Genomic DNA, 288,358 nt, shown 5'->3' with positions numbered 1-288,358 from the left:
TTTCCACACTCCTCATGGGCATCCTCAGAAATTCAAGTCGCCAGCACTAAGGTTACTCACCTTTCTGAAGAATTTCTAATGTGAGCTGCTTGTCTACGCACTGAACCAGACTAACACTATTTGCATTGAATCCTTAATAATTTGAGCATGGGATTTGCTGAAGCCCTAGGAGTGTCTCCAGGGAGAGGCTCAGAAAACACTCCATAAAGTCACCTATCCTGTACGATTTGCAGAACTGGAATTAGAATAATGGAAACGCCTTAGTGTCCAGTATCCATGCCCGGCTTCGCACGGACCTGGTCTAAACACCTGGATCTGATGAGAGAGTTAAAAACACTGAATGAGGGAAACGAGCTAAACAGTTTCAGCTGCCTGGGGGCGTTAGTGAAGAAATCAGTACATCTTTCTATTGCAGAGTCCTTAGACCCTTTCCATGGAACCAATATCAGAAGAGCCAAGAGAAGCCAGGCAGCCAGGCATAACCGTTCCTGAAATAAAAGTCAGCAAATGGAAGCACAACAATCCACTGTCACCTCCCATAGGTACACTCAGACCAGTTTGTGAGAATAAGGGGACACCTCACATCCTTCTCACGCTGAGTCACAGACGCTGGCATGGGACTACCCTTGAAAATAGTCTCCAAAGCTGTCCTCTGACATCTGTACATCATGTTGACATAGATAGTCCCTCAAAAATAATTTTTATTGATCACTTATGCCCCAAGGACTATATGATGTCTTTACATAGAGGTCATGGAAACTTTAGGGAGTGCCTTTGTCTCCCTGAACATATACATTGCTAATCCACAGTAGACTTTCCTTCACCTAATTCTAAGCCTCTGCTTATCCACATTGTTCTTCGGATATTTAGGAGCAACAACAGTAGGTGATCGGAAAGTTCAGAATATGTCCGATTCAAATGCAAATGACGTGGAGAGACCACATAGCCTAGAGTTTGAGTTCTAATTTCACCTTCTAGTCTTATTTATCAATAATTACAGTTTTTTCTTAAATAGTTAAATTAACTTCAATCTTCTCCCCATTCTGCAGCTCAGAATGAATCAGAAAAGTTGGCTGAGTTCCATGAAGTGCTCCTGTACAGTTGTATAAGGCAGGCTCCAACTTCTACTCAACAGCTCTTAGGACTAGGAGACACCTGGGTGGGGCTAAAAAGCCTCTAAGAACCCCCAAACTGAGGGTGTAACAGAGACACTCCTCCCCCCACCCCATCTCTGATGGTTGAGCTGTCGAATGATGATTCTTGAAGATCCCAATTATGCCTCTCATTCAAGATCAGAAACTGTGCTCCACTCTTCTTTGTAACCCTGTCCCCAGCATGGGGCCTGGCACGCAGAAGGTGCGCAGCCTCGGCGCTCGGGGAGGCTGGGGGAAACTGGGGGAGGCAGAAAAGGGAAAAAAAGGACACATGTTGAAGCACAGGACTAAAACAAAGAATGTCTTTTTGACTATGTATTTCCCTGGGCTACCTTTCTCTTTTTAATCTCAATGTGATTTGTAAGTCTTCTATTATTTAACTTTATATCCTATTAATTTTTTCTCTAATGGGAATAAACTATGAGAACAAGGATTTCTTTTTTTCTTCTCCCCCGCCCCCCCATGCACACTGCATGGCAGGAAGCACAGGGTGAGCAAAGGCTTTAAAATGTTTATGATTTGATAATTTACTCGCAACTAATACTTTCCCATATTGAATTCAAAGTTAAATTAAGGGAAAAGTTTAATGTAAAATATTTTCTAAATTAATCCATATATAGATGCTTTTTTTTTAGCTTTTTAAAAAATCACCTTCAAATTCTGCAGAACCATGCCTATTGATGAATGTTTCTATATTCTTTTATTATTTTGTAACAATTCTTTCTTTTTAATTTTTTTTACTGTGAACACTATTAGAGATGCCTCCTATTCCCCCCCTGCTGGGCCCCCTTCACCCAGCCCCTGCCCCCGCTTGGCCCTCACCACACTGTTGTCTGTTTTCTAAAACTTATTTGACATAGATTCCATGTGGATTTTCCAAGTGATTTTTCATAATATTGCCTAAATTATTAACTTAAAAGTTTAAGTGCATATTTAAATACAATATTCTAATAAAGTTTCAATTTTTTCTTTCTAGGGTCGATTATTACACTTTTATTTATTAGCAAAAGGATAAGTTGTTTTTAGTAGGCTTTCTAATTAAAAAATGTTAAATTATACACACACCCCAAAGGGCCTACAGCTTTAATCTATTCTCTAAAAATCAGAGATATTTGGAACAGAATTGTCTTAATCTACTCATACATTCAAGGAACAAGACTATTCTTGATTTTATTGCTATGTGATACTAGATGAAGTCATTATTAATAATAAGTGGGACAAGTCAACACTTCATCCCTATTAACATGTACAGATCTCGATAGCAATCAAGATCAGAATTCCTTAAATGCTGCGGGAGGTGACGAGAAACAAACAGGGTGTTCTAGACAACAACTTTTTAAAATTGAGGTGTGGTTAAACTCTAAGTTCATTTTCAATACTGGTAGCTTGTGTTCCTGAACCCAGAACCAACAAATGTGCCCTGAGTATTTACCATCTACATGGTTCTCTTGGGTGCTAGTGATGGGCACAAAGAACTCTATAATATGATTGATTATTATCTCCATGAAACTTGTAATCATATTAGAAAGAAAATAATATTATGCAAAAAAGTTACAATACCAACTAGAAGTCCATATTTCCTATGCTCTTATTCTTTGTAAAAATCCTCAAGGAGCAACATGTGACTTCTCAGAGGATTAGAAAAGCAACCAAGGGAGCTGGAAAAAAAGAAAGTTCAACACAGTACACCATCTAGACAAAAGCAGTCTTGGTACAAGGAAAGGTGTCCAGAACCAGGAGGGCTTCAACTGGACACTTTCCTTCCCTCTAGACCCTGCAGCGTACAAAAACCTCATGAGTGCATCCTTATCCATCTCTTCACATAACACAGAAGCATCTGCCAGCTTTGATACTCCAGCTAAAGAATAGAACCTCGGGTACCAAATGGATGCACACATAAAGAAGTCCTGTAAGGAACTAGAGACTGAACTAGGGTGCGACGGAAAGTCTAATGGACCATGCAAGGCCCCAGACTGTATCATTCGCCATGTGTTCAATCATTGGTGTGAGAAGGTAGTGACGAGGATGGATGTCTGCCTCACTGACGGCTATTTTAAAGGAAGCAGGGGAACATCCAGTGGCCAAAAAGTACTAGTAGAACATATTTTCATTTAACAGTCTTATTATAAGTAGAAAGAAGTGTATTTTTTATTAGTGAGGTCACAGTTACCTTCAGGAAACCCACTGGGGAGTTGTGTGTGGAACACCTCATTTGGGGTACAGAGGAAGATGTGGGGCAGATAATGAGTGAGTGTGATGCACTTAACTCCTATCAGAACACAGGAGACATTGGAAAATGCTGACTTTTTTGGTTATCAGGCAAACAAAATGAAGATGAGGGTTTAATTGAAGAAAAGGAAACAGTGCAGAAATACCATAAAGATCAAGAGCAATATTATGGCCACTAAAGAGAAAATGATTTGAGTGATGGGGACAGACAGCAGAAGTTAAGAAGTGTCAGCTTTTGGATTTCAATCCAAAATGGAGGGTTCAGTCAACGTCATTGATTGATGATTATTGATCATCAATTGATGCTTGTTGATTGTTGATCATCAGTTGTTGATTGATGATTGTTCAGTCAACAATGGAGGGTTCATTAACCTTCCTTGCAGGGCCAGGAAGGCCAAGGAATGGGGCCAATTGGAGAATATGGATAATACCCCTTTTCAAGATTTCTCTCTGTTGAGGTGCATAACTCCTCTGACTAAAGGAACAACAACAAAAACAAAGCAAACAAAACCCAGAATCTAACAAGCCAGTTAACAAACTATGGCAACCATTCCTACATGGTGTTACTAGGTAGGGTACTAGAAAATCACACAAGTTTTGTGGGCATGGGAAGGAAATCTTCTTTTGTAAGAAATGTGATAGTTCTGTCTTAGAAACACTGATTTTGAGGTGCAGCAGGGACCAAGGTGAAGATTTATAGAGGGAAATTGGAATGCTGGGTCTGGAACTCAGGGTAGCAGTCAAGGGTAGAGGTGTAGCTTTGTGCCAGCTACAGCGGTGATGGTTGGCTCATCAAACGGAAGTGTCCTTGGAAGAAGATGAAGAAGGGCAGGAGGTCCAGACCGATGCCTGCATTAGAGGGATGGATGAAGGAAGAATTTAAAGAGCAAAGAAAAAGAACATCTTGGTCAATAGGAATGGAAGCAGGAGAGATATCAAGGGATGTGGAAATTCCCATAGTTATGGAGTGAGGCAGAGAGGGCAAAGAGAAGGAGGTTTGAGAAAGATCTATGATGATAGTGGTAAAAGCAGGAGCACAAGATGATAAGTAACAATGATTGTGGGGAATGGGAGAGTAAATGACTAGAGAAGCTCAACATATAAAATCCAGACACGCTGTACAGGTGGCTGCGAAAGGAAACTCCTTAAAATGCAATGTTGCACACCATTTTCCATGATGAAGAGCAAACAGCGGCTCTTCTCCACTCATAGGATTCAGTCTGTGTTTTCTTATCCCAACAGCCAAAAGCCTTCACCATCAGGTCTCGCCTGTTTCTTCTCTTCTACACTCAAACCTTCTACTCCAACTAAACTGGTCACTGTTGCCTCTTAACTGACATGTCTGTGGTCTTAGCACCATTGCCATTCAACTTCATTTTCATACACTTTATTCTCTCCCTTAGACCTAATATTTAGTAACTGCCCCTTCCTCTGTGTTAATATTTCCCCTTTCTTCTTGACCTGGCTCTGGAAAGACCACTTCTGATGTCATTCCCATGGTACTCAATATTACAAGGGAAGGGATGCTGATAGTACTAACATCTGTCTGCTCTTCTTGTCCCAAAATTCCCCCTTGAAAACAATTCATTTGTCCAATGTTGGCTTCTGTACCCAGGCCTCACGAACAAAGTTGCATTTTCAAGTCTCCCGCCAAGGCGATGACCTTCATGCACTGAGCAGGCCTTTGTACCTCTCCATTAACCCAGCCCCACCCTCCCCAGCTTTTTATAAACCACCCACTGGCTTTTCAACACCACTCATTCGTCTCAGCCCCTTTCCCCAGCTTAGTCAGCAGGAGTGATTTCCTTTGTAACAACTCTCCCTTCTTGACCAATTCTAATGTGTTCTCAAACTTTCACCCTCCCCCTCTTCCTCTTAAAGCAAGTTTCCTGAAACCATCTGTACTCTCTCCCTCTCTTCACTTTCTCTCCACTCAGCCCTCAATCCATTTATAATCAGGTTTCTGTCCCACCATCTTCTGAATCCCCTCTCTTCAGCATAACCAGCTGCCTTATAGTACTGGAATCCAGTGACTGTGCTGATGTATCTGTGACATTTAAGGTGACCGCAAACTTGCTCCTTTTTGAGAGGCCACTGTAATGACACAGAGTGGTGCTTCCTTGCATTGCTTCTCACTGGCACACTTTCCTCTCCTCCTTTACAGGCAGCCCCACACGCAGATCCCTCACCTCAGTGGCTTTCCATCCTGGCAGACCATCAGCATCCCCTGGGCAGTATTTTAAAAACAATAATGCACGACACCCACCTCCAGAGATCCTAGTTCAAAGGAACAGGAACGGAGCCCGAGTAGCACTCTAGTTCAGGCTTCCCAGATGAGTCTAATGTGTGCCTGTGGTTAAAAACTACTGCCTTAGCTCATTCTTCCTAAAGGTGTCTCTTCAGAGGAATCACCCAGGACAGTGGGAGAACATACATATATATCGAGGTCTCGCCTCCGTGACTTTAGCCAAAAGTCAGAAACCAGAGAGTAACCAGGGAATCTCCCTTCCACTGACATCTGTTGGCAACACTTAAACAGTGATCATGTTTTTGAGCGTCTGCTCTGTTCTGGGCAACACATTTATCTTCCGTTACGGGGTGGCCCTCGAGCTAAGGGCTTTTTCCTATGCGCTCTCAGAGCCCTTTCCAAACATCAGTTACTCATTTTATTGTATTTCTTTTATTTGACTGTGAATTCCTGCAGGGCAGGGATTCTGTCCTGTTCATTTTTATATGAATTTCATGTAAACCAGCACATTGTCTGGTACATATTTTTCTAATGTATGTTAAAAGTTCTGGGGGGAGGGAGGATTGACACATGTGTTTTATCTAGTACATGTTAACTTCTAAAACAATATACATGTGTGAAATAATGAATAGGCAAATTATTTTATATATACAGTCTGTTTCTAACTCAAAATGTAGATGGTGCTCAAACCTTTTATATACTTTGTACTTACACAAATTCTGATTGAAAATTTTTGCAGTTGGCATTTTTACCTATAAAATCCTCTGTCTTATGTGATTTATGTGTTTTGGTTTTTATTTTCCTAGTTCTTTTCTCTTGGCACTGGTTCCAACTTGGCCACATGACCCACTTTTTATAGGATGGCTTTGGAATCCTCTTTTGTGGGAGGCACCGAGCACATGAACTCTGGGATCAAATACATTTGGATTTCTGTCTCTTTTCCTCTCATTTGTATAATGGGGATAAGACATAGCTGTGATTATTAGAGATAAGACAAGCTATTGCCAGAAACTCTGATTTTTTTTGTTAGTAGAGTATCTGTTCATATGAGAAAAACCATGAAACATTAAAATCCAAGGGATATTCTTTATTTAGTTAATTTTACCACTGGCCCTACCCTATTACATTGATTATATCTTCACTAATTCTTATATTTTCCCCTACAATCTTACAAACTGTTGGGTATGTCTTCCAGTTCAAGATAATCTGCCTGTGCCTTTAAAAATGTCGGTCCCTTTTACATAGAAGGAGGTACAATCTTTGTCTGCCTGAAAAACTCTGGTCCCTTAAGGCCCTAATGATATTCAGGCTTAGTCTTTCGTCCTCTGTACTACCTCTCTCTGGACACACACTTTCTGGCTCCGCCCCCCCCCCCCATCTTGGTTTACAAGTTCTATCCAGTAGATTTGGAGCTCCTCTGGGGCAAAGGTCAAGTTTTAATAATCTTTCATTTCCCAGGGCTTAGTGCAATGCTGAAGTGTGGACACTCGACATTTTCGGAATTGAATTACACCTGGAAGCAGACTCTCCATCTTCACCCTCAAATCTTCCGAAACACCCCACGCTCATTATCATTCCCTGTTAACTTTGGATTAGAAAGAGAACTCGAAGTTCAAATCTTTTCTGACCTGTTTTGTTTTTTAACTGAAATAAAGATCAGAAGTACCTGCAGTGTTGTTTCTAAAGCTAAATGATATAATGTACGTGAATGGCTTTGCACAATAAGTACTCAATAATTGCTGATAATGTGGTGCTCGTCATAATTCGGGTAGAGTTTTCTCTTTTGTTTTGTTTTGAACTACAGGGCACCAGTGGTAAGTTGCAGTGCTAAAAATGAGGCTCTCTGAGGTAGCTGGGCCTGTGGAATAAATCCAAACCTTTGTTTTTTGGCATTTCTATCACCTACTCTTAGAGACCCCTCTTCTCACCTTCTGTTCTTTCCTGGATACTTCCTGAACCGACAAGGAAAATGAATACTCCTTTGCAGATAACACAATCTCATTTCTGGACTAATCTCATCATGCCTGACACTGCTGTTTGCCTCAGTCACCTCCAAGTGCACGGTCATCTGTCATTACCCGAACACCCATCCCCTGATTGGGAGTGACCTTCCACCCTCCCCTTCTCCCTCAAGTCCATGCAGCAAGCCCTGTGACAACATGTGACAACATGGATGGGCCTTATGCTGAGGGAAGTCAGCCAGACACAGAAAGACAAATACTGCATAATCTCACTTATGTGTGGAATTTAAAATAGTTAAACTCATAGAATCATTGAGTAGAATGAGGATTGCCAGCAGTTGGGAGAAATGGGGAGATGATAGTTAAAGGGCACAAAGTTTTGCTTACACATGATGTTAGGTTCTGGAGACCTAGGCACAGTATGGTGACTATAGTTAATGACACTGTATTGCGTCCTTGAAATGTGCTAAGAGGGTAGAATTTGTGTTCTCATCACACACAGAAAACAGTGACACCATCAGGTGGTAGGTATGTTAACTAGCTTGAATGTGGTGATCATTCCACAGCGTATATATACATCAAAACATCAAGTCATACAACTTAAATATATACAAATCCTATTTGTCAATCATACCCCAAGAAAGCCAAAAAAGAAAAGAAACTCTTTTATATAACCTTTTTAGGAACTACCCAGTGGACCCCATTCCCACTCAACTTACTCCAGGTCTTTGTTTCTGTAAATGTCTCAGCCTGTCTTGAATCACCACGTATCCCTTATCTACAGTGTAATCAATATCCTGTTATGCTGCAAACTTCCATCTTAAAACAAACAAATCAAAACAAACTTCCTTTGATTTCACATTCCCATCCTTTATATCTCTTTTCACTTTTCTGTTTCTGATCTTCTACACAAAACTGCTTACAAAATTCTGTCTATCCTAACGTCTCCACTTTCTTCACTTTTCTGAAAGCGCTCCAGTCTTTCAGCCCCCAGATCATCAAAGCTGTTCTGGTCGACTTTGTCTTCACTTCTGCAGGTCCACTGGACAAGCATACATGCCCCCGGGGCAGCATTTGACATAGTTGACCACTACTTCCACTTGAAATATTTTATATTCTCAGCTTCTAAAATATCTATCCCCATTCTGCTCCCATCCCAATGTTCTCCTAACTTGTCGATGTTTCCTTAATGTATTCTCAACAGAGCAGCCACATTAATTGGTAAAACCATAAGGTTATTTCACTGCTCTGCTCAACAAAATTCTGTGTCATCCTATGTTACAGAGAAATCGAAAAGGCCTTCCAGTGTTTTCTAAGGTTCTGACTTGACTTGACTATTGCTAACTAACTTAGTCACTACTGCCCTCTCTGGCCCCTCTGCTTCAGCCACATAAACCCTTTGATCCCCTAGAATATGCCCGGTGTACTCTTTTTTGCCTCAGGGCCTTTGTACTTGCTGCTTGTTCTGAAAAGGCACTCCTCTAAATATCAGAGTAGTTAGCCCTGACTGGGTGGCTCAGTTCGTTGGAGCGTTATCCTATACACCAAAAGCTTGAGGGTTCTATCCCCAGTGAGGGCACATACCTAGGTTAGGGGTTCGATCCCTGGTCTGGGTGAGTAGAGGAGACAACCGATTGATGTTTCTTTCTCACATTGATGTTTCTCTCTCTCACTTTCTATATCTGTCTCTCTCCCTCTTTCTCTCTAAAATCAATAAACATATCCTCAGGTGGGCATTAAAAATGATAGATAGATAGATAGATAGATAGATAGACAGACAGATATCAGAATCGCTGGGTCCCCACTTTGTTTAGGTCTAAATGTCGCCTTCCAGAAGAGGACTTCTTTAAAATATTCTGCCCCCTCTCTCTCTCCTTGGTAGTCACCATTTAGTCTGTTAACCTATTTTGCTTTTCTTCATTGTACTTAATACCACATAGTACATAATGTATTATTTACTTTCTTATGTATTTGTTTCTTTATTGTTTCTGTTCTGCACATAAAATGAAAGTCTCATGAGACCAGGACAGTATTGTTTTTTTTCACTGCTATGCCACCAGCAGCTAGCAGTGTTAATTGTGAACAAATATTGTTGAATGACTAAATGAAACCCTTCCTTTGAATGTGTACATTCCTGTGCAGACACATGCTTTCCTAAAATCATTAAACATCTTTGTTCACAACCTAAACCAAATCACTTGCACGGTACATTGAAAATTTAGGCAAATGGCTCGGCCGTAACCCTCTGTTAAATGTCTTCTTCTGTCCCAGCACTGAATTTATTGACTCACTCTTAAAACTCTTTCCATCTTCCACAAAACGCAGAGTGGCTAAAGTTCAAAATCAATAAAGATAAGAATGCTTAGAGCGGGAAAGGAGAAAACAAGAGATAATAAAATGAGAAAATATTACAGACATATAAAAGGAGAAGATTTTAAAGAAACTCATAAACTTCTTAGAACTATATTTGGGACACAAAGCTCATGCAGAAGAATTTGGGAAGAAAACACTTCCCCAAAATTGTATCCTCTCTCTCCCCCTTTCTCTGCAATAGACTCTAACCTCAGTTTCTAGTTCTCTGAGCCCAGATAAGGTAAAGATAAACAGGATAGGCCCAAGGCAAAACTGTCAAGTGGAAAACTTGGCTCACGCCTGGAAATTCCCCTTTCTCTGCTCCCTCCCAACCTGGAGAGGCTCTCCCTTCGCCACCAGTGCCAGGACCCTCCTCCTCCTTCTAAAATCTTCCTTGTGTCATAATAAAAGGAATGCCTTAGAAGACTTATAGCTAGGTTGTAATTTCACTTTTACTACATTTACACAGTAAAGCCCATGTAGATTTTGAATTTTGATACTAGCTGATCTGATTTTGCATGAGACAGAATGGCAAAATTAGACCCCAATCCTCTGGGCAGCTCATTTCAGCCCAGAATCTTAAAGCAGTGTTTTCATGTAAATATTTAGTGTTTCCAGGTGAAATGCCTAGTCTCACATTCTCCTCCTCTTGGCATTTAGATGCGTGTGACCTGTGGCGGAAGGGGAGAAGGGGTGCCTGATCCTAGTGTTTGCCTTTGCATTTTCACAGGTGCTGGCTTCAGAGTAGCTCATTTGTTCTGCTTCTTGGACTGGTGAGTGAGTTTTGTAGACCCACCTGCCTTTTGCTGGGGCTGACAGGTGGTACCCACTGTTAGACTCTGTCTCAGCTTCCTGGCCTACTGCTGCTCTTTGCTCTAAAATTAGCCCTCTGCTTGTTAACTGCTCCTCTCTGCTGCTCCTTTTTCCTCAGTCTGGAGTGTAGGAACTTCTGGATTCCCGGTGTAGGAAACAGAGAAGCAGAAGTGCTACCTCAGGCTTCTCTATCCATCTCCTATCACCACTGCAGCTCCCTAGCTCCAGGGCCATGCTGGAAGTGAGGGTTCTCCTAGACAGTGGCAGCTTCCCCTCCGTACACCCAGAGATGCCTGCCACTGACATGGTGAGCCAGGTGCCCTCACCTGTCTGGGTGTTCCCATGGCCTGCTGCATAGGGCCTGTGAGACCTGAAGTGGAGTAAGTTCAGGACTTGGGCACCTTCTTGCCTTTCTCTCTGCTGGCTTCTCATTCCCACACTCCGTGGGCTGCCACCATTCTCCTTTTATATGTCTTTCATACCCTATACACCCTTCTAATAATAATTTTTGTCACTGCTTTAGCTATTCTGAAATGAAAATCATAGCTACTATAACTCTCCTCACATAACTTCAAAAATCTATATAATATTCTAACTGTAATAAAAAGAAAAAAGCAAAGTAATTTATTCTTTATGCATCTCAAAATGAAAACAAATGCTTTTTTATAACTCTAAGGAAAGACATACTGAACTGGTCCGATGGTTAAGTCTGCATGCAGAATCACCTGAATATGACTTATAAATGTGACACTGGAGACTCGAACTCCACGAGTGCTTGTGGACGACATTCTGAAAGAGTGGCCGAACCTCAATACACATGCAAGTGAAATAACATATGATTTTCTTACAATTTATACTGTAGTATAGTCATAGAAAATTTAGTGCATAGTAAACAGAGCAAAAAATCCTTCCTGTTTTTATGGCACGTGGAGTTAGGTTCCAGGCTCAGTTAATTTTAAATAAGTTTTGTATCTGCCCGTGGCTTAGGATTCTCCTTTATTTCGGTGAACTGGGTCACTCATTCTAGCTGTCTGGAATCCCTGGGCTCTACTCATTAGACACAAAACATGGTCTCAGAGTATTGTGTGACAACGATCACGAAAGAGCCCCACGATTTTCCAAAATGCTCCCTGCAGGGTGACTCTGAGCCGACTGTGGGACTGACTTCTCTGCATCGCTTCTCCTTCTTCACTGCGTAAGGCTCACGGTGCAGCTGTCACTGTGGAGGGGCACTGGCTCGTCTCGCACAATGAGAGGACTACCCGCAACCTATGTTTTCTGGTGCGATGCTTCATCGGGGAGCTCATTGTATACCCGCAGTTAGCAGTTTCTGAGGCTGAAAATGCACTGAGTGAACACACCCCAAAATATTGTCTCTGTGACACACTGGATCTCACTCCTACTGTTAGCTTACCCCAGATACTAGCACACTGAACTATTTTATTCTATTTTATTCTATTTTATTCACGTGAGGTTTATCCAGATTACAAAAGCAATACATGACTGCTAACAAGGTAAGCAATATGAAGACTACAAAAGCAATTTCTCTCTTCTCAAATTTTCTCTTCTATATACAAACATGCACACACACTCACACATACCACTCCCATACATACACAAACACATTTTTTGCACACACATACATACTTCAATGTGATTTTTTTTAGAAAATAAAAATAGCACCATATTCTATACATCATTCTGAGTCCTTTTTTCAAGTTAACATGATATATGACCACTCAAAAATCTTTAGAAATTAACTTTTCCAATAAATAATAGATAAATACAAAGTTGTGTACCTTCATATACACTCCCATAGAAAATTATGTGTAAATAGGATTATTTCATGCCACTTTTCAAGGAAGTCACTTTTTACCATTCGCTGCACTCCCCCGCTCTTCTCACCCCTGCCTGGGCACGGCTGCAGCCTTCTCCAACCTGCCTGTGTCTTTTCTTCTGCTATACTGTCCATTATTCACAGGGGGAATCCTAATATCAATTCTACAGATTATTTTGCTTTTTACTCACCACCCTGCCCCAAATCCTTTTTCCTGATGATTTTAATCTCCTGTGTTATTTGCTCTGTGCTTTATAGCATTTCTCCCTCCAATCTTGAAAGTCACTCATTCAGATTTAGATCTCAACATTCTTCCAGTCTTCATGTCATCCACTGATTACATATATATATAGTTTGCCAGTCATTTTTTAAAGGAAGAAAGCCTCTTTGTATTGTAGTAGGTCTGCTGAAATGCTATTAGGTGTTGGATAGTTATTCAAGTTGCCCTTTGTCTGTCTGTCATCTTTATCCCACTGGGTTTCAGCAGGACACCTGTCCTGCATTTTCCTTATTCTTCTTATCCCTGGAAGATGGGTCCCTATCGGTGTTTTGTTATTTTCATATGTCTACCCATCAGGACTCAAGCAAGCTTCAGAGTACTTGAAGTTGCTGCAGCCCCGTCTGTTATCTAAAGCACAACTCTCGCTGCCCCCACAGGGTTCACAGTGCAGCCAGAATGGCTGTTGGGCCGCCACCAGGCTCCCTGGAGGAAGAGTCTCAGCTCCCCGTTCTCCTCCTGCGCCCTCCAGGCTCCAGAGGAAGGTGAACTCAGTCACTTGTTCTGCAGTCCCCGTTTCCATGAGGGCCTAGGAGACCACACTCACTTAGGCAGGTTGATACCAGCCTTCATCTTGGGGGTTCTCGGAACCTTGCCACCCAGCTCCTCCTGAAAACACAGTGTACTCTCCCAGCCAATCTCCAAGCCCCTGTCTGGCCCTCAGGAATGAAAGCACAGCATTAGTTCTTCTTGTCCCAGCATGTCACTGGCTTTCGTTTGACCCGGAAGAGGAGAATGGGGATGGTTAGAAGGTTTTCTAAGGATCCCCTAAGGTTGTTGTTTCTGAATGTAGAATTAGAAGGCCTTTGAGAGAAAGAATGAGGTCTTATCTTCTCAACCCTTGTAAAGACTGTGTCTTCATTGTTTGTAGTAGAGATGTAACCATTTATTATGTAAAATGGAGAGAATGCCAGCAATTGTCAGGGTTGAATGAGGGACGTGAGGATGAGTGAAATGTGCAAAGGTGTCAAGAGGTACAGACTTCCAGTTATAAAATAAATGTCATGAGACCTAATGCACAGCATGGTGACCACAGTAAATCACATTCTGTTGCATATTTGAAAGTTACTAGGAAAGCAGATCTTTTTTTTTTTTTTTTAAGATTTTATTTATTTATTTTTAGAGAGGGAAGAGAGGGAAAGAGAGAGAGAGAGAGAGAGAGAGAGAGAGAGAGAGAGAGAAACATCAATGTGCGGTTGCTGGGGGTTATGGCCTGCAACCCAGGCATGTACCCTGGCTGGGAATCGAACCTGGGACACTTTGGTTCCCAGCCCGCGCTCAATCCACTGAGCTACGCCAGCCAGGGCTGGAAAGCAGATCTTAACTGTTCTTGTTACAAGAAAAAAAAATTGCAACTATATATGATGACACATGTTAATTAGATTTATTGTGGTAATCATTTCACAATATATACAAATATCAAATCATTATATCATGTTGCATACCTAAAACTAATATAATGTCATTAGACTTTAATATAAAAAGCATTAAAAGAGACAGCATGTGCTGTCTCTGGCATGGTGGTTAGTATGGTAGTCTGATAGTAAAAAATAATTTTCTTTATCCACTTTATTCATGAATTTGGTAATTTTATTGTCCATAATGCCATAATAAGAGCACATTAGTGTGTTATATAAATAGCATAAGATGCTACAGTCATTTTTAAAATTCATTCTGCAGTCAATCAAAATATGGTGTAGTAATTATGCTTTGGATCTATACCAATATTACCAGAAAAATAAAAGTGCATAACCATAGCTGTGAAATGAATGAAATCACCATGTAAAATTTCACATGTGCTTTAGAATTCCACAAAATTCCTTCAAAATAAAGTCAACCAAGAGAGTATTTTGGAAACAAGCCTATGTAATATAGTTTATGATTTCCATTGCACACCAGCATGTCTATCTCCTAATGTATCCAGTTCATCAGGAAAAGAATTACTCTTTGTGGCAACCAGTTGCCTACTCATTAGCTGTGGGAAGGCAAAGTAATGATGCAAAAAGTGGCTTAGAACTGTGTTTCCTAGAATAGAAAGAGATATATGGCTCAAAATTTTGGTGGGTCTGTACACTATTACTCAATGTCTTCTGATATTATTTTATTGCAAATTTCTGTTTACTAATAAGGGTTCTTCCCCATGTACTCTTCTGAGTATTAAGTGGGCAGTACCATCAATTGGAGCAAAGAGCTATGGCACAGAGCAGCAGGTAGAGAAACGGAAGGAAGGGGCCAGTTCAGAACAACACCCAGTGCGGCTACCCAGTGCTCCTCAGAAGTGGGACAGGCAAGGTGAGTGTGGGTTGGTTTTTGGCAGGATCATAGTATAGGTAACTTCCATTAAGATGATCCCCACTTTCCTATCATAGCCAAATTGCCTCTTTAGTTTTCCTACTCTTCCAAGTTCCTTCATCCAACAGTTATTTGAGTGTGTACCTGCTATGCGCCAGGGACTTTTCCATGCTGCAGGAATTATATTAAAAGACATACTTCTCATCTTTTGTGTCTTCAAGTATATTTTAAAAGAGGTATAAAACAAAAAAAAAGTATGACACAATTGGAGGAACTGCTATAAATACATAGAGACTTTCAATGGGCAAAACAGATCATTTAAGGGCTCAGCGCATATTAGGGACTCAGTCAATATTGAACAAAAGCATAAATGAGTAAATTAATTAAAGACTATCAGTGTCAGGAAGGTTTTTCTCTTTCTCTCTCTCTCTCTCTCTCTCTCTCTCACACACACACACACACACACACACACACACAAACACACAAACTGAAACTTCCGAATAGCAAAGAGTTTTATGGGAATGCAGAAGGAGGAGGAGGTCTTAAAAAGGTGGAAGTCAGATGTAAATTCAGAGGTAGAGTGCGGGAACACACCTAATTTACATGGCTGGAAGTTAAAGATCCACCCTCCTGGGAGGACCAGTTGGCAGGAGACATCACTGGGATCCTTGAAGGCCACAAAAAGGATTGTAAATTTTGTCCTGTAGGTGAAGGGGTGGCCCCGGAGGAACGCTCAACAGAGAAATGAAATGCCAGCTTTACCTTTGATGCAGATTACCTCTGGTTGCTCTGTGTTCCAGAAACATTTGAAAAGAGTGAAGAAGTAGAGAGACAATAAAATGTCCCTGCCAATAGTCCCAGGAGTTGACAGTGTCTACAACTTAGTCATGACAGTGAGGATGGAAAGCAGGGGGATGCTTAGAATATGCAGGAGGAAGAATGAGCAGGTTTGATGGGATACGGAAGGAGAGAAATGGGGAGAGCGGAAAACCCAGACTACCTCTTCTTGCCTGAGCAATCCCTCAATCAGGACTCACAGAAAATGCATCTGAAAGAGATTAGGAGACGAAATTAAGAAAGGACTGGAGTGGAGGCTGAGAGAACAGGAGGCTGCTAACTGTGCTTTCCGTAAATATAGAGGCTTCCCTAGGCACCCACGGCAGCTCTGTCAATGGTCTTAAGCCTCACAGGGGCTGGCAGACCCACTCTTCCAGGCTGCGCACTGGAATCTGAGAACTCGGCATCACAGAGCCCCACCCTCCCTCTCCTTCACTCTTCCCAACGTCCTGTGGCTACACTGAGGGCCTGTTTCTTCTGAGGCCCTCTCAGTCTGGGCTCACCTACGGTTTCCCTCGGAGTCCATGGAATACGCCGAATGCACTGTCCACACTGGCTTTACTGACTTGGCGCATGAAAACTCTTTGCTTGGAAAACTCATGGTTGAGAAAATCAATACCTTCTGGAAAAAATCAAGGCCAGGCAGCAAGGTCATAAGTGAACTTATGAAAGCTATTATCAATTTTTTTTTACTATAATTAAAATGAAAGTTAATGGAAGGACATTTACATTTTATATAATACCTAACAATTATTGCAGACTTTCTCTGAGCCTAGCAAGGCACATTATCATTTCATTTGATCCTCATATCAGCCCTACAAGTTAGATGCTGTTGTTACTCCTGGATAATAGTAAACACTGTATAACTATTTTTTTTTTGCCTTTCACTCTTCATTATAACATTTAAGAATTTACCTTTCTTTCTCTACAATTTCAACCAGACACTCATGGATAAACATTTCTTGGCATCATATAATATGAATACTATAATGTACTCTCTCTATATATCCCTTCAATTACATATTTAATATTTTTTTGATATTAGGATTTACAGTTATTTTTACTCTTACCTCCTACATTTCACCACAGTCCCAGAGACAGAGAACACTTGATACTTGTGATGGAAAAAACGTCACTGAGTTCTGAATTTTTAAAATTCCATCCTAATAAGGAGGCACAAAACGATTGTTCTACCCACTATAAAGTCACTCCAAAGCAGACGTAAACGGTCCTGTTGACACGCCACTTGGAACTGAAGCTGGAAGATCTTTAACATGAGATACAGCTTTTCATGTTTCCTAAGTTTATCCTCAACAGTTCAATTCTTGTTTTATAGCTAACTTTATCTCCATTTTTTATTTTGACGTTTAAGTTCTCTTTCTAATTATTGCCAAGGGAAACAATATGAAATCCAGGCTTGGGTTAGGCCCTAAATATGCCCAAATATGGAAAAGTTGCACTGAAATAAATTAGGATAAAGTAGATTTCATGTCAGTAAAGTGAGATGTCAATGACAGATTATTGCATTTCTCTGTCACTTGAAAAAAACGTCCAGGTGTACTAGGTATCTTTTGTTTTGTCCCCCTTCTAGTGACAGGGACACCTCTCCCACTTCCCTGCCATGAGGTCTGAGCAGGGCTGACTCAAGTCCTCAGCTTCAGCAGTGGGTGGATGCCCTTTAACGTGAACTTTGGCTGAGATGTAGCCTGGGGGCAATGGTGGAACATAACTGATCAGTTCAAATGAGATTGCTGGACTCAAGTGGCTGTTCAGGGCATTCCAACCCCCGTCGCTGGTAGCTACTCAGGGATGGGTACATATCACAAAAAGCTAATGGTAGTCATCTCAGGAACATCGGCCAAAGTGACAAGGACAGAAGCCCTTTTTTCTTTATGATGTCACTAAGATAAATGAAGAGTATTTGCCACCTTCGCCACCATTTGAATATTGCCTGCTTAGGACCTAAGAAAACAAAGGAAACAAAGCTGAGAGTTAAACTGAGTCTGGTCCCTAACAAAGTCATGAGATTACCGAGATCCAGGCCTAACCCAAGGCAAATTGATTTTGCGCCCAAGCTCTTTTTTTACTTTTATCACTTACAACCCAGAGGCCTAAATTGCCAAGTAAGGCATTAATTCTGAAAACGACAGTTCAAGCTACGTATTGACTACTTCAACTTCCTGTAAATTTAGATTGGGTACAGGGTGGGGGATGTGAAGTAAGCATCTTCTTCTAGCTGTAGTTTATACGCTGCTATTGTTGCCTGCTTCCAAAATAAGTGAAAGAAATTAGGTAAACTGTTTGTGAACATCTCTGAACATAAAAAATTAGTGCTTTAGTGGTATTAAAAAGAACTTTGGAATCTATGTAGTCAGCATAATGCATTATGGTTGCTAGACCACTCAAGTCTGGCAATTTCATTTGAGTGGATCAATTCTGCCCCACTATTGCTCCTAGGCTACAACTTGGCCAAATTTCACTTTAAAGGGTATTTTATGGCAAAGATCCAAACCCTTTCACAGCACAAGCTGAATGCTAATGGAATTGTTGTGATTTAAAACTGTGAAACACAATCTATTTTTCAATGAAGGAAACAAACACTATAACCACAAATATTTCCAGTTGCTTAACTCAACTTTGAAGGGTGTTTTTGCATTTTTATTCATTATTTAATGATGAGAGATACTGTGAAAGAGTGTCAGGTAGTGTCAGAACGTCAGCTTAGGAGACCAGGGTTAATGCTTTGGCAATGTCACCTACTAGTTGGGTGACCCAGTGCAAATTACTTTACATCTTGTAGGATGGATGTTAAAAGTCAAAGTTCTTGTAAAAAAAATTTTTTTCTGAACCTGGCACATACAGAATGTTCAATAAATGGCTGTTGTTACAATTATTATTGGTAGTAATGCTAGGAAACGTATTACTATTAGTAGACTATAACCTATTTCTTTAGTTTCAGTGGTGAGAATTTTTGTATTCATTAGATATTTTTTCTTTCTTTCCCTCCCTTTCCTTTTTTCTTACTTTTTTTCTTCCTTCTTTTCTATCTTCCTTTCTCATCATTTCAAAGTATCAGAAGAAACTGCTATTGAAATCTTAGGTTTAATAGAAAGAGGCTGTCTTTATTTCACAAAAGACAAATTAGAAAACAAGGATCTTTGTTTGATAATAAAGAAACTCACTCTCTAAGATTATCTCAACCTTTACTGCATATTTACTATATATATTATGAGGTTAAAAATATTTTATACACCATTCAATAAAAATAACACTGGAAACACCTCAGAATTCTCATTAAACCAACACAACTTTGCAAAAGAGGCAAGATGAGACTTGTTTGGGTTGTGTAAAGAGGAGTCTGCAAGGGGCAAGGTTAGAGGACCGGAGGTAATTTAGGGGTCTCTGGGGGTATCAGTGCAAAACATGATGGCTAGGACCAGGATCATAGGAGTGGATAATAGTAAAAGTAGTTGGATTTAGTCTGCAGTATTAGGGTGAGGTGATAGAACTCATTGATGAATTAGTTATGGGATATGAGGTAGAAAGACAAATAGGGGATAACTCCTGCATTGTAGGGCCGAGTGATTGGAAGGACTGTGATACCACTTATTAAAGTGAAGAAAGTTTATATTGCAAGTTAAGTAGATACATTCCAAGCAGGCTGGAAATAAATTGTATTCCAAACAAAGGTGACATATACCATGGTGTAAAGGTTTTAAAGAGTCTGGCATGGAAGGATAACATATTTGAAATGGAAGACATGGAGAGTACGGAGTGAGGATACGGCAGGTTGACAGACAGGGCTGCGGGCATTGCCAAGAGCTAGATTATTGAAATTGGTTTTGGTCCATTAGGTTGGAGAGGGATAATAAGCCATACAGAGGTTTAAAGCAACTAGCTTTCCATAAAATATATTTAAAACCCCTCAGAAATGAAGAAGCTTCAGTAAAAGAATTGCTCATACATATTTAATTAATTTATACATAGATCTCCAAACTAAAAACTAGCAAAATGAATGTTACAAAATAGAATATAAATATTATACACATATGATAAGTAAAAAATAATATAAGCAGAAAGAATTGGACTAAAGGAGTTTGAAAGGCAAGAGTGAACAATAATATCTAATACTTACAGAGGGCTCTTTGGTTTTCCTTAAGTGATCTAACAACTCAAGTCTCACCAAGTACTTTTGAGGTACCTGCTATTGTTGCTGTAATTCAGTTGAGAAAACTGAGGCATGGACAGCTTAAGAAAAATGCCTAAACCCTAGCTGGTGTGGGTCAGTGGTTGAGTGCCAGCCTGCAAATCAAAGGGTCACCGGTTTGATTCCCAGTCTAGGGCACATGCCTGATTTGTAGGCCAGATCCCCAGGAGGGGGCGCAAGAGGCAACCAAACATTGACTTTTCCCTCCTCTTTCTCCCTCCCATTCCTCTCTCTAAAAATAAATAAATAAATAAAATCTTTAAAAAAAAGAAATATACCAAAATTTATACAGCTACTGAGTGATAGAGATAGGATTTGAATAAAGCATTTTAATGTCAAAGTCCACCATTTTTAACCATTTTCAAAGGTTTAGTTTCTAAACAGGAGGAGTATCTTTTATAACAGGCAGTCATTTTATACTGAGTGAAATTGAAACATGGAGTTAAAAGAGTTCCATCTTAATTAATGTTTTCTTTATATGATGAAGCTCTATTTATCTGAAGTTCAATAACCTACAGTTTTAATCTGACTTCCTTTTTCTATTAATTTTTTTTCCAAATATAATTAAATCAAATGTATATTATTTAAATATTCAATTTTTATAATATTATTTTGACAAATCCCCTTCCTCTCAACATATAAGTAGGAAGGACACCTAGAATTAGATTTACAAAATGGTAACAGTGGTTATGTTTGGGTTTTGGTGTTTCCAATAATTCATTGCTAGTTTTCTTTATGCTTTTCTGTATTAATCAATTTTAAATTATGGAATTTGTATTCTTTCAACAAACTATAAAGTCATTATTATAATAAAAATATGGTGGAATGAAATAGGGGTGAGAAGATCATGTGTTCTGCTCTTATGATTGTTTAAAATGGAAAGCACTAGTCATTTCCAACCCACAACAAACCTCTTCTCTATGTTACAGATGTTAGCACCATATATAAATAGAATAACTGTCTACATTTAACTGCACAACTTGTGAAAATTTAAATACTTCTTCATTCACTAGTGGGGAACACCTACACACTGGGACAGGAAAAGCACTTTATAGAGTGAACCAAGGAATAAAATTGCTATAGTCTTGTGGGTATTGAATTATTTAAGGAAGTAGAGATAAGGTTCTTGAAAAACATCTAAACATTTGTATAATGAAGAGAAAAGACATAGGTCTATAATGAGAGATACTGTTGTAGCAGAAATTACACTTAGAATCAGGGATCTAGAGTCTAGTACTGGCTTTGTAACTGAAGTCTCAATGCCTTGGCCAAGACTTTTTTCTGAGATTTTTATGTTTCTACAAAATGAGTGGTGAAAATAAATGATCTCAACTTTTAACCCCAAACTTTGGAGATTGAGCACATGCATTTATTTCTGCCCCCTTCCCAAGGTGAACAGCCTAAAACAGGCATCGGCCCACCAAAAAAAGGTAAAGAGACAGAAGAAAACAATAGAAATTGAAATTTTGGAAAGTGAATTGATGAATAATAACTAACTTATCAAAAGTCAAGGATGGGGTCAGACAAGGGGAAGAAGAAGCCAGGTGATGTTTGAAAAGCTTAGGAAAGACCCACTTCGGGTACTTTTGAAATTGCAGAGCACAGTGGAAAATAAGATTCATTGAGTTTTTAAATAAAAAATTATATATTTGTATCCTCTTCCCTTATTGGTTTCTCAGGGGCCTAACTCAGTTTTTATTCCAGCAGTGGAATGGAGATGGGCATTCTGCAGAAGTTTCACAAGACACACTTTGTATTTAAGGAATCAGGCATAAGGTAGGGGAAACGAAAGGTGCCAAGAGCATTGAATAAGAGTCTCCATACTAAATGATCAAACTTTCAGCACCCCTCAGTCTGCATCTAGTGATTCAGCTTTTTAAAAAACTTACAATAAACTAAACTATATGAAATTTCAATACTCAACCATTTTTAACCTACAAAAAATTACAATTTCATGTTAATCAACACAAACAAACATCAAAGGATCATTAAACATTGAGAAAAGTCTCAAATATGAAAAAGAAAAATTCAAAACAAAATGCAAAAACATAGATGAAATATGATTTAAAAACATACAAAATTATTAGCCATTATACTCATGAAATGAGATCAAGATCCTACATTTTTAAAGGCAACAATCACATATCATGAAAGAAACATTAGAAAATGAAAAACGTGATTTCAAAAATTAAAACTTCATAGAAGCAAAGTTAGAGGAATATGTAACAAAATTAGATTAAAAGTCTAAGGTATAAATTTCAAAAATTGTAGTTTAAGGAGAGAGAATAAGGTAAAACTGTAGAAAATTTACCAGAAGTAAATAATGCCAATTCACAGATTGATATGACTCCCAACATCTTATACAAGGACTTGAAAAAGATCTATAAAAAAGAGAATTCCTGTAAAATTCCAGAACACAATGTAGCAAGAGAAAATCCTAAAAGCTTTCAGAGGCAGAAAAAACAATCAGCACATATAAAAAACTTCTTAGCAGAGCAGTGGAGGCTAGAAGATAGTGGCACAATTCATTCAAAGTTTTGAATAAAAATTATTTCCAATCTATAAGGCTATAGTCAAATCAACTATCAATCAAGTGTGAGAGTAGAATAGAAGCATTTTCAGACATAGACTTAAGACATTACTCTCTTATCAATATTTCTCAGGAAGTTATTTGATATTTTCTACCACTATGAGGAAGAAACCAAGAAAAGGTGAAGAAAAGTCTTGGGATATTAATTAAAAGGAGCCTTAAGATGATAGTGACATTGAAGGCCTAGAAAAGAAAACCACAGATTATAACTGGATAAAACAAGATTCTAAAAGGCATAGCTCAAATAATAAAATAAAACTTAATTTTTTAAGTAGATAATTTTAGCTTTGACAGAAACTTAGGAGATTGGTTAACTTTTGGTATGTATGAATCCAAACAAAAATAAAGGCAAATGTAAACTTGAGGGAAAACAAAAAGCTGTATAAGAAACAAAATGCAATTATCACTATATTGATCATCTCTGAATAAATATTTGCCTAATATAATGTCAATAATATAAGATCTGAATATTTATTTAACTCCAAATGATAGATATCTTTATTGGCAGAATAGGAAGCAATAGAAAGTAAATGAGTACATTTTGAGGGAATGTGGCAGGAGGGACAGGAGGGAGGTGTACAGAGCTAAATTCTCATCTTTTTTTAAGATTTTATTTATTTATTTTTAGAGAGGGAAGGGAGGGAGAAAGAGAGAGAGATAGAAACATCAATGTGCAGTTGCCGGGGGCCATGGCCTGCAACCCAGGCATGTACCCTGACTGGGAATCGAACCTGTGATGTTTTGGTTTGCAGCCCGCGCTCAATCCACTGAGCTACGCCAGCCAGGTTAAATTCTCATCTTTAATAACAGGAATTTCATAGATAATATTTAAAATTAAATAATCAAGAAATACTAATAAAGCATGTTACTTGGAAATATAGAATTAAATACTAGAATGCATAGCTCAAAGTGTTGCAGATGGTTGCCACACGGTACAAGGAAGTGAAATGGAATTGGATGTGTCAGGGTTCTGCTGTTTTTTTATTATAAATTCAGTAGTATTATTTCACTTTTAAAATATATATATGTACATGTGCATATATATAGATATAGATATAATCTCTTCTAGCATGTATACTTTACTGTTAAATTTTCATACATCTGTGGACGCAAGGTCACACCTAAAATGTGCTAGAGAAACTTGATCTTTGCATGTAAAACATTGGCAAACATTTTCATGATATAGCTTCAAGTCAGGAAGAGAAATATATTTTTTTAATAAAATGATCATGTAAAGTTAGATCAGCAAGTATCTACCTTTATTTTTAAAAAATCAGATAATGTATGAATTACTAGAACATCATAAAACTAGGTTTTAAACTACACTAGCAGCAGCCTCAACTCATCCCTCTCCTGTTTCCCATAATCTTGTTTGGTGAAATTTAACTGAGGTTAGAATCTGCCATTTTTCTAGAGTGATGATTTAATTTATACTTATTATAGGGCCATGGCCTTTCTTTCAAAAACTTATTTTTATTGATTGACTTCAGAGAGAGAGAGAGAAAGAGAGAAAAACATCAATTTGTTATTGCACTTGTTTTATGCATTCATGGGTTGTTTTGTATATGTACCTTGGCCTGGGACTGAACCTCAACCTTGCTGTATCTCGATGGTCTAACCAACTGAGCTGCCAGGCCAGGCCTGTAGGACTATGGCCTTATTCACTGTTTGTCCAACTCGTAACTGATAGTTTGGGAATAGATAGATTATTTGGACTTATTTCATTCTTCTGGGCCTCTCCCTATGGTGTGACCTCATGTAACCTCCTTACTGGCCTAAGTGGGCCTTCATTAATGAGCCCACAAGAGAAGCTATGATTCAATAATATTTAGGTTCTCAAAAGATTTTCCAATGTCAGAAGGACATCCTCCCCCACACACACCACTTAGAATAATATGTCAAGATGACAAAAAGTCATAAAGGAACTTACATGCTCTACAACTTTTTCCTCGCCTCTATCAACAGGTCACCTATTTCATTAATGCTTCTAGAACTGTCTAATGTGCTAAGCCATGTTCAGTGATGTGTTACAATAATTTCCCACATGAATAATTTTTGTACATTATTTAATTCTACCAAACACACATTCACTCTCATTACTTTTGAATTAATCCATAGACAGCTATATCAAGCTTTCTTTTGCCCTTTTATTCAATTGAAGAAGATTAAAAATAATGTGTCCTGAAAGGGGTTTTAAAATTCATCGTTCATTTTTTCCCTTACCTTTAAATGGGAACTCGGTAATGTAATCATCAGCTAATACACATTTAAAATACACTCAAGGTTTGATGTTTCCTTCACTAGCCATTGATGTAGCTTAGTCTAGGTTATGGAAGGGAAGTTCTCATACTGCAAGTTGTTATACAGGTTATCATAGAATGGGTCGTGACCTTAGAAAGAATGCTTGCTCACAGGAAGCACCCTCCTCCCACAGGATGAAACTTAAGGAGAATTTACCACGTCTTGCATTGTACCCACCTTCTCTATATGGACTCAATGTGATAAAAGTTTTCACAAAAAGAAGTGGCCCAAAGGATATTTCCTATCTTTTTCAAATTCAGAATTCACCGAAATTTGGATTACTACACATAACAATGAAATCAAAATGTGGCTACTGCAACAGGGTGTCCACAGAGGGATTTTATTTAGGACTGAGTGTTCAGCGGCTGGAATGCAGGAAGAAAGGCAGGCGATGCTCTATGTTAAGAAAGGGAAGTGCTAACACAGCCTAAGCTATGGCTATGCATGCTTTTCTTTATGGCCATGAGATACAAAGGGAAATATACTGTATAGTCAGAAAAATCAGTTATAGCGAATAGAAGTGCAAGAGCTGTGCTGTAGCAGGCATACATAATCCGTGCTGAGAAAAAGAGAGAAAAAAAAACAAAAAAACAAGAGAAAATGTAAAGCAATAAAGGGAAATGCCTTGTCGGGAGGCTTTGGGGTGACAGATAGAAGGGCGAGAGGTGGCTTTCGGATTATAAGTGTATATGCTTAAGAGACTGTGTGGCCTAATATCTGAAATAAGAATTAACCTAAAACATTTGGGACTGTGGTCACTGCTTATGGTTTATAGTTTTGACAAAGGAATCAGAATATTAGACTGCAAAATTCAGAGACCAAAGTGTTCCTTGATGTAATATTTTTCCTTATGTGCATTACATCAAAATCATATAATTTATTTTTAGTAGACTATTCTCTTTGCAGCTTGGATTGTTTTGTTTAATTTTATTTATTTTAGAGTTATATTTCTCCTAATGAACATAGTCGATATTCTATGATGTCAACAAAAACTAATATGACTCCTTAGAAGAAGCTTTGACAGTCCTAATAAACTCCCACACGCCATTTACCTTATGCAGGTTTTATATTTTCCCACATTTGTCCCTAATACCTATGGAGGTAGAGATTATCAAAATTCCTGTGACGCATCCAATATGACATAAATTTCAGTTTGACATTTTCTAGTAAACTATATCTGATCAGGGTGCGAAAATTAAAGACAATATTACAGTTTGAAAAAATTCTTAAATATTTTTAATCATAAAGCAATACTTAATAATGCATTGGAACAAAATAAAAGGAAACTGCCGTAGAGGATTGAACATAAAAAAAACAACACTACACTGCAAAGAGAGGCATAAATATAGACAGCCTGATGGGAAATAAAAACCTAGCTTCTACTCAGTAGCTCTGTCATGCTCTTAACGGTGAGTTCCAGAAAGACCACAGCTCCTGGATTGCCCGGAGAGGAGGGCTACACACAGAACCATCATAAGTGTGGCACCATCTGGTGACAGAATGAATAAAAACCACAAATAGGGCTGATTAAATCTGCCTGAATCCTACAGCCAAAGGAAAGCGAGGAGGAAGCAGGGAATCAAAGTAATGGTGATTACATTCCCTCACATCTCTTTCTCTGGCACTCTCTCACATTTCATCCCAACGACCTCTCCCAGTTAACTTTCTTTCTACCACCAGGCTGATGGCATATCCAACTGAAGAAAAACCAGGTATGTTTTCCTTTTGCGAGAGAAAGAGATTCGTTTTAAGCAAATTTTAAGCTTGGAATACTTCTCAAGATGTCCTCACTGTGTCTCAGAACTCATAAAGTTATTACTTCCTCCTTTTAAAAATATGAAAATAAAATTTAATATTTTTAAGATTTAACCACCTGGAGCTAGAACTTGTCTTGCAGCCTCTTTATTATTTAATTTTAGAATTGACTATATACCCTTAATGTGAAGTACAGAGGAAGATGGTTCATACAATCACAGGAATGTGACGAAAGGACATCAGAGAAAAAGTAACTAAGGATCAAACTTGTTTCTAAAGATGCCAAGTAGAGTATAGATTAGTTCACCACAAAATCCATTCCATCAAAATGAACCCAGGGGAAGAAAAAACATTTTGGGTTTTTGATTCAGTTGGGTTTGATTTGTTCATGCAAATGATCCCATTATCCTATTTGTACTTAAATGTTTGTTGCTATAAGAAAACAACAATGAAGTCTGTGCTTCAAATGAGGCTGTTGGCTTGACATGCTGAAAGATGATAGCTTTTCTAAATTTTCTGACTGGCCCTAAAGAAAAGAAGTTCTGCAGGAAGATGCCCCTGACTCTCCAGAAATCCATTAGGCTGCAAGACTGAGCAAATCCTGTGTTTTACTGCCCAGCTGAGGTCTGGAGGCTTTGGTGGATTATGGTCCTGCTGCCCTAATGGAATTCCTCCAACCCCAGTGCGGTGGGGGGAAGATTCTCAACCCCCAAGAAATCAGTCTGGGGAATGTGATGATTTTTGTTTTCCTAAAGAAACTCTTTCACCTGTTTCAGTTGACTTGTACATCACTACTCAGAAAAGCATTGTGGGGTGGGGGTGGGGAAGTAGGAGGACAGGGACACAGAGGTCAAAGCAACCTGATTCTATTCAATCATTCATTCATTTATTCATTCACTCACTTTCTTATTCAATTATTTATTGAACAGATACTAAGTCCTAGGTACTTTGCTAGGTAATAGAAAACTAATGAAAAAGAAATAAAGGAAGTAAGGAAGGGAAAAAGGGAGTGAGGGAAAGAGAGAGAAAGGAAGGAAAGAAGGAAGGGGGAGGGAAAAAGACAAACATGGTCTCTGCTACCACAGAGTCTATAACATAGAGTTTGAGGCAAACATTAAACATGGCACAATTATTGCAAAGTTTATTATTTCTACATTGGTTTAAGGTCTAAAAAGGAAAACTACTGGGTGAGATGAAAGTATATAAAGCAGGTCCTGATGTGGTAACATCTTTCATTTTCATACAGTCTGTGAAATGTTTCTCCATGTGAAATCGCATTAAGTCCAAAGGACAGCCCTGTGAGAAAGAGAGTAGTCATTAATTTCATAGCACCGATGAAGGACTGGAGGATCTGTGGTTAAGTGTGTAGCAGAAGGTCAAGTAGCCAGTGGAACACAGGGCCAGAAGTAGGGTTCAGGTCTTTTTATGGACATTCTTTTCCTCATATCACACTGTCTATCATTTTAATGCAGCCATTTTTGAAAGTGAAATATTTGAGGAGGTTGTTAATTTTACTGATGCCCCACAAAACAACAGTCACCAGCAGAAACAGAACTTCTTATAACACAGGTTTTTATGCTTAGGACACTTGCTCAAAGTTACTCAGCTCTTTCTAACCTAAAAATAAGGACAATGCGAGTATAAAAGTCCTCCTACTTGCAAAGGAAGATTTACCATATTTTGCCCTGTATAAAGCACACTCACACTTTTGGCTCAAACTTCCAGGAAAAAAAATCCTTTGTTTTAATTTTTTAACTCAATTTTTTATTTATTTATACTTAGATACCTATTTTTTATATTATAAAGGAATTTTAGCCTTTATTTTTGAACATATGAATATCAGTATTGCTTTATAAAGTTATACTTTTAATGCATAAGCATAAATAAAAAGGATTAAAAACATTTGTATAGATACAGAATTACTACTACCCATGTATAATGCACATCCTGAATTTTCCCTAAAAATTTGGGCAAAATATGTACCTTACACATGGCAAAATGTGGCATGTGCTTCAGTATGGACACAAAACACTTGCATGTCTGCAGAATTGCTGAGGAAACACACCAAAGATGGTCCGATGTTCACACCTTTGTAGAATCAGACAAGCCCCAGAGATTGTCTACCCTCCAGACAACACTCAGTCCAACCGGACACTCAATAATCTTGTAATTGTTCATTTCAAAACTCTTTCACAATAATGACTGTCACTGTCCTTGCCATCTACACTGGCCATCAGAGTCGGGTGGGTTCTTTGACGACACATATGCATCATGAATGTAGTGAAATCAGCAATTCTTGGTCTATTGTTTGCAAATGAACTAATTCACACATTCTACAAATTCAGCCACATGCAAGACAAAAAAAGAATACAAATCAGTTTCATGATATCCTTTAAAAAATGTGAAAACAATTGTTTTATTTTTACATGAAAAATACACACCTTGGATAGGTAACTTGAGTTATTTTTTTCTCTACTACTTTATTTGAAAAGTGAAATAATTGTCCCACTCACCTCAGAGAGCTGTTGAAAGGATTAAGTGAGATAACGTATGTGACATGTTGAAATGTATAATTACCTTACAAAGGCAAGTTATTTCTACTGCAGTTGAGCCACACAGTGGGGAAGACAGCACAAGGGCCTAGGGGCCAAGAGATCTGAATTCAATTTCTTTTTTCTTTCATAAACTAGTTGTTTAAATTTGAGTAAATACTGAACCTCTGTTTATCTGTAAAATAAGACAATTAAAATCTCTGATTCTTTCCAGTCCACAATTAATTGAATTCTTAGCACATTAATAGGTGATGATAGAAAGAAAAATATATAAAGGTAATCATTTGGAAGAAAATCAACAAGCACTTATTGACTGCCTGGCCCTGTGACTTAGCAATGAAGGACACCTAGATCTTGCCTTCAAGGGGCCTACCCTACTTGTCAATCTGTGCCTAGGAAGGGATTAGGAATTTAGGAAGAAGAGACTCAGAGGGGGGCAAGATAGGGACCAACTTGAACCTCTGGGCACCTTCATCACCTTCAAGCAATGACCTACTGAATATGGTAGCTATTTCACTTCTGCCTCCCAGGTTTTGCATAAAATGTTTCTAGTAGCCAATCCTAATTTAAAACATACACACATATACTTTCAAATTAGCAGAACTGACAGTATGAAATTACCATGATCTATTATTTTTGTCAGTTAAGCATGCATATAATTGTCTTTTAACCACTTAATTCCTAAGTAAATACAACAATAAAATCATGCTTCCATCTAAGATAATGCAACCATCTCTTATCCAACTGAAAACATGCTAAACCTCCCTCCCAAAGAGAATACAAAATCACTTTGCCCTTAGTTAGATTATATTCATTTGTCCTCTGAGTCCCCTATTTTAATTTAAATTCTAATTTAAGAATTTAAGCCCCCCCTTATAATTTAAATTCATAAACTGATATACAAGATTAACTACCATTAACACATGTTATTTGGGGAAAATGGGAGGAGGGGTCTGGACTGTAGCCAGTCTTGTCTGTATTAGATTGTTATATTTTGTCATTAATTGTTACCACAAGATAGAAGTACTAGGGCATTCACAAGGGATCTTCTGAATTCCAGATACATCTTTACCCACTTTGGGGATAAGACCCCCAGTTTTCCTTGCTGTTTATGACCAATCACTTCAGCCACTATGGCATAACCCTACTTTATCCCTTTTTGTTTGCTGGCTTTAGGAGCCCACGGTGAAAAAGTGTCATTTTCAACTTCTAGTTTCATGAAACCATCGTTCTGCTTCCTAGTGGAAGCATCTCTCCCCCTGGAACAAAGATCTCTAGGCCAAGCAAGGCCCAAAGTTGTGGAGATGGAATAAAAATTTTGCTCTTCAGTAAGAGGAGTCGTTCACATTTCCAGGCTTTGGCTCCAGAGCCCAGAATTCTGGCTATGGGAGAAAGAGCAACATTTGTTGGTGACTTAGAGCATACACTACATCATCAAAGACATTTCCACAGCCTGGCAGTGTGTCCCCACTGGTGCTGTAACTGAGCCATCAAAGGGCCACTTCAGCATTCTGTCAAATCAGCTGCTTCAACAGAATGTATCATCAGAGAGTACAGCATTTGCCAGGTTGATGTCAGTATATACAGGAGCCCGGGGGTGTGCATGTTTACTCCAGCAACAAAAATCACATCTGGAATTGCAGCCACAATTGCAGTCACCAGTTAATTACGTGTATTATCATCTCCTGTAACTCATCAAGATTCACCTGTCTTCTGCACAGAACAAATAGACAAGTTGAGTGGGAATATGGTAGGAATCAGCACCTCTGCGTATTTCAGGTACTTGGTGGTAGCATTAATCTCTGCAGTCCCTCCGACAATGCAGTATTGCTCGTGGTTGAATACGTTTGTATGCAGAGTCAGTCGCAGTGGCTTCCACATGGCCTTTCCACCATAATAGCCAATGTGAGGATTCCAAAATGTGTTGAGTACACCCATTCTAACTATAAATCCTGAACCAAGGTGGGAGGGAACTTCACAGGGAACGTTTGTGGGCATGCTGAGCCTGTTGCATTTAGGGACACTCTAGGCCCAAGCCAACATTCTATCAATTACCTGACCTCCCTAAGCTCCTGTTCTGAGTGGTGAACTATAGTAATGTTTGAGTTTCCAGGAATTAATGTCATTTCAGAGACAGTGTCTAGAAATCCCTAAACAATCTGATTATTTACCCTTTCCCAATGAATATTCATGCTGGTGAGTATCCTCAGTTCCCACTGAAGAATGCTAGGAAGGAGAATATCCTATAAATTTTGGGCTATAGAGCAAAGCTCTTCCTTAAAGGAATCTGGACTCCCCTTTGTTCAAGGAACAAAGTCTATTAACTGGCTTAAGTCTGGGAATTGGTTGAAGGACTGATCATAACTCTCTGTTGTGGTGACTCAAATAAGACTTCCTTCCATTCACAAGATCTAGAGCTTCTCTACTTTATTAAATAAAACTTTAGTTGCTATGAATCAGGTTCAGGTTTAAGGGTCATTATTATATCTGGCTAATAGCAAAGATCTATGTTGGTTAAGTCACCCTAGTCACTACCTTGTCTCTACTGCCCATGTGCTCCTCGTAGCCACATTGTCTTTGGTAATTACATGCAGTCACTTATCTGTTGCCATCCAGTAATTCCCACCATCCCCACTGAGTCCCAGGAGTTTAGGTCTATAGCAAGCATTTCCCTATCATTCCTCCTCTATAGAGAATATCCACCATATAGCTGTGCAAAGATGCCAGGACTTTCCTCATGAATATATTTCATGCAGCCTTGCACAGCCTTGGGATAGGGAATGTCCTCTGGACCTTTCTAAGGTTAAGGGGCATGTGAACAGGTCTTAGATAATAAATCCACTCTAGCATGCCAATCGCCCTAAGCCTCTGGATACCTTCTCTACAGGAAACCGAGAAAGCGCTGGCATTATAATCATATTTAATGTAGTTAACTTTGGGTCTAGGTTCCAATCAGCCAGTCAATCAAATTGTTAGACTCTTCTTCACTGTTCTAGGTGTCTCCATGAACCCAGCATCTCTACATAGTGCATCCTTTTGAACAAATGCAACATGAGTCAACATTATTTCCTTCCAGCCTAACCCAATTTACTTAGCTGGGAATTTAAAACTCCAACCATATCATTTTTCCCCAAGTTGTTTAGTACATTTGAAGGCAAGTTATCTATTCCATTACACATGTTCCATAGCAAAACCTTGACCTTCCTAAAGTTTTGCCTTGCACAGGTACTTGATACAGGTATCAAAAGTAAACATGTAAATATCTGTCAGTAGGTTACTGGTGTCTCTTTTATCCCTGGCCTTCAAATCTAGTAAGAGCAGAGGAACAGTTCCAGATACTCCTCTTTAGCTTTCTTTTGCTTGGATTGTTAAAGCCTCTATTACAAATGATTTCAGCAATTACTGTTTAATCAGGGTTGCAGCGTAACTACAATACTATAGAATAAAGAACTTGTTATAGAATTACACATTGTACAGTTATGGGAGAACTTGAGGTGATAAAATTCTGAAAATTATCAGAAAGAAGTCTTTGACCAGTCTTGGCTTGAGTAAACCAGTTGAGTTTTCAGGAAGCTAAGCATGAACATATGCTGGTGTGGACCATGATGTAGGCTAATGTAGAAATCTATAGGAGGTTTGTGGTCCTTCTTGGGTATTGCTTCTGTGGTTCCACAGCCAAGCATCTGGTGCTGGGCCCCACATAGCTCTTGATCAGAAGCACCAAATGTTGGGAAAAACTGTACGCAGAGTGGGAAAGGCAAGAACACAGTCAACAGAGTATGTGAAAATGTCCCAATGTAGGAAACAGTTTGGTTTACTTAAGATAGTGAAGAAGAAAAGTGTGGCTAGAGGTTTAAGCATAGAAGGTTAATTCAAGACAAAGTTTCATAGAAATGGGTCAAACCATGTAGGGTCATAATTGCATTGGGAAACAATTAAAAGGGTTCTTAATAAAAATGCAATCATCATCACTATCACCATATTTACTTACTTTGTGCCAGGGACTATGGTAAACATTTTGCATAATTATTGACCTAACATCTATCTACTATATGTTAGACACTATGCTGGATACCAGAGGTTTACCAATGAATGAGACTGTTGAACAGGGATACTCTTCAAGAAGTTTTTGATCTAGGAAGCATTGTTGCCTTCAATCTTCACAATAGCTCTACTGGGTGGGAAACTGAGGCATGGGAGGGAAGTGTTAAATTAAATTGCTTGAGGTTATTGAACTAGAAATTTACAGGGCCAGTACTTGGACCTTGTTCAGTCATATTGCGAAGACTTTCCTTTTAAACACTGCTCTAGCTGCCTCCTATGCTGTTATGTAAACATTCAGATAAACTCAAGGGATAAATCACTGGGATATGATTAATTTCTTAATCTCTTCATGGTCCTCAGTTCTCTCTGCCTGTGTCAGTGTGTGCATCTTAGGCTATAAATTTCACTTGAGCAAGGAAATGAGACAGCCTTGAGTGTGTGAAGTGTCCTTTGCAGAATTCAGAGTAATTAAATTTACCAGCTCTCAGCCCCTCATGTGTGCGGTGTGTGCTGAGCAGGTATTCGGCTGTCCATCATGAGACGTGAAACTCCACGTTATACTGGGCATGCTCACTGGGATGGCACATCCAATTTGGTGGCTTCTTATTGGAATCCCATCATTTTGTCATGTTCTCTTTCCATAAACAGAACTTGTAATCATAAGTATTTAAAAGAAGGCTTTAAAAAAAAGTTTCTGACTGACTCTAAGAAAAAAAAAAGGGTTAATTTAATGCTGAATACATTAAATCAGCATTGGACAGATAAAAAATATAACTTTGGTTGTCATAACTGTCAGGACATTTAGAAACCAAATAACTCACACCCTGCTAATTGCTTTTATGTTCATTTATCCAAGAGACATGAGTCATCTCGCACAGAACCCTAATTATGAATGACTTACACCTTGTTGATGACAGAGCTCTGTATTATTCTTGCAGAAACTCTCCAAGATGTGTTTCGTTCAAAATTATTTTCATTTTCTTTGATTTTAGTTTGTCTGATACACTTGTGTTTCTTCTTAGCAATATGCGACCTAGGGGCCTCAGTGAGGCTGCCTTTCTGTTCTGTACCCGTGGGGTTGTTCAGAAGCCAGGAAAACTGAATTTCTGAACTTTTTGCTGCAAAGCGTGTTGATGCAGTGATGACAGATTAATCTAGGCACATTATTGCTGAAGCTCTATTTTGGAAGAACGGATTCTCTTCAGGAAGGCATCCAAAACACCATGAAACACAATAGACAGCTGAAAATCCGCGTAGTGCATACTTGAGCCTATTCAAACAAGGGCCACCACATTCTGGACCAATCAAGAAGTTGTTACATCATTACCAGGAGTCTAGATATATCTTCTTCACTGGGTATTAAATATGAGCAATTATTCCAAGTTTAAGAAGGGAGGACTAATATAAACATAGCTCTCATAGAATATAATATTTTAAATACTGACAGGAAAGTCTGCTAGTTCGGATTTAAGTTTTATCAAGATTTGCCCATGCACACACACACAAACATGCACAAGCATTTGGTAACATAACATTTTGATTGATCCTTAATCCTCCCACATTTCATAGAACTAGAAATGATGACTTGACTTAACCACTACCAAGCCGGCCTTTCCTCCCCATCTGTAGGCGTAACTCAACCCTGGCAAGCAGATGCTTGAAGCATGAAATTGCTGTATAGTTAGGCCTATTTCGAGCAAGTATTTCTTTGGTCAAACTTTTTTTTTATAGCATCAGCTATCTATTATAGGAACCGTGATGGGTTTACCATGAAAAAAAATTAGGCACATGGCTAGTTTTCCAAGAATTCAGCTATTGTGTCTAATCCTTGATTCCCCTAAAATAACTCTCAAAGAACTTCTCATTCTACACATCTGGGGATTTCACATTAAGTAAAGACTGACACATAATGAAAACAGAATTCATGTATTTATTCAGCATAGGGAGTGGTAGGACAAACTGTCAGGAACATTATTCCAAATGGGAGGATCCAGTGCCAGGGATCAATCTTTCTGCTGAGTCAAATGCTGGCTTCTCTTCTGAGAATTCTGACACATGCATATCAACAATGATCTTAGATTTTGTTACACGTATGTATTGTCAGTAGATGTTAATAAAGATTTTTTTCTTTAAATGAGGAATTTCTCTGGCATTACTGCCACTAATAGTTATGTTATCATAAATGTGGTGCTTCAAAAGTACCCCAACTTTTTATAAAATAAGTTACAGGATTTGTGTGTTTCGTAAGTAGAGATAAGAGCATGGGTAGATAGCTAAGGTCATACAGTTTCCCAGCAACCAGAACCAGGAAGAAAACAATGCCTACAATATTATTTTATTCTGACCACAATAATCAATTGTTTTTGAAAACCTTTATAAAGCAAGACTTGTACTCAAAGCCTGATGTGACATCTTTATCATATTATGAGTTCTTAGGAGCTTAATCAATTTCTTTCAGTTTGTGCCTCTCTATGCAACAAGTTCAAGCTCATTTTTAGTTGATACTTCATTAGGAATCACTGGAGTTAAACAATCTCTATGGGGAGAATGCTAAATTCTTTAAATAAATTTTCAAATTGTAATATTTTATTAATGGATCTTATGAAAAGAAAATGATTTCTATCTTTTTCTTTCTCCATCAGTCCCCCCGTCTTCCCATTTTTTTCCTCCCTCCTTCCCTTCTCTCCCTTTCTCCTTCCTTTTCTACATCTCTTTCTCCTCCTCCCCCTTCTTCTTGTTAGTCTTATTGTTTAATGAGAAAAGAAATCTCCTTACATTTATTAAGTAGTTGTTATGTCAAACTACCACATAACAATAGATTACTCTGTACACAGAAATATAGATTCCTTTCCTCACATCCCTACTCATACCCTTCCTGCTGACTCATTCTTAACCAGGAAACAAGTACATTAGGTCACAGGTAATAATCTCCCATAATGCAGGGATTATCAGTGCCAATCTAAGTCACTCGAGCCTAGTATAAATTCCAAATGGTAAAAAGAGGGCATTTATTATGATAAAATATATAGGATACTGTGTTACTGATGTAGACATCCATAGCCACAGAAATAATTTATATGACAACTCCGGTCAATAGTTTCATTCCCGCATTAATAATTAAATTAAAATCTTATTGTCAGAGTCCTCTTATTACAGAAAGTTCACTTCCTAGAGCAAAAGTTTAGGAATATTTTAGAAACCAGCTTGTAGCCAGGATCAGGAACCAGGAAGCATGGAGTAAAGTAGACCGCAATCAGTAAAGCCGTACTTGGTTACCAAGCATTGGGGCAGGATCAGACAGGCTAGGAACCTGCTGGGCATCGTGCTTCCTGGTTGTTAGAGGACGGGTCAATCGCATGGGCTTAATGCCAGGCCCAGAGCAGGATGCTGGGTAGGGGAGGCAGGGGCCAAGCTGGAAAACAAATGCAGGAGAAAATATTTCATTCGTGATTGTCTCATGAGGCCACAGATACAGAAAGGTCATAAACCTGATTAATTCCAACCACTGTGTATTAAATTGCTTAGATCAATAATTCAAATTAATTAGACATCTTTAGGCATGTACTGTAGAGGTATTGTTGATTATTGGCATCAAAGTCATTCTTTCATAGATTACATTTTTACAGAATTGCACAACAGGCTATACAGTACAACTTTCACTTTCTGAAGCATGAGGATAAAATTGTAGTGTTTTATTTTGCAAATAAGGGAACGTCACTTGGAAAAAAACTGCCTTTCAGAATCTTATCAACGAAGTTGTGACAAGGACATAATTCTGAAGGTAGTTAAATGAGCAAAGGCACAAATATACGCCTTACTTTTCCTTCACAGTGAATAACACTATTGGTAGAAAACCTAAGATGAAGTGTAGAACAGAAAAGTCACTCATTCACCCATCTACACCTCCAAGTGTCAGGTCTGGCCTGCAGATCTGGGGTCATCAACCAACAAGAGGTAGTAGAAGCTGCGGGTCCTAGAAGGGGTGCATCCTAATTGCAACTCACACATTTCAGGTCCAATAGTGTTAAATGCTACTAATAGCTTAAGTGAAATACAGATTAAGCATGGCCTTTGGATTTAGCAATGTGAAAATTATTTGTGACTTTGACAAGAGCAGTTGTTTTTGGTGTGGGGGCAGGGTGGGGTTGGGGGAGGGACAAAAGCTGGTTGCATTAAGTTAAAAAGAGAGAGGGAGAAGTTAGAAGTTGCAAATGTTCTCAACATTTCTAAGGACTTTGTCTAAAAAGGGAAGGGGAATGGAGCATTAGCTGGAGTACTGTAAGTCTAAAGAGGACTTTTTTTTTAAGATGGGAGAAGAATAATAGCATGTTTGTACGCAGATGAGAAAGATCCAGGAGACATGGGACTATTGATGATATAGGCAAGAGAGAGAAGAACTGCTGAATGGTATCCCTAAATACACAAGGGTGGATGGGATCTAAGTCCTAAGTGGGGGAGTGTGCCCCTGCTAGGGGACCAGATAGTATTAGGAAAGAAAACTCTCAGTAAAGAGTTGGGAGTGGATATTAAAATGCTTAGTACAGTCCTTTCTCAAAGTGTTACTATTTCACTATTCTTTTTCATATGTGTGTATCTATATTCTGATTTGTTCTTTTGTAATTTAAAATGTAGTTCAGACTTCAGGTGGGGTAAATAGGCATCTCAAAGGGAATGACCTTTTACACATTAATGTTTGTGGGAAATGTAGTCAGACTATGTGAAAGGCAAGTTGCTTTTGGTCTGATACTGCTACAAACTCTCCTCAAATGAAGACATGGTTCGTGAACTATCTGCCAATAGACAGACACAGAGAACTAACTCTTGCTTGGGGTATTCTTCACAATAGTTCAGGGGATTCTAAGGCAGGTAAGAAAAGCAAGAGCTCTAGACAACAATTTCTCCAAATGTTGTACATTCCTTATGCCTTTTTATCCACAGACTGGTTGGCTACGCAAACTGATAATGTGATGATAAGCACAGAGTGCATTATTTTAGAAAAGATAAGCATCACGCCATTCACAGGAGAAAAGCTCTTATATATCTTTAGGCTTTTCACTGAAGAGTGTGGGACCGGTTCCTCCCATGTGAATCACGTTGACATTTAAAGAGTTCATGGAACCAAGAGAAAGGTAAAGCCCATTATTGTAAAAGGAAAATGTCGTAACCCTCATGGAATGTTCCTGGATTGCTGCCACACAGAGGAAGAGACTTGCAGTGGGTGGCAATCAGGAATCACAGTCACCCATGTGAGGAGCAGCCAACCATGCCACCTGAGTTTTGAGATCACGGAGTGTCAGCCCCCGCGCAGGTTGGGCCCCAGCAGTGGAAGCCTCCACCACAGTGTATCAGCATCTAACAATGGGGGGTTCCGGGGGATTAAGAGACTCAAGCCCTTCCTTTGCTCACTCCGCTGAAGAGTAAAACTGATGTTGCTAAACATTTGTTTAAAAAAGATTCTATCTGATAGCCAAAATGGAGGCCTTCTCAGAGTAATCACAGTGGTAGGATCAGAGTTGTCTGGGTGGACGAGAAGGAGGTGGTGGAGAAGGGAGGTTGGGTGTCACCATGGAAAGCTGGAATCCTGCTCGGCTGGTGCCTTAGCTCTGCCACCTTGGAATCTTCTAGTTGCCACAAAGCCCCATCTCTGGGTAAACACAGTGGGACTCATTTTGAAAGGAGAAGCAGGGAAGAATAGAGACAAAGAACAGAGAAGTAGCCTTCCTATTTAGGGAAAATGGTAGCTAACTAGCACTTTTTCAGCTGGGGAAAAGGTTTACATTCAGCTGGGTAAAGTTTAGCAGGGCTCTCACAGTGCCCTATGTTCTTTGAGAGAATGAAAATATCACATCTGAGAGCTCAATAGGGCATGGAAAAAGAACCAATATATTGAGAATTACCAATTCCAAAGGTCAGGCCATCATATTAACAGAAGGAAGGAGGACAAAGTGTCTCAAGTTCCTTACTTACACATGGTATTTCTGGCTTAAAAGAATTCATTTTCCCCCTCGATTTTATTGGAACTATCTTCAAAGAAGGAAACTAACTGTCCACCTTTTGTCAGATCACTCCTAGCCCACAGGCCAGGCTAGACAGCTTGGGCTTAGTTGAATGCCACCGGCTAAATGTAACAAGGTGGCTTTCTTGTTCTTGAGTGTGAAGGCGAACAGCAATCAAGGTGCTATGCTCTAGTTCTTTTTAATCCGTTTTTAATTACAGCATAAACACAATGCACACGGCAATGGGGAGATTTCCATGGATTGTTCTGGCAGGCAGCAGCTTGTTTCCAACTGAACCACTTATTTTCTTCCTGTCTCACTCCCACCCTTTTTTTTTCCTGAAGGAATTTTTTATTTGAAAGCCCATTGCCTGTCATATTAAATTAATTGCCACTTTTCTAAGGTATTAAGGAAGTGTTAACTTTAGAGCAAACAAGGTAAAGCATCTTTTTGAAAAAAAAAATGATGAAGGGTGGAGACACAGGTGAAGAGTTTTATCCTTTTTCAAAAATAATTTATTGACTAATGCACATCTTATATTTTGGTAAATTTATTTTCCACAAAAAGAATGAGGAAAAATGAAACTGCAATATTAAACAAATAGAATACACAAATAACTTCAAAGTCAATGATGTTCAGTATCATTATAGATAGGAGCTCCCTATTGTTTCTGTATTTTTATAATTATTATTATTTTACATGCATATGGTCATTTTAATGAACAAAACACTCTTTAATGACATTTTATCTTTACAAACCTCTAAGGTCTCATTGTTCCCACTTACTAAGGGAGGTCAAATGACTTGCCCAAGCTCATAGGGCTAATAATAAGCAGGAGATAGAATTTGAATGTAGGACTTCCAGCTTCAAATTTAGTCATCTGGATGGTACAAATGCTGTGAATTTTTTAGTGTTCCTCATTTTCATATTTCCCCCCCATGGTCCCATGCTCTTGTTACCATACACAAAAAGGTAAACAAATTAACATTGGGTTAGAATTTTATCAGGGCTAAACCTATTAGCTATCTCCTTTATACCTGCTTTCCATCAAGTATTTGTAAAGTGTATCAGGCAAAGTTGAACTGAGTCCGTCAGGATGTGCTTTCCCAGGCTACTCTATCTGTCTGGACCTTGAGTTCTAAATCTACAAAAGGGGAATGATCATTACAACTCTTATGATTAATTAGATATGATTGAAGCAAAAAATGTATCTTCATCATTATGCTTTATTTTCAATTAGATGAAATCACAAGCATTCATTAATTTAATAATTTTATGAGCCGACAAAATTTTATTGCAAATGTCATTAATAATCTAGGCTCTTGTCCAACATAACTTGGAGGCAAGTTTAGGAAGACACATAGGCAAAGATTTTTCAAAAACAAAAGGCAACAAAAGAATTCTTTATTTTCCTACCATATGATAATCAGCAGGGGGGTTTGTAACCATTTAAGTGTTTTTAGAATAATTACATTTTGGGATGTTGCAAAATTTCAAACTTAGCTTGACCTTTTGGTTTTTGAGTCTGTCTGCTTTTGGCACAGGATGGTTTCCTGACTTTACAGACATCAGGCAGCTCTTACCAACGAACATGTTAATTAGTCAACTTGCATAAATGACTTGAAAACATATGGATGGATTTCCCACACAATATTTATTGGTTAAAAAATTGTAAGAAGAATGGCTTTGCTATCCATGGATTCAATTTCCTTGCACTTCGAATCCCATGGACTTGAAGGGAGGTAGATCTCCTCTTAGACCCTGAGCAACCCAATGTGGGCAATCCCAGGGCTAATCCCAACTGTTTCAAGTATCATTGGCTTACGTGGCAATCAGTTTGTATCACACTGTGTATTTCGCTTTATCACTGCCCTTCCCTACCAACCCTTTAACCTACACTTGTAGTACCCTTTAAACCGCTATCAACCCTGTGCAAGACAAATCAAGCATGCTACAACCCATAGACTGTCAAAGAGACCACAATGTATAATTTTTGGCAATGTTCATTTTACATGGAGTTTTGATGGAGAAAAAAAAGCCCTGTTGATAATATTTCGAAGGTTACCGTTTATCAACTCACCAGTGCTCACTGTTCTCTGAACTTCCTTGTTACAAGATTTTCACTACTTGTTTTCCAAGTATGAATTTCAAGTCACTTGGAGATATAACTCTGCTGCTCTCTCACTTATTTTTCTGTCACTTCACTTAATAGCACTGATCATCGTGTCGACTGCGTGGGATTCCAGCACTTGGTATGAAACAGCTAGTGGGAGGATCTGACAGCAACCGTGATGTCAAAATGAAAGCCTGGCAGATGTGCAAAACCATCTTCCAATTCTCTCCCTTCTCCGATTGTGGCCCTACTATCATATGTTACTAACATTTCTGTTGTTATTCCTTGGAGTGACTTAACTTTGTGACATAATTTTTTTAAGTGATTCTTTCTTTTAAAGATTTTATTTATTTATTTTTTAGAGAGGGAAGGGAGGGCAAAAGAGAGAGACAGAAACATCAATGTGTAGTTGCTGGGGGTCATGGCCTACAACCCAGGCATGTACCCTGACTGGGAATCGAACCTATGACACTTTGGTTTGCAGCCCGCTCTCAATACACTAAGCTACACCAGCCAGGGCATGACATAATAATTTTAAAATTCATTATGTTTCAATTGTTTTATCCTTAGAACTTGAGTAGAGAACATGTCATCAAATTTGAAATGATACAGACTGAAGCCAGGTTAATCATTACACTAGTCACTGGTCACCAAAGTTCCCAGGGTAAAGATGAAGTCCATTGATTTCTCAATTCGGATAGGAATGAATCTGGCCACAGGATTAAAACTGGTTTGGTGTTCTTTGTTTGCATTCATAGTTGATTCTCATGGTTGGCAGGCTCTGTGTTTGTGAGTTCCCCCACTCACTAAAATGTACTTGTAACCCAAAAATCAATCCTCGAGTGTTTTGTAGTCATTCATGGACCTATGCAGAGCAGCAACAAATTTGAGTCACCCAAAAAAAGCATCCCCAGTTGAGGCAGAGTATTGCTCTGCCTTCTCCTATCAGCTCTCACACTACAAATAAGTGTCTCTTCTGTGGTGTATTTGATGTCACATTTTTGCCTTGTTGCTCTTTACTGGGATTCAATGTTTAAAAGGAACCCCAAGCACAGAGAGGAAGAGCTTCCTACTGTTTCTAAGTGCAAGATAGTTCTGATGGGCTTTCTGCAGATAATATGTATTAGGTAAGCTTTGTTTAAACAAGATTTATTGGGGTGTTGGCTCTGAGTTCAACATTAATCAATCAACAATAATATTAACTAAGGTGCTTTTACACAAAACATACACCAAGCAAGGTTCTATATTAGTTGGTTGATGAAAATGTGATGAGGCTTGTAAGAACCTAACTCCGTATTTCGAGCAACAGTTTAAGTATTCCAGGAAATTTTATAGAACAGAGCAGTAGTAAATAAGGAGAACTGATGATGTATGTGACATTTTTATCATTTTCAGAAAAGGTCAGATGAAGAGTTAGAGTAGGATGTTAGTATGTAGGGTTTGTTAAAGTGAGAGGCTAGGTTTTACCACATGTCTCATACTCATCATATCCTTTTTATTATAACTTTTAATTTTTAAAGCCAGATTGTAGTTAATTTTCCCTTACTCTTGATAGCTCTTCACTGAAAATATCTTTTAAGGTAAAGCTCACCAAAGAGTGTCTTGTTCACCTGGCTGGCGTAGCTCAGTGGATTGAGCGCAGACTGCGAACCAAAGCATCGCAGGTTTGATTCCCAGTCAGGGCACATGACTGGGTTGCAGGCCACAGCCCCCAGCAACTGCACATTGATGTTTCTCTCTCTCTCCCTTCCCTCTCTATAAATAAATAAATAATCTTTAAAAAAAAAGAGTGGCTTGTTCAGAGCTTCCTGTAAGTTAGCTGCTGGTTGTGCCCACTGGACTACCCAGGCCTGACCATTCTGTAGTCTTCCAAGTGCACCAATACTTATTTGACAAGAGCAGGCCTACCTGCAGCACAAGGAAGGGCCTTCCCATTCAACATCAATGGGACCACATTCAAGCTTTTATATGCAAATTATTCGCCCTTCTGAGTTACTCTTTCTCTTCTCATTTGTTAAATGAACATCAGCTTACAAAGGAAACCTTTTTCTGGACTAAAACCAAATCTAGAAACCCACAGTCACAGAAGAAGTAGCGTGGTGGTCAGATGGGTGGGGAACCAAGCTGCTCTGGCATCTGCCCCAGTTGGTCCACGAGGCTGTCTCATTTTAACTACCAGCGTGCTGAAGGGCCCCCAGAGGCTAGCTGTCCTTCTTTTTCCTTTTAGGACAGCTGAGGCAGGTGGAAATCTACCAAGAGGCTCCACTAACTATCGAGAGGAACAAAAAGCTAGGACATGCAGGAGGGAGCTTACTCTGGTGGCTCATTTAATGGTTTCTCCCATGGATCAAGGCCAGAAGCTAGAATATAAAAAATCCAGGGACATAGAGTAAGCATATGAGAATCCTATACTGTGGATTCTTCAAAATGGCATTTAGAATCTCATCAGGGCTGAGTTCTAGTTAGTGGTAATTGAATCAGAAATCAGCAGTGTGTAACAAGGTTTCTGAAATTTTTTTTGTCTTTTCTATACACATGAGCTTTTTATTTTTTCTTTGTTTCTTTCTTTGGTGAAGTCCCTTTAGAATGAGCAGCCTTGGGAAAAGTGTCCCAATTGTGGACCCAACTTTGGATTTCTGACCATGTAAAGGGCTTTACTGGAGAAGGAAGATAAACAGAGTGTTGAAGACAACAATATTAATGAGTGATAACCAAGAAACTCTAGGGGAAAGAGTTGAGTTATTTGGTAGATGCAATCCCCTAGTAGGAAGAATATGAAAGCGGTTGTCACAGGGACTAAATATGACAATATATGTGAAAGTGTTTAGCATAGTAATATGGTACATCCTTCTTTACAAGTAACTATACACACATATGCTAAAATTAGATACTGTTGTACAGAACTCTTCATAAGAAACTTACCAAAGTTCTACCAGCAAAGGGGAAAATGATATGGTCATTTAAAAAAAATTATATTGTCCTTCTATCCATTCAGCTCAAAACATATATGCAGCATCATCATATATTTTTATAAAATCTATGGTAGGAATTATTATTCATATTTTGCCAGAGGCAAAAAGATAGTATGTATATATTTTTGAATCATGAGTAGAGTTTAAATTGGAACTGAAAACTTTTGGCCCCTATACACTATCAATGTTCAATAAAACTTGTTGCATGACTTAATGTTGTTGGTTGATTCCTGCTCCCTAGCATATGTCCCATTTTGTAATTTTTAAGTCTGAAAAAACCTGTTCAGTGTCCACTGCAAGACAATAAAAAACACTTCTGTAAACAGTGTTGAATGACTCCTGCCGGCTGGTAGAATCAGGGAAAAGGGAATCAGAGCCACCAGTTTATTTCCTGATTCAGAAAGTGACTCATCCTGTAACTTTATGAACGTTGCCTAACCTTTTAGCATTTCAGTTTCTACAGCTGAAAAGCAGGGATAATATTTGTCCACTTGACAATGGGAAATGCTCTAGAAATACAAAAAAATTAATCTCATATCAAGGGACAGCAAAGCTGGTTTTTCATGTACTTGAGATATCACTGACACATTCACAAAACAGTTTCTGCCAAAGTTGTGTGGTTAATGCTCCCAGATCACCTCCCAAAATACCACATTGTGCACTGAACTTTTTATCCTGCCCTGAATCAGAATGGTAATCGCCGTGGGGTGTGTCCAACATGAGTGATGAGGTGCATCAGGAGACCTGTATCACTCACCTAGGCTGGAGTGATTTCTGCGTGGTTGTCAAGGAAGACAAAACTCAACAGGAGAAAAAAAATCCATATGGTGGGAATAAACTTCCTCCTTGAATTTTGATTCTGGAAAATATGACTAAAATTACGAATGAGCCAATTTCATTTGTGGTCTTCCTGGCACAATACACAACTGTTCTGTTTCCCTCATATTCTGGGTGCCATAATTTAGGGAAATAGTGTACAAGTAGTTCCCTCTTTTACTCTGCTTAATATCTTCTCCCCTTCCTGATAAGTCTGGTTTCACTTTGTTTTTAAAGAATAGCTATTTGTGATAGAGTTAACTCAGGATCTTTCAGTACCTGTTGCTTGACATATCAATATCTCTCCCTATTATTCCCACAGCAGGCAACAATCACAGTTCATTAAGCTAAAATCTCTGTGTCACTTCAAATGGCTTGCTTCTAAATCATCCACTGCTGATATGGAACTTTACCTTTAAGTGCTCAATTCCAATATACCTTAACTAGACGTGGACAGAATGGCATTACCACAAAGAGAGAATGAACTGGCAGTGTCAACGGCGTGACTCCCTACTTTGGCCAAAGGCCTCCTATCCCCAGAACAGGTATGGGATCGGCACCAAGAAACCCACGGGGGTTGTCATACACAGCAGGACAGACACAGAGCTCCAAATTGAGGAGCAGGGCTATTTAGAAATAATTAACATTTCCTTTCTGAAATCAAAGAAGATTTTTCCCTCAAAGTATATATCTTGAGAGGGAAAAACATCATGACTTTTCTCAAACACCATGTGCCTGTTGTAAAGATGAAAGAACATTTTTCAAACTTTTTTCTGAGCTGTGACTGAACGCCATGCTTTCAGTGCACGGTGCCTGGCCTCCTCTGTCAAACTAAACTCAGATTTCTTTTCTAGCTTCACGGGTCACTGCACATCAGACCAGGGTCATTAATGATCACACTTTTGTGTCAAGAAATATGGGCATCTGAACACAAACATTACATCCACATATGACTATATATAAATAAAATTGGATGGCCAGTGCATATTGGGGACACTAACAAGATATTTAGATATTAACAAGATGATATAAACTATGCAGAAAACTTAAACCAAGCTTTAAGAGCAATTCTGCTCTATGCTAGTATTTTCCAACCTGCTTTTCTTAAATATATGTGATAGTATTTTGTGCTGCTGGAAAGTTTCATGTTTAAAAATTGCCACCTACTCTACACAACCCTCTCTTGGAAATGCATCATATGTATTAGCCTACTAATTACTCCCAAGTTTTGAAGATGGTAGTAACTTTAACTCAGCCCCTCCAGAATTACTTAACTGAGGAAAACCTATATATTTTTTATTTTTCTGGGAGCATCTAATAGAATCTCTCAGACCCTCTGACATAATTTGGAAGATATTATTCTGTACTTAATTTTTCAATCTCTTCAATGTGGGACTGAACTTCTGACTCTACTCCTTCAGCCTTAATTCCTTCAACATGTTCTAAAATGTGTACTTATATTTTAAATACAGAAAACTTCCCTATTAGCTGAGACCTATTTAAGGTGTGACCTGGGAAAGGATTAACTGCAATTCCCTTTTCTTCGGAATCTTCCTTTAGAGAATTTGTGGGCAAGCAGCTTCCTCATTTTGATGGTGAGCAAGCAGAAAATATTTGTTTAATTGAATCAGAAATGAATGCATCAGAAACTTCTATTTTCTACAATAAAGATTATTCCAAAGGGAAAAAGAAAAAAAGTGGGTTAGATTATTTTTTCCTTCAATTTTACATGTTCTGTTTAAAGAGCATTTGCCAAAGATTTTTTTTTTTTTTTTAAGGCAAAGACAGTGAGGCTTCTTATCTGTTTATCTGCAAGTCCCTGTGCTTTGAATGCTGAAGGGCCCCAACGACACAGATGTCTCTGGAGATGGACTTAAAAGTGAATCTTAGGCAGCAGAAGCCGGAATGTGGTCTAGCAATTCTCTTTAAAAAATAAAAAGAAAAGTCCATAAAGTTCATACATGCTTTCCTTGTTGAATATTAGTGGTTTCTCTTTTTCCTTCCCTTGCCTTCATTCTGTTCTCTTCGCTTTTCACTACAACTTGAGTCTCTCTTTTCGTCTGATTATTTGACATAATTTTGCTTTTGTGTTTTGAAATATGATCACAGAATCAGTCACAGAAAGTCTTGAAAGTCTATATTCACAGAAATCCCCCCTACCTCAAATCCTTCCTTCCGAGGGTGGACGCATGCACATGATTATATGATCCTCATGTATCTTAGGGATACTGTTAGTTGGGTAGTGACTTCCTTCAGTGTCCCAGCCCCCACATTAGAAGTGGAGGAGAGAACCCAGAGACCAGGTGACAGAGTGAGTCACCAAGTTCCCTGGAAAAGGGAGCCATTTTCTCTGTCCATCCATGCAAACCTCCCCCGCCCCCCGTTTCTGCTTTGAACACAATGTCCATTGTTAAACATACCTAGATGATTTAGACACACACAGACACACATAGACACTCACACACACCTTTGCATCACTGCAGCATTATCCTTGAATTTTCTCGAACAATTAATTAGCATTTGTACCAGGTCATTGCTAGTTTCCCTGTTATGTAAACCCACACCCATGCTACGAGTCTCTAGGGTTAGGAACACAGTGATAATGTGACTATTAAGTTTCGGTGTTTGTGTACAAGGAGTCCCAGGTCATTTCCAGGAAAAAATGAGAGATTCTCAGGAGAGCTTCACCAACAAAAATGACTGCCCGCTCTCTCTCTCTCTCTAGCTTTCTGTATCTCTCTTTTTTTTTCTCGTGACAAAGGAAACAGCAATTCTGATAAAGGGTCAAGGGAATATGAAATATGAAAAATAGACAATGAATCAATTTTCCATGCAGTCCAGAAAGTGTTAAAGCTAAATTTGGAGTGCACTAATTAAGTGGCTTCATGAGAACTCTGGGTGTTTAGGGAGAGGAAGTACACCCAGATTAGGTGACATATCATCTCCACGACAGCTGGGGCCACCCTGTCCCTTGAAATTTGGATGATACTTGTGCAAACTCCCCCAATTCCAAGGCTGTGTACATCCAGGGCTGCCCCTGTATTTCTGCAAATTTCCACAGGGCAAGATCTCCCATGAACTCCTCTGCTCGCCTGCTCCTGCGTTGTCTACCAAGGTTCCTGATAAGCACAGAGATGATACTCTGCCCTTCCCAGATCTCCACCCAACACTTCCTCGCCCATAAGGGATGTGTGGATGGGACGCAGAGAACTGGTAGGGCTGCGAGCAGGGAAATGGGTATTAATGGCATTCACGCTGAACAATGCAAACATCTTCAATTGAAATGTTAAGAAGCCCAACTCAGGTGCTCAAATATTCTTTTTTTTTTTTACACAGACAGCCTCCTCCCCTGCACCCCACCCTACCCCAGAAATCTGGGGGCATCTTTGCTTGCCCTGTCAGCCATGTAGTTCCCAGCATGACGGTGTTACTGCTTTCCTCTGTGATCACTCTCACCCCTCGTCCCATCAGCAGCGACAACTACTTATCATTTTCTCAGGCCGAGGGTAGAGCACTTTCACAGGTGCCATGCCCCCAGGGTCTCACTTTCCATCCCAACCAGCCAGTAGTAGGTTTCTGTAAACAGTGGGATGTTGAGGCTACCACTTCACAGATGGAATCTCACTCACGTCACAGTTCTGTCCAGGGCCACTCAGGGCTTCTGCTTGTGAAGGGACAATACCACTTAGAGACCTACTTTGTGAGAAGTTCTTAATCTAATTCAGGCACTCAATTTCAGCCTTTTCCTAATCCCCTAAAATTCTGAAACTGTATTAAATTCTATGAGAAGATTAAAATACAAGCACGTGCCCCATGGGTGCAGCTATTAGGGCCGCTGAGACCGCTCACAAGTTGTACCGTCGTAGCCAGGCCAGGGTGGTGGGGTTAGAGGGACCAGAAGCTGCGCAGGGCACAGTCAAAGTCTGAATTCCGGCTCTGCTCTTCCTCCTGTGTCACGTGAGGCAACTCTTCAATCCTCGATTACAGATTCCCCATCTGTAATATAGCAGAACCCACCTTGGTCTACCGACCAACTGAGTTAATATGTATGGAGCATTTTGGGAGTGCCTGGCACCTATCAGTATGAGCTGGCTTTGTTTTAACTTGGCCAAGTGACAGAAGGCTAAGGAAGGGCCGGGTGGAGCACAGACAGACAGCAACAGAGTGTGTTTGGCACAATGTATCCCCACGGGAGGTAGACGAGATGGTTGAAGTTGCTATTGTAAGAGATTGGAAAACTCCACTCAGGAATTAATCCTTTTGGCAGGCTTTCTGGCTGTAAGCTTTTGTGGGCCGAAATCCTGGAGGAAAGCTAGGGGTCTCTCCAGCCCCAGTTTTTAGCATCTGGGATTTTTTTTTTTTTTTAATAAACAGGCCTTTAATTCATGGGTGAATTTGGATATTTTCATAGAAATTGATTTTAGTTTCAATTGAAATAGATTTCCATTCTTGTATAATAGTCCTTCATTTTCTGAACACAGTGTGCTTAAACAATTCTGAGGGAAAAATCAAATACATCAATTTATATGTTTAGCATAGGGCTTGCTCACTATCTCTCTGAAGAATGCCTCTCTTGTAATCTCATGTTCCCATGGTGCCTTGCATGTAATACATGCTCAATAATTATCAGCTGATTTGCTTTTCATTAAAAAAAAAGAGGCAATGAAAGAACTGTTTTAAAAGACTGGCAACTTCCACACACGTTCAGCAGCAGCAGCAACAACAGCAATTTAGATAACTTTTCCATCCTATTCTGGAGGGACTCACTTAATCACTTGGGTTCGTATGTTAATTTGCTGCACTTCTAACCACACAGGACTCGTAGATCTGTGACTAACCAGTGAGGAGAGAATATACTTGTTCTCATTTCCAATTGTCCTCGGATAAATTGTGCTCTATTCGCTGGTGCCAAAAGAAATCAATACAAACCATAAGAGCTAAAACATTATTTGTGAAGGAAGAAACAAGCAGAAAAAAGCAAAGAAAATTTTTTTTAAAAAATGTGACGCTGGGGAACCACATGGAGAAAGTCAAAGCAGAATCCAGCTGCACGATTCCATGAGCACCATTGGCACATGTGGACTAGGCCCTGGAATCATTCAAAAGGCAGTCTTGATGAGCACTTCCAGTGTTTAAAGTTTTAAGTGACTTGCTTTGTGATCACAGAGAGTTCATTCCCTTTCCTGGGCCTCAGTGCTCACCTGGGTGGAGCACATATAAAATAAGAACCAATGTATTTTTTTGAGTACTTACTGTATGCCCTGCACTAGTCTAAGTTTATACATATTAATTTATTTGATTTTTACTAAAACCCATGAGGCAGGTACTCTTATGCCCATTGTACAGATGAGAAAACTGAAGCCAGAAAAGCAACTCACCCAGCTAGTAAATAGTGGAGAAAGGGTTCAAAAACAGGTCTGTCCAGAACGCATCTAGCCATGTAATATGAAAAATAGAGATATTTATTGAAGAAGATACAAGAAACATTGTACATAGGACAATGATGCCTCAGTCCCCTTCAAAGTAGGCACCTTGGGAGCTCACATAGTTCTCCCAATTGCCACCAGCTGCCCTGTCATATTTTTCTGAATTGAATCAACAGTCTGAAATCTCTTCCCTTTCAAAGGTGATTTTCATTTTGTGAAAAGCCAGAAGTCGCAGAACACCAAATCTGGGCTATGGGGGACTGAGATACCTGGGAGATTCGATATTTCACAAAAAAAATCTGCACAAGATGGGATGCATGAGTGGGTGCATCATCATGAAGCTGCCAATCACCAGTGGCCCATAGGTGCAGCCTTCTGAATCATCTGAATAGTTTCTGCAGAGGAATGCTCAAGCTTAATGCAAAATTTGATGCACATTTGTTGTTCTACTCACTCAGTCATTTTGAATGTGACAGCCACACAGTACACATGCTCACTCAGTGGTGTCTACCACCCCCACTGACTAGTGCAGTGAAGTGGTTACTATTCACACATGCAGCATTCCAGCCCACTCTCCTTTGCTGCCAAGTTACACTGATGTCACTCAAACTGCTCTTGATACATTGACAATGGCTGGACTTTTTCCAGACAGACCTTGTACAGGCACCTGGTCAGGTTCCAGAGTGTGATGTTCTACTCTGCTACCGGGTTTTTTAGGCCATAGTGCATGCTAGGGCACCATGGTATTCATGGCCATTGTGTCGATGCCAACATTTCCTGGTTGGGTAGACTGAGCATAAGCTTTTATGTTTAGAATTTTGGAGAACATAATGCAAGAAACATCTTCTCACCAATGACCTCGGAGCTGTCTGACCACAACAGAGGCTCTAAATATCCACTCACTGAATAAATTCAGAAAAATTGGATGTTAAATCAGGGATGAAATATCTGGGTTGTTCATGATAGCTATATTCTATACAGGGCCATTAAGTCTTTCTATTTAAGTGCTGAGAGTTGGGAACTCTTAAGAACACACAAAAGTGAGCCAAAGTGTATACAGTCTTTTCCAGGTAGGAGGGCCCAGATGGCTTTAGATTCTACCAGGAAGCCTCATTCGCACCCTGGTAAAATTTTACCAGGGTATGATGGAGTACGATCATACTCCTTGTCTCATTTCCCATGTGTCCCCATTAGAAAAAAATAACCATGGTCATTAGGTGCTTTCAGCTCCTCATTTGGATGATTCCTTGTGAATGAAAGGGAGTCATTTCACTTTATAGTCATTCGATTATTCCCAGATCAGCAACTCCATCCCACTATGAAATCTTTCATTGTCATTTGTTTTTCTTTGAAGAGAACAATTTCCAGTAGAAAGTAGGTGAGGGTGCTCATCATAAAATATTTTGGATTATGTAATTTTTTAAGCAAAAGAAATAGGGAAAACAAAGAAATAAAGAAGGGCATGTTTTATTTTTTTCAAAGACTAACAAAGTCCCACCTTAGTCAAAGAACATCAGGATGGATTGGTTCTGAGAGGATTAGCTGGCCCTCAACCCTTGGGAATTCTCAGTTCTATCATGTTTGTTTTTGTCTCCCAACAGAGGTGTGGTATCAAGGGGTCATGTAGAGGGTGAGCAAGACATTAAATGTTCCACTTCCTCACTGTGAAGCAATGCTCTGCAGTCAAACCAGGTGAGCTGAAATAACTGGATATGCTTCTCCATGGAGCTCACACATTTTATCAAACACTTCCTCAACAATTCTTATTCCCTGACTGGAGCATTTTTTGCTACTGCCAAATATAGGAAGATGGCGGTAGTCAAAACATCTCTGAGAAAGGAAAATGGCAAGGAAATAGAATAATATTTTATGCTGCCTGTAAAAGAAAGAATTCATAGTACATTACTGACACTTGAATGAGTTAGAGATTTGCAGCTTGGTCTAACGTGAATGAGCTTTTAGTCTCTCAAAATCAGATTGGTTTAAGAAACATTGGTGATGTAGAGTCAACTATCACATATTTGGTGGAAAACACTTGTTTAGGAAATTAGGCAGTAATACTGAATAGATTCCCAGCTAAGATGCATCTCAGTCCCTAATTACAAAATAGGGGACTGAACTAAATTATCTCTAAGAACAATTATTGTGCTGAAAACTCTGTATCTGGGGCAGTCCCTAATTCATAGACATACACTATATAGTCACTGTGAACAAAAGCAATTGATTAGCATTATTTATAGTTCACTTAAGCTGCTCTGACAGCTTATCCTTGATTTGTAGGAAGAATGCAGGAATTAGGAATTTCAAACAAAACAGTATATGGGCGATGCAAAATAGACACCCGGACTTTTGGTGGTGCTCTCCTCCTTTGCCTATCAGCTTTACTAGAACTTTCTTAATGACTATTTATCCTTTGGAAGTTCTTGTATAAATTACAGACTACCCGTAAAAGGATCACAATCATCATTTATTTCCAGTAGAACACTTTTATTTCCTCTATTAAGATAAGCCCAGAAACTCAAACAATCTAAGAAATGGGGACTACTCGGAGTTGCCAATGTAATTAAACTCCCCTTTGTAAAAGAAAACTTGCTTATTCTAAAAGGATTATATCAGTTGGCTGACAAGTTCTTGAGCATAAAAACCCACTTAGGCAGACCTAAATAGAGTGGAGACTGTTGCTAAAAGGAATTGATTCATTCAACTCTTTCACCCCCGCCCAGTTCCCCTCCTACGCTTGCCACACCTTTTCATCTTTTTTTGAAGCTCCTCCAGTTCCAGTTAAGTTTCAAGTCAATTTTGGCATTTTCATCCAACGGTTAGTACTGAGCATAATTGGAAGGCAGCCTGGTCCACTGGGAAGAGTTTGGTAGTAAAATAGATCTTCCTTTGAGTTCTCTATCATTTAATAGTTAAGTAAATGTACACATTATTTACGTTGTCTAGCTCAGTATCCCCTCTACACAACTGGAATAATAGCATGTACTTTGCTGATTCATTGTGAATAATCATTAATTTAATGTAAGTGAAGTATTTAGCATCACAATGACATTCAATAAATTAACTAATTCTAGCTGGAATTAAGAAAGTAACTATTTTTCTATAGGATTTGGGGGTGAACATATAATCCAATCATGTGGCTTTCTACTTTAAAATTTTAATGAGTCCTTCTTGTTCTAAACATTCCAGTCTTCTTCACATAGCTTACAATATCCTTCCTGCTCTCATTCTGACCTCTCCAGTTATGTTACGGGTCCTGACACCTTTCATTGAACTCTATGCCCCAACCATACTGATGTCATTGTTGTGGTTTTAGTATCATGCACTGAGAAAATTCACTCATGCTCTTCCGTGAAACTCATGCATCCCTTCCTTAGCCTACAGCTAACTCCTAGTCACCTCTTGGCTGCCTTTAGTCACCACTACATTCAATGCCTGCAAAGGACTTCCTGAACCCAGCCTAGATTATGAGTTACCAAAACATCCTGCATTTCTTCTGTCATAGTACTCATCACATTATTTTAGGATTTCCTAGTCAGGTGTCTATATCTCCCTTACACAGTGAATTCATTGAGAGCTGGATTGCCTCTGTCTTGTAATGTCGCCATAGCCTAGCAACACGCCTGGCACGTACTATGCAATCACTAAATAAGTCACAGTAGACAAACAAATGAATGTGTAGTCTCTGATTGTCATTTCTGCATCTGGCCAGTTGCTTGACTTCAGGTAGCCATGAGAAAGATATGTGCTTCCTGTTTCTTTGCTGTGTACCACTCCCGACTCTAAAAGGAAAGGAACATGTGGATTACACAGAATGCTTAATTTTTAAGGGAAATTCTGCAGATTGGCAGAAAACTTGTGAAGATACTCATTCCCAAGAGGTCAGTCTTGGAGATTTGGGCTTGATCAAAAGAAACAGTTGATTTTTAGAAATTTAATTCTTAAAAATACGTAGTGTTATACAGGGTGGGGCAAAGGTAGGTTTATAGTTGTGAGTGGGTGAAATAGAATTTATTCTTGTTTTATTATGTGTTAATTATTGCATTATTTTCCACGTGAACAACTATAAGCCTACTTTTGCCCCATCCTGTATGGTATGTTTCCAATTATGTAAGTACATGTATATGTACTTGGTACTTGTGCAGAGAAAAAATACTGAAAAAAAAAAAGGAAAATTTGAATCATGCATCTCTAGGTGCTTTTTTATTTTCTTCCTCATGTTTTTCTGTATAAACAAATGCACGACAAGGTCTATGTGTTAATGACATATCATGTAATTAATAAAGATCAAATCTTTTTAAAAACCCCTCAAGTTTTTATATGTACCAGGTATAATAAGAGAATTTTGGGAAACCACTGATTTTTTAAAAAAATTTATAGCTGTCATTTGCTTAAGTTCCTATTTCCCCCAGACACTCGAGGCTTCACTACCCCCTCTGCAGAGAACCCCTGCAGGCCAGCCGTAACCCACTCTGTCTCCCCAGTTCACTTCCCTTACAAAGGCTTCCCAGGTTACACACTCGTCCAAGGAGAAAGGTCTTTCTCCCCCTCCCAGTGAAGACCTTTAGCACTTAATTTGAGGTTTGTTTTTCTCTATCCCTTTACTGTTCTCTTAGGGGGTTCTTTTGTTCCCTAATTTCCCAACTATATTTCCTACTCTCTAAAGTTCAGAAGCTTACATTGCATAGATTTTATCACTTTTAGGATGGACTGGACACACAGAAGAGCCTCCCAAAATCCCATTGATTTCATTAATATTGCATAAGAAGATGCATTCTACAACACATTAGCCAGTGAGAGTGCGGGTCTGTCAATTCCCAGCATGTAGGTGATCAGTCCTGACGTTTCAGGTCATTAGGGGTTTGGAACTGCAGTGTGATCTTTTATCAAGTGCAACAAATGCAAACTTTAATTTAAAAAAAAACACAAAGTTTTCCATTTATTTTTTAAATGACGTAGCTTTGGAACTCATTGTGAGAACTTGTATCTGTAAACCATGTTGCCTACAAAGGCAAAGGAAAAATAAAGTCAAATAACAATGTTGTTTTACCAGATCATCAGTGGGTTCTTGTCTACTAAGATACATTTTAAAGGGGTGCATCAGTAACTTTGAATCACAGTGTTTTTCCTGCTGAATACTATGACAGGAATTGTTTAAAAATGGAAAAGTGAGTGAATATGTTTTCCTCAAAAGAAATTCCACTGTATTGGAAATATGGATTTAAAATAGAACTTTAATCACTTGTTCTGTTTAATAAGATTTTGTGCATAATCCTGTGCCGTGCATCATCAAATTGATGTGCTTTGCTGATTGGTATTGCTGGGTGACAGTCCCTCTAGTTCTCCCTCACTGCTCTTAAGGAGAATGAAAATGCCTCTTAATTTTTGGTATTACCATGAAGAGAAAAGCTCAGTCTTAGTAACACTCTAGGAAGGAGAGAAAGCATTTCATTGAGACCTGGAAACATTCAACCAGATATCTCCTAACTGTTTGGAAATGATCAGCATTCCTTGGTGCTGGGCCTGGCGTCCTGAATTTACCTGAAAATGGCGCGATCATGTTTTTCTGGGCCATAAAATACTTCTTGACCTGAGCAAAATTTCAAGGATAGGAGAGAAAGTAAGTAATACCACTACTCTGATGCTCATTCAGACTGGCAAAGATCCAGAGTAGAAGTGCACTGAGCCCTGCACACAGTAGGCATTTCAATGTTTGTTTGTGTCACACTTTAACAACTGAAAAGCCAATCTTAGGAGCCCAGCTAATACTTACCTCACTGAAGTCTGAGGCTACACTCAGCAATACCATTAAGAATGACTAGGAGAGATCCTAAACAGTCTACTCTCTTAGAAGAAAAAAATTATGATGGTAATGTCAAAGGCTCTGATTTCTAGATACATGTGTGCTCTGCCTTTTTTGTGTTTCCTTTTTTCTCTCTGAACATGGGAATAATGCCCCTTGTCACTGAGTCATTGGAATGTTGAAGAGATAATAAGTTAGAATTTGAAAAGGATTTAGGGTGAAAGGTGCTATGTGAGTTCAAGGTATTTGTCAATGTTATTACTCAATCTATTCTGGCCCAACGTGGAAACAAAAGCAACTTCTATTACACATAACACAAGTTGATGAAATAACCTTAAGAAAGAAAGAATAAACACATCTACAATGACAAATAGCTATCAGTTGGATTATCAAGACTTCATGCTGAGGTTGGAAGCTTATCACACTCCACCCAATGTTCTTTTAGTTTTCAAGGAAAATCATTTGGGGAAGAAAAGTAGGCAACTTAGCAGTATCTGTCTATAAAAGAGTGACATTTCTAGGCACATATCAACAAATACATTTACAAAGACAGTGCCTACTGACAGACTGCATTAAACAGAAGTCTTCTTTGGCAGATTTTTTAAGAAAAGGATATGTAAGGAAAGGTTCATGTGTCAACTCAGGCAACCATCAGGGCTTACCTTTAGATTCATTTAGGATCTTAGACACAAAGTTCAGAAAGATTACATATAATATTCAATTTATTAAATAGTTATTAAAACGTATAATCGTTAAACATTAAATATATATGCAAAGTCAGTCCAGAAAATTTGAGCCCTTGTTAATATAACAAGAACAGTTTGCACAACATGCATGTAACCTGGCAGCCAAGGAGAGTGGACTGGAATGCGCATGTATGAGCAATGACAACTTTATTGTACTCGTCAGTGAGGGTGGTAGACACTGTTGAGTGAGCATGTGTACTGTGTGGCCGTTGCATTCTAAATTACTGAGCAAGTAGAGCAACAACTCTGCATCAAATTTTGCATTCAGCTTGAACATTCCTCCAAAGAAACTACTTGGATGATTCAGAAGGCTTTCAGGGACAATGCAACAAGTGCAGCATAAATAAAAGCATGGCACGAATGCTTCAAAGATGGCCTAGAATGTGTTGAAAGTGATCCACATTCTGGAAGGCCTGCAACAAGCAGAACACCTGAGAATGTTGAACGTGTACCAGCTGCGATCCACAAAGACTGGCAACTGACGGTGAGAGAACTAGAAGCTGATCTGGGGATTCCCAAAACTACCGCATCCGAGATTTTGATGCAGGATCTTGGCATGAAATTTGTTGTGGCAAAATTTGTTCTGTGGCTTCTGTTACTAGACCAGAAGGAACATTGTGCTACAGTTGCTAATGACTTGATTCAGGCTGCTACCAATGAACCAGATTTTCTCAAGAAGGTCATAACTTTGAAGGAGACTGAGGTGTCATTGTCCCATGTACAATTTTTCTTGTATCTTGTATCTTCTTCTTTGAAAAATGCGTCTATTTTTCATATGACATGGCTGGATACTCTCTGAACTGAGAACAGCTGTGACATTACCATCTGCCTTTAGGAGGTCCTCAGTCAGCTTCTGAAAGCAGAATGCTATATTTTCTGCCCATGGATAGCTAATTATCTTGGGTTGGGGTCATCAGAAATGTCTCCTCCCCACTCTTAGTATATCCTACCACGTAGAGGTTTCTCACTAGCATAGCAGTCCTGACATTTCTGTCCTCAGTGGAAGAAGGAATCATTTAATTTTACTGAGTCTCTTTATCTCCCAATTCTCCTGGGAGCCAAGTGCCTACAGAAAGCGTACCTTCCACTTACCTATTTCAGACCCCAAGTTTTGGAAGAGGACTATGTTCTCGAATGCTGGGAATGGAGCAGGTAAGTCTTTCTAAATCTGAAGCTCATTGTTAGAAAACCCATCTGCAAAGTCAGCTTTATCAGTTAAAAAATTGATCATTTGTTCTTCATCTTCTGTACTCTCTTATTTTTCAATGGTTCAAACTCAGCTAGGGAAGGGCAGTGCCCTTTGCGTGGAGCTGCCTAAAGGTCTCAACAACCCCAAATATAATGGAAGGTATATCTGGCTCTTCCAGGCCAAAGGAAAGAAAGACAAACCTAGGTCTCTAAAGGCTTGGGATAAAGTATTACCAGTATAAACTCTGAGTTACACTTAGCCATTAGAAAATGGACTTGAGTGTTTTTCCAGTGGCTGCTGTAAGAGATCACCATAAACGCAGTGACTTAGGACTATGGAAATGTATTCTCTCATACTTGTAGAGGACAGAAGTCCAAAATGAGTTTTTCTGGGCCTAAACAGAGCGTGGGCAGGGCCATTCTCCCTCTGAAGGCTCACAGGGAGAATCTGGTCCTCGCTTCTGGTGGAAGTCAGCTTTCCTTGGCTTGTGGCTGCATCTCTCCAATTTGCCTCCCTGATCACATTTCTGTCTCTTCTTTTTGTGTCAAATCTCCCTCTGCCTCTCTCTTAAAAGGATCTTTGTGACTGCATTTAGGGCCCACTCTGATAATTCAAGGTAATCTTACCTCAAAATCCTTAACTTAATCACATCCACAAAGACCATTTCTCTGTTTAAGGTAACATTTACAGTTTCTAAGGATTAGGACTTCATATCTTTGGGAGGGATTTTTCTAGCCTACCACACAAATTTAATAGTCACAAATAAGTATCATTTATTTCTTTTGCTCCTTCCTCTATATGCTGGAATTCTACAATCTAAGATACCAAAATATGTGGTCTAACCATACAGTCTTAGAGAATCAAGAAGATAAATTAATCCTCAACTTGGACCAACCAAATAATATTGAGGAGGACTATATAAAAAACAACCACCTTTTCTGTACATATGTATGACTTAACAAATTTCCAAATATAAATAAAATGTTTACCTGATCTGTGGCAAGGTATACATTTAAAAATGTAAATGATCCTTACATATATGACTAATATTATAAACTCAGGACTAGTGTTACCTGTAACATTATCTTTAAAATCCTAGTTGAAGCATTTACTAAACCAGTTCAAGAATTGAGAATCTAATATTTTTCCCTGGCTGGGTGTCCCAGTGGTTGGATCATCGAACTGTACACCCAGATGTTGTAGGTTCAATTCCCCCATCTGGGTGTGTACGGCAGGCAACTCATAGATGTTTCTCTCATACTGGTGTGTGTGTGTGTGTGTGTCTGTGTGTGTGTCTCTCTCCCCCCATCTTCCTCTGCCTCTGGGATCAAGGAACATATCCTTGGGTGAGGATTGAAAAATAAAATAAAATCTTTTGTTCTTCATGTACATAGAGCATATTCAATGGTATTATTCATAGACTGACATAAAATTTGCATTTTACTATTAAATTATAGAAAACATTCACCTTTTAGCTAAGAACCATTGCCTTCTTACACACATTCAATTTCATTTTACTTTCCCCACCAACATTTAGTGGTTTACTTTGTGTTGTCACGTTCCACTAATATTCAAAGATTTGCCACTCAGCGTGAGTTACTGTTCACACTGGATGTGTAAGAGCAAGTCGTGGTGAAAGGCAGGCACTTCACTTCTCCTCAGCACTCTCACTAGCTGAGACACTTGTCCTCAAGACCACACACACATCCTTTCAGTGAGGACAGGCTATGCCGTGATAACAAACAGACCTCCAAACTGAGCATCTCAGGGAACAGGACATTGACTTCTTCCCTTCCACATGACAAGCCAGGGTGGAAGTTCTAGGTCAGCAGTGCCGAGTTCTGAGCAGCCATTCAGAGGACCAGTATGAGAAGGGCTCCACGGTCCTTTCAAGATAGCTGTGGCTGGCTCCCACTCAGAAAGCCAGAATGTGGACAGGCACCCAAGAGCACCCAAGTACGCAGTAGCACCTGGCCACCCCTAACCTGCAAGGGAGACTGGGAAGCACAGTGCAGCTGTGCACTCAGGAAGGAGAGAAGGGACCTTGGCGAACAGCTGGCAGTCTTCGCTGCACGCACTATACAAAGTTCTGTATCAGAAAAACTGAAGATGACCGCACAAGTAACGATCACAGGCCCTTAGGTTTGTCAGGAGCATTCACACAAATGAACAGTAAGGACTCATTCTACACCAGCATCTATTGATGCCTAATTCAGTAGGGGAGAGGAAACAGAAATAAATGATATCTTTTATTATAATTATCCCATATATTAGCTTATATAAATTGCCTCAAATGATGGCAATGCAGATGTTTTTTTAAAGAAAATTTTAGAATTATACGGTATATAGACTGTGGCAAAAGTAGATTTATAGTTGTGAGTCTGCAAAACAGAGTTTTTCCTTGTATTATTATTAATTATTGCATTATTTCCATATGAACCATGGTAAGCCTCCTTTTGTTCCATCCTGGATATTGAGAAGCTTTTCTCTATTCAGTTCTTCAATCTATTAAGGAAGGAAACAGGCCAAGGGAGTTAAACTTTTCTCACGGGTTCTAACTGCTGGCCCCGGCTGGGTTTCCAAGAGCTGAACTGAGGGTTGATAACTGGCAGGGCTGTCCTTTTGCTGAACGAGGAGCAGAACAGAGGAATTCCAAGTCTGTTTCCCAGGCACAGGAAGAACCGGGAAGCAAGAAAGAACCTGATTTTCAAGTCCACTGAGCAGAATATAAGAACAGGGTCCAAAACAAAAATTTCCCATGGGGAACTGGGCAAGATGGAGCAATGAAGTCCTGCGGGCAGGCTGATCCTGGAAAGAAACCCCGAGGCCATGGTCTGCTTGGGAGGGAGGCACTCTGGACCCCGCAGGAGCTGAGGCTTTGACGTTCCAACGCCACGTGTAGCCTGAGGTCTGTCCACTCCCTCCGTCTGGAGGAGGGCCATCTGAAGATAAGTCACTCACAGTGTGAGAATGCTGATCTGTGGCAAGTCACGACAGGGACACAAAACTCACAAATTAAGTCAGTGGAACCACTTATGTGGACAGGGAAACGAGCTCTCGTGGAGCAGAGATGCTAAGGCATGGCACAGGGATTAGGTACATTGAATTGGGTTTAAAAAGAATGTGATTATGGTGTAGCTCAGTGGATTGAGCGTGGGCTTCAAACCAAAGTGTCGCAGGTTCAATTCCCAGTCAGGGTACATGCCTGGGTTGCAGGCCATAACCCCCAGCAACTGCACATTAATGTTTCTCTCTCTTTCGCTCTCCCTTCCCTCTCTAAAAATAAATAAATAAAATCTTAAAAAAAAAAAGAATGTCATTAAATTCCTAACCCAGGGACAAAGTAGCCTGTGAACTGAGCAAATGATGCTTTTTACATCTTAGTTTCCTATTCTGTAAAATGGGAGATAAAAATACCTCAGGAGTCTGCTTTATTTTTCAAATGTAAATGAAGGAATGTTGAACTGTTTTTAATAAGATGTAGAAATTCAACATGTAACTAGCTTCAAATATTTCAAAGAATGGAATTTTTCTTTTCTGTCTTCCTGGATATAAATCTGTCTTTTATACCTAAAAATAAATCAATCTTTCAGCCACATCTTGCTCCCATGACTCTTCAGCTATAATGAGTATAAGGTCGGGGTTTAGTTGTAACAACTGATATATGTAGCAAAATAATGTGTTAATTTAAGGACATTTCCTTTCCAACAGGAGTACTTCCCTGCAAACCTAGGTATATTTTTAAGATCTAAAGAAGAGAAATACTGTAAAAAACCTTATAGTTCAAGTAATGGTGAAGAAAATGTCTACAGGAATATCTCTCAGCATTCTTTCATATGAGATGTATCGCATGCTAAGGATTCATGATTGTCTGAAAGTTATTCAAAATTTCTATAACAAACCATTTTTTTTTCTAACCATGACTCTCCAGATCAGTATAAATGTCATTTCAAGGACTCTTAGCTCTTCCTTAGGAACTCGTCATCACTGGGCATGCCCATACATCTTCTGGGGAACTGTGAGAACAGTATTAGTCGGCAATTATGAGAACAAAAGGAGGTTTTTCTAAAGGTGAGGAGGTAAAAAGGGAAAGCAGATACCCCTGAGGAACAGGGACAAATGTCAAGGAAATCCATCTCTTACCTTAGCACCCTGAGGCCTGCAGATGAAGGGGATGTGCCAGCTCATTGTCTCCCGAAAAGCCGAGGGGGAAAGATCCCGCTGATTGCTCACTGCAGATGACTTGGGAAGGGAGCTCTGTAGGCTCAGGGAAGAGGAGTTGCAACATCAGTGAAAAGGCAGATAAACTTCACTGGTGTGATCAAATTAAAGGGACTTCTCAAATGCACTGGGCAAACCCCTAGAATCTTCAGATTTCAAAGTCATTTTATAATATGTTTTCACTAACGCATGTTTATTAAGTGTTTGGTATGTATCCAGTACTATGCGAAGTGTTACACACGTGTTCCTTCAGTTCCTATTGTAGCCCTAAGAAGGAGGCACCACTAGGGTCTCCAGGAAATGGCCTGGAGAGCTGAACTTCACGGAAGTCCCTAGTCTCCAGTAACCTTATGGAAGGCAAAGCACACAGCAAAAATCACTTACTCGGAACCGAGCTGAGGAGGGAAATCTGTTCATAAGTGACTTTTTCAGCAATACTTCAATTCTAAGAAAATGTTGCTCACGTCCTCTTGGATGAATTGATAACACGTTTTGGTGCCTGGAAAGGCATGCTTCCCTGAGGCCACAGTGCAGCCCTTTCGAAAGGGTTTCCCTCAGAGGCGTCTCAGCCATTAGTATCAGCGAGAGGATCTCACAGAATGACTAATTTTTAGTGATTGTGCCCTGCAAGCCTGTGCTGAGTCATTCTCTTCAGAAATAACAGCCTGATTCATCCGCTCTGTTTTTAACATTAATTATATTTAACATCTGACACCTTATTTACCCCTTCTCCACATCGCTTCACCCTAGGGAGAAACTAAGACAAGCCAAACCCAGGTTAGGGGTAAAGTAATAATTGATTATTAGTAATTTCAAGTGAAAAGTGACTAATGTTAGCATCCCATGAAGTTAAATAAAATCTTATATTTTATAAGGTAAAAAAAAGAACATTAAGTACTTTTTCTTAATGTTTGATGTTTATTTTGTCCATAAATTTTATGATACCAATTGTATACTTTTTAGACTAAAAAAAAAGATTTTCACGTGTTCATTCTAGGAAGTGAAATGATCAGCAAGGAAGCTTCTACTTAAAATTAGCTGCCTTTCTAAATCCCTGTGACACTGCCAAACAACTTACAATAAACATCTAAGGCTTCTAAAATTGTCACTAATGTTTATGTAATAAAAGGTGCCCCGGCCTTAAATTCAAAATGGTTAGTATTTGAACCCCTGATGGAGGTGTGCAGAAAGATGTCAGCAGCGCTGAACAAGATAAACTCACTTAGAAACAGCCCCTTTCTTTTCCCTTGAGGACAACAAAAGTGCCTGTGGTGAACAGCTGTTGTTTTTGTCAGTCCAGCCTCTATCTCTTCCCCTTGATAACACCCCTCTGGTTTTCTGGGAATCTGCCCATCCCCATCAGGTACCAGCCTGGTGAGCCCATCAAATTATGGATCAAAGGACTAAGGGGTGGATTGGCACTTCTCCCTTGTCCCTACTCTTACTTGCCAAGACCAATCAGAGAGAAATCCCAGAAGCCTGGCCCAAGGACAGAACATGGTTGGAGCTCAGTTGATTATACCTCCTCAAAGAAAGTGTCCCTACTTCTTCGCCCAGACCTCCACTCCTCCTGCTTCTGTCTCTCTGGAGCTCTGTTTGTGCTTCCATTTCTTCCACTAAATTCCACTTTTTGGTTGGTCCTTTTCTGTTGCTTGCATTACAATGCAGGGAGACACTGTTAGTAATCCCACTTTACCAATACTTAGGAAGATTAAATAAGTCCCTCAAGGCCATACAGCAAGTAGGTGATGGATACTGTAGGTAAATCCAAGACAGTTTGAAATCCAAGTCGGAGCTCTTAAATAATTAACCTCCAGGGACCAGGACTGAATCTTCCCTTCTGATGTGTTGTTTCTGAAGCAGCCAGCATAGTGTTGGTGTATTTTAGACATTCAAAAGTTTTGTAGTAAAGTGTATTTTAACTAAATCAGGATGGAATGGCTCCAGTCTAGTAAGTCATAACACTGAGATTCGAGTTAATCTCAAGTTAATACCCTGTTCCCATTGTACCTACCTGAAACAAGTCACCTCACACACACACAGGCACAATCGTATTCCATCATCTCTACTTTAGAGCAGCTCAACAGTGGGCCACGGCACCAAAATCCACAAACAGTGAGATGAGCACGTGCCTGTTGTGTATACATGTGAGTTATTTACTGGGAACTCCTACTAATCATGCAGATTCTTCTTGGCTCCCACTTCTTTTTGAAATTACAGTATCTATATATTTTTATTATGATGTTCTGAGTACTTTAATGTGAGCATACATTGAAATTTAGCCTCATTTTTTTCATTTTTTCATATACGATTTTAACTTGGTATAATATTTTCTTTCTACAAATGGTATGGACAGATAACAAATTGTTTATTTCTTTTATTTCCAAACAGATAATTCCTACTAGATGCATCATTCACTTGTGCTTTATTCTTTTCGATCCAATATCTTTTTTTAAAACACATTTTATTCATTGATTTTAGAGAGAGTAAGGGAGAGAGAAAGGAAAACATCACTTAGTTCTACTTATGTATGCATTCATCGGTTGCTTCTCACCTGTGCCCTGTGGGAGACTGAATGTGCAAACTTGGCATATTGGGCGGATACTCTAACCAATCGAGCTCCCAGTCTCTACCCAGTATCTTGATGGGAAAACCACAGCTCTTGATTTGAGGTTTACCACTTGGCTTCCCTGGAATTGCCACCACCACGTTAACTTTTCCAGGGAAAAACCTAGTTCAAAGGTTCTGGCTGAATTACCTAAATCCCTTGACCTCTTCCTAGCAAGCTTTTACCTAGGCCAATTACAACTAATATTAGCATTGTAGAAATAAGCACATCAAATGCTCCTCAGAGTTCAAATTTTAAAATGCCATCTCTTTTAATATTAGCGAGATGGTGGCTGACATCATCCCCAACAAACTCATGATGCTTACCTCAAATGACACTGTCTGGACGAATATTGATTTCCTCTTAATTTCTGTTCTATGATTTTGAAAACTCTTGACAACCCATTCCCAGAACAATACTTAGGAGGCAATAGGCATGGAGCAATTCAAAACCAACTTCAGAATGCACTGTGCCCTTTTCTCCAGGCCGGGCCTTATTTCTTAGAGGCTAGGGAGTACCTCCTCAACGGCTCCTTGACTCAGGCCCCATTAACTAAACAGCGATGATCCCCACTCGAGGCGGGTCCTCACAGCAGCACCTTCTTCTCCACGCGGGAAGGCAGAACTCAGCTCCACACTGTGCCCCCTGAATCAGAATCTGTGTTCTAACCAGATCCCTGGGTGATTTTAAAAGGTTGCATCTAATGTGTCCACTGTAAATGACTAGTAGTGTGTGTTTGGAGATGCAATATCGATATGAAACACTCATTCAAATGTGGGCTCAGTGGGAGGAGTGAAGAAACTGACCAATGAGAGTGGGATTACCTTTGGAGGGAGGCATGCCCGCGGCATTGCTGATCAAACCCTTCTTGTTAACTCTTCTCCATCTTCTACTCTCCCGCATCAACTTGATCAGGGATGTTTCCACACACATACTTTCTACCTCCTGATGTGACCAAGCCAAACTTTACATTGTCCTCTTGAATGGAACTGGCTCATGTGATTATGGAGGCTGGCTTGTCTCCCAAGATCTGCAGGGTGGGTCAGCCACTGGAGACCCATCAGTGTAGCTCCGGTCTGAGCCTGCAGGCCCAAGAACCAGAAGAACTGATGATGTAAGTTCCGGTCCCGGTTGGCGGGCTCAAGACCCAGAAAGATGTTTCAGCTTGAATTATAGGAAGAACAAATGTTATGTTGCAGTTTCAAGGCAGGCAGGCAGGCAGGAAGAATTCTCTCTTTCTCAGGAGGTCAGCCTTTTTTTTTTTTGTCCTTGTTAGGTCTTTAACTGACTGAATGAGGCCCACCTACACTAGAGAGGGCAAATTTCTTTCTTCAACATACTGATTTAAATGTTAGTGTTATCTAGAAACACCAGAAAGATGTTTGGCCAAAAATCTGGGCACCCCTTGGCCCCGTGACATTGACACATATAATTAACTCCCACACTGACCTTGTTCCCATTTCCTAGAATTCTCCCCCTTCCACCAAACATCTTCAAAGTTCAGATCAAGGCCTGTGTTTTCCAAGAAGCTTTCCCTAACTTCTCTTCGTAGATTTCCTCTTTGTCTCAACTGCCTATAGGGAGCCAGTACACATGCTAGTCTAGGAATATTTACTATCTCTCCTTTTCTATTCTTGGCTGTGGCTGCATCATAAAGGCAGGAATGTTTTCACAGTTTACTACAAACCTCACAGCACTCACATACTCCCCCAAATCCTGGATAATTGATTTGATTTTTTAATTTATGTTCACAGTTAAATTCATAATTTTTTTTTTACCTTGGCACTATTTGTAGTTGGAAAATGCTAGAATATCGCTCCTACAAGAAGCACTTGCTACTGAAGAGCATTGTTACCTTGTATGCACTAACCCTCAGCTTCTTGGTGAGAGGCGTTACGTTGAATTTTCGTAGTGCCATTTTTTGAGTCCATAAACTGATGCCAATTTAGAGGTTGTGTTAATTTAGATTCCCGCCCTTACATAGGTTTTGCTGAAGAGGCCTCAGGAAATAGTGTGTCCATGTATGTAACCTACATGATGGTGAGCAGGGAGCAATTACATTGAAATGTCCTAGCGACACGGCAGCCGGGCAGCTGGGAGGAGACAGACCTGAGGCGGGTGCTGACCTGAGACAGAAAGGACCGTGGGGTCACACAATGAAAATGATTCAGACCAGAGCCCATGCGGAAGATGACTCTTCCCACCCAAAGGAGTGAAAAATGCCCCTGGCTGGTTCACTTCAGCTAATCACAGGCTGCCGTGGTAAAAGAGATGAGACTAGGGTGACACGAGAGTCCACAGCACTGAGGCATCTGTAACACCTCCCCTAGGACAGTCACCAGCATTAGCTTTCTATTCTTGGTAAGTTAATCTCCACGTCTCTTTCCCTGGTACCTATTCCCCTTTCCAAACCTCAACCTTACTTACCTACACTTCAAAGAGCAAAAGGGAACACATTTTAACCAGTTTTTTGGGGAAACCCGCCCTAATATTCATTGGGTCTGGATCAAAGGTACAAATGAAGGTCCATATACTATATGTCTAAATACTTAGTTTATACCAACAGACATTTAATGAAATATGTTCCAACCTACATGCATGCCTAAAAAGCCAGGTTCAGATTTAGGAGTCATCGTAGCTCTTTGGTATATGTCCGTCCAAAAGCAACACAACACAACACAAAACAAACAAACAAACAAACAAAACCCAGGTATTGAACCACGAAACCTGAAACGAAAATTTCATAGGTCCGTACTTATAGCCCCTGCCCCACACACAAAAATAAAACAAAACAACCTAGCTACCTACCCCTAATCAAAACCTTGGGTGATAGAACAGTCTATTCTTTGGAGGGTGGACAAGACAGATTGGCTGACGCAGGCCCACTAGGCTCGGTGTCTCTGGAACCCACACAGTGGTGTTGGAGGGGGGCACAGGCTGGGTGGGAAGGGGCACGGCCGCCAGACAACTGGGGTCAAACGCCTGCCACAGGAGCCCAGCGGAGGGAGCAGTCCTCCCCAGGTTGGAGGGCAGCACGGAGCCTGAAGTGGGAGGCAGACCGGGGCTCCTGCGCATCTGTGAAAGAATGCGCCACAGCACGGCAGAGAACGTGGAAAAGACACCACAGTGGAAAATTCACACACACACTACCCAGGTCAGAGAGTTAAAAGCTGCAGTCTCGGGAAATTTCCACACAAACAAACAGGCATCTGGTATTTTCAGCTGATATTGGAAGGAACTCAAGTCCTTCACACAGAGCACTGGGGAAAAACTCCATATATAAAAAGTGTATTGGGTGCCCATTGTATAAAAAAGAATTCAGGCAGGCCTTCCAGTGATTTCTTTTTTTTAACTAAAACCCCTGAAACAAGGTGCAGACTCAGAACGTCCAGGACAGAACATGGGCTAAAGGACTGCCAGCATTTGGAAAAAGAAAAATCCAGACCATCTAAAGTCAGAAATGATGTTCTTGGTTACAGGCACTGTGATACATCCTTACGGTTTACCGAAGAGAAAAATCATCCGTCGTTCCCTTTTCGGAGCCAGGACTCAATCATTCTGAATGTTTCCCTTTGTCATCTCTACAGGTCTTCTAAGCTGTATGAGTTGTGGGTACTTACAGCGGTTCAGGAGAGCCCATTGTGCCCATCTCTTCTCGTCCCTGATGCCGGTGACTTCAGATGGTTACTTCAAATCAGCCTTGGAATTGGAGTGGGAATGACTTTTAATGCAGTTGCAACGGACAAACATGGCACATCAGGGCTTTTCTTCCCTGGGAGATCTTTTTAAAATGAATTTACCAGCACACGACTGCACCAACACCGAAAGGGGGAAAAAAATATCAGCTTTCTCTCTTAATGATGCTCATTTCTGAGTAGACGACATATTTATTACACATGCAAGCATAATTTATATACTTGTACCTCCATTTTCAAACACTGATATTTCTTGCTCATAACCTTTGAAAGCAAAATTTAAAGTATGAGTGAGAAATACCAGTATTTAAAAATTATCAGTGTTTGCTCCCAGATTATGATCTAAATATGATTTCAAAACAATAACTTATTGCTCAGGCAGGTAACAAAAATTAGTTCTTCGTTTAGGAAAAAGAGGGGAAAAAACCCTGTATTTCTGCACCCAGTAAGAAAGTGCTCCTCAGCTTTTGAGAATAATTTTTGACCAGCACAAAGCCATTCCTACATTGATGGTTTTACTCTGGGGGTTTGTTTTCAGAAAATGTCGAAAGCGCCCAATCCAAAAGAAACAGGTGTGTGTGCGTTTCCTATGGCAGTCTGTCATTCCTTCAGTTCCCTTCCTCTGTAAGAAATAAAAAAAAAAATGCAAATCTCCTCTTTCAAGTCATGCTCCAGCACGCCAAGGCGGACACCGTGCAGCTGCTCCACCTTCATCAGCGGGAAGGAAGGCAGTGAGCGGGGCAGGGATGGTCACCACGCATGGCCTCGGCCTTGGCCACTTGAGGAGCACGAGGGCAGAGAGTTACCAAGCCTGGGAAAGCCAGAACGGCGGGGCAAATGCACTACGTCACTGCTTTCCTAGGAACAAGGACAGAAAACAGTTTTTACAGTTTGTCAGCTTTCGGCCCACTTTGGAGAATACCGAACACACGTGCCGTGGCTCCTCCGAGTTCTGATTTATCTGCAACATCTGTGCAGAAAACCACAGGCTAGAAGGAAATTACATTGACAGCTTCTTTTGCCCAGAGTGCTGTTGTGTTTTCTCAGCATTCTAGTCTATACTTGCTCCAAAAACACATTTGTGAAGGTGAATTGGAAAGGTTCTCATCTGAATGTCCTATCACAGTTCTGACCTCACTGGGGTTAATTTGTCTAATGAAAAGTAAGTATTTAGATGTCTAATGAAGTTTTGAAGAATAAACATCTTCTTTAGAGGAAGCATTATATGGTAGACACCTTTTAAATTACTGTGGTAGGGTTCATAATGGCCCCTCAACCTGTCCACACCTGGACCTCCAGAACGAGTGAATACGTGGTGTTCTGTGACTAAAGGGATTTGGGGGAGATGACTAAATGAAGGCTCTTAGAATGGAGGCAGTACTCTGGGTTAGCCAGGTGGGCCCAATGCAATCACAAGGGTCCTTGACTAGAAGGAGAGAGGCAGGTTGGAGAGGCTGAAACATTGTGCCGCTGTTTGTGCATACAGGACAAGGGCCTAGGGCCACAGAGGACAGGCAGCCCCTGCAAAGGGCAAAGGGCAAAGGCAAGGACATGAGTCCGCCTGCAGAGCCTCTCGGGAGAAGGCAGCCCTGCCAACACCTTGCTTCCAGCCCAGAGGAAGCCCTTGCAAAGTTCAGCTTTCCAGAACCATAGGGGAATAAATTTGGATTGTTGTAAACCACTATTTGTTCCAGCAACAGGGGGAAATGAATATATTTACAAAGCAAAAGTTAAAAATCTGTTCAATTTATACGGGAGTAACTGTATCCAAAGTTCATGAATCAGAGGTCATGTTTCATCCTACATTATCACTGTCAAAATTATATGCAAATGGCTATCTGGAGTTTTGTGTTTCAGCAACACCTTTTTTTACTCGAATACTGAAGGATGATTTTTAGAGTTAAGGGAAAACACATTGATAGCAACAGTACACAAAGATAGATTTAAAACACGAACACAGAGTCAGCACTGCTGATGCAGGTAAGTCGCCGATTAATTATAAAAACTTGACTGTTTGATGAGTAAAATCTCACATTCTGTGGAAATGGAGTTTGTTCGTGGGTGAGTGCATTTAGCTGGAAGGATTGTGGGAAGCAAGAGTTCCCATTTTAAGAATGATATGAAGACTACAAGATAAGTCAAAGTTTGATTACTCATGTCCCCCCCCCCAAAAAAAAGGGGGCAGTACCAAGGTGCACAGGGAGGGAACAGCCCAACAATCTCTGGTTTGTAAGCTGGGACCAGCGATAATGATCAGACCCTGGCAGGGCGATATCCTTGTAAAACCATGCAAATGAGGCACAATCTCACAAACAAGCCAGAAACCTAAAGAACAACATGGGTTTTAACTAACTTTTCCCTGACTCAAGAAATCATAAGGCAAAGAAAACACACACACACACACACACACGCACACACAAATGGAGTTCTGTGAGGAAGAGGCCTACCTTGGAGAGGAATAAGCCGGAGCCAGCCTCCTGCAGCAAAGCTTGTCGTTCTTGCTTTCAGGTGGTGGGTGAACGTGGACCCACCTGGGGGAATGCGGACTACTCAAACCTGGCCATCCGGCTTGCAAACAGGCATCTCTAACGTTCACTTGCTGTGAAATAAGCAGGAATGAGGTGAGCTCTTAGATGTTAGGGGGCCATTTCTAGAGTCTTGCTACCTTGCCTGGATTTGGGGGAAACTATCCAGATTTGGGGATGGGGCGACACAAGTCCTGATCCATCAGTTTCTCTTTGTTTCACAAAGAGGGAACTGTGTAGGGGGTCTCCGCATATCAGTCTCTGCACTGTGAGGAGCCAAGCATGAGAACAAACAGGAACCCATCTGCACCTGAGGTGGAGCTAGTGCGGGAGACCCCCAGAAGAGCAGAAACAGCTGTCAGCTTTTCAGTGAGTACCAAGAGCTAGGAACTCCTGGCTGGGAGAGTAGATGAGGGTCTCTAGGTGCCCATTCTTGGAAGGGCTACATGAATTTTCTCTGTCTCCATTCAGTTGCTCCCAACATACTATTCTTCGCAGCAGTGACCAGAGCTCTCCTTCTCTTCCTTCCACGTCTACCTAGCTGGCTCTGCTTTCAAAAGCCTTGTGTACACAAGGAGCATACACCACGCCAGTGCCCTCTCCCTTTTCCCCACCCACACTATGAAAGTTGCTCAATTTAGGCCCCGAAGTAGTAGTTTATGAACTGTATCGTTTCACAGGCTCATTTAAAAATTTAATAAAAGATGTACAACCCTCCCCATACCACCCAAACAGAAGACTGTATGCATTCATGTGGTTGTACAGCAAACACCATATATTTACAGGAGTTCATGGCCCCCTCGCAGGCCACTTATGGAAGCCCGTGTAAAAAAGTCCTTGCCCTAAAGGATTGTTCCACCTTGTTTTAGAGTTGCCAAGAGCTTTGGAAAGAGAGAGAGGGGGAATGCAATGATGCATGCGCCTTTTCTCTTTAGATAGCTTGGATTGCTCCATGAGCTGTTGAAGACTTGCAAAGCAAATAAACGTCAACAGTTCTGAATCCCGACATTGTTTAATGACAACCTTCCCATGTTTGCCAACTCGCTGCTTAACAACAATCCTGTTGACACTGCGTGGAGAGCTTTCCAGGTCCTCCCAGGTAAATAACCCACTCCTACCGATCACCTGGCTGCCCGGCCAAATTCTGTAACACGGAATTCACGAAGATGAATCATTCTCTTTGCCAAATGTACCTTGACATAGTCTAGATTTTACTCCTTCATGAGATCTTTTCATATACAAATCAGACAGTTACGAGAAAGCATCAATTTTAAGTGAATCCCTACAACTAAAATGAAATGAATTGTTTTCACATTTGTGGCAATTGTAAACGTCTAACTTTTCTGAACCATCCCATCTTGTGTTGTTCTAATATGTTTACCACATGACTCTTTGGGCAGGGGAAACGTTTACTTATTTATTTTTTTAATTTTCATTTGCTGCTGAAATCTTACTGAACTAAATTATAATGCAACAGTCATCAATTAGTGATAAATAAATGGGAGAAGTGGTAGGTTTTCTGAAGAAGAAATAGAGCCACCAAGAGTCGAAAGAAGCAGAACTGTTGATGCAGAAAATACAATCATGGAGTGGACGGCCGATAAACAGCATTGTGCCCTTGCTGGCTATGCGGCAAAGGTAATTTAATCGTTTAATTTGATCCTCTCAGCTGAACCTGGCAAGAAGCCCGAGGCAGCAGCAGAGAGCTAACCCGGGGAGCAGGGGGTGGGGTGTGGAATTTGTTGGGTTGGCTAACCAGGCCCTTCCCTAACAGCCAAGAAGGAAACGGATTACCTGTGGCTGTGACTAAGAGACCTGGGGCCAAAGGACCAGTTGCCTGTGTAGAAGTCTGCCAGGAAGTGGAAGGCTAGTTCCAGCTTTCACGGTGGTTGTACTCAAGTTTGGAAACAGGTGGAAACGTCTGAAAAAGTCAGGTGATGGTTTTGACTATACCTGGCAAAAGAAACTAGAAAAGTTCTCCCAAAGTCCAAAGTGAATAAGTTGCTAGAAACTACCTTAAATGCCAGAGCTCAGAGCGGGTGTAGACAGATCCTTGAAGGCAGGTTCCTGGTATAAAGTAAGAAGAGGAGCCTGCACTGGAATATTGTAGGAAGAAATTTTGAGGAAGAGACATGTTCAATATTATTTAGTCCACCCTGCCTCTCACATTTTACATAGGGGGGCTTCACGGAGCCCCCATGCTGTTATATGCCTTCCCTAAGGTCCTGTATTTAGTAGCTAACCTAATAGGCTCCAGAGGTGGGATAATGGAAAACCAGCTGTTGATTAACAACTGAAGAAGTTACAGATTAGTGAGAAGACGGCAATTGTAGCCAGGTGTTAGTATACTTTAGAATGAAATGCAGTGCTTTTTTTTTTCATGGTTCTTTAAAACTTTGGGGGGATTAGGAAACTTATTTTTGCAAAACTGCATTCTAATGGCCTTTCCTGTAGCCATGCCTAGAGAAAACAAAAAACAGTCACTATAGTAAAGGGGTTTTATCACTATAAATATCAAGGAAGTGACAGGATCTCTGTTGTCCCTCTTAATTAAATAGAAAATTCTTAGAAATGTCATTCAATGATTCCTCCATAATGCGAGTGATTTAAAATAAAGACTTCTAATTATTTCTATGTATAAACTTAGAACAAATTTTAAGCTAGGTAGCATTACTAGATTCTAATGTCCCTGTGAAATTTAAGCAGCTGAAGGTCTAAAAATGTGCAGGAAAAAGAAAAAAAGGATGCCTTGACTTTATTGTTAATAGTTTATAAAACCTCTACTAGAACCATTTCCAAAGCTTTCTAATATCATATCACACAAAAGTAGGAAAAGGATTTTTAGGTTTCTGTGGTTTATAAAGAAACTTCATCACTTGGAATTTTTATTATTATTGCTATTTATTGAATCAGGAAAAATTGACCAAAAGTCTCTGTTGTACACATGCCGTATTTACCTTAAGACATTATCTCAGAAGCAATTTTCTTGAAATTTGTAGTAATAAAACCTCACCACTATAACTACTGTTTTTGGTGCTCTGGATGTAGAAAGAGTGATTAAGATGTAGTTTTAAAAAATATGGATCCTAATTCAAGAGGAAGCTAAAGAACCATACAATGAGTTCTAAAACATGGGTAAAATGTGGTGCTTTTTTCATTAGTCTGTAGTTCCAAATGTTCTTTATCTACAAGTAGCTTTTCTTAGCCTTGGACTAAAACACAGTGTACATGTGCCCCTCCAATGTGATGGCGTGAGGCCCTGAGAGAATTTGCTGGAGCCTGAAATACAGCCCTCTACTAGATGACTCCAAAAAGAATACACGAGAGAAGTGAACCCTGACTTTTTTAAGTTCATAATTTTCTTTTTATAAGAGAAATTTAATTTTGCATGACGATTTAAGTATTTCAATAATAAAAACAAACTAGTTGAAAATAAGCCAACGTTAGTACCCAAAAAGAATTTTGACATAAAGAAAAAAAATGTCCAAAGTATTTTAAATTCCTCTGATGAGGAATATGATAAATAGCAAGTGTTATACCAGTATAATTTGTGTGATTATTAATCACCAAAGCCCATAGGATAAAACCTTATCCAAACACTGTCTTTACAAGGGATTGAATGTAAAAAAAATATCAATGAAATCTTTACATGCTATAAGCTCAAAACGTCAGGAGTATTTTCAGAGAACAGCATAACACACTGTCTCACCTTTTTTGAAAGAAATATTGTGAGTAGAACATTCAGAATTTGAAGTGGGAAGCATTGAAAAAGAAGAAGGTGTATTGCAGAGTTATGGACAGCGAGAGTGGCTATTTAGGGACTAGGCCTTCTTTCCCAAGTGTGAAACGGCAACAGCAGTGACCAAGCAAGTGTCGAATTTGTTCTGCCAGGATTTAGGAAGAAACGGATGAAGTTCCAAGCAGAGTGACTCTGCATATCCCTCCCATTCCCAAGAAACCGCCCCAGCAAAGGTTCTCAATAATGTTTCCAGTTGGATGACCAGAAAATAAGTGTTCATCAGACCACTAACTTACCCTCCAGAGAACTTCCATATTACTCATGGTATTTAGTCAATGTTTTAATTCCAAAAACTGTGAAGAAGCCAGGAACGAATCAGAGTTCATCTTCCGTTGCCAGTCCCTGGAACTTGCCCCAAGCCAACCTGCAAATGCCAACACCTTTTCTTGTCTCATCCTTTAAAAAATACACTAATCTGCACCAATACTTTGAACACAGATTGATCCTCTTTAAATAAATGCAAGTGTTTAGGATTTTTGTTTAATTTGGTTAATGAATTCGAGCCTATATTTCTTATATACAGGATTCGGCCGAAGTAATGACAGGATCTCTGTTTTGAAGTAATGCCTGTTTCCATGTGGTTGGTAGGATAATACTATGGGTGTCATAATTTATAGTTTTAATTTGAGTACTTCACCCAAAATGGTGTGCTTCAGGGTGATGTTGTTATGTTACAGAATTACATGCTTATGCTTTTGTAATAAAAGGTTATGTGATAAATGGGGAGCACCAGACCCTATACATCAGAGTCCCATGCATCACAGGCTTCTTGGGGTCTTCTGCTGAGGCGCCCACCCAGCTGCAGGTTCTACACTCCTCTGCTGTTACCTACCTGTTTTTCTTGATGGCAAATGGTCTGATTGCATATAGGTCCATGGTGCCAAGAAAAGGCCAGGCCTACTTAGGGTTTAAAATACAAACTTTAGTAGAAATCTCAGTAGTCTCTAGGTATTAATACCCTTAACATTTTATTCAGGTAATACAATGAATAATACCCATTATAGTTCCTTTAGTGTTATGAATAATACCTTTTCTAATTAAAACAATGAAGAAACATTACGCATTTACAATACAATGGGAGTTCAAAATTTAGATAGGGTGCTATAATTATTTAATCACAAATACACCGGTTCATAAAGAAAATAGTTTGTTGAGAGAAAGGGAGGAATTAGGGAGAGAGGAGAGAGCTTTCATTTGATCTCCAATAAAGCTGCATAAACATAATCTTGAACATTACTTGTGTGAGTAAAAAGAATGTGCCATTAAAAATCAACCTCAATTTTATAGTCATTTACAAAATTCCTTTCGGATAGTCAAGAGAGCTCAGTAGCCTGAGCTGAGCATTTACTCATTCATTTGTTCATTCATTCATCAATAAATCAGTACTCACTAAATAAAGAGGAAGGTCCTTGAACAGGAAGAATTTCCTTTCCCTTTCTTAGATCTCAACCTTTAGTTCCCTAGATAAACATTCATGCAAACACACAGCTGCCTGCGTACATGTCTGTGTGTACAGGTGCATCGCTGTTGCTGATAGACTTCGAGTGGAACTCTTACCTGTGCATGTATGATTAGCTGAAAGCATTTGACCAGTTCCTCTGAAACATGGCCAACTCTCAATACATTTGCTAGTTCATTCACTGATGGGTTCAATGTGTATTTCCTTCAAAGTATTTCCTGTGACCCTACCATATTCCAAACAGTGCCTTTAGCACAACTGTTCCCTTTCAAAAAGCTATCATAATGGAAAAATGAGTTACTGTAAGTCTATAGAGGAAATAACTCAGATGCACCTGAGTTTACTAATAGCAAGATGATAACTTAGAAAAACAAAAGGGAAAAAACCCCTGAGAGCTGAAACAAAAATATTATCAATATTAGATATCCACCTAGGGGTCTATTAGTCTTAAATTAACAGTTAGTAATGAAATTGTAACATAGGAAACAGCTTCTAGGCAGTAAAAAAGAAAAAAAATATTGTGAAAGAAAACACAGTGAATAAGAGTAATTTACCTATTTTTACACTGGAACTACATCTAAAAGCAAGCCTGTGTGCTTGCACACCTGTTCTCTGTCTCCTAGAAGTAAGATGGGGTCTTTAATGAAGTTATGAATTTCTATTCCTATCCAAACTGGGAGCTCAGGTCTCAAATACACATCTTGGTAACCGACAAATACTTTGAGAGGAAATGTTGATGTATGTTTTCTTTTAAAACCAGTTCCCTTTAAGAAACTAGAGTTATGTTTTATGTGTAAGTATATCACAAAAACGCAACAGAAGAAAAAAATCTTCTCCCAGAGACGATTTGATCTTTCCTGTGCAAGAAGAGGACTGGAGCGTGGTCTCTATCCCTGCTTTGCCATCCCCGAGTTGTGCTCCGGGCATACGATGGTGTCTGAATCACATGGGCACCCTTCCTACCTCCAGCCAGCCCATCACTACTAGAATATCCAAAGCATCAGTAGAGCTGTGCTGTCTTTTGCAATTCAAATAGAATGGACTTGAACCTTCTCCCATAGATGATGGGCATTCAATATCCCTCATCATTTGCCCAGAATCTGGGAAGAGGAAATAAGAAGAGAGTAGGGATGGTATGTGCTTTTGCTGGTCAACTCTGGCTCTGAACTGCTGCTTTAAAATTTGCTATGAATGATGCTGGCCTCCCCAGGAGCTGTGTCTGTATTCTACCATGTCACCTCTGGGACAGAATATAGAACTTCCTCCTTGATTTCCCCCTAAAACATCATTCACACTAGCCATGTGAATGTTTAGAACTTCTTAGTTAAAGCTTTAGAGATAACAAGGAAATTTGTGTAGTCAGCCTCATGGTACCTCTTCTTCAAAGCTTTCCCCAAATGTTTCTGTTGCCCTCACTCTGTGCAGAGCAGCTACACTCTCCACCTTTGCAGAGCAAAAGACACATCAATGCAGCCGCCTAAACAAAGGGCTGTATGCTCCTGCCCATTCCTTGTAGCAGTAGCACCCAGTGGCACTGAAATTCCAGATTTTGCTCTACTCTGGCCATGCCCCCAGCCCTGGGCCATCAGATTCTTTAGGGATGGGAACATAATTGATTGATTTGTATTGCTGCATTTTGTTACTCCCCAGAGGAGCCAAGTTAGTTATATGTTTGGGTTTTAAATAACTACTTGCTTTTTTTCCGCATTATATAGTCCTCAGAATTACAGTTTTTTTTTAATTTTTTCTGCCACAGGATCACAGGCAAAGCCCTCTCCACACAGGCTGGCTTGTGAGCCACCTATGGGTTGCCCATACTTACAATCTCAAAATGCAAACTCCCATTAATGATGGCAAGATATTGTAATGAAGGAAAAGAAAGAAACTTAGGATTCCTTGAGTATCTACTCTGTGTCCAGCATGGTAGATCTGTGTTTACAACAAGGAGAAAAATAAGTATTAGTGTTTCCAATGTTACAGATTAGTGGGTTGAGATCCTTCCTAATCTGTATTCTAAGAGAAATAACTTGCATACAATCACGTGGTTATTAGGGGCAGGGCCAGGGTCTACACCCAGATCTTCAAGATTATGTGCCTTTCATATACCCCAGCACTGGGAGAAAAAGACATGAAACTGTACAGCAGTCCCCCCCGCCCCATTCATGGGGAATACATTCTTAGAAGCCCTGTGGGTACCTGAAACCGTGGACAGTGCTGAGCCCTATGTGTACTGTTTTTTCTCATGCATGCATAATGATGAGCAAGTTTAATTTGTAAATTAAGCACAGTAAGAGATTAGCAACAACAATAAAACAGAAAAATTGTAACAATGTACCGTAATGAAAATTACGTGAATGTGGGCATTTGTTTCAGGCTAACCGCTGCTGAAGTCTTCATGGGGGCTCCGTGCTTTCTGATGCCATGCGCTGCCATCAGTTTGAACGCATTTTTGGTTGATGTTTTCCAGCCATAAATTGAATGCCTTTCCATCTTAACTAAGTCCTTACCACTCACTGTGGTTGTCACTTCTGCAGTTGGAGGTGCAACAGGAAACTGGCATAAATTTCTTTATACTTATGTACAGTTCCATGGATAGAAGATTTTACTACTAATTTTAGCAACCTTGGCATATAATTTTTTTTTATTAAGTTGAGATCTTTACCTTTTCACTTAAAGGTAGTACTTTGTGGTTTTCTTTGGCATATCCAAATTTCCATTGTCATTAGTTTTGTTGTTTTTTTTTTTAATTGATTTTGGATGAAAAGAAGGGAGAGAGAAAGAGAGAGAGAGAAGCATTCATTTTGTTGTTCCACTTAGTCATGCATTCATTGGGTGATTCTTGTACATGCCCTGACTGGAGATCGAACCCACAACCTTGGTGTCCTGGGACAACATTCTAACCAATTGAGCTATCCAGCCAGGGCCCAGCATCATTAGTCTTGTGCTTTGGGACCATTATTAAGTAAAAGAAGGATGGCTTGAACACAAGCACTGTGGCACTGTGACATTTGAGCCGATAACTGAATGGGCTCCTAAGTGCCTAATGGGTGGATAGCAGACATAGCATGGATATGCTGGCCAGAGGGAGGATGCGTGTCCTGGGCGGGGCAGAGCAAGATTTCATCATGCTACTCAGAAAGGCACACACTTTCAAGCTTATGAATTATTTATTGAATTGTTTATTTCTGGAATTTTCCATTTCATATTTCCAGATCTCAGTTGACCGTGGGTAACTCAAAGGATGGCAGACAAAACCACAGATGGGGGGGAGCTACTAAATTTTCCAGTCTTTCACCCCCAACCCTGGGGAACCCTGTTTCTGTGGCTTTCTCAAACAGCCGCTCACGTTCTCCCAGCAGGTGTTTCGGTCTCATGGTGAACCGCCCAGGAGGGAAGAGCCTGATGAGTCCCAAGGAGCCCTTCCCTATCCCAGGCTGGAGCAAGTCCAGGCCTTCGTTTCAGGGGTCAGTCAGCAAGTCGGGAGAGAAGAGAGAAACCTAAACTGGGTTGGTAAATTGCATGTTGAAATACCTGGAAAACTAAATTTTAGGATTGGTGACAGGTTTGGAGGAGGTGAGAGGGTCATTTGCTTGGAGACGAGAGGTGTGATGTGGTGGTAAATGTGGGCACACGTGCATCTGTCCATATGTGATACGGACCTCCCCATTCTGGTGGAAACCAATTAAAAAAGAATGGAGAAATTTAGCATTGTCTCTGGCCTACTGTGTGTGTGTGTGTGTGTGTGTGTGTGTGTTGGATAAAATAGGTATAACATGAAAATGGTGTAAAAGGTCCATTTTAAATGTACAATTCCATAACTTTATGTATATTCACATTGTTGTATAGTCATCACCGCTGTCTGTCCAGGACTTTCTCATCATCCCAAAGTGGAATTCCATACCCATTAAATAGTGACTCACTATTCCTCCCACCTTTCGGCCCCAGTAACAACCACTATGCCACCATGCTACTCTCTTTTTTATTATTATTATTATTATTATTATTATTATTATTAAACATTTCTTGAGAGAGAGAGAGAAACATCAATTTGTTGTCCCACTCAGTGTATTCATTGGTACTTGTACATGCCCTGACTGGGGGTTGAACATGCAACCTTAGTATATCAGGATGACACTCTAACCAACTGAGCTACTTGGCCAAGGCATTTCCTCTATGCTACTTTCTGTCTCTATGAATTAGACTATTCCAGGTACCTCATGTATGTGGAATCATACAATATTTGTCTTTTGATGTTAGACTTGTTTCACTTAGCATTATGTCTCCAATGTCTGCCCTGCTGTTTTTTCTTTTGTTTGTTTTTATCCTCGCCTGAGGACATTTTTTCATTGCTTTTTAGAGAGAGAAACATTGTTTTTTCAGGCCCTGTACATGCCTGGACTAGGGATTATATGCACCGGGACCAGTGATGGAACCCACAACCTAGCTATGTTAGCTATGTGCCCTGACCAGGATTCAAACCAGCAATCTTTTGGTAACGGGACAAAACCCCACCCAACTGAGCCATACAGGCCAAGGCTGCCCGACTGTTTTGCTTAAGCTACTCAGTGTAGCCTCTTTTGCTGCCTCTGGACAGTGGCAACAACTCCTCTAGCATGAAAAGCCCAGTGTGGGCTGAGACAGAGAAACTTGATAAACACACAGATTCACCAAGTAAGAACGATGTTTGTTTTCACAAACAGATCAACAAAATTCAAAGCGACAGAAGGAAAGCTTTATATATGCATTTTGGTTATGTACATGGTAACATTTTAACACTAGGAATGAGCATTAAACTTCAATTTCTATTCTAGCGGAGATTTACCGAGCCCCTACTGTATTAGAGATATCAACAGAATGAGTTAAAGATCCTGTCTTCAATGAGCACAGTGTGAAAACTGTATTTCTTAGGCCCATTCTCAGCTATTATTATGAACAGCACTCTGAAATATCCTATATATGATAACTGAAGGGTTAAAAATAAAGGTTTTCCTGGTGCCTTCAATGAATATTATTCCCAGGGAAGAAAGTTATGCCGATTAAAGGGGAAGAACTGTGATTTAATATAACAGAAAGTATATTAAGAACAGTGCATTTCTGGAAAAATAATGCTAAGAACCCAGTCAACAAAATAAGCCAGATTGCCGTAAAAAGTTAGAACATCGTATTTCACTATTCTAAGACACACACTTTTTTCCTCCTTTTAGATTTAATAAAATTGGAATGCATTTTACACTCTAAAGCTGGGTAAATAAATAAAATAACATATAAAGTATCATTATTCCTTCCTTGCGGTTGTTTGTCTCTTTTCAGAGAAGGGTTTTTTTGTGTCTCTGTGTGTCTATGCTTTGTGTCTAGGAACCTGGGTAGGAGTCTCCCATGTCCTAGTGTTAATGATTGTATGAACCTAGAATTTAAATGGTGCAACTCTGACCTTTGTTTCTGTTCCTTGTTCAGACCATCCCTGAAGAGCGCAGGCACCGAAGCAGAACCAGTGTCTGAGAATGGGGATGTGTGACCCAAGCCTTCTCTGCAGAGGCCTGCAACAGACCCGCCTGTGTTTGCATCTTGCCTAGCTGTGTGAGCTGGGACAGGCTGCTTGTGCCTTTCCATGGCTCAGATTCCTCAAGGGGTGAATAATGGTATCTACCTCACGGAATGATGGGAATTGGGTGATTTTGATACGAGTAAAGCACTTACAGTAATGCTGGGCACACACTGAATACCATGAACTCTGACCTGTTACCACGGTGTCTCACTTCCTTAGTGATCTCTCCAGGCCCCTGTGTTTAACGATGTCCCTTATTTGGGACAACTCCCAAAACTGTATCTTCAGCATGGGTCTTTCCCCTGAACTTTAGATGTGTATACTCAATTATTTACTCCACTAGACTATCTCATGTTAGCTCAAAATTAATGGATCTACAGAACAACTCTCAATTTCTTGACCATCAAATTATTTCTCCTCCACTTTTCCTGATCTCCATAGATGGCCCCCGATCACCCTTAAATCACCTCATTGGTTTCTCACACCCCATATCCAAGCTATTGGCAAAGCCTGTCAGTTCTACTTTCAAAATACATCTGGATTTGACCATTTGTCATTACCTGCCTTGCACTTAACAAGGGTTCAAACTATCAACTCTTTCTTGAACTGGAGTAGCTTCCTACCAATTCCTTAGCTTCCTTCCATTTTACTTCCTAAATTATTTTATCCAGAGCAGTCTCTTGAAATTGTGACCCATTGGCATGTTCCTTCTGTGCTCAAGACCCCGCGATCATTCTCCATCCCTTTCAGAGTAAAGCTTAAGAACCAGCCCAACCCATTATATGGGGCCTGATGTGGCCCCACACTACCCCTTACATCGCCTCTTCGCTTCACTCTTCTCCAGCCACTCTGATGTCTTCAAAAGGCTGATGTACCATCCTGCTCTTGCTAGTGTGTCTTTCCACAAATATCAGGAGGGCTGGCCCCTTCCTTCTCTTCAGGTCTCTTATCAATTTGGCCTCCCTTCCCGGACCAAGATGTGGAAACAGCATCCATTTCCCTCCTGACGGTACACTCTGTTTCTTACTTCACTTTACTTTTCCGCCTTGCTCATCACCCCTTGATAGATCTATTTATTTGTCTTCCTCCTTCAGATGAGGGACATTTTGTTCAGGCTGTATCTCTAGGGCCTAGAACAGTATCCTGGTGCACAAGGGGGGCTTGATGAACATGGAATAAATGAATAAAATAACTAATGTGTCACTTTCTAAGGATGACTTTGTTGGAATCCTCATTTGAGTGACTGGGTTTCCCATTGCAAATGGATTTGCATTTCTTTTATGGATCTCAACCATTTAAAGATTGGGCTAAAAGAGGCTTGCTTTTTTTCCCACCTATCATATTTTCCTCCTGAGATTTGGATACTGTTTCTCTTGCTTGTTCAGAGCCAATCAATGTCACCCTTTAGTCTGCCGAAGCGGTTGCTGAGTGATGATGAAGCATTTCTTCCCTCCGGGAGCTTCAAGTACCGCCTCTGTAGCATGTGCAGTTGCTGCTGGCTATGAGTGAAAATCAGAAAAATCTCCTACTAGGGAGCGTAGACAAGGGACATTCACACTCTGGGTCAGCTCAGAGGGCCTTTCAAGTCTCCCCTTCAATACTCGTGCTGATTTTTAGTGCTCGTGAAAGCAAGGTACCCCAGAGAGTTAGCTGTAGTCTAATACACTAAAGGATCCCCACAGAGCTTCAACCACAACCCTGCAGAGAGGGATTTAGGTCTCTCTGGTGACAAAGCTCATCGTACACTTTTATAACTTAATTTCTAATAAAATGTTATTTGAACCAAGAGAAAAATCCCTGGTGGGTTTTCTTTTTAGAGCAGGAACAGTGAAGAAATCAACCTTTTCTCAGTAAAGGTGACTTTTCATTCAGGGGAACCAACATAATAATTGTCTAGCAATGTGGTGGCCTTGGTCTGCTTGGGCTATGACGACACAACGATACCATAGCCTGGGTGGTATAAACAAGAGAACTGCAGTTCTCACCATTCTGGAGGCTGGGTAGTCCAAGATCAAGGAGCTCCCAGACTCAGTTCCCGGAGAAAGTCTGATTCCTGGCCAGTGGACAGATAGCTTCCTTCTGCTCGTGTGCTGATGGGGCCTTCCCTCGGTGCATGCATGCGCAAAGAGAGGAAGGAGGGCTGTCTTCTTCTTGCCTCTCATCTCATCATGAGGGTCCCACCTTCATGAACAAATGTAAACCTAAATTCTTATGTCCTAAAGTCTCTACTTCCGAATACATCACATGAGGTATCAGGGCTTCAATATAGTAATTCTTGGGATGCGGGGACACACGGACATTCAGCCCTTAACAATGGTTAAAAGCTTTGAGGTCAGAGTGACGTGGATTCACACTTGGTTAAGGTAATTACTGAGTATATTTAGGCCAGTTACTCAACTTTTCTAAGCCTCTGTTTTTTAAAAAACTATAAAATGGATAGTCAGCTACCTCAAGTCCTATTGGTAAAGTACTTAGCAAATCATCTCTATAGAGCAAATTTTTTAGATGGTAGCTGTCATTTTTATCTTCTAAATGCCTCCCTTTACCTTATGGAATCACTAAAAATATTCTGGAAGGTATTCTACTTATAATGAAATATGGCATAATTTTATTTCTGATTTATAATGTATTAAAATATAAAATGTATTATCCCCTAAATGGAAAATGGCTCTATAGGTTCGTAAGCTCTTATTGTAAGATGCTAATTTTCACATTTAGGAAATTTATCAAATATTATTTTATAAATAAAAATGACATAAAGTATTAGATTGTAAAAATTCTACTGTATACTTACACATAAATACTATAGCTTATTTTTAATCTAATATGAAAGTAGAAAGAGAACATTTTTGGACAAGTACAAATACAAATTGCCATGTATAATGTGCACTTTGTTGCCCAAATTTTTGAGGGAAAAATAAGGATGTGCATTATACATGGGTGTAATGATTACGTGCCATGGGTATATTAGGGGGTATAATAGTCCTGTGTCTAATGCACACAAAAATGTGGGTGTACATTATACACAGCAAAATATGGGGTATTTTTACATATATGAAAATCCACCTTAGTTCTAGGCATATAAAAGATGTTTAACAAATGGTAACTTCCCCTCACCCTAATATCTATGTAAACTTTAGCATAACCTAAATTGTATATAGAAGTCCATGACAAAAATGTTAACATTTTAATTTTTGGATATTAGTTTAGATTTTTAATATTATCATTTCGCTCTGCTGTCTGACCTTTCCAATTTCTAGTGCAGACAGTAAGGGGTGGGTACCTATATTCTATTATCCAGGGTGGCCCTTCAAACTGTTAATCGTTGTTATGTCACTCTTCTGCTGTAATGTTCACTGTCTGCTGAGATTCAGTTACTGATTAATTGAGCCAGTATTTATTAAGTGTCTGCTGCGTACTGGGCACTGTCCTAGGTGGGGGGCCTAGAGACGTGAATAAGACAGATAAGGTCTATCCCTTGAAGAAGGTTAAATTCCAGTGCAAATGACAGAAAATAAACAAGCAAACACACAACCAAAACAATTTCAGATTTTCAAAAGTGCTAGAAAATGCCGACAAATAATCCATGGAGGGTGGTATATATTGCTTTGCATTGCTGGTCCAGGGTTGGGGGGTGTCTAGAGGGGGTGCCCTCTGAGCAAAAGCCTGAAATTTGCACTGAGCAACCAGCCAGGTAAAGGAGCCAAGAAAGGACAGTGTGTGGAGAGGGAAGAGAAACCCAAGACCCCGAGACAGAGAAGAGTTGAGCATGTTCAGAGACCAGTGAGTAGACCAGTATGGCTGGGAGCATGCTGAATAAACCAGTCTGGAAGGAGACAGGGGAAGTAGGCAGGCACCAGGTTGTCTCACGTTATGTAGTCCAAAGGAAAATGTTTAGATCTTATTTGAAATTCAATCAGTAACCAAAGAAGATTTTAAGGAGAATGACATAATTTTACTACATATTAAAACAATAAACTTGGCGATTGTGTGCTTAATCTGCTGCAGAGGGGAACGAAAATTTAGGAGTCTAGGTTGGTGGCTATTTCCGTAATTCAGGCTAGAGGGAATGGAGTTTAGATGAAGGTGGTGGTAGTAGAGACGAAGAGAAGGGGAGGAATCATAAACTTTTAGATAGTCAACTTGAACAAGCAAAAACAAATTGGTGGGGGTGAGGGGAAGGTTTTGACTAGATGAACCATTATCAAGAGTACTATTTTTGATATGTTAAACTTGATATGTTTATACTATACAAGTAGAAATGTCAAATACACTGTTGGATATGGGTCAAAGCTAATGCCATTTAGGGGCTAATGGCATCTGGGTGAAATATAAATTCTCTAGGTTAGGAGAGAGCATAGCCTCCAACATTGACAGGTCTTATTTATAAGAAGAAACCAGCAAAGAAAAACAGAAATTGTGAGAAGTAGGAGAAAAACCAAAGAATGTGTAATTGAATAACAACCATGATTCCTAGCAAGACCTGATCAAGTGCTGCTTTAATTGCCTTAAACTATTTTATTTCTTTAAATTTTAAGAGCTAGGTGTCATTATTATAGAATTTTACAGGCAGGGAAACTGAGGCACAATGAATTAACCATTTTGTCGAACTTCACACAGCTCATAAGTGGCAGATCTTAGACTCAATCTAATTCCAAAGGACATATTCTCAACTAGAACTCAACACTGCTCTCTTATTTGCAAAGGAAAAGGAGCTTTTTCATCCCATTTAAAAAATGTGTCAAATTTCACTGAGAAACAAAATAAGATGACAGGATAGCATTCATTGTATTTGTCACATGAAGATAGGTCGTTTCAGTGGAGATAGCTTTTTCAGGGTAATGATGGTAATAGAAGACAGAGAGATGGGGGTTATCAAGTGTGCAGGAAGAAGGAAGTGGAAACCGCAGCCTTAGATGACTCTTGTGCACAGATTACAGAGCAGAACAAAGAAATGGTGTTATAGTAAGAGAGGGATTAATTTGGGACTCAAGAGAAGTGTGTTAGATAGGTCATCCGGGAAGCAGACTTTAAAGTGAAGATAGAAGTACAAGATATTTATTGAGATGATGTCTTTGAAATGTCATGGAGCAGGAACAGGAGTAGGCAGGTGATTCAGTAATTCCCACTTCCAGGTAGCTACCTAAAATAATTGAAATAAGGATCTCCATGAGATATTTGCACTTCTATGTTCATTGCATCATTTTTATAGTATTCAAGATGTGGTAACAACCTAAATGTCCATCTAGAGATGAGTGGATAAAGGAAATGTGGTATATCCCTAAAATAGAATATTATTCAGCCTTAAAGAAGGTAATCCTGCCGCATGGGATAACACAGACAAGCTTTGAGGACATTACGCTAAGCAAAATAAGCCAGTCACGGAAGGACAAGTACTCCATGACAAATATTCCACTCATATGAATACTATAAAATAATCAAACTCATAGAAGCAGGGAGTAGAGTGCTGGTTACCAGGCTCTGGAGCAAGGGGGGATAGTGAGTTGTTATTCAAAGGGGATCAAGTGTTGGTACTGCAAGATAAATACATTCTGGAGATCTGTACAGAATAAAAGCTAAAGTCAACAATGCTGTATTGTACAGTTAAAACTCTCAAGAGAGCAGATCTGATGTTACCACAGGTTCTAAAAATGTGTTTAAAAAATCTGGGTTCTCTTGAGCAAAAAAAGTGAAGGCTTCTAAATCAGGGTTTCTCAGTTCGAGACCACCTGAGTTTACATGGCCTAGCGTATATGCTCAAAGAAACAGAGTCTGAAACACAGCTCACCCAGCAACTTCACTCTGCCCCATCTCAAAAGTTAGGCCTGCTTACATAATCAAATACTCATTTGATGATCTTTGTGAATATTTAATTTTATCTAAGGAGTTCAAAACACTTGGTAAGTAAGTGAATGCCATTAACCTTTGCTTGTTGCTTACTGCATCCGTGAAATGATGATATAAAGATGCGCATGAAAATCTGCAGTTGGAAGACACCAGAGCAAATTACATAAGAGTTCACTGAGTTAAGCTATATTTTAAGAAGTCTAGAAAGCCTTTATGGTACTGAAATGATGATAAAGCCCTCAGCGAACACGAGTCAACAGTATTGAGAAAAGAACTCTGTGCAGAACACTGGTCTTCTTGCCTGCTAGGTCGGACACAGGGTCAGTTGCATAGGTTGCAAAAACATTTTGGGGGATTTGTGTTGTGTTTTTTTTTATTGGGGCTGAAAGACCAAATTCCTTGGATTGACTGATGTTATGAAACACACACACACACACACACACACACACACAAATTTAAAAACCCACACAGATCACCAATACAAGATTTTTCTATGCTATATCAAAGTGTATATGTGTGTGTGTGTGTTTAAGTCAACAGAACACCTGTGAAACAATAATATATTCTCTCTCAGAACTAATGGGCTTCTCATTAGAAGGAGAATAATTCCTGAGACATCACTTGTTGGAAGATTCTTAGTGAAAATTATTCTAGCAATCTGAAGCAGCATTAAAGCAATAATATAGCAAGCATACAAAAATATTCACAGCTACTCTCTGTTCCCTGGGAATTTAGATGGGTAATCCCATATGGTTAAAGTACTTGTTATGCATGATAGAGAATGATTCCAAAACAATACAAATCACCAAGGAATAGTAAGAGGGAGTTAAAAATGAAGGGAACCTTGCTTTTCTGGTGAACAAGAGAGCTGCCCGCAGTTTCGGCCAGTGGTTACCAGTACTATATCCTCTTCACACAATCTTAGATGCTATTTTTGTTCAAGAACCTGGCTATGGAAAATTTTAGTTTATTCAACCGCTTGTGTCATCACAATAATGATCTCAGTACAGGCCACTGACTTCTTACTCTCTGGCGCTACAGGTTGCTCAGCTGCTGCAAGATGTTCTGTAAGGGAATTAAGCGGAGTAGTTCTAGTGGGAAAAGAGCAAGGATGACAATCTCTTGAGTGTCACGGTTGCAAGTACAAAGTTGCTGCTCCACGCCCCTTAGAGAAAAAGGACTTTGCACGTAGCAGGAAGAGCAGCACGCTCGTCTCACTACCTTGCGTTTGTGAAGGAATTTCCTTCTGGGGAGTGAGGGGACTGGGCATCATGTCCCTCTCTAAGCAGCACTGTGACTGCTTCGTTTTCATGAGGACCCCAGAAGGGAAGATGAAAGAGGTCTCAGACTCATAAACCAGGCACTATAACTTTGAGAGCAAAACTGATTTTGTGTGCTCAGGAAACGGGATGAAATGCATGCCACAAACTCTCCTCTCTGTGAAAGGTAAACTTCTTCTGGCTGAAGAGAACAGCAATAATTATTCAAAATTCCTGAAGTAGGCCAACCATTTGTCCAGAGGGCAAAGAAATCCTGCTTGACTGGCTTCCACTCAAAACCAGTGTCAAGTTCCCGACCTTATGAACTCCCCAGAACAATATTAGATGGAAACGGAGGAGCTGTTCCCCTTAACTTGTGCGCTCTCTCCCTCTCTCTCTCTCTCTCTCTCTCTCTCTCTCTCTCTCAAACTAGAGCAGAGCAGGCAATGTGGTTATGTTTATATTGGCATTCACAGACTATCTCTTAGATGGAATTGTTATATTTTATTATGGACATTAATCCCTTATAGATTGGATTTTTTAAATTTCCCTTTCTTAAAATGGTAGTGTTCATTAAGGGAAATCTTCCTTTCCTTACAGGGGGTGGTGCTGGTGGATGAACACGTACATTACTGCAGCTGCACTCTAATAGTTTACTTTTAAAAGGACACCATTGTGTTCTTGGTGACCTACTCCCTTTTCTCTCTAAGTGTTTTCTGAGTGGAGAAAAGTGAGGGGTGAGACGTTACTGACTTAAGCAGTGGCTCTTAAAATGCAGGATTCTTTTTTTAATAGGAGAAAATTCAAGTTGAATACATGTGCATAGTCATTCCCATAGGCGTGATGATTCTATGAAAATTGCAAAGAGAGTGAGGCAGCATTGGGCATATAAGGCATTTTGGGACAGAGGAGAAAGGGGAGGTGGGTGGGACATTAGATGTCAGAAGTCAGAATGGGCTGATTTATAAGTAGCTGTGAACGCAGAACACTCTCGGCAGGGAAATCCTGGCTAGGTGACTCAGGAACAGTGAGACACAGTGCACCTTCAGGGGTATCTGCCTGAAGCCCTCTTATTATCATACATAATTCAAATTAGGCTAGGGTGGCATCTCTAGTGCTTCCTGAAGTAGGCTTCTCTGTTTAAATCTCTTGGGCAGGAAAAGGGGAGGAGGGTCGATGGTTGTGGCACGTCACAGATTTCCTTGAAAATTTGATAATAACTAGGAAGGTAGACTGGACAGAAAAAGAGCATTTATATGCTCACAAAAAATATTACATAGGATCTTAGGAATTTCAGAACCCCCTGATGTGTGCAATGGTCCCTCCCCTGAAAGTTATTGGATATTAGATAAGTCCTATATAGTGAAAGGCAGACATGTTGACCTCTACCATGATTCGGAAGACTTTGCATGCTCCACTATCCCTCAGCCTATGGTGGAAGTCCAGGTTTTCCTAGTCAGACCCATTCATTGCTCTGAACTCTGCTATCAAGAAATATAGGCTGGTCATCAGTAGCAATGACTGGATTCTTCATAAGTGTTGATTATGAGGCAAATGCTCTACCCTATCCTCCTAAAAGCTGAGTTCTTAAAACTTTAACCACAAACAATTCATTGCAACTCACGTGGAGCACTCAGGAATTCACTTATGAGAAAGACGCACGTGATTTCAAAACTGGCTCTAGCTTGGCGGTTTTGCAGTTGCCTATATGAAATGATTAGTCAATTTTAGCTTTGATCTTAGGAAACACATAGCCACGACTTGATACATTCTTCATAATAAGCAGCTTGGATAATACTCCCACTCCTGAATTCAAAGATTAAAAGTGTCTGGAGAAAGAACTAACCTCTCTCTTCTTGAGACATTTCCTCCAGGGCAGGCCAAAGGTATACTGGGAAAAACGAAGAGAAAAAGCTTATCATTTTTCTACCCGTAGTATTCTGAGCTGTCAGTTCAGCAGCTTGCACAAGAACTAAACCTACTTTAAAGAGAGAGAGAGAAAGAGCTTGAAAGTGTTGTACTATTAGCTATTCTGATTCTAGTCCATGCCAGGAAGCAAAGGTTCTTATTATACCATGTTCTATTTTTGATCTAATCCATATCAACAGCCTGAAGTCTCAGCATGGTAATGCTGGGGAAGTTCTTTGATGATAATTGGAAACTGCACTGCCGTGCCCCCTATACAATCTGACTGTCACTGGGGTGTCATTTGGGCTGTGAAGAGCCGGGAATAAGAAGAGTGGGCATCTGGAGTCAACGAGGAGGCCCCAGGAGCAAGTCAGAGAGCCACCTGTGGAAGTCCTCCCATTGGTTCAGTCGAACGTGTGCTTCCCCACCTGGATATTTTGGAGACTCAGTTTACCACCACACAGACACCCAGACAGCACCCACGTTTCCCCTCGAGGAGACAACACAATATGGGAGGGAAAGTCACACTCCACGGCAGTCATTGCAAACAGTTAACCATAATACTGGGTGTTAAAACCTGGCACCTTCTTGTCGTGATAAAGACTGTAGCAAGAACAGGAAATGGCACAGCACAAATCCGTTTTCATGATAATGATCTCATGAATGTAAAGGGCATAGGAAATGGAACAAATGTAACCCATTCCACTACCACCTTCAAACGGTAACCTCCTTGTCCTAGTCACATGCCCTACTTATGGTCCAAGCGCAAAGGAAATCGAAAGGCTGACTGTGACACCGGGGAACAAACAGCCCCCACTCATTTGTGTGCGTATGGGTGCTTGCACGCATGTGTCTTCTTCCCTCCTTTGACCTCTGCTGCACCAGAGAATTCCTTCCAGCTAATTCCCTGAATTTGACCTGAATTAAGCAGGTCAGACACAGGAGGAACAAAGAAACCTAAAAACCAAGAAGTCTCCTGGGAATATGCACTCTCCTTGCCACCCTTTATCAGGATGAGGAAACCCTGACCTTACCCTAAATAGAAGCAGTAAACAAAGAAGATGACTGAATGTCTTTCTTCCTTCTAAGCCTCAAGGCTTCTCAGCTTCTTGGGGAAAATGAAGCTTCTGTCTCATGGTGTGTTCTCTCTCCCCTATCTAAAGAGGTTGCAACTTGATTAGGGCTCATGTAAAAATACAAAGGTCCCAGCAACACAAGGAAGCCAGGACAGGAGGTCAGTCAGGCCAAGCCGGAGTGGGGCTGCCGTCCATTCCTCTTGGACCTGGTCGTGTTTTACGGGAGGATCTGTTTCCCCTGGAAAGCTCTGTAAGCAACACTATGTGAAATTCATAACACATCTTCTCACCCCAGGATGACTACTTCAGATATGAGGGGGAGTCGTGAGGAGCAATGGCTGAGTTTGCCAAATAAATACGAGAGAAAAAGCCAGATTGCCTGGAGTAATGTGCCCACACCCCACAGCAACCAAATGTTACCCACTCTGCTCAGCTGGCTAGTGACTCTTCATAAGGCATCCAAGTAGCTGCACTATATACTTCCTTCCCCTGGGGGTTCATGCAGGCCTGAATACACTTTACATTTCAGGCACCCTGGGTGCCTGTCCCTTCCAGATGATATTCCAGTTACAAAATGGTCCTGGCTGCTTAATGAGAAATGCAGTAACATTCCTTGCCCTGGTTATATGCCTCTTGCTAAGTGATGTTGGGAGACTCCCAGGCGATTTCACATCTTAAGATAGCAGTTGGTGGCCTCCTTATCAGATGCCATTGCGAAAGGTTTTCTGTGGGGCGCACCGGCTTCCCAGCTTCCCAAGTATCCTAGCTCGATCCTCAAGGCAAATGATATTGAAATGATATTTCCAGAGAAAAGAAGGAAGCCATAAAATCAAAGTAGGCAATGAGCACTGAAAAATAATCATTTGAGAGCAATTCTACGTGAGAAAAAGAATCTCCTGGAAAACTGGCTAAGTCGTTTCTAACCTCTAGTGACTTCCTAGGTTCTCACTGGTTGTGTATGACTGTGATGAATCCCAATAAGGGCTTGTTCTATTTCTTTTAAAACAGACTCTTTTAAACAGTAATACGATTGGGATAACTACAATCTTGGCTTAATTATTAACTATATCTTCATCCTTTTTTTTTAAATGTTTTTTATTCTGTCTTTCTCATTTCCCAATGAGTGGTTAGGCATATACATGCCTTTATGGCACAACCATTGCCTTCCATTCCCTCACTCTTCTACCAGAGACACTGTGGTGGGCTGAAAGGAGAAATACAATGGGAGAGAGATGGACGGGGAGGCGGTCTCCCGAGCCGTGGGGGCTGGCGGTGAACCCGTGCCCTCGGAGCCTCAGTTCTCTCGTCTGTAAAGGGAAGAGGTTGGTCTATTTGATACAGGCCAACCTTTTGTTCTAAAATCTAAGTTCTAGTTCCCTCCAGTTCTAAAAATCTAAGAGGTATTGGGTTTCTATAAAATCCAAACCTGTGACATAGATATCACCCGTATTTGTTGCCGATGTTTTTCTATGGATTTTTGATGGACGTATTGAAAGGGTTTCTTTTAGGAGGGCATTATCTTCTCTGTTCATGAGTGTTAAAGCTCCAGGTCTCCTATTTCTTGCCTGGAGTCCTTTATCTCTACAGATGAGAGGTACAGTTGCTATGTTAAGATGTGTTCAGTGCTAATTTGTTTGCTCAGTGTCTATTTCTAAGGAATAAACACAGAAGAATAGGGAATGGATTTATGGAGTGAGTTTCATGGAAAGCCTGCAGAGCACACAACAGACCCATGGGAAGGAAGGAGGAGGAGGGGATTTTAGTTAGGACGCTGCATGTAAAAATCTCCAACGTAAGGGAATTATACTTTTAGTAACTACCACTGACTAAAGGAGGAAATAAGTTTGTACACCTGAAGTTCTAAGCTGTATTTGTGAAGGGGACTTTTAACTGCTGTTAAGCAATTGTATACCAGTTTTGTTTTTTTTTAAATAAACCAGTCTCTGGACATATAGTTAGGAATAAAGTGTTAGAAATACTTTTCCAGTGCAGAAGCATGAGCCAGAAACAACTTTTCCACTATGTATAATGCTGTCTATAGATAATCCTGAAATACCCCTAAGCAGAGCTGCCACTGGCAGGGCTGCCGCGGTCCCCGTCATCTCCTCCGCTCCAGCACTCTCTTGGGTAACCCGGGTCTACTTCAAAGGCTTTCGCACTGTGGACGCAGAGATAAGAGCTGTCTCAGGCTTGCGCAGGCAGTGAGTACTGACCACAGCGGATGCCATTTCCCATCTCAGAAGTGGTAGCAACCAAAAAGGGAACTTTCTTTGATCTTATCCAGGGACTTCATGCCATTTTAAATGACTCCACTTTGCAACCTGTTTCCCAATTCCACAGTCATCTTGGTTGGCTGTTTATGTGAACACTTGAGGTTACTTACTTGAAATTATTTCCCATCTAGAAAAATTAACCAGGGATTCAAAACACTCACTTTGTGGTGTGCAAAGGATGTAGAGGCTGTTTTCATGGACAAAGACAAAAGGGTAACGAGATGTCTCCATTAGCAGCTTTTGTGACTAGCACGCCTCTCTGTGAATCCAGTGATATCTTCTAATGAGACTTGAGACTTGTGGTTTTATCCTACCTTGGGCTTTAGGGCTTGTATGCCTTTGGCTGAGCTAATAAACTGGTGATCAAGCAGATGTGACTTAGCTATCAAAGATTAGGAAAACTATGGAAAAAAAGTCAATGGAACGCTACAAACTGTAACGTTACTACTGAGAATATCTTGACCCTTACAAAAAAGAACATGGAAAAAGAGTTGACCCAAAGATTGTATTTTCACTGCCCCACTTGCCAACATGAAGAATCCTATTGCCAAGCATCTGGGAATCCTATCTGTTCTTCAGAAAGATAGGAGACAGAATTGATGTGAAGTGCAGTGGCGATTAGGGAGCTGCAGACAAATGGGGAAAGGTTAACATTTGCCATCTTAACTTTGGATCTATGCACCTGATCACAGGTCAACATAGGTTTTATTTACGAGCCATGAAAAATACGTTTAAGGGCAAGCTTGACGCTTCTGTCAATGCACTCGAGCTGTGGTGAGAAGCCTAATGTGTTTGCTACAGGGCAGTCTCTACATTTGGGATAATCCGATAAAGAAAAGTCAATTAAACACACAGGATCATATGTAACATATCTCTGAACTCATTTTAGGAAGGGAAAAGAGTGCAGTGGTCAAGCTGGAAATCTCTGAAAACAGCCTAAGGGCTCCATTTGCCTTTTCAAAAATCGAGAAAGGCTTTATGAATAAAGTGGATTTTGAGCTGAGTGTTGAAAAATGCTTAGAAATGAATGTAGATAAGAGTGTGCCTAGCCCTGGCTGGTGTGGCTCAGTAGATTGAGCACCAGCCTGTGAACCAAAGGGTTACCGGTTCCATTCCCAGTCAGGGCACATGCCTGGGTTGCAGGCCAGGTCCCCAGTAGGGGGTGTGAGAGGGGCAACCGAACACTGATGTTTCACTCCCTCTCCCTCTCTCTTCCCCTCTCTCTAAACATAAATAAATAAAATCTTCTTTATTTTCAAAGGTGTATCTAATGTCCAGGTCACAGCAAAGCAGGTAGGAAAATAGAGCAATAGCCAGGCAGGTATAACAATGGGAATGTTGCTAGATGACCTCAAAACCCAATTCAGGCGCTTAAGGGATTTTCAGCAAAGAATTACGTGATCCTAGCGATGGAAACCAGTTAGTAGCATTTAGATGAATATATCTGCAGCAAAAAGGATCTTGAATGTAAATGGTGAGCCAAGAAACAGTAGCTTATAACCAAAGATAATCAAAACCCAGGTAAGAAATACAACTATAACCATATAAAGTAGCAAAATATGACATGCGTGATAAACTCAGACATTGTTTGGGATGGAGTTCACGGGGGCTTGACAGGGCTGAATATTCTGGGGACAGAAAAGACCACTGCTGTGGGTCAGAGGCTGGCTCTGTCAATAGTTAACAGAATGAGGTGTTCTTCCCCTCTTCTTCCTCTTCTCCCCTACGCCTTTGCTAATGGATTTCATCCTAATTTAAATAAGTAATGTACGACATACACAATTGAATTATATGATATCTAACCCTATAGTTCTCTGACTCAAGAGGAACTTCCATTTCTTGTAACGCTTATGTTTATTACTTAAAATGTTGAGAGGGATACATAGGGAGAGTGCCAAATAATAATGTTTAAAAATTATTAGGTATTTTCAAAGTTGAGTAGTATGCAAGGGGCCTTCCATGTTTTTCTATATATTGAATTATTGTTCTTTATAGATATTCTAGTTCACATCTTTCTGTTTTAAATTAAAAAAACTTTACTGCACATTATATATGATATTGTTCATCAATGTGATTGTTTGAAAGTATGAATGATTTGAGACAAAAACTAGCATGAAATGGCAGCCACATGAGAAAGAAAAACTATGGAATTTAAGGATTTGCTAGACAAATTTGACCTTAAACTACATTGGCAATTATCAAGATAGCAATTTTACTTAAAAAGGAAAAGAAGAGGATTCAGAAAAGAAACAGCCTCGTGATGCCAGAACTAGAAAGTTGTACAAACCTGCGTGGTTGGATTTTAGAAATACTAGAGCAGACAAGTTAATATTTTGAATCACTTTCTGCAGTTCTTAGGCATCATTGCAATAATTTTAATCTATGTGTTTCCATGGAGGTGGTGAGTAAATTTTTGTATGATGGGAATCCTGAGCAATATTAGCATAGATGCAAGATAATCTTGTTACGCTCATATTTCTGTATTTGACTGGAAAAGCCTTTATCTTAAGAAATCTTGGTTAGAAGATTCATGAATTATAAAGGAATCATATTTTGAGTCCACAAACACATATAGAATACACAGATATGTAGGTCATGGTGCACATTCCCAAAAAGCATTCAAAAGTTCAAAAAGCATCCCCAAAAGTTCGAAGCCTTGAAGCATTTTTTTCCATAATGCTTCACATTAACATTGAAACTACTAGTTACTCCAGAAGAGTCAATCACTAAAGTGTCAATCACTCTATGTTCTCTAGCTCTTTTTGGGGGGGGGGGCGGGGGGGGGGGCTCTTTCAATGTACTACATGGGATTAGAAAAAATAGTAACTCCAAGTCACATTAAACAAGTAAGAAATGTTTGCTGTCTTTCAAATTAAATAATAGAATCACAGTTGTCAAGCACTGTCAGATACTGCAGGTAAAAAAAATATATACTAAATATATCAATTTCTTCCAAATATTACATTTTGAACTGTCTTTTAAGTAATAGAGCAAACTAAATTGGAGTTTCTAAAATTGCTAATATAATCCTACCAAAAAAGGCAAAACCAAAAAAATCATCTATCTTAGTTGTATGATACCCTGGTATTGTATTACTATTTGTACAGCAGGCTTTATATGCTGCCCATTTAACAGAATAGATAAAATGGTAATAGGTATAAACAGGAAATTACCCTCAGGAAAGACTGCAGAGGGTTAGGTGTTTAACAAAGTACTCCACACAGTGTATTACAATCAACGGAACAAACAACGAGGGAACTTTGTAGCTATTTCTGATACCATCAAATCATATATTGTATTGAAAGTTATAGGGCATATTATAACATTCAATGTGATGTGGTTAAAAATAAAATTATGAAAACCAATATAACCCAAACACTGAACTCAGGATACTCCGAACTCTGAACGGCACCTGAAACAGGAATGCCCATCTCGAAAACCACTGAAAAGCCGCCCAAGCATTACTAAAGGATAGCAGCCAGGTGTAAAGTCCTTTCCTCAAGTTTTTCTTTCCTATAATGCATCCCACCACCGTTTCAATGATATTTCCCACAGTGCTTTCAAGTTTAATTGAGCTTAAATATACCATATGCAAGCACAGAATTCATGACTTGGAAATGTAGAGAAGCAGAAGTTCACAAATTGTAGAGAGAATAGAATATCACTTGGCATTTGGATAAAAGTGTTTTTCCTCGGTGTACTTTCAAACCCATTACCTTGTTTTATTTTAACAACATTCCGATGGTATGGGTAAATTTGGCCTTTAGAATTATTCATGTTTCACTGTAGAGAATGAGGCTGCTACCTGCCCAGGGAGGGAAATATGGGATTTGTATTCAGATCACAACTCTACTACCTTGATGTTTTCTCTTTATGCTGGCTGCCTGCCTTTTAAAAGGAGAAGCAGGATGAACATCAATAAAAAGTTGGAAATGACCCTAATGGCATAAAAAGTTGGAAATGACAGAAGAAATTATTTTAAAGAGACAGACAGGTGGCTTGCCAGTTGAAGATCATGCAGTTTTATGAGTCTTTGGGTTGGTGTGGTCAGCATTTGTGATCCAACCTCTTACGCTTTGGAGAAATAACATTTTCTCTTATGGTATTAGTTTAGATATGTTACATCCTCAAAGAGTATTCTTTACCACTTTAAGCTTCTCAAAAAGAAGCTTAACATATCTGAATTTTAATGGATCATGATGGAAATTCCTCCTGGCCACGATCCTCACTCTTTTTCCCTGAAATCGCCATTGTCACCATTTCCAACCTGGTGATGTATATAACATCTGACAAAGTGAAGTGATTATTTATAATATCTATGCCCTTCTTAGAAATACTGTCTACATATGCCATGCCCTCTGTGTGGCTGTGTCCTGTGAATTTACATCATCTTAAAAAGCAATGGTCTGTATGCCCGTTAAGACAGAGACTATTGAGAAAGAGTGATTTACTAAGAAACATTGCTAATTTGTTGCTTTTATTTCTCTAGAGAAATAAAAAAAATTGTTCAATAAAAAATGTATTCAATCCAAATAAATTAATGAAGCAATGGTGTATACACCAATTTTTAAGAGATGTGCTATATTTATTTTCGTAGGGGCCTGTAAGTTCCTCTCGTGAGAACTGCACTCAAATTTCAACTTGCAACACTTTTTATTGTTTGCGTCTAAAATGTCAATATGTTGTTTGAAATTCTAAAAATCATTGCTACTTACATTGTGAAAACACATACACACATAAAGCAAAAAGAGAACTCCATCAGTGGTTACTGGCGTTTCCTAAATTATGAAAGTCATCAGCCAAGTTAAAACTAAGCTAAAGCAGGAAGACTGTGAACTTTAGAGTCCAGCTTCTAAACCTTTCAAAATTGCTTCACACAGCAAGATTTTAAGTACCGTGGGGGTTAGGAGGGATGACATTTTAGATTTCCGTCACCCCTCCACCCTCATCTATTACCATCTGGACAAATACTAGGTGCCCTACAAACGTCTGCCTGTTTTAAACAAACGCTTCTCTCATCTACCTCTTCCTCGCCCTCTTAGTGATTTATTTGTATCAAACCACAGGGATGGGAAGTTATTTCCATGTTTGTCAATTAACACATTTGACAATTACACATCGAGTTTAATAGGGGAGGCGGGCGCTGGAGCTGGCTGATAGGAGTAAGTGATTAACTCTGAAATAATGAAAGGCTGCAGCATTAGCAGCAGTCGTCAGTTTTATGCTTGCGAGGAAATGATGAGTGGGAAATTGGTGACACCTGACGAAAAATCAATGCTCCTGGAAGGTGATATAATAGCTTTAAGTTGGAAAAAAAAATAAGTACAGGGGAAATCAAAGCTGACACGGTAAAAGTGCACAGAGAGAAATAGGTAGAATAATGACAATGTCAAGCAACTAATGGAGCTAACGAGGCATAATGTGATGGCAGTAAAGAGCCCACGTCTTCTGAAACAACTAGTTAATTTAGCTGACTGATTTGCCGACTCACCTTTCCTACTTTCTCTCTTGGGGACATCCTGGCGGTCCCCTTATGTTAGAATTTGCATCGTTTCTCAGAAAATTCTCAAAATAATACTTAATATAAGAAGGATGCCCTTGCAAAGAGGAAAGGAATGTTCAAATTAAGGCCTTTACTTATTTATTAATGTCAGGATTATGTAACTCCAAAACAAATCCCAAAGTTGTTTCTCTGTATATGACAAGATGAAGGGAAGAGACATGAAAATAAAATGTACATCTCTCTTTTTTTTCTGGCTCCAAGAGCAAAACACATTAAAATGCAATAATTGGCACTTTGTGAAGAGAAGGACACTTAACATTTGATGTAAAAAGTCTGCACCTGTGCTGTATTTTCTGTGCAATTGCTCCTGCACTCCTGTTTTGGTTGCAAGGAGACCGGTCACTTCTTTCATTTCAGTAGTAGGGGACGGGGATAGAGGTGCTAAAAGAAAATAGGAATTGAAAGGGATTGTTTGGACCCTCTCCAGCAAACTCCTTAAAATCGCAGTAGTTACCGTTTTCAAGGTAGCAGTGAGCACGCTTCTCTGAAGGCTGATTTAACTTGGCTAAAAGATAGGCATCTCTTTCAGTGAGTTAAGGGTCTCAAACAAGAGATGTTTTATCTTGGTTAAGCTGATCATTTGTCCTACTTAAGCAAGTAATGCAAATTTCCTTGCAAAGCTGTGTGCTCATTAGCTCATAATTAGGGTAATAAACCTGGAATCACCAAACAGATCAGTGAAAACATCATATGCTGTATGTGAGAGGAAGTTCAGCCTACCCTGCAGGAACCATTAGACAGTTTGCGGGAATTTATTCAAATTCTGAAGGCAACCCTATAGGTACTTATCATAAATTTAACCCCGAGGAAGAAGAGGAGGCACTAAAGGCGGGGGGTTATGAAGACACTTTAATAGTCCATGTGAAAAGCAAAACTTTAAAATGTATTTCTTAATATAAAGAATCCTTATAATTGTAAAACACGTTTATGAATTATCTCTTAGTGGTTGTTTCACACAAATTTTCCTGCGTGGACATTTTTGCAAGTAAGCACTTACTATGCTTCTGGGGCAAACCAGGGCCCTGGAGGTGCTGAGAAACTGGTCAGGACTCACACAGAGTCAGAATATCACGTACAGAAGACAGCCCAGCAGAACACGCTACAAAGCACCAAGTCTACACTCCACCCTAGTGTACAGAATTCCGCGGTAGATGGATAACTTGACTGTTCCAGCGACAAGAAAGAATTTCAAGGACACGAGAAATCAAGCAATTCTGCTTTCTATTTCTTTTAAAATAAAAATGTTAATTCCACACAACTGACTTGTAGACTTACAGTACACAGTTTACTCTGCTTTGTTTGCAAATTGTTTACAAACAGGTCCCCTCCTCCCTCAGAGCCGATACCAGTCCAAATCACACGTGTACGTGCGAAGTATTTTCTGTTTACTTCTGAGCTCCACCCGACTTGTTCATTTTCCTCATTACTCAAGATTTACAAAAAGCTGATTCATGTCAGTACCGCACCACGTAGATTCACTGAAACTAACTTCGAGATTATGGGGTAGGTGTCTCTTCTCTATGGAGGAACGTGGAATTGTTCCCAGAGTCCTTGTGTTTGTCCCAATCTGTGTAACACTTAAATTAACATCTGAGTTTCTCTATTCTTTACATTACCACTGAGAATATGTTTCTCTCTGTGTGGAAAGTGGTACATTGGGACCCTCATTTTTTCCCAGGCTTAGCAGAGGAGACAAGATAGACTCTGTAGTGATCTGTTCACTCCAGACAAACTGTCACCACGGAAGCAGAAACCCATACATACTCAATGATCTGTGTGAGCCTTGTTAGGACTTTCAGCTAAGATGAAACTATTAGAAATTTAGATAATTATAGATATGTGTCCTCTATTTCAAAATACGATGAAAAGCTAAATAAAGCAAATATGACATCTATTTATCTTTTGTGCTTATTAAGGTGAGCTTCTGAAGACAGGACCCCTGTGGAATCTTCCTGAATGCTAACAGGTAAACAGGAAGAGATTGATGATGTAACATATTAGCCAAAAGACCAAATATGCAGGTGGGCTCACATGTATTTTTATTTTGGATTTAATTCCTTAAAGTTCTGTAGCTGTCTAGCTGCAAGTAATATACTTAGAATGATGTATGTAGGTATGACAACTAAATCTAGTCATTGTTCATGAATCATGTTGAAACTCGAATTCTTCTCCAGCAGTTACATTTTAAAAGACTAATTTAAATGTGTCTTTGCTCCCCTCCCTTTCATTGAATTATCAGTGCCATACACAACCATTATCCTATCCCTATATGTGGTATTTGGCATGCATTTACATTTTACCAATATTTTCACGTTATTTCTTAGGTTTTGGGTGAAGTCAAAAACTGCTATCAAATGTAGTATGTTCATCCATGGCCTAGGAGTCTCCCAGATCCAAACTGTGTCTATTTAATTTCATAACCATCAGTGTTTCAGACCAACAGAAAGATCCTGCCATTCAGAAAAAGAGAGAAGGAAGGAAGGAAGGAAGGAAGGAAGGAAGGAAGGAAGGAAGGAAGGAAGGAAGGAAGGAAGGGAGGGAAGGGAGGGAGGAGGGAAGGGAGGGAGGGAGGGAGGGAGGAAGGGGGGAGGGAAGAGAGAAAGAACCAAAAACAACTGCAAGCAGAATGTCTCCCCCCAGCAAGCCCAGAGGAACCATTCAGTGGTAAGGGAAGGGGGGTTGGGAGGGCAAAAAAGAAAAATGTTTTCCAAAGCTAATATAATGGAAGAAAGGAACTGCCTTTAAATATCTTTAAATATTAAAGGCTAACTCATACACAGAACAGAAAAAAAAGTGTAAAGGTGATGGAAATGCATTAGACTTTGTGTAGGTTGCTAAGGGAAAATAAATAAAAGGAAACTAGGAAGAAAGACAAGGCCTAACAGAGAAAATACCAAGACCCTGTGAGGCTTCAAACTTCAGGACTTTACCCACACCCCATTTTACCAGCCTCCAGGGGAGACCATCCTGCTCCTTGGCTCCTGGTCCCACACCCGGCGACACATCCCTGAATTCCAAGGCCATGCTTCTGACCATTCTCCTCTTATTCCCATGTTGCCGAAACAAAATGAGGGGCTATCCTGAAAGCAGACCCCCTATCCCCAAACACCCAACCCCACCTCCAGGGTTCTTCCCCATAGACAGTTTCCCAGTGATTAATGTGTGCCCTAAAAAGGGAAAACATGTGTGTTCTTTTTTTCTAAATTTAGATGTTTCCTATGTATTGTGGGAACTTGGACTATGAAGTGAAGAATAATCTAGACTTGTTACAGACCCAATCAATGACTCCTTTGGCTGCCTTTTCACTGTTATTCAAGAAAGAAAATACTAAACACATAGAATCTTTTTAGTTTAGTAAACCAAAAGAATTACGTACACAACGTTTGTCCTTAGATCTCTGCCCCAATTCTGTCCTCTCTCCTCCCTCTGGGATCTCAGCTAGAAAACTCTCTGCCCTCTCCTCTCTCATTTGCATTTTCCTCAAGTCCTAGCAGCGTGCTGCTTCCTTCAGGGGACTTTGCATTTTAACCCTTGCATCCAGTTCCGCATTGTGAAGCCTTGTCCCTAAGATATTTCAGTTATTGCATCATGTTGACTTAAGAAAAGGGCTCTGAGAGTAAACTTCCTTCCCTGAGTTCCAAATAGAGGAAGTGGTAGTGGAGGGTGATTTTTTGCTCTCATCCCCACGTTCTCTTTTGCATTGGAGGCAGTGCAAGAGGCTGCCCCCAGGGCGGCTGCTGCATCCCCATTCGCAGAAGGTGTAAATCACAATGGACCTCGGGGCTGGTTTGAAATTATTCTGCTCGGAACTGAGACAGGGAACTCCTGATGAACCAGCAGGGTTTCACTCTGCTTCTAAACCCAGCCTTACCTCTCTTCCTTTTACTTTTTAATTAAAAACATTTTTTATCTTCATCCAAGGACATTTTTTTCATTGCTTTTAGAGAGAGAGGGAGAAAGAGAGAGAGACACACACACACACATTGATGTCAGAGACACATCGACTGGCTGCCTCCCCTCTGCTCCCTCACCAGGGATTGAATCAGCAGCAGGGGTATGTGTCCTGTTGAGGTATCGAACCTGTGGCACTTTTGGTCCATGGGAAGATGTTCCAACTGACTGAGCCAAAGTGGCCAGGGCTACCTCTCTTTCTTTTTAAAATTTTATTGAATTTATTGGGGTGAGATTGGTTACCAAAATTATACAGGCTTCAGGTGTACAGTTCTATGACACGTCGTCTGTATACTGTACCGTGTACTCACCACTTAAAGTCACGTCTCCTTCTGTCACCACTTATTTCCCTTTACCCTCTTCAACCACCTCCACCCCAGGCCTCTTTGCTTCCTGTTCTGGTGCCCAGGGTCACTCAGATTCTGAAGTAGCTGGGAAAGATACTACAGATGTCCTACAAGGCTGGTGACACATAGGTCATGAACTAGTGCAAAGGACAGAAATTATCTTTCTCCTCTGGACCCATTCAGAAAAAAACTGCGTACAGACCACTTAAAAAATTCAATATGAGAATAGTTCACTCGGTCTTCGTGACAGCAGGTATATGCACTCAATTTAGATTCCTTGGTTTCTAATATGTTAACGCTTGCCATCACGCAGGGCGATTTTCCCCTCGCACACTGCAGACAGGTCCTCTATCACGTGGGAAACTCAGGACGACTGCGAATCTGAGTCAGGAGCTGCTCATCACTGACCTGCAATCTGATCCTCTTGAAGCCATTCAAAAACCCCGAACAATCCTTGTCAGTGCTTCTCTGAAGGGAGAGCGAATCCCTTTGGACAGGAGCACAGAGGGCTGCAAACTTGAGTCCCATTCAAGAAGTGGAAATTGAGGCTGTGAACCCACCATTTACTTTTTAACAGGAGGGCAGATGTCAAGATTATCTAAGTCAACCTCCCAGATTTACAGACAAGGAACCAGATCAATTACATGACTTCTCAAGGAATTTTGTGGCGACAGCCTGGGAGTCAGATGACCTCGGTTTGATTACCAGCTTCAGCATTTTCCACTGGTGGGGCATTGGGCACGTTTATCTCCCTTTGCCGTAGTTTTCTGTCTACAGAACTGAGATGATTTGTTGCAAGGAATAAATGCATATATATTGATGATCAATATATATTTATATGTAAATGAATGTATATATAAATATAAAATAAATGAATATATAAGTGGATTTATTATATATTCATTTATTTGGGTTGCTATATTCATTTATTTGATTATCATATATTTTGTATAATAAATGAATATGTCTGTATATCACTCCAATCAGTACTGCTAACTGATCTGCACTTAGTGAATGCAAGCTTCTCTCTGCAACTCATCTTTGTTGTGATGCACTTTAATTTTTCCTCATGACTTTTAGAGCGATTTAAAGAATATACAGATATCTTCCATTGGTACGACACTCCTGAAAGAAATCGCATTCCTATGAATTTTAGAATTAAAATGTAAAATAAGCTTAATTATAGCTCCCGTTTGAAATTTCAGTGGGTCTTTACCCTGAACTTAGACCAGGCTTGGACACAGGTAGTAACTCAGCATGCTGGACAAGCGTTTCATGCCTGGCTAAGCCTTGAGGAATGGGGAAAAGGAAGTGAAAGAGCTTCCCCCACTCAGAGATAACACCTCCTCACCCTGCCCGTCACTGACAGCTCTGCACTCTGAAGACCAGAGGACAAGGGATGAAACGAAAGATAAGAAAAATGAGACATTTTTTTTTTTGCAACCCTGCCTTTCTTGGAATTCATCTTTCCATGAATGTCTTCCTTTCTCTTTCTAGCTCTCTGCCTATAATTCAGCACCAAGCTCTCCGTGAAAATTTCCCGAGGTACCCAGCCCAGGGCTGCCTCTTAGTCTCATGAAACTCTGGCATTAATTGCCATTCCATTCATTTGGATATTAACCTCAAGTCACATTCTGATAAGTCCTCTCCTGCTTTAATAGTTTGCTATTACTTTTCCCGTGTCAGTATTTTGTTTCCCAACTAGATTGTAAGTCGTTTCAAGTTTTTCTTGTTGAATTGGTTAACCAAAGAAAGAAGAGGAAAGGTGATGCAGAAAAAACAAAGTAAACATTGTCACTCAGAAGAATTTGCCAGAACAACTCAAATACCAGCTTTGCCCCACAAGCCCCACCCCAAAACTAAGCAGGACTGGAACAGCAAAAGCACAGGCGTCACAAAGCTCGGTAAATATTTAGCCTGTCTTGGAATATTGCAGTGGATTTCTAATCTCTTTACCTCCACTGTGCCCTGTCCAATTCATTCTCCACAAGCCTGGTCAAATGATTTTACCTGTGCTAGGCACTCAGTAACTGGCTGTCTCACTGTATTTATTAAGGATATCTTTTCTGCAAAGAAAGACAGATACCTTGGTGATTCCAACGATTCTATCAATGTTATGCTGTAAGCGGGAAGGTAAAGCGTGACAATTTCAAGTTTAAGAAACTCAATTTGGAAAACAAGGTTTTAGTGTGAGTTATGCAGGTTGTGGCGAAATTCATTAGTATGACTGCGAACTAGAGCATGCTTTTTATTCATCTCTCTCAACAACCATGGCAAAACGATCCTTCTTTGCTTCTGCTACTCTCCACACCACATACAGTTGGATCATTAATTGTCTTACTGGAATTATACTGATGTTAGAAACTGTCATTCAGGAAATATTATACATTACACAGCCATCGATCAACAAGTAGACACTCAGTACCTACCACATTCCACACACCAAGACTGAAAAAAATGCAGCAGAAGCAAAACAAATACTGGGATCTAATGAGAACTTGTTTTTTTTGTTGACCAGGACAAACTCAACGCTTACAGGTAAAAAACTATGCCTTTGAATGAGTCAGGGTCCAAGCACGAAACAGGGGGGCATATTCAAATTAGGAGAGTTTTAGAAGAGTGCCATGTCCCTTTTATGAGCGGGGAGGGAAGAGACCACAGGGCCAGTGCCGTGCACTCATGCCAGAGCCCGGCTCTGCACAGCCTGGGGCCTGCAGGGGCAGGGGAAGGGGACGGAGGGCAGTCTGGAACCTGGAGACACACAGGGTGTTGTGGAGAGGCAGCAGGAGGGAGCTGAAGCCTCAGAAACCCCAGGGTGCTGGGCCCTGAGGCCTCGGGTGTGCCCTTGCTGTCAACATTCCCTCATCAGTGTGTCTGGAAGTCAGAGACCAGAGATCACGTGTGGGGCGGCACACTGCAGCCCCCCAGGTCACAGACAGCGTGGAGAACAGAGCACAGACCCCGAGGTTATTCAGCACTTCATTTGAAAAAATGAGGAAGTACAGGTAGTTACAGAATAGTCACAGGGATGTAAAGTGCAGCATAGGGAATACAGTCAATAGTACTGTGACAACTATGGACGGTGCCCGGTGCGCACTGGAAATGTCAGGGGCTCCCTTGGTAAAGTGCGAGATTGCCTAACCACTGTGTTACCTAAAACTAATACAAGTAATACTGAATACTAACTGTGGTTGAAAAATAAAATTTACATTAAAGAATTGCTTTATCGTAAGTATCTACGCAGCCTGTATGGGTCGGTGAGCAGTACAAACCCCTGAACGAGGGATGTGAGTGCAGTTTTCAAACAGCACAATAATATTCCACTGAGATTCCTAAGGCAAGGTGTCAGAGAAGCTGTCAGCGTTGATGCTATTTACAAAAAATGGGAAATTGATGAAGCAAGGAGAAAAAGATCAATTGGAACTTGGTCTGGCTGTGTAAAACTTCTAATTTCAGCCATATATATTAATTGCTTACCACTTATGCCTAATTACCACGTAGCACAATAATGTGTACCATTAAGCATGTGTCAAATTAACTTCACAATACTAATTTTACAAGGTTTACAGAATTAGCTCAGTTCAAGTTCGGACAGTTTTTGATAGGTTTTGACTCCCGTAAGATATTTTCCTCTCTTTTAACTCAAAGAAAATATTTGCTTTCACGATATTCTGCCCAATCACACAGTCTCTAGAATCCTAGAAAAGGAATACATTTTTTGAGGCAGACCCTCAAGCAGTAATATACTTCATTTATGAGTGCCCAGAGCCAAACCAAAGCCCAGGATTGGGCTATCAACTAATTCTAGCCATGATATAGAGCAGGGAAGGGCTCGTGCCAGACCCTTTATAGCTCTTAAGTCATAGGACTCAGTATGCAGCGAACTGCCATCAGGAGGATCAGATGGGCAAGGGGTGTACTATCTTTAGCAGATGTATCCTGATCACTAAGACCACGTTCCCTTTTGCGCTTGAACTAATTCTTGACAGTCGCATAAAACTGGAGAGGAGCTGATCTACCCTCACACACCAATGATTAAGGTTATCACGATATGTTATTTGCATTTCCAGGAATGATTCAGAGATCTTATTACTGACTCTGTGCATTTACTCTAAGGATTTATCATAAACACTAGTCTTTTGCCTTGATAAATTGAGAATAGATACAGTCCGCAAATTCTAGGTCCTTTAAATTGTCAGACAGCGAATGCCTGAAATATCCTTCAAGTCGTTCTGAAAAGGCACAGTTCAATGACATCAGACAACAGTAATTCAGCAGTGGGCCTAATACTATAATTGAAGTAGGCTCAAGGTACTATGCGTTATGCATTTAAAGGATAATTTACTTCAAAGAGAGGTTCCCAGCGAGTAGTTGAGTTCCTAGCCCTCACTTCTGGATAAGAATCTATACTGACAAATTTAAAAGTGTGAGCCTATGCTGGTACATCAACCGTATCTCGCATCCTTACAAAATATCAAGAACTTGAGGGATTCCACTCCTCCTTAGGGATTCGACTTCCAGTGTCACAGAACCCTTTCCCAGCTGCTGTCTTCTCCTTCCGGGGGCTCACTTGTAATAACGAGGGAGAGGGGTTGTGCTGAGTCTTAGAATGCATTGAGAAAGAAAGCAACGTGGTGACGTAGAGAAAGGCCAGTTGTTTGCATTTACACTCCATCCTTGCATGCTGATGTGTTATCTAAGCTTTAGACAGTGTGCCACTCTTTTACAAAGAGGGCTGCTGAATAATCACTTGAATGTCAACAGGCAGTAATTAACCTTCAATGGAGACAAACGATGGAAATAAGACAGCTTGGGGTATTTTTTTATGGGTTAAGAACACTTCCTAGGTGATAAGAAATATAGCTACCTTGTATTGCTTGCCTGTTTTCTCCTAAATACTTAAATCCAACAAATTATTTAATTCTTTGAACAGCCGTGTAAGGTAAACAGTATACACACTACATAGATGTGACAACAAGATTAATGGAAGCAAAAAATGCACCCATGGTCATAGCCTATCTAGCAGGCAGAGCCTGGATTCAAGCTAAGTCTGCCTGCTTCTGAAGTTCATGTCCTTTCCACTATTCTGCAAGCCTTAGTGATGCCTTTCAGACATCCAGTAATGGCTGTGTTTTTCCTCCGTGGAGATTTCCCCATTACTTTGTACACGTAAACACACAGCTGATCCCAGACTGTTCTCCTGCCCTCTGTCCCTTCTAAAACAGACCCAGGGTAATCTTCCTGAAGCAGCACGACAGACACTGAGATTAATGAAGTAGCAGTACTATTATGTCACTTGGGACAGTGACCTAAGGGTTGTGGTCAGTAGATTAGAGCCTGAGAAGGTCACACTTTGGGGGTCAGAGGTGATGATTAATATAATGTCTTCTTTTATCGAGATGATCAGTTTTAAGAAATGTCAAAATGTCCAGTCCTTCATGTTTTCTAAGAAGTCTGCTGCAGCAGAAGAATTCCCGCCCCCTCAGAGTTTAGAACCGCCCACTTAGGTGCTCTGGAGCCCAGCGCTGGGAGGACTGTCAGGAGTTAACAAAGGCAGGCTTGTCTCCCAGGCTCGCTCTGGCACCTGTGCCTCGGACCCCGTCGCTTCCAAATTCCTCTAGGAACTTGTCTCCACACGTTCTACCTGCATCTCCAGGATCTTCAGTTTTCTTCTTCATCCCCCTAGTATTGTTTTTCTGCCCTCACGCTGCACGCAACAAAACGTTTAATTTGTTTTGCTGTCGCCTCTGGCTACCATCTTATTTCTCTCCTTTTCATTTGCCAGCTTTTAAAACAAATGGTTTCAATATGCCACTGTCCTCTGTGGTTCAGGCAGCCTCCCTTCAACCTCTGACTTTCTGGCTCCCGCCCCACTGCCCTCGGTGGATGTTTAGTGGTTTTCTCTCTGCCAAACACCCCGGACAGCCTTCATTCCTATTATAGCTGTGTCATGTTATTTTAACTGCTCACTCCTCTCTGAAACACTGGCTTTTCTTGGGTTCCTTGTCTCCTCCTATCACTTTCGGTAGCTCTCTGTCTTCTTTCCTTTTCTTCTCTTTAAAAGTTACGTTCATCTATTTTAGAGCTTCTATGCAGTGGTGACTTAATGGGTTTATTAATCTTTTTAGTGGCTTTATTGAGATAAAGTTGATGTCCAGTAAGCTGAACATATATAAAATGTTGAAATTGATGTTTCGATATATTTATACACCCATGAAACTATCATTGCAATAAAGAGAGTAAACATATCCATCGCCCCCAAAAGATTGCTCATGACCTTTTGTGATCGCTCTCTCAACTGCTACTCACTTCATCCCTAAGCAGCCACAAAGCCGGTTTCTGCCACTATACACTAGTTTTCGCCTTCCAGACTTTTGAATAAGCAGAATGATACAGCATTCCCGCTCTTTATTTGGTCTGGCTTTTCCCACTGAGCATAAAGGTTTTGAATTCCTCTTGTATGTATTCATAGTTTGTTCTTTATTGTTAAGTGTGAATTTATTGTAAAAACATAACTAGAATTTGCCTACTCATTTCAGTTTTATCTACTCTTTGACGAACTTTTTTGATTATTTCCAGTTTGGGGTTACTACGTACAAAGCTTCTATGAATGTTTGTGTGCAGGGTTTCTGCTGAACATATGCTTTCATTTCTACTGGATGCACACATAATTAAGAGTGAGATGAATACATCACAGGGCAGTAGAGTTACCTTTTGGGAAACTGGTAAACTGATCTCCATGGCGCTGCACATTTCACGTTCCCAGCCACAGTGTCTGAGTGTCAATTCCTCCAAATCCTCCCTGACACTTAGTGTGGTCGACATTTTAATTTTAACTAGTGTACGTGCAGTAGTATCTCATCGCAGTTTTAATTTGTGGTTTTCTAATGACTAATTGATGTTGAATATTTTTTCATGTGTTTGCTATCTGTATATCTACTTTGGGGATACGACTTTTTCAACTTTTTACCAGTTTATTTTTAATTGTTTTGTTTTTCTTACGTTGGGTTTGAGAATTCTTTATTTATTCTGGATACAAATCATTTATCAGATATGTAATTTTCAATTAATGTCCTTCTAGTTTGTGACTTTCTTCTTAACTGTGTATTTCAAAAACTTTTTAATTTTAATGACACTCATTTTATCAATTTTTTTCTTTGATGTGTCATGTTTTGGTCTTATAGCTAAGGAATCTTTGCCTAACCCCAAATCAAAAAAAGTTTGTGCTTTGCTTTAGAAATTTTAATGTTTGTGTTCCATTTAGGTTTATGTTCCAATTTTTACTTATTATTTTTATATACTCTGTGGGATATGAGTCTATGGTCATCTCATGGCATATGGATGTCCAACAGTTCAGGCATCACTTGTCAAAAACACTATCCTTTCATGATTAAATTGGCCTAGCAACTATGTCAAAAATCAGTTGCCCGTATGTGTATGGATTTCTTTCTATTTAATGTCATTGGTTTATTTGTCTATTATGGTACCAGTATCACATCTTCACCACTGTAGCTTTATAGTAAATCTTGATTAGGTGGCACTAGCCTGTAGCTTTCCTCTTCTTCCTTTTCCTTTTTAAATCCCGCAACTGTGGCTATACCTGTTATACTATTGTTGAATTGAATTTTTCTCTCTAAATGTGACTGGCCTTAGTGAATTCTGGAAATGTTCTCACAGTTTCCATAAACCCTAGCAGAACTGCTAGGCCTACAGCTCTTCCAATATACAGAAACCTATAGTGGCAATTTGATTTCTTCAAGCTTTGAAAGTTTCTGAAATTCTCATCTGACACTCCCCATGAGTTCTCCTCCTGGTTGCCCCACCACAAGTCTTGTCTCTGTCACTCAGACTTGAAACTTCATCTTTCACGTAACTATTTCCTACTCCCCCTAATCCAATAAATCACCCTATGTTGGCCATTTTTTTATTCAAAATATGTTTCATGAATCATATCAAGCATTTTGTCAGACCACAATGGTGTGAAACTAGAAATCAATGACAAGAAAGAACCTGGAAAACACACAAATACCTGGAGGCTAAATGGCACGTTACTAAACAATACATGGCTTAACAGTGAGATCCAGGGAAAGAATCAAAAGATACCTTAAGACAAATGAAAACATAAACACAACAACACAAAATCTATGAGACACAGTGAAAGCAGCCCTAAGAGGGAAATTCATAGCCTGCCACAAGAAACAAAAAAGATCTCATATAAACAATCTAAACTTATACCTGAATGAACTAGAAAAAGAACAACAACAACAACAAAAACCTAGCCTAAGTAGAAGGAAAAAAACCAATAAAGATAAGAGTATAAAAAATAGAGTCTAAAAAATCAATAAAAAAGATCAATGAAACGAAAAACTGGTTCTTTGAAAAAATAAACAAGATTGATAAACTTTTAATCAGACTCATCAAGAAAAAAGGAGAGAGGGCCCAAAGAAATAAAATCTGAAATGAAGGAGAAGTAACAACCGACATCACAGAAAAGCAAAGGGTTTAAGAAAATATTATGAGCAACTATATGCCAACAAACAGGATAATCTGGAAGAAATAGATAAATTCCTAGAAACATACAATCTTTCAAAACTGAATCAAGAAGGAACAGAAAACCCAGCAGGCAGATTACAACTAATGAAATAGAAGCAAGAATTAAAACAAAAAAACAAACAAAAAAACTCCCAACAAAGTCCTGAACCACATAGCTTCCCAGGTGAATTTTATCAAACATTCAAAAAGGAACTAACCCCTATCCTTCTCAAACTATTCCAAAAATTCAGGAGGAGGGAAAACTTCCATGCATATTTTATAAGGCCAGCATTATCCTAATTCCAAAACCAGATAAAGACACTACAAATAAAGTAAATTATAGACGAATATCCCTGATGAACCTAGATGCAATGATCCTCAACAAAATATTGGCAGGCCAAATATAGCAATACGTTTAAAAGATCAGACACCATGATCAAATAAAATTTGTTCCTGGGATGCAAGGTTGGAACAATATTCACAAATCAATTAACATGACACTCCACATAAACAAAATGAAGGATAAAAATTGTATGATCCTATCAATAGATGCAAAAAAGGGTTTGATAAAATACAGCAGAGTGGGAATAGAGGGAACATACCTTAATATAATGAAGGCCATATATGACAAGTCCATGGCTAACACTATACTCAACCCAACAGGGAAAAAGTGAAACATTTCCTTTAAGATCAGAAACAAGACTGAGATGTTCACTTTCACCATACTTATTCAGCATAGTGTTGGAAGTCCAAGCCACAGAAATCAGGTAAGAAGAAGAAATACAAAGCATACAAATTTGAAAAGAAGATGTAAAGTTCTCATTATTTGCAGATGACACATTACCATCTATACAGAGCCCTAAAGATTCTACCAAAAACAAAATAAAACAAAGCAAAAACTGCTAGGGATGATACACAAATTTAGTAAAGTAGCAGGCTACAAAATAAATATTCAGAAATCAGTTGCATTTTTATACAACAATAATAAATTCTCAGAAAGGAAAACTAATAAAACAACACCATTTAGTTACACCAAAAATACCTAGAAATAAATTTAATGAAGAAGATAAAAGAATTTGTACTCAGAAAATTATAGGACATTTAAGAAAAAAATGCAAATAAATGGAAGCATATACTGTGCTCAGGGACAGGAAGAATTAACATCATTGAAATGTCCATACTACCCAAAGCAATCTATAGATTCAATACAATTCCTATTAAAATACCAATGACATATTTCACAGAACTAAAATAAATATTTCAAAAATGTATATGGAACTGCAAAAGACCCCAAACAAACATAGCCATCTTGAGAAAAAAAAACAAAGTTGGAGGAATCACACTACCTGATGTCCAATTATATTAAAGGCCATAGTAATTAAACAGCATGGCACTGGCATAAAAACAGACATACAGATTAATGGAACAGAACAGAGAGCCCAGAAATAAACACATTCCTATATGATCAATGAATATAGACAAAGGGGGCAAGAATATACAATAGGGTAAAAACAGTCTATTCAATAAGTAGTCTTAAGAAAGCTGGACTGATGCATGTAAAAAAATGAAACTAGACCACCTTCTTATACCACATACAAGAATAAACTCAAAATGGATTAAAGACTTAACCATTAGACTTGAAAGCATAAATATCTTAGAAGAAAACATAAGCAGTAAAATCTCTGACATTTCTCTTAGCAATAGTTTTTCTGATGCATCTCCTCACTCAAAGGAAACCAAGTGGTGGAGACGCTGAACCAGCTGGTACCACATCTATGTGCGGCAGGTAAAAATCAGGAGTGACATCTCAGGAGCAAGGGGTCCCCGCCCCACACTGGGCTCCCCAGCCCAGTGTTCCCATGCCAGGAAGATAAGTCCCCCAAAGGGGAAAAACTAAAACAACTGTAATAGCATAAACAATAAAATATAATAAAAAATAAAATATAAAAAAGATTTAAAAGAAAAATAAACAAATGGGAATATATCAGACTAAAAAGTTTTTCACAGCAAAGGAAACCATCAACAATACAAAAAGACTGCCTACTGAATGAACGAAGACATTTGCCATGATACATCCAATAAGGGGTTAATATCCAAAATTTATAAAGAAATCATAAAATCAATACCAAAACCCCCAAACAATCCAATTAAAAAATGGGCAGATGACCTCATTAGACACTCTCCAAAGAGGTTGTACATATGACCAATAGATAAAAAGAGATACTCAATTTTGCTAGCCATTAGAGAAATGCAAATTAAATTCTTGTAAGATCTCTCCTCACACCTGTCAGAATGGCTATTATCAATGAATCATCAACAGACAAGTGCTGGTGAAGACGTGGAGAAAAGGGAAGCCTCACGCACTGTTGGTGGGGAAGCAGACCGGTGCAGCCTCTATGGAAAACAGTACAGGGCTTCTTCAAAAAATTAAAAATGGGAATGCCTTATGACCCAGTGGCTCCACTTCTGGATATGTGTGCGAAGAAACCCAAAACAGTTAATCCAAAGAATACAGCACCCTTGTGTTCACGGCATCATTAGTTACAGTAGCCAAGCTGCAGAGGCAACCTGAGTGTCCATCAATAGACGAGTGGATAGAAAAGTAGGGGAACATACTCATAAATACAGTGGAATAATACTTGGCCAAAAATAGAATGAAATCTTACCATTTACCTCCATGGATGGACCTAGAGGATATTATGCTAGATGAAATAGATCAGAGAAAGACAAGTATCATAAGATTTCACTTATATGTAGATTTCTACTTATATGTAGAAACAGACTCATAGGTACAGGGATCAGATTGATGGTCATAACAGGGAAGGGGGTTGGGGGACTGGGTGGAAGAGGTGAAGGAATTAAGAAGTACAAATCGGCCCTGGCTGGCGTAGCTCAGTGGATTGAGTGTAGGCTGCGAACCAAAGTGTTGCAGGTTCGATTCCCAGTCAGGGTACATGCCTGGGTTGCAGGCCATGACCCCCAGCAACCACACATTGATGTTTCGCTCTCTCTCTCTTTTTCTCCCTCCCTTCCTTCTCTGAAAATAAATAAATAAAATCTTTAAAAAAAAGAAGTACAAATCGGTAATTATAAAACAGTAGTGATGATGTAAATACAGCATTGGGAAAATAGTCAGTGATATTGTAATAACTATGCATGGTTCCAGGCGGGTACCTGAAATATTGAGGGGGCCACAGTGCAAAGTATACAATTGTTTAACTACCTGTTGTATACCTGAAGCTAATACAAAATAATATTGAATATATACTGCATTGAAAAATGAGTTGAAAAATAAAATGAAAAAATAGAATATTTTAAAAACTCAATGTATATATAAATACATATATTTATATATATATATAAACTTTTATGTATGGTTTCCCTTCTCCATTCTCCCAGTCAATTCGCAGTCCCATCTTCTCACACTGAGTGACTGAGGGAAAGCCCAGCTGACCATCCACCCTGCTTCCAGACTCTTCCTGCCCCAAGCCGTCCTCTCAGATTCATCTTCCTAAAGCAAACGTGTTTTCACCCCTGCCCAGATGTTCGCCTTTCCAGCTTTCTTCCCCTTTAACTCTCCTCTTCTAACTTGCTCCTGTCTAGTTGTGTTGTTTTGTTTTTTTTTTTAACTCTTCTTTACACATGAAACTGGCTAGTTTTTTAAGAAAGTATTTTCTAAGTAGAGGGGACTGTAAGTTACGTTCATTTAAAGACTTTACAGAAATGCTGTGAAATCCAGGAGCTATCACAGACTTTGGTTCCTAGCCCTACCACTCTATTTAAACTATACTTTTCGAGTTTTCATTAGAATGAAAGACACCTGCCCTGGCTGGCATAGCTCAGTGGATTGAGCGCGGGCTGGGAACCAAAGTGTCCCAGGTTCAATTCCCAGCAAGGGTACATTCCTGGGTTGCAGGCCAGAATCCCCAGCAACCGCACATTGATGTTTCTCTCTCTCTCTCTCCCTCTCTCTCTCTCTCTCTCTCCCTCCCTTCCCTCTCTAAAAATAAATAAATAAAATCTTTAAAAAAAAAAAAAAAAAAAAAAGAATGAAAGACACCTGATCATTTGACAATGGATAAAAGTGTTTTAATTCGCCCCTTGCCCTCTAGTCATATGAGAACGTACTATAGGTTACAAAAATAACCAAAAAGATCTAGTAAAAATGCTCGTATGTCTCTAAGACAGAAGTAGACCGGGGTGACTCACGTTCCATAGTAAAGAGGACAAATTCCTGTGACCATAGGCAACTGAAGGAGGCCTTGCAGAAGGGACAGGTTGCTAAAGACCCCCTTGCTTCGATGAAAAGTTCAACAAATGTAGTTAAGCCTAACTTAGGTAAATGCCCAATTACTCTTTTTTTTTCACATTTTATTTTTCATTTGCTGTTTTTCAGTTACAGTTTTCCCACTTTTCCCCCACTGCGCACCCCTAACCCACCCCTCCCACATTCAATCCCCCCGATTTGTCCATGTCCACGAGCCCTCTATTCGTGCTCCTCCTTGCCCCTTCTTTCCCCCGTTACCCCCTCCTCCCTCCCCTCTGGTCACTGTCACTTGTTCTTTATTTCCAAGTCTCCAGTTCTATTTCACTCATTTGTTTGTTTTGTTGATTAGGTTACACTTATAGGTGAGATCGTATGGGTATATTTACAATTAAAAGTTCAACAAATGTAGTTAAGCTTGACTTAGGTAAGTGCCCAATTACTCTTTAGACTTCCCAGCCCTCATTGAAACTCATAGGAAAGTAACATAATTGAGATGAAGTTTAAAAGTTTACTTCCTTATGAGATTTTGCAGAAGAGATGAGGAATAAAATATTTTCTAGTAAGTATGAGTCTCCTTTAAGAAAAGTGATGTTTGGTATCAATTATTTGGAGACTAAAAGAAGCATTAGAACCTTGTTTGTGGACACAAAGGGACATGAACTAAGAAATGTATCTTCTCCTGGTTTTTAAGACTGTGTATCCTACCCATGGCATCATTAATGTTATCAAAATGCCATATCAGGGGAAAATATCAGAGTTGGTTATTCTGGCACAAAATTATTCATTCTCTAAAGGCAGGCATTTACTTCTTCCCATTAGTACCTAACAAAATACCTCATCTATGGGAAGCATATAATATATAATTTAAAAATTGAATTCAATGATACTTTCCCCACAATATTAATAACACTGACACAGTTAAAAAAAAACTGGCTTCAAAGGATCAATGAGTTTCCTAAATGAGTTGAAGAAAATGAAAAGGGGCAGAGCATTTCCAGGTCAACCTTTTCTAAGCTAAGAAAATAGAATAAAAAGACCCAGAGCAGAGCAGGCACCTGTGAGATAGTTTTCTGATGTCTAATGTAGATTCATTTAGAAATGCTAGAAGGTAACAATCAAGGGACAAAGTCCTCATCAGCATGTTGCAATACAATGATTTTCCCAAGGAGTGCAAGTTCTTTTGGAAAGACTCCCGTATTTTCAAGGACAGGCAGGTTCAGGTGCACGAGTTTGTGTGGGGTAAAGGTGTCATAACCAGAACACGGTGTTTACAACACCGGAGCCCTGTAAAATCTCACACGGTACAACTTCACAGTTGTTTCAGATTACAGAAGAATTGAGTTTCCTAGAATTCTGCATAGAAGGAGGCTGACTTAGTTTTTCTTCCCACTTCAGGTATAGGAAGCAAGGGTCGCAGGAGGGCAGTGCCACAGCTAACCTCGTGGAGCAGGCTAGCCAGGACACTGCCTGCCTGGCTACTCGAGATCTATAGTGCGTTAACTTTCACCTGCTCAGGAAAGAGAAGGAAAGTGCAGTGCTTTGTTTGGCTGAAAACACAGGAATTCAGGTAAGCCAAACCAAACAGCTTAGCCAAGATGATTCAGCTTATTAGGACTTGGGCAGGCAAAATGGGGGGGAAAAATGGAAAGTAGAGAAACAAAAACAAAAACACATTTGCTATTCCTCTGGCAACCCAATACCCCTTCCCTCCCCCCAAAAAATCAACAAGAAATTTTAACAAAAAATATATGCATGATGATGCAGAGTAGAAAGAGGAAAAGTTGAAAAAGAGAGACTTAGCAATAAATCAGATTACATGCTGTACAGGCAACGTGGCTTCTGATCATTTTAGAAAGGGAATTTGAACGTGAAAAGGTTTGAACAGAATGCAAAAGGAATGGAGAGGGACGGAAGAGAGGGAACTTGTCCATTGAAGCATGTTTTTTTCCCCAGTCCTTAGTGCTCATCTGAAAACAAGAAGTAGAGCAGGTCAGGAAAGGGGTTATGGTTAACTCTGCAAGATGAAAGATAAGCAGCCGGGCGGTTAGAAGCCAAAGCATTTTATCTAGAAGAGCAGGTCTGGCCCTGTTTCCATCTTGATAAGAATCCGATTGGAGAGCTTGTTTGTCTATAGACGAGGATGGGGAGGCCGAGCTGAAGAAAGGGGCCGGGAGCGCACTCCTGGAGTTGTGGCAAACCACGAATGTCGTGAGAAGTCCTTCGTGTGTGTTTCTGCCTCTACCTGAACTGTGAAACTGTGAGACGTGTCTGTTTAGATAGCGCGGCTGTGTTTCTCCCCGATATGGAGACTTAAGTATCTAAAGCATTTAGGTGACTGGGAAAGGCTTATTATCCCAGTCTAAAATTTTAAGACAGTGACTAACTGGTTGGGCCACTGACTCAAAACTTGAAGGAAATGACATCTGAACTTAACTCCTCTTTAAATGGTATGTTTATCTTTACTCTGAAGCACAGTATATTCGGAGTTTCTTTTTAAAGTCGTTTTCAGTTCAGTTCAACTCCTTTGCTTTAACAGATTACAATGACAGGAGCTTCTACTTTCATACTGCTCTAATTTGGTGATATAACTGGTTCAGGCATGGTTTTTAAAATATAATTATTAAAATTGACAAGGTTCTAAGGTCACCAAATTTTGTTCTTGGTTTTCCCGGATGACGGCCATAGCCAAGGGTTTTCCTGGGATCTTGTCATTACTTTTAGTATCTCAGTCCATCATAGAACCATGAAGTCAGAAATTCAAAATTACATGACATCTTTTAAAGTAGGCCCTTAAAATTATTTCAGGGGCTAATTGAAATGATTTTAATTGTGGTTATGTTTATTCTGCTCATGCCATTCATTGTTTAAGACAAGTTTTCTGAATATGTAACAGGATTGGCATGGGAGGATGCACTATAGGATGGGTAATATTTACAGACCTGTTGGGGTTTATAATCTATACTGTCTGAGAGATGCAGCAGCACATCTGTAGCCTAAATGGTTAGGTACAAAAACCAGTTTGTACACCTGGGAGGTGGGAAGAAAGATCTTAAAGCAATTTATTCTTTCTTATCTTAGCTACTTTGCTGATGGTCTGGCAATGTGAGTCTTATCTCCTCTGGTCCTGAGGCTCTTCCTACAGATAATTAGTTCTTGGACACCGCTCTCACCAGCAGGAACAGCGTCCAGAATGTTCTACTAAGCGATCTTTTTTTCCTAGAATGCTCCCTATTTAAATTTTTTTCTTTTAGTTCTTGCCTTTGGCTACATAGTAGTTCAGCTGGTAGTGAAAGTCTGAGTGAGGCCTGAAAAAACTTTGATGACGATAAAAATAATAGTAGCAAACATAATAACAGCCCTCATTTACAGGAAGCTTCCTAGGTGGCAGGACTCTGTGAAGCATTTTATATATGCTGTGTCTCTACTGGTTATAAACCTACTCTAGCTACCAGCCCCCTACTCTGCTTCCTTTCACAGACAAGTTTTGCCAAAGAATAATGATCAGTTGCTGTTCTATATACCCTGACCTCCAGGCTGGCTTTAATGTTTTTCTTATCTTAACAATCGCTCTCTCTCTCTGTGTGTATGTACACATTTATATATATGAATTATATAAGTAATTTAGAAATGTGTAAAAATTAAAAAAAGCAAAATAAAATAGATTGATAATCCAACTGCCCAGACATGAGCACTTGGATATATGGTTTTCTAACAATATCCATCATACACAATCCGTGTGTGCACATTGTTTATTCACTAACGGGGTCACTCCATCCAGTTGGCTTACGACGACTTTCTTCTAGTGACAACCGGTTAGTACCTCTCCATAATGCTACATAGGTAAGTATATAATTTTTCTTAATTGCATGCTATCGCAAGACATAGACATATAAGACTTTAAAATCAATCTTACCATGGAATATTGGTTATTTTTGTATTTATTTAACAAACACTCAACATAAATACTTTACAGTACTTGCTCACTTAATTCTTCTGACACAAAATTAGGCTGTAATAACATGATTGATAACAGTAGTCTTTTTACCATTTTGCAGACAGAGAATGTGAGGCACAGAAAGTTTAAGTAACTCGCCCGGGGTCGCAGAGCTGGTAACCAGCAGCTGGCGGCCCAGGCTGTCTGGCTTTGGAGTGAGGGCTCTTCACTATGGTGACACGGTGGCCCTTGGGAGCAGTGCTGCCATGAAGGGCCCTGTTCCTTATTTCTCCTTCAAAATAATCCTAGAAGGAGAATGCTGGCTTTTCAAAGGCATTGGCAGTTGACCTTCCAAGGGTTGATACTTTTCTTTCCCACAGTCTGTATATTTCCAGACCACAGACACTACTGGCTGTTAACATTCAAAATTAACATTTACAAACCTCATGCTGTTTTAACTTGTTTCTCATTCATGATCTTCTTGATCTAGTGGACTTTTTCAGTTATCTTCCCTGAGTGCTCCATAGCATTTGATACTATTTGATCACGTCCTTCTCCCGCTTCTCAGCTCTCCCCTGCTTCAGCGGAATGCACCCTTCGCTACTCCCGTCTAACTGGTGTTAATGTTTCTTCTCTGTCTCCTTCACCGAAACTCCTCTCTGACCTCCTTTTCAGTTTTAGTATTTCTTAGCTCTCCACCTGATTCCCCTCTCCCGTTCCAGTCTCATCTATTCCCATGACTTGAACGATGTAAGCGCTAAAGCCTAAACAATTATTTCCTCCCAGACATCTCCCCTAAATTCTAGACATATATGTAACTAATAGATGCCCTCACCAGGGATACTCTCCAGGCTTTCTAAAACAGAACATCTTTAAAATTGAACTCACCATTTCCCCCTGGACCTGCTCATTTGTATTTACCATCACAATATGATGTTATCATCGTATACAACCCATCGACCAACATGACACGCATCCTAGACTTTGGGGTGCAGTAGAGGGTGATGATGAGTGGGAATGATTTTGAACCGGGTAAATATCGGTTTGAACCTTATCTAGACACCTTCAGATCTGGAGGACTTTGAGAAAGTTGCTTGAACTCTCGAAACTCCAGTTTTGTTATTTATAAAATGACACAGAAACACCTGCTTTGTAAGTCGTTGAGAAGATGAAGTGCAGTGATGTATATAGTTCCTACTGGAGTTCCTGATACACTAAAGGCGTGTAATAAAGCACACTGCTGTTTGGGGGATAATGTCTCCCTCCCATCCAATCAGCTTCTGAATCCTGTTGCTTCCAGCTCTGCCACTCCGCTCCGACAATCCCTTCTCTCTTCACCATCCCTACTGATAGTACCTAATTAGGATCCAGTCGTCTCTGCTCCAATGGTTGCAATTTTCTCTAACTTCATGATCCTTAACTCTTTTTCCTGACATCAACACAAAGGATGGATGATGTTCACTTGTGAGTCACTCCCTCAGGCACAGTTAATGTTAAGTATAATTCCAGAAGTTTAATAACTCCACCCCTTTCTTCCCCGTGCTGCTAGAAAACATACTGGAATAAAAGTTAAGAGTGACATTATTAAAGAGGTTAACTTGGGTACCATATTTTTAGGAACAAACTGCTCAGAGCACGTCTGGGTGGGTGCCATGCATCAAGGTGGAAAGCTCTGCGCTACCCGGCTTCCTTTACCTGTTCTCTCACCCCACACTAGTCTCCACCTTGTCCAAGGGAGCTAGCTTCTATTAGTATGCAGATTTTACTAGGTCCCCAACATTTACTATGGGGCCAAGTTCAACCCTCTTTAGTTTGGCATTCAAGCCTTCCCAGTCCTGGCCTTTTTCAGCTTCTTCGGGCTTTTTTCTTTCTATATTTCATCTTAAAACAGCACATGACTCTCAAAGCAGCACCATCATGCATAGGACTCCACCCCTCACTCTTCACCCCACTCTGTTTCCCCTCAGGCTCCAGGCGCTCCCTTGAATGTGCCCTTTGCCTGGAGCACCCGTGACCTAGATACTGCTAAAGCTATTGTGTGTTCTTGACTCGGCAGCAATGGATACCTCGAACACTGCCTTTCCTCCTAATTCTTTGGCTGCATCTTTATTACTCATGCTTTGGCTTGTTTCCTACCTGTACTTCGATGTTCTTCTGCCAGTACTCTGCTATACAGTTTTCTTTTCTTCTGTCCTTCTTTCTTTATATTATACTAACTGTCTGTGGGAAATTATCTCTACTCTTCATGGTTCCAATTACAGCTTGTTTATGCAGATCCCAACAAATCCTCTATTTCTAAGCCTTACCCTTTTCCTGTGCCCTTTATAGCCAGTGGTCCACAGGACTTCCCCGCCAGATGGCCTTGTGGGAGAAGCACAGTGTTCCCAGAAGGGACTTCATCATCCCACACACTCCCCAAACAACCTTCTCTTATTAAAGTTGCACGTTTCTATAAATGGCACCACCCACCTGATTTCTTAAGCCACAAATCTAGGAGAATCTGTATTTTACTCCTTTCACTGTGTTTTGAGCCCTCAATTCCAACCAGTGAGCATACCTGGCTTATGACACAACTATCTCTAAAATCTGCCGCCTGTCTCCAAATCCAGTGCTACTGCCTTAACCCATGTTGCCACTGTCTTAGAGTCTTAGAATAATTCATCTTCTTCCTCTCACTTTGCTCCTCACCAACTCCTTGTCCGCACTCAACTCGTCATTTTACCTCAGTCCAATCTGTTAATATAGCCCTTAATTTAAAACCTTTCACAAGGTAAAGTTTAGACTGAACATGATGTATAACGCTTTCCAGTACCTGGGTTTGGCCCCACCTACCAGACCAGACTCCTTACCATGTCTGCTCTCACCACCGTATGGTCCAGCTACACTGAACTCACTCAGGTCTTCACGTCTCTGTTTGTTCCTGTTTTCCCTGCCTGGGATGCTCTCCTCTCCCTACTCCCTTCCTTTTCCCCACTTACTCCTACTTCTGAATTCCCGTTCTCTAGGACTGATTTTGCCTTCCTCTTGTAGATTTCTGAGATCCCAGTACTGCCCATACCATTGCATCTTATTTCCTTATTAGAAGCTCTTACCAATATGATCACTAATAACTGAAGTAGGTTCAAATAGGAGAAGTATGAAAATGTTATCTACACCCCTCAAATATTTAACCCAATACGTTTACATGTACAATCATTCACTTTTTTTTTTAAATGTAGGGCTACGGCTTTAAATTTGGAGATGGGTCCACTGAAGACCCGTGCAGTCTTTCTTTACCACGGTGCACCGTGTCTAAGTTCTAGTTTCACTTTATTGAAAGTGGAGTGGAAACTTAAAGACATTTGCAAACCAATCTGAAAGGAGACTTGTTTAAATTATTAAGAATATTTTTCGGAGTCTTTTCTGGTTGTATCTCCTATACCTAATTTTGATAGAAACATTTTTAAAGATTCTACTTAGTCCCTCCAAAATATTCCATTTAGTTTTCAAAGAAACAACTCTCTCGTTTTATACTTTGTTTTATTAAATTATATAAGCAATGCTTAATTATTACATTAATAAGTCAACTGTCATAAAAAGTTTGGGCATAAACACAACTAATTTTTGGCAAGCATGTAATTCAGCCAATGAGAGAAGGGTGTAAGCTTACTGAAGTGTATTCTATTGGCTGTGAGGTTTCGCTGAGCTCTGAATATTAATCAGTTTGTTTTACAGAGGCACTTGGAAGTATGGGTTAATTTGCCAGGTCAGTTCAGTGGAAGTCTGTTTACACTGTTCTCTCTCCTCCACACTGGCAGTAAGCACTGTGAGGGCCGGAGGAGCACATGTCTCTCTCTTCATTCACCACCATGTTCTCCACCTCGTGCTGGGCACACAATCAATCTTTCCTGAAGACTCGAACACATTATTGAATAGGCAGACTACTTACCCCTCCTACTCTGTTCTTCCTCCACGACAGCTTAAGTCAAGGGCTTTAAATAGCCTGACTTTCCTGACTGATCTCCACATCCTCCAAAGTAACATGCTCGACTTCCCTTTTTCTGCCCCAGGGCACTCCACACCTGCTCCCAGCCTACCCCACTTGGGAGTACTCCTACTAACATCTGTTTTTATTTCTCTCCGATCCACTGCATGTGAATTAACAGAGACAGGACATTGCTTTTATTTTTAATATCTAGTGTTTAGTATACGAATGGTACATGCTATTTGTCCAAGGAAACACATTAATAAATACAATAGCTCTGCCATGTATTCTCATCACAACTTTAGATGAGAAAACTGAGACCAGTAAGTTTAAATATCTTAAATAATAACACAAAGTGATAAGTCTGGGGGTCTCCTCTCCTCGGTGTTTCGACACTAATGCTTCTGCTGTCTTTCAACTCTATTACGTCCCCGTCAGTCACCTAGTTAAGACAAAACCTCTTTTATTAACGGAGCTAAAGCATTTCCTGGCCCCAGTCAATTCTTACTTGCCAGCCATTTGCAAAAACTAGTATTTTCTTTGTTTGATGTTTCACAGGCTCGCTGGTAAACAGCAAGGAGGAAGGGCAGATGAAGGCTTAGTGAAAAGGTACAAACCTGAGCAATAAGGAAGAGTATGTGGTTTGATTCAGAGGAATGAGGAGGTTGAGGTGGGACAGGAATTATATAAAGCACATCAGACACAAGTATGTAGGTTTACCCTATGGCAATATTAGCTGGTAGAATGAGAACATTTGTGTAAATTATCCATGCCATGTTCCCCTCCACGGAGGATACAGTGTTTCCCATCTGTGGTTTGGGTAGACTGTTTCCAAGCGGTCTCTTGGATTATGGAGCAAAATAGAGCTTAGTGTCTGGAAAAAGGGATTTAATCTGCAGGCTGAAAGGCCAGTGATATTCAAGGAACTGACACAAATTTATAAAAAAGATAAAATGTGATGATGGACAGAGTAAAGAAATAGCCATTGAAATATTATAGTTATCAGTGGAGAAATCTCCATAGGATCAAGGGGAGAAAAACAGAATAGTTTTTTTTAATGATATTCCTTTACCTCCAACACCATACCATTGACCTCTGCATTCGCCTCTGAGTTTATCCAAATTAGACTTGCTTATACTTATATTTAATTCTTCAAACACCATATCCCATGCAAATCTCTTTGATCTCAGATGAGTAACTTTATATTTTAGAAAATTTAGACCTAAAATCAAGTTTCCAATTTTCTTAACTCTTCTATAACTGTTTTTTTCATATGCTTAATAATGAGATTCATCTTTTGGGGTTTCACCACAAATCAGTTCTCTTCAGTATCATCTGACTAAAGCATATCCAGGATATACTACTATCCTTCCTATGTCTACTCTTTTTAGTTTTTTTTAAAGATTTTATTTATTTATTTTCAGGAAGAGAGGAAGGGAGGGAGAAAGAGAGGGAGAGAAACATCATTGTGTGGTTGCCTCTCACACACCCCCAGCTGGGGTCCTGGCCTGCAACCCAGGCGTATGTCCTGACTGGGAACCGAACTGGCCACCCTTTGGTTTGCAGGTCCCTGCTTAATCCACGGAGCTACACTAGCCAGGGCTGATTTTTAGTTTTATTTCGCAAAGCTATATGTCCCTGTTGTCACTTTGTTCAATGTCATCTCTGTAACATCCTCTCTTTTATTTTTCTTTACTACTTACAAATTCCCTTAACAAGCAAGATAGGCCAGTGGTCTTTCACTTTACCAACTACCAATTCCTTGAAATCACTTTACCCCAAATTTACTTCCCCTAAAATCAAATTGGCTATCTTCACTTAAAAATAAAAATGTAAGTTCATCTAAAAGCATACAATATAAATATTATATCAATATACTTTTAAAATTTTCATATTTGAACCCCTGGCCTGTCACTTGGTAACGCTGTAGACTTAGGCAAGTCACTGTGTCCTTTTGAGTCTCTTGTTACTCATTTTAGTAGCTGAGCCTGACAATGGCATCTCCATCATATGACTATTTTGAGAATGAATATGAAAAACATGGAAATCACCACAGTGACTATCACATGATAAGGACTTAAATGGCAGCAGGGGTCATTATTTTTACCCAGAAGCATTTTATATAGTTGACTTCAGTTACCAGGATAGGTCACAGATGGACTGCTGCACCCTTGAAACGTTCACTCGTCCAAACTGAGGTGCACCATAAAGGTGAAATACAGACTGGACTTCAGAAACTTGACAAACATCTAAGAAGGTAAAATATTTCATAAATTGTATATGCTCATATTTTGAAATGATACCATTATGGATATGCTGGGCTGAATAAAATACATTAAAATTAATTTCACCTGATTTTTTAATGAGATTACCAGAAAAAAATTAATTGCACGTGTGGCTCGTATTTGTAGCACATGTGACATTTCTGTGGCACAGCACTGCGATCCATCACGACAATCACAAACCCGCGGGTGGGTTTAGTTTTACTCGGAAGTCCTGTCAAAACCTTTCTATCTCAGAAATGTTACTCATAACAAACTTTTATTATTCTTATATGCACATATAAAACATTTTGAAGCCTTTTGTTATCAGATACATAGTAGGTTATCTCTTAGGATTATAGACTTTAAATGACTGATTAATATGTTATCATTTGAAATTCCTTTGCTATCATACTTATCAAACGCCCTCCTTATATATAGCTTATGAAAATAATATTTAAGATTTACTTGGACATCATATATTTAGGTACTCCATTAATTGTGGATAAGCACATGATAATAAATGGGAAAACAGTCAGTTTTGCTACATGGCATACAGGTTACCAGGAGATCGGTAATAACTTGTGGTTCAAATGTGGTCCCAGAGAAGGCTAGGAAAGTAAAACAGGTATGTACACATGAAGGGTCATTCTATGACTGTACATCCTCTTAGGATGACCTTGAGCATCATCTGACTATGAGGAAACCCCAGCTCCCAGCCCCCAGCCATGTGATTAACTAGTGTGAAGAAGAAAATCTTGAATGAATAAATACACAAAAAGATTCATAATAAGGGCCTCAATTTCTGTCTCTGTGAATTGAGATGATCTCCAATGACCTCTAGCTCAATGTAAGATGACACTACTTGACATATTGAAATGAGTGTAAACAGATACCTCCTCTGTACATTTATATATGCCAGAATTTTTAAAGAATAATTCTAAATATTCGTCTACCATAGAAAGCACCAGGAGAATCAAGAGCCTGCCCGAACGTTCACGAGAGAAGGGACACCCAGGACCAGACCCGCCGTCCCCCAGGTCAGCGGGGGTACGTGGGGCCTCCCTCTCTGGCCCGGCAGTGCTCCGCGTTTGTGCAGGTTTGGGCTGCCTGGTTCTTCTCTCTGTTTCTCTTTCTTGGACACATTCGAACTGAGAGGAACTGAAAACCGAAGTACGTTTCTCTTGAAGTCCCTGTCACACGATTTCAACCTAACTTTCTAGTTGCCTTTTGAAAACTTCCCAAAAAATTTTCCAAAAAATTCTCCTAAATACCTTTATTATGAGGCCATTCTTGGTGCCTAAACCTTCTCTCACTATGAGCTCCCGGGTTTTCTGTGCCATTGTTTTGACCCTTGGTGACAGCTTCTCTTTATTGTCATTTCTATACAGTCGTATTCCTTGTAATGTCTTGTGCTTTTCTCAGTAGAGCTCTTTTTATACTTTATACTTTAATCCCCTCTGTTTGAATGTGTGTGTGTGTATATATATATATATGCATACTTTTTTAAAATAAAAAAAATTAAGCTCAGATCCCTCTCCTGATGTCCTACCAGACATCTCCACTCAAATGTCACACTGGTATTTCGCACTCAACACGTTCAATAATATATTCCTCATCTCTGTACCCCTCAAATATATCCCTCAAATCTGTTTCTCCCCCTGAGGTAAATGGCACCATCATGCATCTACTTTTCCAATTCAGAAACTAGGGAATCATCCTTATATATCCCTCTTCCTTACTACCTACCTGCAGCCAATCAACGGTCCAGTATATTCTGCCTTTTAAACGCCTTTGGGATCTAGCCACCTCCCCCCACTTTGGACCCACTGCCGCAGCACGACTCACCAGTATCTCCCCTGGGATTTACCGCCGCAGTTTCTACTCCCAGTCTGGCATCCCTCCAAACTAACCTGGAGTTCAAGTCCAAGCAACTTCTCGAATCTAATCACGTCACTCCCAATACAACTTTCCTGGGTCTCTGTTTCCCATGCTATGATTTCAAATTCCTTGAGTTAGGAAAACAAAGCCCTAATGCCTGACTCTACTCATCACTCCAGTTGTATTTCTTCGCTCCAGCCGCACTGAACTTGCAACCCCCTGAAGGTCACCGTTTGTACTCATTCTCTCTCTCTTCTGTTTTCTTATCTCTCCGACCCCCCTTTGTGTTCTCCCCCGTGTCTGTCTGTCTGTCTCCCTTTCTCTCCACCTTCCCCTCTAGGACTTTATAGATGTGTTCCCTCTGCTTAGAACTTTCTAGCTCCCGCTTTCGCCTTTCCGTCGTCATCGAATGCACTTACATTTACTGCTTTTGGCTCAGCTGAGATGTCACGTCTATCAGGACACCTTTCCTCACTCCAAGGCTAAGTTAGAGTCACCTGCCATTGTTTCCATAGCATTTATAATGAGAACTACAATGTTTTATTCCTAATTTTTTGTTTGCTTCCTCAGTGCAAGGTCATTTCCTGGGGATAGGGACTGTGTCTTATTCAATATTACGTGCTAAGCACCGAGCCTGGCACACCGGAGTACTAAATACATGAACAAACGCAGTGTAGTACTTAGCAAAGTGGCTGCATGTACTAGGCATTGTAATCCCTTACATTTTAGATCATTTTACCAGTGAATACTGTAAGATACTGCAGACAGAGCATAGAAAGAAAAGGGGAAAAGCTTCTGTTTTCCTTGGACTTTCCAAATAGACTTAATTTTAATTTTGGAAACTAAATAACCTGTATATTCTAGCCTCCAAAAGTCTCATCCTATAGGCTAATTCTGTAGACATTTGCTTAAGTTCTCCAAGGATAAAAAGTGACATAGCCAAGAAGCCCAGAATAAACTATGTTCACTGGGCCAGAATGGTAATGAAAACTCGATGTTGCTTCATACTTATTTTTTGTTCTTCTAGTACTACTTACCAAGCAATTTCTTTAGGGTTCTTAAAAACAAAACAAAACAAAAAAACAACTTTCTATCTTCAAATGATAATGATTTAATGATTTACTCCATTTACCTTGACAGAATCAGATTTAAATTTAGGTTTTAAAATGTGTATTTTCTTTCATAACCATATCGTCTAAATACTCTGTTTAATATTATTCAATAAAAGGATGGAGGATATTTCTCATGCTTGGACTCATATGTCAGCTTACTTTAGTTATAGTAAAATATTAGAAGGCCTTTCTGTGTCATAAATTAGGGGTGACTACATATAAATCAGGCCTGCTTCGTACACTGTGATAGATGGGGTGGGGTAAGTCATTCACTCTCATTGGCATTCAGATGGCCAGCGACGTAGCTGTCCTTGCTTCTCCCAGTTAGGTTAATTTTGGAGTCCTGCCATAATAGCTGGACAAATGGGATGAATTCACATCTCATAAACCAAAGCAAATTTAGAAGCTAAAGCTCTTTTCTCTTCTCAGACTATTCCATTTGTCATTTACACAGTTTCAAATAGTGAAAATAAGTCTTAGTTAAAAAAAGTAGGAAAAGTCTTTGTGTGTGAGAAATACAAGGGTTATTTATAACTCAACCTCCAGAGAACTACTGAACAGGCAGCAGATAAACAGAAGCTACAGTCTACAGATTTAAGAGGTAACACGAGAAGACATTTTCTGAGTTGTACTTGAACCTTGTGCTGGTGTAGGTGACACTCACTGTCCAATAGCATGAGGACAGACTGCCATTACTGACATGTGATGGCTCCGATGTGCTGGGTTTCCATGGGGCACTAGCACCGCACACAGCTGCTTGTGTGTGAATGTCTACGTGGTGACTAATAACTGTAGTTGGGCTGTGCACACACTGGAAACGGGGCTGGTGAGGCCTAGAGATGTTAATGAGCCACAGGCTCTCGGAAAGGAAAACACATACGCTGCATTATCTTGGTCACTTTTGCAGGCTATTTTTGTTGAACTGGGCTTATTTGCCATGTTTTCTGAGTTGGACACAGGAGACTAACATAAGTAATCTGAGCATAGTGTAACATACTTCATCTTTCAAAAACACATCATTATGATAGTTTATATTGATGGAATGATATGTTAGCAAACTTATATACATCCCAAAGTCACACACCATACCGAGGTCTTTGGTGTTAAATTTTCTGTAGGTTAGAAACTTAGAACCATGATGAATCACTCTAAGGCTTGACCTTCGACCTTTTTCATCTCATGGAACACAGAAACTAATTACTAAAATTCTGTGGCACACCAAAAAAATGTATTTTGCCAATCTGACCAAAAAAATAGGTATAATTTTGATTCATTCACGCCAGACAGCTACTGTATTGGCAGTTGTCATTCTTTTATTTGACCATCTAAGGGAAAGAGGTCAGTGCCCCCGATTTAAATAATCAGGTATTGCATGTTTTAAACATTCTGGTGGCACACTGGTTGAAAATCATTGCTCTAAGAAAAATTCAAAATACATGAGCACAAATCAGCATTTTATTAAAGCTGAGAGTTATCACACTGAATATGGTGGCTGGTCTCTCAAGATATTGCTCAGTGATAATTTTTTAAAAAGCCAAACACATTTTTATAATTAAGGCAGAAAATGTTCTTAAGCATACTATCATTTAAATGGATAACATTGTATGTCTATTTTAGAGTTTCTATTAAGAGATATTATTCCCTAGAACTCATCTTTATTTTACAAGAATAAGGCAATGACCCACCTCGTGTCTCAAAGACCCAAGAAAGCTACTAGAATGCTTCTTGTGAATAAAGTGATGTTGTTCCTTTAGTCATGCCCAAGGCAGAGCTGTCTACGTGCTCTTGATGTGATCAGGTGATCATAGATCTTAGCTGGAATCAGACTTGTCAAAACTCTGAAGAGAAAGCACAAGACTCTGGTAGCCTGGGAAATGTATCAGTGTTACAATATAGCCAAATTACCATTTGCTAGGATGACTACAAAGCAATTTGGCTAAGAGTCTGGAAAAACATGAGTCATTTGCTGTCCCAGTTTTTTTTTTCCCCTTGACTGTTATCAAATGATGGTAATACATATGCATGTTACAATCTGATGCAAATAAATAAATAAGTAAATCAACAAAACAGTGAAGGGAGGCAGGGCGGGGAGACAAAGAACAGACTGTCTGAAGGCCAAAATATCAGGTTACTTACATTGTCCAAATAAGACAAGGAGTATATGATGGCAGGCGTCACTGCAGCAACCATCCCTGAAGACTGGGGAAACTTGTCAGGTCAAGGCCAAAAATTCCAAATAGTTGGACATGTCTCATTCCTAAGGATAGACAACATGAGATTGGAGTTTATTGTAAGTGTATCACTTCACAATGGATAGAGCTGGAACTGTGGGAGGAACTTGGAAATGCCCTTATGCTGTAGAATTAACCATAAAGAGCTAAGTTAGTACTGGGTTTAGCATCCAAGAAAAATAATGCCCAGGCTGCTTACTGAATTCAGGAGATATAATAAAATGACAAATATTTGGATATCATGCCCAGAGTTTCCAGTACTGATAACTCCTCACTACTTATGATGGGCCAGCTCAAGGTTTTTAAGTGAAAAGGAGTCAGAAAACAAACTATAAAGATTGGAAATTACATTTTACAATAAGAAAAGAAATGCGTACGGGGATACAGATAGAGTGTTTCAGAAATGGGCAAAGAAATTCATCAATTATGTAGAAAATTTAGTGAATCATTTAAATTCCACATTTATTTAAATCAAGTATAAAAAGGAGTCTTTAAAAGACCTACTTACAATAATGTATCCATTTCTTAAAGTTTCTGTAGGAAAACTTTAATTCCAGGTTGTTCTTGCCATGCTATATACAATGTATTTCTCATCCTTCCTGATTGTGTAAAGCAGTTAATTCATTTGGGAATATTCTGTTTTAAAATTAGAATAAGCAAAACATTACTCATCAGATATGTGTCTGGGACATATTTTTTTCCCAGTATTTTATAATACAGGATCCAGCAGAAGGAACACCTGCTTGAGTGTGGTTGGTAGGGTAATAAGTACAATAATTTATAGCTTTAATTTGAACATTTCACCTAAAATGTCATGCGGGGTGCTTGAGCGTGATATTATGATACAGAATTACATGCTTGTGATTTTGTAATAAAAGATTTTGTAATAAAATGGGGTGTTGTTTGTGCTGGACCCTGTATTTGCTGTCTTAGTCTGTTCAGGTTACTATAACAGAACACCAGGTAGCTTATATAAGAGAAATTTATTTCTCACGGTTCTGGAGGCTGGAAGTCCAAGATCAAGATGCCAGCACGGTCATGCTCTGGTGAAGGCCCTCTTCCCGGTCCACAGCTGGAGTCGTCTTGCTGTCACAAGGTGGAAGGGACTAGGGAACTCTGTAGGTTCTGTTTTATAAAGGCATTAATCCCATTCATGAGGGTTCCACCCTTACGACCTGGTCAGCCCCAAAGCCCCCACCCTCTAAGGTTATCAAATTGGCATTGAGATATCAACACGTGAATTTAGGGGTAGGATTCAGACAACAGATTTGCTATTCTCTGTATTTATGGGGCTTATCAATCAAATGCTGAATCAACATCTTTAGAAAATAAAACACTAGACTAAGTATATCCAGAATTAGATACTAGTTCTAGCTTTCTCACTTATTTGCAATGTTTATGAAGAAAATCATAACCTATGTGAACCTGTTTCCTAATCAGTAAAGTATATTTTCAGATACCTCACACATCCATGAGAATTTTGCAAGTGAATTAGATAAAGCCAGTAACAACTGTGCTAATTGGTAAAGTACTTGTTAAAAAGGGCATACGATGGAATACTACACAGCAGAAGAAAGGAGCTCCTACCTCTTTGCAACAGCATGGATGGAACTGGAGAGCATTATGCTAAGTGAAGTAAGCCAGGCGGTGACAGACAAACATGATCTCACCTGTAAGTGGAATCTAATCAACAAAACAAACAAGCAAGCAAGATATAACTGGAGACATTGAAATTAAGAACGAACTGACAGTAAACAGAGGGGAGGTGGGAGAGGATAGTTGGGAGAAAAGAGGGAAGGGTCATCAAGGAACATGTATAAAGGATACATGGACAAAGCCAAATGGGGTAGGATTGAGGGTAGGAGGTAAGGATGGGTGGGGTGGAGGTTAGGGTTAGGGTGGGGGGAAATAGAGACAACTGTGCTTGAACAATAAAAACACCTCACATATATATTCTGGTTGCATTAAGTTACTTATATTGAAAGAGACTGTATTTCAAGTTAGTTCATCCAAGTTGTGACAGGGTAAAGAATAGAGAGCAGAAACAGGTTGTGTACAGAAGAGGTGGGGGGAATAAAAAGGCTGATGTAGACAGATGAAGAGGGGGTGAGAAAGGACCTGGAAATAAATGTGAATAACTTACATGACGTAATGAGAAAAAGACAGGAAAAGAAAAAATTAGGGAAGAAAAGAAGGCCACTCACTCCCTAGACTGGGATATTTCACTTCCAAAATATGCACTCACTTTTCCTGCTCTAAAAGCTAAGCGCCCTAGGTTCTGAGTCCCTACTTTTGAATGAGGAGAGTTAGAGTTGGGAACTCCTCCACCATTTAGAAAAGCTGTGTTGGCCATAGTCTTTCTAAGTTTTTTAATCTACCAACCAGAACCGATACGTGGACCCAGGGTATTGACATACTATTGACTTTATTCCCATTTTCTCTTAAATGTCCTACTTCATCATCACAATATTTCAAGAAGCACACCCAGTGGAAAGAGTTGATGCTGGTCCCAGTGGCCATCAGCTGAGGCAAAGTGACAACAATGAATGACTCAGGTCATAAGCTCACCTAAGGCCAGTAGAGCCCAACACACACCCCCTTACCTTCCTTCTTTTGTACCTTTAGTTCTTCCTGGAGCACTGAAAATCTTGCTTCTTTGCATATGTTCCGGTTGGTCAGATGGTGAGGTTCACACAGCTCTTTTAAGGGTTTCTAGAACAAACAACTCAACACCAATCTGGGCAGTATCTGTTTTTACTGTTTTGAGGGATCTGTTCCATGCCTGACAAAATTTCAAGTTAGAGGCAGTTGGTTGGATCCAAGAATATTCTAGGATTATGAAAGAGTGGTGAGGATGAAAAGAAAAAGGCGGATTTTTTTTTCTCAGACTGGGCATATTTATGTTCCAGGATCTCCCCCTACGTTTGCCCATTTTTATATGGGATTACGGACACTTCATCTTCTTTGCCATTTCCTCTGTATGTGCCTGTTAGGCTTTTTAAAGGAAGAACCTCCTTCAGTTTTTGTGTTCAGTCCGAGAAAAGCAGAAAACTTCAATTTCACCAGTTGGATCCTAATTGGTGCCTCTAGCGAGAAGTTAAAACAATCACACTGGGAACTGTTGGTAGGGCTATTAACAAAACATGAGGGTTTGTTGGGACTTTAATGGGTCCACCTTAGAAACCCTTACAGGAAGGGGGAGAGTTGCTACAATTCCAAGTGAACTGCCTTCACCAGGGAGCTCACACCCCAAGGACACCCTTTGGCTTGAACAGATTGATAAAAAGTCTCACAGTCATGTCAAGTTTTCAATTGGTTATCATTTCTCCAACCCCAATGCAGCAGAAAAATCAAGAACATGTGGCCTGTTTTTTTCTTCAACTTTTTTCATTTTGCTCCTGTCAATACCATAAACCAAATCTGATAAACATCCCATGCAGATCTTGAAGGGATCTATCATACACTTAATACTAGAGAGTAATGGATTAATCTCATCTTTTTTTTTTTTTGTCTTGTTAGTCTCTTCGTTTGTACTTCCCCCCTCATTAGAATTTGAATTTAACATGGTTGAGGAAGGAAAATCCCATTTGAATTTGTAGTATTTTTCGTTTTGTGTGGCTTGTGGCAGTGAAGTTAGAAATGTGATAAAGATCCATGAGATTCTGTGACCACTTACTGATGAAGGAAAATTCTAATAGCTCTCTCTAATGCGGGGGTGGACTTGAGGCTGGCACGCATGAGCAAGACACAGGCACGGACAATGGGAGGGATCGGCTGTAGGAGTGGGGGGTCGGGGTAGGGCTGAGCAATGGGGAAAACAAAGGGACAACTGTCACTGAACAACAATAAATAAATTTTTAAAAAAGAAAAAAGGTAAAGAAAACAAGTCTGCAAATCATAGCGCTTTTCTGCATTCCAGTTATGAAGATATTTGTAGCAGAGAAAACTTCTAGTGTTAAAACAAACTTCATTTGTAAAATCTGAGGGAAACGTTGACTCACACGGTTGTAGTATAAGGCGAAGCAGAACAGACCACATTTTTGCTACTGTGATCGAACAATCTCTATGACCTAAACTTTAATTTAATCTTGGTCTGACTCCTAGGAAATGCTGGGTTCAAATAGGTCTAGTGAGCACTACTTGGGCCTTTGGGGCAAGTCTCAACTCTTCTTCCCCCAGGTCTCACTTTTTTCTTCTGTACATAGGGGATAGGCTCTTAAAAACAGGCTTCTAAGTTTTGTCTCAGTGGTAGATTAAGATGTAACGTTTTTGAAGAGAAAAGAGGTGCCATCCTTAACAAGACGTGGAGGGCAGGGCTCTCTGCTCTGGCAGGCTACACAGTCAGGATGGGGATTTCTGAGACCACCTGCACCCCCGTCTCCGGGTCTGGCGCACACACCACGGCCATGATAACGGAGTAAGTTTAATCTTCTGCTTTGCAAGATGTTCGTGTACAGAATGTTCACCAGAAAGTTTTTATAGCAAACTTTTATGTCAGAAGTTTATTTTATTGGTAAAATATTAAATAATATACAGAATTAAAAACTGCACTTACACTTCTGAGAAGAAATAAATCTTGGACAAATTATATGCTTGTTCCTGAGATTCCCTAAATTTATTCCAGTAGCTGTGCACTCAGACAGTACAAACCTTTATAATATAATCCTTTCACAAAGTATTACAAAGTTTCTGCAGCTTTTTAGTGGTACACACACACAGACGCACACTCACACATGCATATACAACACTCACACACGTATACACAGTACCCACATACATGCACAGAACATGTATGTGTGTGCATTAAAAACAGAAAAAAATACAAGTCCCATAATTTAGTCTGCAGTGGTATTGGAGGTCTCCGAATTGGTACACAGCAGAGTGACTTGTCTCACAGCTGCAAAGACGGTTTCAGTATTTCCATAGTAACCCTCATGTTCTGAGGTCTGGTATTTGAGCCTTAAAAAAAACTACATTACACTGAGCAAACCTGACATACAAGGTCTGGAATTTCAATTTTACATATATATTTATATATATATATTTCTTTTTAAAACAATAGTTTTTATTTTCCCAAATTATTAGTTTGAAAAAAAATATGAGGTTTACTGGTTTGACCTATTTATTTTTATTTTTATTTTTATTTTTTTGCTTCTAAAACTCAAAATATCCTAGACACTGTCAAGCAATTAGTTTTTAAAGTCGTCTAATTACCTTTGGTATTGTTAAAGAAAAAAAAATCTAAAATGGCCAAGACATATACTGTACAAATGCAGTAACTGCCTTTAAGAGAAATGCCAAAGAAATGTTATCTTTTAACAAAATATGTATTTACATTACAGCAGTTTTACTACAGGGACACAGGTATAAAAAAAGAAAACCAACAAACTGCATATAAATATGCATGATATGAAAAATACTTCTTACTTAAATCTGTACGAAAACAGGAGTGCTCCAAATATTTCTTAAACATTTTCTCCAATAAGTGATAGGTGTTTAAAATTGAGCTAAGTGCTTTCCTTTCATTTTAAAAGTTCATTTTCAAAGGAAAAAAACTGAAATAAAAATATCATGTTCTTAATTTAAAACATTGGGTGAGGACCTAAGAAAAAAAAATCCATCTTTAAGAATTTCAACTTTAGGACACACTTCTCAGGCAAAAGATTACTACTAATTTTAATGAAAATTCAACCTAATTAAAGGTACCACAAGACTGGATCAACGGTTTCCACATTCTCTGATTCTTTGACTGTGGAGTGTTTTTCTCTTTGCTTGCTTTGTCCTTTAATTAACATACCATGAGTTTCAGGGGTTTCTTTTTTCATTAACTAAAAAAAGAATATATCAAAAAACAAAACAAAATAACCATAGTTTTTAAGACTTCGAGGAAAGTATTGCACTTGTACAGAAAATAAAGAAAAAGATCTTTTTAACTAACTAGAAGCAATTGTTCTGGAATTGCAAATAACACATGGTCTAAAAGGTCCAACTAGTAAGAGCAAATGTGGAGCCGGAAGAGCCCCCTCTAAACCTGGAATAATATTATAGTAATGTTAAAGCATGTTCTCCCAACTGGGAATCAGTTAAGACTTTTTGCTTTACACTTTTAACGTCTTCCTAAATACTTGCAAAAATTGTTTAATCTTTCTTTATATACACTTTAGGAGGCAAATCAAATCAGAACACAAAATTGAACAAAAAAAAAAGGAAGGCAAACATACCAAATTACGATGACATAATCTCTGAGGTCACATTTTAGGTGCCCAGTATTTGAAAGTGAAAGTAATACAAAGGTTACGTACCTTACCATTTTTAATCCAACTACTCTTTTTTTAAATATAAAACTACACTTGAGTATAAAAATATGTCAGCAGATTATACAGCCAACAAAAATCACACACACAAAATTAAGACTTAAGGGACCCATGAATCAGAAATAAGAGCTGACCTAATCTTCAAACTAGTAGGGGGAAAAGAGCGGCGGACAAGCCCGAAGACAGTGATGGAAGAGATATGGACAGAGAGGAGGAAGAAGGGGAGGAGGGGAGATGAAATTCGAGAGATAACAAAGGGAACTTTTTTACACAGGAGGGGAAATGATTTCTGTTGATAATCTGAGAGTGCTCAACAGTCAATTTTTTTTTTATCACAGTTTCAGTAATTGAACTACTTAAAAAATAAACATAAAAGAATAAAACAACAACAAAGACAAAACCCAGAGTCCTTCCCTTATTACAGTGTATTCGATTTTTAAAATTCATTTCCAGTAAGTTAAATTAAGCAGAATCCTGGTAAGTGCATAGTAGGGGATTCAGTGACCTCTGCCCATCCGAGAAGCTTTCCTTACTGTGAGTCACTTGAGGTAATCTGAAGGGCCCAGCTAACTGCAGACTGGCTTATCTGTACCTGTACGGAGTTATATGCTATACTTTATGTGGTTTAGCAGAGGGCCTCTAAATTTTATATTTTATTCACAATAAAAGGACATCTTAGAAAACTAGCCATTCACATACCATTCTCTATATGGGATAAGGGTTAATTCACAAAAAATTTATACAGAAAATATACAAATGCAATATTATGGGAGGAAAACCCCATAAACAGAATTAAGAACTTACTTCCAAGAGTGCATTTGAAAAATATCCACAAACTTACAGTACAGCAAGAGAAAACTAAAAAGCTCAAAATAGACTGTTACATAAAAATTTTATGGAAATTTCAAAATTTTAGGTTTCTGCAATAAATGTAAAAATTTTAAGGTGCCGTTATTTGGCCTAGCAATACACTATGATATAAAGAAACACTAGCATATCACAGCTTCTTGGTCATATGACATTTGCTTCATATAACAAGCAGCTTATTATTATTACTTTTTTAAAAAAGCTGTCATATCCTAACACATTCATTGCAAGTAATACACAACCATGGCAGGCAACATTTGAGATTATGCTTTGGAGAATAGCAATGTGATATGACTGTTCAGTTTTGTTTTGTTCAAGGAGAATTAATTACCTGCTTCTTTACATTACTCCATAAAACATTAATAGCTTAGAGGACAGAGGTTCTAAGACTAGTACAATGCTAGTCATTCGAGGAAGTTCCAAAACAATACTTTGTTTTACTGAGCAAAAACCCCACTCATAAAGCCTTGCATGGTATTAGAACTTATTTTTCCTTAAAAACAAAACAAAACACATACCATAATGCAATCCATAGCTAAAATTTCCATCTGCCTTCTATTTCACCTGCATACCCTTGTAACAGTATTCAGAAAGACTACCTAACTAGAAAGACATTAAAATTGTTTCAAAATTTCCTTTCGCTTTACACAGGTGAGCTCAATGTCTCTGTATTGAAAATTCTTCTAACAGTGTTGCCCTAAAAACACGAAGATGAATTATATAGTACTCGATTTTAAGTGAGTTTTAAAAATACATAATAACAGTGTTGTTGTGCTGCCACAGCTCAGGCAACACTCACTGCATTTTCAAAAGGCACCGATAGAAGGAAATTCTCTAAGTATTTAATACATTTCAGTTCAGGGTCTTAGGAGCCCAGTTACTGTGTATTTTAATTAATTTGCAGAAATTGGAGGTGTCAAAACATTGCTAAGATAACTTTCATATGTACAAACTACAATTTCACTGCCACTCTTTTTTTCCTGTGCATTTGGGGAATTTCTGTTGTAGGACAGTCTTCATAAGATAGTACTTTCTAAAACAATACATAAAATACAGCTAAAGAGGATCACAAATGTAACATTCATTCTTGTAAAATGAACAATTTAAAGGTTAAAAACAACATAGCCAGTATCTATCTCATAATGTAAGTTGTGTCTTGAAACTAAGGGTATGCGGTTTTTTGTTTGTATTTTTGCAGCCTTTTCTTTTTCTACCTTAAGGAATCATTCTGGAGATCCAATAAATTAACATTGGAAAACAGACCAATTTTCATCATAATACCTTCACCGATGTAAATTTTGTCAAACATTTATATAAACTACCATAAAGACTTCACGGTGGTTTTGTGAGGTATACAGCTGAGACACAAAACAATATCAAACTTACTAAAATATTCTTGTCTTCCTCCACTTGTCAATAAATAACCGTTGACAATTTTTTTCTGTATCTTCCTCTCAAAGAGTAATTTGTTTCTTTCACTTTGGAGGTTATATCAAATCAGGTTAAAATCTCTGCTTTTTTCACTGATTGTTGCAAATAGTCCTGAAGACACACTAGTGACTTCCTTAATATTTCTTAATACAATCTGGTAAAAAGCAAGCCTACTAAATTGGTCTGGTGTTAACAGGTGTTAACTCTATGTTTTTGCAACACATCTGATCACTCTAATTGCTTCTTTTCATGAATTTTCTGTAAAAGGATGTATGTGCTTGTATGTATATAGGAAAGATACTCCCTACTTTGTAGCCAATTCTAAATCCTGGTCTCTCATTCTTCCATTTTGTCTCTCCAGAAAAATCCTCCACGGAATGTTTCAACAACTTGAAATTTCTTCCAGCCTGCTTTTTGGTCACTTCCACTGTTTTAAAAGCCAGATTAGAATGGCTTTTTAAGTATGGACCACTGTTAGAGAAAGGCCACACACTTCTCTAAGAGCTGGAGATACAGTTCTGGACAAAACCAGGGCAAAGCAGTATGATGAAGTTCTGAATTTTGCTGAAATGGAGAACACGGGGACTAACCCATTTTCATGCCCCTCAAATACTCTGCATCGTGAAACCTCACCTGAATAAACTGGGCATATAACTGTTATATAAAACTTGATTTATTTGGTGTCTGAGGCTCATACTTATTTTTAGGTGCTACCACGTTTCTTACTTCCTAGTGCGAAGGAGAGGCATGCAAATACAGCCATCCAGACTTTCCCAGAAAGCACTGCATCCACAAAAATTCTTCCTGACCTACACATTGGGATTGACCTTGTCCTCATTTGTCCCTGTCACACCCTGAGCCATCCTCACCTCTTTCTGTTCTTTATATCATAAGGCTAAGAGAGTACAAGCATATATATACTATACACTTGTAGCAAATGCACCCTCATAAATACCAAGTCCCCTCAATAAAACAGGTTCCTAAAAAGATGAACCCAGAGAAGGAGAGTGCCTGAGCACTGTGCTCATGGGGGTACTACACGACTCTTTAGATCCACCTAAATTCAGTTTATCCCAGGGCAGGCACATACTTGTTCACATACTGAAAAAAAGCATAAGCAGGAAGAAAATTCATAGATAATGCCAGCAGAAATTCACACACAGCCAAAGTTATGAACATATTGACTGCCATCCAAATGTTTCTTTAAATTACAGTAAAACACAAAATCACTAACTTAAATTATTTAGCTACCACCAAAAGGAAAATAAAATAAAATTTCAATTACTTATGAGTGGTCAGGGTGAGTGGGGCGAGGAAGTCTCCTAGACATGCTTTATCTTTGAATAAATTATATGTTCATAATGTACCAAAGAACCAAAGCATGAAGGGGGGGAAAAAGACAGTTGACATTCTAATTAAAACATTTCACATCTCTCTTTTGGTGCTGCTCTTAGATTTAAAGAAGCAGTTTGGATATTTCTCCAAAAATAATTACAACAGGGGCTAGTGGAAGAGAGCTGAGCCGTACCCACTTTTGCTTAGCTCGGCCTGTGTCAGTGCATAGCGTTGCTCAAAGGAGCAGATGGTAAACTAGAAAACGAGTGAAGAGCAGCGTGGAGGCCAGAGTTGCTTATCTGTCCACAGTTCTCTAGTCTTGCTAATTCTCGCATTATTCTGCATTAAGAAACACAGTTTCTGCATCCTATTTAGTAATTCTTTAGAGCAGCTATCAGTTACCGCTGACAGAATTGCACTGTTTATACACGGGCACCAGATCATCCGGCCGTGGGCAGCGTTGCCCTCCTTACAAACAAACAGCGAGTTCTGCCTGCAGGTTTGTCCCCGCAACGACCTGAATCGAATGCACTGGGCTGCTTCCCTCTAATGCTGTCGGACTGCAAAGAACAAACAGAGCACCCATACGAATGACACTAAAATGTGCACATGAACTAGGATAACATGTATTGATTAAAAGAAGAGAAATTCTGCGCTATGGAACTGAGATCCATTTCCGACAAGGACTTATAAATAGTTCAGTGTTTCTGAGGCAGAAGAATTTGCAGGGCACAGTCACTCTCACCTGGAGGTGTGGTCACATTCTATACTCCAAGATCGGTGAAAATGAGCCTTTTGTTTGTTTGTTTTGTCTGCAGTACAATGTAAAGATAACAAAGAATTTTCCTTTCTTTGCACCAAAAGTGGCAGATGTTATTATTGAAGAAATGCTAGAATAAATAGCCCTAGTTCCATAACCTTACATGGTTCGGGTTACACATTCAGATCCAATGAGCAACTGCTTGGAGGAGAGTTGGAGAGAAATAGCCTACAGTAAGGTATGCAGGACCTTCTGCTGGAAGAGTAAAAGATGAATGGACTATGGACAGAACACTGGGTGGTCACAGCTTGAAAAACACAAGAGAAAAGAGAAATATACCAGGAAAGGGATTTCTGAGTGGGTTTTTTCCCCCTACTGTTAGCCTAATTATATTTTTCTGCTGACTAGTTAACACTGATTCAATGCTGATAAAGTGACAATCGTAAGCATACTTTTAGAAACAAATACGTATACTATGCGGCCATCACATTACAACGTTAAAAGAAAACGTCCCAAACAAATTTATGAAAAGTAGAGGTCCCTTCTGGAAACTACCGACTGCCTGTTAGCCACTCTTAGACCATATGTTATTCTGGAAACTACTTAAAAATACTATTCATTAACGGTGTTAAAAGTAAGGCTGCCAGGGTGTCTATAAAATGCCAGTCATCAAAACTATGGAAAAACAGTGCTTAAGTTTAGAAAAATAAGATCGCAGGACCTCAGATGTATTGTAGGTGTCCTTAACTACCTGTAGTTGAAAAGTTTTGCTCTCTGGTACAGTGTGTAACATACCGTATCATAAATTCCAGAGGGGAAGTAAACATAGAACCCACTACAACCACCCATCCAAGGAGTTATCACTGAAAAGAACAATGTGTTTCTGCTCCATGATCTCTAGAGGAAAAAAAAAAACACAACAGTTGACGTTTTGAAATAAATTCTTTGAAGCGTTAAATTACTTATCCCATTTTAAACTGAGAAAGTCCTACCCAGAAAACTAAACTTTCCTGCCTTCAGTCATAATTCTGAGCATCAGTGGCAAATCAGCATCTTTTAGGTGAACCTGTATGAATCAAGTGATTTTTTTTTTCAAAGCACGATACGCCTTACATCTATGCATGGCAGAAATGAACTGCTCTCAAAATTCCCACAAAATAAACAAGCCAAGTTATCAAGAAACAATATCCCCTTGTCCCTGTCCTTTCTCTCTTCTGTTTCTTCCTAATTGTAATTAGGCAGAGCGAAGACACCGCGTCCACAAAATAAGAATTCATGACAGTAATAATATTTTTTTTAAAAAAGGTATGTCAACATTGTAGGGAAGGTGGGATTGTAAGTGCAGTATTTCTTCATGTGCAGTTCGTTACTTCATAGGGGTCCCCTTTGGAATGAAAAGGCCTAGTGGAATGTGTGCTCCCCTCGAACAATGTGTGATGAAAACTCATAACGGTCCTGGCTTCTGTAGCCACAGATGTTGCATTCCAGTGGGTCCCGGTAGCCATGGCAACCCATGTGAATGGTGTACATGACATGGTCTAGGAAAAGGACTCGGCAGTGCTCACACTTAAAGGCCCTGATCTGTTCTCCTTCTCCATTGAAGACTTTGTAGATGTCCTTCAGAGAGCCCTTAGGAGCCTTGGCGGTATCCAAAGCCTTGACATCCTCCTTCATATAAGCTGGGCTTTGTTTCCTCTTGGGATTTAAGGCAGGGTTTCCTTGGTAGGACTGGTGGTCATCGTGGCTGCTTTCTGAGTCAGTAGAATCCAGGCAGCTATTGCTGGGAGAGGCCTCTCTTTCCTGGGGTCGACTCTTTGGTCTGATGAGAGAGATAGGGCCATCCATGTTGTTTTCATGACTATCGGAGGTTTCCCTGCTAATGGGTCTTTCTATCCGATTTGGATGATAGACCTGAGAATAAGCTGAGCTTATAACTGGGGCCACCTCAGCGATTGTGCTTGGCGGGTGCTGCATCAGAGGGTGAAGGGCCTCAGCTCCAAGGTAGGTGATTGCATTGTTGATGGCTTGGTCCATCATGTGAGACTGCATCAGCTCAGCCTCCTTCTCATAGGTTAAGTTCATATCAAAGTGAATGTCTGGGTAGCTGAATCTCATGAGCTTTTCCCCTGAAAGGGAGAGGGGCAGAAAAGGAAAAAAAGAAACAAAAAAATATAACAAAATTAGTGGTTGGGTTAAAAATACAAAAGTACAAAGCCACCTAATCAATTCCATTTTCCATAATATGGTATATCATATTCCTTAGATCAAATATTTAGGCTCTTTAATTCTGCTGAGGCTCACAAACACTCTAAACCTGCAAAGGGGATTAGCAATAAAAATTTCACAAGCCATTTGTACTTGTTGTAATACCATTGGGAAAATATACCCAGCCTGAAAAGTATGATTGACTGTGTTATCTTATTTTTATTCACTATTAAAATTTCTACTTGTCTAGAGCTCAGGAACTATATGAGAAAGAAAAAAATACCAGGTGAAAATAGTCAGAGACTATGAAACTAAGTCAGCAACTGTAGGAGAAAGAACAGATACCATGTGAAAATCAGTCAGAGACTATGCTCGCTTTTGCACATTTTAAACATCAGTGACCAAGCCACATAACCAGAACTTGTGATCTGGTTATAAAATCTGTTGCCTCACTTTTGTATAGGGGTAATCTGGTTGACTTAGCTGCTCTATTAAGAAAACGATTGCAGAATAAACATGTCATCCTCGAGAGTTCAAGAGTCCCAATTGAAATACATTTAAAAGTTGTACTGTCTGATAAATAAAATTTGGGGCTCTTTAAAATATGAGCTAACTTCCAGAAGTACTTACTAACTTGGAAAATCTTTTGCTTTGTTGCTTTGAATCTCAAAAAAATCATTACTTATTTTCACATGACCCCTGTCTTACTCAGGCATGTGTGAGAATGGTTCTGCTACGATCCATCGTCCATTTTCTATCCTTTTCCTCGGTTGAAGTATGTTTGTAGTTTTCCCTTTAATATTAACTGCAATCAATTTAATTTTATTTCAATATAATATCTAAGCATTAACTGTAAAGAGTTTGGTGCACAGAATATGAGAAGTAACTTTAATTTTCCTCCTTTAAACATTACCAAATTTGGATAGAATATTTTATCTTTTTTTAAATTTCTGACACTAAAATAATGTGGCCTTCTACTAATTACCTACTTACTCTGATAGGTAAATCTTACAGAGAACTGCTTCTTAAAAATATTTGTGGACTCTTGTTAAGTGTTTAGTATGTTGTAGATGGACCTTTAACTTGTCATGTTGATAGAACATATCAATCCACAGAGCTGCATTCTGGAAAACCACTTATAAATAGCTAGTATTATCTCAGGTTTGAAGAAAAGTCCCCAAAGTATGGTCGGGGTAATGATCAGAATAATGAAAATAGAAGGGTAAAATGAGAAACTATCTCATGGTATCCAATTTAAGATATTACAATGTCAAAAGGTTTAAAAGTTAAGCCACACAAACTTTATATTCTCAAAGAGTCTACAGTTTAGAGTTGGTGATAGTAATTTAAGGGTCATTTATAACACAATGTGATATATGTGCTATGCAGTCATATAAGAGGAATTCATGTCTCATACTAGGGGAGTAAAAGAAGACTTCTTGAAAGAAGTGGTATCAGAGATATGAACATGGTGGCTAATATTAGCCAAGTAGAGGAATGTGCAGGTGGAGCAGAAGGTAGGAAGGCTCAGGGACAAAATAGATGGGAAAGACGGAGTTATGCAATTTAAGAGCTCATTCAACAGCTAAGAAATTTGAATTTTATCCTGAAGGCAATATGCATTGAAAGGATTAAATAGGGAAATGAATTGATTGGACAGTTATTTAACAAGATGGTTTAGGAAGTTGTTGCTATAGAGACCATGGCACCCTGAACCAGTAGAGTGGCATTGGAAATGGAGAAAATTCAGTGAAATGGAGAAAAACTTAGAAAACATAGTTGCTAGGGCCTGGAAATCATCTAGACATAGAGAATGAGAAAGAGAAGGAAGTTATTTAATCGTGACGCCCACATTTCTGGCCCAGGAAACTTAGTGGATGTCAATGAGATAGACAAGAAGATGAATTCAGGTCAGGGCACACTATGAGTAACAGTCATGTCCAGTAGGTACGGAGGTACAGTCTCAAACTCATGTGAGAGACGTCTGGTCTTGAGACGTAGAAATGAGAATCACAGGTTTATAGAAAGTAACTTCTAAAGCCATGGGGATATGATATCACCCACAATATGCAAAGTGTAAAGAAGAGAAATTCAATGATAGAAACTAAAACACCAAGATTTTGATGTCTGCCCATAGACCAGGGCAAGTGGGATTCCTGCACTGAGTCCCATATTTAAAGTGCCCTGCACTTTGCTCCTCATGGAATGAGGAGTATGCAGGGCCAAGGGAATATGACTGCCTCAAGCTTACTCCCTACACCATACTCCGACCTCAGAACTCCTTGCCCCAATGGCTCTGCAGTTGCTCCTGGGGTGAGCAGTGGGTTACAGTCCTCTCTGTACTGTGTGCTGCTGGAAATGCATGCTTTTCAGCTTGAGGAATGGCCCGCCCTCCCCTTCTCATGCACTGCATGCGGGTACAATGCGAAAAAAACTTGGGTGTGCAGGTTGAGATGTGTACACATGTGCCCGAGGCTCCTTTGGAAACTGAACAGAACCGAGAGACCAAGAACGTGTCTAAGAGAGGGGCCTGGCTCCAGGCAAGGAGGCGGCTCTGCTCATGCAGCCAAGGTCTGGTGTGGAACGCCCAGGTACCTGAGAATTCCACATTTATTAGAACTCAGTCTTCTAGGTTAGAAGGGAAAACCATAACAGTTTTCCACTTTGATTTATATTAAAGCATTTAGGCATATGAATGGAGGCCTCCATTAGTACTTTTGCCCCCATTTGTATAGCTGTTAGGGGTAAATCCATAGAGGAGGCTGAGTGGAGCAGTCCTGACGGTGGAAGAAATGGAAAAAAAGTCAATGTCGTTGAAACCAGGGAGAGAGGGTACTTCAAATGGAATTAATCAATAGTGGCAAGTGTTCTATAGGAGTTGTGTGAGATAGCCTAAAAAAGATGCACTGAACTTGGCACCATGGAGACTAGTGATGATGTCAATGAGAATAATTTCAGTGGAGCATAGGGAAGAATCCAGGGTATGAGCAGAAAGAAAGAAATTATAGAAAACAAGCAGAGAGAACTCTTAGGAAATCCATCTTGGAAGAGAAGGAGAACGTAGACAGGACCTGGAAGGAGACTTGGGTCTAAGGAAATATGTTTTTTTAAATGATGAGAGTTTATCACATCAAATGCTAAAATAAAAATGCCAGTGGAGGTGAGAAGTTGAAATATAAGTGAGGAGAAGGAAAAATAATAGTGTAAGGTATTTGGGGGGCTGAGATAGGAGAATTCCAGAGCACAATTAGAGGAATTAAGCTTAATCAGAAAGAGAGATACTCATCCTTTGAAACAAGAAGAAGAAAGTATTCAGGTAGATGCACATCATCCTATGGGATTAGTGATATTATACTGAAATCACTTCAACTGATTTTATTCCCTGTGAATCTGGATATAATACCATCAAGGCAAGAGGTACCATATTTACAGAGAGAAAAGTTGAAATGGCCAGTGGTGAGTAGGAGAGAAGGCTATTCAGAAATAAACCAAAGGAGGGCTGCTACATAATATGGGTGGGACAATGGATGTTTGAGATCAGCTATTCATCTATTTATAGTGACACCACATTGTAAGGCAGTGAGATTTTCTCCAGAAGCACTAGCCACTGTGTGGATATGGATAAGAGGCTCAGATGGCTTCACTGGAGAATGGGGTTTCACCAGGAGAAGGTGATAGAACAAATCAGGAGAGTCAAAAATATTAGCAAAAGAATAGAAAAAGTGATCACAGGATCACAGCTAGCTAAGAAAAGAAGAGACAAATAGGAAGGAAGCTCAGGGGTCACTGGCTGGGAGACCTTAATAAGGTCAGAGAACAGTATTTAACTGAGAGACACAGAAAAATGGAATTTACAGTAACTGTGGCATAATAAAATGTTTTTCACTTCAGACACAGAAGGAGTTACTATGCAATTGTTATATAATATACCACTGCTAGGGCAGAATCCAAATTAGAAAAAAAAAAACACTTCAAATTCCTAGTAAAAATGTAATGTCATTATTTTCTAATCAAAATGTAAATTTAAAAATCTGTCCCTTTTTTCTAAGAAATGTAATAAAGTCAAATTGAGAGTAGCATCCCTAACTCATAAAAAAAGTGAAAATATTTTCAAAAGCGGAACTAAATAAATTCATAGGACAGAAAAAATAGACATGAATTTCATATTTTCCTGACTACACTAGTGTCTAGTTGAGACATAGGCATTTAATGGACATTCATCAAATTAACCAATTTTAAAAACAGATGAATTGGCATTTTTTAAGTTATTTTTACAAAGAAAGAGAGAGAAAGAAGTCACCAAGGGCCCAAGGCCAGCTTTTGAGTGCACTCTCAGGGGCTCACAGTGAACTATGGTAAACTGGGGGCTTGGGGCTGCAACCAGCCTCCTTCCAATGAGCTCTGTCCATTCGTCTTTCCAGATTCTCTTAAAGTGGTATTTGGTAATTTGTTAGTTCTTCAATTTTAGATTGAAAAGAAACCTTCTCTAAGTATTCACTGGAGTACTAGGATTTTATTACCCTTTCCTCCCTGAAATAACTAAAGGTTTTCCCCCAGGTAGATGTTCCACAGTGATTTTGACAATAGAATGTAAGAATCTATTTAAATGTTTTTATTTCTTCTAATTTATACCCTACATAAGGTCTATAAAAATAAATATTACATATGCAATTAATGCCAATTCTTTATATTGAATCTCTATTATTATTCACAGTCTTTTTAGAACTTAGATGCTTTTTGTATCCTCAGATACTTTATGACTTAACAGTGTGCAGAAGGATGCCAACTGTGAGCACATCAAAGACTATCCAAGGGCTTGCAAGTGAAAAAGGAAAGTCTAACACATCATACTTAATCTTTTCAGTTCAAAATAATAGACTGGATGAAAACAAAGATCAAAATATGAAATACAGAACCAATATGAAACATCTTAAATGTAGGTTGCTGCATTATTTTTCTAATGCAAAATTAAAAAAAAAGAAATTTCCTTTTACTTTGATCAAATACTAAAAACATTAACATCATGTAAAGAAAACAGTTTAGAGACCAAGTGCTAATGCAAATTTCAAAACACAATCCAAAACTGGCTAACAGACTACACTCTTTCCCCTAAGGGTTATTATGTTTTAATAAATCAACATTTTGTTTTTACATGCTTTTTTACTTTATATATCATTTCATTTTGAGACAGCAACTTACTACTATCAGTCTTTCCTGTATTTCTTTTCTTAAGCCCATAGACTTAAGTGTCTGTGTGTGTATGTGTGGATGATATACACGGAATGGCATAAAGTAGAAAAGAATAATGAAGAAAAGAGACTGACATCTATTTCATGAACTGAAATACACTGCATATATTTCTAATACATGGGAACATGTCTTTGCCCATTAAAATCACCTTTTTAAAGAAACAAAAGCATTTGTAATGCTTACCCACAAACTTTTGTGGAGTGGAGCTTTTACGTTTTCCCATATTCCCCGTGAGCTTCTCTATGACAGCAGGTCTCTCAAAAGGCACCAGAGAAATATTGTTGTCCATAATAGGCTCTTGTTCCTTACAATCTTCTATAGGAGGTACTATATAAAACCATACAAAAAATGCAATCTGATAATTTCTTCAACATTGTAAAGATACAAAGCTGGATTTGCCCTCTCAATATGTGTTAGACAAACATAAGCTAGTATGCTTAAATAAAAGCAAGTAGAAAGATAACCTCCAGTGTTCAAGTACCCGGTAATTTTACTCCGACACACAGAGGATTTGTTTTTATCTGAGCCTCTCTCAGATCAATGACATAAACTGTTGCCACTATTGGTGGCAAACATGTTCATCTTGTTTCTCATCTTATTCCTCTGAAAGTGTTTTTTGACATTGACTAAAATCAATACTACTTTAAGACTGCACTATTCTCAAGGCTCTTGGAGTTTATTTTTGTAAAACAATTTAAGTAAGTCGACTAGTATGGAGGAAAGCTTCAACAGACACAGAGAATAACAGTACAGTATTTAACTAAGGTTTTTTTTTTTCAGCCATGTATTTTCTTGTAACAGATTTTCTACATGATGAGCTGAGTGAGCTGGTAGCCCTACCCGCAGCAGTTGAATACCTGCACAAGGCAGCCTTGGTGAAGGAGATCCAGTTCTGAACGTGTGCAGCAAACTGGCAGCTCTCTAGTTGTCATTTACTTTAAGAAGAGCTCTTCAAGTAAGAGAAAAGAATCTATTTCCAAATAGGCATATCTTCTCACTGAACTGCTCTGATTCACTGACGTACACTTTCCATGGTGCTCCCTCTCCATCCCATTTCAGTTGCTACAGGCTGATACGCTAGCTCATAGGCTGGATACCAGCATTCACACAGTCGACAAAGAACTTATAAAATTTCTCTTTGAATGCAAATACTGTCACAGAACATTTAACTAAGGACAGAGTAACATCTGAGACAGAGTAAGGTCAGCGGATTAAAACCAGTGCTCACAGGAAAGACCATAACATATTGCTTCTTGATTACTATTGCTTTCTCCAGTGGGTCCTGTGCCAACACTGCTTGAAAACAAAAAGGTTTCATATCTTAGGGTATCTTTACTTGTTCAACATGCACTGTAAAATGATTTATTCTCCTATTTAAATTTATAAAGGATAGTTCCATTGTGCACAACACAATGCATTCCCATTTATAAGGGTGGATGCTAAAATAAAGTGAAAAAGCAAGAGATGAAAGTTAAAATCCAGTGCACCATTCACATGACCTATTTAATAAACAATACAGGTTTAAAATTAAAAAAAAATTAAAAACAGCATCAAAAAATTATTTTCTTAAATTGAACATGTTTAAAAAGATTGATATTCAATCTGAGTTTTGGGTTAACCTAATATAGTCTAGTAGATATACCAGAAAAATTTAATCGTAAATCTCTGTTTTATAACAGGTTCTCTGGTTATGTACGGCAAGGGACTCCGCAATTGCCGGGTGTTAATTTGGCAAAAAATTCCAAGAATGAGATGCAGAAACAAGGAAACAGTTAACTCATTTTCTATATTGATATATAATAATATTTGTCAAGTAGAAAAAGTCTGACCACCTACATTATGTAAAACATTATGTCCTATCTTACAAACTAAAATTTAAAAAGAAAAAAAAAGCTAAAAAAGTAAAGCAAAGAAAAGAAGACCCTAAAATCAAATAAAGGGGATACAGGAGGATGCAATAGCAGTGACATGGTGAGGAACAATGTAATTACATAGATTATTATCAAAATCTTAATTTTTGTTTTGGGTGGTGGACTACAGGCATTTATTAAGTTATTAAAAAAGTAATTATAGACCAAATAACTATAGACCAAAGATGAAAAATATGTCACGGACCAAGATCCAAAATGAAAGAAGGAAAGAAAAAAAAGTTTGTTGTTGTAAATTTTGCTAAAAAACAGCAAAACTGGTTAACAGGGTTTGCCCCCAAATTGAATATACTAATTAGTTTTGAAATGAGTAGTCTTAAAACTTAGCAGTTTTGCTCTAAGTCTCACCTTGAATTTTCATATTTGCACACATTTAACATTCAAAACGAAACCTGGGTGTGGGAACTGTCCCACACCACATCCACCTCAATTCAGATGATTTGTCCCAAGTTCAATGAAGCTCATGTGAACAGAAAATAATGACTTTGGCAGAGCTCTGGTCTGAATTCTTCTTTACCACCGTCCTTTACATATCAAATGGAGATCTTGTGTCTACCACACTGACAATAATCAATAACAACAACAACAACAGCTGACAGATGTGTTAAGTGCTGTCTTAAGGACTTGCATTTAATAATTCGTTTAATGCTTTACCCCTCCCCCCACAAAGAGATAGGTTCCATTACCATCTCCATGTTACAGACGGGAAAACAAAGACCCGGAGATGCTATTTCCTCAGGGTTCACATCTAGTTAGAGATGGACATATGGCTGAACCTCGGTGGCTGGGCTCTGGACCACTATGCTATGGTATTCTTTGTAGAATTCATTGGAATTTTGACTTTATATAAACAAGTTTGATATATTTCTAAGGTCTGCCATTGGGAAAATATCTGATATGTTTTCCCAATTACATAACTAATCTGAATTTTTTGCTTTCGTGAATCTGGATGCAACTCATCAAAATGTTTCTGGATATACAGGGGATGGGCAAAAGTTGGTTTACCATTGTTTGCATGGAAAATAATGACAATAAATAATAAAACAAGAATAAACTGTGCTTTGCTTATTCACAACTGTGAACCTACTTTTGCCTACTGCTATACATTGCTCAAAACATAAAATAAGCTCTCTAGTTCACTCAGGGAGGTTTGCTCCCACAGTGAGGCATTCATCTGGGCTAAGAACATATCCACACGCTAACTTCACTTGTTGGAGCAAGTTTCATAACCAGATATCTCCCTTGAAGTTACAACCAGGAAAAAAATTGATTTATGCTTGCATTATTTCATTATCCCATCACACTGATAAATCACAGAGACAGAACCATAGGGTCCCCAACACAGAGAGACCCAGATTAGGTCATATGGCCACCCTGAAACCAGAGGGGCGGCCACACAGGCTGACAGACCCGCCACGGCTCATGCAACGGGAGACAGTTCTCCAAAGGGAATGGAAGTCTCCTCATCGAAAGGAGAAGGCAGGTATGTGAGGCAGGCAAAAACAACAGATGTCTTCTACATTGTCACACATTTTCTCCATGTCGCTGAATCTAAAAGAAACTTCAGTTATCTTAGTTATTTCCTTGAGAACATTCAACAGTGCTGATAGTTGCTTTGGCTTCTATAAAATTACTCTTTCCACTTTCAAGCCTCCTGCTCTTACTCATCTGTATGGCTTTTTGTTTGTTTGTTTGTTTGTTTGTTTGTTTTTCCCTTCCTGGTATATTCTTGGCCTTCTAGATATCTCACTCTGTATTTACCCATGCAACTTCACAAAGCCTGTTGCTTCCAGCTACTGTCTATGTAAATGATGGCTCCCCCAAGTTGATCTCCTACCCATCTCTCTCTTGAGAGCTTGATTATATATATGATAATATTAAACTTCTTTTTAGTTTCACTTGGCTAACTCTCACAGGTACTTAAAGGATAGTATGTTCAAAAACTGAAATCTCCATTTCCTTAACCCAAACTTTCTATTTCTCTAATTTACATCTCAGTGAATGGCACTACTACCTACTTGCTCATCCATGCTAGGTAATTGTGGCAGATCCTAGATTTCCTCCTTTCACCCAGTCTCCAGCCCCTCCTCTTCCTTACCACCTCTCCTTAAGTATACATGGAGCTCCCAAGTGTTTTAGATTCTACATCTATAGTTGCTCCCAATTAACTAACTTTTCTGCATACTGCAGGCCACTAGGCCCAACTCAGTCAATCAGTAGACTGTTGTAATGGTCTACTTGCCTCTAATCTTGACTCTTCTGATCTATCTCCCACATTTCTAGCAATAAAATGTCCATGTAATAATGTTTTGAGGGATAAATGACAAATTCTTCACTTAGCACGATAAGCCCTTGATGCTCTGTCACAGCCTGTACCTCTAGCCTTACCCACCACCTATTTTTCTTCGGCTCTAATTATACAGAGCTGCTTCTAGATCCTGAACCCATAACGCTTTTAGACTTCTGTTTCTTCACACATGCTGTTCTCTCTGCATGAAACTCCTTCTTCACTTATTCAGCTAGCTATCGTGCCTTTCAAACCTCCACTAAAACATGACCTTACCTAGAAATTTCTCTTGGATACCCAGTGTGATCTCTCCTCTGTGTCCCTGGAATGCTTATCACGCAAGACAGAGTGTTCTAACTGTTGGCTACTGGTCCATTTCTTCCGAATGTTGGTAAGTAGCCTTAGGGTAGAAACTGCATCTTATTTGACTTTGTATCTGTAGTATCTTTTAGGATGTGAGACAAATATACTATCCAATGGATGTTTTCCAAATGACTTAATGAAAGAAATGTCCCCCAGTGGAAATAGGCAGAGAAAGCTTACTAGAGAGTTTACCCATTCCCAACTATGTCTCCAGACTTGCAATAAAGAAATCCCCTTCACCAAATAAACCATAAATCTAAAAAGTACACGTTTTTCTTTAAAAGTGTACTCTCTTTCCAGTTTACACTTTCATTTTTGTTTTTAGGCAAGGAGGGGGATGTTAATTATGTGCTTTGATTTTTAAAACTTTTTCTTCAAGTTGAATATACTTGAAAATGAAGCATAAAATAATTTTAAATAATCTGCCATAAAAACCAAATGCATTATTATCTTCATTTGCAAAAGTACAAGTCGTTATTTTTCCCTTCGCATCAAACTAGAGACCCTTTTATTCCACCTGCTGAGTTTGTGCTCAGCATTTCTCCCTGTTTTCTCCTCCTCCTCAGCATTCTCACTTCCCATCTCTCTGAGCAAGCCGGTCAGCCATCTACTTTGTATTCTACATTCGTGACATTTTTCTTTAGGAGACACAAATTGATTACCCCAGTGAAATCCAAACACTGGATCAGCATAAAAGGCTCTATCTTTACTTCACAACTTACTATTTCAATCTCATTTCCCACCACTCCTTGAGTTCCAACTATGTTCCACTTCCAGGAACCTGCTAAAGTTCTTTTTATACCTCTAAGTCTCAGCCTGTGGCAATGGCCTGCCCGGACAGTACGTTCTCTGTGAATCTGTCCAAACTATACAACTTTTCTCACCCTCATCCATGGGTAAAACACTGCACTACGAAGCTTTCTGTGCCTTCTCCAGACAGAGTGAGGTCGTTCCGCATCTGTGCCCCTGGAGAAGCATGCATACACCTTCATGACTGCATCTGCTTCATTTCATTTTATTCGTTAAGTATGTATTTCCTACTGGACTGTAAATGTAAGAAAGACATTGCGTCTATTCCCTTTATCTTTATATCCCCAAAATGTTCCAGAGAATTTAGCACATAAGCCCTTGATAAATGTTTCTTGAGTGAGTGAAAGAATGCCACTTCGGACACTTTCTCACTGTAAGAGTTAAAGTGGGGAATAACATGTTTTGGGAAAGAGAGGCTAGGAAATATAACTATGTCAGATATGCAAATAAAAGAACAGTAATGAATTTCAAGCAGCTAATGGCCACCAAAGTGATAGCAACCCCTACACATACCACTAGAAGAAAAGACTCCCCACCCCCACCAAAAAAATAGACCGCATGGAACAAGATAGTAAGAGAGAGAAGGGGATAAAAATGATTTCACTGTGGCTCTGTTTAAAAGGAGACACATCCCAAGTAACGTATATGAGACAAGGTTAATAATGGACTCCAGCAGCAGTCCATTATTACCTATATTTTTCTTTCTCATGGCATTTATCAATCCCCGCCCCGCACATTCAGTTCCCCACTAAGTAAGTTAAAAAAGGGAAAAGGAAAGCAAGGATAATTTCAAATTATTACTACAAAATACATAGAAAATTATAGTATTAAATGGCATTAATATAACCTTAGGTGGTTAAATTGATATCCAATACTGAGGAACAAATATTTGGGGCTCTAAATGATATGGAAACTCACTTCCCCCCTCCTTGGCCTCACCCATGCTCTCCCCAGGAGCTGAGTCTCTCTGCCACTGTCCCCACTCTCTCTTCACTAGTCCAATCTCAAGGCCACCCGTAAAGGGCCTGTGCTGGGAAGAGCTAAGCAAGCTGAAAATGGGGTTGATGCTGAGGCTGCAGCACTTCCGAAGAAAGTCTTCTCCTCTCCCGAAATACACCTGTTTAAATTGCTTGTCAGCACTTGATCTATAACTGGTTAATCTGCCAACAGAGAGTTAAATGTTGACTATAATTATTTATGTACACCTATTTCCCTATATGAATAGGAAAATGAATTAATAAAACTAATAATCCAATCAAATGTAAAACTGCAATAAGACATCATTATATGGAAAAAGTAGCAGTGCCATAAGGTGTGTTTGGAAATCTTGGTCATGTCCCCAAGCCTCTACCCTGCCTCAAGCCACCTCTAAAACCAGCTATTTAAACAAAAATAGTGTGCTTAGTAGGCAAATAAACCTCTAATGCCTAAATTAATGCCAGGAAGTAACATAACTGTAAAGGGGATGGAACATTTACAACTTCTTAATATTTAATGCCCAGAAATGTAACACTAAAAAGAACTATTTATTGGGTGTTTATTGCACACCCAATAACATTTAATTATCATGCCAAGCCTATGAGTAACACACTTAGACACCACATAGCTAGAGCGGGTCTGTCGAACTCCCAGGCTCACCGCTTTAACCTCTATGCTATGAAACCTATGCTACCCTCATAAGCCCAGGCAGTGCAAACTTGCACTACAAATTTACTAAGACTTAGAACAGAAAGGTTCTATAATTTTTTAGTTAATAATAATATCAACAAATAGACTCACAATGATAAATGGAATTAAATCTGATTGTGTACCCTCAATACAAGGAAATGCTTCAATTATTCACAATAACAAAATATTTTAATTAAAAGGAATCCCCAGCAACATATATTGACTAGCTGCTAATAAACACAGTTCCACAGTAGACACTATATAAAGCAAATAAAAGCCCCACAAATAAGCTTAGATCTGTCTATAAATCACGCAATAGATATTTATACTTTAAAAGTCACTATAGCATTCTCTAATTGCACTATTTAATACTGCCAAATCTTTTTATATAACAGATATAAAAATACCAATAAGTTAAGATTTTTGTATGTACTCATATGAATAATAAAATAAAAAAACATATAATTAGTAGGATAAGACAAGTCAAGATGGCTCCAAACATCAATAACAAATTAGTGGTTTTCCTTGTGAGGCTGGTATACTAACATTAATTTATCGGTAATGGAGAATTATTAACTGATACATCTTACAGATTGTCTTTCTACCTGCTACCGTGTGTTGTGCAGATCAGGATGTTTTGCACGGGTTTTGATTTTTGTGGAGGGAAGTGGTGCCTAGTTTTGACCTAGTTTGTGTCCTACACTTATAGAAAGCAGAATCAGTAATTTCCAAGATACATCACAAGACAGATGGGAGTAAATTCCAATTACATCACTGATCACTTACCTAAGAGAAATGCAAAGGCACAAATAGCCAGTTAAATCTGTCAGGAAACCTGGAGACCTATGTGGAACTGTTAGGAAGAGTAGTACCTTTGTTTGGTATATTCAAGGGTACCTGCTATTATTATGTTTATGCAAATACATGTTAGGAGAAATAATGTGTGATTCCCACAAAATCTCAGTAGAGTTTGTTTGCAAAGTGTCCCAAAGCTCAACTCATTTCAAATGCTCAAGAAGGTAATCCCACGTGAGGTTAATGTGGTCTAAAGTTGCTTTAAACAAAGTAAGAGTCTATCCCCATGCTGCAGGGCAGACGGAACTATTTACCCCATTAGAAACGACAAGAGCAGTGGAGAGGAGGATGAAGGTTGTGAAGGCCGTTTCTACCCACCATGGTGACTCATGACCTGCCCCGCGGCCTCCATGCTGACGTTCTGGAGATAGTTGTGGCAGCGCTCCTTGTGCTCCTCCAGTGAACTGCGCTGCTTGTAGCTTCGTCCACAGTAGTTGCACTTGTGAGGTTTACCCACTGGGAAGAGAATTCAGGATTAGTGTGCGGCCAGTCTCGTCCACAGCAAAATTAACAGCTAACTTCTGATAGTCTGGAGGAAGCATTTATATGCTTTTCAGACTTAAATCTCTTCCTCCTCCACACTCTGATTTAGATAATAAATCTCTACCAAGGCTAGAAGACAGAGAGAAGATAAGGCAGATGGTACCTTTGGTGACAGAGGAAAAACTGAATCCAATTCATGCTCTGACTGTATCCTACATGATCAGTCTTCAAATTATCTGACTCTTAACAGTAACAGTTACTCTTAACACAGTTCTGTCAGCTAGATACATGACGAGAATTATTTTGTACTTATTTTTTTCGGGGGGTGGTGGTGGAAAGGACAGAGAATCACACTGAAGGAAACCAAAATGCAACAACTTGAAATGTCATTGTTTAATGAAAAAATTATTCATGGGTACCAAGAAGACTAAAAGGAATTCAAGTGATGAGAAAAAGTACAGATAAAAGCAGAGTTTCTCTTTTTTTTCCACCTTGGTAATAACTATTCACACATGCAAAACTTCGCAGCAAAGTGTGTTCTCCCACATGAGCCCTGTTCTTACATTACCAAGAATTAAGCTCCTGGGTGCTCTGAGTCAGGATATTAACAATAACCAGTGAAGCCCTAACATATTCAGTTATCCAATGATCATAGTATTTTCCAACGTATTTCATACTTAGAAAATAAATTATTTGCTAATAGCCAGAGAGACATATCTCAGTACACCTGGTACAATACTGTGATGATCACATTAAAAAGAAAAAAAAACTTTACAAAATTGATTAAGAAGGAAAAAAAAACATTTACGGACAGAAGCATGGTTTAATGTATAACTGTTCACAAGGCCATCACAGAGCGCTCCGGCTCCTGGTTTTGAACAGGAGGGAGAGAAACACACACCACCAGGTGGTCTGGGCCGAAGCCCTCGGCGGTGAAGCACAGAGGGAGCCTGGGGAGTGGCTCTCATTCGACTCCCAAGGGGATCGTTGTGCTTCGCCCAGAGGTCAAGCGGCCGACTCCTTTCCGTGGCCAAAGGCGGCATTCCTGACCAGTCACCTTCCATGCTATGGCAGTGGGAATAAGTGGGACTGAAATACTGTAACAAGGCAAGGTCTTCACAGCTACATAAACATTTCCCGGACTGATTTTTGTTTGAAACAAAACCTTTACTTTATATTTGAGGTTCATGTAAACTAAAATAAGTTGTTTCATTATTATAGTTTTTTGGTAAATTATCTTAAACAAAAGCTTCTAAGGCATGATTACTCATTTCTAAAAATACTAGGCAAAGTAACTTCTATTATTCAGAACCAAGGATTTCTGAGAAGTCGAAACCAGGCAGCTGTGTATATTGTGCAGAATGTGTATCACTGTGTAAGAGCATTGAAAAATACAAGCAAATACTTTTCGTCAGAAACATTTAGTGCAAACAATATACTTAACATGTCATTATATTCCATGAGAAGAGACTACCAGAAGAAAAAGCCAGTGTTCCCTACAACCACCACCCAGTTTTGGATTCTTTAGTGCTGTTTCTCTAGAAATAAGTAAGGCATTCGCATTGAACAAGTCTATTGAACAATTAATACTTATTAAGCACATGCACTGACATTAACTGCCCACTATAAACTAGTTCCATCATCTTCCTGTATTATTCTTGTCGCACTGTATCCTATGAAACCTGTTTTACTGTAAACATAAGTTCCTACACTTTCTTCCCCTAATTTATACAAGCAAACTTGATACCTTCTCAAGTTATTTAAATGTAGTTCCCCTTTATTCTCCTTGGCTCACAACCCTTTATAAACTCTCACTTGACAAGGAGTAAAAGACTGTATATGTTATACTGCTTTCAACAGTCATTTATTTTACTCCCCTCATTTTTGAAATCTATCCATTTGCTTCACTTCCCCTTCTCCCACTTTGTCATCTGCTTCCAAACATCACTCTTGCCTCTTCGTACCATCTTTGTTCTCACTGAGTCCAAGGAATTAGAGTAACATTTTCTAAAAGTGTAACCCCGAGTTTCCTAATTCTTCATCTGCACCCACTTCAGCAATCCACACACTGGTGACATGTTGGACTTCGGCATCACATGACTACCTCCAAGAAATTTGCTCTGAAAAGGCTCCACCTATTCCTTCTCACTTAATACAGACTGATAAAGAGCCTACTATGTATCAAAACTGTGATGAAGCTGGATTGTCAAATGGAGACCAAATCTCATGGTACCTATTCTCATGCAACTGACAGTTGGCCAAGGAAGACAGGCAATGAACAAAACATTTGTTTGACAAATCGTGGTAGCTTCTGCAAAGCAAACGAATGCCGTGCTGGTATAATGTGGGGAACTTAAGTCAGCTGGAGAAGGCTGAACAGGAAGGTCTTCCTGAGGGAGGAACATTTAGGCTGATAACCATAGGAAAAGTAGAAGTTAGTCAGATCATGGGACTCGGGGGTGGGGTGGAGGAGAGGCAGTGTGTCAGAGGTTCTGGGAACTGCCATCATTTCTTTCTGTTTGTTCTCACGTCCTTAGTTCCTTCAGAGTCTAGAGCTTGCCCTCACTAGTTTTTAGAAAAGAATTTTCAGACATCATTAACAATCCCTGCCAAATCTAATGGCCCTACTGTCTCCGTAAGACCATTTCCTGTCATTTCTTTGATATTTCTTCAAAATCATGTACATGAAAATGTGGTTAACATTTACTCTCTATATATGATGAGTTTATCTGTATAATACTTACAAACTTATGAGTTAAAATGTATCACATATATGTTCACTGAAGAGGACACACATTTTGCTCCTTTCACTTTTATCAATTATTACACCTTCTCACTATCTGAAACACCTTCATTCTGATATTACTGAAACATTTTAAAAAGTCATCTGTAGCCTCTGAACCACTATATACAGTGGACTTGAATCAATCCTGAATCTTCCTTATTTCTTGGTTATTATCGAGCTTTCATGGGTCTTGAATCTCCTATTTAGTGTCTGGAATCAGGTGCTATGTCCTCATTGTCTTCTCTGCCTCTTACTTTGTGGCAAATACATATGTACATCCAGATTCTGTTCTCAGTACAGTAGTCTCTTTTCCCTCTAGGTTAAGCCCTCGTTTCTACGAAACATCTAAATTATGCCTGGAAAATTGCCTGTATTTGTAAGCTTCGACTTGTCATTTAAACCTTTTTGTAAATGATCTTGGTGAGCACATAGCTTTCTCCTTTGTGCTTTCACAGTGCTCTGTTCACACATGTGATACACAAGACAACTGCATTGTAGGTATCCATTTGGTGTTAATTTATTACCCTAATCCAACAACGAGCTCTGTTGTAGGGACAGAGGTCACGTTTTACCCAGTTTTGAATTGACAGTGCATACAGCAGTCATTAAACACACGAGATGCTCTACAGGTAGTTGCTGAATGACTGCACTTGAACTTCATACTTCCAAATACTTTCTAAGTATTGCCTCATGCATATTCCTCTGAAATCTAAAATTCAACATAACCATTTTAAAATTGGCTTTATTGAGGTATAATTTACATAAAATAAAATCCACCCACTTTGAGTGTATTTTCAAGGAGTTTAAAAGTGTATAGTTTGTAACCACCACCACAACGAAAATATAGAACATCTCCATCCCCTAAAAAATTCTCTCTTGCTCTTTTGCAACAACTCTCTTCCCCACAGTCACTCCATGGCAACCACTGATCTGCTTCTGTAATGACAGTTTTGCCTTTTTGAGGATTTTATATGCACTGAATCATGCACCATGTAGTTTTTTGCATCTGGCTTCTTTCACTCAGCATAGTGATTCTGAGATTCATCCATGTGGTTACATGTATTGGTAGTTGATTGCTTTTTATTGCTGAGCTCCATTTTGTTATATGAATATACCACAGTATGTTCATTCATTTGGGATGTTTCTAGGTTATGGCTGTTAGGAATACAGCTTCTACAAACTTTCGCAAGCAAGCCTTTGTTTTCATTTCTCTTAGGTAAATACCTAGAAGCGGAATTGCTGGTTCATGTGGTAGGGATCGGATTAGCTTTATAAGAAACTTGACTGTTTTCCAAAATGGATCACTGTGCATTTCCATGGCACTGCATATATTAGAGTTAACAGCTGTTTCACATCCATGTGAACATGGTATTGTCAATCTTTTTATTATTTTACCCATTCTAGTAGGTATGGAGTGGTATTTCATGGTGTCTTGTGTTTTTCTAATGTCTCAGGAGACTAATCTTTTGCCATTCACATTATTTCCTTTGGTGAATTAGCTGTTCAACCTCTTGCTATCTTTTAAATGTTATCTCTAATTTTATTACTGAGTTGAAAGAGTTTTTGTTATTCTGGATGAAGTCTTTCATGAAGTATATGCTTTGCAAATATTTTCTATAAATGTGTCTTGCTTTTTTATTTTTGAGTTTCTGTTGAAGAACTCAGTTTTTAATTTTGATTAGATTAACTCCAATTTATCAATAGTTCCATCTGTGCTTTGTGTTTTTGAGTGTGTGTGTGTGTCTTCTATGCAAGAAATCCTTGACTAAACAAATGTCAGAATAATTTTCTCTTTTGTTTTCTTCTAGAAGTTATATGTGTTAGCTCTTACATTTAGGTCTCCGACTCATTTCAGCTTAATTTCTGTATGTGGTATAAGGTAAAGCCTATGCCATTTTTTTAAAAAATGTGGATATCGGATTCTTTTAGCTCTTTTTATAAAAAGTTTTCTTGTTTCCTTAAATTATTTCAGTACCTTTGTTGAAAATCATTGATCATATATTTTTGCATATATTTCTGGACTCTCTATTCCATTCCATTAATTTCTATGTGTATCCTTAAATCCAAAGAGTAGGTCTTACTAACAGTCTTTGTAAATAGTGTAAGTTATCCAACTTTTTGCTTGTTTTCAAAATTATTTTTGTTATTTTAGGTCTTTTGTATTTCCAAAGAAAAATGAGGAATCAACTTGACAATTTCTACAAAAGAAAATCTGTGAGAATTTTGATCTGGATTGCACTGAACTGACAGGCTAAAATTTGAGAACATCTCAACAGTATTGAATTGTTTAAACCATGATCATATTATTGTCCTACCATTTATTTATATCTTTAATTTCTCTCAGTAATATTTTATAATTTTTTTAACATAATGATTTCAACTTATCTCTAAGTGTTATATATAGTATTAGATGTGTCTCAATGTATTTCATATCTTTTTGTATGCAATAATAAATGCTATTGCTTTCTAAATTCCAGTTTTCAACTGTCCATTGTTATCATACAGAAATGCACTTGCTTTCTTCATATTGACCTCGAATCTTGCAATCTTAATAAAATCACTCATTAAGCTTTATTTTTTTTGGCTGATTCCTTGGTATTTTCTATATTATAACCATAAACTAAAACTAAACACAATTTTACTTTTTCTTTTCCAATTTGTCTTTTATTTCTTTCTGTTTCCATGCTCCATTGACAAGACCCCCAGTATGACATTGAATGTTAGTGGAGAGAGCAGTCTTGCCTCATTTCTAGTCTTAAGGGTACATTTTCATTCATTTATTATTAGCATTACTTTTCCAAGGATGGCCATTACCATGTCACAGAAGTTCCTTTTTATTGCTGCAAATTTTTATCATGAATAAATACCAAATTATATCAAATGCTTTTTCAGCATCTATGAAAAGGATTATATGGTTTTCCTTTTTTAGTCTATTAATCTGCAGAATTACATTGACTGATTTTTTTTACTGTATTTAATCAACTGAGTTCTTAATATAAGCCCTTCTTGGCCATGATATATTATTCTTTTTTCATATTATTTCTGGATTCTACTTGCCAAATTTTGTTAAGAATTTTGGCACCTATGTTCATGAAGGATATTGCTATATAGTTTTCTTTTATTATAATGTTTTTGTTTTAGTGTCAGGATAATGCTGAACTCATAATTCATTAGGAAGCATTTCTTCCCACTTCTATTCTCTAGAAGAACTTGTTACTTAAAAGTTTCCTTAAATTATTTATTTCTGGGAAGGTATTTTCACTGTAATTTCAATTCCTGGAATAAATATAAGGCTATTTGGAGTATTTCTTTTTTAGTGAGCTTCAATGATTTCCATGTTTTAGTGAATTTACTAATTTTATCTGCTTAAATCTATTGACATAAACTTCTTCATAATATTTCTGTATTGTATTTCCAGTGGTTATAGGAGTTTTAGTGATGTTTCGTTTTCATTTCTGATGTTGGTAAATTGAGCACTTTCTCTTAGTATTGACTGATCTTGGCTAGAAGTTTATCCATTTTATTGATCTTTTTAGAGAATCAGTCTTTGATTTTATTGGTTTTTCTCTATTATTTTTCTGTCTTCTCTTTCATTGATCTCTGCCTTTATCATATTATTTCCTTACTTTACATATTCTACACTTATTTTCCTCTTCTCTTGTAATTTCTTAAGAATCTTCATTAATTAGGTTGAGACCATTTTATTTTTCCAATATAACCATTTAATGCTATACATTCCCATCCAAGTACCACTTGTAGTCTTATGTTCATGTTTCCCTTTACATTTTTAAATGTATGGAGTATATTAAAACAGTTGTTTTATCATTCATGTCTCCTGTTTCTACCATTTGGTTATTTCTGGGTCTGTTTCTACAGATTGATTTTTCTACTGATTATGGATAATACTTTCTATCTTCTTTGCACATTTATTAATTTTTAATGGGATGCTGTATATTATAAACTTTATATTAGTGGGTTCTACATTTCTTTAAAGTATATTTTTGGTTTATGCTATAACATTTCTTGCAATCAATTTATCCTTTTGATATTGCTTTTCTGCTCTAAGGCAGATACAGAGCATGCTTTGATAAATAGGCTAATTTAGCCGCAGCACTAAGATGATAACCTTCTGAAGACTTCACTCAATGCCCTGCACGTTACAAAATCTTTCCACACTGGCTAGTGATAATTAACAATTCCCAGCCCCACATAAGGTCTAGGAACTGTTGGAGTTTATGCTTTCTGGAGTTTTTCCCCCTTGGCAGTTTCCTCATACACATAAGTACAAACTATTTTGTGAAGGATTGAAGGGGCACCCTCCAGAACTCCAGAGCTTTTTCAGTGCAGCTTCTTCCTGTCTGATCCTTTGCCTTCCACTCTCTAGGCACGGAGGTCTCCCTGGACTCCTCATTTCACCAAGACTGCCTGCTCTGTTTGTGTTTGCTGGTCCTCAACTGCGGCCTGGAAATTGCCTCCTGGAAGTAAGCCGGGGTAATGGTAGAACTCACTGCCTTTGTTTTCTTCTCTCAGGGGTCACAGTCCCACAGTGGCTATTGTTAAATGTCTAAATGTCATTTAATGTACATTGTCTGGCATTCCAGTTGCTCAAGGCAGGAGGGTTATCTGATCCCAAATATTTCATCATGATTGGATGCAAAAGCTATATTTTTAATTGGACTGAATACCAAGAAAGTCACACTAACTTGATAAGCTTAAATACCAATGCAATTCATGTAAGTAAAATAAAGTTTCTTAAAAGTATAATTCTAAGAATATACAATCTAAGGATTCTAAGACACAGAAGATAACAAGGCCAATACTCCCAACTATCTCAAAAGTTAACGTACAGTCTCTTCCTTGACATACGGTACCTCATAAAAATCCTACACTTGTACCTCACAAAAAAAAAAGACATCCAGTATAAATCTGTCAGAGCTATAGACACAGATTACTAACCTGGACAATTAATTGTATTTGAAGATTCAGTAAAGAAAACTTGACAATCTTGAAAACTACTCAATTAAAAAATTGCTAGCATTTACTGAGATTATCTCCATCTATCACTACAAGGAGTTAAAAATTAAAAAGGCCTGTTCCTTTCTATACATACTCCTAAGAATCCCATATATGTACCCAAAAGGACAAATCAAATACCCATAAAGAATGTTAAAGTAGTGACATTTGCCATAAATTCACTGGGAGTTATAAAGGCAAATAGTACAACCAACTTTTGTTCACTTATAGTTTCTTGGAATATGTTACTTCAAGAGTTACCTCAGTGAAACCTATGGAACAAATTACAATAGCACTAACAAACACGGTAAATGTTGTATTCTTTATAGAGATGTATATGTTTACACATATAGAAACATGCAAACACATCTATACACAGAAAATATAATTATCATTTGTGATAACATAAAATCAGCAACACTATTATACATATATCACACTCTTTTTCCATTAACAAATGAAATGCAGTCACTTTATATACTCATGGAAAAAATGGGAACTTGATGTCTGATTTTATTTGGTAGTTGCTTACAGAATTGTAAGTTAATCTGAAGAAAGATGAGCACTGAACTGTGCAAATAACATTAATTATTTTCTGCTTTTAGTACCCATAAGTTATACTTTGTCAGAATCAGTGGTCTCTTTTATTCTGTGAACCCCCTATATGAGCAATTTTAATGTTCTTGATCACTATCGTTATACTGCTGCTTCAGAAAAGGATTTGCCAATTCATATTCACACTGCTGGTGTATGAGAGAGCCATTGCACCATACTGTCAACAAGTATTGTTATTAAAATAATAAATTCTCCACTAACTTGCTAAGCCTGTGATCCTCAAATTGTAGCAAGGTGCTTTGGGGTTAGTGAAGCAAACTCTTAGGACAGATATTTTAAAGTAAAAGAAGCACAGGATATTTCAAATGTTTGAAGGAAATCATTTTCAACACCCCTTGCACGCCATGTAGACTCCTTGCTCACAATTTCAACCTTACATCCCATTTCTTTAAAAAAATTGTATTGAATTTATTGGGGTGACAGTGGTAATGAAATTATATAGTTTTCAGGCATACGATTTTATGATGTATCATCTGTATGTTGTATTGTGTGTTTACCACCCAAAGTCAAGTCTCCTTCTGTCACCATTTATCTGCCCTTTACCCTCTTCTACTTCCTCCCACCCCTGTCTCTCTGGTAATAACCATGTTGTTGTCTCTGTTTATGAGTTTTCTTTGCTTAATCCCTTCATCTTTTTCACCTAACCCCATAACCCCTCTCTCCTCTAACAGCTGTCAGTCTATTCTCTGTATCTATGAGTCTATTTCTATTTTGTTAGTTTACTTTGCTCATTAGATTCCACATACAAGTGAAATCATGTGGTAGTTGTCTTTCTCAGACTGCCTTGTTTCACTTAGCATACTCTCCAGGTCCGTGCATGCATGACTTAACCATTCAAACGTGTCCGTTTGTTTTATAATGTAATAACATTAATTTTCAAATTAATTTGATTGATTAGTGAATGTGAGAAAAGGAACCACAGAAATTATAAGGATGTAAAGAGTTATAATGCAGCAAGAAGATGATAAAATGGAAATCTAAGACACAAGACAGATATATTTGAAGCTTTTGTTATTACAAAGGTACAAAACATTTATCACAGGGAATGAAAAGTAAATAGAAAGCCAAGTAAGAATTTTTGAGGAATATAGAATAAAGTAATAACAAAGTCACATGAAATTTTCCTTTTAGATATGATTTCTGTTCTTTCTCTAAGCAGTTTTTCTTATCTGACTTCCCAGTATAACTCAGGTAAGTAGCAAGGCTTTCAAATATACTAACCCGAGTAAGCAAGAAATCTGGATATTAAATAGGACCAATCAGTTTGGAAGCTGACAGTTTGTTTTAACTAATGAAGTATTCATATAGAGTAAATATGTGGGTGCATGTACATCCATAATGTGGATTTATACTTTTTCCAATGTGGTTTCCAATTTATAGCCCTAACACTTACTAGCTGCGTGTGAACGCTGGGTTAAGTTAAATGAGTAAATAGTTGTGCCTCACTCATAGCACTTTTGTGAAAAATACAAAAATGTGCATATGGAAAACTTAACAAGGTCCTTGACACACAGTGAGTGTTGAATAAATGGCATCGCTCCCCCACCCCTGAGCACTCATCCCCTTCTAACACGCTACACATGTATAAGTGCTGTACAATGCCCTTATTTATTGTGTTCACTGCTGACTGCCCATCTCTCTTCATTAGAATGTAAGTTCCATAGAGTCAGATCTTTTGTCCTTCCCCGTCGTATCTCAAGTGCCTAGGACAATGCCTGACACAAAGATACTCAAGAATATGTGTTGAATGAATAAGTATCATTTCATTATTGGAACTTTCTTAGGCTTTTTCACCTGGTACCAAGAATTTTCAACTGGAAGATACCAGGCATGCTATGTTTATTATCCAGGAAAGAGTGAAAAGAGCACTCTTGAGCTACATCTAATTTTACAAGAAAAATGATCTAAATGTATTATTTATATTTGTGATTCACAAGCTTACATTTGCTGACCTTCTGGAAATTAGAATAGCTTAGTGTTTTTTCTTCCTTTTCCTTTATGGAATTTCTTTTTAGATTAAGTATATACCATAAGACTCTCCTTATTCAATTAATCAACAGTGTTTTTATTACCTATTATATGCCAAACACCACTCAAAGAGTTAGGTAATACATTAGTAAGGCAGAGGAGGTCCATGATCTCACAGAGGTTACATTAGAATGGCAGGGGCTGGGGGGTGGTGGGTTACACGCAGGCAACAGATGCAGGAACAAAAGGCCAAGATGACCCAAGATCCTGATGGAAGCTTAACGGGACTTGAAGATAGAGCCGGGAAGACAGTAACTACGAGGGTGCTTTAGGTAGGATGCTTATAGAAGCCTACTATCTGAAAGCATAATGAGCCAATCATGCCAAGAACTGGGGAAAGAGCTGAAGGTAAAGATTTCTAGGATCATCAGTGCAACATCCCGCAGGTAGCAAAGAATAAAGGAACCTGGGTTGGGAAAGAAAGCAGAGTGAGAGCAGAGTGGACAGAGCTTCTGTGCACCATGGTAAGCAGTTTGATTTTATCGTGAGAATAATGGAAAGCCATTATCTTAAGCGGAGGGATGACCTGATTTAAAATGGGTTTTAGAACAACACTGTGGCTGCTGTGCGGAGACCAGGCTGGACAGCAGGAGTGTGGCAACTGAGAGCACAGGCTCCGGAGCTGGGCAAAGGGGAGTTTATACCCCAGCTTCCCCCAAATGTCTTGGAAGTCACATACAATAGGCACCTATGGTAATGATAGAAAGGTTTTTACTATATAATAGCATAACTTTTAAAAACTACTCTCACAAGGGTAATTCATACTATTCTTAGATTTTTAATTTTATTCTAAATTTCTCTGTGTTGCCAAGCATTACAGAACATGTTTTGTTTATTTGAGCATGATACGACCTTTAGTTTTATTATGCTCGGCACTTGTGTGTGTGTGTGTGTGTGTGTGTGTGTGTGTGTGCATTTAAAATCTAATCCAAATAATACACTGTTGGAAAAATATAAACAAAAAATATGGTAAAAGTATAATAACCTTAATAAAATAAAGCTTTACATATGGGACCATATATTATGGGGATATTAGGTGGCATCTCTCTCTTAAAATTTGATTTTCCTTAAGGAAATTAAGGGCTTTAAAATAGTGCTTGTCACAAAATAAGAGACTGCTAAATGTTAGCCATTAACTTATTTTTATAATGAATTGAAATTTATCATCTACTGGAAAATATATATAACCACCACAGACCTCCACTAGTATTAAAAAATGAACTTTCTACTTAATGCAAGAATGCTGAACTGAAAGCGTCCATAGATTCATTCATCATCCAATCCAATACAGTATAAGGGATGCAGATGTGAAATAGAATATAACAAGGTCTCTTGTTTCAAGATGCTGAAGTAAGGATCTTCCATTCCTATCCATATGCTTACATCATCACATTTCTGTAGGGTGTAAATGGATAACACTCTGACAGATGACATGTGATACCTTAAATACAAACTTAATTTTTTCACTTATATTTTATATTCTTATAATGAATGACACTGGTTTTTATTTGCCTCATTTGCGTGATTTTCTACCCTTGGGGAGTTTACTTCCAAGGTCTGGCAAGATAGTACAGGCTGTGGATAAACAGGTTTCCTTGACTCGCACACATGGATCAAGTAGGAAAATAAGAGGAGGGGGTGGAGGTTAGCTTACTCCCACCCCCTCCAGGAAAAGTGTGATGTGCCCTTTTGGACACCGAGGGAGCAATGAAGTTAGCATGCGGCTTTTCCACTTCTGCCCGTGAGTTCCAAAGATGCTGGCCTGCAGGCTCGGCGATGTCAGAGAGAAAATGTGTACTGGCCACGAGTTCAGACTGTTCACACTAACACCTAGGTAGGGCATAAAACACTGATGGTATACTTGGGAGTGAGGACTATGTCTGTAGAAGATTAAGAAGAGTGAGAAAAAGGACCTTGATTTTTGCCTATTTCTTTAGAACTCCTGAGAATAGAAAAAGGTAAGGAGGAAGGTTTCTAGCAATAAATTGACCTAATCATTGTTTTTGCGCCAAAGTGGAGAGCAACATCAGATAAGTATGTGGTACAGAAGAAAGACTTCTCTTTAATAACTCTTTAGTGAAATATGTGAATGAAATTTAAAGAAGATGGATTACTGCTAAGCACCTGAAAAAATTTCATTTAAAATATACTATCATATGTTATTTAAACTTTTAAATTTTTTTCATTAAGGAAGATAAGGTAAAGTATAAAATGATTATTTGTTTGATGGAAAAATAATTTAAAAAGTGTTCTACTTTGTGGAAATCACATGGATTGTTTCAGCAGCTAAGCTAACTGAAAGTAGCTTTTCCCTCCTGATAAAATTTCAATGGGCAGGGCCTTAAGTGTGTGTTTTAAGAGTCAGGAATGAAGATACTGATCCCATCTCCTCTCTTTCGTATTTATTGCAAAGCATACAGAGAAGGCACCAAGGGCATCAGTATTGGGACCTGATGGATGAAATCAGTATAGCACAGTTATGCAAATCATGTGTGCAACTGACACAGCTTGTGTAATTGTCAGTGCAATCCACCTCTATCAACCACCTCCAGGAAGCAAAGCAAGGGGTGGAGGGTGGGGAAAGTTCACACTTGGGAGATCACGGAGAAAGTGGCCCAGGTGCCCAGTCTACAATCAGGTGAGAACAGTTTCTTCTCATGGGAAGCCTGCAGGACAAATTATACTAAACTTAATGCACCATCATTATTATGAATGAGTTGCATTAGATTTAACTTCTGAACCTGCATGATTTTCTCCATTATGTCTATTATTATATACTGGCCCATGGATTAGTATTTTTTAAGTGGGTCTCTTTGGCAAATCTGGTAGAGAAGTCACGGTGATCAGGTTTTAAAATAATATCAATATGAATATAACTGATGATGATAATCTTTTGACCAAGTACTTAATTTTTAGATATTTTCTACTCTCCAGTCATTTCAGAAAATAATCAGTACTATTAATACCTGAAAGTTTATAACCTGTAGTAACTCCATGTTATACAAATTATTTTGACATAATATAAACTAAAAATACTTATTTAGCTACTTTTCCTGCCAGTCTCCTCAACAAATAAAGTGAAGTAATATTAAAGGGAACATTGAAGGATTGGGGGCGGGAATCTATGAGAAAGACAAAAGAAAGAGTAGGAGGCAAAAGCAGAGACAAGAGAGGAAGATAATCTAAACAAAACAAGATGGAAAGAGGGTGTATTAGAAAAGAGAGTGAGTGATTACAATGCTACATGTACTTGAGAATACCTTTCAGTCTAATGGAATTCCTGACCAGTATCAGTCAGCAATTTAAGGAAATGATGTGGCTGTGGTAGTGAATCTTTTAGTAGGAAGTGACAATACATTTGAGGGTGTAGCATTCTCATGACAAATTAACAGACTGTCCATATGAGACATATCACTAGAACATTTAACATTAAGTTGTTTCCTTAACAATACAGTCAAAGGTTAGCCCTATCTCAATCCAAGCCAGATGCTACTTTTGCATTTTATTTTCAAGAGATTTGGATATGAGGAGAAAGCAATATCTTCTTACCAGCTTCCTTGAGACTGTGTAGTTTATACCTTTAAAATGCCTGTTGGTTGGTTTAACATTCTACTAAAGATGAATATCCAAATATATTCCAGAGCAGGTGAGTCACAATGTTTTATTTTGTAAAGGGCATAACTGAACAAGACAAACTAGACTTTAAAATAAAAGGCGAACTTTTAAGTGAGTTTGCAGCAGTGTAGTAACTGATACAGTTTAAAAAACCAATATTAGGAATGAATACAAGCATAGTTCTGAGCTATTTAATGGATAAAATAAAGTCCTTGGAATTAACAGCGTCTTGCAAAATAAAAAGGCAGTCCTCATAAAAATAGCTAAAAACTTGCAATGAGGAGGAAGTTGTTGCTATTTTAACAGGTAGATATTTACATGGTACATTTGGTCCAGTTCCTTTTTATAAGACCAAATAGCTTTAAACTGACAATTAGACATAAAGAACAAACTTCTTAAGCTGAAAACTGCCAAACGTTGAACAAGTTATAAAGTATTGTTGTAAAATTCAACATTCCTTGGTGGCATTTGGAAATAAACTAGATAGTTGTTCACAAACGTAGACTTACTGATCCTAAGTCAAAAGAGGACTTTCACACTGGAAATTTCCTCAAACAGCTATTACTCCAGGGCTATCCTATACACATACATGGCCACGCATCACATGATGACACTTCAGTCAAAGATGGACCACATGTGTGATGTGGTCCCATAAGACTATATGGGGCTGAAAAACTCCTATCACCTACTGATGTTGTAGCTATTGGAATTTTTCAGTGCAATGCATTTCTCACGTGTTTGTGCTGATGCTGGTGGAATGAATGTGTGCTGTAAAAGGATAGCACCTAAAATGACGGAGACTGGCTACACCTTCTAGGTTTGTGAAAGTGCACTCTATGCTGTCCGCATAATAATGGAGTTGCCTAATGACACCGTTCTCAGGACATATCCTTTGCTGTTAAGCGGCACAAGACTGTATGAGGTAAACTATTTTTACTAAGTATTTATTTTCTGGTGCTATATTCAAATAAAATGTTATATCCTATACTAAATACTGGGTTAATTGAAAGCAAAGGTTTTACTTGGAATTTCATAACAGGTCTTATGTAAAAAACAAAGTAATTCTCATTTTCTTATAATGAGATAAGCAAAAAAATCAGTAAAATTCATGCACTGATCCGCTTATTCCAGGATATTTTATTTATTTATCTTGGTACAATATATTAATGTTAAAATAAGTATCTTAAAAATATGCTAGTGTTAAGGAATATTTAACTTTTGTAGAATACAAGAGATGAACAAGTTTCCTTGAAATATTAGGAGTTTTGATTTTCAAATGTTTCCAAAAAATTCCATTTTTATGCAACACATAATTTTTATGATAATCTGAGTCCAGTACAATCCAATGACCAAAACTGAATTTTAAATATGGAATAAAAACATTTCAGACTATGAGAAGCATACATACTGTCTCTCTTTATAATTTATACAAATGAATTTATAACACATGTATAATATGTTTCCATATATTAAAAATACATACCCTTCTATCCTGTTTTAAATATTTAACTTGGGCATAGCATTAGAGTATGTGAAAAATATACCTGAAATGCTAATTAGAAAAATATGCAATTCTAGTTCCTCCTAGACTTAAAAGAGAACAAGTAAGTTAAATATTACTTTGATTAACAGGGGTCCAGGATTTCACTGAAACACAATTTCCCCAGTGTATCGGGTATAATAAAGACAAAAGGAGTGATATATGTAATATATGAAGCAAAGTAATCAAATCTCTAGGAATGAAATAACTATAATCACTTGTCAAACTAAAAAAATCTAAGAACCAAAACTAATTTAAAAATCATTTGATTTTTTAGCAACTGCACTGATTAATCATTAAAACCTCAAAAAATACTATGCTATGTTATAAATTTATACAAAGCAAATTAGATGACTTATGTGGTAAATCTTACGCTTAAAGAATAGAGAGTCTGAAATAGAAACCAGTATCTTTTACTTCCTCACAACTGTATGTCTAAGGTTGGTATATGTTTACAAAGGTATATTTTATTTTCTCACTGGGTTAAAATTTTTCAGCTGATATGCTGTTGAAGACACATTCCAACTTTTTATTTCTCTTTCTCTTCCCATTCTCTCTTAAAATACCATTTAATTTTCACATGTAAAAAGATCTTTTTTACCCCTTTTTCAGCCATTCATTTTGTTCTGATTGTTACAAAGGGGCAAAAGTAGAAAAAGGGCTGGACTTTCTAGTAATACATAAATTTAGCCAAAATAATGCAATCAGATAAAGGAATTCTAATAATATGTCCAGTATCACTATAAATAGAATAAGTCTAAATAACGCATAGTAAATGAAAATATTTTTTTAAAAAAATCAAACACTGATGATCTCTGTACAAATAAACTTAGATTGTATCATTTCTTTTTTTTTTACTTCCTAAATGGAAAACATTCCAAAATTAAGGTATAGCACTTCTATAACTGAAGCTGGAAAGGTTATGATTTCTTTTGTTATTATCCTAAGAAGTGGGAATAAATACAGGAGTTGTTGATGGGAATTATCTGCTACTGAAAAAAAAACCCATCTGCTATTGGTTTGATATATTTCCAGAAATAATAAAATTATACTCAAAAAATTATTGCTGCCCTGGCCAGTGTGGCTCAGTTGGTTGGAGCGTTATCTCATAAGCCAGAAGATTGTGGGTTTTATTACTCGTCAGGGCACTTGCCTGGGTTGCAGGTTTGGTTCCCGGTCAGGGCGTGCACGAGAGACAACCCAATGATGTCTCTTTCACGTGATGTTTTTCTCCCTCTTTGTCTCCCTCCCTTCCTCTCTAAGCATGAATCAGGTGAGGATAAAAAATATTATTGCTGGAAAACAAACTTTTCCCTGGCAAATACTGGTAAATACTACCGAAGCATTTTTGCTCTTTAAAGGGATCTGATTTATTTTTGGTAAAATCAGGCAACCTTTCAAAATTTAAAAATGTTATCAATGACTATAATGAAAATTTAAAACATGCAAGCCAGTCAACTAATCAGAATTTGTACACTTAATCCCATTTTCTATTACAGTGTGAAGGAGGGGAAATTCAACATTTTTTATACTTCTCCTGGTTTTCAGAAGACAAAGGGAGCTTTTTCAAACATTTATTAAAAGTGAACATATTTTGAGTGAACCAACCATGACTGGAACCACAATTGGAAAACTGGAAACTATATTGAGAATATTGCTTAGGTTTAAGTTAGCAGCCAGTAACAGAGAAGTAACACTGGCACTATGAAGATCATTTGAAAACCCCAACTTAAAATCTACTCCATGTTCTGCAAATCTATTTTAACAGATAAAACAGTAAAAATAAGTGGGGAGTGGGGACTACTCTCTTTGAAGTCTGGTCACAGAAACTGATCAGCAAAGTCGTGGCAGGAGAGGTAACACGGTAGTTAGCATCATACAGTATTAGTAGCGTAGGGAGATTTGAAGATTAAATTAAGCCACTTGTCCAAGTTACCTAGCTAATTTGCGGTGAGGCCATTCCAGAACCTTACAGTCAACATCTTGACTTCCAGAGAGTATTCTCTTTCCTTTATCACATAAGTTGATTTAGTCAACTTAAAGTTTTGTAGAATAAACTGTTATCCTTTATATGCAGCATAAAGTATAGAATTTGGAATGTGAATCCAGGCTATGCCCACATGACCTCTCTGTGCCTCTGTATCCTCACCTGTGCAAAAGGAACAGTAGTAGCAAGAATCTTTCTTGACTGGCTGTCTCTGCATTCCCTTTGAAAAACACGCCAGTGGATGACCTGAAACACTGAGTTCCTGACACACATAGGCCTCTCTTAGGTGTGCCCACATAAACATCAATAATTCCGGCAGTTGAACTGGGTATTCACTATGATTCCCTTATGATTCTAGCCACATCTATTAATGCCAGCTGTATCTGTTATTGTAATCACGTAAATTATTAAAGCATCCATTTTCCAATAAAGTACAAAAAAAAGTTCTTTCTAGAAAAGCTAATTCATCACTTTAGAAACATTGGATAAAGATGGGCTGATAAAAACATATTAAAGAATTGGAGGTGGGCAAAGATAATCAAAGAATGTATATTATATGCTGTATATTTTTCTAAATGTCTTTTTCATTTTTTAAATATATACAAAGGGGGACTGCAAAAACCAGAATTTATTTATAAAAAATTGTGTATTTATTCTTTCATGTTTAAACTTCAGTCACCCTCAAAGTACTCTCCATTTGACACAACACACCTATCAAGACTTTTTTCCCACTGCTCAAAACAGTTTTTGAACTCATCAATTTTGATGCCTTTTAGAGTGTTTGCTGTTTTTTGCTTCACCTCTTCCACATCAGCAAAATGTTTCCCTTTGAGGACTTTTTTTCATCCAGGGAAACAGAAAAAAAGTCGCTCAGGGCAAGAACTGGTGAACAGAGAAGGTGAGCCATGGGGGCCATGCTGGTTTTGGTCAAAAACTGCTGAACACTCAGTGCATTGTGGACAGGTGCACTCCTAAATCACCCATCATGCAATGGACAAACATGTTGAAAGAGTCTTCAAAAGAAATTCACTGAAGCCGAACACCGCCTCTTAAAATAACACCAGCTGGTACAATGGTGCAGATGGGTTCCTAGAACTCATACCTAGTGGGAGAAGCCTGTATATCAAGGGGCCTACACTCCAGAAGATAATTCCCTTTTGGGGGGTCCCTTTCATGTATGTATAAACTCACAGGAACATAAGTGCACATCAACTCTGGGCTCATTGTTACCAACCTACTAGATGGAAAATTTTTAAATCTAAAATACAGGACACAGAGAGGCAATAATTATACTACAGAACACAGTAACTAAAACAAAACAATGAACAGTCATTACCCAAAGAGGGGGTGGGAGCAGAACACTTTCTAATAATGATATCAATATTCATAAAAATTAAAATCATTACAGCACACTTAATACCTTACACTAGTTATTTTAAGTACCAGTTAATAAATTTTAGTCAGTCTGTGGCACATTCTCTCTTTGCCTCCATAGCCATTTTCACTCTGCTCCTGCAAAAAGCTAATTTCGGTTGGAGTCCTCAGCAGGCTTCTTTTAGGGTCAGTTAAAGTGAGGCATCAGCCAGAGATTGGAAGGTGGGAAGAGTGCGGTCAAGGTGTTTATTCCTCAGTCACAGGTTAACCGGTGAGCGTTCCTCTCCTGAAAGTCAGTCTCCCACCTCTCTTCATTCCAGTGGCCTCTCCATCCTCTGGCCCCTTAGACCTGGGGCTAATTAATTACTTCCTGCTAGTGCCGGCCTCAGAGTGCTTCAACCACCCTCCATTGGTTTCCTTTATACCTAACCATTCTTTTGCAAATATTAGTCCTTTCACAGGGCATCTCCAAATCTTCCCCATTTCAGTGCCTCACTGCCTTCCTGTCAGGACCCTGATTGATAGTTATGAGTAGCAGGAGTGGCCCAAGGCCAAAGTCCATCAGAATGTATTCTGCCACTGGGTTGCTCATATTTGAAGAGAACACGGTGGCCATCTTACCAGGGAGTTAATAAAATGCTGGTAATTCTAGGCACGTGTTGGCAACGTGATTACTCAAATTATCCCTGGCGGTAGCATGGAATAAAGTACACGTGCAGGCCAGGCTTTAGGTACCTTGGCCTCTACTCGCTAAAGCAAAAGTGGTGGTGGTGAGGGACAGCTACGGATGGCCTTCAAAAAAATTCCTAGGAAAAAGAACAAATTGAAGGCTTTGAATGGCCAAATGAGAGCAGAGGTAAGCAATCAGGTTTCTCAGTGAGCTTTAAGAGAGTCCTTATTTACTTAAGCCTCAGGGCAAGTACGGCTGAAGACAACTCCCGAATCTGGTTTGAAGACCTAGGGCATTGCTGCGCTAAATAAAACGGGCAGTACCGATACCGCTGGTCTCGGTAACAGGGTCCTGACGGGGAAAGAGTAAAACAGGGGACAGTACTATCTGATCAAACACTGAGAAGGCTCAGAATTTTGAACCCCCAAACCTTCCCGAGCCATCCTTACTAGAAGACACGATCATCCTCACCCCCACTCTTCCATCTAAGGAAACCAACATCATTTCCATGTAATAAGAAGATTTCGGATGGTTTCAGTTACAGCAGAAACCAAACAGAAAATGGCAATTCTTTTCAGGACTCACTCCTACTACTTCCCATTGACCTCAGGCTCATAACAAGTCAGATCCTAACAGAGTCAAAAACTAAGACCTGATCTAGGAAATGACATCCTATTCACTGAAAGATTTACAAAACTTTGTCAGTTTGTACCAGCAGGAGTCTAGCTAGCATGTAGGGGAATAGAACAGATTGATTCTAAGGTTTTTTTATATCCAAAAAAATGAACTAAAATGCTAGATCAGGCCACATGTATCAATATATATGCATTCATATGCGGTTTGAGATTTCGCATATTGCCTAGAGCAGCTGGGGGTGACTGAATAATTGCATCCTTCATGAAATGATGCCTTACATAGTAAGAAGTTGAAATGCCAAAAATTTCTTACATACAAGTAAGTAAGAATATTGGACAGTATATATTACGAATCATCCTGTTCAACCTATCCCTTGCCGTACCCCTGGAAGGGCCTGTGGGATACACCCTTAACCAAATAATTACATGGGTGAAGAAAGAACCAGCGTGCTTGGAAGATCTTTATGGTGACTGTCTTCACTAGGCTGGAGAGAACAATGATAGACGTGAAAACAGATCTGGGCCCCCTGATTTAAATGGACAAGGGTGGGCAACAGTGGGTTTACAGCTAGTCATATGGAGAAAGGCATGCAGGTTCTGGTTATTACAACAGCTTAATCAGCTGTTTCCCATACTCACAACTGTAAACCTACTTTTGCCCTCCCCTGTGTTTCATTTCATCAACAATATTTCAACATGCGCACTAGCATATTTAGATGATTAATAGCCACATGCGGCCAGTGGCTGCCACACTGGAGAGCACAGCCCTAGAACTATCACCTCTCCCAAGACAGTAACTAAAACGGAAAGATGATGAAGTGGTGATTCCTAAAACATGCCCATTCAAACTGTTTGCTTTTTGGTGGGATGGGGGGGCAGCAGCTAATGTAAGACCTAGATGGTTCTGTGGATGGGTGCAGACTTAATGACCTCATAACGCCAACTGCAGATGCACTTCTAGCTCTAGTATCGTCACTGGATCATATTAAAATAGCCCCTGACACCAGGTATGAAGGTATTAACAATTTCTTTTTTAAAAGTGCCTTATCAACAGAGATAATCAGAAGCAGTTTGCCTTCACATTACAGGAACAGCATACTTTCACTATCTTACCTCAGGGTTAGGTCAACTCTCCTCTCTTTGTCATAATATAGCCCAAAGAAATCTTGTTCATCTTGACATCTCACAGAACATCTAGGTGAAACATGGTATACTGATTGGACTTGATGAGCAGGAAGTAGTAAATACCTGAGATACCTCAGGAAGATATGTGCTGGAGGACTGGAGATAATCTCCCTGAAAAGTTCAGAGACTTGCAGCATGGGTGAAATGTTACGGGCCTAGTGGCCTGGGCATGTTGAAATTGATCCTCTACAGCAAATGGCAGATTGCTGCCCCTTGCACGTATCATGAAGAAGAAGGCACAAATGCGGTGCATTCTTTGGACTTTGGAAAAAGATACTGCACACTGGGTATGCTGCTCTGATGCATGTACCAGGTATTCCACAGGCTGTCAGTGCTGAGAGAGGACTGGGGTGAGGAAAGGATCTGCGGCACATACCTCTGCTATGATGAAAGCTGCCCTGTGCCTTTGGCTCCAAGACCCAGCAATGCAGTGACTTTTGGAAATGTTTGTGGCTGTAAGACATCTCTGTCAACAGAGATATCAGAGTGCAGAACTGTGTTTTTTTTAAGAAAACACATGCAATATTGTACCAATAAGTATTCTCCCCAGGCTTTTTTAATCCTCACCTGAGGACATGCTTATTTATTTTAGAGAGAGAAGAAGGGAGGGAAAGAGAGAGAGAAGGAGAGAAACACCAGTGTGAGAAACATCAATCAGTTGCCTCTTGCATGTGCTCTGACTGGGTACCAAATCCACAACCTAGGTACATGCCCTCACCGGGAATTGAACCCCATGACCTTTTGGTTTATGGGACAATGCTCCAACCAACTGAGCCATATCGGCCAGGGCTAACTATTCTCCCTCTTAAAAGTCCGTCCTAACTTCATATTGGACTCTGTTTAACACTGAGAGTACTAGGCCACGGAACTCCAATGACTGTGTGGCCCGAACGACACAAAATGAACTTGGTGTTATCTGCTTCAGTATAACATTGGATAAGATGTGCACAAGAGCATTTCATTGTAAATGAAACTGGGACCATGCAGGTTTGGGAAGCACAAGCTAACTTCATGACCAAGTAGCTCAGGTGTCCCTGATAACCTACCACCACTGCTCCACAATCCCCCCTCCAACCACATGTATGCCCCATGGGGTGTTCTCAGTGAATGATACACAGAGAATGAGGCTGTGTGGACCTAGCTGTAAACAGAGGGCATGGTATTTGGTATGAGCTGTAACCACTGTGTTCCAGGCCCACTGAGGGGCGCCGGCCCCGAAATACAGCAGTGAAAGGATATCCCCAGCAGAATTTCAGACTGTGTGCCCTGCATGGAAGGAGAGCTAACTAAGGTCATGGCACATGGTATGGCCATATGGTCAAGGACTTGGAAGAACAAGACTGGAAAATTGGTGCTAAAGGTCTAAGTGAGTTTTGTGAACGAGCCTCGCAGAATTGGGACAAAGCGTGATGACATGTCACACATGAATGCCCTCTAGAAGGTATCCACATGGGGAAAGCCCTCAGTGACCTGGACAAGAGTATCTGTGGCGTGACTCAAACCAATCAGACCATCTATTTTGCAAATGTCAGTCAGTCTTAACTTAGCTTCTGTTGTGCCTACTCAAGGAAGTGGCCCACATACAAAGTGACAAGAGGGGAGCTGTTATGGATTCAACAACACAGACCTTTCTCACTCTATGACTGATGTACTACCACCAGTGCTGACTTCACGGCTTTCTAAAGTGGAGGCCCTAACTACCCCAGGAAGATTAACCCATCAGTTGGTAGCAGGCAGGCAGGTTACATTGGGCAGCTTGCAATATGAGGGAGGGAGAAATTTACCCTCATAGGATGTAATAGATATTCCAGATATAGATTTACGTTCCTTCCCTTCAATACTTTTGCAAGTTCCTCTCTACCTGGACTTAACACAACGTCTTAATTAAGTACCGTGGTATTTCTTAAAATATTCCTTTCAACCAGGAAACACATTTTATGGCAAAGGAAATACAGCAATGGGCTCAAACCTATATATTCTACTGTTCACGCTTCATGTTCCGTGATGCAGAATCACCTGGCTAAAAGGAGGGGTAAGACGGCCTGCCAGTGGAGGGGTGCACGTGCAGCGTCCTGCTGGGAGGAGTTTGGGGGTGTTCTATCAGATATGGTATATGCCTAATGTCGTCTCCTCCACAGCCACAGTGCATGAGTCTGATGACACAGGGGTTAAGGCAGGAGTGGCTACAACATAAATATATCCAATCATGCATTTACAGGATTTTTCTCCCTGTGCTGAAATCTCGGGTTGGTGGTTTTGGAGACCTCAGTGCCCATGGGAAGAATGTTTCCACCATGGATTAGAGTTCTGGCACTGTTATTTGGAAGCAGAGACTACTTCCCAGCTGTCTGGGGCACCTCAAGCTGCCGAACTATAGGGAGAGAAGTGGGCTACTAGTTGGTTTTTCTGGATAATAAGTGATTTGGGGTTGTTTCTGTACAATAGGGGCAAGGACAACTGTGCTTAGAATTCGGGAGAGTCACTAGGGCACTTATTTAAAATAAACTTGCTCAATAATCCTGGTTATTGTAAAACAAAGGCAGAACCACAGTACTTACAGAAATTAAGGTTTGGGTTCCCCATCAGATAAAGAAACCTGTCCAGCCCAGGTGCTGAAAAGGGGGTTAAGAAGAAGCTAGGATGGGTAGTGGAAGAAGAACGCTGTGATGATCAATTTGACTTTCCTGACCAATTAGGGAAGCACAGACTTTAGCAGCTTTGTTTCATGTTTCATCTATTATGAAAAGCACTGGTGATGGCTAACATTTTAGATTCCACTTGGAAGGATGGCTGAATTAATATCACCTCTTGATGATGCAGTAGCTGAATGACAACCTTCTCTCCCTGTCACTCCATTAAACTCTCTTCAATTAGCCAGTGTGAGTCTGCCATTTATATTAGCAAAAATCATGCCCTGATAAACCAAACTGCAAAATCAGCATGACTGTATTTATAGGGGCCATAATTTTATTTTGGAACCTCAAGGTAGCAATATATTTATTTATAAAATACACTATTTCATAGAAACAGCTTCAATTTATACACACAAACTTTATAATTACACACAACCATGTAAATAGTGTTAAGGGTCTGGCTTGGCCAAAGCTAATGAGAATGACCTATTTTTGGAGGGACATCTTTCTCTCCCCTCACTTCATCACCCACCAACCAGGTGCCTCTGATGGTCCATGCCTAATTTGCATACAGAAGCTAATTGAAGCTGCCTAGCTCAATCTAACACAAAAACCATGGTGTCTTCCCTTGGGAGGCACCACCCACAAGGAAAAATCTATGAAAAGAACAGAAAGGAATGCAAGGAAACAGAAATCGAGATGAATATCAAATGCCTTCCAGAGGTGTCACCAGGCATTGAACCTTCTAAGAAGATAGTGATCACCAGGTAAAGAAACGTGTACACTAGACCATAATACTAAAAGCAGCACAATTTAAAAATATATATAATAGATGTTTAAAGTTATTTTTGCCTCAACTTCATGTAATAGGTATGTTCATGAAAAGCTATGTTTTATATAATGCTTGGGCAATTTGACAACATGTTAGTAAGCCAGCATACATGGCTAGATAAAAAAAATAATTGTCATGTCTTAAAAATATTATGATAGATAATGATTTTTATAATAAAACACCACTTTCAGATATAGTTTTCATAGCCCAATTTCAACATAAAATATAAAATGTCATAGGTGGAAATAAGTGAATTACTCTGAGTCAGAAAGGAAAGTAAAATATATAAAGCATTTTGTTTTAATGCCTGCATTAATTTCATTTTCCTATAACTGCCCCAAATTTGAGTAATATCTAAATAGTTTTACATATTTCACATTCATATAAAATGATGAGGTAAAACTTTAAGACTTAACAGGAAAAATGTAAAGAAAGATAATACAAGCATTACCTCACAGTCCACAGGACTCTCTAACACATTTGTCAGTGTAGATGAACACATCACTTTCATCATAACTTTATAACAAAATTAAATGTTAATGTCACTAGAAACAGAAGGAGCATATAAAACTAGCTTGAGAGCATTCTATATTAATTTCCCCCTTTAGCTTCTTGGTTATGGCAATTCATGTTAAAAGTCAAATGAGAATCATTCAAATTTCTAATCATTCCTTCTCTTTTAGGTACTATATTCTGGCATTTAAAAAAAAAATCAAACCTATTTCAGATTTTTAATGATGATTTAGGATATAGAGAATAACTGCAGAAAGCATCCCGTGACTACTCTTTGAGAGTTAAAAAAAAACAAGAGTTAAAGGGAAACAGTATATTCCAACAGGCAATTTTCTAATGAGCATAATCTTTTCAAGTTTAAAAATAGCAATATTTGACTGCCCACTGAGGTCCCAGCCTGGGTGCTGTAATCAGCCAAAAAATAATAATAAAAAATCACAGCTTTCATCTCAATGAAAGGTAACATCAGTATGTAAAGATGGTATTTCCCATTATCCTGAATTAATCACAATTATTGGGTTAATAATTATAAAATTAAAAATCAGAGAAAACTTATATAACAGCTGTTTTCTTACTTCAGTGGCTTGAAATAAGAGACCTCAGTTGACAGTGCTCCTTCTGCGGAATCCATAAGGGCCACGTGCACCTTGCAACATCCATCAGTTTTTCAATGTACACAAATGAAAATACTGTCTAGGTCATTCCTAGCTATGTACCAAAGTTCTGTCTCACCTACAGCACTGTCCTGGACGCTCACGTTGGAGCCTTCTTCTCGAAGCATTGCTGACACTTACCAGAGTGGGTCCTGAGGTGTCCTGTGAGGGCGTCCCTTCTTCTGCACGCATAGCTACAGAAAGGACATTTGAACGGCTTCTCTCCAGAGTGTAACTTTATGTGTCTCAGAAGATTGCCCTTCTGAGTAAAAGAAGCCCCACACTGGTTACAGTGGAAGGGACGTTCACCTGAGGAAAGGAAAAGAGACGAGAAAGGCCAAGTAGGTTATATGCAAGGGACTAAGTCGCCATACCCTGTTCACTAGAGCCAGTCCTTCGTGCTGAGAATATTCACTCCCTCCTAGGTCTTCTAAACTTTTACCTTTTCTAGATTTTGCTTTTCAAATCTAAAGTCTCAAGCTTTAGTTCAAGTGTTGTTTTCTGCCTTCATATAAATTTTACAGAATTCCTGTCATTGACTCAAAAGAGTAACAGTAATAGAATTGACAAGTGACTGAACTAGGTGCCATCGCTTTACTGATGTTATTGGTTGCTTAACATATAATATTTCAGTCCTCGTAATGATATATCTAATCAGGTATCTATGGTTTCAATTTATAAATGAAGGAACTGAAGTTCAAGTATCTAAGTATCTGGTGACAGTCAGAGTTAAGAAGTACCCAAGCTGATAACTGATTCTTGACCAAATTGACTATATTTTGCTCTCCTTAACTGTACCACATTCTCATTAAAAATCACAAATTTTGATTCAAAAGGCACCTCTAGTCTAATTCTCTCATTAAGCTGATAATTTCCTTGTCAGGGGGACAAGAGGTTCAGTGAAGGAACCAGGTTACAAAGCCCATTGCCACAAAACCTCCAAGTACAGCTCAGGTCTCTCAGTTCTAGTCTCGGCAGGGGCCTGAGCAAAGCTTCCTTGTATAATCAGGGAAAATTCAAGAAAACTATTCATTCGGGCGTTTCTTTTTTGTTATGAAAATCATTTTTTGATAGGCATTTTCCTTCCTATCATTGATATTGCTGTAAAACTGCTTAGCCACAATTATCAGTTCAGTTTGTTGTCATCAACCGGCTGACGTCAGCAACCACAACGCTGACGAGGCAGTAAAACGGGCACGTGGACCCAACTCGGCTAATCACACCAAGAAGAGTACACTACTATTTAAGTTTGTCTATGTCTAAAGACAGACATGCAACATATCGTAAATGAATAAATACTACAAATACATCATATTGAAGCTCAAAGTCTAGAATAAAAATAAAATTTGAAAAACAATTCTGTTTTGATTGAACTGGACCATTTTTGTACTTGAAGTTAGATAATTATTACAATTCTAATAGTTTAAAAATTTTTTGAGTTGAATTGTCATGTTTTATATATCTAACTGAAACATTCATAATAGTGAATAATAAAACCTCTATATTTTGGTGGGATTTTAATATAATGAAGGCAAACTCATTGAAAAAAATCTGAAATTCATAAAGAAAATAAAACGGCCTTTTTCTAACAGCTGCCACCACATATTCTGTCATACAGATTTGATATAAACGCTAAAGAAATTAAAATGGATAAATCAGGTGTATCAAATTTTGTCGTACTTGCTCATTTTGAAATTTAATAAGATACACAACAAAAAATTGTGATCTCTCTGTATGTAGCAAAAATTGAGGTTTTTTCTTAAGAAATCTGGAGATCTCATGAGCTAAGTTTACAAAATGTCCTACGATAATGTATTAGAGTGAAACAATTATCTGTCATGTTAAAGTTGTCTTACATTTAACCTTAATTAACTTTTTTGATTCATCTGCTAAAACTGACAAATTAAAAATCAATACTAAATAAGTTTAAAAAAATACTAAAACTAATTAAATCAACATTAAGTAAGTTATAAAAAGATACTTGACCTAAAACCTCTCATAAACAGTCTTAAAAATAGTCAACAATTTAAAATAAATCTAATTTGGTTAACCTTTTTTAATTTTACACATACATTTGCACACACACATGAACACACATGTAACATACATATAAACTTAAGTCTTTGACTTTTTCCCCAATGGAATAGCATTCTACAGCTTTAAAATCTGGGTTTTCCACTACCCACCATGGAAATAGAAATAAAAAGGAAGAAGGAGGCACTTTCTTCATAAAATTAACTTTTTAGATAGTAGGGAAAGAGCAAATTTAAATTATAATTTTCACTCCAAATATTTTATTTTTTACTTTATTTTACTTTTGAAATCTGTCTCTGCAGGGTTTCCCAGGCAAGTAAGAAATCAGTGTGCAAGAACTTCAAAGAGAATTAAATTAGGGTAGTGAACAAAAACATTTGAAATCATGTTTGCCTTTGAAAAATACTCCCCTAGCATGTCAATCAGATTTTCTTGATCAACTCCTACAACTGAAATAGTTTAAGATCCCCAATTTAGAGAACTGACTTCATTATTCAATATAATGCTAAAATAAAAACTAAAAAAATAGTAAGAATGACTCTTTTAAAATGATTTTTAAATTCATCTAATTGAGTTTATGGGACTAATGACAGGGTGATTTAGTTTTCACATTTGCAAAATGTTCCAGATACCTTCAAATACTACGCAAATAAGAACTGCTTTTGCATTTATATAACCATCCTTAAAGGAACAGGGGGAGCAAAAAGGGGTCTAGGCCTGTCAGGAAATCTTGCCATATTGCTGAGTGCGTAAGAATGAGTGTGGAGGCATTTCCTACGCTCCCTGGCCCTCGGAAGTAAAGAAAGAAGCATGCTGCGGGTGAACAAGCATGCTCCCATTTTGGACAGAGGGCACAGGCAATATTAATAATGTACTCTGATTTCAATCAGATGAACCTTTGAGAAATAGAGATCTGCTTTACATGAACTGTTTAGATTTTTTTAAATTCTTGGATAATAATTCTATAGCTTTACTCATTTTGGGCTGAAATATGGTTAGCTACTCTTAATTTCTTGATTATGTAAATAATAATTTTTTCCACAATCCTCTATTTTTTTTGCATGTGTTCTACACTAAAGCTAGTTGAAATTACACTGAAAACTCTGTGATATTGCTATTGGAGTCAAAGATGAAAACAGAATTTAACTTATAAGATTTCTTTTTAGTATAATCATTATATTCCAGGAAAAATCCAAATACAGGAGTCATATCCAAATTTGTTTAATAACAAATCAAAAATAAGTAGATTGACTAATTTTTTTGTAAGTCATTCCTATAAAATGTGAGCAATCCACTTATTAAATGATTTGGAGTTTCTCTGTCTGAGGCATTACAGAAATGTGTAAAATTATTTGAAAATTAAGTAAAAAGTTCAGTTAACTATCTATATTGTCTATGTAACTTGAAACAACACATCTCAATGATTTCTTTTTTAATAATCTGTTTTTCTTTAGTAAGCAGACTGAGTCAACGGGTCTTTTTTAAGTCAGTTTAGACCTTGTCTGAAAACCCTAATAATGTTCTTCTTCAGATGTAAATAAAAGCAAATTTCAGGAAAATCCCACAAATTTATGAAACACATTAGTGGCATTATGGAGTAATTAAATTAAAAAAATCAGAGAAGGCTACTGCATCTGTGATAACTAATCCTCCTATAAGTGGGCACAAAAGTCCGGATTAACCACTCCGAATCCATTCTCATTCTGTTTTTTGTTTTTATAAATTTATCTATTAATATCATCAAGGACCCCTTTTAGTTATTCACTGGATGAAGTCATCCATTATGCTTATAATGGAATAAGTAAATTATACTTCAACATTTTAGGTACTTTTCATAAACATTAGAATGCAGGTGGTACATGCATCAATTTGCTGTGGTGAATCACAACAGAGGGTGTCCCTGTGTTGAATGAACAATAGCCTGTGAGTGTGAAAAGTCCCAAACACCTGGAGAGAGGACCTGGGAGCAAGAGGATGGCTCCACAAAGCTGAAATGTACAGAATACAGTGCTGAAAACTTGAAGTTATGAAGATGGGAGGACTCTCTCCACAGAGGGGCAAAATTAAGAATATTCTATATTTATAATGTTTACATCAATCTGTGTTTAGGTATGCATGAACTGATTTATTGCCCTTACTTCTTTTCTTCTCCCTGTATTCTCAGCAAAGAGTGCCTGGAGTATCCGATGACAATATTACCTGATTATCTACCTAAGTAGCAATACCAAAGAAATAACACCAACCCATTAATAAGATACTGGAATTGGCACTTTAGTAGAGGAAAAAGAAGGAGTAAATTTGATCTGATACTCCATGTCATTTAGTGAATTGGGTGGTTGTGTATCTTTTTTCACTATGAATTTTATATTAGGTAGATTTTGAGCTGAAAACACAGAAACATATGGTTCCCAAAGGCTTGATAAAGACATGAGACAGTGCCTTTTATACTAGCTCTAACTAATTGGTGAGAGGTGGAAGTTCTAAAGTGAACCAGTACTTCACGGTATTAAGGAGAAAACATTTGGTGACTAGATTCTGACTGCATATTTTTCCATCTAGTTTAAATTAAAGAAATGTAAGTAGATATTCTATTCCGGTACTAAAATGAAGTATAAAATGTCATGACCCACTCAGGTGCATAAACGGGGTCAGCAGAAATACGTATAAAAATAGATAATTTAAAAATATATCATAATTTCAAGGTCAACAATGTGGCAGATATCCCAAGCCCCTCTGTGAATGACTATTACCTTAACAAAACCTTCCATACTTGAGGAACATGTAAGAATTTTTATAGTACTCTGGTAAATATTCACTAACAATAAAGAGTTCATATGGTTGCAAGACCAGTTCATACAGTTGCAAACCATACTTTGGTTCATTTGGTCCATTCTCCTTGCCTTCACTAGCTGAGTGAATCTCCTACCACTTGTGGAAATCTTCGTAACTATTTAGAAATATTTTCCATGTGAATTAAGAGATTTCAGAATCAAAATAATCCAACTCTACTACAATACTAAATATGAAATGACAGTAGAGTAGGTATTATTGTTTACAAACCAACGATCCTCATGAAAATCACTGCAGACAGCAAAACACTAATTAACCTAAATTTTCAAACGGGCATCCTCAGGTTCTTTGAATTTTCTTAACTTAGAACACAAAAGGTTTATTAAAATTTTACAAAAATTGTTTTTAGTATACTTTTCAGCCTCAAAATGAACACTATAGACAACTCAAATGGAAAGTCATTGGATTCATTTTGTTTAGTTTGCATGTCTTAGATAGGAGAAGTTAGACATCTGAAAGGGTATTATCTTCCTCAGTGTAATCAGTTGGAGATAATAAATACATACAACTTTGTGAAGTTAGAATGATTTCATGGGCGTAGACTCATTATTTTACAGTCTTTTCCTTTTCTATCTTATCAAATGTGGTGTCCAATCTTAATCTTTTAATTCTTCCATGACACATTTTTTAAAAATAAAGAAAAAAATCTGTACTAGACTATAAATAGTATTACTATAAAATTTTAAATATAAATATTTTAAAAGAGAATTCAAAACAAAACAAAAAGTAACAATGTTACTGCTTGTATGGTTGGAATAATCTTTAATCCTTATAAAGTTGATGATTTTGATTAAACTAACACTGATTTTAACATGTAATAATAATATAATCTTTACTCACTATAATCTTTACGACATTAGCCTTATAGTAACACCTCATCATGAAGCACAGCTTACCAAGCACAGCATATTTGAACAAACCCATGCTGGGTGTCATGAAATCGGCTCTAGCCTCACAACACCCTTCACAAGGGACGATGGATAAATCACCTGACCCTTCTGGGCTTCAGTGTCTTCCAGTGTAAATGAGAGGAGGGTTAGACTAGAGACTTCAATGTACCTGTATCTCTCATGTTTTAAGCACCTACTTATTAAATCAATTACTTACGAATCAATATTTTAAATCAATGTCTTTATTATAATTCATTTCTCTTCCAGAAGAGTCTCACATTTTAAAGCTCTGAGTATGTTAGTTATTAGTATTTTGCTAAATAATACTACTTTGCATTATAGTTAAAACTAGCATTATTTTTCCATCAATTTTCACAGGAACTTGACAGTTTTTAAGAGTTCTCTATCTGCCACAATCAAATTGCTGATTTTCAAAAAAAAATTAAATTTTTTTGTCAAAAGTGTATACAGATTTAAATAAAGCCTTCTCATTAGGTTGGTTTCGCACATGACTCAAATCTTTTAGACTTTTGATATACTTTTAGTATATATTAAATTAATCAGAGGTCTTTTTTCTCCCCTATTTCATGATTACAGGTTCTACTTGCACACCCACCACCCTTTGTCGAACCTACCCTACCTATCTCCTTGCAGGATTTAAGATAAAAAACACGGGAAGTTGGTAAAATCCTCATACTAGAGAAAATAAAGTATCTGTCTATTATAGAGACCCATGGTAGGCAAAGATTGATTGGAAACTATATTCCAGGAAATTAACTAGATAAGGTGAAAATGATCCACCCCTATATAAATGCATGAGTACCACTTTAGAGTATAAACTCTCAGCCTGAAAACTGTATTACCTGCCCATGGGTATGGTAAAATATGTATAGTAATACAAAAAGATTAAGTTGCACAATGCAATTCTCCTCTACCTTTTGAACCCTTATCATATTATTGCTATATTAAGAACGGTGGAAACTGAATCTCAAACTTCTTTCCTGATATGCTATTCAGATTTGAAGGCTGGAAGTCAAGACCCAGACTACGCTCTGCTTTTCAGCAATCCAATACTAGCAGAATTCTGAAAAGGTAGTTTCACTATTGCCACCCCTGAATAAAAAGGAAAGAGAATAGATGTCAGGTAATATCAACATCAGATGTCACAGGCAGTCATCAGGTTATTCTTTCAGCTGCTTACCAGTGTGACTCCTTTTATGTACCATAAGCACATTGGGCCCAATGCAAACCATGCCACAGACGTCACATTTCAGTTTACCATTCGGAAGCCGGATTCCTCCCTCGCCTTGGAGCTCCTGGACTTTCCTGTTGTCGGCCACCTCGCTGCTCTCAATTAGGGGTTCTTCTAGGCTGCTGCCTTCATCATGTCCCCTGATATCATCTTCACGGCTCAGGGGTTTCCTGTCACACTCTTCATCACTCTGCATTTCTAGCTTTACTGAATTTGCTGTAATTTAAAAAGAAGCAAGGAGACATTTTAATGCATGTTATGTTGTCACCTACACCTCTCTTCCACCTGCTGCCATTCTATTAACATAGTTGGAAATGCTGTATAAAGTAAAACATAGTCCATCACCAGTGAACACACACTGTACTCTGAGATTTTACAAAAGCTTTGGCATGAAGGTGAAGATGGATCAGGAAAGCTCTGTGTGAACAGAACCAACTTTATTTCTGCACACATTTCTTTCTTTTTTGCCTTATTTTAAAATTAAATTTATTGGGGTGACACTGATAAATAAGACTCTATAGGTTTCAAGTGTACGATTCTATGATGCATTGTGTATATTGCATTATGTGCTCACCACCCAAGTCAAATCTTCTCCCATCACCATATATTTGACCCCCTTTGCCCTCACTGTCCTCACTTCCATCCCTCTTCCCTCTCATAGCTGTTGTTTTGAGTTTTCATACTATATGAGTTTTCATTTGTTTGTTTTTATTATTTGTTCATTTGTTTTGTTGAGTTTTAAATCCCACAAATGAGTGAAAGCAGTTATATATTTCTAAAGCAAGTCTCCAAATACTGGGTTGGCCAAAAAGCTGGTTATGTTTTTTCCATATGATGCCTCTACTAGAGCTCGGTTGTATTTAACTTCATCTGAAACAATGTTGTTAGACTTACTGCGACAGCTGTCATATCAGTGTGCATTTAAAAAAATCAAAATTGGTGAATAGAAAATCAGTGTGCATTTTTAAAAAATATCAGCTGTTTAAATATTGAAGCTGGAAGAAGATATGCAACATTGCTGGCACATTATGTTTTATTATTTCAAGGAAGGTAAAAATGCAACTGAAACACAAAAATTGATTTGTGTGTATGGAGAAAGTGCTGTGACTGACCAAATGTTTACAAAGTTTCTTGGTATTATTGATGTTTTGGCCAAATAATTCTTTGCTGTGGGACTGTCTTATACATTGAGAGATGTTTAGCAGCACCCCTGGCCTCTACACACTAGAGGCCAACAGCAGGAGATAGCTGACATACTCCAAATATCTGAATCAATGAAGTTATTGGTGAAACTGAAAAATGTGTCTTTACTTTAAGGAAAAAACATGATGGACTTTTTGGTCAACCCAAGAATTCTGGTGTTAGCTTTCGAGTTTTTTGTTAAGGCTACTGAGACTGAGATAGGATTATGGAAGAGAGAAGATTAGATATTTCTTAATCTTAATATAACAATCATTTTACACACATATACACACACACTTCTTAGTCTGTGTTTTACATCACAGTACATGTGTAAACCTGTCTCTGAAAGGAGCAAGAAAAACAACTTGGGATCTTAATCCAGCAAATGTCTTAGACCCATGAAGGCACACCACCAAGGCAAATATCCTAAAATCAGACTAAACACATACATTCAGTTAAGAGCTGTATAAATGTAGGGTAGATTACACAAACCTCACTTGCTCTAAGCTATGCTGCTTTTTTACCCTATATGAAGAAAGTTCTCCATGGAACACACTAGTCTGCAAATCAAAGTATTTCAACTTTAAAATGTGCACACCGAAAAGCAATGAATGACAAGAATGGCGTGGCATGCATGCATGCACTTGTGACTGTTAAGAAATTTAATGCCTTCTGTTTGCTGTTTTTGGATCATCCCACAGAAAAGTTGGAATTTGGTTAGCACAGCCCTCATTCTGGATTGCTGACAAAGTCTTTTCACAAAGCAGAAGCAAGTTTTAAATGAATACCAGCTATTTATCCAGTAATCCTGATCATTTTCTTAAGAAATCATATCAAAGTTACTGAGCAAAATAAATTATTTCGTATTGCTTGACTAGAGGAAACATTTTCATAAAAAGGAAGTTCTTTTAATCGCAATTGTTTTCTTAGAGAAACCACACACTCTGTGATTTGTTATTGGTACTAATGATGAGGAGTGCTACCAAAATGGCACTTCCACTGTCCCCTCCTTGGAACGCCCCTACCAAGTGGAGGCAGTGTGGACAATGAGGAGATCCCTGGAGTTAGCCAGGAGAATGTGGCTCTAGTGCTGGCTTTGACATTTACTGGCAGTACACTCTTAAACTAATTCTTTAACCTCTGAATCTTAGATCTTTCGTTTGCAAAGTGGAGATGAATTCAGACTACAGAATAAAGTTTGAACAGAATAGTTTAGCTATTAAGACTGAGGGTCCTGTAACCTGGATTTGAATACTAGCAATGGTACTTAGTACAAGCAGCATCACCTTCTGCAAGTTACAAGTGGGGATGATAACGGTCCTCTGTTCCTAGAGTTGCTGTGAGCATTCAATGAGTAAACATAAAAAATGGGCTTGAGTGTTATTTTCTCTGGACTGACAGTGCTCTAGTCCATAAGGTTTTTGTGCAAATTAATTAATTTATAGGATATAAACTGCTCAAAGATTTAAAAGGGATATATAGGCTTTCTGGCCCCATTTGAAATGAATACTCAAAATAGTACCTATTTGCTAGAACTGAAATAGAAGAAATGGTAAACTTTAGTAATTTTCTCTCACTTTAAAGAACTACGCATTTATGAGGATAATCTATTATGGGCATCAGTTACACAGGCAAACATATATAGATCACTGCAAAAAAAGACGGCAGTATAGAAAAACAAATGGGGAAACCTTTTTTTGTGAAGCTGTTAAAAACAAATTATCTTAATTTAGTCTATGTCTTAATGAACATTTTCTTTGCCACAATTATATTTTGGAAGTTTAAAAAATAATTAAAAACACAAATATGTACCATTTAAAAACAATGTACAATCTTGTTTCATATACTCATAGGCCTCACACTTGTAAAAGTCATCCACCTCAACCTATAAGAAAGAGGGACCAGAACTGAATTTGCTTAATAAATAGTGGTTGACTCAATGATTTCTAAAGTACCTGGTACTTGCCTAATACTTTGCTATTATTATGAGGGTTTAAAACAAAAAGCTGGAAAATACTATCTTAAATAAGAAATTCACATTAAGAGGATAGTATATACACAGATAAATGTCATTAACACAGTTCATGAATAAGAAGAGTCCAGGAGATATTTTACTAATATAGATGATTTGGTTACATAAGAGGTTTGTTGTCCTGAACAGTACCTAAATGTGAACAGGCTTTTCCTTAGGAACTGGGCATTTACCCCTTTTATCCACACCTTCACCAAGTTCTCACCTATGTCAGATGGCAAAATTTGCAATGTTTAGCAAATGATGCCTTCAAATAATGAAATTCTTTATTTTTAAGATTTGGGAGGAAAAGGTAATTTTTTGTATGCATAACGAAATATAGTCAATTGATAATTGATTCTGAGTTACAAAATTGAAAGAATAAATTCTAGCCTCATCCTTAGCATTTGGTTTTCACTGATAACCCTATCATTTTTAAATGTTAAGTTTTGAAAATATCAAAGTAGTAACCCTATCCTAAAATATCATTATTAAAATATTTTAATATCTAAATTAAACATTCTACAATTTAAAACTTGATGTCTAGTATAATTTGATTCTATTAACCCTTAAACAAATTATTCCATTTCCTAGCCAGAAAAATAATGCAAAGGTATTATGACTTATTTGCACTATTTGAAAGAATGCAATATTGACTGAGCTTACGGGATGTACAAAAGTGCTTTTCTAGATTAATTACTATCCAATTAGGGATTTATTTCTGTTTAGTTTCCAAAATATATTTCTCATTTTTTTTTATTTTTAAAGGAAGCAAATACTAGGGAATTAATGAAATATTTATTTCATACCGCTAAATAAAAGCGAGGTAAAATATCATTCTTTACTTAAAAAGTGGGGGAAAGTCATTCAGGTATGATGTTTAAATGGATTTTTATATGCTTGGTTTCTGTTGTGTAAGAATTCAAGGGGACAGTAAGGATCATTATTACTCACAAGCATCAATTTCTCCCTGTCTATGCCATGATACTAGAATGGTGTTATAGACACTAATTGAATCAGTATATTTACTGATTGAAGTTCCTTCTGAGCACATATATCTTTCTCTCTCTCAGACATTTGAAACAGAAACACTAAATATGATTAAATCCATGTTAACAGCCCAGTAGCTGTTTAAATAATGTGTTAGAAAGACAAACTGCCCTCAAAACACTTCTGTAAAGCACAATTATTTACTAAGAACTTCTGGACAGTCTAAATAATTAAAGTAAAAGCATCACAACAACAATTATCTCAAGGCATGTTCAGTTCCTTCAAATTTCCTCAACAAAATTTCGCACAATAGAAAACTTTATTTAACTGTGAGTAAATAAATGGGTAACTCTTGAAAAAGGTCTGCCCCACAACACCCTTGAAGTGCCCGCTTATAAACGAAACAGGTGCACAAGTCCAGACACTGGTGGCCGCCGAACGCAGCGGAGCCAGGGCAGGCAGCATTCCACGTCCGTGCACCGCCTTGCCTCGCCCCGCTTTTCTTCGTCTCCACTCTCTGCTCTTTCCTATGTGGTCAGAGGATGTATTTTAAAGACCCATTAGGGAAACTAGGTTAAGACTGTGCTGATTTCTGAAACACTATTATTATTCTGAGAACAGTGTGCTGGAAAGTTACCCTGCACCCGAAGGCAGGAAACCAGGGTCTTTACCTGTCCTTCTACCCCTTAACTCACTGTGGGACCTTGGGAAATTTATTTCAGCTTAGTCAGCTGCCTCATCTGACATATGCAAAGCAACACTTGGTATTCCTAAAAATGTTAGGTTGGACAAAACAGTCTCTTTAGACTAAGGATTTAGGGCCCTAGTAATGATAACAGTAACAGTAATAATGCTAATAATAATATTAAAGAAGGAACTTACACATTTTATAATTTAAAAAAGACAACTTCTGTCTCATGTAATACTCAAACAATGGTGAATTGGGAGTAGGGCAGCATAGATGAATGAATACATCCATGGTGTAAAGAGACTTTCCCAAGGACACAAAGTAAGTAAATGTGAGACTGGTATCAACTCAGGCTCTGCCTCTTCGCCCAGCCATCTTTCTATGACAGGATACTGGCTCTTCAACTAAACAAGTAACTAATATTAGTGTTAAAGTAAGGACAAATATCACTTATGGGTGCACAGATCTCTCAGATGCTATAAAACCATGTCTATTAGTTGAAGAGGATACCAGGAATTCAAGTCCACAATGGTTAGACAGAATAAAGATTCTTTAAGTTTCCATAAGCTCACCTACTTAATGAACCCTTTCTATTAAGTCTGGGATGCATACACCCACTCAAAACAACTACCTCTTAATTTGAAAATTTGCGTTGGTCTAGGGATAGGCCCATATAGTACAACTAGTTCCTGAAGAATCTGTCAATATTTGATAGGTAACCTGTCTCCTACTTTTTCAATGTTCCTTTGTCATAGTATGACTTATCAGTGGTAGGTAAAGACAGCTCTTTGAGAAATAAGTCAGTATTATCAACTTTAATCTCTAAACCAACAGTTTATGGAGGAAGGCATTTTAGGACTTCCACTGTAGTCGTTTGATAGCCTTATATCGGTTATTTTTATAAAAATAAATCACACCTATGATCAGCTCACAAAGCACTTCATTTGCACTTAAAAGAGATCTTCACAACAAAATAAATACAAAAAAACTGTCCTTTCTACCTGCTTGAAAAAAAGTAAAACAAGGGCAAGACATCTAAATCTCTGATGGCCTCTTCCCACGATATGTGAAACCTCATACAGCACGCTCATCAGCAAAATGGCACAGGTTTACTGACCCTCACTCACAGTGGCACCACTGTAGACCAAGGACGAAGCTTCTATTTTTTCTTTGGCAGACTGCTATTTCATGAGAAACGTACAATATGGAGAATATTCCTAGTTTAAATAGAAATGCCATAGGCAAATAGTCTATCCCGTTTTCCATCCTTTAAGTGAATGATTTTATTTGCCAAGTCCTAAAGATTCAATATGTGCCATGTCTTGCATGCCCAATTCCTTTCCTTCACCTTCACAAGCAATACAGACCTTCAAGATTCCCCATGACCTTTCACCTAGAGCAACTGCAACAGCTTTCTCATTGGTCCTTTTGGTCTTTTGTCACACTACTCCCCAACTCATCCTGAAGAGTTTTGTTAGATTGATGTTTCTAAAAAAAAGCTCCTATTACTTTTTTAAAATATCTTAAATGACTGCCCGTTATCTACAAATTAAACACAAAGGTCTCGGTGTAGAATTTCAGGTCATGCACAGCACAGCTCCCTCCTATCCCCCGGCCACTCGCCCTATCAGTTATTCACGCCTTTCCCAGTCACTTTCCAGTCTTCTTCCTGGAACCCACCCCTTACGGCTCTACTTACTGTTCCCCCTGCCTCCCGTTATTATTTTACTGGAACCTTTCCTCCGTTCTATCACCATTAGCATCCTATTCAAGGCTCACTTACCTGCTACCGGTTTTCATGAAATGTTTCCTGAGCACAGACACATTACAGAGACGTTAGCAGAGTATTTGCCTTAACTCTAGACTCCCGACATACAAGGTGCTTACTCCCTAGAGTGCACCATCCTTGAAAGGAAGTGTCTTTATTCACAGTTTTAAAACCATCTCATCTTTACATACTCGAGGTGCTCAATATATGTTTGTTGAACAGCTATTGCTGATTTTCTTTTTTTTTTTTAAACCTCACCAGAGGATATAGTCATTGATTTTAGAGAAAGAGGAAGGAAGAGAGGAAAAGACAGAGAAAAACATCAAGGAGAGAAACATCGACGACAAAGAGAAACATCAACAGGTTGCCTCCCCTATGTGCACCCCGACCAGGGATCAAACCCACAACCTTTTTGGTGTATGGGACAAAGCCCCAACCACCTGACCCACTTGGCCAGGGCTGATATTCTATTATACTTCTCTTTTTAAAGTTACAGAGACCATGCATAAATTAACCACAGGTAACAAATGAATATAGCAATAAAGAGTTAGGTTTCAAACACAAAATGTCATCAACCTAACATTAAGTACAGGGCTATTGTATGACAGGAAAGACTAGGCACATTGTATGTTTTGCCTGACATAATCATGACTGCCACTCTGTAAGGTAAATATCATCCTCATTTTACAGATGAGAACACTAAAGCTCAGAATGAGTGACACCACTTATATGTCCAAGTCACACCTATTGGGAACCAGATCTGAGATGGAACCCAGAACTAACTGACGAACAAATTCCTGCTACTCTCCCTTTGTCAACAAAAGCAAAGCAATTACTAGTTACTATAAAGAAAAAAACGTCAGCATGCTAAAGAAAAAAAAAACATAGAGCAAACGTGTGTCATCCAACATGTTTTTTCCGCATGTCTAATACAGGTGCAATAGTTTGCCAGCTTTAAGTAAAGAGAAATTTGTCTGAGAGTCTGCTTTGGAAGAAGACCAGCTTACACTGCCAGGTTTTTCTGAGCATGGATTTTATTTCATATAAGAGCAATCTACTTGAACTGGTGTTCGGCAACCATCTCCTTAATATAACTGTGGGAGGGGTTGTGAAGCCAATTACCTTGTGAAATTATCTATTTAATAATATAAGGGGAGTATAAAAATGCTAACCAAACTTCTGAAAAGTAAAATCATTACTGTACAATACAGCTGAGCGGGCATATTCCCGAAGGGACCCACACATTGTATCGCCAGAGGTCACTAAGGACGCTTAAACCAGGTCAGAAGGCAGTGCTGCTGGCATGCTAAAGAGACAGAGATAAGAAATGGAGCAGGGTTTCTATTACGGGGCGACAGCAACCAAGGGAAGAACCGAAGCCGTGAGAAGAGTTTCAGCAGCTTTGCTAAGTCTCTGAGCTAAAGTGACAGGGGAACTCAACAGCTTCCATACCGTGGGTTCAAGTATGTCAGTGCTGGTTGCCAAAATCTGGAACATACTCTCTGACAACCAAGGCTACAGACTTTCTTTCCCTGGTGTTCTCCGTGAACACTTCACCAACTGTGCAAAGTAAACAGTCAACATTTGGCCCCAGGCTGCAGGGTTGCTCAGTTAAAAGTATAAAACCAGTAAAATGTATGAAGTAGCAGCAAAGAAGAAAAAAATTGTAGTGATGATTAAGGAAAATAAATCTGAACAACCACTCAGCAAATTTTAAAGATCAGTTGCAGATTCTTTATTTCCCACAATGTAGCAGCTGTCTTTTTTTTTTTCAATGCTCATACCTACTTTCCTACACGGAATGAATAAGACACTTTAGATAGTCATATAGAATACATGTTGAAAGGTAAAAAATAATTATAGAGCAACTAGGTAAGTAATAGAAATGGTGGATTAGAATATCTGTGTTTAAATTCTTTACAAGTGTGACTGTTAAGAAGTCACTTAATATCTCCTTGCTTATTACTGTGTAAAGTGAGGATAGCATTCTTTATATAAAAATCCTAAGACTGAGAAAGCATGCAGTCACATAGAACAGGCAGTACAGCTCACAGTTAAGAGTCAGAGATCTGGATTCAGTGCCCTGATGTTCTAGACCAGCTTCTTTTATTTATAAGTCACATGACCTTATAAAACCTCTCTCAGTCTCATTTTTCTCATCTATATATATATCAAGATCATGATCATACTTCCATCCTATGGCTGTTCTGAGTATTAAGCACAATTGAATATATAACTCTCTTAGAGCTATTTTACTTCTTATAGATCCACTATATGAAGCATATCATGAAGTGCAGAATACCAATGTAGGGGCACGTTTACCACAGAGAAGTACCAGGATGACACAGAAGGCTTCACAAAGGCAATGGCATTTGAGATCACACTTACAGGCTGCATGTGCTTTACGTAATAAAGAAGATAGATGGCACTCAAGACTGGGGCAAGCATGAAGTGAGGAGAAGGCATGGGGCCATGTTGGTTTAGAGTAACACCATTCCTTCCAGAAGGCATTCATTCAACAGGGAAGAGAGATAGAAAATATTCTAAAATCAAAGAAAGTTTAAAGTAGAATATTTTAGAGAACTAAAATAGAGTATTAAGAGAATTAATGCATGTAGAGCAGAAGTTTCAGAGACGACTTGACAGCTTAATAATAGACTTCAGATTCAAGAAACAGTATGAAGGAGGAAACTGCTTAGAATTTTTCATTCATTCATTCAAAATTACTCACTGAGCAGCTGCTCTGTACCAGGTACCACAAAGCAACAGTGAATAAGACAAAAATGGTGCCTGCTTTCATGGCACCTCTGAAATGTATGAATCTATGTATATATGTGTAAGTCTATATGTATATCTATATTTTGCTTTTATAAATGAGGAACTATTCAAAGTAAAATACTGTGATGAGAAATATAATGATATGTAAGCCCTTGCCCCAGAATATGTTGATACTATAAAATCTCAGTGCCCAATGTAGAGCATAAATAACCAAGAAGTAGTCTCATAAGATCACTGGTTCAAAAAGTTAGCTTCTTCTGAATTATAAGTGGTTACTTTAAGCATGTCATCTATCTGTGAACTCAAGTTTTGATTATTCGATGAGGAGCCTGTCTCCATTTCTAGAACATTTTAGGCCAACTTTCTAAAGCTCATAACTAAAGCAGACAAAATATTCTTAAATGATGGCATAGTCCTGTGTATCACAGAAAGCAGATTAAACAAATATGTCCAATATAGTTTAAGGACACACAAATAGCTTTTTTAAAAAGCTTGTAAAGGTAAGTTATTACATTTATGAGATGTGAGAGAACTCCTTAGTCATTTTAAACATACTTCCTTTACAATACTTGATGTCTTCTGGTCATAACATGAGTGGACTAAGTGTATACAAACTGAGTTTTATTTCTCCTTCTATTAACTTAACATTTAGTGCTGATTTTGCATCTTTTCACCTATAAAGGGGCAAGTTACTGTCTAAGAGATTTAGCTTCCTTATCTGTGAAATGGAGATAATTCTACTTTTTTACGCAGGCAAAATAATTAAAAGCCTACCTGCCTGAAGCCGAGGTTCTTGAGGTCCCTTTAGTCTGTAGTGTATCTGATTCTAGGCTGTAACTTGCTATGCTTGAGATTTTATGTAAAATATATTTCGTGTAATAGGTAATAATTATTAACTACTTAGTGTCTCCATATAAATTTCTTTATGTAAAAAACCATTGGTATGACTGATGTCCAGGAGCTTGCCCCACCCCCCATGTTTTATTCTGGGAGTTTTACAATTTTTCAGAGAGTAGAAAAGTATGCTGTCGAGGGCTGGAGGATGGGAAACACAGAGAGAGGATGGTAAAAGGGTAAAACTTTCAGCCATAAAATGCATGAAGACTGAGAATCCAATGTATAATATGGTGACTACGGTTGATAACAGTGTATTGGATAATTAAATTTTGCTAAGAGTGTAGCACTTAAATGTTCCCACCAAAAAAAGAAGAGGAAGAAGAAGAAGAGGAAGAGGAAGAAGAGGAAGTAGAAGAGGAAGAAGAAGGAGGAGGAGGAGGGGAAAGAGAAGAAGAAATAACAACAACATATGTGAGGTGATGGATGTGCTACTTAACTGAGCATTCCTAAATCTGTGTCTCAATGTATTTCTGAAGGTCATAAATAAAAGCATGTTTAAATGTGAATGTACATTTAGACACTGTACATACGCAGTAACCTGAGGGGTATGTACGTATGCTGTCCTTTATTAAGCAGAAGATGGTACCACATGATTAATATGCTGTTCCCATGTGCTTTGTTCATTTGACTATTGGCCGGTATCCAGGAGGGGGAAACCAGCAAAGCAAATACAACATTCTCAAGACTTAAACAAATGAACAAAACAAGTGCTACAACAACCTTCACAAAGGCTTAAACTCCTTAACTCAAACAGTGTTATGAAGACTCTTGAATTTTTCCTTTTTTCTGCTTTGTCCCTGTGCGGATGTGAACCCTGCCATTACGGAGGGTTTGCGGGTGCTTGCCAGTTCCCTCCCCATCCTGGACGAAGAGGCAAATTGCAGGTTTCCAGGGAGGGAGGACGCTGTGATGCTGCTGTAGCAGGGATGGCCTCAGCCCTTCACAGGGACTGTTCCACCCCCAGGGATACCAGCTACCTTGCTGCTGTGACAACTGGCCACCAGGTGTGTACTTTAAGTTACTGAAAATATACGAGTTGTAAGTTTCAGAGGCCTAGAATCTTCCTTTGCTTGAAGACAATGAACACACGAACCGATACAAGTCGCTGTACTTCTTTTCCACTTCCAAAATTAATTAAATTACTTTAGGGACACAAGAATGCCCAAATCTACAGTTCTGTCACACTCCTCTTTTGAAGCTCACCGTGGTCATCCGCACTCCTAAGAGGCTGCCTTTTTTCAAGGCAGCACGTGCTTCCTCAAGGCACTTCATTCTGTGGAAGCTGTCAGCAATTACTGCAATGAACTTCAAATCTTTTTCTTCTCCAACTACTGTAGTATTCTAGAAATAATGACACAACTTCTCCCTTTTTAAAATGTCAAGCTGACCACGTGGAAATTCAAGTGAGGTTTCTCCAGGAAGGCCCAAATGATAAGACATTTTTATGAGCCTTCCATTTAATCTCCCGTCCCATCACTGCGCTGCCTCACACCTTCACAGTGCAGCGGTGTCGTCCGGGACAAGCTGAAACTAAAACAAACCTCAAAAGCTGCCACTTGAAAAAAGTGAACAGTATGTGCCTGGCAACAGTTATTTTTATATATATATATATATATATATATATATATATATATTTCTTTTTATCTGAAACTATCATTTAGATTAATTTTATTTTCTTCTTCATAGTGCTGTTTGCAAGTAGCTTAAACCTGTTGCGTGATTAATTTACCTCACAGCCTGAAAGCCTTCCTTTAATTAGGCAATAATATTTAAAAAATTATATGCCCAGTACTTCTATTATTTTTTCATGCATTTCAGGATTAAAATTACTTTCAACTGCCTGGTTCAAATTTTATATTCTGAAAGAAAAATAAAATATCTCTCCAAAATCTGAACTACCTTAAACTCATAAAGTTGTAACTACCTTAAACTCATTAAGTTGTAAAGTCCTAGCTGACACCAGAATTACAGATTTATAAGTCTAATAAGAATACAATAAAATCTTCATACAGTTTTTCAGACAATATAGAGAGCATATGACATAATTTTAACTATGCCCAATTCTAGCAAAGAGAGATATATTACTTAAAAAAGAGATGCGTATAGATCAAGTAAGGTTTAAACGGCATATCTTCAACCATGCAAAACAAACCAATCAAGGTATAGGATTCCAATGGGTAGATTTTAAAGACAGGAAACAGCTTTTTTCTTGAGATGTTAACATTCTTGTCACTGCTCACGTCCCACGGTGTGTGCTCAGGATCACCCTGGGCTACACTCCAAGATCAGGGGCTTCACTGGCTTTCAGGATGCCACCTTCACATCCTCCTTTCCCATAGGAATAGGCAGGTAAGTAAGCAAGTCTGTTTGCTCATTCAATACGTGTTTGTGGTGTGCAATCCCTACACTGGACAGTGCCCAGTGTTGGTGATACAGAGGCTAACAAGGCCAGCCTGGCTCGAGATGGAGAGGATCCCAGTAATGTTGGTAGTTCTTAGGGATACAGTGGCAGGAGACACAGGTCTCAGTGACAAAATATACAGAGTTTGAGAGGAAGAAAAAGACAGGAGAGCCAATGATTGTGTCCAGGTCTCTCAAGAGAGTACAGATTGTTAAGGATCTTAAAGCTTAAATCCAGCACCAACAGGGCCATAGAGCTTCATTCATTATGTGGGCTGGTTTAAAGTGGCTAGCAATGGAGGGAGTAGGTAAAAAGATAGGGAGAAGTACTAACATTTAGTGAAGGCTCATTTTGTGAGATGTCCTACAATATGAGCCATTTAATTTCAAACCAAGTCTTTTCTTCATCGTAATGCTGAATAATACTGTGTTTCTGAACCAGCCAAATACCCTCATAATGTGTATCATTGAATACACATTTTGGTGGCCCCAAAGGCCACCAACTGGGGGCAGGGACCCAGCTCCCACAAACAGGGGAATTCAGTGTTCATTTTCTATTGATGGCATCATCTTACAACATTCATATTTTACTAGGTACCAAACAAATATTTATTAGTAACTGACCTCAGAATAATACAGAATACAGATATGCTACATTAAACAAAACATAAACTCATTTACTGAATAATGTGCAAACAAATGAAATGCAACATAATAGAGACACACATGCAAAGAAATTGCAGAGAAAAGGAACTGAATAAAATAAATGGGTCCCCAAACTAAAATTTTCTGCCTCCTTTTAAAAGGTGTAAAAAGTGTGAGTGCTTATTAACACTGCAAATATATATGGATCGCATACTCTGCTAAGCACCTAAGCTACGGTGGCATTCAAATCATACAGTCTTTGCTTTCATATCCTGCTCATCTAGGTGAAGATATATATGGGGAGACGGCAATCCTGCGTGAGTCTCTGTTTGTGGAGGAGGAAGCTGGAATGAGAAAGGCTCAGAGCCAATTCACTGAAATTCCTGGAACTAAGGACTGGTAGCTCTAACCATAAATCTCTTTATCAGTCATAACTTTGTTTTGTTACTGTTTTAGTGATGTGAATTTTTGTTTTAGTATGTAAAAAAAGTAAATGGAGCAATACTTAATGTTGAAAATATACATGTAAGTATCAGTTGGAGTTTTTTTTACTAATTCCTACATTGTCTCCACAGATACAAATTATCTAATTGCCTTTTTTTCACCATGAAGGTGGCCCCACAAAGTGAGTGAACTCCTCCAGACTAAAATAAAACACACACACACAATTTTAAAGAAAACCTAAAATGGAAGCTCTTCAATCCATTCTCTTCACCACCATTGGATACAAGATCACTCCAACAAGTAATGGAACATTTGGTCAAAAAGTAATAGCTTGTTTAAAATTTCTACCTGCTGATAATAGTTGCAAGCTTTCACTGTGCTGCCATATTATTAGTCTTAATGAAATTCACTTGTCAGTTCCATTTTGAAACAATGAATTCCTGGTAGGCATGACAAAGGTAAAATTAAAATCTCTTTTTCTAATCGAATCAACTAATGATGAAAAATTTAAAAAAAGAAGGGGTAACTCAGAAACTTCTGTCACTAATTGGTCAAAAAAGATTAGTTTTAGATTCCTTTCCTTTGCTTTTTTTCCCCCTGCTACCACAGGTGATCTCTTCAAATATTATAAGAAGGCAGAAGGTTTAAAGAGTTGGATTTACATAATTTCCTTAAAACCTACTTAAATAATAATATGTCATAAGTCCACACTCTTCATGATTTGAGGGAAGAGGGAAATGTAAACTATTTTTTCCATTCCTTGAGAAACATCGTGAAGGTTAATAAAGGAAACAAATGTAGTTATGCAATACTAGGAAATGGTACACAATAAACCAACCACAGAAATAGAAGTAAGATGTCTAGATTTTACTGCTGGTTAGTAATGGATTTCAATGAGTAAAAATGAAGGTAAACATTATGTATCTTAGTTTTCCAATGAGTAAATGGAAATAAACTAACTCCATATTTACCATAGAAGAACTTCACAAAAGTCACGCAGAAAACACTTCTAGGGAAGTATTATACAAATGTTTCCTTATAATCATAAAAATGCTTTTTAGTTATGACACAAAATTATTCAGCCCTTGATGGGCAACTGATAGAGAGCATGTCACACCCTTGAAGAATGCACTTTTTTATACCACAATAAAAGCAGCAGAAAATCAATGTACACTTTTATCTTTCCAAAATGCAAAGCTCATATTAAATATATAAAATTCAAATTAGAGAAGTGAAAACCACATTAGCTTCTAAAGAACCAGAGGTCTGTAAAAACTTAGAAATAATGTAAATTAAGGAAATTCAGAATGACAAGAACTGTATCTACAACAAACAAATCTAGAGGCTGAGAAACAGTGAACTTCTGTTTCACCTGTTAATCTCTGGGATTCTGAAACTTGCACATATTCAACCCAATTTCTGCAACCATATTCCCCCAGCCCCTTGCATGCATGTTTTTAACATCCTCTCAAACTTAATAAAGGAATAATTTTTATTATTGTGTTGCAAATGTCCAGAGCATTGATGAGGCCAATTAAGATATAATAACATAGCAAAAAGTAAGAACAAAAGAACTTCAACGAGGCAGATCCATCTCTGGCTGAAAACGGGAACACAGTAGTATTTGTCCTTCACGCTTCTTCATCAGTAACCCAATATAAAACTAAATGGAAAGAAATACACTTATCCTGATGTGTTTGTAAGTATAAACAAATATTTATGTAAAAGGTTAAAACTCAGACTAAACATTAGTTAGAACTGACAAAAGCACAACAAAACTTGTGTTTTTTTTAAACACTGATGTAGCATGAATCACAGCACAGAAGCTAACATTACATTTCACTTGGAATCTAGATTATGTGCTATATACTTCAATATCTATTAAGTTTGGCTAGGCAAGTAGAACAAATTTTGTGAAATTATTCCAATTAGAAAAAATCCCATTATACTGTTTTTAAAAATTCCACTCATCAAAAGTTTGAGCTTGTCGCTACAGTGATACAAAAATTATTATGACAAATTTATTTAAAGGCTCGCTAAATTTAAGCCTAATTTACTCAGTCCAGAGCAACAGACATGAGTACGGATCATCCATCGCAGTTTGTTTTCTTAAAACTAACTTTCAGCGATTTCAGGTCTGACTATGTGTATACTTTCCTAGGGAACAACCCTAGTATGCACACAAATTAACTGTTTCCCAGCCAATCATCATGTGTATACACTGTGACTCATACAACATAGACAGACAGCTCATACACAGATTTTAAAACATAGAGACACAATAATGACTGTGCTTTTAAATCACTATTTAAATGATCACTGTTTATCAAATTAATATAGGTTTCCTCCCTAAGACTTTTCCACACATGGGATCATTTGAACTAATACTAGACTTTTGTAAACAGTCAGAAAAAAAAATGAATTCAGCCTCATAAAGCCCCATTAAAAATCTTGAATTATTTCCAAGGATGGAGTTGTCCTGTTGATTACTACATAGTTTATCACTTATAGAAAAAGCCTGCTTGTAGGTATTCCAATTCTTCCTAAACAGTGAAGCAGGACAGGTTTCCTACTGAATATTGTTATTTCTAAAAATAATAATAGCAATCCTAAATACAAGATATAACTAAGGTATGAATGAAACAGAGGACTATTTGGAGGCAAATAAAGTGTACCAGGCATATAATGTTAAATGAAAATGAAATATGATAATTGGCAACATAATTACACTGTCATAGCATTCACCTATGTATCTAGCATTTGTACTTTGTCCTTTATTTAAATTAAATGAAATAATGTATGTGCAATGCTTTTTAACTCTAAAGTCAAATGAATGTGTTTACTACAATTATTCTGTTTTAGAATACATATTTAATATATGAATGGCAATAAATTGGATATTCATTTCTTTGTATTTAACACTATGGAGCAGTAAATCATTTTTAGTATTTCAGGAAAATTTCTAATATAATTTTAAATTAGAGGAAGCTTGAGAGATGTTCCAACTTCTATATTCAAATTCTACAATTCACAATAAAAAAAATCTAAGAATACAAACTTAGAAAACCAGAAAACATATAACTAATTCAAAACAACCATTTCAAGGAAAACCAGGTTCCCTTAAACAAAATACAATTACACATTGGCAGGAATTTACCAAAAGGTCCGTAGAACATCTTTATGTAGACTGCTTAAGAATAAAAATTTCCATCTTATGGAAGTAAAATTCCTCAATTATGGTGTAGAAAAGTCTTATTTTAATGATTTCTTAATGATCTAACTTTACAATTTCAGAATTCTAACATCAAATGAGTAACACAATGAAGGAGAAATAGGTATACTAATTTGTCATTTGTTTACCTTATTGGTTCTTATACTGTACTCCCGAAAAGCACAAGGTTTCCACCACATGCTAAGTCAAATTATCCCACAGCTAAAGTAAAGTACAAGGGTTTTTTTCCCATCACAGAAAGTCAATTTCTACAACTTTTTAATTTTAAAATTTTATAAGAATTTATATTAAACCACTCCTATATAAACTTCCTTTTATCTCAAGTGAATGTGGCAAACACAAAATGTATGGGAATAGCAAACAACATGAGTAACAAAAATGGAAAACTGTCTAACATCTTTAGATTGTCAGTTTTTTGTTTCTTTTTTTAAGTGAGCTTGGGCCTCTAGTTGTGATTTCCTTCTTTGTATTTATAGAAAGAAAAAAAGATCATGTTCACAGCTACTTTGAATGATAGAATCATTCTTTACTTCTCTCTGAAATCTACTTTGTTTTTACCTATAACATAATTGTTTGAATGAGGAAATTTTATATTCCTTTTTAACTTTAAAACTTTATGATCCCATGAGGAATCCCTTTAATAACTTTATACATTCTTGTACCCTCAAAGCTTTAACTGTAAACAGATTACTCTTGGGTCCTTTGGAAAAAAAACAATTCGTGATTACATCAATTTATGTTTAATTATGTGAATTTTAGAAGTATAAAAAATGGCTGAAATTAAGGAAATTTGAACATATGGGTAGCAATATTTTATACTCTCTTAAAATGTTAAAAGAAAAATAACACTTTTAACAAAAATATGAAGGTATCCCCCTTTATGTTAAATTAGTTCTTTGATCCACAGCTACAACTATTATGTTCTTTTCAGAAACAAATTATGTCTTACACAGAATACAAGACTATTATTATGCCTCAGTTTATATTACAATGTAACTTATACTTAGGCAGTTCCATATAGTTCTCAAGCATTGTCAAATCTGTCATCTCTTTAGGTCTTCACACTACAATATGAGGTATATGCAATTCCTATACATGCAAGGAAGCTGAATCCAAAAGCACTCAACTGACTTGAGTAAAATCATAACGAATTAGTTGAAGAGCCGGGCTTTGATTTTACTGGTTTGTTGTTTTTGCTTTTAATCCAAATGCTGCAATTGTTCTTCCCTTTGAAATGTGAGGCCAGAAAAGGAATTTTACAATTCAGTGAAATAAAGTGAGTGGCTACCTAATGTTGACCATTAAATCCTCAATTACCTGCCTCATAAGCATGGGACAAATAAATGATGCACCTGAGTGGAATCTGTTGTCATTTCCTGAGACACCTAGTTCATTCTTCTCTCTTATTCATATGTCAACCTTGGAGCCAAACAATCTTCCCTAAGAGTTCTCTGTCTCCAGATCTATGAAGGGCAACAGCTGTGTGACAGGCACTGACTTCTGGAAAACCAGGATGACATGAAAGGACTGCTCATCATCATGAAGCTAACTCTATTGAAAAACTGCAAATACTGCATTTGTTATTGGTGTTTGTTTTGCTTTAATTTTCTTTAGTTTTAGAGTCGAAGTGAAAGTGTTTATCGCCAAAGGGTCCATCCATAAACCACCATCATAAATTTCTTGCACATTAGCCACAGAGGGAGTTCATACGGTCTCACCAGTGTTGGGCAGGATACATTTGCCAGTCCAAGTAAAACTGTATAAAGTGTGAATAAAATAGGCAAAGTATGTCATTTCCTTCATTTTTATTTTTTGCAGCCACTTCCATTTTACTCAAAGTGCTAACAGCCTTAAGGCACCCAGTAAGTGGCCATATGTTTTTCCACTCTCTAATCTGTGCTTTCCATAGCATTTCGTAAAGGAACACTGCACATGCTTCCCTATCACCTGCAAAAATCAAAATTCACCTATCATTTTCCCTAATCTTTGGAACCCCTCCAAAAGCTCTTAGGAAACCAATTACCTAATTTGAAAAACTGATGAGCTATTTCTAGCATAAAACTTGATTAACACTTCAAAATCATGTGTACCCCAATTCCACATCCTACACTTACAAATAAAAAGTTCAGAGGAACAAAAATAAATAAACATACTCTTAAAAGAGATTGTCTTTATGGATTTATTTTAGAGGGGAAAGAAGGGAGGAAGTGGGGGAGAAAAACATCAATGTGAGAGAAAAACATGGAGTGACTGCCTCTCACATGTGCTTCCACTGGGGTCTGAACCCACCACCCAGGCATGTGCCCTGACTGGGAATTGAAAGGGTTACCTTTTGCTTTGCAGGACAATGCCCAACCAAATGAGCCACACTGGTCAGGGCATAACAATACTCTTAAGAGGAAAAGTAATAAACACCAAGCTTAAGCCACTATGTATGTTCAATGCGTGTGTGTGCATGTATGTGTGCATGTGTATATATACACACACATATACATATTTATATATGTATGTTATGTTCAGTTCTGATATGGAGTAGAAAGTCTTTTGCTCATGCAGTAACTTACAAACATTGCGTTAGTGAACTTCCAAAGAATTTGGAGATCTGCTTTAAAAAAATCTGTGAGGGGATGTGGCTTGGGGTATAGCTAAAAGAAGACTAACAAGAATTAATAACTATTAAATCTGAGTGATGGATACATGAGAATTCATTAAACATCTACTCCTCTATATATTTAAATTGTTTTGTATTGAAAGTTAAGAGAAAAGGGGAAGAAAAACTCAATCAATTGATTAATCACTCAGTGCAGGGACAACAGTTATAAAAATGCAGCAAGTGCAATTTGGAAAGAACCTTTAAAGTTGTTGAAATAGAAAATAAGTGATCAAGAAGCAAAAAAAAATCCTATGGGGTAAAATTCAAGTGATTACTATATGTAAAATACAGGAGAACTAAATGTTTATAAAATGCTTTCAAAGAATTTCTTAAATCTAATAAATTTTCATAGATCCAATGAACGCTTTTTTTAAAAAAAGCATTAATTTTTGCCCTGGCTGGTGTAGCTCAGTGGATTGAGCACGGGCTGGGAACCAAAGTGTCCCAGGTTCGATTCCCAGCCAGGGTACATTCTCGGGTTGCAGGCCCTGACCCCCAGCAACCACACATTGATGTTTCTCTCTCTCTCTCTCTCTCTCTCTCTCCCTCCCTCCCTTCCCTCTCTAAAAATAAATAAATAAAATATTAAAAAAAAATAAAAAAAAGCATTAATTTTCAAAACAGTGACGAATTTAAGATGAAATGTATGCACTAGCCATGGAAAGAAATTGTCTGAAACTATATGACAGCGAGCGTATCGGTGACTCAAAACCGAACTCTAATAGCCTTAATAACTGCAACACACATTGGGGAAAAGGCCACTCGCTAAGTTCTCTCCAGAATGCATTTACAGAGGAGATGGAATGTTTGGCACAGACTGGAATCTTTCTTAAATTAGAAAGATTTAAAAATCCTTTTTATAAAGCTTGATTTTAGTTTAAGGCTGGGATATTTTTTAGTATAAATTGATTAAAGCTGATAAAAAAGCAATTAAGAGTTTTTGTGGATTTGTCCAACATTCATGAAGTTAGACAGAGTCATAAGCCCATAGGCTAGAAAAATGAATAAAGTGGAACCATTGCCCATGAAACTCAAGAGGAAACATATTCAGGAAGACTCCCAACACAGGGAGCTAGCTGTCCGGTGATTATCCAAGCAACCAACACATTGGAGCATGGCCCAAAGGCTCATAGTATTATCCAGGATAGAAGGAAAAATGTACAGGTATAGGAGTATGTCATTATTAGATTCAACTCAACTAGTATCCACACTACCCTCAAAGCAGATGCAAGACAGGTAACCCGCAAAGATCTGAAATGAAGTAGCAGAAATCATTCTTTTCAAATATTCATAAAACTACAGAGTCCATTAGGGGCAGAAAGTCAACAAATAATGGGACTTTGGTGTGATGCGTGCATTAATAGAGGTATGGACTTGTATAGAGAAAGAGATATACAGGAGGGAATTACCAAAGACATTTGGGTGGGTTAAGGAAGGCTTCTCAAAGAAGATGACGAAACTCCACCTTGAAACATAAGGAGTTTGCCAGTCAAGCTGGGTGGGAGGACATCCAGGCAGAGGGAATAATACCTACACATGCAGTCAAGTATGAAAAAGAGAAGTGCAAGCAGTGGTGGTCAGAAACTAGTCATAGGGAAAGTGGGATTTAAGGGCAACAAACTCAGAACCCTCACAGCAGACCACAAACTCAGGCCCTGACCACACAGCTCCTAAACTCTCTCTGCCGAGGATCCACAACCTGAGTCTATGAAGGATATTCACCTGCTGAGGTCAGAGGCCAGGCTACAAAGTCAGGCAGATTGGTAAATACATTTTGAAAAGAACTAGAGTAAAACTAAACTCTAGACATAATAAAGGTTTATAAAGAACCAGTGCAATACATGATCAGGTTAAAGGTAAATAAAGCTGACTACAAATTACCCAATAAGTATGACAAAGCTAGGATTTTTTGGCAACATGCCAAATGGGAAAATTAATTTTCCCTAGATGTATTCTACTCATTGTTGTGCACTATGTGTTGAAATAATTTACCATGAACTCCAGCAGCAATGACTATAGGCTGAAGGTTTGCTATATAAAAATTAATGTGCTAAGTTTGGAGAATAAAAGAAATGATGAAGAATGATTCTTACACTCAAGACTTTTATAGCCAAATTAAAGAAATAAAACAGCTGCCTAAATATATGAATACATATATATATGTGGGACAAGTGTGAGGTAAGCGCTTTCTTTTATTTACCGATGTACTTCTTCAACAGCTTATCCTGTCATGCTGTGTTCATGCCACAAGTCTTAAGATTTATGACAAGAATAATGCTGAGAACAGGAGTAAAAGCCCTGGAATCACTGCTCATGACAGCAATGAAGCATATTCTCTGGCCAATCAATTCTAAAACTCTAAGTCCGTAGGGCTGGATCTTATATAAACAATCAATATCTCAGTGTCATTCAAATTACTCAAAGCTCTCAGTATATGAGATGTGAAGAAATATTCAGATCAGCAGAATATACCTATTATGAAGAGTTAGAAATGTCCTTCAGAGTTGGGTGAGTATGTGAATTAAAAAGTGTCTGTTGTAAACTCTGCACAAATACTAAAAGGATTCACAAATTTTACTGAAAATTGTTTTGAATGGGATTTTCAGCAGATTAAGTTAATATATCCATAAAAGCTGGGGACATGTACACTACCTTTGATTACTCAAGTTTTCCATCTTCATTCTAAAATATGATTGCAAAATACAATTTGAAAGGATAGATTTGTTTGTTTTTGCAAGGTTTTTAGTAATTCATTTAAGTCCCAGAAAAGCATTTTATACTTTTCTTCATGTGTCTGCTTATATGATAGTAATATTATACCTTTGACACAAGACAAGAAATTTTCTACTTCAGTTAAAATGAACCATATAGGTAAAAACTATTAAACACTATAGCATGGAAGGCAAAACAATAGTAAATTAAGTAATAAAAACATTCTGCTTTTACAACATTTGAAGTTTAAATAACGTGCATAAAGTCTAGTAGAAACACTAAAATAAATTTTGTAGCTTATCAGGCCTTGGTTTAAATATACAAACTGACATTTACTATTTGCTAGTACCCCTTATTCAAGTACCCCTGTCTAAGCCATAATAAAGTGAGAAAAAGCTTTTCAACCCAACCATCTTGATTTCAAGTCCAAATGCCACTTATCAGTTATGCATCATAGAACAAATTAGTTGGCCTCCGTTTCCCTCTTCTAGAATGTTTTCTTGGTTTAAAAAAATCAAGATACTAACAGCTGCTTCTCAGAGGAACTTTAAGCATTAAATGATATAAACTGTATGATATTTTCTCACATAGGGTCTAGCATACAGTGGTGCTCAAAAAATGTTACTTGCATTCCTCACTCTCTCTCTGAAAGTTTCTCCTCAACTACAGTTTGCTCACATAATATATTAGCTTCTATAGTCAGTGTTAGGAAAGTCCTTAGGAATTAATTTTATTATAGCTTGGGAAGAGGAAATGCACATATATGAGATCTTATAGAAGTAACAAAGTATGCAGAGAATATTTTCTGAAACAATCATAAAATGATAAAATACATGAATGAAAAATCATTCAGGTCACTCTAAAACAGGAACATACTTGAGCAGAGAAAAATCATGACTTTCCCCTGACCTCAAAGTTCAAGGAGGGCAGGTACCATGTCTGTCTCAGTCACCCGATGTCTTCCTGACAGCTTGTACAGTACCAGACTTGTAGTGGATGGTCCATTAAGATTGTTTTTTATACAAAGAAATTCCCAAGTGAATGTGCATATGACATTATTATAATTCACTTTCCCATCAAAAATTAAGGGGCTTCAGTCTCAGGATACCCTGTTACTCATTCCCAACCTTCACCGTTTATCTATTATAAAGTAAAACAAGTTCCCTCAAACGACTCTTTATTTTCTAAGGTGCTACAAACTCCCAAGGTCATGCTGACATGAGCATTATTAGAAGGCATTTCATTCATGAAAAATATCGTCATGACTTCTCTAATTTAAAAAGAGCAACAACGTTAAACTTTGTTGAGTCATATTTTGCAACCTCTGCAGCTCTTCCCAGTTTCCCTACCACGCGCTGGTATGACACTCTTTGCTCATGGAGTATTGCCTTTCATTGAATATCCATGTTTGTCCTCATTTTCTTGCTTTCATCATTCCAGGTCCAAACCTATCATTACGTCCTGAAAGAACACCCCTTTCTGATCAGTTTTGGCAAAATCAGCCGCACTGTCAGATTAGTGAATCTGCACCCTGCCTCTTCTATTAAACTGTGAACTGTGACCTGACAATTATCTCTTTCATTTCTGCATCCCAAACAGGGCACACAGTTGCAGGCACACAGTAATATTCAGAAAAGGTCCACTGGATCACATGGAATACTTTCCAACCTTATCTTTCAAGTTTGTTATAAAAATATTTAGAAGCAGGTGATATTAAAAGCAATTTTTAGTAAGCACTTAAAAAAATAAAAAGATGAGCTCCTCCTTTATTAAAAGGCGCTAAAGAGCAACTAAATAGTTTCCAGATTATGTGTTATCGAAAGGCAAGGCTTTTGCGTGCATGCTCATGTTACCAGCCAAATTTGCCAGTAAGGTTGGTGACACCTTTGACACCTTAGAGGATGAATGGCATGCATGTGAGCACATTAACACATTTCAATGGAATATCATTTAAATGGGGCTTTGTGGTGTTTTGTTTTGTGTTTTTTAAGTCTGGTTTAGGAATTTTTTTCATCATATGTTGATTCCAGAAACTCTTTTTAAAGCTTATTTACAAAAGCCTGTAAAACTGGAGTTTATTCATCAACCCATGGGAGTCAGCGTGCCGGTTTCACTGTGGTGTAATAAAAGAATGAGAGAGTGGATATCTACTCGGCAAAGGTGTTGCAGCATTAATGATAGGGAAACTGACCTGAGAAAAACATTTGAAACCCTCAACACAACCTGTAGAATGAAGGAGGTGACATGATGTTGGGTCAGCCTGCCAGTCAATACAATGTGCCCTATTTAAGAATTATCCTGATGTAGAACTTTATGTTTTGCTAAATATACAGAGGGGCAGGTCTCTATTCTTGATATCCTTAAGGAGGGTGCAGTCTTGTTAATGATCGGTATCAAGATCTCCAGAAGAGATGGACTTTACTCACTGGAAAATGTTGAGACTTTCCGGGATCTCTCTGGCCAAGTTCTTAAACTTGAGAAGGTGGTGATTAAAAGTTAGCAAGAGGCTCTGTAGTGGTGATATGTGAAGTACAGAATAATTGCTAGCCCAAACTGCAGGGAACGCCGGATATTAACTTCACTGAATTATAGAACTCAAGGCTGCTTTGTGCAGGAATCATCACCCAGCTAAGAACAGGAATTACCTGGACTTAAAAAAACTTTTGAATTTTTACTTAAACACCCTTCTAATGAATCTTGCGTGCTTCAGTGTTCAGAAATACTTCTCAGTGCTTAAATATAACTCTGAAACGTAAGCATGTTGAATCCAGGGAAAGAATCTCTGGAATGCTGTAACTGTTTGAATAGTTCCTATCCTGCAAATACCTGCATCCAGAAGGGGAAAAAAAAGGGCTGGAAGAAAGCTGCAAATGTTACTACCTTACCACTACTGTGCTCCTCAAATATATGTAGTTTTAACAATGCAACAGAATATGTGACATGACATATGATTCACAAAAACCAGATGAAAATAGCTCTAAATTTCCATAGACAAAAATGTCACCTGTGACTGCAGGGAAGCAGAAATGGTCTAGATGTGGTATTAAGTTAGACCAGGTGACAGACAGGAGTCCAGTTATTTTTCACACATAAACACTAGCCACAGCAGGGGCGGCTCACCTTTCGTCCACGTCCCTACAGATGTTTGGAGATTTCTGGACTCCCTCGGCAGAAACCAGAGACTAACAACTCTCTCGGAGAGACACCCCCACCTCTTATACAATAAGGCCCCAGTCCAGCAGCCCCTGGCTGTGCACGAGCAAGGAATTTTAGGAATGGGGAAAGGAATGGCATATTCCCTAGAGAGGTTAGGCCGGAATGGGGTTGGAGGGGGGAGGAAAAGAGAGCACCCTTCACATCCCTGTCAGTCAACTATTATTAACTATTATGCTGATGGAATGGAATCTAACCTTATACTGGCCACATCTGGCTTTCTTCCAGGTTCAACACGATAGGCCAAAGAGACTAGTTTTATTAAGTGATCAAGCCTTTGCTCCTTCAAGATGAGTCTATTAATGAAATAGGAAGAGTCTCGACCTAACATTCTCTGGCATACATTTACTCTGTTCTGAAAACAACTTTGTCATAATACCTGTACACTTAAAGTAGTAATCCTGGGTTTTAAAACAAAGGGTAGAGTAAGTAAAATCAACAGAAAACCTGAGCAAATAAAAGGTCTTGGAACACAACACATGGTGAGATTAAGCCCCACAGAGCAGAGAGAAAATGTGATCAAAATACTGCCTGTTGCTGCATTTCTGACTCATTATTTCTGCGTGAATTTTGATTTGCATAAGATTACGGCAGATCGTATGAGGTACCAAATACTAATTCACATCACTAATCATATTTACAATTCAGAAAATCCCCATATGTGCTTATAAAATTCAAGATACTGATTTTAATATTTTGTAGTTCTCTGAAGTAAAAAAATACAACTCATTTAAATAAGGAAAAATCACTATATATTGAATATGTATGTGTATGTAAAACGTCGATCCATTATTATTTGTTCATTTATACGTTATTTCATTCCAAAATATTTAAAAGTGGCTTTAAGAATAGTATTCATTTTGCAAAAATAATAACAATAACTGAAGATATTTAAGAGGTTATAACTACATGCCAGGTGCTGTTCTAGGAGTTTCCCAAACATCATCTAATGTAATCAGCAAACAATGCAGTGAAATAAGTAACATTATTGCCATTTATAGATAAAGACCCCAAGCCTTAAGTAACTTAGCCAAGTCTCACAATTATAAAGTAGTAAACTCTTGCAGAGGACAGACTTGGAGAGAGGAAAAACATAAAGATGGGAGGGAAGGGTGTATCACACAGAAAAGATCAGCCATGCATGTCAGGAGGGGAGCTCATACATGTGTTCAAATACTTGGCAGCTTGGACTTTGATTACGCTGTAAGGAGTTTCAAAACTGCACCACTGTGCAAGGGCATTCGGGCTCTCCAAACCTTTCCAGAGTCAAGGTATCTGTTTGCATGTCATCGAAAAGAATCTCAAACTTCACCTGTTCAAAACGGAGCTCTCAACTTCAATCTCCAAGTCCACTCTTCCCCACAAGTCTCCCCACGGGAGTAAATGACATAACTATTCACTGTGGTGTTTAGGTCACAAAGCAGCATTCATTCCAGACATCTCTTTCTCCCTCACGTGCCACTTCCAATCCATCAGCAAATCCAACAGGTTCTACCTACACAAGACATCCAAGCACTTCTTGCCATCTCCACTGCTCCTGCTCGGCTTGGATCCACAAACACCTTTCACGTAGGTCACCTCTGCACAGGCCTCCTTGACCTCGCTGTGGGCTCACTATCGCTCCCTTTGGCTACTCTCTAGAGTACTCAGAATGGATTCTTTGAATTATAACTCACCCTCTACTATTCTTCTCATTCACACCACTATAACCGGACTGGTCTTGCTGTTCTTCAAATACAACAGGTACGCAAAGTTGTACAATTCTCAAGAATGATCCTAATCACCTTCATTTAGTAAATCTAATACTTTATATAACCGGCAGTTTTGGATCTGGGGCCCAAAAAGTAACTTCCGCTCCCTAGCCCAAATCTGTTTGTAACTATTCATGTGCATGAGAACCTTTATTGTGGAAAGGGGAGAAGAAGTAGGAAATTGAACTAAAATAACAGGTAAGTATGGAGGTGGAAGGACAACCTAGTATCTGTTCCCCGTGGGGCTCCTTGACTGAGATTAAATGCTTATAGCAGAGGAACGAGGGCCAAAATATGATGGAACTGTTTTCCATAAGAAATGAAATTCTGGAAAAGAGATCATGGCCAGAAACTGATCAAGAGGCACTTCCTGTTATTCTGGCAATACCAGGGCTTGACTAAGACAGAGGTGACATGGCATGGCACAGAGGTGACATGGCATGGCACAGAGCTGCGGGGAGGGCTCCTACAAAAAAATCTCAGAAGCCACCTATGGCATCCTTGATATGAGCATTGGCTTCCTCCTTAGAGGGAATGACAACACAGGGTCTCTGTCAATGGACTTTGTGAGCTGTAGATGTGGGAATTTGGAAGCCAGAGAAGAAATGGCAGGCAGTTTGTGGTAGTGACAGCTGAGAGAATGATGTCCAGACATGCATGAAGTAAGAGCAGACTTCCAGAGGCAGCTAGGAAGTGGGAACACAGTGGAGACGGGTAATTTCCATATACCAGGCTAGTGGGGCTGCTATCAGGGAGCTGCTCACACATCAGAATGCACATGTCTTTATGCGGAAGTCACAGGCTGGTGAGGACTAAAGCTCATGGATTTGCATATAGTCATTTAGGTTCGTCCTACAGGTGAAGTCCTATTTTTTCTTTTAATTCTAAGCTTTCTAATGGAGGCTAAAAAACAAGATCCTTTATGTTATCAGCTGCAGGCTCATTTCCATTGGCAGTCACGCTTTTATTGGATGCCCTGGCCATACATAATGAGAATTAGAAAATGAAAATGGTTTTGTATCATACTTCATTTATACCAAAAAATAAACTAATTTAAAAATTAAAGATGTTTTCCTTAATTACAGATATAATTAGTTAAGGCATGACTGGTATCCTTACAAAGATGGGAAATTTGAGCACAGTTATGCATCAGGGAGAAGAAAGGCATGTGAATATGAAGGCGAAGAATCAGGGTAATGAATCTATGAGTCAATGGATGCCGAAGCTGACCAGCAAACCCAGCAGAGAGCGAAGATGAGTGGAAGATTCTCCTGCACAGCCCTCAGAAGGAACCAACCCTGCTGAGCCTTGAGCTTAGACTTCTAGCCTCCAGACCCGTGAAGAAATAAACTTTTATGGCTCAATCTCAGATGGCATATATTCCACGGACCTCAAAGGATATGTAAGGTGATCAAGAAACTACTGCTAAAGCCTTTCACAATACTTCAGAGACTAGGAACGGTGCCAGAGCACTGCAGGTGGGCTGATTTTACCATTTTTAAAGAGAAAGAATGTGAATTCTGCAAATCTCAGATAAGTAAGTTTAAAATAAACTCATTGAAATTAGCAGGCAAATGTTTGTGTAACAACTTTTAATAAGGTCCCAAAGATGGGTTCACTGAGAATACCTGTATTATTGATTCTAGATTAGATTGGGAGATAAAGAAAATGTGGACTTTGTTCACCCTGAACTTAATCACACATTTGAAGAAACATCTCACGATATTCCTGAAGTCAAAATGGTGAAATATGCAGGAAATAATATGAGTTAGGTATGTCCATAACAGGTTGAACAACCACTCCCCAAGTGTTGATCCATGAAAGATGTTAACTTGAAGAGAGGTCTCAAGTTGTATGCCACAGGGCTACCTTAACCAGATTGGAAAAAAACACGCACGGCACGTTTATCAAACCTGTGGATGACACATAGCTGATAAGGAAACCTGATCCTCTGCATGGCTGAGTCTGGATTCCAGAAATCATCTGAGGACTCACTGGAGTCAGAAATGTTTTAACCAGGAGAAAAGGAACAGGGAAAGCAGATATGAAAGCTCAAGGAGAGATCTGTGGAAGGTGTAGGATCAGTGAAGTTCTTGCAGGAAAATCTGAGTTCTTAATGAAAGAAACAATATTTCCCTTATGCCTACCACTATCACTCCAGTTTTAATCAATATATTTTACTTAACTACTACTGATTTTCTCTTGTCCTCTAGCTTCCCCATTCTTCCCCTTGCATTTTCCAATCCATTTTCTGGAAAAAAAAAAAACAAAAAAACAAGTTGAGCCATCTTTTATAAACTATAATCCTAATGACATGCTCCATCATTTTGAGGTACAATTATGGTCATATTTAAATGTTTACTTTAAATATAATTGTTTGGAGCTCTATGCGGCCTAGAAGAGCATTCTATGTACCGTACTTAAAGGAGGAGTGGGAAGCACTAACTCACCCCCTACTCCCTAGGCTGCTGGTCTTTTAGACCCACCAGTGCTATCCCACCTGGCTCCCTGCTAAGCCATACAAGCTGGATGATCCGGTTTCACTCGGTGCCTACCGCAGTGCTGGGTGCTGTGATTCCACTGTTTGCACTTACCCTTACCAGCTGCTCTTCCTCCGAGTACAAACTACCCTGATGACATCTGTACAACTTTGCAGTATCAGCCCCATGAGCTCGAAAGCTCTTCTGAGTGGTGGTTCCACTGGCCCTGAGTTCTCTTTTCTGCCCTGAAGTAAATCTCTCCTTAAGCTAATTTTATTTATTTTAGTGCACTCATTTTTTTCCTGAGACTGGGTTTTTCTATTTGTTTGTTTTTTGTTTTTGTTTTTGTTTTTAGGTCAGGGCCACTCCATCCCCCAAAAGACCAGGTATTATATTAGCTCTTTCTCTCCCAGAAGGCCCTGAGCATCTTATGTAAAGTGGCCCCCTCCTCCCCAGGAACCAGCTTTGCAAAGAACAGAACACGCCTGCATTCTCGGGGAGTGGCAGCCTTGTATTAATGAAGGCAGAAAACTTTCTACTGCAAGACAATGGCTGTGGACTTGCTCAACATTTCTATAACTAAGGAAGTCATTTCACAAATACAGAAAATCAGCCTTTCTAAATTTAAAACACTGGCCCCCCCCCCAAAAAAAAATCTGGTCAAGTCAGTGTTCAAAATTTCCCAATAGCTACTGAATGCATTAGGATGAAAATTCAAATTCTTTCTCTGATCTATAAGAAAGTGTATATCATATGGCTCTCTCCTACCTCTCCAGCCACATGTCCCAATGTTCATCTTTTTCTCAAATACTAGGCCCACCTGCCTCCTTTCACTTCTATATTGAACAAAGACAACTTTCTTCTACCTTATGGCCTTTGCACACATACATACAATAGTCTCTCATACACCAGGGCTCTGTGAGTTTCCCTTCCTTCCTTACTCTTCAGCTTAAATGTTACCTTATCTACATATTCAATATAAACTAAAGCCCTTACTGTTCTTTTTCCCTGACCCCTGTTCCTTTCCTTCATAGCACCTACCATAAATCATTATTATACACTCTTGTGTGTGCTTACATTTTGAATGTCTTCCCCACACTGGACTACAAGCTGTGTAAGAAGGACTATAAGCTCCTTACAGAGCTCATAATCAGCATCTGTTTTGATCATTATTGGAAAGTAAGTTCAGTGCCTGTTACATAGTAAGCATCAAGAAACATTTCATTAAATAATTGGATAATAATGAGAAGTGCCCAAGAACAGAACCACCAGCTTTACAGGTTTGGAAAAAACCTTCATTGCACATCCGAGGTTTTGCAGAAAGGATTCCTGAATTAGAAACACCCACTACATAAACTCTAACTTTCTCTTTCTAGAACTAATATTTTATAAGAGATAGGCTGCTATTTGGATTCTAAGAAGAGAAGATCATTATAGTCTGGGAAGTTAGTAAATGTTTCATGAGGAGCTCTTTGAGATAGAACCGACACAGAACTTAAATGTTTGACCTGGAATGGCACGAGACGGAGCAGGAAAAGAGGACATCTTGTGTGACATCAGTCTGACTTCACCTGAGAGGCATGGAGCAACAACAGTTAAGCAGCAAAGGTAAGGTCAGTAGATAAAGGGTCTGCACGGAGGCCCATCTCTTGGCCAGAGGATAAATGACATCAGGAAGAGTCATCTAGATATGATGGATACATCAGAGGAAAAAGTAGCTGGAGGTAAAGGGTCAGCAAGGGACATCTACACTAAACTACCATAATAATTATGAAGCCTGCAGTACAGACAGGAGATATCCAATGTGGCTAACGAACCACAGAGAGGCTGCAGCTCCCAGGAGCAACAGCAGGCGAGGGCCGGCAAGGGAAGCCCGCGGCTTCAGGAGCCCACCTGGGTCCTCGACATTTGCTGGGGAAAAAGAGTTACTCAAGGGACTTGAGGAAAAGGCTGTTTCTCAAACCTGTACAGAACAAAAAAAGCACTTTAAATATTTAGCAACCAGTACGGCTACACCTGTGAGCTCTGAAAACCAACCCCAGGTGAAGGAAGCCTAGACAAGGAGCAGTAGGATGAGAGAGGATGGGTCCTACCAAGAGAAATGCTGAGGGAAAAAAATAAGAAACCAGAGAACTGACCACATATGAGAAACAAAAAAATATTAAGTAGTCAATGATGTCAATATTTCAAGCCTGAAGAGCCACAGGGGTAGAGAGTTATATTAATAACAAAGATAAGATTTGGGACAGAAAATAAGTTTGAGTGAAGTGTCATGTGAGAATTCTATCTGTTGAGCTTAGAGTATTTATTTATAGTTATTTCTAAACATTCTAAAGGCAGCTACAAACATAAATCTTAAATTCCAAACTGAATTCGAAGTTGCAGACTTTGGAAAAAAACAGAATAAATATGATTACTATAATAAGCTCTTTAAGTAAGTGAACATTATAATGAATGACTGGTAGAGTTAGCTTTTAGGATCAAGTAAATTAAAATGGACCAAAGCATACCATTAAATTAAAAATTAGTATGTTATATAACATTGTAATATACAAATTATTCAATAAACCCAAGATTCACTTAAAATGGTGAACCTCAATCTAAGATGCATAGCAGATTCATTTAGGTATTTCTTTTTAAAATACAGTGATTGGTATGGACTGAACCATTTTTTACTGTGTCCCCCAAAATTATTTTGGTGAAGCCCTAACTCCCAACATGACGGCATTTGGAGAAGGGGCCCGCGGAAGATCATTAGGATTAGATGAGATCACGAAGCAGGGTCCTCCTAAGGAAGACAAGTGCCCTTTTCAGGAGATGCAGCAGAGGGCTTGCACACACCGCCAGCAGGGGCCTGTGCCCAGGTCCATTTGCCCGCCCTCCCTCATTCCCTCCCTCCCTCCATTGTGAGGACGCAGTGAGAAGGTGGCTGTGTGCAGTCTGAAGACCCCTCACCAGACCAGCCATGCTGCCACCCTGACCCCAGGCTTCCCACTTCCAGCACTTTGAGAAAATAAATGTCTGTTGTTAAAGCGACCCAGGCTAAGGTATTGTGTTATGGAGACTGAACAGACCAATATACGGAGGTTTGACCAATGAAATGAGAACCAGTGGCCCAAAACATATTCTAAGATTGCAAAAATAACTATATCCAGTTCCGTCACCCAACTATTTTAAATGAAATATTCTACTAGGAAGATTTGTGACCTGGGAAAAAAGTGTCCCTCACACAGTAAACACCCTATAAACGTTTGGTGCATGAACTAACACGAACCAGTGGGAAATGCATGCAATGCCTGACTGAGTAAAATCTTGACAGAGAATGTACAAAGTCAAATATAACAAGACGGGAAAATAAAAAGACATATTCTTCAATGAAGATTTATCTAGATAGTAAAAATACTTTAAACATTAAAAAGTCAAAATGTAGCCCTGGCTGGTGTAGCTCAGTGGATTGAGCGTGGGCTGGGAACCAGGGGAAGTGTCCCAGGTTCGATTCCCAGCCAGGGTACATGCCTGGGTTGCAGGCCATAACCCCCAGCAACCGCACATTGATGTTTCTCTCTCTCTCTCTATCTCTATCTCTCTCTCTCTATCTCCCTCCCTTCCCTCTCTAAAAAAATAAATAAATAAAATCTTTTAAAAAAAGTCAAAATGTTAAACGTTGCATGTATTACTTATTTTAATTATACAATGAACCTTTAACTGTTAGAGATAAATAAATATTTCAAACATTATATCTTTCAAATATTTTTATAAAAATTAATACAATATTGACATTGTTTTCTATCTAGTTTTACCAAAGTATCTTATGCTAAAAATATCTGATTATGAAAGGGTGAAGAACAAACTGACGTGTCAAGTTATCTAAGAAGTATAGTTTGCTATTTCACTAAATCTAAAGAATAATAACTTACTGCATGTATTTCATTAGAAGCAAAATTAAGAAAAATCCCTAATTTAGTATCATCCAAGGATATTGTTTGCATTTACTAAATAGAGAATTATAGATATTTAACATAAAATGTAAGTATTATGACAGGTTAAAAGAATCCTATTTACAGTTTTCTTAATAATATTAGTTGATATTCATAAGAAACCCATCTCTGGGTTACAATGACTACTAAATATCAGACATTCCATTGAGAAGATAACCTGGAAAATAGCCCCAGAAGAGCCTAGAAGTAGTACTGTAGAAGAATGTATAGCTAAAATCCCAAAACAAAACAAAACCAAACCCATAACCCATTCTCTGAAGGTAAGTTGCTTGATTAAGAGAGCATCATATTCTAATCTTGACACAAATTTCACAAACAACAGCTAAAAGACTGACTCTAGGAAGGTCTAACAATAACAAACCAAGCTTGCCCTGTCCCCAGCACAACATCTGAAAGTTATATGTAAACCTGAATAGTTTTTCTCTGATTATCAAGAGTAAGTTCTTGTTCAATAAAATTGGTATACAAGTATGGAATTATTTCAGATATTCAAGTTAACTATGGTGGTTCTAAAAATATGTAGTAGTTCTAAACAATCAGATTTATAAATTGATACACAATATTTTAAAAACATCCTTATAATGAATAATTGTATCTAAGGAATTAAAGTAAAATTTCATCTCTGCTTAACTACCAAATAGATTTAAAAATAACTTTACACAGTTAAGCAAATAGTTGCACTGTATAATCTGTATAGCACCGATTCTCTTTCTCAGGACGTTTTTTAAAACTATGTTTACTTTTGCTGACAGAAAATATTTTAAATCCCAAAGTTCATTCCTGATTTAATGTTTAAAGTACCCAGAAACCTATGCATTTAGCCTTTATGTGCAGTAGATAACCTACTTAGATGACTTTTAGGATCAGTCATATCCATGAGATTCTATGACTTAATGAAATACAATTAAATTTCATCAACAGCCTCATATACCCTGATTTCTTCATGTGTAAGGGGGAACAGTGATTCCTTTGTCAGACGTTATTGTATTATAGAACCTGGCACAGAGCACACAGAGATACTCAGTAAATGTCGCTCCCTCTCTCTTCACTCATTGCTTTCCCACCCTTCCACCCATCAGCACACAGTTGTTGGCAAATCAAGTATTTAATTGTAATTAAGCATGTGATAAAATATGATATAATTATATATTTATGATATCCATCACTGAACATCTTTACACCTTGTGTAGGGCTAAATGTAATCTGCCCAAGTACAGGTTCATATCAAAAGACCATTTTCCAATTCACTATCAAAAAATAAAAGACACTATAAATTATATAGTACTTTTTGCAAGAGTACACTTAATATGTATTAATTACTTCAGAAAATCCCAAAAGTTAGGTCAGTTATATATCATTCTATGAACGTGGTTCTAGACTTGCACTGTGCAGCAAAATTATGTAGGGAATTAAAGAATCATTATAGATGCTTGAGCTCCACCCCTGAAGACTGTGATTCAATTGGTCTGGCATGGAAGCCAGTGACAAAGCTGAGACTAGAATCCAAGTCTCCATATTTAGAACGTATAAGAAAATCTCACTCTGGAGTCAAAAGAGGTTTGAGTGTGTGATATTACATAACCTGGGAATATTTAAACACAATATTGAGGCAGAAAGCACATTTAATCTGCATTGAACCTTACACCAAATGCTGATGATCAACAAAAGGTCACCCTTGCCATTGCCACAAGCAGTCTTTCCATCATAACACCTAAATACAGAACTAGGCTCTCCTTTGCTTCTCACTCTGAAGAAAAGAAAAACACCTCAAAGTCTAACATAAAAATGAGTAGTTACTTTTTCTACATAAAGAGAAATAAGTCTTTATAAAAGATCTATTAGATACGTAAATGAGCAGAAGCAGGAAATGACGTGAACAGAACCACTGCCTCAGGTGATGTGCAAAGAGTCTCCAAAGCAGAGCGCTCGCATTCTCTCTCTCCCTCTCTCTCCCTCTCTCTCTCTCTCTCTCTCTCTCTTTTTCTCTCTCTGTTCCTCCCTCCCTCCCTCTCTCTCTTTCTCTGTCCTGGTTAAAACCTGTTTGTCTGGGGATTGGCCCAGCTGCTCCAGTTCCAGCTTCCCAGCCTTCCAAGGTGTTGACATGACCTCGGTTGTCTCTTTGCTGGAGCTGGATCCAATGAACAAAATCCAACACATGCAGGCACTTGTTTCTCCATTATCCAGGGCCTTCCAGGGCAGCGGAGAGTCACAGCCACCTCGTCTAGTTTTCCCCTGCCGAGTTCTTATCCTTCATCTTTAAACACTGTCTGAAGGCTATCGGGCAGATGGGCACATCAAAGACAAGTGGTAGAACTGACCAAATGAAGACAAACAAAAGACGAATCCAACTAAGTGTTAGCTAGTTGAATTATAGAATTTTAGAGAAGAAAAAAATAAACTAGCAAACCAAGTGCCGTTACCCAAGAACTAACGAAGAGCTGAAGGCTTCTTTGGCTGTGGACTCCACGTGAGGAAAGTCACCCTTCCTCCTCCTCCCACCCCTCCCTTCCTCCCTTTCGTCCTTCCTTTCTTCCATGTTCTCACTCCCTGCCTTCCTTTTTTCCATTTCCTCACTCGCAAAGGTAAACAGAAAATAGATGCAAATACTACATACATGCTTCCTGAGAGTCCGGTAACTATGATGACATAAACAGCATGGATGTCATTCATTCAAAAATCACATCTCACCATCTTTTTGGAAAGAAGGATCCCACCTCACAAACAGAATCAACTATAATGTGAATACACTATCCCTAAAAGTTTGCATTTTTCAATAATCGGTAGTAACAGACTCTGGGGTCGAAATCAACATGTGTGATGAAGCCTCATCTTGAACATATGTACCGACTTACCACTGAAGGAAAATCTGAAAAGACATGATTTTTCCTCTTCTACCCCTAACTAGCTCCCGATTTTATAACACATACATATAAAACTATTAAAATCTACTAAAATACAATGTAAATGTTCCCTCCTAGTACTAAAAAAGGGAGTCCCAAAAAGCCTAGAATGGAAATGAGGAAATATCATCTCCTATCCTAACATAGAAAAATTTACACATATAACAACCCCTCCCCATCCTCATTTTCAAAATGAGGCTAATAACACCCTGGCTGGTGTAGCTCAGTTGGATGGGCATTGGCCCTGCAAACCACAGGTTGTGGACTGATCCCCGATCAGGACACACACCTGGGTTGAAATGCGGTCCCCTGCCTGAGTACACACAAGAGACAACCAATCAATGTTTCTCTTTCACCTGAAAGTTTCTCTCCCTCTCTTCCTCCCTTCCTTCTCCTCTCTCTAGATTCAGTAAAAGAAAAAAATTAACAAATGAATAAAATGAAGCTAAGATGGAACCCACTCCCATGCGCTTTTATAGCAGTAAGATAAAACGAACCCGTTGCACCTGGCACATTGTAAGCACCTAATAAATGATGCTTATTAGGCATATCAGGAAAAGTCTGCTGCTTTAGAGGCAATACAGAGTTGGCTTTCATTTTCACTTTAGTTGCCTGTATAAAAATTATATGGTTATCTATGTAAACAGGTTAGTAATATAAGTTGGTTTAGGAAATGTTTACATCACAATGCATAGCATGTAAGGTAATTAATGGACACAAATGACTCTCCTTAGGTCTTCTAAAGCAGTGGTTATCAAACAATCTATGAAAATATTTATTTAATTTCCAATCTGTCATAAATACTTTTGTATAATACAATAAAAGTGAAATTTAAAAATATAAAGTACAAGGTCCCAGTTTTATTACTGTCCTGTTTTTATAAAAGTTTTAAATACTTGACTCCATTTCTATACCTACCTGAAGGCAGGCAGGTGACAAAGCACTGCATTGCTCTGATATACGCATTTTTAAGACTGTTACAAAAAATGCCTGACTTTAGGAATGCATGGAGAGTGGCTGTTCTGTAATGAATTAAACTAAAATTAACAACTAAAAATCCTTCTCTTACTAATGATGTTCCACTACATTGATTTCAACATAATTTAGATGTTAATTAAAAAATACACAGAAAAACAGCCAATATAGCCTGTTGACCCCTCATAAAAACCACCTATTTCATACACTATCTTAAAAAGTTACTGAATGAAGCAATTGGATTTTAACTTAATACTGATTTAGTACAGAACAGTATAGAATAACTTCTACATTGTAAAATAGTCACTAAATAAACTGCGAAAAACAGACAAAAAGTGTAACCTCACAGGTTTACATTTAAATTATTGTCGAAATTCCTCACCCTAATAAACAATTTATTTTGGAACACTTGGCAACTTTAACAGAACTGTTTGCTACTTTGTGTAGTACTAAAAAAAAGGTTCTATGTACTTATATAGAGTTATTAAAGACAAATACCAATAGTATAGAGCCAACAAAGTAAATAATGTATTAAAAAGTTTGATTTCATTATAGAATAAAAATGCTTATTATGTATTTTCTTTTATGGTTTCAACACAACCTCTTATCAGTTTTGGCATTAATGCAAATTATTTAACATTACAGATGCTGCCTACACAGTTGAAATTTATTAGGGAGATATACATAATCTCTTTACTGGTGGAACAAATCTCCTATATCCCTATCCCTAAAAAGAGTGGAATACAATAAAACAAAGTGAGATGGAGCGAAAACATTCTTCCGCCTATAATGATAAAGTTTGGTTTATCAGTAAATGACTTCATACCTTTCAAGCCTGCCTTAAAAGAAATCTCAGAAACCATGAAATGTTTTCCTTGCTTATTTATAATACCATATAGTGACTGAATTGGAGAGAAAGATAAGAGACCATCTCTAACCCAGCATTACTCATTATTTCTCCAATCCAAAAGAGTTTTTCTTCTTGCAGATGTCAAACTAAAAGCGTCTTCACTCAAGGTAGCCCAGGACAGAAACTAGGAAAAGGGCTCCTGATATAATAGACAGGGTCTCTTCACATTGAGGTTTTTCTGATAACTGACACTATCTACTATGGACATGATTCTGAAATTACAAAACAAATTAGTGTCAGGTGGAGAAAAGCCTTTCCGAAGCCCAAATTAAATTTGTATTTCACTTCAAAAAGCAACAGTTAAAAGTGTTCAATGGCCACAAATGAAAATAACTTTAAGGCCCCTGCGTATAAGGCACACAACCAGCTATCAAATGAACGATCCAGTGCCTTTCGCAGTGCCTTTAATCAATCTCTGTATTCCGTCACACATGAAATACAGTGCGGCCTGCCCCACGTTTGGTCCAAGATGCTGATGACAGTAGCTGCTGCCATCGCGTCAGTAGCACAGATGATAGTACATTCACACCTAAAGTGCAGAGGAACATTCTTACCACTTTATTCTCACTTTAGCTTTGTGTAAAGGACAGGAAATAATGTCATTCTTCCTTTAACAAATAAACCTGCCATTTCAGATAACTGATCCATGACCAGTTACTAGTATTAAAACTGGCACTTAGAAGAATAGTGTCACCACACAAGCCAACAGGAAGTGATTTCCAGGCTGTAGACCTCAATCTGCCACACACATTTTTTTTGTTTTACTTTTTTTGGTATACAACTGGGAAAGCAGCATAGACAATACATATCTATTTTTAAAGTTTTGACAACTTCACTTTTTCAATTATGACATATTTTATTGGAACTTGTGACTGGCACCTTTCAAACAGGACAGGTGTTTAACCATGGAAGTAAGTCACTACTCTCTGTACCCAGGAAAGCCAAGGTGTGGTTCTGTTAGCAGTTGTCAAAGTATCTGTTTGCTCAACTTTTATCCAGCTGGAGCAAAGCTATTAAGCTCTTGAAGCATAAAAAGAAAGTGGGAAAGGACAAAAATTCAAGACTCAATTTTATATAGTGAATTAAAATGTAAAGTGTAGTACAGTACTTGAACATTAAATACAGTAAAGCAAAATAAACCAGAGCAGTTTGCAATTCACCAACACGAGTTTGGAAGTTGTTTTTGTACCTTTGCTTTGTTTCCAACATGGAAACCATACAGAATTTTAAAAAGAAACAAGATGTCAATCTCTTAAGGTTTCAATAACTCATTATCAGAAACTAACAAGAATGCATAAAAACCCACAGCATGCCACAAAATGATTTTAATAAAACTATATATAATATTTAATGGGGGGTCTCAGTTGTATTAAATATGTAGAAAAATACACTGTTTCATTACCAATGAAATATTTCCCTCTTTCTGCCACATTCCCAGCCACACAAGAAGGGAGGGGGGAAAGGCAGTGCTTCCTTGGCATTGCTCTGCTGCTGTGCAGAGCATGCGTGAGGCTTCAGGAAGGAATCAGGTGTGACAAATGGGGAAGCTGACACTGTTGAACTCCAGGACACAGCATGGGAGGCAGCAATGGAAACACAGAGGGGAAAATGGCATGGAGGCAAGGAACAGTTGGAGGCTTTTTCATCCACACAGTGGTCACAAGAGTGAGAATATAAATAGTAATAATAAGTAACTGAGCACTTATAATGTTTAACAACTAAACACCTATGCATTCCAAATATATAGGGGGCTTAAATGTACATCTGTTTATAACAATCTTAACAAATATAGGTATTATCACTCCTCTTTATATACATATGACAACTGAGGCTCAGAGATGTTAATTTTTTTAAAGATGTATTTATTTTTAGAGAAAGAGGAAGGGAGGGAGAAAGAGATGGAGAGAAACATCAATTTGTGGTTGCCTTTCACACATCCCCTACTGGGTACCTGGCCCGCAACCCAGGCATATGCCCTGACTGGGAATCGAACTGGCAACCCTTTGGTTGGCAGCCCATGCTCAATCCACTGAGTTACACCAGCCAGGGCCAGAGATGTGAATTTACTCACATAAGGTCACTCAGGCAGTATCTAGTTATTCTTCTGGGTAGGTAACAGTAGATTGTAATAAATGATGATAGCTAGAATTATATACATGTTTATCATAGCTAACCAAACAGTTGGATTTTAATCTACATCTGTCTCCAAAGTCTAGAATGATAATTTTTTGAAGTATTAAAGGCTAATCAAAAAACATTTTAATGATTACAAAAGATAATCTTATGATTTATTAAATCAACAGACTAAAAACTAAACACTGTATGTTTAATGGGCACTTACTATCTGTACTACATTGAGTTAAAAAATGAATGAATGAATGAATGAATACAAGGTAATAAAGGATATATTGGCTTTTTTAAAGGAAAGAATGGGAAATCTTTTTAACCTTTATTATTCATGCCTCCATTCTGTGAAAGGAAATGTGTTCTAACATTAAAATTACATCTCAATCTTTAATGAAGTTTTGTTTTATAAACTTTGGATAATTAGATAAAATAAATATGTAAAACAATATTTTAAGGTGTATAATTGCTAAAGATTTAATTGTTATAATTATAACAATTATTACAGAAATACATTCAGATTGAAAAGTACTATAAATTTATTAATTGCAAATAGTTGATTTATAAAGAAAAGTTAAACTTTCTTTGAATTTTCTGAAAGGAATACAGTATTTTCAAAATATACTTTATGCTAAAAAGGAATGCTAATTATGTCATATAAATGGCACTTTCAGAAGATGTATGTATTTTTCTGCATAAAATCTATTGTTTTCTTTAGTGCTCACACACCTTGGATTCTATTTATAAAATAGAATGGAAAGAAAAAAGAGTTAACTATTCCACAGGTACTGCAAACTGTCAGAAAGATATTATTAGTACAGTGAACACAGAACCTGTTAGTCTCTTAGGCTACCACACAGTGTTTTAAAAAGTTTTGTTTCGCTGTGGTTTTAAAGCTTAGTGTAATCTCTCTTACCACTGCTTCCAACGGACAAAAAAACCAAAGAGTTAAAACTCAAATACAACAGTAAACCACAGAGCAGAGACTAGCCCATTCGCTCTCAGGCCATTCCTTAACAAACTTGTTGCCAGTCCTGTCTGCACCATCCTAACTCCTATGTTTCTCTGGCCTCAAGCCAAAAGTATCATTTTACTCTGAGTGAAGAAAAATAGTTTCTTTCTTCCAATCTTGTACTACTTTCACCCCGACCTTGTAATCTTGTTTTTCCACATTTCTAACTGCTCAAACAAAAGCCTTCCCCCTAAAATATTCATAAAGAATAGGGAAAAGAAGAGAATGGGAAGGAGATGTTCTCTTGATAGATAGTACTTTTAGTACTGGACACTATTTTAAACGCTGATAAGGGCAAGCGTGAAAGCTGGGACTCTGCTTGCATCCAGTGAGTTCGCGTAATGTATCCATTGTTCTACATTGCCATGGTCTGGTGACAGGAACCCCAACTAGAACAAGCTTGCCCTGCATTTTCCTTTGCATTTAGATGCCAACTTTGATAAGGCCACGCCTTAAAAGATCCACAGAGCACAAAACACACAGATAGCAATAAAGCCTTCAGCCATTCCCATACTCAGATAAGACAGTGAAAAGGAGAGGAAGTCAGAACAACACTTACACACACACACACACACAGATGCACAGCTAACCCATTTGTAACTACAGCTATCTGGATCCTTCCTTACACCAGGGACCTAAGTAGATCCAACAACAAAAGTAGTGGCGAGAGCCCATCCCTCCCTCATCCCTGCTTCAAAACCAGAGTTCTGTGAGAGGAGCTCAGTGCTTTCATCACTAGTCTCCTTTGAGGAGTGTCCAAGTGAATTCCTTCATTGCTCTTTCTCTTTCAATTCTAATGACTCCCTGAAATGTCCAATTCTGACCCCTTATTCCCCTAAACCTCCCAAAAGGTTTGACTCCTCTCCTATGGCAGAGCTCTCTCCCATGAGCCACCCATAGAAACCAATTCCCCCACTGCCTTCCCTCCCCATCATTCCCCAAAGATCCAATCCTCTTCTCTCCTGCTGTTTTCCTTTCCAGCTGTTCCCAAAAGAACCTGACCTCACTATTAGTGAACATACACGAGGTTTGGGAAGGAGTGGAGGGAAAACCACGGTAGCAAAGGAACACATGCACGCACACACGCACACACACACACGACGAAGGAATGATATTTAACTCCTGATGAAGGAACGGTATTTAATTCCTGAACTATTGTTTCTGTTATCTGAAAGGTTTTTTATACACATTACATCATAGCACTGCAGACGGACTCAACTTTTCCCAAATGCCTTGATGAAATACTTTTATCTAAAGCAAAACAACACAACTTAAAGAAAGTTTACCAACTTATAAAATTGTAACCAAAGTCAAAAGACTTTGACAAAAGTGTAAAGATCCTTTCCCCCTCAAACACTGGAAATTCTGGGTAGGGGGAAACTTTGGCCCAACTACTGATCGAATGGCACCACGCTCAAAACCTCTGCTGAGAATGCCAAGCTCTCAATTAAGCCAAACTCTATTTCACTGCAATGTTTGCAGTAAGATTTAAGAGTTTTGAAACTTCTTTTACACTATTTAATTTTCCCCTTCTTCAGATAATAAAACATCTCTGAGGCAAAAGATACATTTGTAATCTTTTTGATAACATTTTTTCAATCCATGTATTTTTTATAATCAGTGATAAGAATTATTCCATTTTTTAAGATATAAAGTTCCTAAACTTTATTTAAATTGTTAAACTTTACAATTGGCTACTTCTCTGGGGGGGGGGGAAGACATTACTATAATAACTGAAAATAATGCATCAAATAATTAGTATTAAAATATTTTTTATATCAATGCTATTTTTAAATTTTTTTTCTGTAGTTTCTAAACAAGTAAGTTACACAAGAGGGGACCAAATTCTTCCTGTTTAACTTAGGCCATCCTTGTTTTTCTAAATGAAAAGATGGTCTAACTACTTTTAAGAAAATAAATTTGTTCTTTGTAGGTTTTCCATTCTGACACCAAATATGTAACAGCCCCTGCCACTTAGAAAAATCTAAAAATATCTCAAATCTCACTTTCATGTGCCTTGTTCATATACAACACGATGATGAACATATTAAATAATGCATGTATTTAAGATGTAATTAATACTGGAACAATGTTACTAAAAAGCATCTCTCCATTTTTTAAATACTTTGAAGATAAAAGATTTTTCTTACATTTTAATGTAGTTTTTGCTCAAAGTACCTATCATTGCACCTATCAAGTCCTAATATGCTAAAGAACAGATATATCCCAGCCCTTTCTCAACATTTTAGAAAATTAAAAAAATTATAACTGGAACATAATGAACACTGAATTGAAAGTGAAAAGACTTGAATTTTATGTATTTACTACCTGTGTAGCCTTGGACAATTCCCTAACTTTTCTATGTCTGTTTCACACCTCTAAAATGAAAGGGGTTGAAAAATCCCTCAAAAGCTCTGGTTAAATGAAATGAAAAGAATCAGGGGCAGGATCCTGAATTAGACAAAAGGTAACATAAAGACAACAGAGACACTGAATTTTCAGGATGATGGAGTCACTATAAATCAAGGAAAAATGACTGAAATCACTAAATAGAAACCTACAAGACATCGTGTCAGTGTTTAGTTCACTGACTATTCCCCAAAGCATTTGAAATGGGTGGTATGTCTGATGTCCACTAGAATAACACCAGCTGCTCAGAAATGGAATCATGAAGACTCTAGGATGTACATTTATTTCACTGGAAACTAGAGGATTTTTAAATAGTGAACAGAAGGATAGAAGAACTTTGCACATTTCTTTTACATTTCTGTCTACAGAGCACAAAATTACTTCTTTATATTAGCTATTTTACTATCCCTGATGCCCTGTGATCTGTATTTGGTCTCAATAAGCACAAGTACATGCATGAAAGACACAGGGATCACTTTCTAAAAACCATTAGTGTTTTGACTTGGGGTGGTGAATATGCAGTACAATATACAGATGATATATTATAGAACTGTTCACCTAAAGCCTCTACAATTTTATTAACCAATGTCATTCCAATTAATTAAAAAAAAATTAAAAGCCTTGAGCGTGGCCCACAATTTCAGAGAGCGGAGCTCCATGCTGAGCTAATGAACTGACATGACCTGAGATCTGATCCCGCTGCAGTGGCCACCGGGCTGTAGTGGTAGTGTTACTTTACCAAAATAAACCCCTCCTCAATACGCAGAAGTGCCAGCAGTCCCTCCAGGTGCCAACTGCTACTCTTCTAGAATAAGATTCCACTAACAAAGTCAGTACAGCTTTGAACTGTTTTTCTTGAATAGGTACATATATTTAGATTTTATTATCCATTTTCAAAGTATAAACACACTGCTTTTTCACATGCAAATACACAAAAGTAATAACATTCACTGCATTCAATAGAAAATTTGGAAATCTAGAAAAGAATATAGAAAAAACAAGTATTATAATTCCAACACTCAAAGATGAACACTAATAAAATTTGATATATATTCCTCCTTTTTTTTCTATGAAATTCAAATACATGAGTGGATTTTTATTTACCAATTTGAAATTCTAGTAAATAAACTTTTGCAGCCTTTTAAATTACTTTATTTTGAAAAATTCCTATGGCATTATAATCTTTATGCATCTAATGTTTAAGACTATATCTTATTCCATCCCATGGATATGCCATTTTTAAACAATCAACTGTAATCTAAACTATTTCAAATAATTTAAAATAAGTTAATTTTCCATATCAAATATTCAATTTGAGATTATTTTAAAAGTGATTTGAACAATTCATCTTTTTAGATTCTTAGTAAATAAAAAAATGCAAGTAGACACAAACTCATATCATCAAAAATTTTATAACCAATTCCCCCTTTACTCTATTCAAATAAATCAAATATTATAAGTAGGGCAAACTGTGCAGTTTTCCTGGTTAACATTCACCTTAGAATTTTAAGGCTCCATATCATAATTAACAATCACAGGCATAACAAATGCTTGCATTCAGTATTTATTAGGTTGTTTTATAAAGACATTCACTCTAATCTTGGCCTCAATTCTAAAAGGTAAATATTGCTGCTTTCTTACAAATTAACTTTCTGAAAGGTTATTAAATAATTCACAGAATAAATAAATTCTACCAAAACTTAAGATGGAGCTCTTGAACCCTATATTGAACAGATGTTTGATGCTCGCATTTGTGTTTATGTACTATACATATTTATATGTATTAAATTAATTTTAACAGTAACGAGAACAAACTCCTAACACTATCATTATTACCATCATGTTATAGCATGGCAATCTGACAGTCTCATATCTCAAGGGGATAAGCATAAGCAAAGCATAATACAGACATTTTAATAAATGTAATTTTCAGAGTCACATGTTGCATGACAATGTCCAGTAATTTTTAAGATGAATTCCAGTCCTAATTTTTGTTCAATTGTTATTGAGTGGTATGGTTCATTTGTTATTTTTAGTGTTTATCTTCCCGTTCTTTTTGTTGTTATTGTTAAATAGATACATCCATGTATTTGAATGGTTAAAAATTTTTAAGTATATAGTGAGAAGTCTTGCTTTAAAAAAGTATATAATGAAAAGTCTTGACTCTATCCTAATCCCCTGTCTGCTCAGCTATGAATCCTCTACCTATGTATCCCCAAAGTAAATAACCTGCTTATTGCTTTCTTGTATGTTTTCTGGTATTTTTAATATAACCACCAGTAATTTCTCTTTTTTGCACAAATGTAACTTATTTTATTCTTCCCTTGCATTTTTTAACTTAGCAATATATTTTGGAAATCCACCCATATTCATAAGATTCCTCATCTTTTTCTATACCTACATAAATTCCATTATTGATGTACCTAGTTTATTCCATTAGTCCTCCACTGATGGACATTAACTGTAAAATGTTCCGTGTCTTTTGCTATTAAAAAAAGCAGCCATGGATAAATTTGTACACTTAACATTTTACAAATATACCATAAGATAAATTTTTAGAAACAGGAATACTCAATCAAAGCTCATATGCATTTGTTCCAATTTACATTTATATCAACTCATCCTCTCATCAACAATGTCTGAAAATCCTAGTTTCCTTTAGCCTTGCCAACAGAGTGTGCTATTATACATTCACATTTTTGCTAATGCACTACATTTGGTTAAAAATGCTGTCAGTATAGTCATAGATTTCTTTTATTTCGAAAGAAGTTGAGAAACTCTTTTTTTTAAGATTTTATTTATTTATATTTAGAGAAGGAAGGGAGGGAGAGAGAGAGAGAAACATCAATGTGTGGTTGCTGGGGGTCATGGCCTGCAACTCAGGCATGTACCCTGACTGGGAATTGAACCTGCGACACTTTGGTTTGCAGCCCGTGCTCAATCCACTGAGCTATGCCAGCCAGGGCTAGAAACTTTTCATATGTGTAAAAACCAGTGGTATTTTTCTGTGAGCTATGTATTAATATAACCAGATTTGCATTAGGTCTAGTCAATTAATACTAGTTGCTATGTATTGGGGAGATTAGATCTTATTCATAATGAGTTGTAATTTTTATCTCCAACCTATTTATCTTTTGCTTTTGCTCATATTTGTTTGCCATGTAGAAGTTTTAAAGTTTTATAAACTTAACTACATTAATCTTTTTAAACTGAATTTTGAATTTTATTAAAATGGCCTCCATTCTCAGACCAGAAGAAATTCATATTTTCTTCTACTATTTTAAAAACTTTTTTTTGATCTTTAGAAAGGAGGGAGAACGGAAGGAGAGTAAGAGAAACAGAGAAAGATATATGCTGTTCTACTTATTTATGCATTAATTGGTTGCTACTTGAACGTGCCCTAACCAGAGATCAAACCCGCAGCCCTGGCATATGGAGATGAGGCTCTAACCAACTGAGCTATCTAGCCAGGGTGTAACTCCACTACTTTTATGGTTTCATCTTTCCCATTTAAATCTTTGTTCTAATTCCTGATGTTCAGTATGTGACATGGACGATAAGTCTACCTATCAAAGAATACAGTATCTCTTCCCATTTTAAGCATTCTTCTGCATATTCTTTAATATGACTATTACACAATTACACAAAACATACATTAATTTGTAACTTCCCTATTACTGAATTAATATGTTGTTTGCAATCACTTTTCAACTGATTCTTTGTGGATATAAAATCTTATCTTCTGTGAATAAGAATTATTTCACCGCTTCCTTTCTAATCTGAATACACTACTTTCTTCCTTTCATCTAATAGCATTGGCAATCTCCTCCAGCACAACTGTAAATAACAGTGAAGGAAGTGAGCCAAACTTTTTATTTCTGATGCTAGTGAGGATACTTCATGTGTTTTCCCATCAATCATAATAGCTTTGTGAGATGATATAAACATATACTTATCCCGTTGAAGAAGTCTCCTTTAAGTCCTATTAAGTGTGAAAGATGGTTAACTTTTATTGTATGTCTTTTCAGTGTCCATAGAAATAATACTATGATTTTTATACTTAGTTTAATATGATAAATATTTGCACATTTCCTGCCATTGAACTATCTTTGCATTGCTGAAATAAACATCACTTGTTGATAATGTATCATTACTTCAATGAAATCCAGATTAACTAATTTTTTTAAAATTGCCTCTTCTTTTGGATTATGATTATTATTTGACAGTCTTAAAGTAATAAAAAATTACCAACCAGAAAATTTTGGGAAGACAACTTGAATTTAGGTTGGGAATTGGATATAAACTAATTGATTATATCAGAGTATTATCGTTCTATTGATTAAGAACTGGGGCTAACATTTTCAGTCCTATTCCACAGGGAAATTATACGTTCAGCAGAAGCCTTTCAGCCTAATACTATGTGAGGCTTATTTTAATTTAATATTACATTTATTCAACTTAATACTTTACTGAGCACCTGTTTTCAAGGCACTGAATGGCTCTACAGTGTAGCTCAGGGGCTTGCAAATGTTTTTTGACCTAGGTATACAACCAGAATGCATTTTCTACTGCAACTCAATATATATCTACATCTATACGTGTCTAAATATAAAGGCACATGATTATAAAAAATGGTTTCATAAAACAATACTTATTACACATAATATATACACACAGTGATTTATTTTTATTAAAATGCTAGTTGAAACACACTATATTGATTTCCAGCTCATAATAAATTACAATCTATAGTTTGGGAAATATTGTCATCCTAGCTAAGAACAAGGATTCTGGAGCCACACAGCCTAGGTTTCAATCACAGCTGTACCTCTTAATGGCTTTTAATTGTACACCCGTGACTGATCTATAAGATGAGGGCAACAGTATCCACCTCATAGGTTTTATGAAGATTAAATGAGTCAATACTTGTAAATGCATGTTTCGATAATAAATTTCACTGCTTTAATACAGTATTTCCTTGACCTTAAAGCTGCCAAAAGAAAACCAGCATCCCTAACATATAGAAACTGAGAAAAAAAGCATTAAAAATATAAACTTTCTATCATGTATTAGAAATAACTATGAACATTCCAATATGATCTAAATGTCTGATTTGGACCATGCCTTCCCTTCCAAGGCCTTGGAGATAATCAGTAAATATGCATAAAAGCCTCTGTTTTATTTTTCCTTTATATACAGATGCAAGTGAGTACTTTTAAGGACTTTATGAAACCGGTAAGCATGCTAAAAAAATTGTGATTTACCAGTACATTAAAAGAAGTCGCCACATGTATGATTCTCAGTTATATACTTTTTAACTATTCCACAGTAACGTAAATAGCTCTGGTTGATGTAGTCTTATGCTTCAGATTTTCAAATCTGTAAATTGGGTAAGAAATATGTTTATGTCACATTTCTTAAAGATAATTATGAAAACTTTCTGGCTTATTGCCTGCCCCCTACTCCCCACTGCTTCTGACTGACTAGTGCAAGAGGTAACAGTTCACCCACCATAACTACAGGTTTGTCATTATGAACCCAGTGACCACATCCTGAAATCCAGGGATTCAATGTCTTCTACCCAGAACTCCTACTGGAGAAGCTGGTGACGTGGAGAGGGCTTGTGTGAACAAACATCCTCCTAAGGAATAGAAAGAGCTTTCCTTCTTCAGATTTATGTGCAAATTCTTCATTTTATTTTCTTTTTCAAGTACAGTTTACAATCACTATCATTTTGTATTAGCTTCAGGTGTGCAGCATAGTGGTGAGACAATCATATACTTTATATATGGTCCCCCTGATATTTCCAGTACCCACCTGACACCACATGTAATTATTACAATATTATTGATTATTCTCCCTGTGCTGTACTTCACATCTGGGGAGTGGTTCGTAACTGCCCATGTGTAGTTCTTAATCCCCCCTGGCAACCATCAGCCTGTTCATTGTATCTTGAGTCTGTTTCTATTTCTTTTGTTTATTTTATATGCAAATTCTTAGGGCATTTAAAATCACATGGAGATAGGCATGCGATAAAGATTTGTACGAAAGGGTATAGGTATCCAGTGATCATTCCCACAACAATAAGAAATGAGTCTATTTTATCCACCAAGACTAATCTACACCCACGCTGGCTCCTGGCACAGCTGTGGCAAGGGACAATCCAGGAAACAGATGATGGCACTACTCTAAATGTGTCTGAAATGGTGGGCAGAGAGCACCTATCTTTGCGATACGTAGGTATATCACCTTAAACCCACCCTAGAGGAAAGAGTAATGCCATTCCCTCCTTAGCTCCCAGTATCCTCGGGCCTCTAATAAAGAATAGGTATTTATTAGACATTAATTTCACTGTTCCATCAACTTTTGGAATCTATCCACTATGCGTATCAAATGACATTAACACTTTGGCTCCCTCTAGTAAACATGCTACAACAATTTCAAGTACAATCTTAAGAAATCCCCGGAAGATGCAACAGTCTATTTCTCAACAAAAAAAAAAGTCATGGTTGAAAGTTTATTTGCTGTTGATGTAAAATGTTTTGCTCTTTCTCCTCTCTCTCTGTCCAATTTCACCTATCGACATGTGGCACATTTTTTTTTTTCTAATGATGGTGGAGAGATGGAGAAAGGTATGTGTTTTGTTTAGTTTTAGCATGTTCCTAAATCTGATTAGTACTCTTAAATTTGGCATCTTATTCAGCAAGGAGGAGCAGGGTACACAAGTTTGATAGAAATAAAGCTAAATGGATAATTTTATGCTTATCACATGGATGGCAGGTGATAGCAGGCTAACAGAACACCTGTCTCCCAGAAACTACACCACCACCCTCTTCCTAACATCCCTAGAGCAATCAGTCCTCCTGAATGCATTAATGCGGCCTTGTTCTCTGCCCTTAAATGACTTCCTGAATTCCTTAGACGCTGATAACCAACTCTAAAGTTTAGGTTCAAGTAACAGCTGACTGGAAGTTTTAAATACATTTTCAGTGCCCGTAGTTGCTAATGATGACAATAAGGTTTCCTGCAAAAAAATACCCTATTGATAGCTTCTTCGGAGAAATCTAAAATCTGATCTTCCTCTGAAACAATAAGGTATGAGTGTGTGTGTCCATGTGTGAAGCGGGGACAAAGGTGTTTTTTACTCCAACCAAGTTCTCTGACAGTTTTACTTTGATAGATCCTAAATATAATTGCTATGGAAAAATCTAAAAGAGTATTTTGATAAAATAAAATATAAGTGAGAAAGACTAAGTTTTTTTTTTCTTTCATGTTCTACCCACTGATTCACTGCTGGGTGGAACTGAGAAATCTAATTATTAGTGGTCAGATTATTTGACTATGTGATGTACATCATTGTATAAACTGAATGTCCTCAGTATAGAAAGTATATGGAAGAGTATGTGAAAATCAGGTAAGAAATTTCTCATTAAAAACAGAAATCCTTCATAAAGTCCTCCCAAAGTGTGAAGATCTGCTCCTCCAAGGCATCTAATTTAATGACTCTGATCAAAGCATAAGCCTGTTAAGAAACAGAAACATAAACCTATTCAAGGAAAGCTTTCTAGACCTAAAGCCAATGCCTATTAACTCTTAAAAACTCTAAAAGAGCTTTTTCAATCATGATCTAAGGAGGCAAAAATCACAGCCAAATTAGACAATACTGCACTCAGCAGCTGTAAAAAAGCTGTATAATAAATATATACAATCACACATTATGATAAATCATATTTCATGCTGTTATTTACATAGTTCTTAATCTAATTTTGTCCACTCAATATTCAATAAGTGTACTGAACTTTTAGTTTTTTCAAGACACTAGCCTAGAAAAATAAAATTATACATTTTTATGCCTCAATTATGAACTGGCCCGAATTTGAGGTAGGAGGAAGGGAAATGGTGACAGGAGAGGAAAATAAGACTTCCAGTTCTCTCCTGAATAAACATGCCATCCCTGTTAGAAACCAGTAAATAAAACTCTACAGGCTTGAAACAATGGTAAGCCTCAGATGGAATATTATCTTTTATGTCTCAGCCGCCCTGGGAAAATATCTGTGTTCGTAGTGAGGTCTCTCAATATGATAGCAGACTAATCGGTACAGGTTCTTGAGATAATGGAAGCTCACCTGGCTAACCAGGCAGCCTGCCCATCAACTTCAGATCCACATATCTCCCGAATTACAATCAGAGACTGTGTTCACACCCTGAAACCAATCCATCACTCTCATCTCCTGCCTTAAAAATAAATTAAAGGGACAGGTGAAGGCACTGCATGACTCAAACCATGTGGATCTCAACAAATATGTCCCAATTACTATCAGGAAATAGTCGTAACTGGCATTAGACCGAGTTTTTCCCATCAAAACTAAAAGAGAATTTCTTTACATGCCAACTGTCAGTAAACCAAGAAAGTCTAATCATTTACACAGCATAATAAACACTTAGACCTTATTCTACTTTAAAACATTTTAGAGCAGAACGAGCTATCTCAGAATCACATTGTTTGGGTCTACGATAAAAACACAGCTGTGTAACATCAGCGCTTTCTTCCTTGGTAGAGCAGGTACACAGAAGCAGGGTAAAGCTGTAGAATTAGAGCAAAGCACTGCCCAAAACTCTCTTAATAAGAAATAATCATAGATGATACTTTGTTGACTTTCTGGTTAAATGCACTATTTGTAGGAAAAATACAAATTTTCCCTAAAAAATCTGTATTTTCCCTACAAATGTGTACAAAATTTGTACTATACAAAAGAAAGTCATATTACCAACATCTTAAGAGACAAACTTTCCCTTGGTTACAGGAGCACAAAAAAAATGTGCCAATAGGATGAATAGATTGATTACCACAGAAAACAATATTCTGTGGCTGCTAAAAACATAATGTGTACATACGTATGCATTTAGTGACATAAAACAGTGTATAGAATATAAACTATTGTGACAAAATAATCACATAAAAACAATTTTTATAATAAGATCCTAGTTGTTCTTGTGTTTACATGGGGATAGAAAATGACCTGGATAGAAATCCTGTGAGTTATTAAATAAATCACAGTATATGGAAAGCACTTAGAATAATGCCTGATACACAGTAAATGCTATAAAAGAATTTCTGCTATTATTACTTTGCACCATAATTGGCTCTAATTGTGAGATTGAGTACTCCTTTTTACTTATGCATTTTTTCATTTTCCCCTTAATTAACCTGCATTCATTCCATTAAAAACACTTAAAATAAAATATATAATTAAAATATATTTTATTAAAATCACCATTTTCACACCCAATCATCACAATTCAGGAAAATTAACCCATATTACTATAAATGCTTCAAATAACTGGTATACCAAATAATTTTTACTTGATGGCATTTAAGGTAAAATTGATTATGCGAAAAGCTAACAATTAAAGGTATATAGGAATGGAAGGAAACATTAAAAGTTTAGACATCTGAGTTTTCTGGGCTTTTCTATCAGAAAAAAATAATTTCACAAAGGCTCCTGACGCCAACAAAGAAACCAATGTGTAAACATCATTATTCACACTGTCTCCCTAACCCGGAAAGCAGCACAAGTCACTGCCCTTCACAAAGCAGTTACTTAATAATAGCATTGCACATTTACAAGGTCACCTACTAGGTACCTCAAACTCTGCTAAGAGCTTCATGCTTCATCTCATTATACTTCCCAACAGCCTATGAGAGAGGTGTTCTTCCCAATCTTTAAGGCAGAGGGAGATGAAGCAGAGAGGGTCAGTAAGTTATCCAAGGTCACATAGCAGGTTAGCGGAGTCAGGATTTGAACTTAGGCAGAGTCTCAGCCCCAGCTTCCAGGAACCAGTTATTGAGCATCCACTAGGTGCGAAATGCTAGGTGCATCAAGGAACTGATGACCGCCCCACAGTCAAGATTCCCAAAGTGCGAAGGCCAGGGTCTCCCGGCAATTACTACCAGTCAATCCTCTTCCAACTTTCAATCTGAGTCCCTACCTCAAGAACCACAGTTGCTGCAACTGAACTTACCACAACCACCACCAGAACTCTAATTGCCAAAGCTCTGTTCCCACTCCTGGCTACACAGAGAAAAATGCATTCTTCAAATTCTCACTTGGGATTTAAAAATGTATCTCCTCAAAATAAATAAACAAATAAATAAATAAAATGTCTTTCCTCGTTTTAAAGGTTAGTGTGCATAATACTATTAATACTATCAATCAGATAAGTATTACATTTACTGAGCCTTTTCACTGGTTATTCTGGAAATGTAACCACCATTTTACCATGGTTTCTAATAAAAAGTGCATCCATTTATCGTATCATTTTATCTTTAATATTGTCATACAAAAATTTGAGTTTTATACCCCCTTTAGTGTCCAGTTCTACAACACACATAGATTCATGTAACCACCACCACAACCAGGATACAGAACAAAAATATACTCTTAAGAAAAAAAAAAAGAGAAGAGGCTTATAAATGAACTTAAAGGCAGGCCCTGGTATAAATAGTTCTTGCTCTGTGTCTTCCAACTGATCAGGTTTTCCCTCCTTCTTAGGACAAATGCATTGAATACCAAAATAGAAAGGCTTGGTATATTTTTACAAAACATATTTTTATAGCTGTGGCATTTTATTCTTTAGAGATATTTAGAAGCTGCGGTTTTATAGGGGCTTTATCAAAGCAGTTGCAATTCTTTCCGCGGCAGGGTTTCCACAAGTGTGGACATTCTGACGTGAACACACCTTTCCCACATCCCACGGGCCCAGGCACCGCGAGCACCGCGAGCACAGGCTGGACGGCTCTGGGCGAGGGTTTCAAGTGTGTATTTGTACGGTATTCAAAAACACTGGGAAATGTGTCCTGTGTTTATACAGCAAAACCAGAAGTTCCTCATATTAAAATAAAAGTAAACAATACCAACTCCAACAAACTAGAAAAGGTGTTTTCAAATCTTATTAGCTCAAGCTTTGTACGCATTATAGATGCCACCTGAGGCTTCCCCCTCCAAAAAAAAATTTTTGGCCTGGGGTCAAAGAATGTCCAACAAGTCATTTCCAGGTCCTAAAATTCTCTAACACTTTCCTAACCACAAAGGTAGTGCTGATATTCTGTACTCGTGAAACGAAATGTCTCAGCTCGGGTTTGGTACCGCCTGTGGGCTGAGAGAAGTTACTTCAATGTTACTAATTTGATAGAAAACGAAGAGTGTTCACAGTCCCAAATTTCTCCTCCATACCCTCCAGAGTGATCTGGTGCCTGAAAGTCTCATTATTAGAAATTCATTCAAGTGGCTTGAGACTTTTCTATGTCTAGACGAACGTCTACTGAAGCATACATGTGACATACGCTACTGTAAAACAACAGTAATCTATTCGGCTACATCACTCCTTTAAAATCTCAGCTTTAAATGAGTGCACTTGAATTGTTCTATGATGGGGCAGAGTGTAAAAGGGGTCCCAGGGCCACAGACCGGTGTTGCTTTGGATGAAGAGGGATTGTGGAGACACATCAGAACCCTGAAAGGAAGCCAGGACTGAGTGGGACAGCGAAGCAGCAAAAAAAAAAAGTACCACAAAGGAAGTGGGTTTCTAAAGGGGACTGTTAAGAAAGACAAAAGAATAGCAAACGGGGCCCAAAGACAATTCATGTACTTCACTAAAGCTAGCCTTATCTACATAACCTTTGCCGGGGCACCGGTGGCATGCCCCTTCCTGCGTTCTAAGTACTCTTCCCACCACAACCTCATTTTTTTTTAATGAAATAGGTCAACTTGACAAAGGCAAATGACTGAGCTGAAACAAATCTCCCTAGGTTTGGCCAGAGGAAGTTTCATTAGAAGTCGAAATCCATGAGCCAGCACGAACAGGACTGAAGACAGTGTGGGAGAGAAGAAATATGAGAAGGACAAAGGAGAAAGGGTGTACCACTGTTATTATTCTGTTCCAGATGACACATATAAGGAAGTCCATAGGAATTTTGCTTATTAATAGTCTAGCCTACTATGAGGCCCAGCTGCAGACATTCCATCTTGGCCGGCTCCAAATGACAAGAATAACCACGAAGGGAGACCTGAAAGGGCCTGAGCGTTGGGTGTAGTAGGACTAGCTCCACAGATCTGGATTCAGAGGTCGCCATCCTATATGGAGCTCTACTGCATCCTGCTCACATAAGAGCAAGTGAAATCAGATCAAAACTGACCTTTACTGCTTGATATCTCTCTCTCTCTCTTTTCTCTCTCTCTTCGCCCCCCACCCCCATGAAAGGAGACAGACCTCCACTTCCCTTTCTTCCAAGGCAGCCCCCTAGTCCCATCCACTTCACGCAAGCCCATTTACTTTCCCTTGTTCATTTGGTCATAAAACACAGTGGTTATACCTACTCTGCGGCAGGTACAGTGGCAAGATTACAGGTACAGAGATGAACAAGACAGTCTCCGTCCTGGAGGATTCTACAGTATAATAAGGGACACAGACGTAAAACAGTAAAGACAGAATATGGTAAATACTATAATAGAGTTATGTATATAACCAGTGCTACTTGAACACAGAGGAGTAGCTACAGTTTTAAAGCAGCAGTAACATTTGGTCTTTGAGAAGGACTTGGAGCTTGCCTGGTCAAGAAAAAGGGACAGGAATTCAAGGAAAAGGGTTATGCAAAGATAAAGCAACATCAAAGAACATGTGTTCAAGACATGACAAGTGACTGTGGTTGAAACACGATATATGTGAAAGGCAATTTCAGGAGATGAAAATAAAAAGGTAGATTGTGTTGTTTAATAAAGGGTGTAGCATAAAACGTTAAAGAGCATGTCAGTTCTTTACAGCTAATACAACTCTTTGTAGCTCCCCCCAGGGGAGGGGAGCCATGAAGGTTTTCAGGAAGAGGAACTACAGAGCTGTATTATAGAAACAGGTGCCAGATTACAGAAAAGAAATTATTAATTCTATGAATATAACTAGAAGGTAGATGACCTCCAATTCTTCCTAAGAAATCAGGGTACCCTCTGCCTTAATCATAAGGATATAATTGGAAAACTCTGTTATAATTTGCCTAAATGTATCAACCTCACATTTAAAAATCCAACTGATATTTGATTTTTAATTTATTTGACTTCTTTATGGTAAAGAACTTCTTTATGGTTTCATTCTCTTTACAGGAAGAATATTCTTCTTCATCCTACACACAGTATTTTTCATAAAGTATTCAATAAATATACACTAATTGATTTAGATAACTACCCTATAGTATCTATTCTATAAATCAGTTTTATGCTTTCTGATTCTATTTCTACCTATTCTATTTTTTCTATCGATCCTATTGTGTTCTCTGACTCTATTTCTAGTCTATTTCCACGGACTATTGGAGAAATATAAGGTCAACCAGGTAAATGTTTGCACAAGCACATTTAAAACGTGCATCTCCTCTTTCCTTTTGGCTCCAGCTCATGGGGATACGGCTTCCTATCTTATAGGCAAATCAGTACTTGGGTGCCACACTGATACCATTAGCTATATTTCTTACATTCAGTAGTAATTCAATGTGGAAGTTGGAGTCCCTGTAAAATTGTTTAGCAGATCATATAGAAGAGTCCTAAAATCCTACCAATACTTTTTCCTAACATTCAGGGTTGCTATAAGTCAGGAGTGTCAAACTCATTTTCACCGGGGGCCACATCAGCCTCGCGGTTGCCTTCAAAGGGCTGAATGTAATTTCAGGACTGTGTAAATGTAACTACTCCTTAACTAGGGGCAAGGAGCTCTACAATTAGCCCTTTGAAGACTGATGTGCGCCGCCGCCCCCCCCCCCCCCCCCCCCCCCCTGGTGAAAATGAGTTTGACACCCCTGCTATAAGTGAAAGGAGCCTAATGAAATTTTTGTGATTACTCTTTGAATAACTGCTTTTGGTAGACTGGTCACTAAATGTTTTAATAGCTTGATTGAAGTACAATAAGGAAAAACATAACTGCAGCAAAAGCCTTGTATACCCACAGGACTGCTTAAATATGACCATTATTACATTTTTCTACAGACAGCTAAGTTGAATAATATGTTATCATTCTTAAGAGTTCCTTCTCGGTTTGGTTAAAACTGAGCACTAATCAGCTGCTGAAATCTAAACCGATTATTTCTGAAGTGTCACAGATGCACGAGCTCCCTGGCTGAAACAGGAACGTGAGTCTATTTTTTGTACACAGACTGAGGAACACAACTGAGGAAGATGTGGAGAGAGAGAGAAAGTATTTGGTCCCATTAAACTCAGTGTGAAAATGTTGCACATGGTTTTCTGAAACATCCCAAACAAATAACCTGGAAGGCCAAGAAAAAGAAAAATGACCAAATGTGGGTAAAGGAAAAGGAATAAGAAAGAAAAAGAGTAAAGACCAACTGACTACTGCAATTAAAAAAAGATAACATATCCTTACATTGCAGTTGTTTTAGTTTAGGGGTTGTTTTGTTTTATTTCATTTTGTTTTTTAAGAGGAACATCTACTTTCCCTCCATCCCCTGCAAACCCATCAGACACAGTTCGGTCACTTGCACATGCGATCACTGAGAAGAAAGGGGCATTTTACCGTCTGATAGCACGTGGTGTAATTCCCTAGCTCCTTGGAGCGACCACCACCTTCTCTCCCGGTGCAGTCCTTTCCAATTCCCTGCATGTGCACCACAGGCGCACGTCAGAGATGTTGGAGGTTCAGGTCCAGACCACCACAGTAAAGTGAGTCTCCTATTAGGGACAGCCATGATCTTTTTGCTGGCGGAGTGCTTCCCTTCAATTTGTAAAAAATGCCACTCTGTGAAGCACACTAAAACGAAACCCAATAAAATGAGCTATGCCATTATTTCAGTCAAGATCACAGGTGTATTCCTTGAAGATTTTGGTTCTGTACACCTGGGGTGAGTGGTGGGACTCTATTTTTATAGTCATCCTAGAATAATTCTTATGAAGAAGCAAGTTTGGGAAACAAGGCTCTATGACATAACTATCTTTTTAAATAATTGAGCTGTAAAGATTATTCTTTTCTAAGAATTTCGTAATGTCCCTCACCACGATGGTATGTGCACTTGCTGAAACACCCTCATCAAGTCTGCAGTGACATAAATGAATGAGCTAGTACGTATATCCAATCATTTACTAGCCCGCGAATCCCCTAATCAGATAACTCTCCAACATGGAGCACAGACATGTCTGATAAATAAAACCTAGCCTGGCTAAATCTAGAGAAATCCCCACCCTCCACACGGCTAGGTTTTGCCACAGGTGATCTGGAACACCACTGGTGTATCTCTGCAGCTAGCATGTGTCGGCTCCTCCCCAAATCTTCACACAAAGAAAAAGCCTGCTAATTTCCCTGTTAAATGGGAGTGAGTCACCATCCTAATGATTTAGATTGCTTAGGTGCACATATTGAAATATATGCTTCCCGGCACAATTCCATATCCAATTACAATACTAAATCCAATAAAGGTGCTGTTAAACTACCACTCAGGCCAGGGAGAAATACAAAGTCCTAAGCCGAGTCAAATTGTCTCAGAGGAACAAACATGGATGTCTAGAACCCGTGCCTGGGGACTTCTCATTACCGTTTTCACCTACGAATCTTTCATAAGAAATGTCAGCTGGAAAATTTTGGTAAGTTTCCACATCCTAAGCTAAATGAATCCCTGAAAGATGGTTCCATTTCCTTCGTGTAAATTTCAACACCTCTCCATATTCCTCCTCACTTGTAAATCCCACTTTTATCTCAAGTTTTAGAGTAACATAGGAACTATTCAAAATTCTATGTACAAGGCCAAAATTTTGCATTGCATTTGAAATGGAAACAATCAATGGATTTCTCTCTTTAAAACATGCATAGTTTCCAGGCCAATCAGTATTTTAACTATAATTAAATCTGAGCTTTTAAATAAAAGACAAAGTTATCTGAGGGTAAAATAACTAACAATAACATTAACAAGATGTAAATTACTGAAAAAAAGTCAGAATTTTTTGTTATGTTTTGTTTCGGTTTGTTATGTAGCCATATTTAGATGGTTTACTTGTTGCTGTTTGGGTGAAGATGTAAAGAGACGGGATATGTATGTTAAGCAGCGTAACACCTGGGTATTACTCTGGAAAAGAAATCATGATGATATTTTATCCCCCATTGTGGGTTAGGTTGTCAGAAACATGTATAAATGACACGTAGACAAAGGGAAAGGGGGGTAGGATGGAGAGTGGGAGTTGGGGATGGCTGGGGGAGGGGGGAGAGATGGGGGAAAATGTAGGCAACATTTTCCTTTACTTAAGACAACATTGTACTTGAACAACAATTTTTTTAAAAAGATGGAAAAATTTTTTAGAAAAGAATAAAAATATTCTAAACCGAAGAAAAAAAGAAATCATGATAATCTTTTAAAGACAAGGGCCAACACAGAACTCTAAAGACCTCCATGAAATCCTAAACTATAAGCACTAATATAGAACAAAGAATGTAAAGCTCCCCTCAGACATTTAGTTTGTGTCTTAGCAAAAAGCAGTGACATTCCAGAGGGGCAGATGAGGGCTCAGTATAAAGAACTTCCTAAGAATTAGAGCTGACCCACAATGCACCAATGAGCTACCTTCGTCTAGCACTGAAGTGGTCAAGTAAAATCCCAAAGACCACCTGTCACACATGCTGTCGGAGACATGCTGGCTTTGTTTAGGAAGTTGTTCTGAGTGACCCCTGGGGTCACTTCCAAGGCAGTGTTTTGATTCATCAGTGTTATCCTCAGTGGTGAAATGAATGACATGAACACACACACACACACACACACACACACACACACACACACTTGTAGCCCCAGAGAGAAACTGGAGGCTTGAAATTTTTTAAGTATGATTTTATAGGCAAAAAGCAAAGGATGAATCAGCTACCGCCTCAAACTGACATTTTAGTGAAGCCAGAGAGGAAAAGAGATGCAATTTTGTTCCACCCCTGAATTCTTTTGGAGTGAAAGAACAAGCCCAGGTCCTTGGTGACCTCAAGCGTATTCTTTAACAGGGGCCAACAGTCTAGACCTTGGGACAGACTGCAAGCTGCAAAGCTACAGAACACATCTAGATGCATAATTTCTCATGAAAAACATGTTTGTCGTGCAAAGAACCTTCTCTGCTCTCAAGCCATTTTCAGTTTCCCAGGGGAAGTAAAACACAGGGCAAGTCTGTACCTAGTACTTTCCTGAAAAAGTCTACAAGAAAACAAACAAAAAGAGTACTAGACATCAGCTTTTCTCAGGAGTAGGCTCAGCCTGGGGGTTCCCAGGTAATTCAACTTGCTTATTGACTGATGGACTCAGAGATCTTGAAATAGGAAAGATAGAGACCTTGGGTCTGACACAGGTAGCTCCTTATACCTGAGACAAGTTATCCCCTTATACCTCACATCTGACACTTAAATGTAATCAAGTGATTCCTTAAAGTAAAGCCTTATGTTTATTTCTGTATCCTTTGCTTGTTACCTCTACTCTTTCAATACATTCTTTTCTCCTTAAAAGGATCACTGCTACATGGGTAGCTGGGTTTCATAACATAACAATTAAAGGTTTCATTCACCTTTGAACTTTATTGAAGTGCTATGCTAAATACCTGGGGAGAGTTTGTTAGGGGATTTATTAAAATGAATCAGGAAAATAACAGCAGAGGCAGGCATAAAAGCTACATCTTGTGCTGTCCAGTATGTAACAATTGGAAGTTTTTACTTAACATCAAATGATCAGTATCCTCCCATTGAATTTCCTCAAAAGATAGGCACCAAATAAAACTTTTTTCTTCCTTTTCCTAGCTATTAGTACAGTTTTTATTGATAATTTCTCCTAAATGCTGAAGCCAAAATGTTCTTCAGGAACAGAAATTAAACACAGACATGTCTGCTAATGAACATACAAAATAATGTTGAAGTAACCATAATTAAGAAAATGTCAAATATTCCTAGATCCTAGTTTCCCCTCTGAGATTAATCAAAATTGATAAAATTCAGTGTTGTCAAAAGCTAGAGAACAGGAACTCCCAAACTACTGGTGAGCTTTTCGAAAAGCAATCTGATCATACTTTATCCACCATATTGGCCACTGCACAGATTTCTTGACATAGTACACCTACAGCCAGGTTATCCTGAGGATATATGCTAAAATAAATGGATGGACAAGAACATTCATGCTAAACACTGTTGATGCAATAGCAGAGACCTAGAAAGTAAATGCTTATCAGTGAGGCGCTACCTAAGTAAAGCATGATATATCCTCAATATATAATGGAATTGTAAGTATTGATATGAAAAAGGAAATCCCAATTGAAAAATCAAGCCATAAGTCAGTATGCACAGTGGAATCCTGTTTGTATTAAAAGAAAAAGATGCATATAGATATGGTAGTCTATATGCCAGCTGAGCTAGCACTATACTGAACCCGCTAATGAAAACTAAGTAGGGAAGGATAATTCAGAAATTGGTTAAACAGGAGAAGTTGAGAACTGGGATTAGTTGGGCAGTGGTACATTTAATATTCATTTTATATTTTCTACGGTGTTTTAACTTTAACTCTGCTCCTACGCCATTTTTATTTCTCATCTTCACTTAGACTGCACCTCAGCCCCAAACCATGGCAGGGTTTTGTAACACTGGCCACATCCCCCGTGGGACGAAGCTCACTACCCACACCCCACCATCTCCAGCACTATCTCGCCCTAACACCGAAGTTCCAGTTCGGAACTTACGTAATGGATGGTTTCGGAGCCCACATTTTCCCCACCACTTTTCTTCTTTCTTCACATCCTTGTGCTGCTTGTGCTAACTTCTGTCTTTTCTGTTTCTCTGCCTCTAAAATATAAGCTCATCTGAGAGCAGGGTTAATGTTGTCATAATCTTTGCTTCCGCCAATGGCATCTAGCATAGCGCTTAGTAGGTTCCAGGAATAAATAAAATGTTAGACTTGTTTTTTATGAGAAGATTATAGCTTCAGGTTAAAATTTTATTTTAAAAGGAAGAACCCACCACTCTCCTGATCATGTAGATTTAGGGGGGGAAATCACCTCCATATTACAGGAAAAAAGATGGACGTACTTTAAACTTATAAGTAATTTGCCATTAAACAACTAATTAAAAGACAAAGAAAAGGAGACAAAAACATTAAAAAAGGTCTAAATAATTTTTTTAATTATTAAGAAAATACGCAGCCTTTTATTCGCTATGCCATATGGGGCGGGAGAACACAGGCAAAGAAAAAGAATCTGATTGAAGAAAAAAAATGTTATAAATCCCTTCATTTCCAATAGTGTCAACTGCAATTTTTTTAAAAAGGCATTGGTTTCAGCTCTGGGTACACATTTATAACAGTGAATAGGAACTACACATCAGAATGGAATGATTATTGATTTCTTAATGGATTACTGCTGCACAAATTTACACTCACCAAGAAACCATCAATCTTTGGGTAATAATTATAAACCTATCACAGTACATACAGCATTCTGACTGAATTGAAACTTACTGCTATCTGCCGGGAAATGACCAATTTTCTATTCCTCCAGCTCCAACCACAATACAGAATGGTGTGCAGCTACTTACATCAAATGCTATTATAGGACATGGTTTGTAACAGCCACAGCATGCACCATCTGTAAATTGCTGTTAGAGAGGTAAACAATCAGGTCCTGGTGGACTTTTTTCTTATTATTCATTAGCTATGGAAACTGTAAATAAAATGGGCACAAGGCAGTTACACTTGTCAAAGACGTATCCTTACTGGCAGGTTGTGGAGAAGGGGTCAAGGGCAAACAGTACATTAGCTGAAGTCATGCTGTTCTGGCTTTACATTCTAATTGCAAACCACTCCCAAAATGTGCACCAGAAGTGCCAAACCACTAAGCTACAGAGGTTAGGTCTCTTTCTAAACCCCATGTATGTTCTCAGTGAAATGCAGTTTTACTAAAAACCAAGTGGAACACAATTACAATTAAGATATTATTTTCTAAAAACAAAAATGGTGTTACATCAGTTCTACTGAGCAGTCTTTAATCACTGGATAATAATGTGATCCAGTATTAATCAATGTAGTTTCTAATTCTTATACTTTCCAGTTATAAGGTTTAGATCACACCATTTCCCTCCAGAGAGTTAACCCCATTCTGAACATCTTATAGGTTTATAATATGCCCACAGAGTCACGGAATGAAGACAGTTAATCCGTCCAAATAAAGGTAATTTGGAATTGACAGTATACTTCTTTTCCTTTTCTCTGTAGATTCAATTCTATCATCAAAATTTTGGGTTGGACATATCAATTTTCTTTTCTAAAAAGTTGTAACTTGCAATTTTTCCACACAATTAACTTTAAAAATATGTATTTCCAAAACATCCTAAGAACTAAAGAAATGAGATTTGATGGCTTTTATAAAGCATTCCCTTTCATAAGTACTAAGAGACTATTAAATTAACCATAATAATTAAAATACTATTAAGTGTACTATAAAGTTAAATAGAAAGCTAAATAAAGTTACAATTATAAAATAAAATAGATTTGTGAAACACTATAATGATTTTGTAAAACAGTAAAATTTGCAGATAGAAACTTTTTTTTGTTTGTCTGTTTAATGGAAAAGAATATTCTAAATGTATGGCATTCAAATCAGAAAAAGAAACATTCTCTAGAAGGCAAGAGATAACTTTAGACTGAGTTGCCTTTACTTATATTTCAAGTAGGAACCATATCTAATAGGTATAAAAACTGCATGCAAACATTTACAATCCACAAACAATAACCGTTAATTGTGCCAGAAAATGAGCTCAGTGTTTTCTTAGTTATTGCATTTATTTCTTAAAACATTATAAGCATTATTACTTATAGCAGAGGGAACTGAATGTAAAAAATCCAAAGAACATTCGTAAGGTCACATAGTTGAAAAACAATTCCCTGAAATCTAACCTTAAAGTAAAAGAGCAGATCCAGGACTGTGCCCCAGGTCTACGTAACTTGAAAGTCAGTACTCTTCTTCGCCACTTGCATTGGACTTCAGCCCAAAATAGGAGAGCAGCTGTACTACTCACAGGCATGCTCCAGAAGGGACAGATACCCAATATTTTTTTATAAGTGAAGTAAATAAACAAACGAATTAAAAGCAGGAATGAGTACATTATGTAAAGGAAGTAACACCAGGCCAAGAGCCAGAAGACAAGGTTTTAATTCATTGTTCTACTACATTCTAGGTGTCCTTGGGCCTCAATATACAGATTTCTAAAATACAGGCTTCCGAATGGATATTACAGCATAAACTATTGTGTTTACTATACGGGTACATACATACACGGAATTCTATTAGTACAAGGGAAAGGATAGGGACTTAGTAGGTCCTTGAGTCCACACTCATTATATACTATGTTCCTGGCCCTATTCTGAGTGTTGGGGCTATATCAGTGACCAAGACAAATGTTCTTCAAGTGTGTATTGGGAGAAGAGAGGAATAAATACTCGAGAATTTCAGATACTATTAAGCATAACAGAGAAAATAAAGTAGGGTAATTTAACAGAATGCCTAAGAGGGCTTAGCTACATGAAGTGCTTAGGATAAGCCTATCTGAGGGGCTACAATTGAGTTTAAGAAACGGAGGCTTTCGTGCAATTTTATGAAGGAAGCATGTTCCTATTGGGAGGAACAGAAAGTACAAAGACCATCAAATGGAAATGAATTTGCCACGTCCAAGGAGAAGACAGACAGAAGCTACTTGAAGAGTTTAGTGAACATGAAGAATGTCGGCAGAGGTCAGACATGGAGGCAGTGGTCACATCCTCTAGAATCTCACAGACTTTAAAAAGGAATCTTAAATTTATTCTAGTTTTAGTAGAAACCTTTTGGGTTTAAGGCAATGGATTGTTAAAATCTGACTTGGATTTTAGAAAAGTCTAGCTCTGTCTAGTGGGTAGATTACGGGGAATGGAGAAAGAAGAATAAAGGCAGGAAGACCAGGTTTAAGTTTGTATAGCAGTTTAGGCTTAGGGGACAAGAAAACCATAGTAGCTCAGACTAAAGTTGTAAAAATGAGCATGGTTCTGAAAATTATGTACTTTCAGGAGGTATTTTAGAAGTGGAGCCAACAGTATCTTATGGACTGGATGTGGAGTTTGAGGAAAGAAACAACACCAAACAGTACTTTTAAACAGATTTAAAATAGTATCTAAACATTTTACACAGTATCTAAAGAAATAAACTGAGTAAGAGAGGGAAAGAACCTATACATCCAGACATAAGGGCCGCTAACAGATGAAGGTGATTTCCTTCATCTCAATAGCAAGCATTCCGGAAATTCAAAATGTGGTAAAGAGAGACACATAAAAATAAATAAGAATTACCAAGCCCAGGGTCTCTCATAGGCAACAACGAAATAAAAACAACAAATTCAAAGCATGAGAACATTTTGAAGCAATAGAATGCTTTACTATAAAGTGATAAGTATGATTAATAGGCTTCAATCAGCAGAGCTATACCATCCAGACACATGATCCTGAAGTTACAGCCATATCCAATGCACTCACGACCTCTACACTTGAAAAGCAAGCATCAGGGGGAGTACAGAAGACCCCTATGAACACGACAAACCACCAGAATAGGGAACAATGCACTTTAATTGATTAAGAACACCTTATTATTAGCTAAAAGTGTCTTACAGGAATGCAGCACCAACCACTCACACAATAATGAAAAAAATGGAAAACAGAAAATTACAGATTACCACAAAGGGTTCTTTTCTGCTTAAAAATGCAGATGATCTTTTATCATTCAATTGCTACTATACAGATGCATGCACTTTCAGTTTAGTTAAGATTTAAGTACACTGCTTTCCTATACATGCCAGTTAAATATTACGGGTTTAATTTATAGAAACTTATGCTAAGTGAAGTAGATTTCGTAACCTTCCAAGTAACATACAATTTTGTTGTAACATTTTAAAAAACAAAGGAAAAACAATGTGGAGGAGCAACGAAAAGATTACTTCTTCAGAGGATGATCTGTCACAACATAAACAATGAGAAGATTTGGTATTCTCAAGGCTATGAAGTACACTGCCTTATTTCCCGCGGCTATAGTAATGACTACAAAAAATACTTATAAACTAGATAATGACTGCTGATCAAAAATTGCTCAGACACATTTAAACAATATTTCAAGAAAGGACTCAGATAAAAATTGGAAAAAAAAACCTTTTGTAAAGGTTGTGTATCTGATCCTCGGTGCTGTTAAAACAGTCATATCATGAACAAATGTGATAATTATCACAATCGCTCTAAGAAAATTGAGGTCTGGTCTCCAAGTCTAGCATAAACAGAACTGTGTGCAGTGCCAAGGAGCGGCCATCCGATTCACGGGTTTTCAGACGACCTCTGGGGTGGTGAGCTACTCGATGGGGTGACTGAGAGCGACAGCAGTGTCGCGTCCCGTTTTCACGTGTGTCTACCAACTGGCCAGGGTATGACTTGAGAGATCTTAAATCATGGATATTAGAAACCTTCACTAGTCAATAATAATGATAATAGTGGTAATGACTTTAAAACTTGAAATTTTCTCGACAATGCCTCTTACCTCACACTTCTTATCAACAAAGAACCAAAATGATCAAAGTGAATTTTAATTATATGTATACATATAGTCAAGATTCTCTACAATCTTTTGAAGTTTGTTTTTTTGTTTTTGGGTAAAATCTCTCTATTCTAGAGTAACATTGGCCTGAAAAAGTCTAATTTTATGAAGCCATGTGAAGTTTCTAAGTACTTGAAGCTTTTGGTCCAATAAAGTATTCTGCTTGAATGAATGCCATGAACAGTTCAGAGTCTAAGCTAGAACTAACTTTAGAGCATTTATTTTGTAACTGCTCTGTGGGTAAAAAGACTGGCCGGTGATTTGGACTCTGGTGTCCTCAACATACAGAGTGCTGAAGTTATCAACTCTGGGGTTAATCTGAGTAATAACATACTATTGATAGAATCATGAGATACATCTCTAATGTGCCCAGTCAGATAACCAACACATGATAACTCATAGTACAGTTAAAAATAATAGGCAACCTTCTCAACTGCAAGACAAGCATGTTTAAGGCATCATTCTAAGTAGCTTCTGTGGAAAAGAGGAACCGATACTTCTTAAATTATTTCTTGAAATGTGTTAGGCACTGTGATAGAAACTTTCCTAAAGTTATTTTATTAATCCTCACAACAGCCCTAAGGGACAAGCACCAACTTCCGCTACGTTACCAATGAAGAAAAGAAGACTCATACACAGCACAGACAAGATATAAATCGAAATCTGTTCCACTCTCCAGTCACGCTACCCCCAGGCTGCAAAGATACAGTCGGTTTCCCTGGCCTCGAGGAGATTCCAGTCACACAGGGGAGATAAGTCAAGGAGTAAAGGTAAAACAGGATAGGAAGGGATAAAAGCTTCCTAGATTTTACAGGAGACACTACTTGTTCATAAAAAGGATCATTTGCTTTTAAAGACCCATTGCACTGCCTCTACGCCAATCATAACCCTGACCCAAGAAAAGTTAAATTTCAGACACATAAAGCAAAATGTGTTATCTCGAGATGATCTCATTGAGATTTACAAAGATTTCTGCCCCTTTGAACCAAATGTCCTATGGGTAGTCTGTTTATATCTAGGCTGCCATAAAAATCTTTTTAAATAAATATCCACTCTTCTCCTTGATTGTCCACAGGGCAAGGGGGAAAATAACGGATATTACTTGGGTCTGATACATAGTCCTCAGAATTCCAGACGCCTGAGCCGAGAGACGCATTATGATGTAGGGCACACAGCACCATGAGGATGGAAGTTCATGACACTTCAGAACCTTGGTAGGAACTCCCTCACCGACACAGCCTGTGAACAGGCCCCTGCCCAAAGGTCACCCTGGGCCACGTCGGGCGGGAGGCCCGACTCACTGTCTAGTCCTGCCACCACACACGCCTTCTGAACTGCCAGGCCGAAGTGAAACAAGTTCCGACCGCATGCCCACCATTTCAACGGTATCTATCACACAGCAGATTTTTTGTGATTCGCTTTAATTAGGTAATCTTAGTTTCGTTTCTTTAGTAATTGATTTGAGCACAGCAGAATTAATAACTGTCTCCTCTCTGCACACACGTTTCTTTTCAGACGAGGCTATCTGACAGCACACAGACGGAGGAGGAGCAAAAATATCCAGGCAGCGATGTAGATATCTTGTGTTTTATCGGCAATGCTTTGGCCCTTTTCTATTCTCGTTGACAAAAAGCAGACTAAAAGCATGCCTTCCAAAAAGGAAGACTATTTAATATAACATGTTGGTGGGATCTGTTTCTTAGTTGTGTCATTTGAGACTTTTCTCATACTCTTTTTATCTACTAAAATAATATGAATAATAACAATAATAATGGCTACCATTCTGATCAACTCACCATGTGCCAGTCACCATTCTGGAGACTTTACATATATTATTTATAATGTTTGCCACTTTTCTGAGAAGGCAGATATTAATTTCTCTGCCTTACAAACTGAAACTCCAAGAAAAGTATGTGTCACACATTTGATATTTATCAAGGCTCATTTTTTTAGACTACAGAAGGAAGGGGAAAATTCATTCAATACTGTATGGTTTTTTTAATGTTTATTATTTTCTAGTAACAAATAAAATGCTATGTCACGCCAAAAAGAGTAGATTCCTCTGAGGCTGTTTAAATAAATGTTAAGGTTAAGTTTTAATGAGCACATTGTATGTTAGATGTTAAAGTATTTCAAATAATATAAAGTATCTTACAAGTAAAATGTTGCTTTTAACAGGCTTATAAAAAGTTTGTTTTCTTAATCAAGTAAAACACATACTGTGATCTTGTTTTTATTACTTATGGGCTTAGCAAACCTTTCCTTTAACAAATAATACATGTGTAAGTTTTACACGATAAATTTTTACTGCAGTATTATCACAAGGTTAATTGTGAAGGGTGCTCTGGTAGGTAAAAGCCAACCTGGGAATTCTAAATCTCTGACAGAGCAGGATCTCAAGAAAGCCTTTTGAAACACTCAGGGCTTGTGTCTTAGATACTTCAGAAGGAAAATGGAAAACAACAGATCAGAGAACAAAAACTGGATGCAAAACCCCATCTCATCTGCTCAATATCAAGTTCCTTCTTCATGGCCACCTCCCGAGAGGAAAAAAAAGAAAAGAGAGCAGAGAAAGTCCTTACTGTTGCTGGCGGGCTTATGGTCTCCCTCACTCCCCAACAGTCTTTCCCACTGACTCGAAGTAACAAGGCAGATGAAGAATGAGACCGAAGTCCAGTGCATCAGTGACAATTCACCAACATGACCAGTTAGGATATCTCTCACACAATGAATATATTACACAGTCCCTTTCACAGAATATAAGAGCAATAGATTAGTCCAGTGAGGGCATCAGTTAACACCACTGGTTTACAACAGAAAACAATCCATACTTGGTACAAGAACTTTTTTTTTCAATTTTTTTTATTGTTGTTCAATGATACTTGTCCCCATTTCCCCCCATTACTCTCCCTTGCCCTACTTTCCCACCTCCAGCGTCCAATACCCCCCAACCCCGTTGTCTTTGTCCATGTGTCCTTTATACATGTTCCTTGACTGGGCCTTTCCCCTTCTTTCCTCCCTTAGCCCCCTCCCCCCTTCCCTCTGGTCTCTGTCAGTTTGTTCTTTATTTCTATGTCTCTGGTTCTATTTTTCTCGCTTGTTTGTTTTGGTACAACCACCTTTTACATGGCTGCAATCTTCCAGTCTCCCCACTCTGGAAATCTCTGGACTCCGACTACCATCTTCCACTCCCTGGCTCTCAGACCCTGAGGAAATTCACTTCTTTCTATGGGCTGTCTCTCAGTATTTATCACATCTTCTACCAGAAACCATTCTTACCCTCCAGCCACATTCCTCATCTTTCAAACAGGTAGCTTCTTTAATTAACTTACAAATTCAGAGTGTTTTTTTAAATTTATGCTTTCTAGAAGAAGAAAAAGAAGGAGGGAAAGACCTTATATTTCATTTGCCCTACTCCTCCCCCAACAGTCAGTGGTGTCCAACCTGCAGCCCATGGGCCACAGGATGGCCATGAATGCGGTGCAACACAAAACCATAAGTTTACTTGAAACATTATATGATTTGTTCTGTGATTACATGTCATAATGTAGTTAATATGTGGCCCAAGACAACTCTTCTTCTTCCAGTGTGGCCCAGAGATGCCAAAAAGTTGGACACCCCTGCACACATACTAACTCTAGTGGATTCTATGGCTTGTCTCTCTCTCTTTTGGATTCATCCTTTTTATTCTTTTTTTCTTTTCGAGCTAGGTCTCTTCTCTTCTGTGTTCTCTATACTTCACACCTCTACTCTTTTCTTTCATTAAGTTATTTTCACAGGTCCTATTCCCACTAGCAACATACCACAATGGCCTTGCTAAAAACAATGCATCTTTATAAGTTTGAGTGTAAAAAATTAGCAATATTCAAGAAAGTTTTAAGTTGATAACCACGAAAAGGCAACTATATCTCTTTTTAAAAAGTAAACATGATTATCATATACAACATAGAACAAAGTAAGTGTAAGTTCTAACTTGTTCTACTCAGGTTTCTTCTGGCATCATAACATTATAGTGCCTCCTTACCATTGCAGAAGTACACTTACATGTCCACTGTTTACATCTCATGCTATGAATCACTAAAAAAATATAGAGTATATAACTTTATTTGCACATTCCACTGTATTATCCCTGGAAAGAAAATACCTTACATTCAGACTAAATCTAAAATAATATTTAGTGAGTCTGTAGACAGCAATGGTATATGACAGTACCCCTGACAGGTATTGATCACCAATGGCAGCAGTCTGTTTTGATGAGTCTACAACATCACTGAAATTTCAAGGTTAGACCTATATTATCAGAATTGTCATCATCTCTCTTACTGAATAAGTCCATACTTTATTTATTTGAGAAGATGACTGACTGTTTTAGATTTTTTTAAATTACACAAATAAAAGATCTTTTGAAAAAGATTCAAACAATGCAGATTATTTAGAATAAACAATTAAGCACCCAGTTTACCCTCATGTACCCCAAAGTGAACTCTATCTAAAGTTCACTGTTTCCTCCTCATACCTGTTTATTCTTTGCATTTATACATGCATACACATACATGTGCTTTTGAAACACAAATGGCACTTTCTCTATACATCCAGTTATAAGAGAGCAATTATTTAGCTAACTACAGTTTCTTTGATTTGCTAGAGAAATAACATCTCTTCAAATCTGTTACCAGATATTGGACTCAAAGGATGAGACCAACTAAGACTACTTAACTTCATCCAAAGTGTTTTACGTAAACAGCCTTATTGTAATAACACTTTATGTATAATAAGTTATTTTAAACTGTGTTTTTTGGGGTACAGGGGCGTGTTTCATTTTTGCTTATTTTTGTTTTCAAGAAACTGAATCCCAAACTGCCATTAGGTCATTAATCTGTCATAGATCAGACAGATGGCAATGTGTAATTCATATTTTGAGAGTTTAAAAACAGCAGACTCACAAAAATATCTCATATTTCTTTTTCTAGCTCTCAGTTATAGCCAAACAAAATCTATTACTCCATTCAAATATTTTGCAAACATAATAGAATTAAATTTATATTCCAACATATTATATTAGCATTAATGTTTTAATGTAGTTGTAATTTTAAAGCAGTACCTAAAATGATTATGTACTATTTCCTACTTTTAATACCTAAAAATATTTAAATGATCCAATTTCTAATGATCTAACTAATCACTCTAATAGAAATAATGGATCTATTTTAATCAGTAATTAAACACATATGTTCAGGCCTAAAAGCTATAGATAAAAGTGATCCTTTTTTAGTCAAAAGATAACATATATTAAAAATAAGGTAATCTATGTCTATCTAGATGATAAAAACATTAGCATGTCTGATTAAAAGACTTATAAGACATCTTATGAAAGAAATACACTTCATATGTAAATATTACTCATTAATGTTTGTTTTAAACAACAAAAACAAATCAATAATGATCTTCATGAAAATGACCATAAGAGAAAATGCTTTATGTAGTTGTAGAGAAATGATGCCTCTTTAGAACTAAACCAGAAACTCACAAAGTTAATTCAAGGAAACAAAGCAATATAGTAGCCTAGCTCTTCAAAAGATGACCAAGCCCTGCATACTGATGTCTTAGAAGCAGGTAGAGTTGACATAATCAGGTACAAGGAGAGTTACAGCTTCCATGATTATATGAGAGCAGTGACAAAAATGTCAAAGGTGCAGACACCCAGAATGTTAATTTATTAGAACGTGACTTTACACTGATTAATTATGTGCTCCTCAAAATATCTACAGTGCGTAAGTTAATTGAAGCATTCCATTTTGTACATGCTACTAAAAGTAGTTTTAAATATGTGATAGAGAACTGATTTTAAAATTATAAGCATGTGGACTATATACTCTAAATTTGCTATATAAAGATATTAGTAATTTAGATGATGATGATAACCATAAAATATTCACGGAAGCATTTACATTAACTTGTGTTCTACTGCACATGGTTGTATATAATCGGAAAATTAAAGAGCTGTTTAGAATCTTAGAGATCCTTTTTTTGTAAAATAGAGAGTCCACAAATAGATCCACACACTTATTATAATGTCTTGATTCATGAAAAAGCTAAGAGCTCATGAAGTATAAATAGTTTTTTCAACAAATAACTGAACATCCATATTGAAAAAATAAGTTGATTCTTACTGAATGCAAAAAACAAAAAAACCTCAAGCCTAGGTGACTGGTAAATCTGAACATGAAAGGTAAAACAATACAGTTTCTATACACTAACATGCAAGACAATCCTTGTGACCTTGAGATAGGTACATATTTCTTAAACAAACCACATAAAAATATTAATTTTTGTTATTCTGTTTTAAATGGAAAACTTCTGTTCATCAAAAATACTATTAAAGGGACTGAAAATACACACTATAAAAAACTGAAATACAGCCCAAGCTGATCCACACTCAGTGGATTGAGTGCAGGGCTGGGAAGCAAGGGATGGCAGGCTAGATTCCCAGTCAGGGCACAGTCTGGGTTGCAGGCCAGGTCCCAACCACACATTGAGGTTTCTCTCCCTTTCTTTCTCCTTCCCTTTTCCTCTCTCTAAAAATAAATAAATTAAATCTTAAAACAAAAAGAAAGCTGTTCTAAGCTTTCCTTAAAAAATTGAAATATATATACTATGAAAGTGACTCACATCCAGAATATTTTGGAAATTTCTACATTAAAAAAAATCAGGTTACCTAACAGAAAAGTGGCCAAAAGACTTGAATAGGGACTTCAAAAATGAAAATTAAAATCACAATGAGATACACCACACACTTCATAATGGCTACAATTAACAGACTGTTATTACCAAAAACCCTAGAATCATACATTCTTGGTGAGAATGTAAATGGTTATAACCATTTGGAAATCTATAAATCTGTTTGATAGTAATTTCTAAAGCTGAACAAACACATAACCTATGCCCAGCCAACCCACTGTTACATATATATGTTATGAAATACAAATACAAGTGTGACAAAAAATATGCACAAGAATGTGCATAAAAACACTATGTATAACCCCAAACTGGAAACAATGTCCCTAAACAGTGCACTAAATTAACTAGGAAATAAACCCATAATGAAATGTTATTCAATCGGGAAAATGAAGAAACTACAGCTTCAAAATTCAAAAACATGATGCTGAGTGAAAGAAGCTAGAAAGAAAAGAATATATTCTGTCTATTATCATTCACATAAATTTTTTTAAATTTTAATCTTTATTGCATTTTCCCCCTTACCAGTTAGTCTCCTTATACCCCCCCTACCCCCACCAATCACCACATTGGGGTCATGTCCCTGAGTCCTTTTTTCTTTTTGCTCAATTCCTCCACTCCCTAATCTCCAACACCCCCCACTAGCTGTCATCCTGCTCTGCATCTATGAGTCTGTCTCCATTTTCCTTGTTAGTTAGGCCTGTCCATTAGATTCCATATATGAATGAAATCATATGGTATTTGTTTTTCTCTGACTGGCTTATTTCACTTAGCATAATGTTCTCCACATCCATCCACACTGCTACAAAGGGTAAAATTTTCTTCTTTTTTATGGCAGAGTAGAATTCCATTTTGTAAATGTCCCATAGTTGTTTTATCCACTCATCTACTGATGGACACTTGGGCTGCTTCCATATTTTGGCAATTGTAAATAATGCTGCAATGAACCCAGGGATGCTTATATTCTTTTGAATTAGTGTTTTGGGTCCCTTCATATATATGCCTAGCAGTGGCATCACTGGGTCAAAAGGCAGACCCGTTTTCAAGTTTTTGATGTATCTCCACACTGCTTCCCACAGTGGCTGCACCAGCAGGCATTCCCTGCAACAGTGCAGAAGGGTCCCCCCTTCTCCACATGCTCTCCAGGACTTGTTGTTTGTTGCTTTATTGATGATAGCCATTCTGACAGGTGTGAGGTGGTGTCTCACTGTGATTATAATTTGTATTTCTCTGATAATTAGTGACATTGAACATCTTTTCATATATCTATTGGCCATCTGTGTGTCCTCTTTGGAGAAGTGGCTATTCAGGTCCTTTGCCCATTTTTTAATTGAGTTGTTTCGAGGGGTTTTTCTTTTGGTATTGAGTTTTATAAGTACTTTATAAATTTTGGTTATTAACTCCTTATCAGGTGTATCGATCAATATGTTCTCCCATTCTATGGGTTGTCCTTTTATTTTGTTGATGTTTTCCTTTGCTGCGTAAAACCTTTTGGTTTGATGTAGTCCCATTTGCTTATTTTTCCTCTTGTTTCCCTTGCCTGGGGAGTATAGCTGATAAAAGGAAAATTCTGTGCACAATATCTTGAGGTTTTGCTGCCTATGTTTTCTTCTAGAATTATTATGGTTTGGGGTCTAACATTTAAGTCTTTGATCCATTTTGAATTTATTGTGTGTAAGAAAGTACTCATCAGAAGATCACAAAATCCTTTTTAGAATGAGACATGATTAAAATATGCATACCCAAACAGAGAAAATAAGTACATTAGGATTTAAGAGGTATTTCAGCATCTAAGAAGCTAAGTTTCCAAATTTCCTCAAATAGGCCAGAAGTACATTATTTAAATACATGCACACAACATGCTAATCATAAGTAGTATTAATTTAATAACTAATGCCTGGGTTTCTACAACACCCCACCCAGTATGGCACCATATACGAGGGACGAAGTGAGAGATGAGACAGGGTAATTTTCCTCCAAGATTCACACATGCAAAATCTCCAATTCACTTCTTTGTAATCACTGTGTGAGCCCGAAATAAAGCTGTATGCTTTGAAAAATATTATTAAATTCACCTCAGTAATTAAGATAGCCTTCCTTATTTACCAACCTAAAATACTGTAATTTTCTATAAAATCTCTTTGCTGTAGCCAGACTACTTCAGTGGTTTCATGAAATGGGTGTGATGTTTGCTCCTGCTGACCTATAAACCAGAAGCCCTTCTAAATCCCCGGCTAACTTAAGGTGCCTTTCTCAAGTGGCGGGGCTATTTTGTATCTTCTTCTATAATCGGTATCAATCCCTCTTAAACCACATCACCCATCAACACTGCTGTGAATGGAAGTTTGAAGTTATGGTGATAGTTGGGGTATTCTTTACAGGCATTATAGGATTGTATTCATAGAATTAAGCTATAAAATCAACATTTAATAAATGTAAAATTACATTAAAGAAAATAAATGAATCTTAGGCCTGCACAGGAATTGGTTATAACCTGATTATATATAGTAATATAAGTTGAAGACTGAATCTTGGGGATTTGCCAAGGAAGCTGGAAAGAAAAAAGAAAAAAAGAAGTATTTTGGCTGAGCATCTATATCTAGGGAATCTAAATCCACTTCCCTGTAGGGAAGAAGGAATACAACAGAGGACTTCAACCATAATGATCCAAATGGCAAAGTATCTCTAATGTGATGGTGGACACATTAGGCTCTCTTAGTCTGATGCCATTAAATATTTGAATTACATAACTAACTTCCTTTGTACTGATTCCTTCCTAACCAAATGATGTTCGCTGACTAGTCACAGTAACAAAATGATCTGGTCAAGCCAACTGGAATGATCCAGATCCTATGTTAGTGGTTGCAGGGTTTCCTTTTGTTTTATTTTTAGTCAAAGTATAGACATGCATTGGCATTATGATTTTAAAGATCAATTTCAGAGTTTTTTAATGTGAGCCAACCCTGAGATGTGGGTCTACTTAAATGTGACGCCAGTCAAGTTTTGGAACTTGCAAGGCGGAGAGCCAAATCTTGCATTATAAAAAATTTCTTGGGGATGTGTTGTCCTGTGGAAACCTATCTTAAAAGCTGGTTTCATTTTTGTCTGTTTCATTGCACATTTTCAAATTTATACAATTGTGAAGAACTCTCCATGGTAAAAGGTGAGAAGCACTTCATTCGTCCACAATGGATGGAAACCCTGATAAGCACCTCATGCTCACTTCATTCTAATTGCAACAGGATCGCCTCAAATAAGTATCTCAAAAAACAGCTGAAAAAAAATCTCAAACATGAATTCATTTGAACCCTGAAAGATAACTTCCCCTTCTCTACCCAAAGCACTAAGATTTCTCGTGCCCCAGTATCAGCAGTGCATCACACAAAGTAAGTGCTTAATAAATGTTGGCTGGATCAATGTTGAAAAGATGAAAAATATCTCTCTAGAGAATTCTCCATCTCCACATACAGGAACTCTCAGATAAAGTATTTCCATCATTGACATGCATTTGGAATTCCATGATGTCTTGGGTAACCAGAGCTTATGTTTTTAAGATGAAGTTCCATAATAGATATTTTTGAGGCAATAAAATATGTTGGTTAAGATGTTTTTTATATTACTTTTTTCCCCCTCTAGGTAATTTTACCCCAGGTAGCATAATATTAAAAACTTTTTTAAAAATTTAAGTATATACCATACCATTTTCAAATCATTATATATAATGTATGTATACTTATCTCAAAGTTTTCATAAAAGTTCTAGACAAAATTATTAAATTCCTTGACTATTAATGTGGCAGAACTGGTCAGTATTTAATTAACAAATTCTATCTCTATATATGAGAAATTATATATTTACTTATCTTTATAAGTTATAGGATAAAGACAAATCATTACAGTAGAGGCACTGGAGCACATGGCACACATTAGTCTTAAGGTTTTTTTAAAACGTGGAACCATAGAAGTGGTGATATTAAATATATCAGGAAATTTTAAGAAGGGCTGGCACACTTTGTTTAAAAATTAGTGAGTCAATCACATCAACTAATCCAACTTCTGAGACTAGCATAAAAGGACTCCATTAAGCAAAGAGAGTTCATTAAAACCTGTGCTCATACATTTCAATATAGAATTTTGATTAATAGGGCAGTCATGAAAGTAAGGTCACTGATCAAATGCTGAGAATTACTTGGGAAGTTTTTTAGAAATACTAAACTACTGTATTAAAGCAATACAGGAGGGAAGGAAACCAAACCACAAGATGCATATTAGATTTCTCTTAATTGGGAAAATGCACACTTGTGTCTAATCTATCCACCTGCCTGACTGCTACTCTTTCCCAAATTCTACAGGTACTTCAAATTCTCTGTATCCAGAATAAAACTAAACTAAATATGTTCCTGGAAACCTGCTCCAGTACTTCCTGTCTCCCTAATGGAGCCTACTGCCATTTATCCAATAACTTTGGGGTCATCACAAACTACTCTCCTTTATCCTACTGTTCAAATCCTGTCCACTTGAAGCTATTACGTATTTCCCAAGTCCTTCTCTTGCTTATTATCCCCTTTACCACTAGCTTCCATGACTTCTCACTCAATCATTTCAGCAGCCTGTTCAAGCAGCCCCTGCCTCTAGACTGGTCCCCATCCAAATCTTTGTTCCCACATTGCAGCCAGTGTAATCCATGTCAATCAGAAGACAAGTCACCTGCTTTGGCTCCCTTGAAAATGAAATCCAAGATTCCTCTTATACAAGATATGCCATCATCTTGCTCTGATTAATTCTCTAGAGTCATCTCTGACCTCAGGTTCCTAGGCTCAAACTTGACAAATCCAGAAATCCCAATCTGCTGGGATTTCCCAGAACATATCTGGTACTTCTCAGCTACCATTGTAGGTGAGTTTACTGGAAAAGCCTTCTACTTCTCTGCTAAATCCTATTCATTTAATAAGGCTCAGCTCTAGGATGTCTTCAGAACTAGTATCCTCCCTGCCCCATTCCTCACAATACTTAGAACACTGAGCTTACCACAGTATCATGCCCTGCTTAAAGGGCTGTCTTTCAAACTAGAGTGTAGGCTCCTGAGGACAAGGATGGTGTACTATTCACCTTTGGATTCACCTTACCATGCCTGACACGTGAAAGGCAGTCTATCGGTATTTGTTGAATCAATCAACCATATTTGAACAATACAGCAGCATGTCAAATGCCTATAAGTGAAAATTAAGCTTACTCTAAATTTAAAGCACCTAAACTATTAGCAACAAGCAGGCCTACCATCTGATTTGTAGCATCAAATCGAGAATTTATGGTATAATCAGCAGCGTCAACGAAGTAAAGTTTTAGATGTAGACTTTTTAAGAAATGATTGGTTCTAGATATGGGTAGGTTACTCTGTTAAGAGGACTTTTTCTTTTTCCACTCTTAATGACAGGTATCTTTGGAACACCAATAGTAAGTAATGATTTTTCTTTACATACAACCAAAAACGTAAAATTCAGGAACACTGAAATTAATAAAAAGAGCTTCTAATATATAGACAAACTCTACTCCTTTCTTAATCAAAATCTTCATAGATGCTTTAAATAACAGGGGTTTTTCTTTAACTGTTACCCTAAATTACTAGCAATGCCTGCCTCTGTTCCATGGACCTATGTAGTAAAAAAGAAAAGACAAAAAAAAAGACCTGCATTTCAAACATCTGGATTTGACAACAAACTCTTTTTTCTTATGAGTCATGGGACAACGAAAAAGTAATCTGACTGCTCTGATAGCAGCAGTGACTGTTTATTGGATGAGCCAGAAACTGTGCTAAGCATTTTGAATAGATTGCCTCACTCCAACCTCACAGAAGTCCACTGAGATAGGGATTGCTTATCCCCATTCTACAGATAGACTAAGAGATGTAAAGTCACATGCCTAAGGTCACATAGTACGTTAGTGGCCAATTAAGAATTCTAACACAGGCCCATAGAACTCCAAAGCCCATACTTTAACCACTGACCATCAGTTTTCTGTATTATAGAACAGAGTAACCTTTAACCTCACAGAGCTGCTGAGGAAACTAAGTGGAGTAATATGGATGCAGAGAGCATAGTGCTAGGGGCATCCTACGGACACTCAGAAATGATGCCCCCTTCCCTTCTCTCCTTCCAGCAGTGATTAAACATTTAAAATAAGGGAAATAGTTCCTAAATACTTCTTACCTACTTCAAAGCACAAATATTTTCACTATTGATTAATCTGCAAAAGGAAAAGACTACCAGATCAATAAGTATATTTGCTATAAACAGATAAAAGCAAACAAAAACAACATATTCTATTCATTTCAGGACTGTGACCCTGCTATTGATCTTTTAAAATACCAGAAGATCAAAATACATCAATATTCAAAGTTAGGGGAGAAGAGCATGAAACCCAGAGATCTCAATCCACTAGGCGTGAAGTGAGACTCCCTATAGAACCAGATTAACCTGGTTACATTTCTTTTAATGTACTTCCAGTGGGGAAGACAGATTTGGAAAAAGATAGAGCCAATAATGATAACACTTCTATAATAAATTTGTTTCGTTTTTTGAAGACTGACATTTATGCTTACGCTGAAGCAACCTAACAATGGGGGAAGGGAGAAATAAAATACAAGAAAAAAATACAGCATTTTTGCTATTAATTCTCCGCACATTCATACTTCCTTTGATTCCCTCTTCTTTCTTTTTTTTTTTCTTTTGGTACATAGCCATGACATTTACATCTGATAAGGCATAAGAAATCAAATCAAACTTTAAAAAAAATTCCTAACAAGTAAAAACTAAGGTATGTTGAATATCTACACAAACCTCAATACTACAATTCAAAACAGTGAGTTTCCACATCAAGCCCACCTGACGTTAGATTAGGGTGTATCCTCTGGAAATCCACCCAAGGGTGACGGCCAAACTAAGCTATAGAAGACAACTCAGAAAGCTGGTGAGTCCCATGATATGTTATTTTTATAAGTGCACTAGAGCAAGATTAGCTGATAGTACTCCACCCTCATAATAGCCCTCTTCTACTTCTGTAATACTGCTTTTGTCACTAAAACATGGGTCAGTATTGGCCATGGTGGGCATTTTGACATAATGACATTACAGAGAAATATCAGTTAAGTAATCCAACTAACTCGCAAGGTAATATCACAGTTTTATGTCCCAATCCTGACAACTTCTTCCTTCTGCTGAGGGACCTAAAAGGCCACCTGATTTCTTTAAGCTTCCATTTCCACATATGAAAAATGGAAATCAGAACATACTTCTGCTTCACTACGTTCTAAAAATGGAAACTAAGCTAAAAAAAAATTAATGTGAAGCACTCTGAAAAGGATAAACTAGATTCCCTGACCTGATTATTGGTCAGAGCCTTGTAAAACTAGAATTACTACTTCTTCCAATGCCATACATGCCATCTGGCCATCAAACTGACTGATAAATAGTATTGACCGCGAACGTGAGCCCTGTAAAGATTTTAAAGTAATAGAAACGAAGATTGTGTCAGGATGTATTTTCATACCATTTAACTATATCCAGATACAATTCACTCATTGGCATTATAAAGGTAGATAAGAAAAACAAAATTAATTGAAAATTTTTGAACCTTAAAATTCTTTTCACAGGAGTCAGCAGCAGGTATAGACCAGTTTGAACCCGATACTGAAGCAACTCCGCGAGAATTGGAAATGAGCTAGCCCAGAAGCAGAAGGAATCACAAAGCAAGTCTCATCTGATGGGCCGAAATACAATATGGATTATTTTTATATTGTTCTGTCTGAGTTGTCTGTTTCAGATTCTTAACTTCCAGGATCTATTTTTAAAATAACTGAACACTCTGTATTTCCAGTAGCCATCAAGGCATGTACTGCCATCCCTGACACCGAAGACTGTCAGCAGACTCGGTGTGTACACTAATGATCTCAGGCAACAATGCTCATCTTCTTATCAAAGGCATCTTTATTTCAGACGAAAAAGTCTAAAGTCCTCTAAGAAAATTCATTCTAAAACATAGGAAGTAGTCATTACAAAATGTTAAGATCGCGAATACCTCTTACTTCTTTTTAAGGTTATCTTACATGCTGAATTTTGAAACCAAAAACTGTCAGGCATGATAACATTTTTAGTTCTCTCCCATGTTGCCAATGCTCTCTTCTAGCCCTGTCAAATAGTGATAGCTGCTGTCATTATTTATTATACAATAGCTGGCAGCACGTTGTACAGATACTCTTCATCTTTAGAATAGCCACCAAACAACCTAAACAAACGACCAGGATCGCAGAGTAAAACTGACCACTTTCCGAAAGCCAAAATAAGTGGGTTATCGCATCTTATCAATACTTTCCTGCCAGAATGTTAGCTATTTTATAAAAACCAAAGGTTTTAATTTTTTTATTTTTTTCTAAGTCATTTTAAAATAACTTTTTCCCTCTTATACATATACTCCTCTCCTCTCCTAGCTGCTACCAGAAGCCATCTATCAGAAGGGTTTTCACATTTACTTTTTTGGCTTTAATACTTTCAATCAAAATTACAATTCTGTTTTTGGAAGCAATAGCCTTTCAGGAAGTATATATGATGATATAAAAATGCAGAAAATAAATTAAGTTCTTTGCTTTTAATGAAGTCAGGAATGCATGCAAAGGGATTTACAAACACCAGTGATCTCAGACACAAGTGATTTGACAGGTCATACACACACACACAAAAAAAAATTATTTCAGGTTTCAGGAAAATGCGAGTGACAGATTCCCGGTGTCCTGTTCAAGTGAATAGACAAGAGTCTCCTGCTACTACTTTTTTGCTTTGGCAATATCAAATGCTGATATTCTCCTAGATCTAACAGAAAGGAAAAATGGGTATCTTCTGCATCTAACACCTAAGTGGGTAACCTAGATACTGTAAATAGAGGCTACATAAAGGATGCAAGACAGCTCTGAAGTGAGAGCCAAAATATTTAACCTGCAACTCTTTGGAAAAGAATGCGAAAACATGTGAGCTCAGCCAAAAACCATACTAACATGAAACTGCCACAGGCTAGTAAGTTTTAGGAAAAAAAAGAGAAAAAACAAAAACAACAAAAACTTCTTTACCAAACGTAATGCTAATGTTATTGGGTGTGTAAAGCCCAAATGTCAGAAGCACATTGTTCAACCTGATCAAGCCTACACTCTGCACTACATATTTAAAGTAAATGGGTGAACTACCTTTCTGAAGCCGGTTGTTGCTAAACCAGAATCAAATTCACAAATAAAGGAGGCAATTAACGAATTAAAAAGCATTTTCCTGCTGATATTCCAGTGGTGGCTAGGGGGTAACAGTCAAAAGTCTATGATTAACATTAATATCTACCCCATATATTCAATGTTTCTAAAGCCAATAGTTAAATAGTTGGCTAACAGAAACTGCATATCAATCTATCTTTCCCCTTAGGAAATTACACAAAAATTATCTGAGAAATAAAAATCTATTCTACCAAAGAACGAGTAACATTGTTAAAATGTTAAAATGTAAAACTTGCACTGCCTATATTACAGTAATAATATAACTTTTATCAAATCTATAGCCAACTAGCAAAAAATAAGTTAATGCTACAAAATCCATTACAAGTGATTAGCCCTATAATTTAATATACATTCACTCACTCACTATTAATTTTTCCTTCTATATGATAAAAGAATTTCAACAACTGCTTCCAGAATGAAATCTTCCTAGAAAGTGTTTCCCATTAACAAAAAGAAAGAAAACTATTAAATAAGTAAATTCACACAGTTCAACCAAATTTCAAGTCAAGAGACAGAATCACTTAAAGTTAATAAATTGCAAAATATATTCAATAGTACTCTATATACTTTTGCTTATAATTCAGTAGTCTTTCCTATTTACAAAAAAGTCAGTAGCTTTAAAATAACCTTAAGTTTTGAGAACTGTAAGAGGGAATTGGAAAGGAAAATTTGTTCTCTCCAGAAAATGAAAATTAAGGATATGCTTGTAATTCAGTAGATGATTCAGTTTTCCTTAATTATTAAATCTTCATTTAAAAAGGAAAGAAAATACCTTTCTTACACATATCACTCAAACAGAAAACTTCTAAGTTAAATATAAGTTAGACATCCTATCTATACAAGTATATAACATACACTAAAACTATAAGGGAAACACAGGATTTCAAAGTTTGTTTGAATAGGAATAATAGAGCATTTGCACTTGATATCTAAACTAATAAAAACATTAGAAGAGAACAGAAACTAAACTAGGGCTTAAATTATGTTGTCTTCTGTCACTGACAACATGTAAGCTGCTCTTTCATTACACAAAAAAGTTTGCTACACCAATGAATGACTCTTCATCGAAAACAGTAGCCAAAACTGTCTATTCCTGTAAGTTCAAAACATCCTTCCAATTTTTCTCAGTTCTTTTCTGGACAGTCCTAACCAAGATGCATTCACTTTGTTAGAGAAATGGATGTAAGTGACTTCTACGAATTTTCAATTACACTTAACTTCCAACACTTTGGAGGAAAAACTTTCACATGCTTTTTTTAAAAAAGCAAGTAACACTGCAATTCTGCCACTGATGGATTAGCTTTGTCCCAATGCAATATAAAATTATTTTATTTTTTTACTGTGAAGAGTCCTTTGGAAGTGACGTTTCCATCCTTTTTTTTTTAATCCAACAACAACAATAAATCTAGTCATAAACCTGGCAAGTCAAAACAATAACCAGAAAAGCCTAACATTTCTTACCTGAGACAGGTAAGCACCAGCTCCCAAATGCCACCTTGGGATAGTTCAGACTAGTAAGCAGACTCATGTTTTATGATACTAGAAGGAACAGGAATAAATCTCTGCTGTTCTTTCTTTAGCAAAATCTATAGCAGCAGCTACAACAACGTGAGAGGACCCCACAGACCTAACAAATTCAAGTCTGTCGCCAGAGAAACAGGAAAAAAAATCATAAAAAGAAGACTTACTGCTTGTCATGTGACTTGGCGAGGCATGCTGTCCATTGGGTGTGCTTGAGGTGAGGTCAATTGCCATATTGGAGTGCTCCCTTTCAGGTGAAAGCTCATTGTCACCTGCTTTCACAAAATAAAATGTTTGGTCTCTGTTCACGGTCATGTAACATCTAATTACCAACTATGTGCCATACATGCAGTGGCATGAACAGCCTTAGAATTTTAATGTAATATGCTTTTCCTTAAAAGAAACTATAAGGAAAGATCATTTAAAAATATACAGTGAATGAATGAAATGACGAAAAGCCACAGCCAACCCACAATTGAAAAAAATACAAAATTTCATTATCACGGTAATCTTAACTGTAAAATAAGAGAAATTAGGAGTAGCTGATTTCCAAAGTATCCTTTAGTTGAAAAAAATAAGTTTATTTTAACATCCAATTTAATCACTGAACATACAGTATTTATAACGAGCATTTTCCAAAATGCTGGCTGAGAGTTGGATGTTTGAAAGGAGAGTTGGCAAAAAGCATGTCAACTTAAGGAAACTAACTCTTTCCCAGCATGTGTCTGAAAAATTAGGCTACTGAGTAATAAATATTTAGTACACTCCAGATTAGCAGACATATATTTAACCTGACCTATTCTAAACTTAGTAATCAAGTCGGAAAGTGTGGATATTCTAAGATACCACTGATTTACATGCTAGCCTTAATATAGTAAGTATATTTCTATATTTTCTTATATTTCACTGTATGCTGTTATTTTATCAAACTCATTTAAAGTTGGAATTGCAAACAGATAGAAAATAAGAGTATAGAATCTGTGATAAAAACTTACAACTGACAAGTTATAAAATACAGGTAAGACAAAAAGCATAATTTTATCACCAATAAAAAATTCATGAAAATGAATACTTACACGTTATATAGCCATCAATAGCCTCTGTTTCCATAGTCAAAGTGCAGTGCTGCAACACAAAAGATTATACCCTTAACACAATGATTCCTTTCAGTTCTGCCATTAAATGCTTAACTTATTTGAAGCTCCAAGCAGTTAGCCCATGTTGCTGCTGCTGCAACCTGTGCCCAAGAAACATACTACAGTGTACTGTATGTGCTCATTTGCAAGTCACTGAACTCTTTCTGCAAATGATCTGATTCCTGCTGGAGATAGGGTAGGAAAGATAAGTGTGCTGTGAGATGGGCTGTAGCAAGAAAGGAATGACTCTGTTCATCAGAATATACTTGATTCAAAGAAAAAAAAATAGGGGGTCCCATCTCACACGTGCCAGCTTGAAATGGGATTTAAGTATTTTACCATCATTACTTCCCACAATCACCCTGCAGTTTGAGGACTTCCCTAGTACACAGATAGCTCTATTCACAATTGTTGCAAGTTGGTTCATCATGTTCTAAGAGGGAGGGGGGAGAACAAACAAACATAAGAAAACAAAAAAACAAAAACAAAAAACTTGGTGCCCAAGCATGTCTCTAAGACTTCTACAGTAGTCACCCAACTCCCGAACTCGTATTGACATTTTAGCCTACCCCAAGTTCTGTGTAAGCACCTGTTCAATGTAACCTTAATTTCCTGCCAGAATATGGTTGGATACAAATGCCAAGTTTACTCAATACATTCTGATTTTGAAAATTTCATAAACTTTTTGCTGTTGGGAGGGGAATCACTTTTTCAAAGTTTGGGGAATTATTCTCATGTACGAATGACGCAAAACAAGAACTTAATTCTCAGAAACAAAAGTAAATTGTATGAGATGACACCCCCTAGCTTTGATTTTACATAATGAAAAGATCGATAAGCTAACTGTATTCTTTGAAGGAAAAAGTTTAAAGAATTGACATGTCCTGAGGAGATTTTTACTTATTTTTTTTCCTTTGGCCCTGGTCCTTTTTGCCTTTAGTTTCAAAACTCTCACTGCACCAGCAGCTAAATTATTCACAATGAGCCATTTCTGTATTGATCGCCAAGTATATTTAGCCCTGGCTCCTGGAATTTCTCCATTACTTACTGGAAAACAGGCAGCTTCACTTCTTGTCTCCAAAACCACTTCCCTTCTCCCTCCCCTCCCCTTCTTCACCACCACCCTCCCTACCCCCCAAAAAACTTTTCTTTCTTTCTTTATGGAATAATCAGATCAAATTCCCAACTCGGCCACTACATAGCACTTAAATTTCAACCTGCTGTACTGTTATCAAAGTCTTTCAAATTATGATTACATAAGGCTTTAAAGAAAGGCATCCGTAAAGTTTAAAAGGGGCGCAGTTTCTTCGGATATTTTACAAATGAGTTTATCTCTTTAAAAATGTACACATTTAACACACACATATTAAAAAGAAAGACACGTCAGGAAGAAGCGAAAGAAGTCTGCCCCATCAATGAAATGGTTATTAACCCTCAGAGAAGGAAAGAAAGAAAAAGAAAAGGAGAAAGAGAAACGAAATGTACATACAAAAGAAATTGTCCTTTGATTAAAAAAGATTCATCACCATTTCCAGCTCTGTCGGGAGATCTCAGCTTCTTCTAACCCCTCAAAGAAGAGGTGACAATGTCGGGCTGAAGATAAACGGAGAGAGAAAGAAAGAAGTTTTTTGTGTTTCCCCCTTCTCTCCTTCCCTCCCTTGCCCCCTCCAAGCCAAGCCCCCTGCAGAGTTCAAGGCGAGGAGGAAGGAAAAGCACTTTACAGGTGGGTCATTCCGAGCCCAAATCCAGCAAACAGATCCGCTGATAAACAAAACCAAGAAATGAGAGAGAAGGAACACCCCCCTTCTCCTCCTCCTCCACCTCCTCCTCCTCCTTCCACCCCTCCCCCTCGTCCCTTTGGGATGGTCTAGTAGGAAAAGTCACTCAGGAATGGCACCACGTACTTTCAGGAAAGAGGAAAAAAGAGAGAGAGAGAGAGAGGTCAGTCAGTGCTACAGCAATGCGATTAACAAGAAGAGAAAAAACTTGATCCACCGGTTCTTTAAGAATCGACCAAAAGCTAAGACAAGAAAACTGAAAGAAAAGGGGGGGTGGCGGTTAGAGGGGAGACACAGTCAGGCAGAACCCAGCAAGGAACCTAGGCCAACTTCACAAGACTATTTTTCGCCCTTGGCAAAATAAAGAAAGAAAGAAAGAAAGAAATCTTCAATTCCATCTCTTTCGCCCATACTAGAATCTGTCAAAGTGATTTAACTGCTGCCTTTTCACATGTGTCATACCTGTGTTTTTCTTTTTTAATTCCAACATGATCTGGATATTACCTTCTATCTGGACAGCTACAATTTATGCCAAGCTACCCAATCTTTCTTGGAATTCAAGTTAAAACAAAGCAAAACAAGTCCAAATCCATGACAGCTACAGATATGAGAACTGATTAATCGATTAACATCCCAGAAACAGATTACAGGGCGAGGGGGGGGAGGGCGATAAATTAAGGCAGAGGACATCATCCTCATCCCGATTCCCTGAGCGTCCTTTACAGAAATTATTACCCTAATCATAACCACAAGCCATCCCTCCCGGAGAAAAATATCTAGATTATTGTTATTACTGGTTAACAGCAACAAGTCATTTGATCACATCACAGTGCAAAACGAGATGCTATATAATTACACTTAACTTTGAAAACACTCCCCCCCTTTGCAAATCAGACACATATATTTATATATAATCTATGAATAAGAAGACAAAACAAGAGCTGTTCTTCACCACGCAAAAGCCAAACGGAGATTTACCTCAGCAGGGCATGCAGTAAAATAATCCCATCACCCTTTTGTTTGTGTTTACTGTTAGTGTGTCCTCTCTCTTTCTTTCTTTTCTGTGCCTAACGTGTGTTTGTGCACTGCAGTTGGTGGTGGAAACTAAGGCAGTGGATCTGTAGCTAAGGGTAATCCTGTTTTTACTTCCTCCATCTTCAGCGAGGAGCAGGGTTAGCCCGGGACAGCTGGTCAAACCCCGAGAAACCGATCCGCCGCAGCCGGAGCACATCTCCCCCGCCGGCCGGGCTCGCGCAGACGCCCGCGGGCGGAGGGCTGGCTGGAGAAGGCGGCGGTGGCGGCGGTGGCGGCGGCCGCGGCGGCGGGTGGCGGGCGGCGGGGCTCGGGGCGCGGGCGGGCAGGCGGACGTGCGCGCGCGCGTGTGCGGGGCCCGGGAGCGGGTGCGTGTGTGACAGTGTGAGTGTGCGCGCGCGGGCAAGGGAGCGTGTGCGCGTGTGCGCGTGTCTGCGCGCCGGGCCGCTCGGCGCGCTCGGCAATCGATTACAGGACAAGTGCTGCCCCGGCGGCTCGGCGACGCGCGCACCCCTCGCGCCCACCCGCGCGCCGGGCCGCGTCGCCCCCCGCCCGGCAGACCGCGGACGGCCAATCCCGCCCCCAAGGGGGGCCCAGGTAACCCGTTTCCGAGAGTGCCACCGTGATCCCAACCCGCTCCCTCCGAGTCATAATAAATCTCACGTTTTCTGCCGGCCGGGAAAGAAAGGTTGCTGCGGTAAGGGGAGGCTCATTTCGGACGCGTGAAGTTTTCTTCCCAACTGGGATTTGTGGCGAGGCCCGGCGACGGGAGCTGACGGCGATCCGGGCGCCCGACGCGGAGCTCGGGGCTGGGCGTCCTGGCCCGAGTCGGGGTGTGCGCGTGGACCCACCCACTCAGGCTTCGCAATAAACTATGCGATGCAATTCCAGTGAATGGCACCATATAGACCAGGACGCGAATCAGCACACAAGGATCCTCGGGAATGGATTGAGAAGGAAATTCAGGTCTGAGATGAAGCTCAACTCTTACTATTTTGGAAGTGCTTTCCAGTGCAAGTTTACAATTACAGTATTTGTTTGCGTTTTTCTCCCCCAGGCAACTGCCACATCCATCAAAGTCGAAGGAACGCGCGTGGGTCCAAAAAGTTGTTCGGAGTAAAGCTTTGCCCATCAATATCATCGATTAGTTATCGCACAGCATTTTTATTTGGGAAGAACTTAAATAGATCGTCGTGTTAAGTGCGTGTTCTTGCTACAAATAGTAGCATTTAGCATTTTTCTTGACCACGTTTACAAAAAGAGGGAATAGAGACTTCTGTAATTAAAGGGAAAAGGAAAATGAAAGGAACTGAAAATACTGAACTGTGAGTCTGGGTGGCTTTAAGTTTGAAAACATAAAATTATTAGGACTGCCAAAAAGCATTTCTGAGAAACCATGTTACAGATTGTGAGAAAATAAATGCTGGAAGTAGGCACTGAACACCTCCTTTCAAGAATCCCAGAAATAGTTGCTGAGGTTTTTCTTTCTTTTTTTTTTCTTTTTCCTTTTCTTTTTTTCCCCTGCTGAGGATAGAAAATGACCATTGACAATAAAATCATCAACTATCTCTTAAGCACCACTCTGTATGTCTGGGAAATTTTGGATAATGTCTTTCCTTTAGATGTTTCAATGAGATAGGAATTCATTCACGTTGATACCCATGTAACTTGTACAATACTGTATTAACATTTTATAATGAATTACTTTTCAAGTTTATTTTGTACATCATATTTGTTAGACAATTGTAGCCAGTAGGGTTGTTCTCAAGTTATGAAAAAAATGATAGTCGGTGCCATAGTGCAAACAAACTAATCCAATATTCATTGGAGAGCAAATCATTTGGCAATGACTTTACCTCAATTTTAAGGGGAAAAATGCACTTTCTGTGAGTCATATATTGGTAAATCTTTTTTTTAAACTTGTCAGTTAAATAAAAGTCATATTTGGGAAAGGCAACATAGAATTACACAAATCATTTTAATCATCCCAAAACACAGCAAATATTTCAATCTTAAATTAGAAAAATGGAATGTTGATTCCTAGTATATAAAAGGTAACATAGCTTCTCAAAATTGTTATAAATCACTCCTAAAAACTAAGCCTAAGTGTTTAAGTTCCTACAGTTATGGAGATCCTTGGAAAAGAAATAAAAACAAATTGAAATTTAAGATGAAATAACTGTCTAGTGAAAGCAGTTTAATTCTTTGATAGAAAAAGAATCATTGTGAATTCTTAAGGAATCATCCTAAAGTTCCTCAAAACTACCACAGTGGATAAAGTCCTCCTCCCCTGACTGGCTAGAGCTTAATTTAGCTGTTTTGAAAGACTATCCTTTCATGAGTTACTTTCATTGGCTTCCTAAACACCAGAGGCACACTCTCTCCCTCTAGTGGCTAAGCATTCAGATAATGCTTTACTTTTGGTGACTGTCTCCCCAAGAATGTGGCATCTGGGTGGGGGGGCAATGGCTCTCAGATTTTAGAATGGCAAATAGCCACTTGTGAGAATCAGACCATGTGGGGAAACTTGTCCCCTTTTTTAACATCCTATGTTCCTTTCTCATTTGCTGATCACAGTATGTCAACTTACCCCAAGAAAGTCAAGATTATATTTATGATACAGACTAAAACTAAGGGTTCTGTTTTATCCTCTGCCATTGAAGTCAGGGCACTGAGACTCACAATTCCACTTGCAGGGAGTGGAACTTTGTATAAACTGCTGTATAAACTGTTTATAAACAGTTTTGTATAAACTGTTGTAATTCGCTTTGTTCACAGTTTTTCTCAACAGCATTGTTACAGTGGTTAGAGAACATTTTCCACCTTTTACCATAAACTACACTACACACATTTTAACAGTACATACACAGTTAGACCATGCATAAAAATGTGCTATCAGGGAAGTACAGTACCATCCTCTTTGCCTACTGTATTCAAATGGATTAAATGTTCACTTTGGGGAAGGGGTTAGGAGATGGGGAGAAAACCACCATTTTTCACATAGCTGGTTCTTCCTGATCTTTTCTGTCCTATCCTACTGTAACTACAACTTCGCAGCAACAACCCCTGTGTTAGCACCTTGCACATTTCCTTCACTATATAATTTGTGAATATTTTATTCATGAGATTTTTTTATTTTTTATTAAATTTATCGGAGTGACATTGGAGCACGGTCACATAGGTTTCAAGTGCACATTACTATGGTGCATGATCTTTGTATTGTATTGTGTGTCCAGCACCCAAAGTCAAATCATCTTCCGTCACCATATATTTGACCGGACCCTCTACCCTCTACCATCTCCCCATCCCCTTCTCCCTGGTAACCACCATACCATTGTCTATCAGTGTCTCAGAATTTCAGTTTTATATCCCACATGGGAGTAAAGTCATATTGTTCTTGGCTTTTTCTGACTGGTTTAATTTCACTTAGTATAATATTGTCAAGGTCCATCTATGTTGTCATAAATGGCAGTATTTCATCTTTTCTTATGGCTATCTCTATCCCTAATGAGAATTACACAATTTGTAAGTATTTTATTCACTTGTGGAGTTTTTAAAAGACAAACACTCCCCCACTAGAATGTCATCTTTTTTAAGGGCTGGAATTATGTGTGTCCTGCTAACAATTGTTTTCTTAGAACTAGCGAAACATTTGGTGTGAGTTGTTACTCAATAAACATGTACTGGGTGGATGAATGTGGAGCTAATCACATACCTACTTTCCGTGTGTTAAACTGTTTTCAAGGGACAAAATTGGTAGAGTATCAAAGATACATTCTCATTCCATAAAGAATTTGGTCAAATCTTGGAACATAAGTCATGTTACAAATATACTTAGCTCTGGCTTATGGTTCATGAGAAGAATGTGATATGATATAAATTGGTGAATATAATATGAATTTTACCACTATAATTAGTAAAGGTGATTAAAATTGTATATCAAATATAAATTTGAGTAAAATGCATTATGTGCTTTCTGTTTCATAAACAATTTTTATGTCAATACCTGACAATTCATGAAACAGGTTGATTATCAAGGAATGAAGCATTTAATTCTATAACCACTAAGTGCAATTAGCAAAAGAAAAATTTGAAAAAGCATTATAGGCAAAAAGTAAATTATGAAATATTAATTGTATTTTTTGTATGGCTTATTTATTTGTTTTAGATTTAAAAACCCTATTATCCTTTAAAGGAATTTGGATCAAAGTTCATTTTTGTTTGTTCAAGGAATTAACACTGTGTTTTTACATTTGGGTTTTATTTTCAGCACAGGGTAGAAGAGGACAATTTGAAACATTTCAGTACTTTCCTAATATTGAGGAAAAGTTTTGGAAATTATTTTATATTAATTTTTTATTTAGGTGGCTTTATTGTCCTAGTTATAGAACATAATCATTTACAGTAGTTGCCCTAAAATACCTGGAATCCCTGAAAAGTTGAGATTGACAAGCACACATAGGCACAATGTTTTAAAACTGATTATTTGTTTTATTTCTGTCAGGTGGTGGTGTTCTCTTTGAAGTGGTGTTCTCTTTTTAAGTGGGATGGGAACAATGGCCTCACTTTTCTCCTGTCGACCTAGATTGGCACTGTGAAGAAGCAAGGAAGCCAGAACTGGAACCATAGTCTCAAAGAAAACATTCTAAGATCATAAACCAGGCGTATTAATACCTGATGACTTTGCCTCCCTGACCGTGTTGATAATCTGGGGTCTGTCTGGGAGGTGTGTGAGTTGTACGTGGTAAGGGTCTGCTCATTCTCTCCACCTTGAACAATGGTTTCTTTTGACAATTCCGAAGAGTGTCACTTTGCAATTAGAGATAAGGCTCTTGTACCTAGGAAAGGTAACAGTATGACTTAACTTCACACTTTGATAGAATAATATCAGATTTCTTCTAGAGAACATGTTTTGATATAGAGTAGATGATAAGCTATCTCTATCCCAAATGAGAATTACAAGTTTGGGGAGTTAAACTTAGACCCAAGAGGGTGAAGACTGGAGAGGTTTCTGAAGAAAAATGAAAGCACACATTTTTAAAGATGTCACTAAAAGCTATCATGGTTGCTTTAACATGTAGATGTTTCAGCATTTGAAGAAATGTGTTCCATTAATGTACAAAGGAAAGAACTTTGAACTGAGTCAAATGTAGATAGCTGTGCTCAAGAAAACAATTCTAAAAGTCATTGGGAATAACATTCTTATAAGATGCCCTCAAATTATTGAACAAAAGGTATAAGGAAGTTATTGGAACCTCCAGTAAAGTATTAGTACAAGGAAAGAAAATGATTAAACTTTTTGAAGACACAGCTCAGAAATAGAGTTTAACAGGAAAAGAACACCTTGTCTCATGCATATTAATTTAGATACAGGATAATAACCACCACTGGGGAAAAAAGGAAAACTGAAAATGGTTACTTGACTTTGGAGTTGGGAGGTGAAAACAGGACAGACTGGTCTAAAGATCTGTAATACCACCGGTTGGATTCTGCTGGAGATAACCATAGTCCGATGCGGGGCGATGACAGGTTGCATCTCAAGGGGGATATTTGGTGTGTACACCAGTGCCAGAAAGAGTATGATCCTATTTTTTCAATCCTGCGCAAAACTCATGGAATTATGTGTTCAGTGTTTGTGAAAACTCCCAACTCTTTATAAACTGAAATCCTTTCACAATAAAGTCTAATCACATGTTTAAACAATCCTGTATAGATTGAAAAAAAAAATAGAAGAACGCCTTACAAACAGTGGAAACCTAGGGAACTAAAAGCAGCACAGGGATAGAAATTGAGAGCCATTTCCTGCTTGATAACCCTGAAAGAGGGCCTGTGGTGTGGCAGAGGGAAATGAATCAGAGAAAGGTCATTTACAGGTAGTAAAGTCAAATGTCACCTCCCCCAATTCTCATGACTTGTGGTTTAGAGAAAGGTTAGCTTAATATAGAGGTTAGTGTGGCATTCTGAACTATCTTACGACAAGACATGTGAATATGAGAATAACACCATCAGCGTCTCTCCCCATAGCAGTTATGTTCAAAAGGTGCTTCGAATTTGACATCATGGTGAGGTACTAGACACCTGGGAAAGTCCCACTTGGTAGACTAAGGATATCATCAAAAGTCCTATTACTAGGTTCCAGAAACACCTTCATTGGAAGACTATATTTGAAGTATGCCATTACCGAGACATCCTGTGCAGTATCTATAGCAGTTTAGATGGGTGATTTAACAGATTTTAATGAAGGTGGGGCATCCGGGGGACTGGGAAAGCCATATATGTTGTCACTGTGGGCACTCTGTGCTAGGTAAGCACATTGCACGCATTATCTCATTTAGCCCTCTCAGTCACTTTTAAGAGAGGAAATGGCCCCATTTTCACATGAAGAAATTGAAGCTTAGAGATATTATCATCTTGTCCAGGGTCTCACAGTGTCAGAGCTGGATTCAAAGGCATGTGTTAACTTCTAGAAAGCACGTTTAATAGCCACTATGTTACACCATCTCTTAAATAGTCAAATATGTTTATTAATCGTACAAACCTGTTGCTGTAGTTAAATTCTGCTCCTTGGGTAACAAACTGTTGAGTAACATGCCCGTGTCCAA

At 38.2% G+C, this 288,358-nt stretch overlaps 1 protein-coding gene and 2 long non-coding RNA genes across 20 annotated transcripts; 1 reads left to right on the top strand and 2 right to left on the bottom strand.

Moving 5' to 3' along the window:
- Positions 1–90,424: 90,424 nt before the first annotated feature.
- LOC118500002 lies at positions 90,425–105,394 on the bottom strand. 2 transcript variants are annotated; one of them, XR_004902523.1, is made up of 3 exons: positions 104,995–105,394; positions 91,315–91,359; positions 90,425–91,172 (listed from the first exon to the last, which is right to left on the bottom strand). It is a non-coding gene; the product is annotated as an uncharacterized LOC118500002 (long non-coding RNA). The 2 variants fall into 2 exon arrangements; XR_004902522.1 differs by having other exon boundaries at positions 90,425–91,359.
- A 32,535-nt stretch (positions 105,395–137,929) lies between these two features.
- On the bottom strand, positions 137,930–282,538 carry IKZF2 (IKAROS family zinc finger 2). Of its 17 annotated transcripts, none has more exons than XM_028509441.2 (9): positions 281,703–281,921; positions 280,473–280,539; positions 278,887–278,935; positions 277,978–278,085; positions 192,378–192,644; positions 185,544–185,711; positions 159,160–159,297; positions 151,114–151,257; positions 137,930–145,601 (listed from the first exon to the last, which is right to left on the bottom strand). In XM_028509441.2, the coding sequence occupies exons 2-9, from the start codon at positions 280,473–280,475 to the stop codon at positions 144,877–144,879; spliced, it is 1,602 nt and encodes a 533-aa protein (XP_028365242.1). In that variant the 5' UTR covers positions 280,476–280,539; positions 281,703–281,921; the 3' UTR covers positions 137,930–144,876. The 17 variants fall into 17 exon arrangements, with proteins under 17 accessions (XP_028365242.1, XP_035878786.1, XP_035878788.1 ...); XM_036022893.1 differs by having other exon boundaries at positions 280,436–280,539; positions 281,703–281,920; XM_036022895.1 differs by having other exon boundaries at positions 277,978–278,082; positions 280,436–280,539; positions 281,703–281,918.
- Positions 282,539–282,582: 44 nt separating this feature from the next.
- LOC118500001 lies at positions 282,583–283,704 on the top strand. The gene is made up of 2 exons (XR_004902521.1): positions 282,583–282,722; positions 282,814–283,704. It is a non-coding gene; the product is annotated as an uncharacterized LOC118500001 (long non-coding RNA).
- Positions 283,705–288,358: the final 4,654 nt, after the last annotated feature.

Source organism: Phyllostomus discolor, chromosome 4 (genome assembly GCF_004126475.2).
Source record: "Phyllostomus discolor isolate MPI-MPIP mPhyDis1 chromosome 4, mPhyDis1.pri.v3, whole genome shotgun sequence".
Taxonomy (NCBI): domain Eukaryota; kingdom Metazoa; phylum Chordata; class Mammalia; order Chiroptera; family Phyllostomidae; genus Phyllostomus; species Phyllostomus discolor.
Note: the sequence above shows the minus strand (reverse complement) of the source record. Positions and strands in the feature narration are given on the sequence as shown.

What these genes read in the sequence shown, in the direction of transcription:
- IKZF2 (XM_036022892.1), bottom strand. An exon ending in GCCAAGTCACATGACAAGCA is followed by an intron (nt 192,645 to 277,977) that starts GTAAGTCTTCTT and finishes TTTAAATTACAG; the next exon opens with CAAATTCAGTAAAGCTAGAA. An exon ending in CACTCCACAAAAGTTTGTGG is followed by an intron (nt 145,602 to 151,113) that starts GTAAGCATTACA and finishes TCTCCCTTTCAG; the next exon opens with GGGAAAAGCTCATGAGATTC.